General features: G+C 38.6%; 5 protein-coding genes and 1 non-coding gene across 9 annotated transcripts; 2 read left to right on the top strand and 4 right to left on the bottom strand.

Moving 5' to 3' along the window:
- Positions 1-8042: 8042 nt before the first annotated feature.
- On the bottom strand, positions 8043-12296 carry Adcyap1 (adenylate cyclase activating polypeptide 1). The gene is made up of 4 exons (XM_027942955.2): positions 12187-12296; positions 9916-10047; positions 9331-9429; positions 8043-8232 (listed from the first exon to the last, which is right to left on the bottom strand). Exons 1-4 carry the CDS (start codon positions 12294-12296, stop codon positions 8043-8045), a joined length of 531 nt encoding a protein of 176 aa, XP_027798756.1.
- Positions 12297-115950: 103654 nt separating this feature from the next.
- On the top strand, positions 115951-195711 carry Yes1 (YES proto-oncogene 1, Src family tyrosine kinase). Of its 4 annotated transcripts, none has more exons than XM_071602876.1 (12): positions 115951-116092; positions 170218-170490; positions 174297-174396; positions 177145-177243; positions 178509-178612; positions 178697-178846; positions 180602-180757; positions 180935-181114; positions 183879-183955; positions 185903-186056; positions 187384-187515; positions 192243-195711. In XM_071602876.1, exons 2-12 carry the CDS (start codon positions 170226-170228, stop codon positions 192449-192451), a joined length of 1626 nt encoding a protein of 541 aa, XP_071458977.1. In that variant the 5' UTR covers positions 115951-116092; positions 170218-170225; the 3' UTR covers positions 192452-195711. The 4 variants fall into 4 exon arrangements, with proteins under 4 accessions (XP_071458977.1, XP_071458978.1, XP_071458979.1 ...); XM_071602877.1 differs by lacking the exon at positions 115951-116092 and adding an exon at positions 116110-116184; XM_071602878.1 differs by lacking the exons at positions 115951-116092; positions 192243-195711 and adding exons at positions 116209-116404; positions 190255-192236.
- Positions 195712-201232: 5521 nt separating this feature from the next.
- On the bottom strand, positions 201233-201440 carry LOC114098737 (small nucleolar RNA U3). Its single transcript, XR_003583774.2, has one exon. It is a non-coding gene; the product is annotated as a small nucleolar RNA U3 (small nucleolar RNA).
- A 3695-nt stretch (positions 201441-205135) lies between these two features.
- Enosf1 (enolase superfamily member 1) lies at positions 205136-239710 on the top strand. Its single transcript, XM_027942930.2, has 16 exons — positions 205136-205272; positions 209406-209514; positions 217898-218013; positions 220898-220984; positions 221375-221401; positions 223187-223259; positions 223379-223417; positions 223920-224002; positions 225960-225994; positions 228477-228564; positions 230213-230347; positions 234273-234314; positions 235088-235217; positions 235513-235612; positions 238196-238277; positions 238800-239710. The coding sequence occupies exons 1-16, from the start codon at positions 205189-205191 to the stop codon at positions 238899-238901; spliced, it is 1332 nt and encodes a 443-aa protein (XP_027798731.1). The 5' UTR covers positions 205136-205188; the 3' UTR covers positions 238902-239710.
- Positions 239711-239792: 82 nt separating this feature from the next.
- Positions 239793-248805, bottom strand: Tyms (thymidylate synthetase). The gene is made up of 7 exons (XM_027942932.3): positions 248487-248805; positions 246516-246589; positions 245058-245232; positions 243085-243186; positions 242170-242345; positions 241720-241791; positions 239793-240352 (listed from the first exon to the last, which is right to left on the bottom strand). Exons 1-7 carry the CDS (start codon positions 248689-248691, stop codon positions 240215-240217), a joined length of 942 nt encoding a protein of 313 aa, XP_027798733.1. The 5' UTR covers positions 248692-248805; the 3' UTR covers positions 239793-240214.
- Positions 248806-258032: 9227 nt separating this feature from the next.
- Positions 258033-286816, bottom strand: Clul1 (clusterin like 1). The gene is made up of 8 exons (XM_027942887.2): positions 286788-286816; positions 281889-282010; positions 280676-280824; positions 275298-275465; positions 272640-273072; positions 268535-268672; positions 262046-262260; positions 258033-258221 (listed from the first exon to the last, which is right to left on the bottom strand). Exons 2-8 carry the CDS (start codon positions 281995-281997, stop codon positions 258033-258035), a joined length of 1401 nt encoding a protein of 466 aa, XP_027798688.2. The 5' UTR covers positions 281998-282010; positions 286788-286816.
- Between the last annotated feature and the right edge of the window lie 1542 nt (positions 286817-288358).

Below are 288358 nucleotides of genomic sequence, written 5' to 3'. Positions count from 1 at the left end.
TTCAATAAAGTGCTAGAGGAAATACAGACAGCAGGAAATTGAGATGGGAATTTGAAGTGAAAAAACACAAGGAGGATGAGGGAAAGAAATGAAGGGAGTTCTGTTTTGTTTTGGTTTGTTTTCAGAACATGGAAGGCAAAGTCTGAAAGGCAGAACAGGTGGGGAATCCTGAAGAATGAATCAAACAAGCACAGGAAATGGAACCCAATAGGAAGGGGATAACTTACAGCCCTACACACACAGGGAATCATAAATTTATGGTAGTGCAGTATCCAAACAAATCCATTCCCCAATAGTCCTCAACAACAGGAGAAAACACACTGAGTTGATTCAAGTTGGAGGAGTGTTAACTATGAGGGTGGCAAATATAGGAAGAGAGAAAGAAAGCATAGGGGCCCAGGGAGACTCACTGAGCTGATCCAAGATGGGTGGGGAAAACATGGAGAGACCGATTGGATTGGAAAATTGGAGGGCAGGAGTCTCTATTAAGTTGAGACAGGATCTCACTAAGTTGCTTTAGGACCTCAACAAATTTCTGAGGCTGGCCTCAAACTTGTGATCTTCCTGCCTCAGCCTCCCAAATCCCTGGGATTGCATAGGCCTCTGTCCCCAGCTCTATTGAGTTTTAAAGCATCAAAACTCAAGGGTGTTTAGGGAATGACAGCAGTGAAACTAGTTTGTACTGAGAGCAGAACTTCAAACAAAGTTTCAGTGTAGACCCCTTCTGAGGCACTAGTGGTTCCAAGAAGTATCCTTGATGGGAAAAGGCTATTTCCCATTATAGTTAAACAGTTACCAGGGTTCACTTCTAGGTATTGTAAATATTTAAATATTGAAATGGTAAAGTAAGGGGCTAGGGATATAGCTCAGTGGTAGAGTGCTTGCTTCACATGCACAAAGCCCTGGGTTCAATCCCCAGCATCGCCAAAAAAAAAAGAAAGAAAGAAATGTTAAAGTAAAATGTTATCATAGGGCAGGAAGGCTTTGGAACACTGGGACACTAGAAACTCTGCAGACCAGTCTTAACACATTCCTATGTTCTAAAGAAAAGACATTAAGCCTGTTAGAGTTGGCTTTCCACTTGAAACACAGGCCCTGATATTACAAAAAAAAAAATAATAATACTGGCTTAAGCAATGAAGGGGATTTATTGACTTATTTTACAGGGAAGTCCTAGCTTCGGGTTTTGGTTTGATTCAGGGTCTCAGGGATGTTGTCAGGGACATCTTTTCCTGTCACTCCTGTGGAAGCACAGTGTCAGCTCCACTGTGAGGTTTCTTATGTGGTGCATTACATTACACACCATACCATTCAGAAGAAAAGAAAGAATACTTTTTTTGGAAGGTTCCAGAAAAAAAAATTCCTCTCTAATCTCACCATCCTAAAATGAATCACATGCCAAGCTATGAAATATAGTCAGAGGATACAATTATCCTGACTGGTTATAACTAGAAGTGGAGTTAGAATCTCCATAAAACCTGCACGAAGTACGTGTGATTAACCAAACAAGAATCAGGGTAGTTAAGAGAAAGGGAGTTGGATAATATCATGCTAAGCGAAGTAAGTCAATCCCAAAAAACCAAAGGCTGAGTTTTCTCTTTGGTAAGTGGACGCTGATTCATACTAGGGGGAGGGGGCATGGGAAGAATGGAAGAACTTTGGCTTGGGCAAAGGGAAGGTAGAAGAGGGGAGGGGGTATGGGATAGGAAATATGGTGGAAAGAGTAGGACATCATTACCCTAGGTACAAGTATGATTGCACAAATGGAACGACTCTGCATCGTGTACAATTAGAGAAATGAAAAGTTGTGCTCCGTTTGTGTACAATGAAACAAAATGCATTCTGCTGTCATGTATAACTAATTAGAACAAATGAAAAAAAAGAGAAAGGGAAATGTGCACAGATACATGTCATATTATTCTCTTTGTGGTTTATCGGTAATATTCCTCCTTGATTTAGGATTCTGTAATACATAGCAAAGACATAGCTAAGAAGAAAATTAACTTGGACCACATGACATCACCTACTACAATGCTAAACTGTTTCTTTAAAAAATATTGTTCCATTATGTCCTTTTTCCTGTCTATGAATCCTTGCTTCAAATTATATTTCAGTTGATGGGGGACATTTCTTAGGCAGCTATACATAACTGCTCTGCTAATTATCACTTTGAGAGCAGTCCAGTTCCCAGTCTGTGTTTCAAGATATCCCTTTTCTTTTATTCTAGGAAGAAGTATTACTGTCTTGAGGCATAAGGTGAATTCTCTTTAATTTGAAAATATAATCCTTCCTTATTAGAATGAGAAAATAAAGACTTGTGTGACTTGAGTTTATTGCAGCCTTTTGCCTACATGTGGCTTTAAAGTTCATTTTATCCTGTTGCAGAAATATACCTAATTAATTTGCCATTCTTTTCTATGTAGCTTTTCCTAAAGGGATATCAAGTTAGATTCTTGATGAACACCTAATTAATAAGTTCATTTTACTTCCTATATATGCTTTGCAGCTGTCCTATTAGAACATGAAGGAAATGTCATGGTGAATTTTGCACGTCTTCTGGCTCATTTATTCACTCAAGAAAGATATTTCTTATGTTCTCACAGTGTATTGGGCATCAAAGTACAATATATCATCCATGCCCTCCAAGAGGTCATCTAGCTAGAGACCTGATAAGCACTTATGAAACAATTAAGAAATAGGGCAGAAGAGTGTGAAATTAAAGATCAGGCCAGGCACAGTGGTGCACACTGTAATCCCAGTGGCTGGGGAGGCTGAGGTAGGAGGATTCCAAGTTCAAGGCCAGCCTCAGCAAAGTCACAAGGCCCTGCCTCAAAATAAAAAGGGAATAGGGATAGCAGCTCAGTGGTAAAGCACCCCGGGTTCAATCCTCAGTACTGCAAAAATAAATAAATAAATATCAGAAATGGCAATACAGAAAAACAGTGCAAGGGTTGATGTGGGGGAGTGGATATGATGATGACTCTGAGAGAGATTCCTAGAAAAAGAGGACTTGAATTATTGAACCTGAAAGAATATTGATCTTGGGGAAGTAAGAAGAAGTTCCAGGTATGGGAGATTGTCGGGAGTTGGAAATGTGCATCTGCATTTCAAAGACTGACAAGAACCTGTCTTTCTAAAGATACAGGATTGTACTGAAGAACAGACAGGAAAGACTGATAAGCAAAGAACCTAAACCCTACAACAAAGGAGGCTATTCTGAAATATCTCATCAGAGGAATATGAAGTTAAAGCTACCTGGTTGAAGGGGAAATGAGCAAGGCCCTGATGATCAGCTACAAACCAATGTAAGAACCCAGTGGTAGGCAAGAGGCAGCCGCCAGGGAAGCAGACATCTCCCTTCTCCAAAGAAGGATAACAAGGAAAGAGAAGAGGCCCAGCTCCATCTTGGTTTCTAATCCTGTTAACAGCGTGAACAGGATTGTGTTCAAGGCCACAGTGGGGCATCTAAGCAAAATCACTCTGTGAACATTGGGACATAATGCAATCGGAAGTTGACTTCTGGATCCCCAGAACTAATGCCAGCTAGCTGTGCAGGTTCTCTCCATGATAGCATTGATTTTTCCCAAGTCATGTGATGGAATAGTTTATACCCTGGAGGGTCATTCTCCTTCCAAAAGTGCCTGTAACAGAGAGGTCCAACTAGAATGTAGAAGAAAAATAACACTAACTAGTGACCTTAATGACTTGAAGGAAATACTGCAATTGTCCAAGAGCCTAATGTCCATTCTGGGAGAATGTGGCTTACTAGTATATTTACTCCTGTGTGCTGGGACAGTGAAGTGTTACTTATTCAATATGAAAAAAACATCCAGCCTCAGCATATATAGGTGCCTATGTATGTCACCAAATTTAAAATCTAGGTAGTTTCAAATTTGTGTGCATATTCATGTAGAGTTTTGTTGAAAATGCAGATTCACTGGTTCTGATGGAACCCTACAATTTGCATTGTTAGTAAATCTCCCAGATGACTGTTACAGAAAAATACTACCTTCCTCCCAGGGGTTAGTCAAGCTCTTTCTATCAGCCTGCCTGGCCCATTTCAGGTTGTTTGATAAATTTATATTGGGTTGGATCAGTGTGTTCCCAGCCTCAGCAGCAATAAGGCACATATCATGGATTATTGAATACTACATCGTCTTCCTAAGAAAAGTCATAACTGGAGTTATCCCACGTAAGAAAATATAGCAACTTGCCAGATATATGAACTTCACTTGGTATTAGTCAAGTCTGGGGCTTATCTTTATTTTCTTGACAAGTCATTATCCTTCAAGCAAATAAATTATGTTTCTTCATTTTCCCATTTACCATAGGAGGACTACATGGCAGGGAGAGGGGCAGGCTAAAATGGGGAAGACAAACTCCTTATCCAATAAAACCCAATGTAAATGTGAACTGACTATATTCATTTTTTTAAAAATTGACTACAAATGGGATTTCTATTATGGATTCCTCCCTATATGATTCTGGGCCTCAACTGCTGAGCTCTAAAAATACTTTCTGAACCCTTGCTGTTCCTTCAATACTATTGTGACATATTTATTGATTTATTAATTGAATACATTTTTAGAATTCAAGTTAGGACATTTTAAATTAAATGATAAGACTTAAAGTGTTTTTCAGTACAATGTTTTTTTAAACCCAGAAATAGTTGAGGGCTCCAAAATAAACACCACTTGGGAATTTATGGGAATTTCATGTGAAGGCTTTGTTTGAAAAGTTCCTTTAAATTTTAAAAACTAATTCACAAATGACTTTTTTTTGTGAGGGGACTGAGGATTGAACCCAGGATTGAGCCACCTCCCCAGCCTTTTTTTTTTTTTTTTTTTTTGAGACAGGGTCTGTCTAAGTTTCTCAAAGCCTCCCTAAACTGCAGAGGCTGGCCTCAAATTTGCAATCCTCTTGCTTCAGCCTCCCAATCCACTTGGATTGCAGGCATGCATCACCATACCTGACAAAATACATTTTCTTTTAAAGGTGTCTATCTAGTTAACTCCTTATTTTATCAAGTTCTTGTTCCATCTACCTACAACATGTTAGTCAGAGACAACTTTGTGTATCTCTGAACACATTTTTAAACCTCCAAAACTGATGTCAATCATTTTCATACAAAATTTTATCAAGACCCATTTAGTATACAGTTACTTGTAAAAAGAACAATGTTAGATAGCTATTTTAGAAGTATAACTAATACTCCAGTATTGTCTGCCACCACTCCCTAGTAACTTTCTGAATATGGAGCAATGTGTATACACACTAGGGGATGGAAATTAAAGTATGTCTTATAAATGTTCCAACATCCATGCCTATTTATGAGCTTAATGTCTTCTTAGGCTTCTCCATCTGAACAGCTATTTTAAATTTTTAGTTGAATCCAGTAACCCATCAAGCAGATATCAGAGTACAGTTTCTGAAAATATGTGGATGCTTACATAGATATTCCAGACATGAAAAATCTTATGACTGCTAAAGAAATATAGTACTTTAAAAGATTTTAAAGTAGTTATTTCCTGAATGTCTTTTTTCTCCAAACATTAGACCAAGTTGCATTGTTTACAAAAATTTATTCATACAAATTTTACACACTTTATATAACAGTTATCAAAGTCCTAGTTATAGATATCATGTGTGTAATAATACTTGGTTAAGATGTTTTGATAATCAGTTGCACACAAAATAAGAGCTTCAAGACTAACATCTACCTAAATTATCACTATATCATAAATCTGCTCCAGTTTAGTAAGGCTCTTGGCATTTCTAAAAAGTATACAAAAGATTAAACTGGGTGATCACTGTAAAATGCTTGCAACTAGCCACGGGAACACTAAATTAGACTTCATAAATAAAAGGTTAACTAGAGCCCTATTTCACCACTAACAGCTGACACAAATACAGAAAACTCTGCCCATTATCCAAGAAACAAATAATTAAGACTAAAATGCAAGCTGATGTGTTGCAGCATTATAGGGCCACTAAATAGCCATCTGTGATTCGTGGCGATTTAAAAGGCGAAGAAAGGCACTAAAGCTGCAAACTGCATCCCGTGTCACATTGCCTGAGGAGACTGCGGAATTCAAGAAAGATTGATCCTATACGCAGGACTCAGGCATAGATCGAATGCCTCTCTGTTTTTACTGTTTGCAATGTGATCTCCTGGCAGCATCCATCCCGCCTTGGGAATGCAAATACAATTGTTTTCTTTGATGTCTGACTTCATACTGATCAAATCCATAAAGGAAAAGGAAAGATCCTTTAAATTTTAAAAACTAATGCTTAATTTTTTTTTCTTTTTTTTCTTTTTTTCCTAAAAATTTGTGCCTGAAATTTGGGAGATGGACTGACTGGTTAATCTGTTGCTGCTTGATCTGGTTGCTGGGTGAAGGTTCTTTTGTTTATAAAGATTACTCTATATGTTCAAGGAATTGACAGGAAACAGACATGCTTTCTTTAGCCAAGAAAGGATACAAGGGTGGTTTAGGGAGCTTGCTTACCTCATTCTTGACCACAGATATAAGATAGTACTCATACATAGAAAGATGAGGTTTAAATGATTTATCAGTTAGTAAAACTGAGCAACATGTGAACACTACACATTCTATTATGACAAAGATTGGTTTTATGAAATAAATTTTACTAAGCAATAAGCCATAATGTAGAAAAATACATTTTACCTACAAACTCAATAAACAAGAAACAAAAGGTTCATATTTAGTGCATAATTACTTAGTGGTAGCTACACAGGAGTTCCTAAACTTTACAATAACTGCTTGCATCAAACAACAACAAAAAACAGAAGCATTCACAAGTTTAAGATAAGTGAATGAAAAAAAATGGTAAACAGTACTTAAACAGTGCAGGAGGGTGGGAAGAAAGGGTCTTCAGAAAAACCACAAAGGAAAAGGGTGGCTTCTACAGAGCTGGGTTCAGAGGGGGGGAGAATCCTGGCCATTTCACAAGATGAGAAGCATGGACAGCACTGGAGAAAAACACATTGTACTTTGCATCCGTTTCCAATACCCAGCACCCAAAAATCAGGCAGGCAGTGGACCTGTGGTGGGACTGGACTCACTCCCAGCTTCCCAGACTTGGGGAGCCTCATACCAGTCCCGCTCCAGGGTCTCCTCCTACTGCCTTATGCTCTGCCTCTTCCAATATACCTCTATTTCCTTCATTTTTGTTCCAATTGCCCTAGCCTTGGGATATTTGGTTCCCTGGTGAATCAGGAAGTACAGAAAAGAGAGCTTCCTACCCAAGCTCCCCTTCTCTGTACAGTCCCTTCACTCTTCATCCAGGGAAGGGAATCAATTCTGGGGAGAAGCACAATTTGGATTGAGCTGTTGTTTTATTAGAATTTTCCTTCTGGGCTGAGAGTCTGAAGAGAGACAAATACACATAAAAGTAGAATCAAAGAAAGCGAAAATATTGGAATTGCCACCCAGCCAGTGGGACAGTGCCCACTTGAATATATTAGGCTGGGATTGAAGCAGCCTGCCCCAGAGACTCACTGGGAAAGAATGCCCTCCAGCAATTCTCCAAATCATTACCTCAAAATCCCCCTGGAGCAGGGCATCATTGTTTATGTACAGTAGCAAATGGTCAATATTAATATCTTCAGGCCTGTCGTGGATAAAAATACTATCCTTTTAATTCCAGTTTACAAAAATAGGAGTAATATTCAAAACAATGATTGTCTATTTTTCTATTTATTTTATATAAAAACATAAACAGCTCAGGCAAATTTTCAATCCTTGTGCACACTTTGTATGAGTTGCTCTCTGTTATACTTATATATATTCTTAATATATATATTTATAATATATATTGGTCCACAAAGTATATCTGTGCATTCTCTAGTGCTTTGTAAAAAGAAAAACAATATTATTATCAAAATATTCATTTAATGGCTTTACTTCATACATAAATACATGTTTGGATAGAACACATGAGCGATGACTTCAGTCAGTTTGGAAAACGACTTTTCACTGTGTCAGGGTTGTATACACAGGGTAGTAAGTAACTCATCGCTACAAATACGCTATTCGACGTCCTTTGTTTTTAACCCTTTGTTTATACCTTTTCCCCAGGACGGCCGCCAAGTATTTCTTGACAGCCATTTGCTTCCGGTAGCGGCTGTAGCTGTCTGTGAAGATTCCATCCGAGTGGCGCTTGGAGAGCGGCTCCCAGTCCTCCTCCGCGCCGCCGCCAAGGTTCCCACTGCAAGGAAAGGGGTCGGGAAAAGGGTGACCAGGCGGGAGATACAGATTCAAGACCTGCGGGAGCAGACGCGCCCCACCCCACGCGGGAGTCTCCAGGGGGGGACAAGGGGCTCGCACTGGCCACCGCGCCGCCTTCTCTCTGCCAGGGAGCGGCTTTGGAAAGGGCTGTGATGGAAGCCCCCCCAGGCCCTCCCTACCACCCAGGATTTCCAGGCACCAATTCCTACAGTAGGGCCCCCCCCCCAAAAGAGATCAGGGAAGATGGCCAGTGATCTAAGTCTCTCCAAAGGCTGCCTTTTAAGATTTGGCCATCGTTACGATTGCGCTCGATTTCCCTAACTGTTCCTCTCATCCCCGATATACAAAGAAAATAACCAAAAGGCCCTAAATGCCACGTTGGCTGCTACCCTGGTGTTTATATCGATCCCGCATTTCCTAGTCAAATACAAGCACTCCTCTCCTTCCGCACGCTAAGTTGAAAAACGTGATAATAATATAAGTCGACAGGCTGTAGGCAATATTTTTCACCGCATGAATTATTCATTGCGAAAATGTAATCTGTTTTCCCGTGAGCTTTATTAAAATGTTGCCTTCTGCTGAGGCAGGCTTCACGCAAGCCCTAAGCTCTGGGTTTGTCTGGCGTGAGCAAAAACTGTTTCCCTAAGTGTCCAAATTTAGTGATTTGTTTACTTCGATTTGAATTTATAATAAACACAATGCCCCTCCCCCGAAAAAATGTCGCGTTCATTGGAAATTATAGCAAATCCTCCCGAGAACCTTAAAGGTTTAGAATGACTAGGGGGTTTCGTTTGGTTTCTCTTTCTTTTCATTCAAAACGGATCAAAATCCGCCGTTTTCCTTCCCTTTTCCGCTCTCACCTGATCTCCGTCTCTCCTGTCAAATTTAACATGCCACTTCAAAACCTCTGCCTGTTGCTGGCGGCGAGTACCCCCACACGGCAGGGCTCAGACGCACCCCATCCTCACCTGTACGCACAGACGTAGAAACTGCCCCTCCCACCCCGCGCGCGTTCCACAATCACCCACCCCGGCGCGCGCACCCTTGCGCGCAGGTTAACTCTTTCACCAACTCTTACCCCACACTCTTGGTCATGAGGGATTGCAGGTACTTCCTGGCAGACAGCTGGTCCAGCACTTTGCGGTAGGCCTTGTTAAGGATCCCTTGGGCGACATCTCTAACGGGAGGCAAAATGTATGCCCATGGTCACTGCCTCGCGCCCCCACCGTGGCAGCCCAAGACCCCATTGCTGGGCGCGCGCGCCTCTCGGCATTCAAGCAGGATGACCGGGAAACGCCTAGAGGCAAGGAACTTGAGACTAACTCTCTTAAGAAGTTCCCGAAAGTGAATGCTGGGATCTAGAGTTAGATCTGACCTGGGAAGGTGGCAGATCAGGAGTCTGCGTTCCCCATCTACCGAGGCCCGCACTCACTGACATTCCTCGGGCCACAGACCTTTCGGTCCCTACGCGGTCCTTAGGTCCACACAGATCCTCCCGCTCCTATTTTCCCTTCGGTCTCGTGGGATCGGGCCAGGCAAAAGAGAGACTTTAGGACTTTCATGAAAACGGACGTACTCTGTGGGCCACCACCCTACCCCTACCCACCACCTTGGTCCTAGGGCTCGTGGTCCAGGGCTGCCGCGGAGGCCGCGCCGGAGGTACCTCTTCTCCGCTGGATAGTAGAGAGCGTAGGCGTCATGCAGCGCAGAGGCGGGGCTCCCTGCGCCTGGCGGGTCCGAGTCGTAAAAGTCCTGCAGCGAGTTTCCGTCCTCGTCGTAAGCCTCATCCTCAGGACTGCGAGGTAGCCAGAAAGAGTGGTCATTACAAGTCCTCCCAGCTCTGCGAGGACCCAAAGAGGGGAGATCGCACTGATTTTCCTTCCTCCTAAAGGTCCCCTAAAGAGATCTGTCTTTTCTTCCCGGGCAGAGGTGGGGGTAATGGTAAGGAGGAGGGAACTACATCCAACCGAAATTCCTACTCCACGAGGAAGCTTGCCCACCCCTCTGCTGGCAAAAGGGTTGCCCTGCAGGAGCCCTGGGAAACCGAGTCTCTGCTAATCATGCTACCTTAGTCTACCTTAGTCTCTGCTAATCATGCGTACCTGGCCACTAGAAAGAATTGTGCCCTCCCAGCACCCGAGGTTCCCCAAAGTATTAACAGTCTGGGACGAAAAAAGTTCTAGGAGATTAGACACTGACCAACGCGAAGACCCGAAGGGGGAGAGGCCCAGAGCCGAATGGAGAGGCTAGGTGGGTAGGGGGGGGTGGTATGTGTGGCGGCTAACTCTGGCAGCCACCCCCACCCGAGCCTCTGAGCCCAGGGGAGCCCTTCCCTGCACGGATGTAGGTCACGGAGAACCTCCAGCTTCTATTTTGGGCCTGAAAGGATCTGGCAGGAACATGAATAATAGATGCCCCTAAACTTAGCCGGTTTGGTGGCGGCTCTTTGAGTGTTGTGTACACGCCCTCCGGTGCCTCTCACCCCGGGAAAGTGCCAGGCATACACAACTTTGAAAATAGCTGGAGGTGAAATAAGAAGGCTTTTAAGTACACTAAATAAATAGTTAACGCTAATCTGTTAGTGATGGCGGGGCGGAGGGACCCCATCTCAACACCAGAGCACAGGTCAACAGGGGACCGACATCGCGGGTACCTGGGGACGTCACAGTCTCCCTCACCTACCGCCTCCATCCTTGATATGGGGCAGAAGAGGTGGGTTAAAGCACAAAGCCCCATCGCTTTGGGCCGCTGGAGAGACTCTACCAGGACAAGTAGCTCTCCCTAGTCAGGGCTGGAGTCCTACTTGTTACTCTGGTTGCCTTTCCTCCATCCCTGGAGAGGCCAGACCAAGGCAAGCACATCCCTCAGCACGCGCCACACCCCGTCTTTTCTTGGCGACGCGCCTCAGCCCTGGCCCTGGTACTCCCGAACCAGGTCTTTTTAACCACTTTTGTCCTGCCCTGTACCTAGAGGCTGGAATCCTAACACTGTAGCTAGAACCCATCTCTACCGCCAAAACAACGGTCGGCCGCCCCCTGAGCCAAACGTTTTGGGCGCGGCTGGGAAGAGCTACCCTCCTCACTGCCCGGAGTGCCACCGAGACTCTGCGCTGCCCAACGCGTTTTCACTATCCCGCACATCGGTGGGGGTCCTCTGGGGCTGCGATGGGGAACCCGGGCTGTGCCATCCGATTAGAAACCGGGGGTTAAGGGAAAAAGCCAGGTTTCCTCCACCCTGGGCTAGGCAAGGCTGTCTGCCTGCATGCTTTCTCTTCCTCCTTCTTTGCATCCGTTTCTCCCCCTCCCTCGCAGGCTCATTCTTGTTCTTTTCTCAAGTTGCTTTTTCTTAGCCATAATAAACTGCCAACACTGCCCTCCCCAAGACAGTCTGGGACACAAAATGCAATTGGAACATGGATCCCTTGAAAGAAAGCTCTTGAGGAGAAAGAATTCGAATGAGGTGAAGAGGAAGGGCGGAGGGGAGAGAGACCCCGCCCCAATAGTCAGAAAGCGCTGTAACAAAGCAAAGTCCAGGGAGCTTCACATTCATCCCCCTGACTAGCGTTGGGAACCGATGTTCTCCGAACTCGTCCTAAGAATAGGTAAAAGAAGCCAAGCTGGGGACCTTGCCCTGCCCCCGCCTCGGGCCAGGTTGGAGGAAGGGAGGTTTCTCCAACACTCGGAAGCTCACTCACGGTACCCGGGTCCCAGGAATGCGTAAGGTTGGGGGAGGGGTGCCGAGCCGTTGTGGAGCCTGCCTGGCCCTGAGGATTAGCTAGGGCCAGGACCCCGGGCCCAGCCAAGATTGACAGAGAGAACTGGGGATACGGGGAACAATGCTTAGTAGCCTGTACCCGGGGAACTGTAGGAGGGCGACCGTCAGAAAGTGTTCGGCAAAGGGAAGCCCCGGCTCAACACAGGCGCCCAGCACCTACCTGATCCCGGGGAACCGGAGTCCGGCGGCGACAGGTGAGCAGTAGACGCTGCTGTGCATTATTATCCCATAGACCAGCAGGGCCAACCTTGCTCCGCTACACATGGTCATTCTGCGCAGGATGGAAAAGAGGACACACAACCGTGAGAACGCCCCTGGCCTTCTAACCTGCGACCCCAAGAAACTCCGGGAGCAGGGGGAGGGAGCGCAGCTTCTGCTCCCTGCGTTGAATACCACTTAGCGACAGCCAGCGCGCGCCCTGCCACTTCTCGATTGCTATAGTTAGAAAGAAAACATGTTTGCATACACCCAGCTCCCGATAACTAGACAGACCTGGTACAAGAAAAGCTAATTCGTACCCTGATGCCAATGCTGGCGGGAAAAAGAAAAAAAAAATCAGCAGTCAAGTGAGTCGTTTGGTTTGGTGAGATTTTTTTCCCCCCTTATTATTCAACTCTTACCGCTGCTGTGAGAGGGTTTGCTGCCAAAAAGGATGGCGGGCAAAGGGCTCCTTCAAGTTTCTGAGCTGGAATCACAACCCGAGAGGCATCACCGTCTGGCGTTGGTGTCTGAGGAGAAGCCGCAGGAATGAGCAGGAGCCGCAGGAGGAGCTGGAGGACTTGTTTGCTGGGGCTAGTATTCCGTTCAAAAGTTTGTAGACTCAGAACTAGGAGGGAGCGTGACTTGGAGAGATGTATAATCAAGAGGAAGCGACGAGCCTAAGGGAGGGGGAACGGAGTGGCGCTTAAGTCCGCCGGGAGAAAGAAGCAAGTGATAGAGGAAAAGAGGGAAAGTCAAAGAAGGGGAGGAAGGAAAAAGAGAGAGCCGGCCGTGCAGCCGGGCTGCCCAGTCAGGCAGCTTCTAGAGTCAGGCAGCTCCTTCTCTGCTCTGAGGTCCCTCTGGCTGCGTCTGAAGATGCGGCTTCTTCTGCTGCTGCCGGTGGTTACAGAGGTGACCGGACGTCTGCTCGTATTTATATATGCAGTTAGCAAAAAATCTACCAGAACATGGTTTTAGGAGAACCCTCTTTGCCAACATCTGTCTGCCTCTTGCCTTTAAGTACAGAATATTTTGTTGCACTGTTGCGCTCCGATTTTTATTCATGAAGTGACTTCCTCTTTTTTTTTTTTTTCAGTCACGTAATGATCGAGTATCAGAAAAAGACGTCAGCATCCCAGTCCCTCAAGGAACATATTAACTATTCTGTGCTGTCCTCTAGGATGATAAGATCCGGAGTCATCGACTTCTCATAAACACCTTTCACTCATACAATCCAATTTTTAAGAAGTCCAATTATTTTGATGGTTTTCAATTTCACCCATTTCTCAAGGACAGGTAAAGAATTCGTAGAATTTCTAGGAGGGTAAAAGTTATGTTTTTAACTATATCCCTACTGTTTCTCTTTTACTTTTTCATCAAGCCTTACCAATGGGAGCTCTGATCTCTGGAATGAAGCACCATCAAGCTCTCCTATTAATAAATTTAATTTAGATCTCCTAATTTCTTGCGTATGTTCTTTCAAATAGACAATTAAATGTGGAAGTCGTTTTGTTTTTAAAGGGAAGTCTTGGAGGATTTTCAGTAAATTTCTAATGCGTCTGGCTGTGGTTGACAGTCTGGCTACCAGTAGATTGATTAGAGCTAAGGCCACTTCAGGAACCGGCCTGTGGAGCTGTCCATACTCTAGGTGCTGAACTGTTTGGGCGCAGATGCTACAAATGTTGAAAATTGCCACCAGTTTAATTTTCACCAGAGCCTCTCAATCTGAAGACTTGGCAGTGGTGCTATTAATGTAGCAATTCATTGTCTAAATCACTCTGCTGTTCAGATACAACACCCTTGCAATGTTCATGAATGTCCTAATGCTGACAACCATCTCCATCCCTGCCTTAGAATTCAGTAAAGAGAAATCTGTTCTCAGTCCTGGATCTCTAGTTTTTTCCTGTTTGTACACCTTCGCACTTTCTGTGGCTCTTACTGATTTTAAAAATTGAAACTGCGACATCATGTTTTCCACAAGAATTGAAATTTTAAGAGTTTGGTGGTGAGAAATGTTTTTTACACTTACTTTACAAGTTGAATTCTGTTTGGGGAAATACAGCCAGACTGGAAAACAGGAAGATTCCCAGTACAAGTTCACTTGCTGAGGATTTCTAATAGAAATCCCTCCCTTGGGAATGGTTAATTTTTTTTAACTGAAAATGACGTATGAAGAGAAAAGCAATAAGGGAAGAGCACATTCACCCTGAACTTCCAAGTCCCTGTAATCAAGAAGATTCATAAATTTTTACTCCAGTAAGAGATTTCGGGTCTACTTCCTTTTAAAGGGAATCACATCCATAACATTAATGTGCATTTTAATTATTTGGATCTAACACAAAAATTAGAGTCTGACAATTAAGTGGGAGTGTTTCCTGTTACTATGATTTGAATCTAACATTTAAATAAGCTGTATTAGTTCTGTATGCTTTTCCAAAAACATAATACTTCTCATTCTCAATGCCATTCCCGCTCTTATTTGAGATTTAATACTTCCTCCAAGAAGATAAAGTTGTACTTATTCCTGGCCAGGAGTGGACCAAAATTGCCTGCTTCCTCAGTTTCTTCCTAGCTATGCTCTAGGCTTCCTGCCTTCAATAAAACTTAAAACATATCTACATAGGGATGAATCTCTTTGTCTTGGCTGCACATGTCCGCTGATTTATGTCGGAGTGTTTACATGCATGTGTTCGCTATTCAGTTCTGCCTCTGCTCCCACACAAAGAGCCTGCGGTGAACACCACCGGATAATCAAGCAGAGAAGCCTTTCTTACTAAAGCGCCCAAAAGCTATTACCTACTGTGGCTTTCCTGTCTTCCGCCTTGCTTCACGTCAAAGGTGAACCCCATTAAAATCCTTACTCTTTCCTCCCACGCGAATTCCGAAATGAGTTCAATCTGGAGAAAATTTGAAAATTTCCAAGACTCCTTGTGCAATTCACTCAGCTTTAGTAAAGGGAGCCACCGTGTGGGGAGTTTGTTGACTTCACGGCCTATGAAAGGGGGAAAATCACAAATAAGAATAACTTGGTGAGGTGGTTCAATTGCTGATTCCAAGGGCCCCTAGAGATCTGAACCATGTCTCTCTAGCTTACAAAAGCTGTGGCCTCTTGCACTCCTCTCGGTTGAGGTACGCTTATACGAACTCGGGGCCCAGCACCCCAAAATCACAAGCCTAAAGCCGGGAGCCCATTTGCTGGAATAAAAGTATAAGCAGAGGACTTGAGAGCCTTGATCACTGGCCTCAGAAAAATCAGGCTTTGGAGACCCATAATCTATTGCTCAGCTCAATCTAAAGACTCACCAGCCCCGCCCCACAGTTGCTTAAGGATATTGAAACCCCCAGCAGGATCGTCCGGTCGATTCCCCCCCCCCCCCCATTGCCAAGGGCTGTGTCTAACTAGGCGAGTTTAGCGAGGAGTTGTTCCTGATCTTGACAGTTCTGGCCTAGGGCCCCTGGTCCGGCAGAGGCCAAGAACGCGGAAAGAGTGGAGGAACTAGAAGCTGAGCACTGGCGGGAGGGGTCTGCGAACTGCGGGAGCCTGGGGCTGCAGCCCTCCTGCTCAAGCCTCCACCCAGATCTCGGCTCTCTTTTGGATGGAGAGTGAAGTCTCAAATGACCAAAACTACCTCCCCCAACTCCTCCTCCCAAGAGTGGGAGGGTTAAGGCTGCCTGGGGCGGGAGTGTGGAGGGTTTTGTGTCTGGGCTCTTCCCGGAGCGTCGAGGAGGAGGGCACCCATCAGCCCGAGACGCCAGGCTAGAGAGACTGGGAGCCACCCTGCACACACGCACGAGGTGTCCCAATGAGAACAGGGTAGGAAACTCCGGTCAGGTACACTTGTTAATTACGAATGCAGATGGCAGCCTGGCTGGAGGTGTAGGGCGGAGCCTGGGCTATGGATCCAAAGGCCTCTCCACTAAGGGCCCTTTCTGGGAGAAAGAAGAAAGGAAAGGAGTTAGGAGAATGGGGAAGGGCAAAACAAGGGGGAAGAGCCTTCTAATACTATTTTGTTCTTACTCAGTTTCTCTCCCAAGGGGGGTTTTAGATCTTCCTAAGGTAACTGAGATTAAGAGCATGAGAGAAACCTCCTGATCGCCTATATATAATTGAAAAGGGGGAACACAGGGTTGAGGAGGACAGTAGAACTTTCTATTTGCAGATAACACGAAGGAATTTCAAGTCTTCTTTCCAACACCCCCACTTCTCACCCATACACCCTCCTCCAAGACTTCCCGGACTGGTGAAGTTTTTCCCACAAGGAATGTTGAGTTGGAAAAATTAGAGGAACCAGGGAAATCTTCAGTGTGGAAAGGTCTCACCTGTGCCCTCCGGGAGGCAGAATGACCCAAGACCTTTGGGGCTAAACCTTGACCTTCCAGGAACAGGTTGTATGAAAATATTTGTTGGAAATCATGAAAGTCCCTGTATTTCAAGTCTCTAATGTATCAACTCCTTTTCATCCCATCAATTGTCCAGAGGTGAAAATATTTTTTTATCCAAAATGGTCAACACTACCATTTTGGATTAAAAAAAAAAAAAAAATTCCTGGCACATCTACCTTTCTGGTGCTCAAGCCTTGAACCTTGACTCAAACCTCCATTCAGTAAACTCTTTAGCCCACAAAGAAGTAGATATTTTTATTGAAGCAGGAGGAATATATCTGGTATATTTACTGACAGTTTGAATTTGCAGATGGTTTCACAACATTAGCAAATACTATAGTACTTGTATTGTCTTGTCTATGCCAAATCTCTGCTTTTTGAACCATCTCTGCCTGGGAAATTTAATTTCCCTCTGTTGCATGGAAATCACCTTCCTGCTCCTCCCTTTTAGCCCACATATTGCAAATCAGTGATATCAACTAAGTCATTTGAGCCTTTAAGCAGACCAGTGAATGGGTGCCCAGTTCCCTAAGTAAGGAAATTCCCAGTACCTTCCTTCTGGCCCACTTAACTCATGGTACTCATAGTTTCCACATATCACATCCCTTTCACTGGCCACTTAGCTCTCTACAGTGCCCTTTACCACCACTATCTCCATAACCTACCCCATCAGATTTTTTAAAACCATATGAAAGGACATGTTTGCACAAAGCATCCTCACACATTTCCATTGTAATTCCTATTGCAATGCCCACTGTAATAATAAATCAAGAATGGGAAAACCATACAGTCTCATTCTGTTCTTTACTAGTCAGTTCTTAGCATAAGAACCAGGCTACAGTAAACAAGTTTGATGCAGAACATCATCCTCTTCTATGAATGACAAAAGTGAATTATAACATTGTATTCAATTTCACCCTAAACTTTTTCTCTTCTGACTCTTCCAGAAAATGTGATGACTAATGACTCACTTCATACTGATTACACCTGTAGGGAAACCCAAATGTTCTGCAGCAGAACATCATGACCATCACTTACTGGACTGCCTGCCTCATGCTCTTCTGAACTCACTGTGAAGTAAGGAGCTGATGAGCTTACCCACAGTGTGTCATGACTTCTCTGACCTTCACAATGTAGTGCCTCACACACTCTGAAAACAACCAGAAAAGGAAACCTTTCTAAACCACATGAGCAAAGTGTTTCTCTTTAATTCAAGAACAGAATTACATATTCACAGGGCCAAGAAACCTTGCTAGTTGTTTTAAGACACAAATCAGACTCCCAAAAAACACAAACCAGTAAGTAACCTTTGCTGTAAGTTTGGTTGATTTCAAGTATCCCTTATCCATGCTTCTTCTAAGGCCTAATTCTCTGAACATTAGTTAACTGAGAACCAGAAATACAGTCCCCAGACTTCACTGTGAAGCATATGCCAAATTTTCCTGAGATTTCTAAAACATCTCTTAAAAATCTAGGAGAAGAAAGCTTTCTACTTCAGTCTAAATCCTCTGCTCAGGAAGACTTAAATGCGGGAGGAAGAACTTGGAGAGGAGCCAGGAAACCCAATATCCTAAATGATTTTTTGAGATAGCTTCTGAAAATGTTGAAAGACAGATCTGTATATAAATAACAAGGTTTTATGTGAAAATCAAAAGAGGATTTTGCTCTGAGTTGACAACCTCCCAGATATCTGCCCTGCAGGCTCAGATTCAGTTCTAAATATCTATTTGTAATAATTTTGTAAAAACTTTGCCATTATTTTTATTACTAACTTTGTTTGGTAATAATTTTGCAAATAATTTTATTTTTCTTTTTGTAGTGTTGGGGATAGAACCCAATTTCCGCATGGTACACAAGTACTCTACCTCTGAGCTACACCCCCAGCCCATGCAAATACTTTTTAAATAATCTCTCTCTCTACTCAAGTAGATACAGGCATGGAAAAAAAAAAAAAAAAACTATCCTCTGCATGGAATACAATTATACTTGGCATAAGTTTACTATTTGATTTTTTTTTTTTTGTACTGGGGATTGAACTCAGGGGCACTCGACCACTGTGCCACGTCCCCAGCCCTATTTTCTCTCTTATTTAGAGACAGGATCTCATTGAATTGCTTAGTACCTCACTTTTGCTGAGGCTGGCTTTGAACTCACCTTCCTCCTGCCTCAGCTTCCTGAGCCACTTGGATTACAGGCCTGTGCCATGGAGCCCAGCATGAAATTTTTAATTATTGTTGCTTTAAATTATTTTAAATCTTTCCTTCCAAAGGGACTGTATGATGTTGCTATTCCCTAGTTAATAACAGAAAAGACAACAACAATACCTGGTTAATGCATACAGGGTTCTTTCCCCTCACAACAATCTTCTTTGTAGACACTGTTCTTATCCAAATTCAAAGTCGAATTTTAATGACTCCAGAGAATCTTTATGACCATAGTATGTTATGCTGGCTTAAGTATTTTCTCTAGAGTTGTCATAGATACAAATAACTAGTTTAATATTAGCCTTAATCTAAGACAATTGAGAAGAAAATCAGTTTCTTATTAATTTTCCAATCAAAAATTTTGTTTAGGGCTGGGGTTGTAGCTCAGTGATAGAGTGCTTGCCTCACATGTGTGAGGCCCTGGGTTCAATCCTCAGCACCACATAAAAATAAATAAGTAGAAATAGATATTGTGTCCATCTACAACTAAAAAAAAATGTGTTTAAAGTAATAGAAATCAACTGCTCTTAACATCACTGAAATTGGCTAAGTTAAAACTACAAACATATCACATATTTATTAAGTTTTTTTTTGAAGAATAGGTATGCTGCTAAAAACAAAGGCATTAATAGTATACTGAATATTCTTATTTGCATACACTAAGTTGTTCAAAAGGTTAGAAATATTGCTGTCCCGAGTCATTGTTTAAAATGATCCCATACTTAAGAATGTAGCTAAAGTTTTAGTGATGGGTCTAAGTTTTTAAAAATTCACTATTTTAAAGTTCATCTTTTAATGTCCACTATAAGATCACTATATCTTATTAAATCATCATGTAATTCAATACTACAGAAGCCCTATGATTGCTGGTGAGTCAAGACTTTTGTGAGTCAAATGAGATGATGTGTATTAAAAACTGTTTTACAACAGTAGATCCTAGACCAGTAGAAGGGAAGGGAAATTAACATTATTAAGCTCCTTCTTTGATAGCAGTGATATTCTGTGTTAGCAAATATTTTTTCATTTAATCCTCTTATTTCCCTGTAAGACAAAACATGATCATCATTTCTGTGTGTGTTGCTTGGCATAGAACCCAGCATTTGCTAGGCAAGTTCTGTACCACTGAGCCACACCCAGCTCCTATTAACCCTATTTTTACTGATGACTAAACCAGGTCTCTTAAAAGTGAAGTAACTGACCCACAACCCACAGCCAACAAATGACAAAGTCAGGTTTCAAACCCATGGCTGACTATTCCCAAAATCAGTCTTCTCTCAGTTGCCCTCCCTGTTGTAACTACAGAATTACCACTATTTACAAGTTATCATTTTTTTAAAGCACTTGATTAACCAAACATCATTTATAAGGCAATAGTTTGCCCAATTGTTCTCACTTTTTTCCTGACATTTTACAATAAAAGAACTTATATGTAAGTATCATTTCCAAGAACATTTTAAAAGTGGTAAGTAGTAAATGAGATTACACTCACAGGAATTTTAAAATGTGATAAAGTTTCAGCAATTTAAGCAGTGTGGTGCTGATTAAATAATAGATCAAAGGAATAAGTAGATCAAAGTATATAAATATGAAGAAATAAACATTAGTATTCCACTTCCAATTGGAAGAGTAGAATACTGGGGAAAGTGACTTCATTTGGAAAAAGAGAAAAATTGCATTGAATCAAATAAATCCAAAGGGATTAAAGATATAAAATGTAAAAGAAAATCACAAAAATGCTTTAAAAGTATATACACATAATTTTAGAATTGTGAAGGAAATTTTAAGTCTGGTAATTAAAATAAAATCATAAAGGAAGAGAATAATAAATTGACTAAATATTTTTAATTTCTCTTTGTTAAAATCTACAACCATAGGAATGCACACCTGTAGTTCCAGCTACTCAAGAAGCTGAGGCAGGAGTATTATGAGTGCAGGAGTTGGAGGCCAGCCTTGGTAACATAGACAGATCCTATCTCAAAAAAAAGGAAGAAAAGAAAAGAAAATATCCAAAGAAGTTAAACAACATCCATGAAAGCATTGGGAAAATGTAGGCATCATTTTTAAAATTAATTAATAATAAAAATAAGGACTTCAAAATATGAAAAACATTTATCCATAAAGAAAATATAATTACATAAATGTAAAGTTGGTAATTAGAAACATGAATGGACAACAAAATTGCAAAAAAAAAAAATCTTCAAGAACATATTTTTTTTCCCCAAGTGGATAGGCAGTTGTGCCAGTATCATATTTTTTCACTGGAAATTACATAACAATGTGGGGTTTTTTATATTTATGTGGTTATGTTTATCCCTTTGGTCACACAAGTATAAATAAAAATATCATTTTTTTCTTCTGATGGTGCTGGGGATTGAACCCAGGGTCTCATGCATGCTAGGTAAACACAAAAATCATCATTTTAAAAATCTAACAAATCGGTTTGTTATATTCTACTATGTTGTACTTTTAAACATGCTAGGACACATGCCCTCAAGCACTGCTGGCAGAAAATGTATTGATCCAACTTGTCCAGAAAGCAGTTTGTCAATTATGCATAAATTTAACTCACTGATTTTATTTCTATGAATGTATGCTGAGGAAATAAGCAAGTGTGGATTTGTCCAAAGATTAACTGGCACCATTGATTTTAATAAAAATACTGAATAAACCTTAAAATGTCACGTAAGAGGGAATCCATCAAATTTCTTTTAATACACCCCTACAAAGGATCATAATTTCTACTATAGAAAGGTGAAATGAGATGATGCTGTAGAAAAATCTTTAATGACATAAGAAGATTCTTATATGTTTCATTAAAAAGAGAGAAAGTGGGGCTGGGATTGTGGCTCAGTGGCAGAGCGATTGCCTTGCACATGTGAGGGAGGCACTGGGTTTGAACCTCAGCACCACAAAAAAAATAAATAAACAAAAATAAAGATATTAAGAGAGAGAGAGACAGAGAGAGAGAGAGAGAAAGAGAGAAAGCGGGTTATAAACCCACATGTATAGTACAATATCAATTTTGTAAAAACAAAAAATTTATACCTATGCATCTGGAAGGACCTATATACTATACCAAAATAGTAAAATGGTCATTGTTAGTGTTGGAATTATGGAGGGGTACCCAAATTGTGTTTATTTTCTTTGTAAGTTTGTTCATCTTTTTCTTAAAGTTTTTAAATGAATATTTTCAGAATAAAAAAATTACAGATTTATTTTCAAATATATGTCTAATGCATAGTTTTTTTATTACATGGCTAATAACACTAAACTTCCTCTTTGTGACAGTTTATTCTGCTTTTTGCTGAGCTATTTGTCTTATCATGCTGACATTTCACCTGTGCTTGGAAGAAAAGCTAAAAGCAAACCAGGTGGGGAGAAAGAGAAAGAGAAACAAGTGGATCCACACTTAAGGGAGCAAGCTTAGCAAAATGAGGTCTGAGAAAAAACAACACAGAATAGAGAGCATCAAGCATCTCAGCCATCCAGGGCGGCCATTTCCAAGGTATAGATTGAATCATCTTGTGTGTAAGTCATTACTGATAAGATTAATTGAATGTGTTGAATCAAATTTGTTCTGAATGAGGTTGAACTGGATCTTGGAAATCTAGTTTATTCTACATTATTTAGAGGTGGATGATCTAGCTTGTGGTTTATTCAAATTTGGCTCCTGTATGATCCAATTCATTGTCATGTTTTGCAGGACCAAGGACCGGAGACCCCCTCACCTCCACAAAGTACATCTTTCAATGAAAGTTTTAGAAACAGGGTCTTTTCAGATGTAAACAAGTTAAGGTGAGGTCACTAAGGTGAACCTGATCCAGTGTAACTGGTTTTATGAAAAGAAGAAATTGAGACATAAACATAGAAATGCACAAAAAGAAGATTATGTGAAGATTGGAGTTTATACTTTTACAAACTAAAGAATGTCTGAGGCTACCAGAAACTGGAAAAGGAAAGGAAAGATCCCTTTCCTACAGGTTTCAGAGGGAGCATGGCTCAACAGCTTGATTTTAGAATTCTAAACTTCAAAACTGTAATATAATTTCTGTTGTTGTAAACCACCTAGTTTGTGGTACTTTGTTCCATCTAAGAAACCAACCTCCCTCTCCAAAGAAAGGCGCAAATAATTCCCAAGAGGGGCTGGAAAATACTTCCCAGGAGATGCTGGGAAGTACTCAGGGGCCCTTTAATGCACTCTGTCTGGCTTCTAGAAAGCTCATCATAAATAATGGAAAGTCTGCTTCCACCCAAGTGTGTAGACAAAGCTTCTATTTTATACCTACACTCTCAACTTCCGTTTTGCCATCACTTTTCATCTTTAAACGTAAAAATAAAAAAAAAAAAAGACAGCCATCTAGACATGCTGAACATCAGTGGATATAGGGTATAATGCATTAGGCTAATTGCTAACTTGAATACTTTTTAAGTGTTCTGCTATCTTCGGATGCTTTTCTAGTGTGTTAAGACAACAAACTACTGCACGAGCTGATTGTTGGCATGCAGACTGAGTGATGCATGTAGAGCTAAGTGTTTTATGTACTCTAGAGCAACAGTGTATGACAGCCATTTCCTGGAGGGTCACAGGAAAGACACCTAGTAAATAAGGCAGTCCCAAGAAGGCAAATGTTTTGCTACATAAATAAAAAATCTAGGAAAACTGCATGACTCAGAGTAATGGACAGAAAACAAAAGGAGACCACAAGCTGTTTCAGGAGGAATACCTTGATAGTGCCTGGAGACACAGGTTCTCAATTCAGTAAAGACTCCACTCAAAAAATCAGTCTCATGGACTGGGATATAGCTCAGTGGTAGAGCATTTGCCTAGCATATGTGAGGCCCTGAGTTCAATCCTCAGCTCTGAAAAAAAAAAAAATCAGCCTCTTTTTGAAGGCAGGACCATCTGTCTTTCCTCCTCAAATGCCCCTTCTCTAGATATAAACACCTATTTTAAAGCTGGAATAATTCTACCTTTTGCTGGGCAAAAGTTACTTAACAGTGACCCCACCCCCAAAAAATGTGAAACAAATATCTTTTGAGCTAAGAAGCCCAGACTTATGTAAACAGTAATATTTTGTATAGCTACATATAAAGCAACCAGAACTTTGAAGGCAACATTCTAGCGCTATATATACAACTGTCATCAATAGAACTCTCCACATCTGAAGCCAAGACAAAATAAAAAGATCAGCAAGTATTTGTCAGTTAACAACATAAGACTTGTAAAAACTCTTTTTCATCAAAAAGTTCATAATCAAAATAACCAAAATTGAAATGCATTTTTGTATGTTGTGCATTGAGCTGTATAAGTCTGCTCCTCTCTCCTCGTCCATTACTACCTTCATTCAAAAAATACCTGGAGATGCTTACAACCACCATAATATATCTTTTGAAACCTCTAGTAAACATCCCCATTAAAGGAGGCAGGTTCAGGAGTAAGCACTTTTCACTCACAAAGATAGATAGTGTGCTGTTACCTAATACACTAGGCATGAATGGGAGGTATAGTAGCTTTGCAAATTGTTATTTTTGTTTTTGTTTTTGTTTTTAAGTCACTGTGCTTACAAATAGTAACTAGTAACAACTTTCCTGAAAGCTATATCACTTGGCCTGCAAAATTCACTCTCCTAACACAGGTTTCACCTAGGCCATTCTCTTTCCATTCCATAATAGGCAATAAAGGAACAGCTATATCTTTATATTACTAATAGCATACTGCACACATGCTTGCACACAGTCATCCTCAGTTATCTTGCTCTCAGAGCATACAGAAGATTCTTCCCAGTAGTTGAACAATTAAATTAAAATGTATGTCTATCTACCTGCAGCTTGATTTCTCTTAGATTTACCCCCAGAGTCTTAGAGGGCATGAACACATACACTAAAGATTTCATAACTGGTAACAACTCTCCTGAAAGCTATACCACGCCAGGTGTGGTGAAGCATGCCTGTAATCCCAGCTATTCAAGAGACAGAGGCAGGAGGATCACAAGTTCAAGGCCAGCCTAGGCAATTTAGCAAGGCCCTGTTTCAAAAGTCAATTAAGTAAATAAAAAGGGTTGGGCATGTATCTTGATGAGAGAGCACTTACCTAGCACATGCAAAGTCCTGAGTTCACTTAACCCCCAGTACTGCAAAAAAGAGAGAGCCACACCACTTTGAAATAAAAACGTGCAGGTTCCTAGATAGAAATCTACAAAGTGGTTAAAATTTATGCCATTAATGACCTGCAATGACAGAAGTACAGTGAGTACCTTTGGATCAGAGATATTGACCAGGTATGGTCAGGAGTTAGCCTTTGGGAACTGTATGAGTATACCCATGGGTAAAAAATTATCAAGCTATAAACAAGATTTGTGAACATGATGTTAAACCATAATAAAAAGTTTTATTCTCACCTATTAAATGTATCCATAGCCTGCTCAAAAAACTGGGTAAAGCAATAACACATTGTTATAGAGGAATAATTTATAGATTAATAAGTTAAGAAGAATTAATAAAACAATTGTATTTTTAAAAGTCATGACATTCCTTGAAGCTTGCATGTAATCATTAAATATACGCCACATGGCCATGAATATGGATTATCCATGAAACCCAGCCTAATTATTTGTTGGCAGTAGTTGAATCAGAAGAGCCAACAGACTGGGGAAAAAAATTGTTTCCTAAAACCTAATTCCTTTCAATTACACAAGCACAATGAGGACAAGGGGAACAAGGCCAACCCCTGTTGAACAGCAGATTCCCTCACCTTAAAATCACAAGCAACTGGCTCCTGCAACCTGAGGCCCCATGAACAGCTATGTTCTAGCAGCTGAAAATGAATTGCTGTTTCTCAGACCCATTCAGGACCAGAACATTTAACTCAGCAGCAGAACACATGAAGAAATACCCATCCTGTACTGGGGATTAAAATGTAGAAAACTATGTTACATGCACTTAGAAATATGTCAAAGTGAACCTTACTATTATGTATAATATACTAGTTTTTAAAACAATGAAAATACTATAAATTTACTTTTTTGAGGGGGGATACCAGAGATTGAACTCAGGGGCACTCAATCACCGAGCCACATTCTTAGCACTATTTTGTCTTTTATTTAGAGACAGGGTCTCACTGAGTTGCTTAGCACCTCACTTTCGCTGAGGCTGGCTCAGAACTTGCTATCCTCCTGTCTCAGCCTCCAGAGCCACTGGGATTACAGGTATATGCCACCACACCTGGCTTATAAATTTACTTTTAAAATAAAAAAAAAAAATACCCAACCTGGAACCAAAAGGGGAGGTCAGGATGGAAGAGAATACTAATCTTATTTCTCACCTTCCCCTGGTATGTGAATTACAGGAAAAGCATAGATAACAAACACAGATGAAACTTGGACTCCCACCACCAACCCCATTCCTACCACTATAACCCTGGAAAGAAGAATTTCCCTTGAAGTTGATCTGGTACTGTGAAAAAGTCAGGGCCTTTATCAACAGAGCTTAGTTCCACATGGTAGCCTAGGCAACTTTCATTTTCCATCTACACAGAAACCAAATATATGTATGTATGTGTGTATATATATATATATATATATATATATATATATATATATATATATATAATGTAATGAGATAATTTGTATTTTTAACCATTAACTCTTCAAAATCCAATATGTACCTTACATGTACAGCACATCTCAATTCAAACTGGTCACATTTCATGCATTCGTCAGCCATATGGGGCCAGAGGCTATCATAATGAATAGCATGGATCTAACCCTTACTCGTCTCAACCAAGGGACTCCCTTCATCCCACCCTATTAACTAGGTTTCCTCAATTTACTAGAATTCCATAAACCCAGCTCTTAGTTCTATATCTCTTTGCTTTTTCAAGTACTATTATCAGCAGGCTCTCCTCCAATATCCAGTCTTCTTTGAAAACTTCCCTGAGAACTGATTCCCTGTAACTTTAATAAAGTTCACTATTCCTGCAATGGTACCCTCTCTGGGACCACCATAAACATGGTCATATTAAAGCATTTATTGAGTTAAATTGCAACATTAGTTTTTTTCTCTGATCCCCCTAAATAAAAACTTTATGTATGTAAGCCCAGCATTGACTAAAGGATTTGGAATATAACAGGTGCTTAATGACTGATTCTCTCCAAATAAAGAGAATGGTAGTAACACTGCAGATTTCAGATTCAAACGTCATTTACTGAGTACCTTAAAATGTATTGGACACTGTGATTTCATGTATTTTATTTCACTTAACCAAAAGATTCAGATAGCCATCCCCAGAAATAGAGCTTTTAAAGTATCATCTCTTATTTAAAAGGCATTAAAATCAACAAAAGTAGAAAATATATTCAACAAATATTTTTGAATATTTATGTATCATACTTTTGATAAAAATTTTGAATATTTTATAAACCTAGACACTGTCCTAGATTCTGAAGATGGATCCATAAAGAGAAGAGACCGGCCTGTGCTCTCAAGGAGCTTACATCCTAGAGGTAGGGTGGCAGAAATTATACAAATAAACGTGTAAATTAACCAGAGAATTTCAGACACTAATAAGTGCCTGACTCATATATCATACTTTTTTCTCACTGTCCCTGGGCAGACATAGGTGATTAATCATGGCACTCTTCCCTCCTGAGCCCAAACTCAGAGCCGCAGCCCTTTTCAATACAGCATTTTAGACGTGTGAAACCCATCAAAGTTGTCTCAGATCAATGAAGTTTATTGGCCATCCTAGTCCTAGATTTTTTTATAGGACAGTTCTTTTTAGGTTCTAAGAACTAGCTCTGACAGATACAAACCCGAATCATCTTCAAAAGCCCCAGAATTTCATAGGGAGAAGTGCATTTTTGGAAATGACCAAGCTGCCTGTAAAATATACATATCAACTACTTTTACTCCCTTCGAATTATGTCTTCTTTAAAAATTGTCAATATTTTAAAGATAATGTTAACTCAATGGGAAAAAATATTCTTTTACCATATAACTCATGATACACACACACACACACACACACACACACATGCACATAAATTTTTAAATAAATCAGTTCACATAATTGTAGGAGCTAGCAAGTTCAAAATCCATAAGTCAGTGTTATGGTGAGACAATGCAAAAATTATCAGGGGAAGTATAGCTCCTGATTGAGTTAGATTATAACCTATTCCACGGATTAATTAACTGGTGAGTTAACTGAATAGTAACTATAGGCAGGTAGGATATGACTGGAGGAGGTAAGTCACTGGAGATGTGACTTTGGGATACATCTCAAAACAATGTTTAGCCAAATATCTGGGCACCCTGTGATACAGTTGACACAGAAAAATTAACCATGACACAGCCAATCTGATTACACTTCTTTGTTTGACAAAAAAAAAAAAAAGTTCTAAGATTTCAAATACATGTTCACCCAGTACCTTGCCTCTTAAAACTGTTTGGTTAGGATTTAATATTTTGCATATTTCCTCGGCCATGTCATGCCATAGACTAGCAATGAATGAACTCTTAACTACTGGAAATAGTCATTACAACTAATATTAGATAACCAATCCAGGAAATTCATCCTTAAAATAAGTTCTTCTAGAGCCATTTTCAGTACCAAAGTCTATGTCAATCATTCAAAGTTCTCCAGAAAAACAGAACCAGAGATATCTAGGTAGTTAGATGATAGGTAGATAGATGATAGATAGATAAATAGACAGAAATGGGGAATAATAGAAGTTTCAAGGAATATGTCTGCAGAGGGGTCCAACAAGTCTGAAATTTAGAAGGCAAGATGGCAGTCTGAAAACTCTGAGACAGGAAATGATGCTACAGTTCCTCTCTCTCTCCACCCACCCCCCTTTACTTCTTCTTTTTTTGGAGGGCAGGATTTAACCCAGGAGTGCTTTACCACTAAGTTATATCCTCAGCCTTTTTAATATTGTTTTTTAAATTTTGAAACAGGGTCTCACTAAGTTATTTTGGGCCTCACTAAATTGCTAAAGCTGCCCTTGAACTTGCAACCCTCCTGCCTCAATCCCTCTCAAGTCACTGAGATTACAGGCCTACACCACCACACCTGGCTATTGCTACAGTCTTTTTTTTTTAATATTGCAACAGAAATACTATTAGAATTAGAAAATTGATTCAATAACTTTGGAAAGTTCTACACTTTAAATGGGGCAAGACAATCCTAAAAAACAGGAAAAATAAACATGGAAAGAATAATAATAGTTAGATATCAGCAGACAGTCTTGATGAAGAAATTTTCTCCCTTCGGGGAAACCTTGGTTTTACTGAAACCTCCAAAATTGTGAACCAAAATGACCCTATTCTCTTTATGAACTGTTTATCTGGGTATTTGTTATAGAGACCGGAAGCTGAGTAATACAATTATAATTAGCAAATAACATAATTTCTTGGGTTATCTAATTGCAAATAAGACATCACAAGTTTTGCCTTAACTGTATTCTTTGCTCCCAGGCCTCCCAAACTCATGAAAACAAAATCATTTAAATTTAGTTTACATATTTATTTATGGTTAAACACTACTTACAGAATCAACAATCTCCTATATAATAACTCTACCACTAGGAAAAAAAGCCCTTAGTGGTTTGTGAATAATGTTTTGAAAATATTTATTTATAGCCAAGATTTGCCAGGAATAACAGTCAAATTAATAATTAAATAGAAAGCTTTTACTGCAAAAGATAAAAAGCTAAAATAAATAGGAACTATCTGAAACTTTTCAATATACAAATTCATAGAGCTTTTATTTAACCGAACAGTTATTACAATAATAACTAACAACCTGACATGTTCCAAGTCCCCTGGAGCACCTGGCCTCTAAATCAGAGACAGCTGACAGGGGTGGCTGTCCCAGAGAACCTGCATGGGAGAGAAATCAGTGGGAAACTGCAGGGAAATGTGGGTAGGTGGGAAATACTCTTGACTTGAGGGGGATGGATTTTACAGTCATAAATTCAAATATGCAAAACTGTACTCTATTTTTCTATAATTGAATTCAATTTCTTCCCTGAGCTTCTATGACTGCCTAATCACAGAAAGTTTAATAATTTCTAGGTGAACTCAGTCATATCAATGACTACTCAACATTCATGTTTTTAGCCACTCAATTGAGGAATCCACATACACCCACCCCAAATCCAGGGACTCTTCATTCCACTTTTATCTAGAAATATAAATGCCAGAGAGCTTATGCAAGTGCCTGTATTTCAATAGATGAGACATTGAGCCTTTGATGGGTCGCTACCCTCCGTAGGTGTTACTCATCTTGCTGGGTCTTTCACGATGAACTTCTTTCTATCCCAGCTGTGGTTTTGCCATGCACCATCTGCAGACTGTCTTCCTTCATCATGACTGGGAGGCCACCTCTGCTCTCTCAGGCTCTTCTCAGCTAGTCCTGCACCTCTCTTGAGAGCAGGGGTTTCTTTCCAATGCTCTCCTGCTCTCCTTTGGGTTGAGAGGGAGCAGCTTCAGGCTTTCTGCCTACACACCCTGCACTGCATAGGCACACACCATACCATTTTCTGTAGGAGAATTCTCTGAAAAGCTTGGATCTCTCTCCTCAGGTCTAACTTGAGATAGGGAGATGCTCACATAGCCCTATGTGGAATATAGTGCTGTTACACACATGCACACAGCCCAGGGAGGGAGGGAGGACACTGGGACCCTTTCATTCGACTCTGCGATCATTCAAAATGCATATTTCTCCCACTAGCTCATTCTCTTATATGGGAGCATGGTAGATGCATAGACTCATGCCTATTAGTACTCAAAGTCTTTTCTCTCCAACCTATTTCTCAGTAAAGAAAACTAAATTTTTTAATTAATTGATTAATTAATTTGTTCTAAATTGTTATATATGATAGCAAAATGCATATCAATTCACAGTACACCTATGGAGCACAATTTTTCACTTCTCTGGTTGAACACAAGGTAGAGTCACACCATTCATGTCTTCATACACGTACCTAGAATAAAAATCTACCAACCAAGAAAAGCCCAGGACCAGACAGATTCACAGCTGAGTTCTACAAGACCTTCAAAGAAGAACTAATACCAATACTCCTCAAATTATTCCATAAAATAGAAAAAGCCAGCCTCAGCAACTTAGCGAGTTGCTAAGCAACTCATTGAGACCCTGTCTCTAAATAAAATACAAAAAGGCTGAGGATGTGACTCAATGGTTGAGTGCCCCTGAGTTCAATCCCTGGTATCAATAATAACAATAATAACAACAACAAAATTCCATGGATATAGTGATGGAAGGAGATTTGATTCAGCCTTACATGCCATTATTATTATACTGTTTTAACAGAAAAGCCATCCAGTGGGGTGATCTCCTTGAGTTTTAGGAGGTATAACAGGCTCATACGAGAATCTTAGGTCCATGATGTTCTCTTTGATTGCTCTTGGACAAGATAATTAATTTCTTTAAAACTCATTCCCCATACTAATCTTATGGGATTTTTGTGAGAGTTAAATATTTCACCCCTCAAAAAGCATTGGCTCCCCAGTCCAATTAGGTAAAATTTGGAAGTCCCAATTGGCACACTCTCAACATAAACTATTGTATAAAATTAAGTTTCTTTGTAGATTAAACAGTGGTAAGATAATCATGATAAAATAATCACCTACTTAGGATGATTTTAAAGATATTTAAAAATCTAAATATTTAGGATAGGGTGACCTTTTAGGAAAATTGCTCATGATTCCCTGCTCCCTCCCACATAAACATATATGCATAATCAGCTCTGTAATTCTACCTGAAGTCCAATAGTGGTGAGTTCCTACACAGCAGCAGATTTTAAACATTGGCATGGCATGCCCAAGGAGGGCCAAATACTCAGCCCTGTGGCATCTAGGATTATGCAAGATGTTTTCTGTGGTTTAGAGGTTCTTTGGTCGGTGTATGGGTATTGCATCTATTCCTGCTCTTCTGACTTGAGGCTTGCTCCTGACCTCATACTTGCATTCATCTTTAAGAGAAATGTATCACTTGATCTCTTCTTAAGCTAAACCCAGTCTCACTTGTGCTATTTCAATCTTGCCTCCAACGCTATTCCCAGGGTCCACTGTTGCTCATAGTCTCCCTATTTCTTGGGAGATGACCTAGGACCAGAATCCATGGAAGCCCTACTCCTCTAGTTAGAGCAAAAAGCAACAAATTGGTATTTGTAATATTTCAGAGAAAAATATCACTATCAAAGGAAAAGATAAAGATGATATGTGCTGTTTGATAGCCCATGAAGATGTGGCTTCCATCTGACATGGCAGCCTTCAGCTTCCTCCTCTTTCACAGTTCTTCCAAGACCTATATCCTCACATTACCCCACCCATCCTCCATCTTTATTTCCCACTCTTCTTTCCACCACTCCAACTCAATTTGTCTGATAGAATTTAAAGGTAGATTTCAATAAAGATTTATTAGAGACTAAAAATCTTCAAAACTTCAGGAATTAGGCTAATGGTGGAATTTGAGGAAACAGAGCAAGTGGTAAAAAGAAACCTTGCCTGACATCACTCATCTCTTATCATGTAAGGGACTAGACAAACATTCTCAGAGGAATAGTGCTTTACACTTATCCGGTAGTACAACCCGAGGATAGTGGGTTTGTCAGAACTTCACAATATGATAACACAGAGCAAATTTTGATGAGGGAAGGGAAAGAATGTGTTCTGGAGTTGGGAAGTCACTGTGGGTGGAAGGCAGACTGCCTGCCTGATTAGCTCCAGACATTGAGAAACTGAGTGGAAGAAGGATGGTAATTTAAGTAAAGACCAGGTCCTGAATTTGTCCTGCAGGCAAACTTCATTCACTTCATATATTTGTCTAGAACTAACTTAGTGCTCATAGAGATTCTATGTTCTCCCTGGTTTCTGTGGTCCTTTAGAGCTTTGTATTTATCTATTACTCAAACATCCTAAGCACACATTCCATATTGGAATTTTGACAACGAATTACTTAACATTAGGGATTCAGGAGTTGAGAAAGCAGTTACACAGCAGTCAAACAGAGCTGGAATGTAACGTGAACAACATGAAAAAACAAGGGAAAAAAGGATTACAAACAAGGCAGAACAACTTAAATCTACAGGAGGAACTAGAAGCATCAGAAACATGGACAGGGAAAGAACTCAAGGCATACCTAACTCAGATGGAATGGAATATTAGAGAAGACATGAGACAGCAAGTCCAAGCAATGAAAGGATATTATGAAAACGAATTAAACAAACAAATTCAAACTGCAAAGAATGAGCTTTACCAGGAGATAGAGATTAAAAAAATAATAATAATAATAATCCTAGAAATGCAGGAAACCGTAAACCAAATTAAAAACTCTAACGAGAATATTACAAATAGACTAGATCAAGTAGAAGTCAGAACATCAGATAATGAAGACAAAGTTTATCAACTTGAAAAGAATATAGTCAACACAGAAAGGATGCTTAAATCTCACGAGCAATCTATCCAAGAGATATGGGATGTCATAAAAAAACCAAACTTGAGAGTCATTGGGATAGAAGAAGGTATAGAGGTTCAAACCAAAGGAATGGACAACCTATTAAATGAAATAATCCTAGAACACTTCCCAGAGATGAAAGATGGAATGGATTGCCAAATCCTGGAAGCCTACAGGACCCCAAACATTCAAAACCGTAATAGACCAACTCCAAGACATATAATTATGAAGATAACCAACATACAGAACAAGGAGAGAATATTAAAAGCTATGAGAGAAAGGAGGCAGATTACATTCAGGGGTAAACCAATTAGGTTAACGACTGATTTTTCATCACAGACATTGAAAGTGAGAAGATCCTGGAACAACGTATTTCAAACGCTGAAAAATAATGGATTCCAAACAAGAATACTGTATCCAGCAAAATTAAGCTTCAGATTTGACAATGAAATTAAAATATTTCACGATAAACAAAAGCTAAAAGAATTCGCAGCCAGAAAACCAGCACTGCAAATCATTTTGAGCAAAATACTACAAGAAGAGGAATTGAAAAATAGCGCCCAAAACTAACAGTGGGAGGTAACTCAGTAAAGGGGGAGGAAAATAACCAAAAAGTAAAAACGAGCCAAACTAAAATACATAAATAAACATGACTGGAAGTACATACCATATTTCAATTGTAACCTTAAATGTTAATGGCTTAAATTCACCAATCAAGAGACATAGGCTAGTAACCTGGATTAAAAAAACAAATCCAACAATATGCTGCCTTCAGGAGACTCATATGATAGGAAAAGACATACACAGGCTGAAGGTGAAAGGTTGGGAAAAATCATACCACTCACATGGTCCTCAGAAGCAAGCAGGAGTGGCCATACTCATATCGAATAAAATCAACTTCAAACCTAAGTTAATCAAAAGGGATAAAGAAGGACACTATATACTGTTAAAAGGAACCATTCACCAACAAGACATAACAATTATCAATTTGTATGCACCAAACAATGGTGCTGCAACGTTCATAAAACAAACTCTCCTCAAGTTCAAGAGTCAAATAGACCACAACACAATAATTATGGGTGACTTCAACACATCGCTCTCACCATTAGACAGATCCTCTAGACAAAAGCTGAATAAAGAAACTATAGAACTCAGTAACGCAATCAATAACCTAGACTTAACCGACATATATAGAATATATCAACCATCATCAAGTGGATACACGTTCTTCTCAGCAGCACATGGATCCTACCCAAAGATAGACCATATATTATGCCATAGGGCAACTCTCAGTAAATATAAAGGTGTGGAGATAATACCATGCACCATATCTGATCATAATGGAATGAAACTGGAAATCAATGATAAAAGAAGGAAGGAAAAATCCTACATCACATGGAAAATGAACAATATGTTACTGAATGATCAATGGGTTACAGAAGACATAAAGGAGGAAATAAAAAAATTCTTAGAGATAAATGACAGTACAGACACAACATACCAGAACCTATGGGACAAAATGAAAGCACTTTTAAGAGGGAAATTCATTTCCTGGAGTTCATTCCTCAAAAAAAGAAAAAACCAACAAATAAATGAACTCACACTACATCTTAAAACCCTAGAAAAGGAAGAGCAAAACAACAGCAAAGGTAGTAGAAGACAAGAAATAATTAAAATCAGAGCGGAAATCAATGAAATTGAAACAAAAAAAAACATTGAAAAAATTGATAAAACTAAAAGTTGGTTCTTTGAAAAAATAAATAAGATCGACAGACCCTTAGCCATGCTAACAAAGAGAAGAAGAGAGAGAACTCAAATTACTAACATACGGGATGAAAAAGGCAATATCACAACAAACATTACAGAAATACAGAAGATAATTAGAAAGTATTTTGAAACCCTATATTCCAATAAAATAGAAGATAGTGAAGATATCGATAAATTTCTTAAGTCATATGATCTGCCCAGATTGAGTCAGGAAGACACACACAATTTAAACAGACCAATAACAAAGGAAGAAATAGAAGAAGCCATCAAAAGACTACCAACCAAGAAAAGCCCTGGACCGGATGGGTATACAGGGGAGTTTTACAAAACCTTCAAAGAAAAATTAATACCAATACTTTTCAAGCTATTTCAAGAAACAGAAAAAGAAGGAGCTCTTCCAAATTCATTCTATGAGGCCAACATCACCCTGATCCTGAAACCAGACAAAGACACTTCAAAGAAAGAAAACTACAGACCAATATCTCTAATGAACTTAGATGCAAAAATTCTCAATAAAATCCTGGCGAATCGAATACAAAAGCATATCAAAAAAATTGTGCACCATGATCAAGTAGGATTCATCCCTGGGATGCAAGGCTGGTTCAATATACGGAAATCAATAAATGTTATTCACCACATCAATAGACTTAAAGATAAGAACCATACGAATATATCAACCATCATCAAGTGGATACACGTTCTTCTCAGCAGCACATGGATCCTACCCAAATCATCATCTTGATAGATGCAGAAAAAGCATTCGACAAAGTACAGCATCCCTTTATGTTCAAAACACTAGAAAAACTAGGGATAACAGGAACTTACCTCAACATTGTAAAAGCTATATACGCTAAGCCTCAGGCTAGCATCATTCTAAATGGAGAAAAACTGAAGGCATTCCCTCTAAAATCTGGAACAAGACAGGGATGCCCTCTCTCACCACTTCTATTCAATTTAGTTCTTGAAATACTAGCCACAGCAATTAGACAGACAAAAGAAATTAAAGGCATAAAAATAGGAAAAGAAGAACTTAAATTATCACTATTTGCGGATGATATGATAATATATCTAACAGACCCAAAAGGGTCTACAAAGAAACTGCTAGAGTTAATAAATGAATTCAGCAAAGTGGCAGGATATAAAATCAACACGCATAAATCAAAGGCATTCCTATATATCAGCAACAAACTTCTGAAATGGAAATGAGGAAAACCACTCCATTCACAATATCCTCAAAAAAAATAAAATACTTGGCAATCAATCTAACAAAAGAGGTGAAAGATTTATACAATGAAAAGTACAGAACCCTAAAGAGAGAGATAGAAGATCTTAGAAGATGGAAAAATGTACCCTGTTCATGGATAGGCAGAACTAACATCATCAAAACGGCAATATTACCCAAAGTTCTCTACAGGTTTAATGTGATGCCAATCAAAATCCCAACGGCATTTCTTGTAGAAATAGATAAAGCAATCATGAAATTCATATGGAAAAATAAAAGACCCAGAATAGCAAAAACAATGCTAAGCAGGAAGTGTGAATCAGGCGGTATAGCGATACCAGACTTCAAACTATACTACAGAGCAATAGTAACAAAAACAGCATGGTACTGGTACCAAAACAGGCGGGTGGACCAATGGTACAGAATAGAGGACACAGAGACTAATCCACAAAGTTACAACTTTCTTATATTTGATAAAGGGGCTAAAAGCATGCAATGGAGGAAGGATAGCATCTTCAACAAATGGTGCTGGGAAAACTGGAAATCCATATGCAACAAAATGAAGCTGAACCCCTTTCTCTCGCCATGCACAAAAGTTAACTCAAAATGGATCAAAGAGCTTGATATCAAATCAGAGACTGCGCCTGATAGAAGAAAAAGTTGGCTCTGATCTACATATTGTGGGGTCGGGCTCCAAATTCCTTAAAGGGACACCCATAGCCCAAGAGTTAATAACAAGAATAAACAAATGGGACTTACTTAAACTAAAAATTTTTTTTCTCAGCAAGAGAAACAATAAGAGAAGTAAATAGGGAGCCTACATCCTGGGAACAAATCTTTACTCCTCAGACTTCAGATAGAGCCCTAATTTCCAGAATACACAAAGAACTCAAAAAATTAAACAATAAGATAACAAATAACCCAATCAACAAATGGGCCAAGGACCTGAACAGACACTTCTCAGAGGAGGACATACAATCAATCAACAAGTACATGAAAAAATGCTCACCATCTCTAGCAGTCAGAGAAATGCAAATCAAAACCACCCTAAGATACCATCTCACTCCAGTAAGATTGGCAGCCATTATGAAGTCAAACAACAATAAGTGCTGGCGAGGATGTGGGGAAAAGGGTACACTTGTATATTGCTGGTGGGACTGCAAATTGGTGCGTCCAATATGGAAAGCAGTATGGAGATTCCTGGGAAAGCTGGGAATGGAACCACCATTTGACCCAGCTATCGCCCTTCTCGGACTATTCCCTGAAGACCTTAAAAGACCGTACTATAGGGATACTGCCACATCAATGATCATAGCAGCACAATTCACAATAGCTAAACTGTGGAACCAACCTAGATGCCCTTCAATAGATGAATGGATAAAAAAAAATGTGGCATTTATACACCATGGAGTATTACGCAGCACTAAAAAATGACAAAGTCATGGAATTTGCAGGGAAATGGATGGCATTAGAGCAGATTATGCTAAGTGAAGCTAGCCAATCCTTAAAAAACAAATGCCAAATGTCTTCTTTGATTTAAGGAGAGCAACTAAGAACTGAGCAGGGAGGAAGAGCATGAGGAAAAGTTTAACATTAAACAGAGACGAGTGGTGGGAGGGAAAGGGAGAGAGAAGGGAAATTGCATGGAAACTGAAGGAAACCCTCAATGTTATACAAAATCACATATAAGAGGTTGTGAGGGGAAAGGGGGGGGAACAAGGGAGAGAACTGAACAATAACAGAGGAGGTAGAGAGGGAAGATGGGAGGGGAGGGGAGGGGGGATAGTAGGGTATAGGAAAGGCAGCAGAATACAACAGTCACTAATATGGCATTATGTAAAAATGTGAATGTGTAACTGATGTGATTCTGCAACTTGTATTTGGGGTAAAAATGGGAGTTCATAACCCACTTGAATCAAATGTATGAAAGATGATATGTCATGAACTTTGTAATGTTTTGAACAACCAATAAAAAATAAATAAATAAAATTTCATTATAAAGGACACAAACCAGTACCAACCAAAAGAAAAGACCTGTAGAGTAAGGTCTAGGAGAGTCTCAAATGTGGAGCTCCCATCGACTCTCTCTGTGAAATCAGGACATATCACCCTCCTGGCTGGTCAATTTGTTCTCCAACTAGCATGCTGACCAGAGCTTGTGTCCATATTCTTTATTGAAGTTTCATTACACAGGATGGGTTGAATCATTGGCCACATGACTGAATTCCATCTCCAGCCTCCTCTCCTTCCTCCAGATTGGAGAAAAACATCCAGCTCAAACTTTGAACCTGCTAATCACATATTTGGCTTTTCTGGCATGGCCAGAACCACCTCAAAACTCTCCAGGGTTCCACCATCAGTTACCTCATTAGCATAAAATCAGGCTTGACCTACAGGGTTCACTATAAATAATAGAAATCTTACAAATGAGTAAATTCCAAAGACTTAAAAATCACTGTCCCTGAAATCTGGAGCAAAGACCAGATAAATCTTTATTATGCAACATCTTCCTACATGACTTGAGATGATACATATAAATTAATTCTTTTTTTTTCATTTTCTTTTTTATTGTTGTTTTTCCACTTAGAGCTATATTTCCTTTGATATTTCTTTTTTTATTTTAATTTAATCAATTTGTTTTAATTAGTTATATATGACAACAAAATGCAATTTGATTCCTTGCACACAATTGCAGCATAACTTTTCATTTCTCTGTACACAAAGTAGCATCGCACCATATGTGCAGTCATACATTTACCTAGGGTAATAATGTCCATCTCATTCCACCATCTTTCCTGCCCCCATACACCCTCCCTTTCCCTCCCTTCCCGTTGTCCAATCAAAGTTCCTCAATTTTTCCCATGCCCCCAACCCCCATTATCAGAGAGAACATTCAGCCTTTGTTTTGGGGGATTGGCTAACTTCACTTAGCATAATATTCTCCAACTCCATCCATTTACCTGCAAATGCCATAATTTCATTTCACTTTTAAGGCTGAATAACATTCCATTGTGTTTATATACCACAGTTTCTTTATCCACTCATCTACTGAAGGGCTTCTAGGTTGGTTCCACACTTTAGCTATTATGAATTGAGCTGCTATTAAAAATTAATGTGGCTGTGTTACTATAGTATGCTGATTTTAAGTCCTTTGGGTATAGACTGAGGAGCGGGATAGCTGGGTCAAATGGTGGTTCCATTCAAAGTTTTCTAAGGGATATCCATACTGCTTTCCAAAATAGTTGCACCAATTTTCAGTCCCACCAGCAATCTATGAGTGTGCCTTTCCCCCCACATCCTTACCAACACTTATTGTTGTTTGTATTCTTGATAACTGCCATTCTGACTGACATGAGATGAAATCTTAGAGTAGTTTGATTTGCATTTCTCTAATTACTAGAGATGTTAAACATTTTTTCATATATTTGTTGCTCAATTGTATATCTTCTTCTGAGAAGTATCTGTTCAGGTCCTTATCTCATTTATTGATTGTGTTGTTTTGTTTTGTTTTGTGTTAAGTTTTTTGAGTTCTTTATATATCCTGGAGATTAGTGTTCTATCTGACATGCAGGTGGTAAAAATTTGCTTTCAAAGTGCAGGCCTTCTCTTCATCTCATTGATTGTTTCTTTTGCTGAAAAGAAGCTTTTTAATTTGAATCCATCCCATTTGTTAATTCTTGATTTCATTTCTTATGCTTCCAGAGTCTTGTCAAGGGAGTCGAGGTCTTATCCAACATGACATAGATTTGGACCTACTTTTTCCTCTATTAGGCACAGGATCCGTGGTCTAATTCTGCCGCAGTCTGGCTGGGCACAAAATCACGAGCCACTCAAGCAGGAACAAAGTTTATTTTTTGAAACTGCCGCCAATGTCCGGTACCGCCCGGGAAGATTTTTTCCACCCACGCGGCCTCCTCTCGGACCGCCGAGAGAGCTCCTCCCCCGGAACTCCCTCCTACTGTACTTCCCCAACCAATGGGAACTCTCCAGGAGTCCCGTAGCCAGCCTAGGTGAACAGCAGGAGTCCAATATCCATATGAATGCAAATCTTAACATAATCATATCATCTCAATGGCTAGCTGGCGTCACCTTTCAACCAAAAATGCCATGCATCATATACTTGGCTCTTAGCATCTCCCCCCTTCTGTTTAAGTAACAAGCAATCTGGCTAGGGACCGTGCCTGTTAGGTTTGTCCAATTCAACATATGGTTGTTACCCGTCATCGGAAAACTGACTTTTAGGCATCAGCCTCCTGTCTTAGGTTGATACCACTGCAATTGGATCATACCCGTCACTGACTACCGGTCCAGCATATAGCCATACTTGTGGATAGGCCTATGTACCAGTGGGGGGGTGAGGTTCTTTGCCTCACCTCTGTTGGCCCCCAAAATTGGCCTTGGTGCTGGTGGGGGGATGAGGTTTTTTACCTCACCTCTGTTGGCCCCCAAAATTAGACCATCACTAGTAGAAGGGAGGAGGATACAGAAATGTCATGACACCAAGTCAATTAACGGCTCCTAGGAAAAATTACATCACTGGTGACACATCAGCAAAGATACGCTAGCACTACCATAATTCGCTGCATCAACAAATAGATCACAAAGCATACAAGTGATACATAGTCCAGGCAAGTTCTGTAAGCAGTTCAAAGCAGAGGAATCTATCAATATGTCCATATCCTCCCAAAATAAAGCATACAAGTGATACATAGTCCAGGCAAGTTCTGTAAGCAGTTCAAAGCAGAGGAATCTATCAATATGTCCATATCCTTCCAAAATAAATCGACTCATTGATTGAGCATTACTTGTTGAGTTATAAATCATTGATGTATCAGCTTACACGGTTTGTTGTGATAACTCTCAAAGAAGTTGTAGTTTGGTTTTATCTTTGTCTTCACCGGCACTGGGATGAAAATAGGAATTTTGACAATGATGCTAAAAAAAAAATATGTAACATTTCAACAGGTACTAAGAAAACAATATTTAGAACAATTTACATTATCCTGAACAGAATTATTAAATATAATGAAAAGGAAAGGTGAAAGTAAACAAACAGATTTGTTAACCTTCTATTTGTTCATATATTAGAACAATCCTCAACAGCTGTTTACCCAAATTAAATTAAACTATTAAAATCACGTGAATAATAAAAAAAAAAAATTTTTTTTTTTTTGGATCCATGTGCATGAGCGCCCCTCATATGTGAAATATGGACATACGCACATACAGACATACAACACAAAACAGAAGTGTGCACACGTAACATATAACACATAAGACAATAGTAAAGGCCTTGTAGCTTTACCTAGGTGAAATCTCCATTGCAATGTTCAAAAACTCCACAGTCAAAAAAACTGATCAGAAAAAACATTAACCTAGGTCTGTATGAGCTCAAAAATAAAATAGAACTTTATGATGTGGGAAAAAGCAATAATAAAATAGATATTGAAAAAAACATCCTGGTTAATCACTGTCACAGATGTAAGAATAGCCAAGCTGGAGATCTGGATATCAGCTGTTATGGATTTGAGTGGAATCATCTTCCTTTTGTTCTGTAGGAGCTGTTTTAGTTAGTCTTTCTGGAATCCAAATCGGCTGCTGTTCTTCCTGTGGAAAAACACAAACAGAGCCCCGACTCCAGACTATCACTGGGTCAGGACCTTTCCATTGTCCTGTTAGAATATCTTTCCAAAGTACCTTAGGCTTATGTACATTTTTTGGATACAAATGTCTTTCCGCAGCACTAAGCCCTGATGAATCCAAATTTAAAAAGTTTAGAGTAAAAAGGGTTATTTTAAGTTTATCTTTGGGGGATATATACCCCTTTCCAATTCCCTCCTTTTGTTTCAATAAGTACATTTTAATAGTTTGATGAGCTCTTTCAACTATGCCTTGTCCTTGTGGATTGTATGGAATTCCTGTTATGTGAGTAATGCCAAATGATGAGCAAAATTGTTTAAAAGAGGTGGACGCATAACCAGGACCATTATCGGTTTTTAACTGTTTTGGAACGCCCACAGTGGCAAAATTTTGTAAGCAATGAGCTATAACATCTTTAGTTTTTTCTCCAGCATGAAGGGAGCCCATCAGAAATCCAGAAGAAGTATCAACTGTAACATGTAAATATTTTAATTTTCCAAATTCTGGCAAGTGTGTGACGTCCATCTGCCAAATATGGTTAGGTATCAGTCCTCTAGGATTGACTCCAAGATTAACTTGTGGTAAAAATGTCACACAATTTTGACATTGTTTTATTATATGTCGGGCTTGTTCTTTAGTTATTTTAAAACGCTTTTGTAAAGTATTAGCATTGACATGGAACCTTTTATGAAAATTCATAGCTTCTTCTATTGTGGAGAAAATATGTATGTCATGTGTAGTTTTATCTGCTAACTCATTGCCCAAACTAAGGGCTCCAGGCAATCCTGTATGTGCCCTGATATGTCCTATAAAGAATGGATCTTTTCTGTCCCAGATTAGACTTTGTATAGTAGAAAACAAAGAGAAAACAGTAGAAGAAGGGGAAATCCTACCAGCATCTTCAAGGGATACTATAGCATTAACTACATACTGACTATCAGAAAATAAATTAAATATCGAATTTTTAAACATCATAAAAGCTTGTAATACTGCATTAAGCTCTACCTTTTGAGCTGATTGTTTGGGGACTAAAAATGTAAAAGTTTGATCAGGGGTAACTACTGCTGCTGTACCATTATTTGACCCATCAGTGAATATATTTGGAGCATTCATGATAGGGGTTTTTTTTGTCATCTTTGGAAAAACTACAGGATGTTTAGACCAAAAAGACAACAAAGGATTAGACGGTAAGTGATTATCAAATGAAACATTAGATTTACACATGATTATTGCCCAAGTATTTAACTCATTAGCTAACTCATCAATTTGATCTATAGTATATGGAGTAATAATTTTATTGGGAGAAATCCCAAACACTCCCTTGGCTGCTTTTATTCCTTTGAGTATTAATTGTCCTACAGCCTCAGGATACCTAGTAAGAATAGTGTTAGGAGAATAAGATAAATGTATCCACAATAATGGACCTTCTTGCCAGAATACTCCTGTAGGAATATTTTTTGTTGGCAGTACAATAAATAATAAAGGCAAACTTATATCAATTCTATCCAAATGCATATTTTCCATATATGTTTCAATGATTTTTAATGCCTTTCTTGCTTCAGGCGTCAACATGCGGGGTGAATTTGGATCTGATGGACCTTTTAGAATATCAAATAAAGGTCCCAACTCTCCTGTTGGTATGCCTAGATAAGGCCTTATCCAATTTATGTCTCCTAATAACTTTTGAAAGTCGTTAAGTGATTTGAGTTGATCTACTCGTATTTGAATTTTGGGTGGACGGACCATGGTTGAGGATAATAAAACCCCTAAATAATTAATTGGAAGATTTAATTGTACTTTATCTATTGCTATCTCTAGATTATAATTTTTTAATAAATTTGTAAGTGTGGCATAACATTCTAGCAATGTGTTTTTATCTTTATGTGCCAATAACACATCATCCATATAGTGAAATATTTGTAGTTCAGGATTTTGATTTCTAAGTGGCTGGATTGCTTTGTTAACATAAATTTGACACATAGTTGGACTATTAGCCATCCCTTGAGGGAGTACTTTCCATTCATATCTCTGATCAGGACCTTCATGATTTAGTGCAGGGATAGTAAATGCAAAATGTGGACTATCCTCGGGATGAATTGGAATTAAAAAAAACAATCTTTAATATCTATAGCTAAAACATACCAGGTTTTTGGTAAAGCAGACAATTGGGGAATCCCTGATTGAGCAGGTCCCATAATAACCATCTCATTATTAATGGCTCTTAAATCTTGTAACAATCTCCATTTACCAGATTTCTTTTTAATGACAAAAATGGGAGTATTATGGGGAGATACGGAAGGTTGTATATGTCCCTCCGCTAATTGTTGTTTGACCAGGTCATGGGCTATTTGTATCTTTTCTTTAGTCAGGGGCCACTGAGGAACCCACACTGGTCTTTTTGATTTCCAAGTAATTTTGATTGTCTCAGTGGCCCTTTCTGAAAACCCAATCCATGTCTATTTGTTTTTTGATCTATTTGAATTGGTGCTGTCATACCTTGTTCTTGTTCTCTTAATCTTTCTTCTTTCCTAAAGCCTTGTCTAGCTCTAGTAGTGGGCGCATTAGGATTGATGTTATTTGTTAATGTCAAACCTAATTGATCTAGGACATCTCGTCCCCATAAATTTATAGGAAGATGATCCAATACATAGGGCTGTATAGTTCCTTCACATCCTTCAGGATCCTTCCAATCTAATACCATTGCACTTCTATGGGGATTAGTTGCCACTCCTAGGCCTCGAAGCGTTTGAGTGGCTTGTTGTAATGGCCAGTGTTTTGGCCATTCTTGACGAGATATTATGCTAAGGTCTGCACCTGTATCAAGTAGCCCATTAAAGTCATGTCCTTGAATATTTAGTTTTAGCATTGGGCGAGAATCTAGATTTAAAGACAGCATAGCCCAATCTACACCTGTGGAGCCTAATCCCCTGGAACCTCTTTCTACAGTACGACTGGAAAATTTATCATGTAGGCTGGGTATTATTAATAACTGTGCTATTCTATCTCCTGGTGAAATTACTGATATACCTCTTGGAGAACTAGCTATAATTTTTATTTCACCTTCATAATCGGGATCAATTACCCCAGGACTTATCATAAGTCCTTTTAGTGTTGAAGAACTGCGTCCCAATAATAAGCCTACTGTTCCTTGGGGAAGAGGTCCTTTTACTCCTGTGGGAATGATTTGAACTCCCATCTCTGGAGTTAGCACTGCTCTGGCAGAGGCGCAGATGTCCAACCCTGCGCTCCCTCTAGTTTGTCTGATGAGGGATTTAATGGATAATGCGTCCTGGGCACTACCTTGATGGTGTTGCTGGGTTCCTCCACTGCCCCGTATATTTGTGGTTTTGGGCCCCGGAGCATTGGGCCCTCCAGTCCGTTTTTTGGCAATGGAGCCTGATGTCTTTCTCCACGATATCGTGGGTAAACACTTGGTCCTTGTCTGTTTTTTGATAACGGAATACCTTCTATGGTGGTTTGAGAACGGCATTCATTAGCCCAATGTTTCCCTCTACGGCATCGTGGGCAAATACCCGGTATTCTATTCCTTTGATACCTAGCCTTGTTAAACCCTCCTCCTATGGGGCAACTCCTTTTAAAATGTCCTGTTTGATCACAATTATAGCATGTTTTTGGCCTGGCATCTAAAGCCTGTTGTACTGCTGCTAAGACTTGCCCTTGTTCATTAATGTCTCTACATAATTTAATATATGTGTTTAAATCTTCATGTTTCCATGGTCTGATGACCTCTCTGCAGCAACGATTTGCTTGGTCATAAGCCAGTTGTTTTATAAATGGCATTGCCTGTTCTGTATCTCCAAATACTCTAGATGCTGTCTGAATAAGCCTATCTACAAATTCAGCGTAAGGTTCATTAGCTCCTTGTATTACCTTAGATAATTGTCCTTGTAAATCTCCATGCCCCTGTAAAGTTTTCCATGCCCTAACTGCGTCTGCAGCAATTTGTGCGTATACGCCAGGATCATATTCAATTTGTTGCCGTTGACCCTCATAAGGTCCTTTTCCTAATAACATCTCTAGATTTCTTTGAGGGTAACCGGCTGTTACATTTCGCCTAGCTGTCTCCATGCAAAATTCCTCATTGGCAACCTTCCATAACAAATATTGTCCTCTATTTAGCACAGATCGACACATGTTAGCCCAATCTGCTGGCATCATGTCTAAGTTGGTAATGGATTCGACCATGCTCACAGTGAAGGGTGCTTGCGGCCCGTAGGTTGTTACAGCCTCCTTTAATTGCTTCACTGTTTTGAAATCTAAAGCACGGTGAATTCGTTGCCCTCCTGCCTGCTCAAGTACAGGGCATGCTAATCTTTGGGGTCCTGCCTCAGGATTCCGTCCATCAACTACGGGAGTTGAGGGCCGCTCAGCTGTAGATGGAGCTGTTGGTTGAATTACGCCCTCTGGTGATAGAACGGGGTTAGTAGCAGCCTCCTGTTGTAATTCCCCGCCTGATGGTTGTTTTTCCTCTAAGCTTTCTTTCTTCAAATCTTCCTCTGTCTGACTAGCTTGAGAGACCTTCTCTTTCGCTTGACCTAACATGTTTTCTACCATAGTCTGGACCTCTAACAATTTACTTAACAGTCTTTCAGTTTGTTTTTTACTAGTTTCTAATCTACTATAAAGGTAACACAACCCAATAAGATAGCATAAAACAAAACCGAAACAGAATGAAACAAAAACCGAACAAAGAATAGTTGTATCAATTTTCTCTTTCTCAGGGCCGAACAACTTCAAACCTTGAGCCAACCAATTTTCCCAGTTTGCCTGAGAAAATTCGAGGGATAGGCAGCTTGAAACAAAAACAAGATAAATCAAAATGAGAACACATTGTTTTTTGAAATGGTCACCCATTTTGTTGCCTTCCCTCAGGGGCGAGCAATTTTACTCACCTCCAAACTTCAGGCGTTCCCCGTGTGGGCCACCAGTTGCCGCAGTCTGGCTGGGCACAAAATCACGAGCCACTCAAGCAGGAACAAAGTTTATTTTTTGAAACTGCCGCCAATGTCCGGTACCGCCCGGGAAGATTTTTTCCACACACGCGGCCTCCTCTCGGACCGCTGAGAGAGCTCCTCCCCCGGAACTCCCTCCTACTGTACTTCCCCAACCAATGGGAACTCTCCAGGAGTCCCGTAGCCAGCCTAGGTGAACAGCAGGAGTCCAATATCCATATGAATGCAAATCTTAACATAATCATATCATCTCAATGGCTAGCTGGCGTCACCTTTCAACCAAAAATGCCATGCATCATATACTTGGCTCTTAGCATAATTCCTAGGTCCTTGATCCACTTTGAGTTGAGTTGTGTGCATGGTGACAGATAGGGGGTTAGTTTCATTTTGCTGTATATGGATTTCCAGCTCTCCCAGCACCATTTGTTGAAGAGGCTATCTTTTCTCCAGTGTATGTTTTTGACTCCTTTGTCTAGTATGAGACATTTTTGTTACTATAGCTTTGTAGTATAGTTTACTATAGCTTTGTAGTATAGTTTAAGGTCTGGTATAGTGATGCCTCCTGCTTCACTCTTCTTGCTAAGGATTGCTTTGGCTATTCAGGGTCTCTTATTTTTCCAAATTAATTTTATGATTACTTTTTCTACTTTTATAAGGAATGACATTGCGATTTTAATCAGAATTGCATTGAATCCATATAGCACTTTGGGTAGTGTAGCCCTTTTGACAATATTAATTTTGCATATCCAAGAGCATGGGAGAACTTTCCATCTTCTAAGGTCTTCTTCAATTTCTAATGTCTTTCACCTCTTTTGTTAAGTTGAATCCAAGGGTTCTTTTTGGTTTGTTTGTTCGTTTGTTTGTTTTGAGGCTATTGTAAATGGGGTAGTTCTCCTAATTTCTCTTTCAGAGGATTCATCACTGATGTATAGAAATGGATTTGATTTATGGGCATTGATTTTATAGCCTGCTACTTTGCTGAATTTATTTATTAATTCTGAAGTGTTTTGGATCCTCTAAGAAGAGAATCATGTTGTCAGTGAATAATGATAGTTTGAGTTCTTCTTTTCCTATTTGTATCCTTTAATTTATTTTATCTGTCTAATTGCTCTGGCTAGAGTTTCAAGGACTATGTTGAATAGAAGTGGTGAAAGAGGGCATCCCTGTCTTGTTCCAGTTTTTAGAGGGAATGCTTCTTTTTCTCTATTTAGAATGATGTTGGCCTTGGGTTTAGCACAGATAGCTTTTACAAGGTTGAGGTATGTTCCTACTAACCCTAGTTTTTCTAGTTTTTTGAACATGAAAATTGTCAAATGCTTTCACTACATTAATTGATATAATCATATGATTCTTATCATTAAGTCTATTGATGTGATAAATTACATTTATTGATTTCCGTATGTTGAACCAACCTTGCATCCCTGGAATGAACCCCACTTGATCGTGGTGCACAATTTTTTTAATGTTTTGTATGTGATTTGCCAGAATTTTATTGAGAATTTTTGCATCAATGTTTATCAGGGATAAAATTTTCTTTCCTTGATGTGTTTCTGCCTTTTGGTATCAGGATGATACTATTTTCATAGAATGAGTTTGGAAGGGTTCCTCTTTTTCTATTTCATGGAATAATTTGAGGAGTATTGGTATTAATTCTTCTTTGTAGGTCTTGTAGAATTCAGCTGTGAATCCATCCAGTCCTGGGCTTTTTTTGGTTGGTAGGGTTTTTTTTAAAAAAGAGAGAGAGAGAGAATTTTTTAATATTTATTTTTTAGTTTTTGGTGGACACAACATCTTTGTTTTTGTATGTGGTGCTGAGGATCGAACCCGGGCCGCACGCATGCCAGGCAAGCGGTCTACCACTTGAGCCACATCCCCAGCCCTGGTTGGTAGGTTTTGATGGCGTCTTGTATTTCCTTGCTTGGCATTGATCTGTTTAAATTGAATATGTCCTCTTTTTCATCACAAATTTTAGTAATTTGAGTTTTCTCTCTCCTTTTTGTTAGGATGGCTAAGGGTTTTATTTCTTTATTTTCAAAAAAAACAGCTTTTAGTTTTGTCAATTTTTGAAAATTATTTCTTTTGTTTCAATTTCATTGATTTCTGCCCTGATTTTAATTATTTCCTGTCTTCTACTACTTTTGGTGTTGGTTTGTTCTTCTTTTTCTAGGGCTTTGAGATGTAATGTCAGGTCGTTTATTTGTTGATTTTTTTTTTCTTCTTTTAATAAATGAGCTTAATGCAATGAACTTTCCTCTTAGCACTGCCTCCATAATGTCCCAGAGACTTTGATAAGTTGTATGAGAGTTCTCATTTACCTCTAAGAATTTATTTTATCTCCTCCCTGATGTCTTCTGTTATACATGTGTCATTTAATAAAGTATTGTTTAGTTTTCAGGTGTTGGAGTAGCTTCTATTTTTTATTTTATCTTTGATTTCTAATTTCATTCCATCATGGTCAGATAGAATGCAGGGTAAATTCTCTATTTTTTTTTTTTTTTTTTTTTTTTGTATTTTCTAAGACTTGCTTTGTGGCATAACATATGGTCTATTCTGGAGAAGGAGTCATGTGCTGCTGAGAACAAAGTTTATTCGCTCATTGATGGATGGAATAGTCTATATTATGTCTGTTAAGTCTAAATTATTGATTATATTATTGAGTTCTATACTTTCTTTGTTTAGTTTTTGTTTGGAAGAGCTATTCAGTGGTGTGAGTGGTGTGTTCTAGTCATCCAGTGTTATTGCATTGTGGTCTATTTTTTTTCTTGTGGTTGAGAAGAGTTTGTTTGATATACATAGATGCCCCACTGTTTGGGTATAGACATTTATGATGGTAATGTCTTGTAAATGTATGAATCCCTTAAGCAGTATGAAATGTCCTTCTTTATCCCTTTCATTAGCTTTGGTTTGAAGTCAACTTTATCTGATATGAGGTTGGAAACCCCTGCTTGTTTACATAGTCCATGTGATGGATATGTTTTTTCCCATCCTTTAACCTTCAGTCTGTGGATATCTTTTCCTGTGAGATGAGTCTCTTGAAGACAGCACATTGCTGGGTCTTTTTTTTTTAATTCAGTATGTCAATCTGTGTCCTTTAATTGATGAGTTTAGGCAATTCATATTCAGCGTTATTATTGAAATATGATTTGTATTCCCAGTCACTTTGGTTTATTTTTGCTTTTTAACTTGACTTGGTTTCTCCTTTAATTGGACTTTCCTTTAGTGTAGTTCCTCCCTTTGCTGATTTTCATTGTTGTTTTTAATTTTCTTCTCCTGGAATATTTTGCTGAGGATGCTCTATAGTGCAGTCTTTCTTGCTGTAAATTCTTTTAACTTTTATTTATCGTAAAAGGTTTTTATTTCATCATCAAATCTGAAGCTTAATTTTGTTGGATATAAGATTCTTGTTTGGCATCCTTTTTCTTTCAGAGGTTGGTATATGTTGTTCCAGGATCTCCTGGCTTTGAGGGTCTGGGTTAAAAAATCTGCTGAGACCTAAATTGGTCTCCTCTATATGTGATCTGATTCCTCTCTCTGTGGCCTTTATGATTCTATCCTTATTCTGTATGCTAGGCATTTTTATTATAATGTGCTTTGGTGTGGATCTGTTGTAATTCTGTACTTGGTGTCCTGTAAGCCTCTTGTATTTGATTTTCCAACTCATTTTTCATGTTTGGGAAATTTTCTGATATTATTTCATTGACGAGATTGTGCATTCCTTTGGTTTGAGTCTCTGTGCCTTCTTCTATCCCAATAATTCTTAGATTTGGTCTTTTGATGCTATCTCATAATTCTTGGGTATTCTATTCATGGTCTCTTATCATCTTCACTCTGTGGTCAACTTTATTTTCAAGATTGTATATTTTGTCTTCATTATCTGAACTTCTGTCTTCCAAGTGATCTAGTCTGTTGGTAATGCTTTCTATTGAGTTTTTTATTTCACTTATTGTTTTCTTCATTTTCAGAATTTCTGATTTTTTTTTTCAGAATCTCTATCTCTTTCTTAGAGTAATCTTTTGCTACCTGTATTTGCTCCCTTATCTCTTTATTGTTTGTGATTAATGGTTGCCTGTATTTTCTCTCTTATCTCTGTTGGGGTCATCAATTTTGGCCTGTATTTGCTCACTTAGGTCATTCTTTAATTCATACATCATTTTAATTATGTATATTCTGAACTCCTTCTCTGACATCATCAACTGTGTGTCCATGGATTCTATTACTATAGTATCTTGGTTTATTTGGGGCAATTTCTTCCATTTTTTTTTTCATGTTGTCTATGTGTCTTCCTTTCTTGCAGTGTAGATCTGAAGTATTATAGTTTCTACCCTATAATCTTGTAGTGTGCCTACAGATTACCTGTACCTCACCTTGGTGTTGGGCTTCTAGTCCCCGGCCCGTGTCTCACAATAAATGCTACTGCAACTAAAGGTGGTGATGGCAATAGCGGAGGTAACTCAAGATAGCAGAGGGGATGCCCCAAAGTGGATGCAACCACTTTCAGAGATGATCATGAAAGAGTGGGCTGCCTATTCAGAGATGCAGCTGCCTCCAGGCCCTATCTGTTGTCCCAAGGTGGAGGCTACTGAGTGTGGAGGGCTATGGCAACGGCTGCAGTGTCCCAATATGGAGGTAGGCTAGGCCTGGGCTCCAGTGTGAGTCTGCTGGTTGGCAGGGCAGTCCTGGGCCAGGGCCTGGGCCAATAAAATGTATCTAAAGAAACTTGTAGATTGTTTTGTTTTATTCCCTGTAGGTATCATTTTACCAGTGAAATTGCTTCTAATTCATGTTCCCAGAGCAGGTATTGGCCAGCATTAAGTTATCAAATTACTTGCCATTAATATTTTATGAAAAAAAAATATCAAGTAGTCTTTGATTATTCCATTATGTGATTTTTATTTCTTGATTTATTTCTTTATTTCTTTTATTTTATTTGAACTATTCAGAAAACTTTTCGATCTTGTAATGATATTTCTTGCATTTTTTTCAAAACTGAAAAAAAAACAGATTTTCTGATATGATGCATACTTTCAGATAGAAACATGGTTACAAAATAAGTCCTTAACTTGACCATTTATAGGAAAATAATAAGTCCTTAATAATAAACAATAGGGGGCTGGGGCTATAGCTCAGTGGTAGAGCACTTGCCAAGCACATGTGAGGCATTGGGTTCAATCCCCAGCACCACATAAAAAAAATTAATAAATAAAATAAAAGTATTGGGTCCTTCAACAACTAAAAATATTTTTAAAAATAATAAATAATAGAAAATTGTTCTTACAGAAGACTTATTTCTATTATTTTAAGTTGACTCAATTTTGTATTTCATTATTGGTAAGGACCCAACCAACAGAGTTAAGTTTTAAGAAGTGGTTATTGTAATTAATATACAGTGGTATAAGATGCCTAATAATACCAGTCCTGACCAATTTAGAGAACATATTATGTTCATTATTATTTCTTCCTCTTCTTCTCCCCTCCTCTTCCTCCGCCTTCTCCTCTTTCCCCTTTCCTTCTCCTCCTCCGCCCCCTACTCCCCCTTTTCCTTCTTCTTCTTCTCCTCTTCCTTCTTCTTCTCCCACTTCTCCTTCTCCTCCTCTTCCTCCTCCTTCTTCTTTTTGGTTCTGAAGATTAAACCCAGGGGTACTCTATCACTGAGCTACATCCACAGCCCTTTTTATTTTTGAGATAGGGTTTCACTAAGTTGCTGAGCCTAGCCTCAAACTTGTGATCCTCCTGCCTCAATCTCCCACGTCACTGGGATTACAGGTGTGCACCACCACACCTGTATGGTTCATTTTTTTACTATGATTTCTAAGGCAGAGATGTTTTACCCAACATTCATGGACCGGCATCTATGATTGTATGTAGAGCTTTAGTTAACCTCCTGAAGTGATATATAAAATATTGTACATTTTTATTGAGAGAGAATGCATCATTATTATCAGATTCTCAAAACAAAAAACAAAACAAAAAAAAAAAAAAAAACATGACCTACAAAGCCCCTAATCATCATTTTTGTATAGGATTCCTGCTTTAGAAAAGGCCAACCTTTACCACTCCTAAAGTTTTCAAAGGACCAAAAACTTAAAATATCTACCATCATGATCCAAAACTTGACACTGGATTCCCTTCACTTCTTCAGCCTTTCAAAGGCATTTGTTTTCCAAGTAAGTTGATTTGAGCCTTTTCCCCACATGATGTCCATAACCCTCCTTAGTAATTTTGAGAACTCCTGTTGAGTAGTGCTTATGTTTCTCCTGGCCACCCCTCACTCAGATTTCCTACTCCCCTCACTTTTTACAGCATCATCTGTAACATGGAAAATAGCCTTTATTCTCCGATGTACTATCAACAGAAGAGAGTTGCTTATAACAGAATTTTGCTGAAGGTATAAAGAACCTGAGGAGAATCATGAATCAACCCTGTTTCTAGCTGTGTAAACTCGATGCTTTAACATCTGCCATACATGTCATGCCGGGTTTGCCTTGTTCTGGACAACCCAATAATAATGCCTGAGTCATCTTGCCTTGATCTCCTGCCTCCCTTGCTGTGCCTTCTCTTCTTCCTGGGAGCATGCTTTATAAATGCAAGCCAATCAATCCACTGTCCACACCTTCAGTCCAACAACTTCCCTTAGACACCACCATAAAGGCTCCTGGCCACAGTTCCTTTCCCCTCCTCTGCTCATTGACTTCTGTGTTTCCCTCACTACCCACCAATGCAGGGCATGTTCCCTCCTCTTGGGAACTGTGAGTAATAAACTGTCTTTTCAATGGCCATAATGAAATTCCTCATCTGTGGGCCTTACTATACTTCAATTTTTCTATTAATTTGCTTTCTCTTAGAACAGATCACAACAGAGCACAGAATAAGAATCAACTTATGTTTTCATACTGCTTATTGCTGATCCTTAGATGTCCTTGTATGGGAATTTCTCAACAGTTATATTTATATGGGACTCCCCCTTTGGAGTTCTCCATACTCTTCCTCTTAAGGTAGAATTTAGGAATGTTTTCCTTTTATTTTATTAGGCAGGAAAGCTTCATTTTCCTTTTTTATCCTTCACCAATGTAGGACTTTCATGACCCAAAAATCCATTAAGATTTTTCCTAAAGAAAAAAAGAGTCATCTGCTTCTAAGATAAGATTGCTATTTCCTAAATATGGCTATAAAGCAACAACTTAATATTTTAAAATAATCTTTTCCCATTAAATATAGACCTATCAGCTGGGCATGTTGGCACACACCTATAATCCCAATGGCTTGGGATGCCGAGGCAAAAGGATCACAAGTTCAAAGCTGGCTTCAGCAACATAGCAAGGCCCTCCACAACTTAGTGAGATCTTGTCTCAAAATAAAATTTGAAAAGGACTGGAGGGCTGGGGTCGTGGCTCAGTGGCAGAGTGCATGCCTCACATTTGTGAGGCACTGGGTTCAATCCTCAGCACCACATAAAAATAAATAAATAAATAAAAGTATTGTGTCCATATACAATTTAAAAAAGGAAAAAAGGACTAGAGATGTAGCTAAGTGGTAAAAAAAAAAAAAAAAAAAAAAAAAAAAAAAAAAAAAAAACCCTTGGGTTTAATACCCAGTCCAAATAGTAATAATAATAAACAAAATTATAACACACCTAAGAATAGACTTAACAAAAATGCAAAACAATTATTCTAAAAAAATAACTCAAAACTCTACCAAGGTCTTAATTACTTAAATCTGAATAACAGGAAGGCAAGTCATAATTCTTGCATGGGAAGTCTAAATATTATTAAAAATTTCCTCCAAATTTAATAGATAATTTCAATATGATACCAAACAAAATTTCTAAAGCATTTGAGGTTGGAGAGAAGGAATCTACTAAACTATTATCAGATTTACTATAAAGAACAAACATGCAGAAATATTTTATTTTAAAAAAATTAAAAAGGAAAATATGCACTATCACTATCACTGAGGGTATTATAATACTGCAATTTAGATATTTGTCACCCCTGTTTGTAGGAGCATTATTCACAATAACCGAAAGATAAAAATAATTCCATTTTCCATTTCCAGATGAATGGTAAACAAAAGATAGTATATACTTATAATGGAATATATTCAGCCATAAAAATGAGTGATTATTTTTGTACTGGGGATTGAACCCAGGGGCACTTAACCATTGAGCTGCATCTCTTACCCTTTTTTTAAATTTTTATTTTAATACAGGGTCTCACTAAGTTGCTTAGGGCCTCACTAAGTTGCTGAGGCTGGCTTTGAATTTGCAATCCTCCTGCCTCAGCCTCCTGAGTCTCTGATTCCAGGCCTGTGCCAACACACCTGGCTGAAATGAGTGAAATTTTGATACATGCTATCAGAACTTGAAACCCTGAAAGCATCACACTTAGTAAAATAAGCCAGACATATATATATATATATATATATATATATATATATATATATATATATATATATATATATATTATGATTCCACTTATCCTAGGTATCTAAAACAGGCATCGGACGTATTAGAGACAGGAGGTGGAGTAGAGGTTCCCAGCACGGGATAGAGGAGGCATGAGAAGTTATCACTTAATGGGTACAGAGCTTCTTTTTGTTGTTGTCGTTGTTAGATATACATGACAGTAAAGTGTATTTTGATATACATGGAGTACAAACATTTCAATTAGGATCCCATTCTTGTGGTTGGCACAGAGCTTCTGTTTAGGATGATGAGAAAGTTCTAGAAATGAATTGTGGTGTTGGTTGTACAATATTGTGAATGTGCTTAGTGCCTTAAATCTTAGACCTTAAGTGTTCTATTTTCTCACCACAAAAAAACAAAAACAGGGGCTGGGGTTGTGGCTCAGTGGTAGAGCACTCGCCTAGCATGTGCAAGATCCTGGGTTTAAATAAAATAAAGATATTATGTCCAACTATAACTAAAAAATAAATATTTTTTTAAAAATGGTAGCTAGATGAGGAGATGAATGTGTTAACTACCTGTCATCCTGCCACAGTATATATGTATATCAAATCATCATGCCAGACACCTTAAACTTATACAATTTTGTTCATCAGTTTACCTCAATAAAGCTAGGGAAAAAACAAGAATAGGGATTTACCTATAATATAGGATTATTGTGAGGACTGAAATAATTAAAATGTGTTCATGTTTTCTATGGCTGTCACAGCAAATTCTTTATAAATACAAAGTCTCTAGTACTTTCCCCTCTATCCTGACTTCTGGTTGTGCTACACAAACAGATATACAACAAAACTCTGCAAAATAATGGATTAAATGACCTTTAGAGCTATGTCCACCTCTAGCATTCTTTGATTTAATATACACACCCTGAAAGACAAGAGGTTGCTAGAATTGGATCTAGCCCTCAAAGAAAGTAATATAGAAAATGTCAATCAAGATTGACATCAAAACTTCAAACATTCTATTTGGGGAATAAAAGGGAAGCTAATTGTAGAATATGTGCATCTCAAACAAAGAATCATCATTAAAATCATTTCTCATCAACAATCAGTAGGATTTTGTAAATGTTATAATTCAATTGCATCAAAACTGTCCTTGGGGAAAAAAAAAAACTTTTTCCTCCTCCATTCAGTTAAGAGGACAGCTTGTGACATTCCATGACTGTGGCATTTGTTCATTGAAATGTTGTCCTTCTTTAGAGATGTTTTTTTACCCCAACAAAAATAACTGTGAATCACTGGTTCTATGAATATTTTTTCTTTTTTCTTTTTTGTTCATAGTATGAATGACAGATTTCAATGTATTTATTTCTTATATAAGCAAAAATTGTCAAGAACCTGAAATGGTCTATATTGCAAATGCAAAAGGTTGCTTTTTAAATTTCAACTTTTGGGAAATTATGCAGTTCTAATTAAGAGGTTATAATTCTCCTAAAGAAATTATATTCTCCATGAGTTACAGGCAAACAAGTTTCAGAGAATAGAAAGTCTATTGATATCTAAAAGGTTTTTTTTTTAATTTTTGGATGCAACTCTTTGCATAACTTGATAACTAAAAGAAACTATTACCTCAGCATTAATTTCTATAGCTTTCCTGTAGCAACTATGATAAAAGTGTTCAAAAATTTTACATGTTTTCAGATTCCTGTAGAAAAAGTATTTAACATGGAAACACAATGTTTTTTCTGTTTCTTGTTAAAATATTACTTTTCTATAAACTTGAATGTATAATCTCATCTAACATGCAGGTTTTCCTTATAAGAAGTTGTCATGCATAGTGATTTTTGTCTGTATTGCTATGTTCTCACAGAGAATCTTGTGTTTCTTCACCTACATCACTTACCACATGTTCTTATAATAGCTTTCCCAATTATTTGTCTAACCAGAAAGCTGAACCTTGAAGGCAGAATCTCCATAAGTGAATAAATTATTTAAAAGAAACTTAATGAATAAATCAATTCAATGGGAGTGTGTGTGTGTGTGTGTGTATGTGTGTGTATGTATGTGTGTGTGTGTGTCTACATATATATTCATACACAAATAGATCATGTCCTCGGGAGAAATTTTTATATAATTTGTAAATGTCATATTTGTGATCCTAAAATTTTAATGTGGTTTTGAATGTTGCAAATAGATGGCCAATGGTTTCTAAAACATTTAGAGCAAAGATAAAGCACCAAGATGATATCAAAATAGACAATTCCATTTTCTCTTTAACTAAAACTTTTACATTCTCATTCTGTATTTTGGAATTCCAGGAATACAAAATCACTTCTGAAGTTAAACAAAAGAATTAGTCACACATACACCATTTTAAAACATTGAAAATTTGAAATTAAATTAAATAGCTTTCAGGATCTCCTACACATAATCATTTTGCAACTGTTTAAATCCAGATCACTGGAGTTGAGGGATGTGGCTCAGTGTAGCAAGTACAAGACCCTGGGTTCCATCCCCAACTCACACACACACACACACACACACACACACACACACACACAACCCACTGGGTAATAATAGACTGTTAGGATCAGAAGGGACCTTAGAATCCTCACCCAGCCACCTGCCAGCTCCTTATTCAGAAGCCATAATGGAATTCAGGCCACCTGGTGCCACCAAGATCATGAGCTCACTCTTCACTTTTTCATTTAGCGTTTGTGCCTTCAGTCTTAGAAAAATTTTAATAATCCATGGAAAATATAAATAAATGTCAAAAATAAAATGGGGGCTGGGTTTCTAACTCTGTGGTAGAGCACTTGCCTAGCATGTGTGAAGCACTGGGTTCATTCTCAGTACCACAAATAAATAAATAAAGTTTCACTGACAACTAAAAACAAATTTTTAATTTAATTTAAAAATTCAAATAAAATGTTACTAATAATCTTGACAAAAATCTGAATTTTGTCCTTGAGTTTCCTTCTGATTTTTCAAAAAGTCACAGTATCCTTTACACAGACAATGATTTGTTTCAATGAATTATAGCCCCCCAAAAAAGATTAATAGAAAATGTGGTTGCCAGATTCAAAACTACTCTAAGATTTCATCTCACTCCAGTCAGAATGACAGCTATTAAGAATATAAACAACAATAAGTGTTGGTGAGGATGTGGGGAAAAGGCACACTCATACATTGCTGGTGGGACTTCAAAATGGTGCAGCCAATATGGAAAGATTGGAGATTCCTTGAAAACTGGGAATGGAACCACATTTTGACCCAGCTATCCCACTTCTTGGTCTACACCTAAAGGACTTAAAAACACCATACTACAGGGACACAGCCACATTAATGTTTATAACAGCACAATTCACAATAGCTAAAGTGTGGAACCAACCTAGATGCCCTTCAATAGATGAATGGATAAAAATAATGTGGCATATATATACAATGGAATTTAAGTGAAGTTACCCAATCCCAAAAAAACAAATGCTGAATGCTTTCTTTGATATAAGGAAGCTGATTCATAGTGGGATAGGGAGTGGGAGCATGGGAGGAATAGACGAACTCTAAATAGGACAGAGGAGTGGGAGGGGAAGAGAGGGGGCATGGGGTAATTAATGATGGTTGAATGTGATGATCATTATTATCCAAAGTACATGTATGAAGACACAAATTGGTGTGATTACACTATGTATACAACCAGAGATATGAAAAATTGAGCTCTATGTATGGAATAAGAATTGTAATGCATTCTGATATTATATATAAATAATAAATAAATAAAAAGAATACAAATAAATGCCAGAGAGGATGTGGAGAAAAAGAAACACTTTTAACTGTTGGTAGGATTGTAAATTAGTACAACCACAATGGAAATCAACATGGAGGTTCCCCAAAGGACTAGGCATGGAACCACCCTAACACCCAGCTGTACCACTCCTCTGTATTTATCCTGTAAAGTCATCCTACAGTGATATATGTGTGTACCTATGTTTATAGCAGCACAATTCACAATAACCAAACTATGGAACCAGCTTCAGTGTTCATGAATTGATGAATGGATAAAGAAAACGTGGTATATATACACAATGGAGTTTTATGCAGCCATAAAAGAGAAAGAAATTATGTCATTTTCAGAAAAGTGATTGAGACTGGAGGATATTATGTTAAGTGAAATAAACCAAATCCAGAAAGTCAAGGGTCATACGTTTTCTCAAGTGTGGAAGCTACAAAGGAAAAAGGAAAAGAAAGGTGGGGGAGATTTCACAATAATGGAAGGGAGATCAGTGAGGAAAGGAATTAGGAGGAGTGAAGAAGGGAAGAAAAGGGGAAATACTGGGGAATTCTATTGGCCAAATTATATTGTTAAATTGTGTGCATGTACAAATGTGTAACAGCAAATTCCACCACTATGTACAACTATAATGCACCAATTTTAAAAACATTTTAAAATAAATTTTGGTTGCTAGATATATAACAATGAAGTCCACCTCTGCTTGGGCTAACCTAATTGTTCCAGTCTAATCAAAGTTCTCTGTAGAATTATTTCCCAGGGTAGAGCCATGTTCTCGCACTTGCGGTGCAGCACCGCCACCTAGTGGCCCTTTTGAAGAACTTCCTCACTGCCAAAACCATAGCCTTTGGCCTTTCTAGGTTGGGGACTTTTTCTCAAAAGCCGCAGGATGAGAAATGTGCAGCTCTGTGAGTGGGTGTCACCCAATGGGGTTGAATTACACCCTCCTGTTTGTTGTAATCCTACCCTTTTGTCCTTTTTTGGATAAAATGTTCCATGGATTAGCTCTCCCCATTAATAAAACCCAGGCTGGAGATGTGATCCCTCTCTCTCTTGCCTGCCTCGCCTCCTTGGTGGGAGCTGGGTCAGAGGGGCCGTCACAGAACACAAAGAAAAAGGTATTTGTCTGTCTGTGTGTCATTATTTTGTGCCAGCCCAGTTCTCCTGGAGATTTAGTCGTGTGTGGCCACAGCCATCTAGTACCAGAAACTATTTATAATGTTAAGCAGGAACCTCAATCTTCATATCTTTCACTTTCAATAAATATCTCAATTATTTAAACTATAACTGTTGTTTTTTTCCAGTTGCTGCCTATGTAAAAATGAGGCAAATCTGGAATCTACAATATCAATTTGAAATGCATTGTTTTACAGAAACCCTCATGAGACAGAAAAGAACAAAAATTGAAATGGGAAAATAAGCATTTATTGGTCTGGGGGAGAGAGGTATTACTCAATGCAGAGCATTTGCCTAGCATGTGTGAAGCCCTGGGTTCAATTCTTAGTACCACAAAAACAAACAAAGCATTTATTTTATCACTAGTGTATATATAAAATTTGTATCAAGGAGGCACTTGATTATTTTTGAAATATTTTCTTTATTTTATTTATTTTTATGTGGTGCTAAGGATCGAACCCAAGGCCTGGCATGTGTGAGGTGAGCGCTTGACTGCTGAGACACTACCCCAGCCCTCTGAATATATTAGTAAAGAAAAAAAATCAGATTTCGGGGGGGGGGTGTATTTTGCTGTTTGTGGTATGCTTGATTCCGATAACTGGAACTTGATACTGTTTGTTCTGGGTTGTGTTCTGGAACCTACCGTCTTTCCACATAAAGCAAAGTGACATTTTAAGAAAGGGAATCTCCTCACTGTTAAGGACTGGTAATTGAAGGATCAATCCTGAAGGAGTCCCCGTTGGACAGTAGACCCCAAGTTGAGAACCAGACTTCTTTGCTTTATGCTTTGTCTCCTGAGTGATACGTGAGTTCTCCTCCACATATAGGAAGGTTGCCATTGTCTGGAGGTGGGGGTATGATTCCTCATTGAAAAAGAACATAAGAGGAATTTGTAACAACATTTTACTTAATTAATATGAATTACTTTGGTCATTTCAGATAGAAAAATAACAGACATACTTAATTAGTACCTCAAGGGGAACTCATCAATAAGAAAGAAACCCAATGAGCCAAGTCTGGGTTTAAAAAGCAAAACCACGGGTGCAGGCAAACCTGCTACAGCCAGAGAGTGTCCCACCTTCCACATGCACATCACTCCTCCAGACAATTGGCTATGCCAAGGTGCCTGGTGTGGAAGATCATCTTGGATTTTCATAAGCTAGATTATAAAACTGGATTTGAATTCTGTAAGAGCAGAAGATCTGAGAAACTCCCCTGCGGACTTATTACTTCTTTCTACATTTCATGAAGAGACAAGAGGGCTGCCTATGAGCCTGGGCAGCTTCGTTCCAAAGGAGCTACCTGGGCTGCCTGTCCTTATTCTACTTAGGAGGTAGGAGATCACATCATGGCTACTACTGTGAACACAGGAATGCAGACATCTCTTTTTTTTTTTTTATTGGTTGCTCAAAACATTACATAGCTCTTGACATATCATATTTCATACATTTGATTCAAGTGGGTTATGAACTCCCCTTTTTACCACATGTACAGATTGCAGGATCCTGCAGACATCTCTTCAGCACAGTGATTTCAATTCCTTCCTATATACACCCATCAAGGATTGCAAGATCATGGCGTGACTCTATTTTTGGTTTTTCCATACTATTTTCCAAAGTGGCTGTACTAACTGTCAATACCAAGATTTCTCAGCTTTGAACATTACACATGCACATGAATCAAGATATCACATTTTTACTTCATAAATAGGTATAATTATTTTTGTCACTTAAAATAAGGGATTGGCACTATGGAAAGCAGTATGGAGATTCCTCAAAAAACTTGGAATGAAACCACACTTTGACCTAGTTATTGCACTCCTTGGTTTATACCCAAAGACTTAAAAGTAGCATACTACAGTGATGCAGCCACATCAGTGTTTATAAACACAATCCATAATAGCTAAACTGTGGAACCAACCTAGGTACCCTTCAACAAATGAATGGATAAAGAAAATGTGGTATACATACATAATGGAATACACACACACACACACACAGTCATAAAGCAGAATTAAATTATTAAATTATGGTATTTGCCAGTAAATGGATGGAGCTAGAGAATATCACACTAAGTGAAATAAGCCAATCACAAAGAATCAAAGGTCAAATGTTTTCTCTGATATGCAGATGCTAATTCTCTATGGGGTGGGGAGGCTAGGGAAGAAGAGAGGTACTTTGGATTAGGAGAGGAAGGGATATGGGGGTGGAAAGGACAGTGGAATGAATGGGACATTATTACCTACCTGCATATGTGATTACAGGACTGGTGTAATTCTACATCCTGTACAACCAGAAGAATGAGAAGTTATACTCGATTTATGTATGATATATCAGAATGCATTCTACTGTCATGTACAACCAATTAGAACAAATTTTAAAAAGGAAAAATAAGGGGTTGGGGTGTAGCTCAGTGGTAGAGTATGTACAGGCCTTGGGTTCAATCCCCAGCACCAAAACGTTAAAATTTAAAAAGAAAAGAAAAAAAAAAAAACCTGAAGGAAAAATGGAAATCTAAAGTATAGTCTGAATTATAAGTGTTATTTAATGGCCCATCAAGCAAAGGTGAAAAAAATTCTGAAATAACTTGTTAGCACAGAGGTTTCTAATAGAAATGTGAATGACCAATTCTAGAAACAATCTCTGTCATTTGGCAGGTGCCAGAGAACCAAAGCAGATGTGGGTGATGGCAACTCAAAACAAAAGGACCAAAACTGAAAGGTTTTTGTTTTATCTTCCATCTCCCTCTCCTACTTTACTTAGCCACAAAAGTAGTAAGTAGCTCTGACATATTGTAAGTGAGCGAGAGGAGGAGTATGTTTCTTGGTGGTATCACAGTGAGACATTTCCTCCAATTTCCTTTGGGAGAAAAGGCCTTCAGTATCTCTAAGGAACTTAGAAAATAATAACCTCCTTCCAAAAATTTCCCCAACCTAGTTTTTAATGAAAAAAAAAAAAATACCAAAAAAAAAAAAATCTTCCAAAAAGGTGAGGGAACTCCCTTTGCTTGAAAAAGTCATTAATTTCAGAACAAAAATTAGAAAACACCCTTCTTTATTATGTCTTCTCAAGTATGCCCAAATATTGTCATTTGTCAGGGGGAGGGATAATTATTTGCTTCTAATTATCATTCTTTTTTCAATAATGATCATTTGTAAGCATTTTTTTTTCATTATTTCTTTTTTCCAACATGACAACATGTAAGAACATACCTTTTGTTTTAGGCAGTGCTTAACATGACCGTTTTCATTCTGAATTCTTTAAATGCACCATGCGCATTGTTAGTTTTCCTTCATTTTCTCTAACACCATAATGAAATGCCAGGCTTCCTTTTGATGGGCAGCCTGGCTCCTGTCTTTGTTGAAAGACAAGGAGAGAGGGCTGGGAAGGGGAGACCACCAAGCACGTGGCCTAAAGCACACTCCATTTATTATTCCTAAGCCTTCGCTGTCAGGTCTTGCCATCTGCACACTTATTATCACAAGGAAAGAACAGCAAACTCTAAGTCAAGCAGCTGCTGAGCTTGTAGATGTCAGAGCACTCTGGGGTCTTCTTTTATACAGGAAGCCAACGATCTTGGTTGCTAAGGATACCTTTGCACCGCAAACGTGAAGCACAGAGACCTTAACAAAAGGTGAAGGACACTGTCTGTTTAATTCGTATTGGTTTTCTTACACCTGAGTGTCATTTTTAAATGGTATTATATTATTTTAAATGGCATTCCAATCCCAGATTGTTGGAAAATAATTCCGGGAATCTAAGAAATCAATCTTAATAAAAATCAAATTCTGTGGCCCTGCCTGCAAAACTGGAATTACTACAGCTAATGCTAGAATTTCTGAATTTATACACAGTTTCAAGTGACATAGAAACTGAATGCCTGGAAATCTACCATTCACGACTAACTTTAGCTTTATTTCCTGCTACCTAATCATGGCCTAAGAGATCATTTCACACCAAATAAAAAGGAAGGGAAGAACAGAGAAAATAACAATGATGCTAATTCTCTTTGTGGATGTTATATGGGGCTTCATTCCTTGGACTATAAGTTAGGCAATGAATCTTTGAAAAGCCTCAAATGTCAAAACAAAAGAGTGACAAGCAACCAAAACAAAAGAGTGACAAGCAACAAGGAGACCAGCACATGCTGCTGCTCTAAATATCTACATGAAAGAACCGGGCATGAGAAAAGTAAAAGAGAAATCACACAACTCATGAGATGTGAGTACGAAATAAAAGATTCTCCAAGAAACATATAAACAGCATGTCACAAAATAGAAAACATAATTCTTCTAAGTGTGAGCAGAGAAGGGTGCTTCAGAGATGATGTCATCAGATCCCCAGAAGCTGAGGTGCAGAAGATGGAAAGTCATCCCTGACAGGGGCCAGGCTAGGAACACGGGGGCCCAGACCTGCTCCTTCATGTCAGCATCAGGCCCCAGGACATCTCTGTCCATTCAGCCCCATGGGCTATACACAGCTTTCCTTTGGTTCAAATTGTTATGCTCGAGTTCGGGACCCCCAAAAGACCACCAGAGACCAAGATCGATGTAAGCAGCAAAGAGGTGTTTATTGCGAGCTAGCTCGGTCCTCCGTGCGCACACAGCAACTGGTGATGCTGAGAGGCTCTGAGCCCAGGGTTTGCAGCAGTTTTATACACTCTTTGGGGAAGGCAGGGACTTCACATACATCATAGCATCTCTTAGCAAATCATCACACACAGCGGGAAAATCATAAAACAACTCTAAAACATGATTAGCACATTCACTGGTGGGAACAAGTCGGGTAAGGGTGATTGGTCAGTACAAGAGGGGGATTCGTTTGAACTGGTTGGTTTAAGCCAAGAGGGGTGTTCGTGCTGAACTGCATGGTTTCCCAACATGTTATCAACCACCATAAACTACTGGGAGGGTCATCCGGCATCCCAGGTATTTCCCTGTCTCATGCTGATTGGTGGATGCTAGGGGGTTGCTATGGGTCCCCACCTAGCCTGACTGAGTCAGGGACACCTGGCACAGCAGATCTCTCCTGTTATTTGTAGATAAACAACTTAGCAGGGTGGGAATGTGTCTAGGAGTGCTCCGAGGGTCTTTCCAAGGACAAAGGTCATGCTCCTTCCTTGGATAGGCTTTGCTCTGAGGTAGAGGCTGGTTTTTCATAAACATCCTTTTCTATTTCTTTACTTGCTTGTCTGTCTGTCTGTTGAGGGTTTTTAAAAGGCAGGGTCTCCATGTGTTGCCCAAGCTGACCTCAAACTCCTGGTCTCAAGTGATGCTCCTGTCTCAGTCTCCAAAGTGTCCGTGATTATAATCACATTCTGACAATGGCCAGCTTCCCCCAAGCACTCTTGTAAAACCTGAGTCACATTTAAAAATCAGAAGATCTCATATAAAATACAAAAACCTGGATTTCCTGCTTCTATTAAAAATGAGCCGGATGCAATGGTGCTTGCCTGTAATTCCAACAGCTCCAGAGGCTGAGGCAGGAGAATAATAAGTTCAAGGTCAGCCTCAACACCTTAATGAAGCCCTGATCAATTTAGTGAGACCTGTTTTAAAATAAAAAAGGGGGCTGGGGATGTGGCTCAAGCGGTAGCGCGCTCGCCTGGCATGCGTGCGGCCCGGGTTCGATCCTCAGCACCACATACAAAGATGTTGTGTCCGCCGAAAACTAAAAAATAAATATTAAAAAATTCCCTCTCTCTCTCTCTCTCTCTCTCTCTCTCTCTTAAAAAAAAATAAAAATAAAAAATAAATAAATAAAAAGGGCTGGGGATGTGGCTCCATGGTTAAGTGTCCCTGGGTTCAATCCCCTATAATCTCCCCGGACCCCTCCCAAAAAAAAAGAAAGAGAAAGAAACCTGGGGCTGAAGGATGTGGCTCAGTGATAGCAATGATAGGTCTGTGATAGAGATGTCCTGGGCCCAAACCCCAACACCAACCAAAAAAAAAGAAAAAGAAATCTGGTAGTAGTGAATAGTAGCACTGAGAGAGCTATAGGCACCACAAAAGCAGAACAAAATAACTTTGTTCTCAGTAATTATCAAAGAAATCTTCTGGTGCAGTGGGTCACGCCTATAATCCCAGTGGTTTGGGAGACTGAGACAGGAAGATCTCAAGTTCAAAGCCAGCCTCAGCAAAAGTGAGGCCCTAAGCAACTCAGTGAGACCCTGTCTTTAAATAAAATACAAAGTAGGGCTGGGGATGTGGCTCAGTGGTCACGTGCCCCTGAGTTCAATTCCTGGTTCTGGGGGAAAAAAAAAATTATCAAAGAAATCATTATTCCTGGAAGTGTCCACATATGATTGCTTTACTGAGTGAACCCTATTCAAATTAGGTTTAATCTCTCCAGAGAGGATCTCTCTTTGATTTGTTTTTAAGATAGATTGTCTGTAAGTAACTGCATTTTTGACATGTGCATTTCTGGATATGATATCATAAAATCTAATGTTGAACATGTTTTCCTTTTCTTTGTAGTTGATTGATGAATTTTATTTTTCATAAAAAGTCAGCAATTCATGGCTTCCCTATGAGTTAGGTATGTTATTGACAGTCCTATTTTTATTGATATTCATTAGAATAAAAGATGGAGCATATTGATTATTTCATACATACAATAAATACACATATATCATCTAGACTAGGTTCTAAATTCTTGACAACTCCAGTTCGTGTGCTCTTTTACTGAGAAATAATTTTATGGCTATTTCTTTCATTTCCAATTAGTTCATTTATACATTCTTAGAAGCATGAAACCAATTCATTTCCTCAGTCACTAAAAATTTCATGAGGCTTTTTTTTTTTCCTAAATTGCTACTTTCAGCCAAATGAAAAATACTTCCTCTTTAACAAACCATCCTGGGCAAACATGGGAATCGTGACATTGAGCCTAATCCTTGTATAAAGGGATAATGATTTACGTTATAAAAATTAAGGTGTTCTCATTTAACCCAGGATGAACAGGCCTGCCTCATCCTTACTACCACTGTATTACTTACAACATCAAACCTCTTTTCGAAAAATCATATTCATTAAGTTAATAAATGAGAAAACGAATCACCAAAAACAGCTAATATAATCTATCATTTGTGGTATAACAATAAATGGATCACTTGCTGTGACTTGAATATACCAATCTCACACAAAAGCAGAAAAATCTTTCTTCTTTTACCCCAGGTTCATATTTGAATAGCATCAAGGTTGTTCAATGAATAACTTTTGCCCAGAAGTACATCTCCAAAAGAATACTGAAATGACTTTTCCCATTAAAAATTCTGTGAATGATTTATCTTCCTCCTTCCAGTCATTTTAAAAGGCCATTTGAATTTGTATGAAATACTTCAGAAATCTAATTGCTGAAATCCCAAAGAGAATGAAGACATATTCATCCTTGAAAAAGGAAGTCTAATGAAATGTTATTCTTCTGGGGAAGCTGAAGTTCTGAGTCAGGCTGGGTGCTGGGCGTCAGCCATTAGCCCCCACTTGGAAAGAAGGCTCAGAGCTCCTTGCTTTATGCTGATCTGTGGCTTCATGAAGGCATTCCTTCCTGAATACTGTTAGTCTTGCCCTTTATTCTGTTCAAGGGCTATACTTCTCCAAAGGGCCTAGAGGGAAAAATGACAAGAAAGTTGTGAATGAATTTCCTCAAGTTTTGACTATATACGTATAGATGGAATTGACTGAAAAAATACAATGTAGTTAGCCAGTGAAAAGACAAGTTGATTGTGCAGTAGTACCATAAGTAGACATCTTACCTGTGGTTTCACATTTTAGTGGTTGGTTACCCAAAAACCTAGTCCAAAACCTAGTCCAATGAAAAATTCCAGAAATAAACAATTAATAAGTTTTAAATTGCATGCCATTCTGAGTATCATGAGGAAACTTCATACCATCCTACTCTGTCCCACCAGAGGTTTTCAAGTATCCCTTGAACTAGTCTATTCATGTTATATACATGTATATATACATGATATACATGTTATATACTCCCTGCCTGGTAGTTACTTGATTAGCATCTGTTATCAGAGCTGACTGTAAGCTATCACAGTAGCTCTATCTAGCTTTTATTTTACTTACTAGTGGCCCCAAAGTGCAAAAGTTATGTGTGTGTGTGTGTGTGTGTGTGTGTGTGTTGGAAAAATGCATTAAATTATAAGGTTCGGTACTATCCATGGTTTCAGGCACCCAAACAGTGGGTTTGGGAACATATCCCTTGAATATAATGGAATCTATTATAGCTAGAATTCTAAGATGGCCCCCAAGATTCCTGTCTGTTATTGTACAGACTTTGTAGACTGCCTCCCCCTTGAGTGTACAACCTGCAACTATGTCAGATTAGTTGTTCCCATGATTATATTATAGCCTGTGGCTGGTATGATTTTGCAGTTGTGATTAAGGATCCTCATCAGCTGACTTTGGATTCACAAAGGAAAATTATCCTGGGTGGGCCTGGCCTCATTGGATGAGCACTTCAAAGTCACTGGGCCCTTCCTGAAAGAGAGAGTCAGAGTGGAAGATTCTCCTGCTGGCCTCACAGGACAAATCACCATATTGGGGAAAGGGTCATGTGGCAGCCTCCAGCATACATGAAGGAATCCCAGTTTACCAAGAAAGCAGAGAACTCCATCCTGTGACCATAAGGAACTGAATTCTTTCAACAACCAGTGACCTTTAGGTAAAGACTCCAGGACCACACCCCTGGCTGAAACCTTGATTTCAGCCTTGGGACACCTTGAAGCTAGAACCTAGAAAAACCTTACTTGGACTCCTCACCCATGGAAACTGTTTCTCCATCTCCAAATGTGATATATCTCTCCATTTATTTAGGCTTCTTCAGGGTTTACAATAAAGTTTGCCCTTGGTATTGTAGCCTAAGTTAACTGGTTTTATGCCATAATCTCTTAATTCTTTTTTTTTTTTTCAAGAGCAAAAACTTTAGTTTAAAGGACGAAGAGAGGGATTCCTAAGGAGAGGAGGGGGTCCAGAGCTGGTGTGGAGGTGTTTTGACTCTTAAAGATTTTAGGTTTCCTTTCTTTTCATGTCCCTTCCTCCACTTATCTTACTTACCCGGCCAAAGGCAGGAAAGCAGCCATCCAGGGGTACTTCTCCCTATTTTCCATATCTGCCCAGAAAGGCAGGAGGGGAGCCACACAGGGGCCATTCATTAACAACTCCTTGCTGGGAGGAACAATTCCCTCCAGTCAGGTGACCTTGACAACAGATTGGAATAGGGCGAAGTGCTCTGGAGGTGTTTTTGTTTGTTTGTTTGTTTGTTTGTTTTTGAATTTTCATAATGTATTTTATTTATTTTTTTTATTGGTTGTTCAAAACATTACAAAGCTCTTGACATATCATATTTCATACATTTGATTCAAGTGGGTTGTGAACTCCCATTATTACCCCGCATACAGATTGCAGAATCACATCGGTTACACATCCACGTTTTTACATATTGCCATACTAGTGACTGTTGTATTCTGCTATCTTTCCTATCCTCTACTATCCCCCCTCCCCTCCCCTCCCATCTTCTCTCTCTACCCCATCTACTGTAATTCATTTCTCTCCCTTGATTTTTTTTCCCTTTTCCCCTCACTTCCTCTTATATGTAATTTTGTATAACAATGAGGGTCACCTTCCATTTCCATGCAATTTCCCTTCTCTCTCCCTTTCCCTCCCACCTCTCGTCCCTGTTTAATGTTAATCTTTTTCTCATGCTCTTCCTCCCTGCTCTGTTTTTAGTCGCTCTCTGGAGGTGTTCTTAAATTCTAAACTTTGTGTTGTTTATCTCTTGCTGAACTGGATTATCAAAAGGATTATCTATGTAATATCTCCTCAGTATAAGTGTTTTGTCATAGCTTTTGCACTTAGGATAACCTCTTCCTTAATCTTCCCAACAAATGACAATTTGTCCAAACACAAAATTCTCTAGTTTCACAGTCTTGTCTACAAGCATTGTTGACATTGATCCAATTTGTTTCTGCCATTCACAGAGGTTTAAGTCTGTTTTGTTCCTTTTAGGCAACCTGTTTCTACCTGCATGTGCCCTTGCAGAATTTCTTCTACATCTCTGTTGAAAGGGTAAAATTGTTTTGATCTGATGGTCATGATGTAGTGCTTTGTCACTGTTCAGTAGCATACAGGGATCTTGGAAGCAAAGAGTGGAAATAGTTCCTTTACCTGAAATGTTAGACTCTGCTGGACCACGGGTCCTGATTCCTTGGGAGGTCACTCTACAAAGGGACTGAGTAAGTGAACCAAGAGCTTCAGTTGCCATCTGAGACTTCCCATCTATATCTACATCAGAAGGCAAAGTGAAGTTACTGTATGTTAGAAATAATGGACCCTCATGATCATGAGAGAATAAGATTGCTGCTACATAATCAGTGCAGGAAGAATATGTTTGGCACTCAGGGATTCACATGTCCATACATAGCAACCACACATGGCAAATACACAATAATTAAGGATTCAGACTCCTCACAGGAAAACGTCAGGGTTTCCATTAGGAAAGCAATCTTGGCCCGCAGAATGGTGAGCCAAGGTTGAGAACAATCCAGAGTAGATGAAGAGGAAAAAGTGAATAGTAGTTGCAATTTGAATAACAACTGCAGCAGAAGGAGTTGTTATATAGCATCCCTCTGTGCTGTTGTAAGTCTATATTTTAGAACTTTTGATTGGCCAACCTGGAAGAATTGGTGACAGGATGCCACAAAGCTAATTGTGGGGCATAAGTGGCTCCAGATGGTCCAAGTGGCGGATGACACCGATGCCCTCTATGCAGCACCAAGTCTCCTGTCTCTTGATACTACAGTGCATGCTAGTCTGACTTCCAGCTGCTGGCTAGCATCCTCTCTGCCCCACTGCAGGCCAGAAGTGCCCTGGGAATAATGGCCCAGGGAGCAAACTTCAACCAATGACAGAGTAGAGATAGTTTTATGCAAATATACCCTAGTTCCCCTGTCCTTCAGTGTTGTAAGTCTAAGTCCTGTTCTATGCCATCTTCTAGTTCCCCAATTTAGGACTAGGTACATTCACTGACTTCATTCCTTCCCTACCTCACTCCTCATCACCTGCCAGTGTTTTTTGGAGTTATTTTCCATATCAGTCACTTATACTCCAATCCTCACCCAGTTCTTCCTCTGGAGAAATCCAAACCAAGACACCTGAGCAGATTTCCCACAAAGCCAATGAAGCATCAACATCAGATCTCATTTTCTGCGAGCCCCTTCCTGGGCCCTGGGAAAGGCTCCAATGATGTATTTCACATGGTCATATATTTTGTAAAATTGACCACAGAAGATCATTTTACTTTTATTTTCTAAATGAGTACCCCAAATATGTATAAGCTCCAAGCCTCACAAAAAACCCAAATCCACTCCTGATTATCTGAATATTCCTTATATATTACTCATTCATTTATTTATTATTATTTGTCTTCCTTCACTAAAATGAAAACTCCATTTAGACAAGAGAGTTGTCTGCCTATTGAATCACTACTGAATTTCTAGTACTTATATCAGTGTTGAGCACATGGTAGATGTTAATAATTTTTATTGAATAAATGAGCAACCGATAATGAACCAAATACTCTTCTGTCTCTATCTCTCTGCATATGCCCCTTCCTCTGATTGGAATCCCTTCTGTGCTCCCTTCAATGGCCACTCACTCTAAACCTATGTCAACTGAAGGTACAAGACAGGCTATCAGGAAAGAGGAAGAGGGCCTGGGAGAGGGAGGACAAAGGGTAGGGCAAGAGAGGGGTGACAGAGAGGGTGGGTCTGATTAAAGCATGATATACACATGTACTGAAATGTCGCAGCAGAACTCATTGATTTGTATGAGTTGATATTGATAATAAAAAAAGACCTGTTTCAAATGTTCAAGAATTGCATGGGTAGAAATGCAGATATGAATTCATGAGTTGATTTATAACTACTCCAAATGCCTAGTTCCCTTTTGTCATGTTTTGGATGTGAAGTGTCCCCCAAAAGCTCACATGTGAGACAATGCAAGAAGGTTCAGAGGAGAAATTATTGGATTGTGAGAGCCTTAACCCAATCCGTGAATTAATCTCCTGATAGGGATTAACTGAGTGGTAACTGAAGTGGTGGGGTGTAGCTGGAGGAGGTGGGAATTAAGGCGTGGCTTTGGGATATATATTTGTATCTAGCATCTTTCTTGCTAGATACAAATATATATCCAAAACTATAGAACCAGACTAATGGATGCCTAGTCTGGTTCTATAGTTTGGCTATTGTGGATTTTACTGCTATAAATGTTGGTATGCATATTTCAATGTAGTATAATGCCTTCCATTCTCTCTCTTTCTGCTTCCGGATCATCGTGTGAGCTGCTTCCCTCTACCACACTCTTCCGCCATGATGTTCAGCCTCACCTTGGACCCCGAGGAATGGAGCCTGCCGTCTATGGACTGAGACCTCTGAAACCCTGAGTTCCTAAATAAACTTTTCCTCCCCTAAAATTGTTCTTGTCCATCTTTTAGTCACAGCAGTGAAAAAGCTGACTAAAACACCTTCCCAGGTACAGCTTCTTTAACTTTTTCATTTTGAATTGTTTTAAATACAAAGAAAACACACACACACACACACACACACACACTGCCAAGAACATTGTTTTCTAATCACCTAAATAACTTAGAGACCCTAGAAGCCTGGATAAATAGAACTCCCACAATCTTTTACATTTTTCTTACATTTTTTTCTTATTCCCTGCCACCCCCCACCCCCACCCCCCGCATCAGATGTCACAAGCAAACTTCTGGCAAGTGCTGAATTGCAGTCAGTTAGTTCATGGTGACAAGTGACTAAAAGCCAGTTTTCTGTGTTATTGAGTGAAGGAAAATACTTATGTCTTATATCCCAGACATACAGATGGCAGAGTTGAAAGTGTTGGGGAAATTTAGGAATCTGATATATATTCTTGCCAGAAACTGAGCATCCTATATCCTCCATGATGTTACCGTGACCAATTTTTTTTCTTTCAAAAAAGCTTTGGATCTACTCAGTATTGTGGTTTGGATATGAGCTATCCCCCCAAAGCCCCCCACCATAGCTTCCTGGGGTTTTTTTAATATTTCTACAGGTACATTACAAGTGTACATAATGGTGGGATTTGTTGTTATATATTGGTACAAGCACACAACATCACAATGAAATTTGGCCAATATCATTCTCCAGTATTTCCCTTTTCCTTCCTATCTTCCCTCCCTCTGTTACCTTTCCTGATCTCCCTTCCATTCTCACTAGATTCCTCACCCAGCTTTCTCTTCCTTTTTCCTCTCTAGCTTCTACATAAGAGAGGAAACAAATGACTCTTGACCTTCTGAGCATGGCTTATTTTACTTAACATGATATTTTCAAGTTCCATCCATTTTCCTGCAAATGACATTATTTATTTCTTCTTTATGGCTAAATAAAACTTCATTGTATAGATGTACCACAATTTTTTTATCCATTCACCCACTAATGGATGCCTAGTCTGATTCTATAATTTGACTATTGTTGACTTGACTGCTATAAATGTTGGTATGCATGTATCAATGTAGTATAATGCCTTTTAATTCTTTTTAAAAATTTTTTTTTGGTTGTAGATGGACACAATACTTTTATTATATTTGCTTTTATTTTTATGTGGTGCCACAGATTGAACCCAGTGCCTCATGCAAGTAGGCAAGTGCTCTACCATTGAGCCGCAATCCCAGCCTCTGATGCCTTTGATTCTTTAGGATAAATACTGAGGAGTGGTAAAGCTGGGTCATATGGTGGTTCCATTCCTAGTCTTTTGAGAAATCTCCACATTGATTACCATAGTGTTTGCACTAATCTACAGTCCCACCCTCAGGGTAAAAGTGTTCCTTTTTTCCCCACATCCTCTCCAGCATTTATCATTGTTTGTATTCTTGATGACTACCATCCTGACTGGAGTTAGATAAAATCTCAGAGTAGTTTTTTGTTGTTATTGTTTTAATTTAATTTTATTTTATTTGTCTATTTTTTTAATGTGGTGCTGAGGATTGAACCCAGTGCCACACACATGCTAGGCAAGTGCTCCCGCACTGAGCTGCAACCTCAGCCTTCAGAGTAGTTTTGTTTTGCATTTCCCTAATCACTAATGATGTTGAACATTTTTTTTCGTATATTTGTTGGGCATTTGTATTTCTTCTTTTCAGAACTGTCCATTTAGTTCATTTATTGTGTTATTTGTTGTTGGGGTTTTGTTTTGTTTGTTGTTGTTGTTGCTGTTTTGGTGGTTTTATTGTTGTTGTTGGGGGGGGGGGGTTATTTATTTATTTTAGTTGGACACGACACCTTTATTTTATTTATTTATTTTTATGTGGTGCTGAGGATCAAACCCAGTGCCTCACACATGAAAGGCAAGTGCTCTGCCACTGAGCTACAGCCCCAGTCCTTTTGAGTTTTTTATATACTAAGGATATTCATTTTCTGCCAGAAGAGTAAGTAGCAAAGATTTTCTCCAATTCTGTAGATTCTCTCTTCCCAGTCTTAATTGTCTCCTTTGCTATTCAAAAGCTTTTTAATTTGATGCCATCCCATTTATAAACTCTGGGTATTAATTCCTGAGCTTTAGGGGTTCTATTGAGAAAGTCATTGCCTGTGCCTATATGTTAAGAGTGTTGACTCTGTTTTCTTCTTGAAGTTGCATCATTTCTGTTCTATTCCTAGGTCTTTGAGTCATTTTGCGTTGACTTTTTCACAGGGGGACAGATGAGGATCTAGTCTCATTCTTCTACATATGGATATCCAGTTTTTCCAACACCATTTGTCAAAAATGCTGTCTTCTCCAGTGCATGTTTTTGGCACCTTTGTTAAGGACCACATGACTATCTGTGAAGGTTTGTCTCTGTGTCTTCTCTTCTGTACCATTGATCTAAATGTGTATTTTTATGCCAGCACTATGTAGTTTTTGTTACTATAGCTTTTGAAGTCAGCTATTATGATGCCTCCAGCATTGATTTTTTAAAATATTTTTAGTTATAGATGGACACAGTACCTTTATTTTATTTATTTATTTATTCGTTTGTTTATCTTAGAGATACAATTTCTTCTTAAATTTTGAAGGATAGCTTTGGTGGATATAGCAAACTTGGTTGACAGTTATTTTCTTTTAGTACTTGGAACATCATGTCAAATCTTTCTGGCTTTTTTCATTTTTGCTGAGAAATTGGAAGTAATTCTGATTGGCTTACCTCAAAATATGACCTCATGTTTTTCTCTTGAGTCTTTTAAAATTCTATCCTTGTTCTGCAGGTCAGGCATTTTAATTATAATGTGTTGTGGAGAGTTTCTTTTATGATCTTGTCTGTTTGGGTTCTGAATGTCTCCTGTATCTGGATGTTCATCTCATTCTCAAGATTTGTGTTTTTGTCTATTCTTTGCAGTAAAATATAGCTGAGCCAGGTGTGGTGGTGCACACCTGTAATCCCAACAGCTTGAGAGGTGGAGGCAGGAGGACCATGAGTTCAAAGCCAGCCTTAGCAACTTAGCAAGGCCCTTCACAACTTAGTGTCTCAAAACAAAATACAAAAACAGGGACTGGGGATGTGGCTCAGTGGTTAATTACCCTTGGGTTCAATCCCCAGTAGAAAAACATATATTATATGCATGCATATATATCTATATATTATAAATATGTTATATTTATATAATATATAATATAAATATATATGCATATATATCTGAAGTTTGAGTGTTATTAATTTGTATGTGGAGCAAGGTGTTCTGTATTTTGGCTTTTCAGCAGAAGAGTCTCTACTCTGTGAACTTGTAGTGTCCCTGTAGATTCATAGCACCTCACAGAAAATGGAGAAACAAATAATAATAACAAATGCAAATAGTACACAGCATTAAAATAAACACCCAGTGTCTACTATGACAGCTACAACACTAATTTTCACAAAAGCAGGAATGGTGGGGTAAGCAATCGCCAACTGCCAAAATGATAAACAAACATGAACTAGATCTGGCATTAAAGTAAACAGCACAGGTCAAAGATATCATTCATAGCAGTAATAATTGCACCATGAAAGGTGGGGGCAGGAATTATATAAACCAAACAATTCTAAAAGATGGTAAAAATATATTTCATTAAGAGAAAAGAAAATGTGATAGGAAGGCAGAAGAAAGTTTAGAGTGTTCAAAATGTGAGCAGAGTGAAAGCAGAAGGGATGTTGCAAGTGATACCAAAAAAAAACTAGAATAAGAAAAACAAAATAAAGGGAGAAAAAGAGAACAAAGGAATTTGGCTGTTAGCAGGAGAAGGAAGGAGGGAAACATAAATAAGAAAAACAACAAGCAAAAACAAAATAAACCAAAAACCCTAACCCTCAAAAGACAAGGCCAGGCAAAAGAACTATGTGGGAAAAAGATGAGGAAAAAAAAAGAAACAAATACGTTTATGTATATATGTCCATGAACCAGTCAGCCCAGTAAGAGCATGCACACCCAAAAAAAGAAAGAAGGAAGATTCTAAATGTAAAAATGGAAGAATCATCTCCACTGAAGTGGCCAAAACAGTCAACAAAAATGGATGATCACTGCTCAACTATTCTTTCTGTTTTTTCTTGGGCTGTACACAAAATAGAGAGAGTGCACAAGGAATGGGAGCTGTTGACCCCTTCCTCTTTTTGGGTTGCCAATTGGAATGGCCTAAAATTGAAGCTGGTTGAAATAGCTCTGAGCTTCCCTTCTTACCAGCATAAGGTAGGATGGAATGGAAAGTACTGAACGTTGGAGTTTGGTCTGCCCAGACCAGAGCAATGCACTCCCAGCAAGGGGCTCCTGCAGAGTTCTATGGGTGGAGTTCCACAGCTGGAGCTTGGGTTTCCTCAGGTCTTAGGGGCTTTGTTGGGTGGTATCTGCTCTGGAGAGATTAGATCAGCACATGCCTAGGATCCAGGGCCAGGCATTTGCTGATCTCTGCTGGGAGTCTGGAGGCCCCCAAGAATTCTACTCATGGGGCAGAGGAACCAATCCTCCACACACTCCACTGCCCATGAACAGGGCCTTCCTTGCCTTAGTCCCTGAGTATATATTTACACTAGCCTGTTCCAATTCCTGATCCTCTAGACACAAAGGGAAAGCGAGTTTAACCCCCCTTAATTTTTCTGGTTTGAATCCCTCTGAGTACAATCTTATTTGTGACTATTTCACTCACATTCTTCTAGGTACACCCTAGGTCACACTTTAGGTACTTGCCCGGAAAGTATGGCCAACGTTTATTCTGAACACCCCAACCCGGGCTCCCACAGCAACAAGCCCCAGTGTGGCTTCCTCTAGGTGACTCCTATCTTAGCTTTTGATTTGCCAGTTGAGAAATACAAAGAACTTTTCAAATGCCATTTTGCTGTGCAGCCTCTGGATCACCTAAGTTCAGGCTGCTTATCTGATCTATAGTTTTTTTCCATGCCAAATCTGTCTATTGTGTTTCTCTCTCTCTGTCACCCCTCCCCTCTGTAGTTAACCAGCAGCGCTGCCACTGTCCCCACCAACTTGGCTCCTATGAACTCTTTCTTGTTCTTTGATCAGTACACCCAAATTCCTGAATCTCTAGACACTCTGACCATCCAATATTGAATTTCCACTCCCACTCACTGAGCAGCTGTATACCCACTGCATGAATCCCAAGCCACAGAGCAACTGGAAATGAGGCTTCCTCTAATCTACCATCTTGAATCCCAAGCTGCAGTGTTAATGAAAGATAAGCCAACCCAAAGCACACCTCTAGTACTAGAGTAAGGGTTCAAAATATCATGCAGCATTCAGTCACCTTCTGCTGGCCCAGGTCCCAGCATCTAGGAGACTTTGGCCATTTAGCCAGTGGATTGAGCAGGAACACGGGCCAAGCTGCCTCCAAGTAGGAAGTGAAGGGGAAAGAGTGAGACTTTAGGGGAGTAGTCCCACCACCAGGAAAACCTGCCTCAATCAATATTCAGAGCTCACAGACTAGTCACTCCTGGGGAAAACCAGAAAGAGACTTTACCTGTTTCTTCCAACATGGAAGGGGAAGGAAAGGAAGCAGGAGCGAGTTCATCTGAGAGCTGCAGTGGAAATTCTAGGTGGAGGGACTTTCCCCTGGAAGTCTCTTTGATTACAGGATTCCTGATTGTCCCCAAACCCCTGGATTGTCAGACATCTGTGTCCTAGTGGGTTTATCAGAATGATTTAGTAACCCAAAGTGCTAATTCTTTGGGATGGGAATAATCAGGATTGTTGTTGTAAAAGTTGAAACGTATTCTAAAACGTAAATGTTGTGACAAAGTTCTCTGTTCCTCAAGGAGAGTGACAATGGCATTTGGAGAGAGATAAGATTTGGTTGCTTCCAGACTTCACACTTCTCAGAATATTTGGCATCTGTGGCCCCAAGATACTAAAGGCCAACCATAGCTTCCCATTCATTATGACATCCCAAAAGGTCTCCATATGGTTCAGATATCCCTTGGAGGATGGTTGCCATAACTTATTGAGGATCACTGGCTAATGGGCAGATGTCCTTGCTGATGATAGTTAATCAATAGGTTTCAATCCTTTTTTTTTTTTTTTTAGCCACTGGTTTGCAATAAATACACTGAATTATTTCATGTTATTTATCTTTCTACTTATTATCAGAGAAAATAAATCCATTTCTGTGACAGTTGTGTATATTTAACTAGATAACATGTAAAGCACTTAGTCCAGTGCTCACACTCAACAAACAGCCGCAACTTCCTTCCTTTGTATGTGCTATGGTTAGCTATGTTTGATTATTAAATATTACTTAAAAGGAAAGCAAAAAGCAGCACTATTCTATACCATTTCAAATTTAAATTTCATTTGAAAGAGATTATTTTTATCTTTTCCAATTCCTGTATTAGCACTTGGTTCTTCCAAGACAATTTTGTTACCTATAAAGTGAGATGTTAGAGTTAGGGCAGTGACGCATACCTAATCTATAATCCCAGCTACTTGGGAGCCTGAGTCATGAGTATTGCAAGTTCAAGTCCAACCCCAGCAACTTAGTAAGAACCTGTCTCAAAAATAAAATAAAAAGAAAGGGTTGGAGATGGAACTCAGTAATAGAGTGCTTGCCTAGCATGTGTAAGAGCCTGTGTTCAATCCCCAGTACCACAAAAATAATGATAATAAATATGTTGTCAGTATTGGCAGTGTGAGGTTGTTATGAAGCTTAGCTGAGACTGTGTTTGTGAAGGATCATCTATTTAGATAGCATCTAAATAGATGTTTTTTCCCTAAGTTGTTTTAATAGATTTGAGGGGGGAAATACAGCATTAAAGTGGGATTTTAAAAATGTCAAATAGCTTCAGAAATTTCTATGCAATCCGGTTCCCAGCACCTCAAACATTAGCTTAAATACTAATCACCCAGGAAACTTATTAAGATGCTGATTCAGATCCAGTAGGGTCAGAACTGAAATCCTGCATTTCTATTGAGTTCCCAGAAAGAGACTTTAGAATCTGACAAATCAGGATTTGCATGTTTAATCGACACTTGACAAATTTCTTGGAGATTCAACTTTTGCATCTGTAAAATGGTAATAACAAAATAGACCTTTCTAATCAGCATGATAATTATGTAATATGGCACATATAAAGTAGATGACATATTGTAGCTACTCGATATCAATTAATCTGTTCAGCTTTCTTGCCTCTGAAGAAAACATAGACAGTGTTGACAAGATTTCTCAAGCTAAATTCTATTTCTCTTTGAGTATAAAGTCACTCATGGAATCAAAAGATAACTACCTTTTCATAACATTTTTGTTATCATTAGTAGGGTTCATATTTGAGTTAAGGATGGTCAGATACATTATTGAAAAGCAACTATAATGAAGGGCAGGATATATTTAAAAGGAAAAAATTTATTTTGCTTTCGTTTAAAATATCTACCTCAAAATGAAATAAGTAAGAAATGACATTATTAAGTTGCCGGTTGCCGCAGTCTGGCTGGGCACAATCAGGAGCCACTTGTCAAAAGAAACTAACTTTATTTTTAGAACCACACACGCCAAACAAAACAGCCTCTCAGGAAAAACCCTCAGAACCCCAACTGCCACCACCGGCTTTCCACAAGCCTCTCTCTCCCACACAAGCTTCTCTCCACCTCCCACAATCCTCCTGCTCTTGAGGCCAATTGGCTGGGTCACGTGGGTGGAGCCAAAAAAGTCCCCCAATGAGCAGCTCCGTGGTCTGAAAGGGCAGAGAAACAGCCCAATGAGCATCACCGCAGAGGAGCCAATCAGCTAGATGTTGCTGGGGCCGAGGAGCCAATCAGCTAGATGTTGCTGGGGCCGCTGTGAGCCAATCATCAGCCGGCAGCTGGAAGTTTGCTGGGGCCCCTTCGGCTGTGGCTCTCAACATCTCCCCCTCTCTGTTTAGACAACAAGCATGTGGCTTAGGGACCGTGCCTGCCTTAGGTTGTCCAATAGTACATATGGTCCTTAGGTTGGTACCATTGCAATTGGATCTTACCCGTCACTGACTACCGGTCCAGTATACAGCCACACCTGTGGAGAGGTCTTTGTACCAGCGGGGGGGTGAGGTTCTTTGCCTCACCTCTGTTGGCCCCCAAATTTTAGCTGGACGATCATGACAAGCAGAAGGGAGGAAGATACACCAAGCCAATTGACGGCTCCTTTTGGAAAAATTGTACCACCAATGACATCATCAGCAAAAATACCCCAACACTACCACAAGTCACTGCACCAACAGATAGTTCACAATGCATACAGGTGAGCTCACAATGTGTCCAGGCAAGTTCTGCAAGCAGTTCAGTGATGGCTATTGTAGAAGCTGTAGATTGGTTTTATCTTTGACTTCACCAGCACTGGGATGAAGATAGGAATTCTGGCAATAATGGCTAAAGAAAAAATTATGTAACATTACAGAAGGCACTAAAAGAAAACAATTTTCTTAACAATTTACATTGTCTTCACCGGCACTGGGATGAAGATAGGAATTCTGGCAATAATGGCTAAAGAAAAAATTATGTAACATTACAGAAGGCACTAAAAGAAAACAATTTTCTTAACAATTTACATTGTCTTTAAGAGAATTATTAAATATAATGAAAAGGAAAGGTGAAAGTAAACAAACAGATCTGTTAACCTTCTTTTTTGTTTACATATTAAAACAATCCTCAACAGTTGTTTACCCAATTTAAATTAAACCATATAAATCACGTGAAAAAAAAATATTTGGATCCATTTTATCATGAGCGCTCATCATATATGATATATGGACATACGTACATTCAAACATATAACACAAAACACAAGTGTGCACACATAATAGAATACATACAACACATAACATTATAGTAAAGGCCTTATAACCTTTTACAGGTGAAATCTCCATTGCAATGTTTAAAAACTCTATAGTCAAAAAATAGAACTGATCAGCAAAACATTAACCTAGGTCTGTATGAGCTCAAAAAACGAAATAGAACTTCATGATATGGCAAAGGGCAATAATAAAATAGATATTGAAAAAAGCATCCTGGTTCTGTTGCAGATGTAAGAATAGCCAAACTGGAGTTTTGGATATCAGTTGTTATAGATTTGAGCCAAATCATCTTCTTTTTGGTCTGTAGAAATCGCTTTAGTTAATCTTTCTGGAATCCAAATCGGCTGCTGTTCTCCCTGTGGAAACACATAAACAGACCCCCGACTCCAGACAATTACTGGGTCAGGACCTTTCCATTGTCCTATTAGAATATCCTTCCAAAGTACCTTGGGCTTATGTACATTTTTTGGACACATATACCTTTCCGCAGCACTAAGTCCTGATGAATCCAAATTTAAAAAGTTTAGAGTAAAAAGGGTTATTTTAAGTTTATCTTTGGGGAATATATACCCCTTCCCAATTCCTTCTTTTTGCTTTAATAAGTACATTTTAATAGTTTGATGAGCTCTTTCAACTATGCCTTGTCCCTGTGGATTGTATGGGATTCCTGTTATATGAGTAATGCCAAATGTTGAGCAAAATTGTTTAAAAGAGGTAGAAGTATAACCAGGGGCATTATCTGTTTTTAACTGTTTTGGAACACCCACAGTGGCAAAATTTTGTAAGCAATGAGCTATAACATCTTTAGTTTTTTCTCCGGCATGAAGGGAGCCCATCAAAAATCCAGAAGAAGTATCAACTGTAACATGCAAATATTTTAATTTTCCAAATTCTGGCAAGTGTGTGACGTCCATCTGCCAAATATGGTTAGGTATCAATCCTCTAGGATTGACTCCAAGATTAACTTGTGGTAAAAAGGTCACACAATTTTGACATTGTTTTATTATTTGTCTAGCTTGTTCCTTAGTTATTTTAAAATGCTTTTGTAAAGTATTAGCATTGGCATGGAACTTTTTATGAAAATTTATAGCTTCTTCTAGTGTAGAGAAAATATGTATGTCATGTGTAGTTTTATCTGCTAAATCATTGCCCAAACTAAGGGCTCCAGGCAATCCTGTATGTGCCCTGATATGTCCTATAAAGAATGGATCTTTTCTGTCCCAGATTAGACTTTGTATAGTGGAAAGCAAAGAGAAAACAGTAGAAGAAGGGGAAATCCTACCAGCATCTTCAAGAGATACTATAGCATTAACTACATACTGACTATCAGAAAATAAATTAAATACAGAATCTTTAAACATCACAAAAGCTTGTAAAACTGCATTAAGCTCTACCTTTTGAGCTGATTGTTTGGGTACTAAAAATGTAAAAGTTTGATCAGGGGTAACTACTGCTGCTGTACCATTATTTGACCCATCAGTGAATATATTTGGAGCATTCATGATAGGTGTTTTTCTTGTCATTTTTGGAAAAATTACAGGATGCAATGATCAAAAAGACAATAAAGGATTAGATGGTAAGTGGTTATCAAATGAAACATTAGATTTGCACATGATTATTGCCCAAGTATTTAACTCATTAGCTAACTCATCAATTTGATTCATAGTATATGGAGTAATAATTTTATTGGGAGAAATTCCAAACACTCCCTTTGCTGCTTTTATTCCTTTGAGTATTAATTGTCCTACAGCCTCAGGATACCTAGTAAGAATAGTGTTAGGAGAATAAGATAAATGTATCCATAATAATGGACCTTCTTGCCAAAATACTCCTGTAGGAATATTTTTTGTTGGTAGTACAATAAATAATAAAGGCAAACTTATATCAATTCTATCCAAATGCATATTTTCCATATATGTTTCAATGATTTTTAATGCCTTTCTTGCTTCAGGCATTAACATTCGGGGTGAATTTGGATCTGATGGACCTTTTAGGATATCAAATAAAGGTCCCAACTCTCCTGTTGGTATACCTAAATAAGGCCTTATCCAATTTATGTCTCCTAATAACTTTTGAAAGTCATTAAGTGATTTGAGTTGATCTACTCATATTTGAATTTTTGGTGGACGGACCATGGTTGAGGATAATAGAACTCCTAAATAATTAATTGGAAAATTTAATTGTACTTTATCTATTGCTATCTCTAGATTATAATTTTTTAATAAGTTTGTAAGTGTGGCATAACATTCTAGCAATGTGTTTTTATCTTTGTGTGCTAATAATACATCATCCATATAGTGAAATATTTGTAGTTCAGGATTTTGATTTCTAAGTGGCTGGATTACTTTGTTAACATAAATTTGACACATAGTTGGGCTGTTAGCCATCCCTTGAGGGAGTACTTTCCATTCATATCTCTGATCAGGACCTTCATGATTCAGTGCAGGGATAGTAAATGCAAAACGTGGACTATCCTCAGGATGAATTGGAATTGAAAAAAAACAATCTTTAATATCTATAACTAAAACATACCAGGTTTTTGGCAAAGCAGACAACTGAGGAATCCCTGATTGAGCAGGTCCCATAATAACCATCTCATTATTAATGGCTCTTAAATCTTGCAATAATCTCCATTTACCAGATTTCTTTTTGATGACAAAAATGGGAGTATTATGGGGAGATACGGAAGGTTGTATATGTCCTTCTGCTAATTGTTGTTTGACAAGGTCATGGGCTGCTTGTATCTTTTCTTTAGTCAGGGGCCACTGAGGAACCCATACTGGTCTTTCTGATTTCCAAGTAATTTTTATTGTCTCAGTGGCCCTTTCTGAAAATCCAACCCATGTCTGTCTGTTCCTTGATCTATTTGTATTGGTGCTGCTATAACTTGTTCTTGTTTTTCTAATCTTTTTCCTTTCCTAAAACCTTGTCTAGTCATAATAGTGGGTGCATTTTGGTTGATGTTATTTGTTAATGTCAAACCTAATTGATCTACGACATCTCGTCCCCATAAATTTACTGGAAGATGATCCAATACATATGGCTGTATAGTTCCTTCACATCCTTCAGTATCCTTCCAATCTAATACCATTGCACTTCTATGGGGATTAGTTGCCACTCCTAGGCCTCGAAGCGTTTGAGTGGCTTGTTGTAATGGCCAATGTTTTGGCCATTCTTGACGAGAGATGATGCTAAGGTCTGCACCTGTATCCAGTAGCCCATTAAATTCATGTCCTTGAATATTTAGTTTTAGCATGGGGCGAGAATCTAAATTTAAAGAAAGCATAGCCCAATCTACACCTGTGGAGCCTAATCCCTTGGAACCTCTTTCTACAGTACGACTGGAAAATTTATCATGTAGGCTGGGTATTATTAGTAACTGTGCTATTCTATCTCCTGGTGAAATTACTGATATACCCTTTGGAGAACTGGCTATAATTTTTATTTCACCTTCATAATCGGGATCAATTACCCCAGGACTTATCATAAGTCCTTTTAGAGTAGAAGAGCTGCGTCCCAATAATAAGCCTACTGTTCCTTTGGGAAGAGGTCCTTTCACCCCTGTGGGAATGATTTGAACTCCCATCTCTGGAGTTAGTACTGCTCTGGCGGAGGCGCAGATGTCCAACCCTGCGCTCCCTCTGGTTTGTCTGATGAGGGATCTGATGGACAATGTGTCCTGGGCACTACCCTGATGGGGTTGCTGGGTTACTCCAGTGCTCCGTATATTTGTGGTTTTGGGCCCCGGAGCATTGGGCCCCCCTGTCCATTTGTTGGCAATGGAGCCCGATGCCTTTCTCCACGATATCGTGGATAAACACCTGGTCCTTGTTCGTTTTTTGATAATGGAGTACCCTCTATGGTGGTTTGAGAACGGCATTCATTAGCCCAATGTCTCCCTCTACGGCATCGTGGGCAAATACCTGGTATTCTACTCCTTTGATACCTAGTTTTGTTAAACCCTCCTCCAATGGGGCAATTCCTTTTAAAATGTCCTGTTTGTTCACAATTGTAGCATGTTCTTGGCCTGGCATCTAAAGCCTGTTTTACTGCAGCTGCCACAATTTGCCCTTGTTCATTAATGTCTCTGGCATCTAAAGCCTGTTTTACTGCAGCTGCCACGACTTGCTCTTGTTCATTAATGTCTCTACATAATTTAATATATGTGTTTAAATCTTCATGTTTCCATGGTCTAATGATATCTTTGCACCAACGATTCGCTTGCTCATAAGCCAGGTGTTTTAGTAATGGCATTGCTTGTTCTGTATTCCCAAAAACTCTGGTAGCTGTTTGAATAAGCCTATCTACAAATTCAGCATAAGGTTCATTAGCTCCTTGTATTACCTTAGATAACTGACCTTGTAAACCTCTATGTCCTTGTAAAGTCTTCCATGCCTTAATTGCATCTACAGCAATTTGTGCATATACACCAGGATCATATGCAATTTGTTGCTGCTGATCCTCATAAGGTCCCTTTCCTAACAACATATCTAGATTTCTCTGAGGATAACCAGCTGCTGCATTTCGCCTAGCCGTCTCCTTGCAAAATTCCTCATTGGCAACCTTCCATAACAGGTATTGTCCTCCATTTAGCACAGCTTTACACATATTAGCCCAATCTGCTGGCGTCATGTTCAAGTTGTTAATGGATTCGACCATGCTTACAGTGAAGGGTGCTTGAGGACCATAGGTTGTTACAGCCTCTTTTAGCTGCTTCACTGTTTTGAAATTTAAAACTTGGTAAAATCACTGCCCTCCTGCCTCAAATACAGGGCATGTTAATATTTGAGATCTTGTCTCAGGATCCCAACTATCAACTGCGGGGGTTGGGGACCTCCCAGCATATGGAGGTGGCCTTGTTAGTTGGACACTTACGTCCTCTGGTGATAGAAAGGTGTTAGTAGCAGTCTCCTGTAGAGGTGGTGCTGTTGGTTGGACACTTACACCCTCTGGTGATAGAAAGGTGTTAGTAGCAGTCTCCTGTTGTAACTTTCCCCCTGATGGCTTTTTCTGTTTTACACTTTCTTTCTCTGTCTGACTAACTTGAGAGGCCTTCTCTTTTACTTGAATCTTTTCCTCTGTCTGACTAACTTGAGAGACCTTCTCTTTTACTTGAATCATTATGTCTTCTCCTTCCTCTACCATTGTCTGAACTGAAGGCTTTGGACTAAGCAAACAAGATACGAACGTCCACAATGGCAATGTGCCAACTGGCAGAGTCCCTGGGCTTTTCTTTTCTATTCTTTTTAAATCTTCACCATGATGGTTCCATTGTGATATATTTAACAACTCCTCCTTAAAAAGCCATGGGCTACATTTTTGTATTGTATCAACGTATGCCCTGACTGTTCTTGATTTTACTGAGATGCCTCCTTCCTCTAACAATTTACTTAACACTCTTTCAGTTTGTTTTTTGCTAATTTCTGATCCCATATTTCTACTATAATACAACCCAACAAGATAACGCCTAACAAAACCGAGACAGAATGAAATAAAAAGGGAACAACAAAAAGTCATTATAGCCTTTCTATCCTCCTGACATGTGCATCCGTCCTTTCTCCCTATCTGTTCCTCAGACGTAAATAGTTTTTCCTCAGATGTGAGCGGTTTTTCTTCCGTCTCACTCATCTCCAGGGACAGGCAACTTAAAACAAAAGTGAAGCAAAATAAAAGAGGAATATTAAAATGGCTACCCATCCTCTCGCCCTGCCCTCAGGGGCGAGCAGTTTCACTTACCCTCAGTCGCTCCCCGTGCGAGCCACCAAATGCCGCAGTCTGGCTGGGCACAATCAGGAGCCACTTGTCAAAAGAAACTAACTTTATTTTTAGAACCACACACGCCAAACAAAACAGCCTCTCAGGAAAAACCCTCAGAGCCCCAACTGCCACCACCGGCTTTCCACAAGCCTCTCTCTCCCACACAAGCTTCTCTCCACCTCCCACAATCCTCCTGCTCTTGAGGCCAATTGGCTGGGTCACGTGGGTGGAGCCAAAAAAGTCCCCCAATGAGCAGCTCCTTGGTCTGAAAGGGCAGGGAAACAGCCCAATGAGCATCACCGCAGAGGAGCCAATCAGCTAGATGTTGCTGGGGCCGAGGAGCCAATCAGCTAGATGTTGCTGGGGCCGCTGTGAGCCAATCATCAGCCGGCAGCTGGAAGTTTGCTGGGGCCCCTTCGGCTGTGGCTTTCAACAGCCAGTTTCTTTCAAAAAGCTAAGCCCTTTAAGTCTACATGTTAATATACAGTGTTATTAGCTTCTGACAGTAGGTTCACTTGCCAGAGGGTTTTCATTTGGTTCAGGCAAGTAGTTCCAAAAAATGTAGGCCACAGGAAATCAATGTCTTTATATCAGCCTCCCTACAGTTACAGCTCAGAGCTCCAATGCCAATTCCTGGTACCCAAGTTTCCCAAAATGATTAAGCAAGATAATGAGGGCTTAAAAGATTGTTAAGATTGTTCTAGGGATCTCAGGGTTCTAGATGTGCATACCTATGTAAAAGCAGGATAAATCAGACTGACCAGAAAATATGGACTACAAAACGCCTCTGGATGTCAGGTGAGGTCAGCCTACCATCCCCAGCACCACTAACATTGCCAGAGAGTGAATAAAGAAGCATCTAGAACTTCAGCACTAACCTTGCCAGAATAGTGAATAAAGAAGCATCTAGAACTTCAGCCCTGCGATATTGTTGGTTGAGCTTGGTTTTCTAAAATTGTTCCTTTGTAAACAGATATGGAGGCCCAAAAAGGAGGTTTGGAAGGTGGAGATTTTTTGCATTTGCTTCCGTTCCTATCACATTCCAGAAGAGGGAGTTGATCCTTAGGAAATGAATTTTCCAGCACGGGACCAGGGGGGAAAAAACGGAAAATCTCACCATGTACCCAAGGAACTTGAAGGGAAGTGACTCCACAGAGGCTTCAGTACCATTACAACCAGGATTGGAGGTCTTGGTCTCACTTGGAATGTAAAAAAAAAAAAAAATGGAGAGAAGAGACTCACTCAGTCTTCTGGCAGTCAGCCAGAAGCAGGTGGCGGTGTGACTAGTGAAACAGAAAGGGGTACGGACTAGAATCTATGGAAAGGGCTGGATCATGCACAAATGGAAATCTAGGGAGGATTCCTTAAAGGGACCAAGTGGTTAGAGATAGCTGTCTAAGAGCATGTGGAATAAATTCCAGAGATCACACAGAATTCCCATTAAAGTGGAGTATTCAAATAAAAATGGTCCAGAAAATATACAGTGGGGAATTTGGTTAGGATCACATGACCTGTGGGAACTAATATTGCTAGGCAGTTTTCTGATAAAGAATCTAACCAGAAGCCTTTCTTTGATGAAGGGATGATGGTATTGAAGGCATCTTCAATTGAGTCTCAAGGTTCAAACTGTCCCTTCATACAAGTTAAAACAGCAAGAAACCACATTCCCTCTGTTTTGTAGATTCTGGACTTGCAATGGGTTTTGGTTATCAAAAGATATCTGGGGGTTTTGTCGTTTGAGAAGTGGGTCAGAAGGACAGCAATTTATACAACCAAGAGGGAGCATGGTGTGAAATGAGGTGGCAGATATGGACTGGAGGGTGGCCATGCCCAACCCAATGGGCTATATTAGAAATTTGATTTTATGATATGTGCAATGGAAACCATTGAAAGATTTGTGTGTGCACATGTGCGCGCACATGGGAGCTGGGGGTTAAATCTAGATTCTCACACATGCTAAGCAAAAACTCTACCACCCTAACTGCACCCCATCCACAGAGGATTTTTAAGTATTAAGAACCCCTTCATTATTTCTAGTATAAACCTATCCTGCAGCTGCATTATTCCCTTTTATTCATTTAATAAATATTTTATGAGCGTCTACTATGTATCATTCACTGTTCTAGGCTCTGGAAATAAACTATTGGACAGGACAGATAAGGTCAATGTCAATGTCTACTGCCAGTCAAATGATATCTTTGGGCAATTTTTTAAAACACAGCCCTTCTGGTCGGTAAGGAGAGGCAGACTAGATTTCCACTTGCTTACCCACCTCAATTGTGTACCCATATTCTGTGCAAAACCATAGTAGCCTTCTAGGGGCTTACGTTTTAGTGAGAGCAGAAAGATGATAAACAAACAAAACACAAGATAATTAAAATCGTACCTTGGTATACTTGAGATATTAGCTATAGGAACTATGCACGTACCAAAATCCATAGATTCTCAAATTCCTTTTATAAAATGATGGTGTATTCATATGCCATCTACACACACACACACACACACACACACACACACACACACGCACACACCGTATACTTTAAATCACCTCTAGGTTACTTATAATACCTAATACTATGTAGATGGCATATAAACACTTGTGATCTATTGATTAGGGCATAATGCAAGAAAAAATCTGCACGTGTTTAGTACAGATGCAATTGTTTTCCAAATATTTTGAATCACAGATGTGGAACCTTTAGGCAGTGAAGGAAAACTGCATGGAGAATCAGGAAAAACTGAAAAGGAAAACATTTATGGATAAGATGGTCAGGAAAGTCCCTCTGAGGAGATGGCAATGAAGCTGAGGAAAAAAAAAAAAAAGCACAGAACAGCTTTCTGTGAAATAAGCCATAATAAGAACATTCCATGGCCTTGGTAAGAATATTATAGCAAAAAAGAATAGCACATTCAGTGGCCTTGGAGCAAGAGCGACTTTGGCCTGTCTGAAGAACAGAAAGGAGGAGCAAGAAAAAGAGAGGGAGGTGGAGTCAGAAATAAACATAATTCCTATCCTGCAGGACCCCATGAACTCTGTAAAAATTGAACAGACTGAGTTTGCAGGGCCATGGGGCATGCATTTGGAGATGCCCTGTGGGCAGTTATTTGTAGGGACTGACAGCTCACAGAGTGACTTCACAAGTAAAAGCATAGTCATCCAGTCTCCAGTGAGCAAAGGACTCCCTAGGGAAAGGGAGAAGAGGACATGGACAGTGCCTTCAGGCAGCTCTAAGAGGCACCATAAAAGAAAGAGGGGCAGGATGACATCAGAGAGTGAGAGCTGCACCTCCAAACACCACTGTCTCTGGGGTGCAATCTGTTATTTGCTGTGCAACTTGGGCAAGTTTTTCCCTTAACATCTCTGAGTCTTGGGTTCCTCAAGTAAAGTGAAAATGAGAAGTATCTGTCTCATGCTCCCATTTTCCTGGAAAGGAAGCTGTAAAGAATTTCTCAAAAAGAAGGATAAGAATCTGAAGAGCAGTATATCAGAAACCAATGGAAGAGAGAATCAAAAGATAAAGCTGCTCCGTGATATGCCCCAGAGATCTGAAGTAAGAAGACCCAGAAAAGCCTCCTGTGGATTTGGCAATGGTAACCCCAGCAAGAGTAGTTTCAGTAGTCTTTTGGGGTTGGAAACGTTATTGCTCTCTTTTGAGCAGTTTTTATGAGATGCAGGAGTAGTAAAAGAACTTACCCTCCTCTGCTAGGAGGCTGAGCTCAGACAGGAAGGCGAGACCAAAGATAGTAACTAGAGAATAGGATCCTGCCTCCTTCTTTGTTTAAAGGTCAAATCACTTAAGCATAATTATATGCCCAGGAGGAGAAGCTTGAAAAATGAAAGAGAGATGACAGTTGATTTAGAAGGTAGGAGGTAAGAGATAATAGGACACAACGAGGGAGCAAACTTTTTATTACAAAATAACAAGACAATAGAAATGTGATAAACTTTTGAGAATGCTAGGAGAGTTTAATTTTGTCATGGTGTATTACATTTGCTCTGAGAAGTTAGCTTTAAGAGGGGCAAGGAGTTGAAGGGTAGGATTACTGGATTGACATGTAGAATTTTAAACAAGGGTGATGGTTTGATATCAGTCCATAATAAGTTTTGGATGCTCTAACTTCTAATTCACAAGTTTCTTTAAAAAGAGAGTAAAATAGGGCTTGGGGTTGTAGCTCAGTGGCAGAGTACTTGCTTAGGCCCTGGATTCAATCCCCAGCAAGAAAAAGAAAGAAAATAGCATGAAATACAAAGGAGTCAGAGATCTTCCAAGCAGTGTTTTATTTTGTTTTTTCAGTGCTGAGAATCAAACCCAGGGCCTCTAGTGCTCTAAGCAAGTGCTTTATCACTGAACTACACCCCCAACTTCTCAAGTGGTTTTTGAAGCTAGCTAAAGTTTTAGTCTGAAATTTTTCTGGGAGAAAAAAAAAAAAAAAACATTGAGGGTTGAATTGGGTATGTGCAATCCAAGGCCAGAGGCCTTGCAGTTTTCTTTGAGGGCTCAAGGATTAACATCATGACAGAAACACTCCCTCTGGCTTCCACTGTTATCAATTTATTCCATTTGTTTTGTGACGGCCTTGGTTGAAGACACCCTCTATGCCCTTGGGAAGGAAATTTATATCCCAAGGCCATTTTCCAGAAACTTTTGTTCCAAGAACCCTTCTGAATCATACATCTGGCCCTCCAGTATTACTAATAAGCCATTTTTAAAGTCCTTTAGTGACAAAAGAGGCTGTCGTGGCTCATCGTAGAGTGACACTGACCTCATCTGGGCTCAACAAGAACTGTCACATAAACAGCACACGCATCAGGTCAGTTTTATAACCAGACTGGGAAACACATGAGCCAGGTCTGAATATGAAGGTGGAGTCATTTTTAAGATCATTGTTTCAATAAAGAAAAAGTCTAATTGCAGTAAGGTGATTCCAAGCAAGTTTTGGCTACTGCTATCTAAGCTTTCTCTCTCCAACGACTGGGCCATAAGTTATTCATGTACATCGATGAGTTACTCTGGTTGTCATGATGAGAGTCTAACTTTATGCTATCAAGAGAACCTGGACAGGGCCTCATGTCCTTGGAGAGATTTTTCTTTGGTGTGAATAAAAGCACCGCTACCGCCTAGCTCTGTACTTCCAAAATCTAGGTGAACCTGTTGACAGCACTGTTCCTTTCGACCACAAGGTGGCACTCTCAAACCTCCTGGGATCTGCACAGCTGTGCTTCTGAACTCCAACTCTCCCTCCAGCCAGGAGGAAGGGGTGTTGGCAAAATATCATCTAGTCCACCCCAAACATTTTACAAATGGGAAAACCAAGACCCCAAAAAAAGATAAATGACCCAGCCCAAACCCCACTGTTAGTATGGAGAAGGCAGGATCAAAGTTCAAGTCTTCTCACTGTCAAACCCAAGTTCATTCCACCAAACATCAGTGGTTTCAAAACAAAATAAAATAACAAACAAAACACCCTTTTCCCTAAGGAAATGTCACAAATAAAATCTTCTTCCACTATCTCTCTTCCTACTCCCATGTCTAGACAAATGAAAACGGAGTCATTCTGATTGGAAAAAAAAAAATTGTCACGGAGGCATTAATAACACCAGTTTCCTCAGATGTGTTTGAAAATGATTGATAGGGTGAAATAAACTCTGAACAAGAGTCCTTTTTTTCTTTTTCCCTCTCTGCATTCTACGGCTGAGTTGCATCCCCAGTCTTTTTTAGTTTTCATTTTGAGATAGGATCTAGCTAAGTAGCCCAAGCTGGCCTCTAACTTGCAATCCTCCTGCCTCAACCTTTCCAGTTGCTGGAATTACAGGCATGTGCCACCAGGCAGCCCTAAGAGTTCTAACATGTGCTTTTCATATTGATATTCTCTCCCTAGCCATAACTCTCGCCCCTGCTGCATGTCACTGCCACTAACCCTACCCCCTTGGAGCTCCACCAATGGTCAGATATTGGGAGACCTCCCTGCATCCCCTACCTGGAGTAAACTTGAACCTCTTAACCAAAGTCCTGGGAGCACTTGGACTACTCTGTCCCTTGCTCTTTTGCCCCATTTCCTCAGCTAATAGATTAGCTTTGTGTCCTCCTGCTGCTATATTCTACCAAGAAAATCAAACAGTAAGTGGTTAGTTCTACCACAAAATTCATGGTTTCCAGTTTTAGCTGGGCCATGTGCCCTAGTGCTGGTGAACTTCATGCTCATGCCCCACAGAGGGGCCTAGTCGTCGGGCAGATCCTTGCCTCCCTCACTGCTACCACAAAACAGTTTCCACTGTGTGCCAGGTATTGTTCTAAAACCATGCTATGTGCTGATGGTAACCTTCACAAAAAGCTAATGGGCATCAACTCCCTCTACATCCATATCTCTACCTAATTATTTATCCATATCTCTACCCATTCTTCAGGCCTTTCCTTTCCACCAAGATTTTTTTTCTTTGCCCTGTAGGGTTTCAAACCCAGGGCCTCACACATCCTAGGTAAGGGCTCTACTACTGAATTACATCCCCAGCTTGCCCACCAGTAATTTAGATCCCAATTTCCCCAGCATCCCAGAGGTCTTACTCCACTAATGACTCTTCACATGTTCCCCTATGGGACTGCTCTGTCAACAATTCTGATAAAACCCTGGTTTGCCAGACCCAGTGGCTGCCCCTGGATCCTCTCCCTTTCTAAACCCCAGAGGCACCTTTTTCCCCTGGTGACCCTTGCCCACAGTCTTCCCTCCTTCAGCCCATGGGATGCAATTCTCTGTCTTCCCCTCTTCTACGACGGATGCTCTCATTTGCTTTTTTTTGTTTTTTAAATAAATTTTTAATTGACAGATGATTATACAAATTCATGGGCTACAGTGAGGTTATTTCAATGCATGTGTAAATTGTGTAATGATCAACTCAGGATATGTAGGTTATGCATCATCTCAAACATTCATCATTCCTTTCTTTGTGATGAGAATTTCCAAAATCCTCCCTACTGATCCGTTTGATTTTTTAAAAAACAATATATCATTAACTATAATCACCATTCTATGTGATAGAAAACCAGAATTTATTCCTCCTATCTAACTGTGAGTTTATACCCATTAACCAATTTCCCCCTTCCCTCCACATGCTTTTTTTTTAATATTTATTTTTTTAGTTGTAGTTGGAAACAATACCTTTATTTCACTTATCTATTCCTATGTGGTGCTGAGGATCAAACCCAGGGTCTCGCACGTGCGAGGCAAGCGCTCTTACCGCTGAGCCACAACCCCAGCCCCCCACATGCTTTTTTCCAATGCAGATTTTTGACCTTTTTATGGTTTGGATATAAAGTGTCCCTCCCTCCCAAAAGCTCCTGTTAATGCAGGAGTGTTACAAGGAGCAATGATTGGATTATGGGAGCAGAAACCTAATCAGTCTAACCTTGTTTGAACTGGCTAACTGGATGGTATCTGTAGGCAGGAGGAGCCGGGCTAGAGGAGGTGGGTCACTGGGGGCATGGCTTAAAAGCATTGTTCTTCCTGTGGCCCTTCCTCTTCTTCTCTCTCTCTGCTTCCTGACATTGCCATGAGCTCAGTAGCTTTCCTCCACTGGGTCCTTCCCCCATGTTGTGCTGCCTCACCTCGGGCCTAGAGCCAGGGAGTCAGCTGTCAATGGACTGAGACCTCTGAAACCATGAATCCCACATAAACTCTCCCTCCTCTAAGTTGTTCTTGTTGGGTGTTTTGGTCACAGCAACATAAAAGCTGATTAACACAGACACCAATTTCAGACCACAGGAATCAAAATCTCTAGCTAAAGAGTCCAAGAATTTGTAGTTTTCAAATCTCTGCAGGTAGTTTTGCTGCATAGCTCAGGGTTAAGAGCAACTCATCTTAATGATACAAACACAAAAGATACACATTGGATGATTCTGCTTGTGAAGTACCTGGAAGAGTCAAATTCATAGAGAGAGGAAGTAACACTAGTGTTACCAAGGCCTCTTCAAGCCTCTGTGCCACCATTTTTATTTTCCCCCCTCTGCCTGAAAGGACTTCCACTGCTTTCTTGTCTGGCTCTTTCCAACTATATCTGAGGCTCTGCTCAGGCCTGGGGCTGGGCGAAATGGCCATTCTGCGTTCTCTCTCTCTCTCTCTCCCTTGCTTAAAAATATCATTGGATGCACAGCTTTGGCTCTTGCCTTTGTGTTATTAATTCCCAAGTCCATCTCTAGCCCTGGCAGTGCTCCCAAGTTCTGGCTCCAACTCACACTTCCCACAGCTCTCTTCCACTAGACACCTGCTTTCCCTCAGGCGTCTCCAACCCAACGTGTCCAAAACTCAAGTTGTCATTTTCGCCTTTCCCACCCTGCTTTTTCTCCTGGGTTTTCTATCTCAAAACCTAGCATCATCATGTACTGTGTGTGTCAGGTCATGAGAAGGATGCCTCATAATGCCTGGTGGCCGTTAACTATCGTATGAGGGTTAGTAATATGGTTAGCGATAGAATTATTATAATACTATAATAGTGACTTTCAGGAATGTGGTGAGGCTGGTGATGAAGGGCCACCATGCTGCAGCACCTCCACATTTATATTAACTTAAAAGCCAGCCTCTTCATATATCCAGATAGTAAAGGAAACTGTTAATGATAGAACTAGCTTGTATGGAGGCCAAGCATTGTAGTTTATTTTCTCCAGAGCACTATTAGGTATAGCGAAGACAGCTTCCTTTGAAAGTGGAGCTTTGCAAAAAGGCCTCATGAAGGGTAGAAATGACAAGATATGTGATATATATATATATATATATATGTGTGTGTGTGTGTGTGTGTGTGTGTGTGTGTGTGTGTGTGTGCTACAAGGACACAGATGACCACATGTTGAGCAACTTTCTGTCCCTCTAATCAAGAAGTATTATAGATTTATACAAATCATTCAAACTATGTATTAATGATTGACTAAACAAAATGGGTATGATATTGTCAAAGATGAGTCCCTATGAGTGGAGAAATAAAATATGGTATACACATACAGTGGAATATTATCCAGCCTTAAAAAAGAAGGAAATTCTGACATATGCTACAACATGAATAAACCTTGAAGACACCGTGCTAGATGAAATAAGCAAGACCCAAAAGGATAAATATTGTACAATTCCACTTATTTGAGGTACTTGGAGTAATCAAACTCATACAGATAGTAGAGGGATAGTTGTCAGGGGCTGGGAGGAGATAAGAATGGGGAACTATTAATTAATAGAAATGGACTTGTTTAGTGGCAGAGAGTATGGAGGGGACCAAACCCAGGGCTTTGCACATGTTAGACAAGCATTCAACACTGAACTACACCCCAGCCCAAAATGTATTGATGCAGAAAAATGAAGAGAATAGTTGTGGAGATTGATGACTGCATAACAATGTGAAAGTTCTTAATGTCATTAAACTTAAAAGCGCTTTAAAATAAGTAAATTGAAGCCAAGCACTACAGTACGCACACCTATAATCCCAACAATTTGAAAGGCTGAGGCAGGAGAATCCCAAGTTTGAGGCCAGCTTCGGCAACTTTTAAAAGAGACTATGTCTCAAAATAAAAAAAAATAAAATATAAAAATTTAAATGTGGCTCAGTAGAGAGGTTAAAGCAGCAGTACTGCAAAATAAAAGTAAAATGGTAAATTTTATGTCATGTATATTTTACTACAACCCCCCCAAAAAAAATTCTGAGACCATTCATGGCAGCACACTCCTATAGTCTAAGTCCTAAAGTCTCCTATAGTCTAAGTTTCTCAGGAGGCTGAGGCAGGAAGATCTGTAGAGCCCAGGAGTTTGAGACCAGCCTGGGTAAGATAGTAAGAACTCATTTAAAAAAGAAAAAAAGAAAGTAGCTGAGTGATGTGTTACTTCCAAGCTGAAGCAGGTAAAAGCAAGTGTGTCTCCTCCCTCTCATTTTCATATTTTGGTGCCTTTGTCAGGTAAGAAGTTGATAGACACCACAGGATGTAGGAAACCTCAAGACAGTGCTTCTTGTAGAAAGGCTCATTCTGCATTATTTCTGTGAGAAGCAAACTTTTGTTTTTTTTAAACCACTGAGATTTGTGGATTTATTTGTTACCATAGCATATCCACACCTATACTGACTAATGCTGAGATTAACTGTAAATGATGATGTGGGAGTCATGATTCGTTTCCCCCATTTGTTCAGAGTCCAGTTCTAGCTGTGGCCTGCATTAAATACTGACAACACTAGAGGGCACAATTGAGTTGTGGAAAACTTTGGTCAGTGCTGGAAAAATGGCACCTTGTGAAAACTGGAACAATGCAACAGAAAGCTGGGTAGTGAAAATCATTAGTTTTGAAAGCAGTTGTTTCTTCTATAAATTGGTTGGCTATCTTTCTCCCTTTGGGATAATTTTAAAATAGATTTTACACTTTGATTTGAATATAAAAATTAATATTCTAAAAATACAAAGCCTAAATATATTTACAAATATGAATGCTTACATGAGAAAACTAGTGGCAGAGTTCTCAGTGGAAGAAAGACGTTGTTTCCCATCGGTACTTTGGCCTTCTTTAGATCTTCCTGTCTACTGGCAGGGACTGAGTCGTCATGGAATCCCTGGGCTTTCTACCCCCATCCGCTGAAGAAGCTGAAGTTTCTAAGGTCTCCTTAGGATAAGAGGTGACCAGATGTTCCAAACATCAAGCTGTGACAGGAAGCTCCCCACCCACTCCAAATGTCATGCTGAGTTCCCAACAGACTTCCCTTTCCTGTTTCCTTTTCCCCCTCTTTCTAATTTTTTTCTTCAAAGTCTATTCAAAAGCTGCTGCCCAAACCATCTTCCTCTATTGTTGCTCTGATGACATCATTCCCTCTTTACCTAACTGACCCCTGTCTTTGGTCTCCTGGTCAAAATTTGTCTTCATATTTGTGGACTGCCTCTGTGTCTGCCCCTGCCTCATTTTTTCCTTATTTCTTGCTTCTCACCAATTGCTACACAGGACTCTCTCCCCCTATACCCTCTCCCACATACCCCTTACAGTACTGGGGTTGAACAAAGGGGTGCTTTACCACCTATCTAAATCCCCAGCCATTTTTATTTTTTATTTTGAGGCAAGATCTCACTAAGTTGCTGAGATCTGGCTAAGTTGCTGAGGCTCGCCTTGAACTTGAGTTCCTCCTGCTTCAGCCTCCAGAGTCACTGAGATTATAGGTGTGCACAACCACAGCCAGTCAGAATTGTCTTTTTTTTTTTTTTTTTTTTTTTTTGATGTGCTATTTCTGAAGGATCTGTTCATCTTTACTTCTAACAGAGACAGTATTCTCACTGCACTGTTCCAGACTTTCCTAGGACTATTCCAAACTCATTTCAATTGTGTATTCATTGCTTAAGAATATATTTGGCATCTTCTACAGATATAGCATTGTTCTAGCACCATAAGAGGAGATGGGAAAGAACTAAAAAAAATAAAAATAAAAAAAATTTAAAAAAAAAAAAAAAATATATATATATATATATATATATATATATATATATATATATATATATAATCCTTGAACTCAAAATTATCAAGAAACCATTCAAGCTGGGAATTTTAGGAAACAACTAAAATTTATTCTCCTTTAAAAACTAAGGGGATGAACAGCAGGGGAAATTATGTAATAATATAAAATAACTACACTATCCCACTGGGAGATTTGCAGTCATTCTAATTATTTTATTTTGTCAAGATTATAACTTCAATTAAAAATTTCTTGACCTGCAGCTACTCAGGAGGCTGAAGCAGAAGATTTGTGAATTCAAGGCCAACCTGGGCAATTTAGCAAAAATTTGGTTAAAAAAAAAAATCGAGTCTTAAATAGGATACAAATCCCACACTGAATCACAATATTTTCTCCTTTCACTGCATGCCATGATCCTATTCAAAAAGGAAAAACAATTTTTTAAGCAAGCTCAAGATAATACAGTATATAGTATCATATCAACAGAGGAAAATATAGTAATAGAAAAAGGGATTTGGGTCAAACCCAAGACTTTAATATGAGGAAAGCTAAAACCTGAAGTAAACAATATCATTTAGTGAACCAAACTACCCTGATACTACAAAGGATTATAAAATTAGATACTGTGGTTATGAGCCAGGCACAGTGGCACATGTTTGTAATCCCAGCAGCTCTGGGGGCTCAGGCAGAAGGATCATGAGTTCAAAACCAGCCTCAGCAAAAGTGAGGTGCTAAGCGACTCAGTGAGACCCTGTCTCTAAATAAAATGCAAAATAGGGCTGGGGATGTGGTTCAGTGGTTGAGTGTCCCTGAGTTCAATCTCCAGTCACCAGTCACCGCTCCCCAGAAAGGATATCGTGGTTATAATCTCCTGATAACAGTGTGTTATATAGAAGATCCACTTTGCATTGATATAAAATTTTGAAATTTTAACACAGGGTAAATACTATACAAATAATCACATGTCTTGAAAGGAAATCACTTTTTCTCCCCTGGGCTCATGAATGCTAGGCATAAATATATTTACATGCTTAAATATATATATATATATATATATATATATATATATATATATATATATATATGTCAACATTTTAAAAGAATGTTTATTTGATAGAATCTCGAAGAAATGTCGTGGTATGCCACATTCATTAAGTTTGCTTTAATATTTCTCATTAAATAGTAACCATCACCTATTAAGTACTTACTCTGTACCATGTACTACATAAAATGCTTTATGCTTTTTTAAAATTTCATTCTCAAACAGCAAACTGATGATCAAGAAACAATAATTATTTCCAATTTATGGAGAAAGAAACAATGAGAAGTAACCTGCTCAAGGTCACCCATTATAGCTGAAATTCAAACACAGCAAGGTGCTCTTCAGCATCATGCTATACAATCTCAGAAAATGAAATGTGTGTACATACATGTTCAGAACAAAATACATAGACCATGAGACTGGGGCTGTAGCTCAGTGGTAGAGCCCTTGCCTAGCATGGGCTAGGCTCTGGGTTTGATCTCTAACACTACAAAAAAAATTCATTAATTAATTAATTCAATATGTTCCACTATGAGGTTTTGGTGGAACCAATTAGGGATAATTAACTTACTACATTATATATGTCAATGATAAAACTTTATGGTAGTTAATTTCATGGTTCAACTTGACTGGGACATGGGTGCCCACAGCATTTGGTCTAATGTTATTCTGGATATGTGTATAAGGGTGTTCTGGGTGAGATAATATATGAAGCAGTAAATTGAATAGAGCAGACTGCCTTCCATCAGTGTGAGTGGACACCATCCCATTCTTCCTCCCCACCCCAGATACTAGGGACTGAATCCAGGGGTGCCCTACCACGGAGCCACATGCACACATGCCCCTAATTTTCATTTTTTCTATTTATTTATTTATTCATTCATTCATTCATTCATTCATTTGAGACAGGGTCTCACCGAGTTGCCAAGTCCTCATATTTGCCATTCTCCTACCTGAGCCTCCAAGTCACTGGGATTACCGGCATGCTCCAACCGCACCCTATTTATCCAATTCTTTGAAGGCCTGAATAGAGCTCTGAGTAAGAAAGAATTACCCATGCCTGACTACCTTACAGTTTGAACATGGCTTTTTCCAACTTTGAGTTTTGCACTGAAACATCGGGTCTTCCTACTTCACCAGTAGGAAGGCCTTTGGCTTCCAACTGGAACTACGCCATCTGCTCTCCCAAGTCTACAGCTTGGTGACTAACCCGGCAGAGGGGATTTCTCACCTACTATAATCATATAAGCCAGTTCCCTATATGTCTATGTATATGCACATCCTGTTGGCTCTGTTTCTCTGGGGAACCCTAACACAGAATTCTTAAGGTTCACCCAAGAAATTGTCCTAACAGCCAGGGAGAATGGAGAAATAATGACTCTTAACATTTCCCAGTTCCTGTCTGAATCGTGTAAAAACATATGGTTTGTTCCAATCATGACTCTTATCACCTACTAGTCATTTGAACTTGAGTAATTCACTTAATCTATCAGAGACTCATTCATTCATTTGCTCCTTTAATTCAACAAATACAGGCAGAATGCCTTTTCTGTGCTAGGCACTGAAAAGACTGGTTTAGTCACTGGAAATACTGGGCGAGGCACTGAAAGTATCAGAGTACATAAGGTAAAGCCCTCAGCCTTTAAAAGTTCGATGTAGTGAGAGTTGAGGGCAATTGATAGAAAAATCCACATTCAAAGTGGGAGAGTTGTAAATGTGATTCATTAAGCATCTGCACCTCCTACTCTACCTTACACAAACCATGTACTTCTGGCATGCTTAGAAGACTATTTCATGCACAGATTATATCCAAAGTGTACTATGCCCTCATCTTCCCTCTTGGGAATGGCTTTCTGTAACTGTCTCCCTGCATTATGTCCTAGTGCCTCTTCAAAGCTCTTGTTAGCTGCCTCAGCTATGACTCATTCTACCCCTACTATAAATTACTGAAGATTTTATTTTTAATGTTCTTCATTAGCATTTTTTAGAAATGAACTATTACTCATCTGTGTATATAATATTCTACTACTAAGCTTCAAAAGGCAGGGTATGTTCTTTTATTTCTTTGTTTTATGCAATACAATAACCACCTTTTATTTTTCCCCATGTATTTGTATGGAACTAGGAATTGAACCCAAGACCTCATGCATGCTAGGCAAGTGCTCTATCACTGAGCTACATGCCCAAACCTGTTTGTTTTAAGGCAGGGTTTCACTAAATTGCCAATGCTGGCCTTGAATTTGCAATCCTCCTGCCTCAGCCTCCCGCATAGCTGGGATTACAGGTGTGTGCCACTAGGTTCTGCATATTCTTGCCCATTTCTTGAGTAACGGTAATGATTTTCTGTTGTTGACTCAGCATGAGAAACTGGAAAAGCGCTTCATTTCATTTCTGATTTTTCACAAGTTGCACAATGAAGAAAATACTTTATAATGGAAAGGTTATTTATAATATTTTTGGTTTCTAAGTAGAAAATTTTAAAAACATAATTATGATAAGGAAATGAATCAACATATATTAATGAGAATAAAAATCTCCTGTTTCTGACAAATATCTAAAAGTACTCCTTTATGTAACAATTCTAATCTATAGTCAAGAACTAAATAAATCTTTGAAAAATGCTTAAACCATTTACTACTTGCAGTTGAAATGTATTGATGATATGTGGTTAAAGAAATGAGCACCAGGAAAAAATGCAAATTAAAAACAACTTTCTAATTTGTAGAGGCAATGGAGAAATGTGATTATGAATCAGGCTCCTTATAACCACAAACTTGGTTAGCATTCCTAAGGCTCAGTTTCCTTTTCTTGAAAATACATAAATTAGAAATTTTTTCACATAGAATAATCTATTATTTGTGCATTATAGTCATACACAGTGTGCTGGCATATTCATTTTGACATATTCATAAATGACAATAACATAGTTTTGCCCATTTCAGTGCCCAATCCTGCCCTTTTCTTTCCCCTGATCCTCTTTCTTTACTCTATTACTCTTTCTTCTATTTGTTATTTATTTTTTAATTGATGAATTATAGTTATACATAAAATTGCAATACATTGAGTTATATTCATACATGCACCTGGAATAATTTGGCCAATTCCATTCCCCAGTTCTTCTTCCTTTCTCTCCTCTCCTCCCTCTCTCTTGGTCCCCTGCTTCTACTCTACTGATCTCCCTTATATTTTCATGAGATCCCATTTTAAAATTTTTTTTAGTTGTACATGGACAAAATGGCTTTACTTTATTTTTATGTGGTGCTGAGAATCAAACCCAGTGCCTCACACATGCTAGGCAAGCAGCTCTACCAATGAGTTACAACTCTAGCCCCATGAGATCCCATTTTTTTATTCTGTTTCCTCTTCAGCTTCTGCATATGAGAGAAGACATTTGACTCTTCATTTTCTAAGTCTGGCTTATTTCGTTTAGCATGATGTTCTCCAGTTTCATTCATTTATCAGCAAATGACATTTTTTCATTCTTTATGACCGAGTAGAACTCCATTGTGTGTGTGTGTGTGTGTGTGTGTGTGTATCACATTCTCTTTATCCATTCATCATTTATGGGCACCTAGATTGGTTCCATAACTTGGCTATTATGGATTGTGCTGCTATAAATATTGGTATGCATGTATCACTATAGTAATTCTAATTTTAATTCTTTTGGACAAATACCAAGGAATGTGATAGCTGGGTCATTTGTTGTGTTGGTTTCATTCCTAATTTTTCAAGAAATCTCTCTATTGCTTTCCAAAGTGGTCGAACTAATTTGCAGTCATACCAACAAAACAATATATAAGTGTACCTTTTTCCCCACATACTTGCCAGCAATAAATTAGAATTTTATCTTTTTTTTTTTTTTGGTGCTGGGTATCTGCTCCCGCCTAAAAGAAATTTCTATCTAATGGCTGATAAATATTTCTATCTCTGAATGACAATGTCAGGTGGTAAGTACTGACTTTAGAATTGATCCCTAAGCATGGTGCAGTGGCGCACACCTGTAATCCCAGTGACTTGGGAGGAGGATCACAAGTTTAATGCCAGCCTCAGCAAAAGTGAGGTGCTAAGCAACTCAGTGAGACTTTGTCTGGGGATGTGGCTTAGTGGCCGAATGCTCCTGAGTTAAATCCCCAGTTACCCCACCGCCCCCCCCCACCAAAAAAAAAAAAAAAAAAAAAAAAGAATTGATGCCTTAAGTGCTTTGCAGGGATTTAGCTTTTTTTTTTTTTTTCTTAAGTGGTAATACTGGGAATTAAACACAGGGACATTTTACCACTGAGTTACATTCCCAATCCCCAGCCCTTTTATTTGGAGACAGGGTCTCACTAAGTTTCTTAGAGCCTTGCTAAGTTGCTATCTGTCCTTGAACTTGCAACCTACCTGCCTCAGGCTCCAGAGTTCCTGGGATTACAGGCATGTACCATGACACCTACCTATTCTCTTTTTCATTGGCATACATTGAAAAGGACATTTTTCACAGACAAGGATTTCTTGTTTCATTCATTCCTAAATTTAGAGGTCTTCTGTGAGGAATTAATGTTATGATGATGCAAAATACTAGTGATTTGCCTGAGCTTGTTAATTGTGAAATAAATGACTAAATAGCTTGTATGTAGATAGTCACTCTAAGTTCTTCTTTACACTGCTTATGCATAATTCTTACTTGGCTATTATATCTGTTAAATGTGTTCTCCCTGTACCTGGAAGAAATCTGTAATCTGATTTTCACAAAAGCAGTTTTAACAGATCAGAAGTTCATTTCTCCTTTTATGTTTCACACAAGTGTTTTTTTTCTACATCACTTTCTTTGTGGGAATCATTTTCTCAAGGATTGTTCCACGTATAAGATTATAGCTTAAAACAAAACAGGGCAAAACTCAACCAGGGGTCTCTATTCCTTTCTTTCTTTTATTTATTTATTTTTTTATTTTTTGGCAGTGCTGGGGATTGAACCCAGGGCCTACTTCCACACTAGGCAAGTGCTTTACCACTGAGCTACATCCTAATCCCTCTATTCTTCTCTAAATTCCATGACAAATTTGCAAAATTAAATAGTCTATTAGGTATCAGCAGCTGTACTCAAATTAACCCAGAACAGAAGCACATGCCTGTAATCCCAGTTACCTGGGAGACTGAGGCAGGAAGATCAAAAGTTCAAAGCCAGCCTGGGCAACAGCATAGACCCTGTCTAGAAATAAAAAATAGAAAGGGCAAGTGATGTAGCTAAGTGGTAAAACACCCCTGGATTCAATCCCCAATGCTGCAGGAGGAAAAATTAACACTTTATAATAATTAACAATTTATAACAAAATATAACAATTTATAGCTAGGGTTAGAGCTCAGTGGCAGAGTGCTTGCCTAGCACATGTGAGGCACTGGGTTTAATCCTCAGCACCACATAAGAATAAATAAATAAAATAAAGGTATATATAAAAAAGGAATCATATTCGGCTGGGGTGTAGCTCAGTAGTAGTAGAGTGTATGGTTAGCATGTTCAAGTTCCTGGGTTCGATCCTGAGCACCAAAAAATAAAAATTTAAAAAGAGAAATAATGTGAAGCATTTTTCTGTGACTGGTAAATATAGAGTTAAATATTCAGAATTTGAGCCAAATCAACTGTCAAAAAATCCCTATAGTGAGACTAAATGTTCAATAAAAGTAAAATATAGATCCCATAGCAGATGAAAGCTAAAGAAGGGAGATGTCTGAGCAAATATCTTCTATTTATTTTGAATAACTGAAATAATGAAAAACATACTAAATACACACATACATTGTGTGGGGGAATGTGTGGGGAGGGGACTGATACTTTAGAACCATATAATGAGGAAAACTACCAGGGTTGGCTCACAGAAATTGGGCTTAATTCAAGCTGGATATGGTACCATCAAATTATTTTTAACTGCGTTTCAGTGTACTCACAGTAAAAAAAAAAAAAAAAAAGAAAAGAAAAGAAAGAAAGAAAGAAACAGATAATCTCATAGATTGTGAAAACTAATCTAAATTCATTAGTGCATAAACACAGGTCAGATGCTTGCTAAAGAGCTTGCAACAAGTGAGGGTTTCCCATTTGTATTGCCAAGAGCTTGGAAACTATTTGAGAAGCAGGTATCACAACAAAAAATTTTTGTTTGCTGAATTATTAGAAGAGTGGGTATGTGGGTACACCAATGAATACAACCATTGTCAAAAAAAAAAAAAAAAAAAACAGGAAGACAATTTGCCATTTGATCTTTTCTTTTTAATTGCATAGACTTCTACCATTCAGCTAAATTCTGTTTCTCGTTTCTCATGCATGCTATTATCATCCCTCCCCCATCTTCTTTAATATGATTTATTTCCTATTGATGAAAACTTCTTATTTTTTAATGATATTTACTACCAAAAGTACATGCGTTATAAGTAGAAAAGGCTAAAAGTTTGCAGGTCAATCTAAAACTTTAAAAAATGTTATTGTCAGAATCTTAGACTAATATAGTGGTTGAATGCTAACTCTAAAACTATCTGGGGTTCAACTTTCAGCTCCATCACTACTAGCTATATGATTTTTGTCTAAGTTATTAACTTTTCTTTCCCTCACTTTCCTTGTCTATAAAAATAGAATGATTAGGGATGGGAATGTAGCTCAGTAGTATAACTCTTGCCTAGTATGACAAGGCCCTGGGTTTGATCTCCAGAGCTGAAAAAAAAAGGTGTTGGGAGGGATTATAATAATTCTCTGCTTTTATAGTTTCATAGTTTGTGGTGAAGACTGAGTTAATATGCACACGTATATGAGGGAAATGAACATCTTGTGAAGTAATGCTGAGTATGTGCAGTGTGCTTTATTTTATTTTTTTTACTTTTTAATATTTATTTTTTAGTTATCGGCGGGCACAACATCTTTTGTTTTTTTGTATGTGGTGCTGAGGATCGAACCCGGGCCGCACGCATGCCAGGCGAGCGCGCTACCGCTTGAGCCACATCCCCAGCCCTGTGCAGTGTGTTTTGATGTTTCTTTTAAAAAAAAAAAGATGTTGGTTGCCACTCACCAAAATTGATTTTGCCACTAAGGAACTATAAACCACAGTCCAAAAAACATTGTTCTAACACAGTTCCTTCCCTTTACAGTAGAGAAAACTGAACTCCTTAGAAATTGGGAAATTTGCTTGTTCATGTTACATCATATAGCTACAAAGAGGCATAAAATTCTAGGATCAGAATTTTTTTTTAAATTAACAAAGTTTTTATACCTCTATTTTATTTATTTTTATGTGGTGCTGAGGATCAAACCCAGGGCCTGGCATATGCTAAGTGAGCACTCTACCTCTGAGCCCCAGCCCCAGCCCCATGCTAGTCACTTTTAAAGCGTTTTATTTATTTATTTTTTTTTAAAGAGAGAGTGAGAGAGGGAGCGAGAATTTTTTTAATATTTATTTTTTAGTTCTCGGCGGACACAACATCTTTGTTTGTATGTGGTGCTGAGGATCCAACCTGGGCCGCACGCATGCCAGGTGAGCGCGCTACCCCTTGAGCCACATCCCCAGCCCCTAGGATCAGAATATTTTTAACTGAGATATAATTTACAGCCAGGAGCCATGCGTGGTACATGCCTCAACCCTAGTGAATCAGGAGGATCACAAGTTCAAAGCCAGCCTCATCAATTTAGCAAGGCTCTAAGCAACTTACAAGACTGTCTCAAAATAATTTTTTGTTTTTTTAAAGGAGTGGGGGTGTGGCTCAGTAAATAAACACTACTGGGTTCAATCCCCAGGAGAGAGAGAAAGAGAGAGAAAGAGAGAGAGAGAGAGAGAGAGCGCACGCGAGAGCACCGGCCAGAGCGCAAGCACGTGGCAGGGTGGGGTGGGGAGAGGGAATTTACACTAAATTAAAATTCACCTTTTGTTGAGAGCCACAGCGAGTTGGAATGGCACCTGAAGTAGTGATTGAGAGGTGAAACCAGGGAGCCATTAAGATGATGATAATTGGGCTGGGGATGTGGCTCAAGCGGTAGCGTGCTCGCCTGGCATGCATGCGGCCCAGGTTCCATCCTCAGCACCACATACAAACAAAGATGTTGTGTCCACCAAAAACTGAAAAATAAATATTAAAAATTTAAAAAAAAGATGATGATAATTAAGTTAAACTGTGTATAATTGCTGTGACTGGATGATGCTGGATTGAAACAGGTTGTGTATTCAGTTGTAAATAGACCCCTGCTGTCCAGCAATAGAGCGGCTCCTGCTGCCTCTCTCTGGTTGAGCTCTTGGGGGGATTCCTGGAGAGTTCCAGTTGGTTGGTGAAGTTTCGGTGGAGGGAATTCCCGGTGGGTGGGTGGTGTCCCTGGAAGGGCCGCGTGAGTTCGGAAATAAAGTTTGTTCCTGCTTGAGTGGCTCTTGATTTGTGCCCAGCCAGACTGTGGCAACCTTTCAAAGTGTATAACTGAGTTGCACGAAGCTTTGCAACCATCACCACAAATTCCAGAATACATCCATCACCCCCAAAACAATTTGTTTTACTCAGAGTCCAAAGATCATTGCATTATCATAGCCTTTTAAATATTCAAATTTATCAAATACTCACTTGGACTTTGCATAGTTCTGTGCTATTAACCATCTCAAGATTTGATATTCTGTATTCTTTTTTTTTTTTTTTCCTTCCTTCAGATATCTTCCAGATTCTTCAGGGCAAGTGGTAAACACTTAAGAATGGGTCCTATGTACTCTAAACAGACTCAGGAAATGCTTTGTTCTTTGGATGTATGGCACATCATCTCAAAGGAAATGAGACTGGTAATTTTTACAGAGAATATGTGAAACCTTCAGATAAAAGCTTTAAAAATTTGTTTATTTTGGAAACTTTTATAAAAGGGGGGATTTCTTTTTTCTATTTCAAGGTTAAATAAAATCTACAACTATACAACAGGTTCCTAACAGGTTTAAGGAGAACCTAAATATTTTCATATAAACAGTTCATATAAATTTTTTAAAGTCACTCACCAAAGCAGGAAACAAATTTTCCAGTCTCTGATTTTCAAAACATCTATTCCTTAGTCTCTTGCTTTGCTTCTATTTTAATTTGTTGGAACTAATTTTACCTAAAACGAGCAAAAATGCCTATTTTCTATTTTATGCCAACATTATCTGGTCTCCAAGAGGAAAACTCTACTTTAGTCATGTTTGGCTTTTTTAAATAGCATCCTCTATATTGACTTTTTAAATTTATACTTATGTGGTGCTGAGGATCAAACCCACTGCCTCACCTCACTAGGTGAGCGCTCTACCACTGAGCCTGCATCCTCTAAACTTAAGAGTCATTATATATACTTTGAATCTTCTGTTCACGATTACTTATTCTTTAGTAAAAATAGGTTTGAGTATTCATAAGCAAAAGTACTCATGTAAATTGATCTTCAGAACACACAGTTCAAATAATTTGAAATGGTTATAGGTTTGTTCACTACAAAGAAACTAAAAATAGTCATAAAACTAGAAGATAGCCTTTTTTAAGTGACTAATTCTTTTAGTTAAAACCAAAAAAATTTTAACCAAACTAGGTATATGCTGTAAAAACTTAATTTTATTAATCTCTAATGAAAATCTCCAAAATAAAACTATTTTAACATAAAATTTGGTATAATTATATTTTCCCTAGGAAAAGGCCCTAATAAAGTCTTTGAAAATCTATGACTCTTTATACTCCCTGGATTTTAATATGTTCTATTCACCTCCAGTTTCTCCAAGTTAATAATCATAGGATTGCTTTTAATATAGACCAAAATATACAAAATTTATTGGAAAACACTATATTTTTTTAAAAATTTTTTATTTATTTTTATTTTTTAGGTGTAGATGGACACAACACAATGGCTTTATTTTTATGTGGTGCTGGGGATGGAATCTAGATCTCGCCCGTGCTAGGCGAGCGCTCTACCGCTGAACCCAATCCCAGCCCATACATTTTTTTTTTTTTAAATAAATGAATGAATAAGCTGATTTTTAAAAATATTTTAAAATCTTACCTTCTGTTGGGCTATTATTAACTATTATAGTAGCTCTTACCACAGAGTTATGGTTATCATGCAAGGCTTCACTACACTTACCTAGACTTGGTAGATTAAAATGTAAATCTTAGATAGCACAGATATTTTGCATTTGGTAAGGTAATCATTTATGTTGTATACATAGTCATTTCCTAGATATTTGGTTCTTTGTTTGAAGACCATGGTTTTAGGGGGTGTCAATGAAAGGTTGAGTGGATAGCTGCAAAATAATCATCTCCGGAAAGCTTGACTTTTTCCCCATTTTTTTATTGGTGCATTACAGTTGCACATAATGATGGGACTTTTTACATATTTCTACACACACAATATAAAAGTAAAATTTGGCCACAAAAAAAACTAGATTTAATACTTTTCTTCTGAATTGAATTTATTCTTTTTAAGCTAGTCTTATAAAGTTTACCCTAATCCTTTCTTAGGAATATAATAATATAAAGAAAGAATTTTTCAGGCTGGGGTTGTGGCTCTGTGGTAGAGCACTCGCCTAGCACGTGTGAGGCCCTGGGTTCGATACTCAGCACCACATAAACATAAATAAAATAAAGGTATTGCATCCAACTACAACTAAAAAATAAATATTAAAAGAATTTTCTATGAGTTTATAGAATCTCACATTTCTTAGGTATGTATTTCTAATTAAAAATACAATTTACCCATTTTATTTTTTTAATATTTATTTTTTAGTTGTAGTTGGACACAACACCTTTATTTCACTTGTTTATTTTTGTATGTGGTGCTGAGGATCAAACCCAAGGTCTCCCACATGGGAGGTGAGCACTTTACTGCTGAGTCACAACCCCAGCCCCAAATTTACCCATTTTTTTATTCCAGAATTTGGAGAAGTAAGCGCTGCTTTATGTGGTCATTGGTATAACACTTAAGAATAATTCTGGGGGCTGGGGATGAAGCTCAGCATGTACCAGGTCCTGGGATTGATCCCTAGCATTGTAAGAAAAAAAAAATTATTTTCTGTAATCATAAAACTTTCAGTAGAACAGGTTTTGGAGCATCTCCTTTTATTGGGTTAAACTCCTCTAAGTCTAAAGGCTCCAATCTGTGAATGAGAACAGAACTAGCAACCTCCAGGGTTATTATGAGGATTTAGGAAATTATACACATAAAGGCACAGCAGACAGTAAGGGCCATTAGTAGCCATTGCTTTTCTTGTAGTTGCTGCTGGTATTTTATCAATTCTATTATTTGCAATGCTTATATGGTTAACTCACTCACATGACCAAAAACACATATCATCACAATATGGGTCTCATATTAAATATTTATTTATTGTATATGTGATTACTTCAGAAAGGAGGAAAATTAAGTGGTAATTTCAAGTAATCAAAAGCTCTATTCAGCTGAAGGCATGGTGGTACATACTTGGAAACTCAGTTACTTGGGAGGCTGAAGCAGGAGGATTCTAAATTCAAGGCCATGTGGGCAACTTAGTAAGACCCTGTCTCAAAATTTAAAAGACAGAAAGGGAAGCTGGGGATTTAGCTCAGTGTTAGAGCACCCCTGGGTTCAATCCCCAGGACAACAACAACAAAAAAAAGCCCCATTTATATACAAATCAAAGGAGAGTGAATACATTTGGTAAAGTATTTAATGCAGTGTGATTTACATCAAACATTAAGATCTGGTGAATCAGATTTTAAAATTTGGTCAGACACATAGATGAAAAATAATGTATAAGGTCAAAAAGTACAAAAAGCAGGTTTAGCTTTAAGAGATTAAAACGTTTTAAAAGCATGGATTTATTCTAAACACATTTTTAAAAACCCATAGTGTCACTTTAAGAAGCCTATTATAAAAAGTTACTTAATAGCAAGTAACCATTTATGGTTCATGATATGAAGTAACGTTTTTAAAATTTCTTTTTGCAGTGCCCAGGTCTAACCCAGGGGAGTTCTCCCCCTGGGCTACATTCCCAGACTATTTGTTTATAAACAGAATCTCACTAAGTGGCCTGGCCTAGCCTCAAATTTGTAATCCCCTTGCCTCAATCTCAGTAGCTGGGATTGCAGGCCAATGCCACACACCCAGCAATACAAGTTAACTTTAAAGAGCCTGATACATAATTTATTTTCTAAATCATCAATGCAGGCAAACATTCTAACTTTAACTTTTTGCCTTCAAGCAAAATTGTGTTCTACTTTTCATAACCCATTTGTAAAGATTTCCAGAAAGTAGCAATCTGGTAGCAATTTTAGTGGTGTTTAACTTAGTGTCAGAGACACTGACACATTTTGACTATACATCAACTTAATGGAGCAGAAAAGTACAGGCCAAACCCTTGGTAATGGCTATAAGAACTGGGAATATAGATCGGAGCACGAAATTACCAGTCTATAGGACAGATGAAATCAAATGATTTTCAACATATTTTAATTCCAATTTTAGGGTGGCTCCTGTCTGAATTGTGTTGAGGATTCTGAAGATGAAGTTAGTGTTCTATGAGAAAAAGTGTTGCTATGTATTGATTTTAAAGCCATGGCTGACATGGGTGGGCAGAAAGAGGGACTGATTTGCCAAGTGTCTAAGTTTGGTATATTACATGTGGTACAAGGCACATGAGTCTCAGCATCAGGGGCCTGCAATCTCTTATCTTCACTCTGGCTACACATCTGATTCATCCTTCTCTCTCTGAAAACTAGTTCCCCCATCACGTGCACCCAACCCTACTCTGTTAATGTGGCAGGAAATGTTGCCCTTTCAGCTCCTGAGTTGACTGTCAGCGGTACAATCAGTAGGAGAGACTAAGTTGTGGTTCTTATTTGCAAAGAACAGAAAGAGCCCCTTAATTTAAGCAGAAAAGAAATTTATTGGAGGAAGTTGTTTGGGATGCAGGCATCATCAGCTCTGGACACTTCTTGCCTCCTGCAACTGAAATCCCTATCCCTCAAACCCTCACTTTCTGCCATGGAACTCTCAACTCTACCATGGCCACCATGAATAATCTGAGTCACCTTTGTGTCACTCCCTCAAAATTCAAATTCCAGGTTGAAGCCTGGGATTAGTAGTAAGGTACTAAGACCCCAGGTCTATACTCTCCCTATTTATAGAGGGCAAATTCTCAGAAAAGAAAGTTAATCAGATAACCTCAAAAGACATCTACTACTTGCTGTATTTTGCTTGACAGAGATCATGTAACAGGACCATCTAGCTTAGAAACTGCAGTCAGAAAGTAGAGTGAGGAACCAATTCAGAGTATGAAAGTTTAAAGCTGTAGGTAAGCCTAGATAGTCAGTGGATACCCAGAAGCAGAGTTAAAATTAGGGGATTTGGTAGCTATAACATGACTGAGGCCAAAGAGCAAGAGAACCAGAAAGAACTGAAGCAGAGAATAAACCAAGATATGATCTCAAAGTAAATGCCAAGAGCAAAGTCTAGACTACTAGAAAACAGTCATGGAGCTGAGAGGCATGGCAGGCACAGGATGAAATTCTGACTGTGAACCAGGTAGCAGCCACAAAGTTAAAAGCTAGAAAAACAACAAAAGAAGCAAGATGATGGGGTACATTTGATGACATTTATTTAAGATTGCTGGCTGTGACATTTATTAATTGTAAAAATGTTTATCAACATCTGTTCATTGTCAGACATGTGTGTGTGTGTATATATATATATATATATATATATATATATATATATATATATATAATCTCCATTGATGGTTCTCTTAGATAGTTTTAACTTTCCCTCAACTGGGCAAAAGCTATGATCCATGAGCCACAGTCCTTGAGGGAAAAAAGATACCAAGTGTTGAGAAATGGGTGGATTACCTTATTGTTTCACTAAGCTTGGCACCATGAGTCTAACACTCAAGGAAAAATACCTTACTTTTGCCTGATCCTCCAAATCTTTGCTTAGAGGGGTCCTCATATTCCTCCTAATTGGGCTTATGAACAATCTTGGCAAGGCCATGGTGCTACAGATAACTTCAGGCACCAAGCAGACTTGAGGAGATCTAGTCTTTGAATGGTAGAAGGCATTTTGAAAGGGGTGGTGGTGGGGATGGGTGTTTGAGAGCAGAGGCATGCATATTGCATGCACCTTGTGCAGGGCCACAGGCTTTCTTTCCACTGTTACCAGGAAAAGAAAATCATCATCATGGCCTCAGTGATGGAAGCAGCAGCAGATCACTCACTGATAGAAAGAAGTTTATCTTAAAAAACAATTTTTTTTTTTTCCTGGCAGAATCACAGGTTCCAGGGTGAATATGGGCATCAGTTCAACTTCTAATCTTTTAAACTTCCAGCCAAATTATTTTAAGCATTAATAAACTTAAATAAAACATTTTACTTTTCTAGGGAGCTAACATATCTCATAAATTATTTGTTTAAAGCTTTCCCCTGGTTTTCTTACCAAACTTTTCCCCAGGCATTTCTAGACAGGTCCCTTCTCACTCCTTCACACATATACAATACCAGACCTCTATGTCATGCAGGAGAGCAACACATAGGGTCGAGCATCTTCACTTTTCCATTTCATAAGTAAAATAAAAAGATTTTCATTAAAACTAACATCTAGCATATAAAATTCAAACAAGACTTTACCGATTCTGTCCCATTAAAAAATAAATGTTTTAAATATTCCTGGAAATAAGTGAGCCATTGAATGTAAGATACTAAACTTTCCAGTTTTTTTACAGACTAAAACTTGGCACTGGACAATGATTATTTGAAAAAGGAAAACAAAGAATTGAAGTAATAAACAAAAACAAAACAAAACAAAAAAAAATGAGGGTGAGGTGAAGCAAATTCAAGTCAATTTAAACTATAACTTGTAGGTGAGATTTTGACACCACCTTTAAATCTCCATACAGAACAAATTCAAAGCTGGATAAACTAGTATTGTAAACCTGATTTTTTGAGACTGAGAGTTTAGGAAAACAAAAATATTTCTACTCTGGCTATAAGTTCAGAAAGGCAACAGCTCAAGGACTTTATTTTCTTGTTTTAAAAATAGAAGTCTACTCAAAAATTTTAATGTCTAAAACATCAATGGCAAATATAGTTTCAGTAATTAAATGAAGCACCTTATCATATTACATGTGCCTTTTTGTTAATGTGGATGCCTATGCTTACTTTTGGTTCATTTAGTGAGCTGAAGAAAAAAAATTTTTTTTTCATCCTTAAGTTCCTAGAATACCGGAATACTGACCCAGATGATTGTGCTATTTCATGTTTATCGAAGATGATTCTGAATTTCACTAAAACCACAAAGGAAACCAAAAGTCCCACATTAATAGTCCCACCAAACAGGAAACAAAAAGCGGAAATTAAGAGCTTGAGGAGATAGAAGTGACTTCAGCAAAACAGCCTCAAAGTTTAACCCATCTCCACCTTGACTTAACCCTGGTTCTTACCCTGGTTCCTTCCGGACCCTTCCCCTTCTGTAAGGCAAATAGGAAAGGTGCATGGGTTCAGATAAATACGATTCTAGTTGTGGCTGCTCCACTTTTTGAGGACCCAGCCTCAGTTTTCACAGCTGTCGAGTAGGGTCATAATACCTGTCCCTCACTGGGACATTGCCAGGATCACATAAGAATACGCTGTCCCAAGATAAGCGAAAGCCACCAACTTGGGAGGGTTGCCAACAGGACTCAGCTTGGTTCCCCTCCCGGCAAGGCTGGTTCGACCTACAGTCAACAGGAAGCTCCCGGGGCAGGGACAGGATCCCAGCCTCGGAAAGAGGCCAGACGCGAACGTTTTTGGACGGCGACCAGGGTGGTGAGGAGAGTGTGAGCAACGCCTTCCTAGCTCACACGGCTGGGCTGAGATTTTACTATCCACGACAAAGAGTGCGGAAGCACAGTACCGAGAAGCAAACAGCCAACCAAGAAAAACTCAACCCTGCTCTCCCCCACGAAAACAAAGCTCCAAAGCCCTCGGCACGACGGCCCCGGAGCAGAGGGGCACGAGAAAAGGCAGGGGGGCGGAATCGGCGCGCCCCATTCAATCGCCGCGGCAGCCGCGGGCCCGCGGGTGGGCAGCGGCGCTGCGGGCCTGCTCCGCGGGTGGAGAAGCGCCTCCTCCCCACGCCCCCTCAGCCTGCGCCGCCCCAGGAATCCGCCCCGGACCCCGCCGCCATGTTGGGTCAGGAGGAGTGACCCGGACCCGCCGCCGACCCGGACCTCGGCTGAGCGGCTCTGGGCCCGCGGAGGGGCGGGGGGCGCCGGCGCCGGAAGGCGCGAGAGTCGGGCCAGCGCGGCGCGAGTTCCGGTAAGCGGGCGGTAGCGCGCAGGTAGCCGCAGCCCCCGCCCCGCGCCCGCCCCCACCGCGGAGCGGAGGGGGCGGGGCCGCGAGAGGAGGAGGTGAGAGTGGGGCCGAGGGGTGGGGAGCCCGGGAATTCCCTCCTCCAGAAGTAACGAGTCCCGGGCCGGCTCCGCCGTCGTCGCTACCGCCTCGCGCCCCGCGCTGAGGAGGTGGAGGAGGGAGAGGGCCCCGCGGACGTTGCCTCCGCTCCGCGCCCCCTCCCCGCCGCCCCGAGCCGCAGCAGCAGCAGCGACTCATGCGAACGCGGCCGGAGGGCAGGTAAGGAACCGGCGTGGCCCGGTGAGCAGAGGCGGGCGACCCCGGCCCCAGCAGCGCTAGGCCCTGGCTCTGGCGCCCGCCCGCGCCCGAAGGCGCCGCGGCGGCCGCCGCCGTTCCCCGCCCCCGCCGGCCCCGAGCCGGGAAGTTGGGGAGAAACTTCTCCCCTCCCCCGGCTCGGCCGGCGGGCGTGTCTCCTTGCCCGCGCTACCTGCTCGGTCCCCGACCGGGTCCGGGTCCCGTCCTTCCCGGTCCCGCCCAAGTCCGACTTGAGGTCCTCGGAGCTTTGGGACACCCCCCAATCCCGCATCCTTGAGGGTGTGGACCACCTGGCGAGGTTTAGTTTTGCCCCCATGGTTGGTGCCGGGGGCAAGGGAAGCGGCCTTTCTGTCCTAGAGGCTGGACGTCTGTCTGAGTGTCGCCTGATGCCTGTGGCAACTGTGCAGGGAGAGAGGAGGACGGTGTGTGGGGCGAGTGGTGAGCCTCTGGCTTCACTTGGTTTGATTGAAAACCGCAACATGTTTAAAGTTTTTCTTTGTTTTGGGTTGGGGGTTGGGAAGTAGACCATTCAGAGTCCGCTTTTACAGCACCTTGCCACCCCACCTCACGTTCGGTTCTCTGTCCACATGTGTTAAAGAAAATTTTGTTTTAAACGGTGTTTTTCTTCTTGATAATTGTTTCCAGCTTTTGCCGTATTGGGCATGGGACAGAGTTGTTTCAGGAAGCTTTGGAAAGTCACGTCTGGTGTAGGAATAGCGTTATTTTTTGTTTAATAGTGAGAGGGACACAGTGTAGTTCGGACTTGGTTGAATTATTTTCTGCATAATTGAACATAGAATAACATACGGTCAAATATTTAATAAATTATTAAATAAAAGTGTAGTAGCACCACTGGTGTGTTTTCACTTAGATGATTTAACATGTATGATATGATGATAGTATGTATATTCGTTCTTTGTAAAATTATAGTGCCATAAGTATCTAGGTAGTTCTAAGCGTATATAAACCATACTTTTTACTTTCTTTATCCGGTTAAGTTTCTGAAGTTAAATTACACTCTAAGGAAAATATTACTAAATGTGTACTTGTGACCATGTGTTAAATCCAGTAACTAGCACAATGCTTGGCACAGAGTGGACAGGAAGCATTTTGAATGGATAGATGATGAAGGGGTGTCTTGAATTAGAAGCCAACGATCTTGTATGCATCACATATAATAGTCATATATTGTACTGTAAGAAAGTTGTATTTCATCAAGGCCATTTTTCTTACAAATGTGTGAGATCCTGCTCTGTTGACTCTTAATTGTGTCTTAATTTTTGCATACTAGCTAAATCTCAGTGAAGAATTTAAATACTGGTTGGCAATTCAGAGGGTCCTAAATTTGAAACAACGACAAAAATTGCCTTTGATCTCAATATAAATACAAGATAGTTCATATCCAAGTTTCCAGGATAAAAGATAAAAGGGTTCTTAAAGTATGTACTCTCTTGTAAGCACAATAATGTTATAATAGCTTTAGTTTTGCAGTTAGTTTTTGCTGACTTAATAAGCCACAAAATTGACTCCTTGCTTTTCAATCGAAAGTGATATTACAGACTTGACCTCTCTTCCTGGGATAGATGGAATTTGTCTTATGATCAAAGTGTAATAGTAATACATGGTTGAAATTTTTTTTTGAGTTTAAGTAATTCTCAAGCTGCAAAAATTAATATTTGTGCAAATGAAACTTATTGTATATAATGACCAAAGAGTAAATATGCTAAAAGAATAGCAGTGACCCAATATAAATGAAATATTACTAATGCAAGATTTGTTTATATTCAAAGTTGAAGTGTGCATCATTTGAAGCTGTAATTTATTACTGTTAATAGTTTTCTTTACAAATATATTTAGTTTTCAATATAGTGAATTAATGCAATGTGGACATTATTTTTTGTGTTAGCATTATATTAAGAAAGAAATTTAATCAAAAATTTTTGAAAAGCAATGCCAAACCCTGATGTCTAGAAATGCAAGCTTGGGTGATAAAACTTTATTTTAAACAAACAAAACCTGCAAGGAAGTGGTCTTAAAATACAATTAAAGATGGGAGAAGGGAACAGGCTGTGATTAGGAAAGTTCTTTTAACCTGGTGGTGGTCACAGGGGTGCTGGCCTTAGTATAATTCATTAAGTTGTACATTTGTGTGCTTTTCTAAAACTGTTTTATTTCACATGGAACTTCTTTATTTTTTAAAGAAGCCCATGTGTAATGAAAATAAGGGGCTTGGATTGAGAATTTAGTATTTGGTGGTGAATAACTTTGGAACACTGCCTAGACTCTCCTTTGCAAACAGTATTAGACTTACTAAATCATAATTGTTATATACTGGCTGGTGTTTATAACTGCCTTGAAAATGTTGCATACTCACTTCTAAATGTTCAATAATTGAAGAATTTTGAAAAAATTTTAATAAAGTTATGGGTTTTCTATGTTAATTACTTTAATTTTGATTGCAGACACTAGGTTTTACTAATTTATGCATTTTAAAAAAATTTTTATGTATTTTAAGTGATAGCTTAAGTTTAAGTGCTCAGTTTAAGTGTCAGCTATATGTGGCAAACCCCAAACTAGAAGATGCTGTGGGCAACTTTTGCTGCTTCTGAAATGTTGTTGCTCAGTTTATAAATATGCCAAGTAAATAGCAGTAGCATCTTATCCTTTTACCTCTACTAGGAAATCAAAATGTGCTTATTGAAAAATGGATACTATTCTGTAATCAACTACCCTATTTTTCAGAAAAGTAGGTAAAATGAAAAAACAGAACTTTATGACATCAAAATAATAAGCATTATTATTTTCAGTTTTATAGAACAGTAATTCTTTAGATCAGTAATTTCAGCCTTAGTTCCAATAGTCTTAGGATGTTGTGAAATTCTCAGTGCAAAATATGTTTACATTTACTTAAATTTTATGAAGATGTATAGTACCTGAGGGGAGAATATGTTTTTTTTCTCAAAAGAAAACAAATGATTGTCTGGTGTTTGAGATTCAGAAATGCAGAGAATCATTGCTTATGCTACTTTACTTGCATTGTGTAATGTTTACTCACTGTTTTAGATGTCGATGTTGTTGCTTTGCATTGTTGTCAAGTTAAAGAAGAGATCATGCTCTGTGCCAAATTCTTATATCACAGGAACTCTGTCATGTTATAAAGGTGATGTTTGTGCTACTGGCCTTGTTGTGTGGATGTTTACAGGAAGTTTTAGTAAGATCTTTCATTGTTCAGAACCCTAAATGGCTTAGGTCACCTTCAGTTCATATTTAAATAGATTTATAATATAAATACAAGTCCTCTAGCAAGGTACGACTAATTTTCTTTAATAATCTATTCCTATTAAGGTATTTTGATGTCTTATCAGTAGTGTGTGCAGCAGTTTGTGTGTGCCTGTGGTAGGGTATGTATTATCTCTTTTCTTCCTCTCAGCTGCTCCAGTGCCACAATTAGGCTGCGTATTGCTCAGCTGCAGCTGCTGGGTGATTATGAACCATCCAGCTCCTGTCTAAACTCAAAGGCAGATTTAGCAAAAGGAGCTATAGTAACTGCAGAGGGTGAAAGAGAAGAGCTGGTGTTGCTGCCAATATCATTTTAATGTGTCTGTATGCCAAGGAATCATTGGCTGCAGCAGCACTACTGTTGTCTCAGAACTAACAGACTTGATAGCAATATATCCTTGTCTGGATTGGGTTTACCTTTAAGATCTTGGAACCCACTTCGGGAAAGACAGAGAATCCTGTAATTGCAGAGTATAGCACAGTGTAGTATGGTACTGATATACTGAATTACAAGCCACTGCGCGTCAACTCCTCCCCACTCCCCATCCCTGGGTAGCAATGCCCTTCACTTGCTGTTGTTTGAGTGTACAGTAAGATTAGAGATTGAAAATTCCTTGACTCATACACAGTATACTCCATTCTGCTTTAAACTGGAATTCTTAGAATAGCTATTGTTGTTTGGAAGGTGGCGTGATTGCTGATGGACTCCCTGCTTTCTCCTAGAAAGTGGAAGAACCTCAAGAAGGATTATTTCTAGAACTAGATACACAAGGCATATCCCCTGTTGCTGCCTGAATTTTACCAGAAGAAACCCTAGATTCTTTTCTCCTCGGTCCTTCACCTTATTCCTGTTGTTTGAGAAGATGAACATTAACAAACACAGACCAGTGTCAGCTATATGTGGCACACCCCAAACTAGAAGGTGCTGTGGGCAACTTTTGCTGCTTCTGAAATGTTGTTGCTCAGTTTATAAATATGTCAAGTAAATAGCAGCAGCATCTTATCTTTTTACCACTACTGTATACTGAAAATCTGGAGACATTTTTTTTGCTAATCCTGACTTGACTTAGTTGTTCCGGGTTTGGCTAATTTGTGATGGGGGTTAGAGAGCACTCACACTTTTATAACCTAAAGGAAGGAAGAGGAAAGGAAGGAAGAGGTACAGGAAGACTATACACTTGAGTATTATCAAGTACACAGACATAATTAATGACACTGGTGTGATCATCTCTTCCTTTGTGTTCTCACAAAACCCATATGACAGCACATTTTTTGCATTATAACCATTTGTTTCCATGGCTGGACTTATCCTTGACGTAGTGTTCACTGTGGTTAGGACATTTTCATATTAATCCTTGACAAAGCCCCTAGTATAATACAAAGTAAATTTTGAACTGTATTCATGGATGTGTCCGAGCATAGTTATACGACTTCGTAACTACAGATGATTTTTAGACGTGACAAATATTTCAGGTATACCTTTAATAAAATTTTATAAAGTTAACAGTACTTTTTCATAAGTTAAAAGTTAAATGAATTCTTTAGACTTTTGTTTTCAAAGTTTTATTCTAGATAGTGATTTCGTAAAACAATTTAAACAGTCTTGCAAATATGAATTTATAGGTCATTTTGATATTTCTTCTTTTTAAAAATTTTTTGGTTATATATGGACACAATACCTTTATTTTATTTGTTTATTTTTAATGTGGTGCTAAGGATCAAACGTAGTGTCTCACACATGCTAGGCAAGTGCTCTATTATTGAGCTACATCCCAAGCCCCTCATTTTGATAGTTATAACATTAGTAGAAAGTTTTTTAGTATGTTTTATTTTAAAGATTTTTATTTTGTTGAATATAGAAAGTCTAAGATATAAAAAATATAAAAATCCTAGATTTTTCTGAAATGCATTTGCTATTTTATCATGTTAATAGTAAGTCAGTAGTATGTGTTTGTGTTTGCCTAGGACAGAAAGGAAAATAATTTTTTATGCCATAATATGTGTAAAGGAATGCATAGTTGATATGTCTGGTAGATTATTAGGGGTGGGGACAGGGATAGGAAAGGCTCAGGAAAGGACTGACCACTGAAATGTGGCCTCTCTCCTAGCAATGTATAGACTCTAGGTTTTGCTTCAGCTGACTACAGAGGATATTCACTCTCTGATGTTTTTGGTATAACTTTCAGTTTCTTGTCATTAAGTCAAAGTTGGGGTAAGGTGGAAGAAGTTGGCTTTTGTGTATGTTAATACTTGCAATTGTTCCATAGCAAGTGTATTGATTTCTAACTTTTGTTTTGATGTGATTAGTATTTTACAGATAACAATACTTTAAAAAATAATAGCAGTCAGGTGTTTGGAAAGCAGCAGAGAAAGAAATATAACATAATAAGGAAAGAACTAGAATGAAGAAGAAAATCTGGGTTGTAATTTCACTTCTAACAATAACAAGCTGTGTAGCTTTGGTAAATTCAGTAAACTTCCTAGACTATTTGAAGTAAGAAGTAATTAGGCAAAATTGTTTCTAATAGTCTTTCAACCTTATGTAAATTTGGACTTTTGCTAGAGTTGCAATTTTTGTGATATTGATAAATTTTCAAGAATGTTTTAGTTCAAAATTTGTGGTAAGATTAGACATCAGGTAAATAAAAATTATAATAAAAAAACTGACCCATGGACTTTAGCACTGAACTTTCTCAAGCAAGTAGTATTATTCCATTTGTTATGTGAACATTTATTGACCCTGTCATGTGATTAAAAACTGCTATAATTTATTATTATGAAAAATGATTTCAACATGAATGACTGCCATTCTCTAGGAATTCACAGTTCAGTAGAATTGGCTTTGATTATGAGGATGTTATACATTTTGTAAGTTGGTAGATCTTTTTAGTGAGATAATTCATTACAATACTTTCGGGGTTTGATGGCATTAGGTTTGTGATACCTCTGATAGTTTAATAAGATCCTTTGCACTAGACAGATTTAGCCTCAAGTAAATTGATTAAATTTTCTAGGCAGGAAAATTTGATTAAATGTTATTCCAGGCGTTAGTTCATTACAGATGTTTGTGAATGAGATATATGGGCTTTTATAGACATTTTAGTATAAAAAGATGATTGAAAGGCTTTTAAAAAACATTTCGTATTTATGTTACAATAATATCATAAAATGATGCTTTCATTATGCTCTTAAAGCAGATAGTTCCAAAGTCAGTTAACAGGTAATCATAGCTATTTGGATGAGAACTTTGTCGCAGTGTATCAGGAAAATAGCTATTATGAAAACTCAATTCTCTTTTTTTAATTGACCAAAGCGTAGACTACTTGTTCTGAATATTTTTCTTTAACACATGTGGTTAATAATTGGAATAAAATAAGCATGAGCATTTGAAGAGGGTTAGCATTTGAAGGTTTGCAAAATAGATTTCTGAAAAAAGAAAATAAAATTATAAATAGTATTCCCAAAGTTTGTCATTTAGTTCTTTGAAAATGAAAATCTATTTTGCCAGAAAAAGTCTCTTTTGTGACATAATCCTTCTTGGTTAAATTTTTAGGTAATTCATTGGAGTTAACATTTTAAAAAATCGTAAAAAGCCAGACAGGTATCATGGTGTTTCAGGGGTTAATTTGTACTCTTTTTTTTTTTTTTTTTTTTTTAGTTGTCCATGGACCTTTCATTTTTATTTATATGTAGAACTGAGAATCAAACCCAGGGCCTCACACATGCTAGGAAAGCACTCTACCACTGAGCTACAACTCTAACCCCATCTGTACGCTTCTTAAATATATGAAATATTTGTCCTCCAAATGCTGCACTTATGAGGTGGATAAGCCTATAGTCTTGTCACTCACCCTTGCTCCCCACTTTTCCAGCCCCTATTTAAAAATCACTGTTATGCATTCAGTATTAAAATGCTAAGACTCTCCCAGTTATGCCTTGTTAGGCTGACTTTAAGCATAGCCTTAAAGTCCCTAGTTGCTACCACCCACTAGCTAGGGACTGTGGCCTCCAGGCTAACCCTGTAGGACTGTGTGAAGTGTCAAAAGATTTGGAATGAAACCAAAATAGTAGAAAAGGACTTGGGAAAATAAGTAGTGACAAATCAGTGTTTATAGTTTTCCCTTCTTTGACCTTTTCCATTTCCCATCTCTTCTCTAAGACTTTGGAAGGAAGGAAGCCTATTGTATGACAGGTGTGGTGGATGCTACCCTTTCATGTGCATATCACAGTTAGCTTAAATATTTGAATTGTTTCTAGAATACACAGAAAAATTGTGGCAAAGGTAGGTATTTATTACAGTTGAAGTAACAGGATCAGAAAATATATGTGATTTGCTAAGGTCACATAACTAGTGATTGGACAGAACTTGGATTTGAATCTAGAGCTTTATTCCTTAGGAATAAGGAACAGTGATTGAAAGGACAATTTCTTCTTTCTTTTCCACTACATTATACATTTGAATTGAAAACAGAAAATTTTCAGTGACTTATACTTTCTTTTTTAAAAAAAAAAATTTTGAGAGAGAGAGAAAGAGAAGAAAGAGAGAAAATTTTTTTTAATATTTATTTTTCAGTTTTAGGTGGACACAACATCTTTATTTTATTTTTATGTGGTGCTGAGGATCGAACCCAGCGCCCCGCGCATGCCAGGTGAGTGCGCTACCGCTTGAGCCATATCGCCAGCCCCTTATACTTTTTTTTTAATGGATGTGGCTTTGCAGTACATGTTTCATAATAGATGTCAGTATTAATTCATTAGCAGAAAAAGACTGATTATTGCACTAACTAGACTTTAAAGTGCTACTCTTTTGTAAGTTTGGCTTTATAATGGAAAATGATATACTAAGTCCAAAGCATTTTTTTTTTTTTTTCTCTTTTTACAAAATAAAATGTTTAGCCCAGCCAGCCATGTGGTGGTACATGCCTGTAATCCCAGCAACTCAGAAGGTTGAGGCAGAAGGATAGAAAGTCCAAGGCCAACCTCAGCAATTTAGGCCCTAAGCAACTTACTGAGACCATGTCTTAAAATAAAAAGTTAAACCTCCAGGGGATGTGATTCTTAGTAAAGTACCCCTGGGTTCAAATCCCAGTACTAAAAAAGTATTTAGCCTAGATTTACAGAAAGAAAATCCTTAGTGTGTTTTCCCAACCAAGTGCCCCCGCATCTTTATTTAATTCACCAAAGAAACAAGCATGCAAAAGATGGGTTATTACATTAAGTAAACTGTAGCAAATTCTGCCCTTTTGTAGGTTTGGATTTGTGTGGTCTGTGTATAGTCTGTATGTATAATGTAGTCAGTACCCCTGCCATGTGCAAATATATACACTATATTTATATATGTATGTGGATATAGTTTATGTTAACTGAATCTTCTGACTTAAAAGATGATCAAATGATTACTATACAATGTTGCCTTCATTTCTACTAGTAGATATAATTTTTTCCTAGATGAGGTAGTAGAGATAGATAGAAGGTCTTGCTACCTAATGGTTCTTTGTCACATTTCAAGACATGTGCTGCAGATAGAGGCACTTACTAATGTGCCCTATCAGTAGGATAGTGATTTCCTATTTACGCAGACATTCAAGGCTGCATTTGGAGCAAACAATAGGATTCCTCTAAACTGGTTGATTTCTTTAATTTTTATTATCTTCCATACTTATTTGTTTCTATAAATCCTATTGTTTACATGAATTCCTCACCATCTGGAAGAATATTCTTGTCTAAAGCTTAAATGGAAATTTTGTTTGCTACTGTTTTGCCACTGTGTCAAGTTCTTGCATTGACAGTAATTTCCTTCACCACCTTAAAAGACTTTTCTTCATTGACTTCCTTTTATTTCTTCACTTGTATCTCTGAAGAATATACCCTTTGTCCTCCCTAATAAGCTGGAGCATTGTTTTCTAGTGGACTACCAGCTATACTTTGTAGCACTATTGTCCCATTGAGAATATCCACAGTGCAACTCCTTCTTGCTGGCCAACAGTTCATCATTGCCCAAGCTTAAATCTTTATATAAAGGTTGGCAGATAAATTTTACACTTCTGTTATTGAAATGACTGCCACTGGAATTTAAGCTGCATGAGGGAAGGAATTTTTATTTTGACTACTGAAGTTATTCCAAACATCCAGAACAGTGACACTTTTTTTTAATGTGTGCAGTTTTTTCTTTTTTTAAATTGGCGTATTATAGTTATAATTTGTTATAATATTCATACAGCATACAATAAAACAGTATAATTTGATCAATTTCATTCCCCAGTACCTCCCATTTCCCTTCCCTCCCTCCTTTTCCTCTATTCTATTAGTCTTCTTTTTTTTTTTTAAATTTGTTCTAATTAGTTATACATGATGGTAGAATGCCTTTTGACACACACAGGATGTCTGTCTCATTCTACCCGTCTTCCCATCCCCACATCCTCACCCTTCCCTTCACTGCCTTCTGCACAATTCAAAGTTCCTTCATTTTCCCCTACCTTCCCCCAATGGATCAGCATCTACTTATCAGAGAAAACATTTGGCCTTTGGTTTTTTTGGGACTGGCTATTTTCATTTAGCATGATGTTCTCTAGTTCCATCCATTTACCTGCAAGTACCATAATTTTATTCACTTTTAAGGCTGAGTAATATTCCATTGTGTATATATACCACAGTTTCTTTATCCATTCATCTATTGAAGGGCATCTAGGTTGGTTCCACATTTTAGCTGTTGTGAATTGAGCTGCTATAAACATTGATGGCTGCATCACTTAGTATGCTGATTTTAAGTCCTTTGGGTATAAACCAAGGAGTGGGATAACTGGGTCAAATGGTGGTTCCATTCCAAGTTTTCTGAGGTATCTCCATACTACTTTCCAAAATGGTTGCACCAATTTGCAGTCCCACCAGCAGTTTATGAGTATATCTTTTTCCCCAAATCCTTGCCAACACTTATTGCTTGTATTCTTGAAAATTGCCATTCTGACTGGAGTTAGATGAATCTTACAGTAGTTTTGATTTGCATTTCTCTAATTGCTAGAGAGTATGAACATTTTTCCATATGTTTGTTGATGGATTCTATTTCTTCTTTGAAATATCTGTTCAGTTGTTCAGTTCCTTAACTCATTTATTGATTTTTTTGGGGGGGGGAGTGTTAAGTTTTTTGAGTTCTTTATATGTCCTGGAGTTTATTAGTGCTCTGAGGTAAAGATTTTTTTCTCACTTTGTAGGCTCTCTCTTCACATTATTAATTGTTTCCTTTGCTGAGAAAAAACTTTTCAGTTTGAATCCATCCCATTTGTTGATTCTTAATTTTACTTTTTGTGGTTTAGATGTCTTGTTAAGGAATTCAGGTCCTAAGCTGACATGATGAAAATTTGGGCCTGCTTTTTCTTCTTGAAAGTGTTTCTTTTAGTGTCTAAGTATTTGATCCACTTTGAGTCAATTTTTGTGCAGGGTGTGAGATAGAGGTTTAATTTCATTTTGCTACTATGGATTTCTAGTTTTCCCAGCACCGTTTGTTGAATAGTCTATCTTTTCTCAATATGTTTTTGGTGCCTTTGTCTAGTATGAGACAACTGTATTTATATGGGCTTATCTCTGTGTTGTTTATTTTGTACCATTGGCCTACATGTCTATTTTGGTACCAATACCATGCCATTTTTGTTACTGTTGCTCTGTAGTATAGGTTAAGGTATGATATAGTGATGCCTCCTGCTTCACTCTAACTAAGGATTGCTTTGGCTATTCTGGGTCTCTTATTTTTCCAAATGAATTTCATGAATGCTTTTTCTAGTTCTATGAAGAATGTCATTGGAATTTTAATAGGAATTGCATTAAATCTGTATAATAACTTTGATAGTATAGTCATTTTGACAGTATTAATTCTGCCTATCCAGGAGCATGGGAGATCTTTCTATCTTCTGTAGTTTTCTTCAATTTCTATCTTTAGTGTTCTGTAGTTTTCATTGTACAGGTCTTTCACCTCTTTTTTTTTTTTTTTTTAATTATTTTTTTAGTTTTCGGCGGACACAGCATCTTTCTTTGTATGTGGTGCTGAGGATCGAACCCGGGCCGCACGCATGCCAGGCAAGCATGCTACCGCTTGAGCCACATCCCCAGCCCCTTTCACCTCTTTTATTAGATTGATTCTCAAGTATTTTTTATTTTTTTGAAGCTATCGTGAATGGGGTAATTTTTCCTAATTTCTCTCTCAGAAGATTTCATCACTGGTGTATGGAAATGCATTTGATTTTGGGGTGTTGATTTTATATCCTACTTTGCTGAATTCATTTTATTCTAAAAGTTTTCTGGAGGAATTTTTTTGGATCTTCTAGATATAGAATCATGTCATCAGCAAATAGTGGTAGTTTGAGTTCTTTACCTATTTGTATCCCTTTAATTTCTTTCTTCTGTCTAATTGCTCTGGCTAGAGTTTCAAGGATGCAGTTGAATAGAAGCGGTGAAAGAGGACATCCTTGTCTTGTTCCAGTTTTCAGAGAGAATGCTTTCATTTTCTCTATTTAGAATGATGTTGGCCTTGAGTTTAGCATAGATAGCTTTTACAATGTTGAGGTATATTCCTACTATCTCTAGTTTTTCTAGTGTTTTGAACATGAAGCTGTGTGCTGTATTTTGTCAGATGCTTTTTCTGCCTCTTGAGGTAACATATGATTCTTATTTTTAAGTCTATTAATATGATGAATTACATTTATTGATTTCCATGTGTTTAACCAACCCTGCATCCCTGGGATAAACTCCACTTGATCGTGGTACACTCTCTTTTTAATATGTTTTTGTATGCGATTTGCCAGAATTTTATTGAGAATTTTTGCATCTGTGTTCATCAGGGATGTTGGTCTGAAGTTCTCTTTCCTTAATGTATCTTTGTCTGGTTTTGGTGTCAGGATGATACTAGCCTCATAGAATGAGTTTGGAAGGGTTCCCTCCTTTTCTATTTCATGGAATAATTTGAGGAGTATTGGTATTAATTGTTCTTTGAAGGTTTTACAGAACTTGCCTGAGAATCTGTCTGGTCCTATTCCTTTCTTGGTTGGTAGGCTTCTATTTTATTGCTTGAAATTGATCTGTTTAAATTTTCTTTGTCTTCCTGATTCAATTTGGGTAGTTCATATGTCTATAGAAAAATGTTGATGTCTTCAAGATATTCTATTTTATTGGAGTATAAATTTTCAAAATAGGTTCTTTTTTTAAAAAATTATTTTTTAGTTGTAGTTGGACACAATACCTTTATTTACTTATTTTTATGTGTGCTGAGGATCGAACCTAGGGCCTCACACGTGCTAGGTGAGTGCTCTACCGCTGAGCCACAACCCCAGCCCCAAAATAGGTTCTTATTATATGTATTTCAGTAGTGTTTTTCATGATATTTTCTTTTTCTTCATGAATTTTAGTGATTTGAACTCTCTCTCCCCTTTTCTTCGCTAGCGTGGCTGAGGGTTTATCAATTTTATTTATTTTTTCAAAGAACCAACATTTTGTTTTGTCAATTTTTTCATTTGTTTTAATTTCATTAATTTCAGCTCTGATTTTAATTATTATTTCCTGTCTTTGACTACTTTTGGTATTGATTTTGTTCTTTTTCTGGGGCTTTGAAATGTAATGTTAGGTCATTTATTTGTTGACTTTTTATTCTTTTAATGAGTGACCTTAATGCAATGAACTCTCCCTTTAGCACTGCCTTCATAGTGTCCCAGATATTTTGAAAAGATTGTTCATTCCTTTGGTTTGTATCTCTGTGCCTTGGTCTATTCCAATAAATCTTAAATTTGGTCTTTTATGTTATCCCATTTTTCTTGGAAGTTCTGTTCATGGTTTCTTACCATCTTCTTTGTGCGGTTGACTTAATTTCCAGAGTATATATTTTATCTTCATTCCTGAGGTTCTGTCTTCTAAGTGGTCTAGTCTGTTGGTGATACTTTCCATTGAAATTTTAATTTTGTTCATTGTTTCCTTAATTTCAAGAATTTCTGGTTGTTGTTTTTTTCCACAATCTAACTCTATTGAAATGATCTTTCACTTCCTGTATTTTCTCTTTGATTTTACTCCTTGTACTACCTTTAATTCAGATCAGCTTAACTATGTACATTTTAAATTCCTTCTACTGTGTTATCTATGGATTCTATTGTTGGAACATCTTGGTTTGTTTGAGGTGCTTTGTTCCCTTGTTTTTTCATGTTGTTTGTGTGTCTTCCCATCTAGTGGTATGGATCTGAGGCAGTAGTTTCTACCCTGTAATCTTATAGTGTCCCTGAAGGCTTCTAGTACCTTACCTTTAAGGGAGAGACTAATAGTAACAACACCCAATGCAAACAATATACTTTTAAACAAAATAGTTCCTATTAAGGCTTCTACAGTTTTGTCGCAATAAACAGAAATAATATGTTAAATTATTGTCTACAATATAAACAGTAAGTCTACTGAAAGGGTTTACAGTTTCTAATGATGGACAGTGAAGGAACAGAAGTAGTGTAAGATGTGATATTTATGAGGGAGAAAGAAGATAAAGGTAAAAATTTATAGTAAGAACAAGGGGGGAATTAATAGAGGTTGGCTGTTAGTATGAGAGAAGAGAATCCAGGGAGACAGGTAGGTGAGAGAAAAAAATATATACAGATTTTAAAGAATAAAATAAATAATCAAAAAGTAAAAATATAAGAATACACAGAAAATCTGTATTATACTATTCAGACATTCCATTTCTCAATAAATTGATGCATGAAAAATATTTAAATTCTAAGATGATAGAGATGTGAGAGAGGGGGCAAAAGAAAAAAAAAGGTAAAGTCTCAATGGAAAATTGAATGATAGCTTCCATTGGCTTTCAAAAAATTTCTCAGCTTCCCTTCTCTGATGATAGGTGGAGTTGTCTGAAGTTTGATGGTCCAGTTTCCTGGGACCTGTTGGGTGGTGAGCCGATAGCAAGATGCCCTCACGCCCTTTTCCAGTCTTCCCCACCATTGTAGCTGGCCTCCTCTGTCCCTGTGCACTTCAGGACTCACTAAGCTGTAGACAGCCCAGTTTTCTCCAGCTGAGTTCCCCACAGCAAACTGCCCCAAGTCTCTGGTGTTCCATGGGTTTGCTAGACCCAGACTGACCCACATAAGCCCAGCTACAATCTGATGGACCTGGGCTTCAGATTTCCCCAGGCTCTGCCTTGCTACAGTCCCTCAATCTCAATTCCTCCATTTCAACTTGCAAGGAGAACACCAGGAACGTGCTCACACAAAGGAACAACACTACAAATAGGCAGCCAGATGGTGGCCACTAGCACACCCAGCAGAAAGACCTCAGATGCAACCAGATTTGCAGCTCCCCGACAATATATCTCCAGGCCCTGGCTGGTGTCTCCAAACTGAAGCCCCACCCCCCAGATGTGGGTGGTAGTAGCAGCGGCAAACTTGGAGGCCCTAGATGGTGTCCCAAAATGGTGGTGGCCACGTGTAATCAAACCTGTGGGTACTTTGTCAGTGGACTTCTGGGTAGTGGGCAGCAGGTGATCCACTGGCAGTCTGTGGGCAGTCTGCAGGCAGGAGATCTGCAGGTGGACATCGGGCTGTGGGCAATGTGCAGGCAAGAGGTGGGCAGATGGGCAAATGGCTGATGATAGGTAAAAGTCATCTAACGATCTGTGCTCAAAAGGCGGGGGATTTGCTGGTAGATGGCAGGTGATCACGGAGGGCAAATGAGGGGTAGCCAGGGATCAGTGGGCAGTAAGGCTGCCTTTCAGAGGAACAGTATTTCCTCTGGTTGAATCCAGAGTCATGGAGTGACAAGGAATGTAGCCTCTCTTTAAGTCCACCATCTTGGATCTCCCTGATGGTGACACTTTTGAAGTATTTTTGAATGCAGGAAAGTGTAACAGTCAGCTAGTAGTGTCTGCCTACCATCAGCATATCAACAAATAACTCCTCACTAAACTCAGGCAATAATCATTTTTTTTTTAACTTTGGAGTGGCAGACCTAGTACTAAGCTAGTAGCATTAATAAGCAAGTAAATTCAAATAAACAATCTACTGGAGTCTGATATAGAAACTGGTTTGATTTGGCAGTGACTTGTAAATGTTAAGAGAAGTAGAACTTAAATTATTCCTAAGGACAATTATCCATTTACAATAAGTGGGTTATGTTTATTTTTTAAGTTTCTTATTCTGTAAATATATGTCTAGAATTATGCTTCTTAAGCACTCAGTACCTCTTACAATTATAGTATGTGAGCAATTTATATGGCTATCTGTTCATAAGGAGAGCTAGTCCCTGGCAGGACAATCTAGTTCCCCAAAACAACTTCTCACCCAAGAAGGGGGAGGATGGATTTTTGGTAGACAGTTAGCTGTGTCTGCCACAGGTTGGGACAGGAAATAACCTAGCAGTTACAGTTAGCCATCTGTATGAAAATACACTAATTTTATAAACAGAGTATTTTTTTGAAAAAGTTGGCCATAAGTGAACTTCCTTATTTCAGGCTTCAGTATTTCTAAAGAAGCAAACTATGTATGATAGAAGACTTCATAACTCAGACCTTCTTGAAGTTTGTTTTCTAAAGCAGAGTGTCTGATAAATTTAATTTTGTATTTTTAGGTGGGAAAAGAATCTAGAAAGATATTAGTTGTTCTAATTTTAACTTAATTAGAACCAATAGAAAAAATAAGCTAGTGATATCTAAATTCTAGAAAGAATCTTTGGAGATAAGGGGCAATGTCATCATGAGTTTTATTAAAAGTATCAGGGAAGAGAATTCTCTATATTACTATGTGTGCCTTAGATTTCAGGAATCATGAGAAAAGCAGTAAGAATATGATGTAAGATTCTAATAATGTACCACCCAAAGGAATGAAAAGTCTAAAAATGCTCCAAACATTTTATAGGTAAAGTACAAGCACTCTGGTAGGAGGGGGAGTTCAGAGTTAGACTAGGATTGTTTCTGTATTTACTCAGCACTTCTGGTAATTGAGGAAAGACATTAAGTAGTCATATCAAAGAATTTGATGGGGGTGGTAGCAGGTAGAAATTAATAGTGAAGCTGACATTCCCTCTCTCCCACTATGTTACTTCACTACCTTTCCTTTCACTACTCCATTAGCTACTCCTATTGGGGCTTGCTCTGTTGTGTTTTTGATGAATGTAAATAGGAGGAGGAACTCATAATAATTAAAGTCAAGTAGAAGAGAGGGTCATGAACCTGTTAGTATATATTTTTAGATATATTTGTAGTTGTAGTTGGACACACTACCTTTATTTTATTTATTTATTTTTATGTGGTGCTGAATTTAACCCAGCACCTTGCTCATGCTAGGCGAGCGCTCTACCGTTGAGCCACAACCCAGCCCCCTGTTAGTATATTCTTACAGTACAAATAGGATTTTTAGAATGACTGCTGTTTAGGAGAAGGAAAAACTAATAATAAGAGAGACATCATAGATCCACAGCGTAGGATAATAGAAATAATAGACGACAGAGAATACCTTGTACTGTAATGATTAAAATCTTTTAACTTTTGTATCAAGAGGTTGCTCTTTAAATAAGAAAAGTCAGAACAAGATAAGAAAATAGTTAATAAGAGAGCATTTAGCTTTAAATTATTTCAAGTCTCTAGGTTCGAAAGAATTATCTTAAGTTTCTGAAAGACTTTTTTTATGTTCCCAGAGCCACACCAGTAGTAGAGAAATCATGGAGATAGGTAGACATTTCAGAAAAAAGTAAAATGATTAAAGGGTAAATTTTAATAAGTGCAGACACTGAAGTTGCCTTTAATTCTTGATAAAATTCTAGAACTGTTTATTAAACAGGTGTTTGTGATAGTTTTTAAGCAATTAGGAGATTATAGATGTATTTTTAAGAATCTTTTTATTAGTTGTTGTTGAACCTTTATTTATTTATTCATATGTGGTGCTGAAAATTGAACCCAGTGCCTCACACACACTAGGCAAGCGCTCTACCATTGAGCCACAATCCCAGCCCCTATAGAATTACGTTTTTTTTATAGTTACTTGTCCAGCAATGCTTTATTGACTCACTGAACCTCTATCTCTAGAGTTGAGTAAATGTTGCATAAAAGATCATCTGTCAGTAGTACTTTCCTGTGCCATTCAGTGGTCAAACCTGAGAGGTTCCCTTCTGACAATAAGATCTAGTGATTCCTTTTTTTATCTTTTGGGGAGGGGGTGCTGGCTCTCTTTTAATTTTTCCCACATCCATAATTAGTTCTTCTAATGACATGATAAATTGCTTTATCTTTTTTGGTGATATTAGAGCCAGGAATATTAAGAGCTTTAAAGCTCATTTTATATCTTTCCATGTGTTTTGTTTTGTTTTGCTCTTTTAGGAAGCTTGAACTGGAATAATATATAAGCCTGCTTATTTATTAATAATATCTGTAAAATTGTTTTACTTTTGCTAGTATGTGAATAAAGATACCTTCCTTTTGTTTCGAGGTAGGGTCAGACAGGTCTCAAACTTATGGGTTCAAGCCATCCTCTCTCTGCCTTAGCCTCTCAAGGAACTAGAACTACCAGTGTGCACCACTGCACCCAGCCCCTTAAAGTTACTTTAATTTGACTTTCCAGCTGAAGCCTACTCTACATTTTTCCAAATGGTGAATTGCTTTGTCAGTAACCTTTGCCAATTTTGTTTTTTTCTTATAGATTTTTAGAAGCTCTTAATTTATTGTGGATATTGATTCTTTCTATGTCTTTAGGTTGCACTTTCTCCATATCTGTGCTTGTCATTACTTCATCTAATTCTTATATCTTTTTTTATTTTTTGGCACCAGGGATTGAACTCAGGGGCAGTGAACCACTGAACCACATCCCCAGCCCTATTTTGTATTTATTTAGAGACAGGGTCTCACTGAGTTGCTTAACGCCTCACCATTGCTGAGGCTGGCTTTGAACTCAAGATCCTCCTGTCTTAGCCTTCAGAACCGCTGGGATTACAGGCATGGCTACCGTGCCGGGCTTTCCTTGTATCTTTTTTTAAAAGTATGTTAAAATAATTTTCCTCTATGACTTATGGATTTTCTGTTTCAAGAATACTTTCTCTCAAAATTTTTATCTGTCTTTTTATCTCTCAGATAAAAGATAAAAATATCTTCTACATAAGAATCATTTTAAAAATTCTATTATAGGTTTGTGTTTTGTTTCACAATGTTAATTATTTAGCTCTTTTCTCTGGAATTTATGTATGTTATGAAGTAAGGATCCGGTTTTTTTCCCTTCAGATGATAAAGCTTTCCAGTGCTAGTTATTAAATCTTTTTCACACCCGTGGCATTTACATTTTTGTTTTTTATTTTTTATTTTAATTTTTTTTAAAAGAGACTTGATGAACATGGACAGAGAGAGAGAATTTTTTAATATTTATTTTTTTAGTTTTCGGCGGACACAACATCTTTGTTTGTATGTGGTGTTGAGGATCGAACCCGGGCCGCACGCATGCCAGGCGAGCGTGCTACCACTTGAGCCACATCCCCAGCCCTACATTTTTGTTTTTTAAATACCCTTGGGTCTGTTTCTAGACTCCCCCCCACCCCCTTTTCTTTTCCAGAAACTTCAATGTTTATTCCTATGCCAGTACCACATGGATTGATGCTGATAACTCTGAACATGATAACAGTAGCAGCAGGGAATAATGTGTATTGAGCGTTGACATGTGTCAGTCCCAGTGATAAATGCTTTGATGTAGTTTAGCTGATTATTTCTTACAAAGCTCTTATGAGTTATGTGCTTTTAATATCTTTATTTCTTCAGGTAAAGAAAGCTTCAAGAGATTTAATTTACTCAGGTTACCAGATTATTCTATAACCCAGGTCGGTTGGTCTGTGTGTGTGTGTGTGTGTGTGTGTGTGTGTGTGTGTGTGTGTATCTCTCTCTCTCTCTCTCTCGTCAGTTTTTAACAAAGCAACTTTAAGAATACACTTTTCACTAGTATTTGCATTCATAGTTTCCTAAGTACATATTATTATTTTCTTTCTTTTTAGACATACATGACAGTATAATATTTTTTGACATACATTCATGAAGTATAACTTATTCTAATTAGAGTTCCATTCTTGTGGTTGAACATGATGTGGAGTTATACTGATCATGTACTCATATATGAACATAGGAAAGTTATGACTGATTCTTTCTACTGTTTTTCCTCTTCCCATTCCTCTCCCTTCCCTTCATTTCCCTTTGTCTAATCCAATGAACTTCTGCCCCCCACCCCCTTGTGTGTTAGTGTGTTAGTATTCATATATCAGAGAGAACATTTGGCCTTTGGATTTTTGGGAGATTGGTTCATTTCACTTAACATTGATTGTTTCCAGTTCTGTCCATTTACTGGCAAGTACCATAATTTTATTCTTCTTTATGTCTGAGTAGTATTCCATTGTGTATATATACCACATTTTTGAGCATTTTTTTGTTACACTTATTTATAGGTGTTTGTATGTGTACTTAAAAAATGTTAGTTTAGAAATAATTTCAAAGTTGCAGAAGAGTTTCAAAGAACTGGATACCTTCACCCATATCTACCATATGTTAACTTTTTTTCTTACGTATTCTGTGATCCCCTACTTAGATACAGGTGTATGAATATGTATATCTCCCTACACCATTTGAGAGTTAGTTGCAATCATACTGTCTTAATACCCTTGAATATTCAAGGTGTATTTCCTAAAAACAAGGACATTTTCTTATATAACCATAATATACAATTATCAAATTCAGTTAAGTTTTTAGTATCACTATAATATCATTACCTAATTTCTAGTTGTGGTTATTAAATTCTGTTCCTCAAAATGTCCTTATTTATTCACCCACCTGTGAATGTGAATGTGACCTTGTCATATTTGGAAATTGGGTCTTTGTTGATATCATGAAGTTAAGTTGAAATCATCCTGAATTAGGGTGGGTCCTTGATTCACTATCACTGGCATTCTTACAAAAGGAATACACCATGTGAAGACAAAGACATCAAGGGAGAATGCCATATGACAACAGGCAGAGATTAATGTGATGCAGCTATAAACCAGGGAACACCAAGGATTTCCAGCCACAGTCAGAAGATAGAAGGAAGCACAAAACGATTTTACCCAGAGTTTTAGAGGGAGCACGGCCCTGCGCACACCTTGAGTTTGGAGTTCTTACCTCCAGAACTATGAGAACACATTTCTGTTTTAAGCTATTTTTTTAATAGCAGCCTTAGCAAATATTACAACAGACCATAATCACAAATTTCCAATTGTCATAATTCCTTTTATAACAAAAATCTAGAATCCAATCTAGGAGCACATGTATTTAGTTATATTTCTTTAGTCTTCTTTAACCTGAACAGTTCTTCAAATCTTTCTTTATTTCTCCAAACATTGATGTTTTTTAAATCAGACTACTTGTTTTGTACAGTGTGTATCAAGATTTGTCTGATGTTTTCTCATGAGTAGATTAAGTTTACAAATTTGGGGCAGGAATACAGCATAAGGGGTATTGTATCCTTCCTCATATAACACATTAAGAGGCACACTATGTTAACCTGTCCAATTATTGGCAATATTAACTTGATTGCTTAGTTACAGTGATATTTGTCAGGTTTCTTCAGTGTAAATTTAGCATTTTTCTCTTTAATTAATCAATTATATGTGGGTAAAGTTTTAGCCTCCTCTGATGATTCTTGCCTTAATTCACCTGAGTTAATTATTGCAATGATGATTACAGAATAATACTTTTCTAACTCTGTATTCTTTTTCTTTGGGGGCGGCAGGTACCTGGGGTTAAACTCAGAGCACTCAATCACTGAGCCACATCTGTAGCCCTGTTTTGTACTTTATATAGAGACAGGGTCTTACTGAGTTCTTAGTGCCTTGAGGCTGGCTTTGAACTCTGGATCCTGAGTCACTGGGATTACAGGCATGTGCCACTGCTGCTGGCCTGTGTTCTTTTACATTTATTAGTTGGGATTCTGTAAGAGAATATTATTTATTATCAGAAGAATTTATGGAGTTATTTTTAGTTAGCATGTTATAATTTATGTATAGTATTACTATGCATTTTGGCTCTCAAATTTATTCTAGTTTTGGATAGCAAGAGCCTCTTTAAGCTGTCTCCTGTGTACTTTTGATAGACCCCCAATATTTTTTGAGTGGTACTTTATTTATTTTTGGTATATGATGTCCTAGGTGCATCTCATGTTTGCCTTGCTGTAACTTTGAAATCTGCCACTTATTCAAGGAGTATTGGTTCCTTTTAGCAGGTGTGAATGGTTTTCAAATGGTTCATTTTTAAATTAATATATTATATTATATTATATTATGGTACACACCTGTAATCCCAGTGATTTGGGAGGCTGATGGAGGAAGATCACAAGTTCAAGGTCAGCTGCAGCAATTTAGAGAGAGCCTTAGTGACTTAGTGAGAGACTATATCTCAAGTTTTTTAAAAAAGGACTAGGGATATAGATTAGTGGTAAAGTACCCCTGGGTTCAATCGCCAGTTCTACCAATCAGTCAGTAAAACTTTATAACTTGCTGTTTTGTTATATAAGGAGCTACTTATTTCTTCATACATTTTTCTAACTTCTTTAGAAAAATATCTTGTGTCTAATGGTTTTTAAGTTAATTCTCCTAGTTGTTGAGGGGTTTAAATAATCATATTATGCAGAAATAATGATTATAATCCTAGTTTATTGCCAGTATTTACCCATCTTATTTAAAAATGTTTTCAAAATAAAAAAATTGTTACACATTTTAATTAGACTATTTCTAGTATTTATTGTTCCAACTATGATGCCAGAGTTTGAGCTTTAAATATAGATATATAATATACAGAAGGATTCTTCTATTTCATGAGAGTTTTTATTTTATTAAATGTAGCAGTAGATGTTGACTTAAATAATTTTTCTTGGCTTTTATTGGAAGAAATGCCTTTTCTTATTTTTTAATGTGTTGATGAGCAGACTAATGATTAGTAAACCATTCTTACATTCTGAGAATAATTTTTTTTTCTCCGAGTGGAGAAGGATAGATAGAACAGGGATTATGAGCATTTTCCAGTGTAGTATCTACCAGCTATGAGAAACAATTGAGCACTTGAAGTGTAGCCAGACCAAACTAAGATGTGCTATAAGTGTAAAATACACATGAGATTTTAAAGACTTAATATAGTAAAAAATAATGTAAAATAACTCAGTTTTATAATGTTGATTACATTTTGTGTATATTAGGTTAAATTAGATATTTTGTTAATCTTAACCTGTTTTAACTTTTACCCCAAATGTTTCTACTAGTTTTTTGTTTTGTTTTTTTGAGGGGGTGGGGGGGCAGTAGTGAAGATCGAACCCTGGGCTCTTGCACATGATATTTGAGTTCTGTACCCCTGAGTTACATCCCAGCCCAGATACCAGAAAATTTAAAATTACATGTGTAACTTATGTGGCTCTCATTGTATTTCTGTTGGATAATCCTGCTCTAGAGCCATACTGCCTGTGATCTTTTTTTTTTTTTTTAAGAGAGAGAGAGAGAGAATTTTTTATTTATTTTTAGTTTTCGGCGGACACAACATCTTTGTTTGTATGTGGTGCTGAGGATCGAACCCAGGCTGCACGCATGCCAGGCGAGCGCGCTACCACTTGAGCCACATCCCCAGCCCCCTGTGATCATTTTTTAATGGGAGAGTAAAAATAAGGTGATTGTAAGGATTAAATGGTTAATATATAGAATACTTAGAGCAGTGCTTAGCAATGAGAAAGTACCCTATACGGTTACTATTCCTGTTAAGGTTACGAACTACATAAGGTCTGGGAAGTTGTTTTGTTTATTATTGTAGCTTAGCCTTTTAGGCTTTCAAATTATTCCTCCCATACTGGGGCTAGAACCCCAGGGTCCTTCCACATGCTGGGGAATCACTTTTACCACTCTAGTACCTGCTCAATTAGTATTTTTTGAACGAATGAACATGGAGAATTTCTGAGTAACTGAGGTAACTTTCAAAAGGAACTCTCTTGATAACCCAGTTTGAGACCAGCTTGGGCAATTTAAGGAAACCCAGTCTTATAAAGGGCTGGGAACATAGCTCAGTGCTTGCCTAGTGAGCCTGAGGCTCTGAGGTCAATCCCCAGTTCTGAGGGAACAAGTTAAAAATTTAAAAAGAGGGCTGGGTTGTGCTCAGTGGGAGAGCACTTGCCTAGCCTGTGTGAGGAACTGGGTTTGATTCTCAGCACCACATGTACAAATAAATCTTTAAAAAAAGTTCATTGACAACTAAGAAAATATTTTTTAAAAAATTAGAGAAAGCATCACATAATTTACCTTATGAAATGTATATCTTGGGGTTTTTTGATAGCTCCTTTTCAAGGTTGAAACTATTTTCATAGTTGTTGTTTAGGTCGCCTATGTTTTAATTCTATTAATTTCTATTTGCCTAGACATCCATTTCATCCAATTCTTAAAACTTAGAGAGTTATACAAAACCGTCACTTTCTATTCAAATTATCTGTGGCTCTAGTACTCTTCTCATACTTAATATTGTGTATTTTCTCCCCTTTTGTGAGAGAGAGAGAGAGAGAGAGTGTGTGTGTGTGTGTGTGTGTATGTATGTATGTATGTATGTGTGTGTGTATTGGGAATTGGCCCATGGCCTCACACATATCAAGCATGCCTTGTACCCTGGAGTTTTACCTCCAGCCCCCTTTTGTTTCTTCACAAAGATGAGGTATGGTGACTTATCTACTTAACTGATTTTTATTTGCAAATTATATTGGAATTTTTTATTATAATAATAAAATTAAAAGAAAAGGTAATAAATTAGAAATGTAAATGGGAAATTCCAGTATGTTTACAAATAAAACCCCCTTTTTTTGTCGTCGTTATTTTTCTCTAAATTCTAAATATTTAATTCATTTGTTTATATTATTTTGTCTTTAGTAAAGTTGTGAATGGCTTTGAATCTTTTCTGACTACAGCTTTTGCTATAGCTCATTGATGTAAAAGGTTGTTATTTTATAATTGCAGTTTTTGTTTCTTGTTTGACATAAGAGCATTGTATCATGAAAATTTTTCATCTCACTTAGGAAAGTTTGAAAAAACAGCTGTACAATTTTTTTTAGGACTTCTGGTATATATTCTGTTTTTATTACTCAAAAAAATGCTAATCAACACTATGAGGAAATTGTTTCCAGTCAGAATTAATTTCAGAATGCAGACATGAAATTTTAAACACCCATTCCTAAAACAAACAAAATAAAATATGGACAGTTGTATGACAAATGTTGCTACAATTCAGTTCAACAAACTTTTATATACTTGCTCTGAGCCATCAAATACTGCTAGTAGTATTATAACAGTGTGGTAAGGGTATAAAATAGTATCAGAATTTCAAATGTTGTTAACATGTTGAATTCTAATATAGTTTTTCATAGAACTTTGTGTATTTCTAAATTGGAAACTTTCACACCTTTATGTGATAATTTGGAAAATCAAAATGTTTTTCATTTTTAATAAGACTTTTAAAATGTTGACATTCATACACGTACTTATTATGTACATGTTTTTAAAAATTATTTCAGGCTTGAAATAGTACAGCACAGAAGTAAAGAATATTTCAGAAATATTAAACCAAGATTGTTTCTGGCTTTCTTTGGTCATCTTTAAGAAACTAGATACTGAGTATAAATGATCAATTATATAGCGTATGGTAAAACGCTCCCTATATAATATGAAGATAGAAAGAGGCATCAGCTTTTATGTGATGAAAAACTTGTTTATCTGCTTTTAATGTGACAATTTCATCAGACTAGAATAAAACCATCCATGCTGTTTCCACATTCATTTCTTGACTCCTGTATTTTGCTTCAAAAAGCAAAACAGACAAATTGATATTCTTTGGAGATTCAAAATGTAAATGCATTTGAAATTCGAAATATAAATTGATTGAAGTCCTTCAGAGCATATATTATACATCTGTTTTTGCCTTTGTAATATAGATATAGCCCTTGGAGCTCAGCTATATATAATTTGATAAATACCAGATCCTATTTTCTCATAAATTTTTACTTTCATTTATTCAGGTGCCTTTAAGATTTCTACCTATTTCTACATTGAAATAGCAGCAATTTCTAAATAATCTGTAATGCAAAAAATAGATTTTTATCGATTGTCATTGTCAGAATGAACTGATAAACTTTGTTGTAAATTGATGCTACCATGAATTGGCATCTGTGATTTTTTTATATCCTGTTGAGGTGAGGGATATTGGATATTAGAACCAATCCCCCATAGATACCAAAGGATGACTGTATGCTGATTCCAAGTATGGGTCCTGTGAGAGACAAAATCATGGCTCCCTACGATGTCCATGGCCTGTGAATATATCAAGTTATGAGATGGCTTAGTCTGTTTTCTGTTGCTATAACTGAATAACAGACTGCATAATTTTTAAAGAATAAAGGTTTATTCAGCTCAATCTTGAGGCTGGGATGTTCGAGGCTAAGGAGATGTCTTTGATGTGGGCGTTGCTGGTGGGACCTGAGGTCCACAGGGTGAGAGGGGTCCATACAAGAGACAGTCAGACTGGCTTTGATTACAAACCCATTCTCAAGACAACCCATTAAGCCATGAATAGATTAATCCTTTCATGAGAGCAAACCCTTCATGACCTGCTCCCCTTTTAAAGGTCCCACCTGCTCCATCCCACCTCTTTATGCCTCACAATGGCAATTAAACAGCAACATGAATTCGGGGAGCAGACATTCAAACCATAGTACTTGATAAAGGGGAAATTACAGTTGCAAATGGAGTTAAGGTTACTAATAAACTGATTTTTAAAAAGGGAGCACATACTGGAGTATCCGGGTGGGCCCAATCCAGTAACAAAGATTTTTGTTTGTTTGTTTTATGGTGCTGGGGCTTGAACCCAGGGTGTCATTCATGCTAGGAAAGTGCTCCATTGTTAAGGTCTGTAAACAAGTCAGGATGGCACCTGGCAAATGTTAGAGTCTATGAACAAGTCTGGATGGCGCCTGGCATTTTGCCAGAGGGAGTGGTTTGTGAAGTAACGCTAGCGAGCTATTAAGTGTGGAGATTCCTTATTGGTTGACTGCTGTATCGAGTTTATGTTAATTAAGGTAAGCTGTGTGGAATGTATATGTACTGCTCCAGTCCTACAATAAACGGCTCCCACTCCTGCTGTATCAATGTACACAAGTTGTTCGTCACCCCCCCCCCCCCCCCCCCGGGTTATTTTGCTGCAGCTGGACTGCGGCACTCCATCACTAAGCTACATCCCCAGCTGCAGTAACAAAGGTTTTTAAGAATGGAAGAAGGTAGAAGAGTAAAATAAATAAATAAATAAAAGTGTTGCAGCCTTAAAAGTTTGAGGAAGAAATCTGTGAGCTAAGGAATGCAAGAATCACCTAGAAGCTGGAAAAGTCAAGAAAACCCATCTTGTCTTTTTTTTTTTTTTTTTAAAGCTAGAGAGAGAGAGGGAGGGAGAGAGAGAGGGAGAGAGAATTTTTAATATTTATTTTTTAGTTTTCGGCGGACACAACATCTTTGTTTGTATGTGGTGCTGAGGATCGAACCCGGGCCGCACGCATGCCAGGTGAGCGCGCTACCGCTTGAGCCACATCCCCAGCCCACCCATCTTGTCTTGAGTATGCTTTGAGTCTCTTTGAAATACAGCCCTGCTGACACCTTTGAGTTTTAGTCCAATGAGACTACTATCTGACTTCCAAAGTAATAAGTTTGCATTGTTTTAAGCCACCAAATTTGTGGTAATTTGTTATAGCAGAAATAGAAATGGCACTGAGTCTTCAATCAACTTTTAATTCTGTCACTACTTTAGTGACATACAGCTTCACTGTTCAGGCCTCAGTTTCTCCATCTGTAAAACAGATAACAATAGCACATATATTGCAGGATGTGGTGGTTCTTGCCTGTAATCTTGGTAACCTGGGAAGATTGCAAGTTTGAGGCCTGCCTCAGCACCTTAGTGAGGCCTGAAGAAATTTTAGTAAGACCCTGTCTCAAAATTTAAAATAAAAAGAGTTGGGGATGTAGCTCAGTGGTAAGGTGCCCCTGGTTTCAGTCTCCTGGTGCTTCCATTGCATACACTTACATATATCTGTTATTTAAATGGTAATATTGTGAGTGTATTCAGAAATATGAAATTAAAAGAAAAATGCTTAATACAAAATAAATTAGACACTTAGCAAATATCCTCTGGACATTAATAATTGCAAAGAATGTTTCTTAAAATGGGCATTTTTTGCCAATATGAAATTTGGAAAGATTCCATCAATATCATTCCTGTTTAATGTATGAAAATGGATCTTCTTATACTTAAAAAAGAAAACTAAGTAACTTTTATTAAGTTACTTACTAAGTTTTATTTATACAATGTTAATTGTATGTTATAAATATTAATGCCAGGTGAAAAATTACTCAGACTGTGATACAATAGAAGCTTAGAAATATCTGTTGTGTTGGCATGTGGGAGGCAGATATGTTATGAGTTCACTCACAGCGCACCATTTTATCCTGGTTTTTCCAATTCAACTAAGTCAAGTTTTCAGGTTCAATTTTGGTACAATATTGCACCCATTTTTTGCTAGAATGCCATAAAAGGTTATGTGATGGTTTTTCCCACATGGTTTTTCTACTTTAAGAAGTGTTTTCATGCCAGGCATGGTGTAATCATGCCTGTAATCCCAGTGGCTCAGGAGGCTAAGGCAGGGGGATCAAGAGATCAAAGAGAGCCTCAGCAAAATTGAGGTGCTAACCAGTCAAAAAAAAAAAAAAAAAAAAAAAAAAGAAGTGTTTTTATTTCAGTTTAGAACAAGACTATGCTAGTTTAAATTTTTTTTAATATCTTTTTTTTGGCGGTGGGGGGGGGTAGATGGACACAACACAATGCCTTTATTTTTATGTGGTGCTGAGAATTGAACCTGGGTCCCGCCCATGCTAGGCAAGTGCTCTACTGCTGAGCCACAATCCCAGCCCCGCTAGTTTAAATTTTAAAATGTACTTTTGAGGTCTTTTCCTAACCTCCTCTTTGTATCTTTAAAATATGCTGTACATTTTTTTGTTCGTTTGCTATCTAATTTAATAGAAGTTTTAAAAGAATATCCTTAAATCCTTATCCTTTTAAAAAGAAATGTTTACCTTTGCAGTCTATTTTGCAACATTTAGCTATTGAGATCAGAAATTCAGTAAAAGAATTTAAAACAGAAAAAAACTAATCCTTTAACATGTTTTATATTGATATACATTTTCCACTCATAGGTCATAGAAATGTAACTTTAAACTTGTGACTGATAACTACTACATTTTTATTGTAGTTGGTTAACTTAAGTTTTTAGTTCTCCTGAAATGCTGCTGCCTTTTACTTAATACGTGCAATAATATTTTGATTGCCCAGACTTCTTAAGACCCTTTTCACCATCTCAAAGTTAAAATGGGACCTGCTGTGTTCCAGCAGCAATCCCACCTTTGTCTAGAGAAGACTCACCCAGAGGGAGGTTCAGAGTGCTTTAGGAATTCAAAGTTGATTCTTAAAATCTCTGTCTTAACTGTAAAATTAAGACTATAATATGTTTTACCCTGTGAAGCAAAGGGCTGAAAAGGCCATTCTGCCACAGGAGAGCAGAATGAAGCAGATATAGAGAGGGGCAGAGTGCAAGATGGATAGAGACTGAGACAAACTCGTAAGAGGGGAGTTGAGATGAGGAAGGAATGGGTATGATAGAGGGACCAGGAGAAAGAGAAGGTAACAAACTAAATTTCCAGGACTTAGATTCCTTTTTTTAGTTTTCTTTTATAATTTCAAGTTCCTTGTAGCCTTTCAGTAACCTTTATAAAAATCTTTTTGCTTAAGCCAGAAGTCTTAATCAAAGCAAACACCTGCTTTTCTTAGGGTATGTACTGGTTGCTTTACATATGATATCAGTTAATTCTTAGAATCTTGAAAGATAGGTATTTTTCTTCTGAATAAAAATTAGGAAACTCAGGCTTGGGAGAGATTAAGTAATTTAACCAGGGATCACAATAATATGTAATGAAACCGTAATTCAAATGTAGGTCTAATTCCAAAGTCACTCTAAAAATATTTATTGGGTATTAGCTATAGAACAAACACTAGAAAGATTTTTTTAAAAAATTATTTAAAAATTGTTGCCCCAAAGCTTACAGTTCAGAGGAATATAGTGACAAACAGGCAGTAGCAATTCAGTAAAGTGACTTGCCTTATTTAGGAATAAAATACTAGCATATTTAGGAATAAAATGTGCTTTGAGAAATCAGGGAAGATTCCTTGAACATTTAAGGTAAGACTTGAGAAGGCTGAGTAGTCATAAGCCAAGCGTAAAGAAAGAGGTAGGTGGTTGTATCAAACATTTATGAAAGCAGTATTTCTAAAATAAATTCAGTATGCCAAGAAGCACTGGATGTAGGAAGAGGAATGGGAAGAGCCAAGAGAGGTAAATAAAGCAAATTTTACAGGGCCTTCTGTTGCATGTTAAGGAGTGCAGACTTTATACTGGGAGAAAGGAAGTGGGAGTCAGGCTAACCAAGGCTCATAATCAGATTTATTTATTCATTCATTAATTAAGTTATTTATTTATAGATAGATAGATAGATAGATAGATAGATAGATAGATAGAAAGAAAGAAAGAAACATACCAGGGATTGAACCCAGAGATGTTTAACCACTGAGCCACATTTCCAACCAGCGTACTATTTTTATTGATTGATTGATTGATTGGAGATAGGGCCTCACTAAGTTACTCAGAGCCTCACTGAATTGCTAAGCTTGCTTTCAACTTGTGATCCTCCTGCCTTGGTCTCCTGAGCCACTGGGATTACAGGTGTGCACCATCACCGCATATGGTTTTTTGTTTGTTTTGTTTTGTTTTTTAAGAACATGCAAACATATTCTATAATCAGAGAGATAAGAGAACTAACACAGAGACAGGCTAGTCAAGGAAGCTTTTGCAATAATCTAGGCAATAAATAATAGGTAATTAGGGGAAGTAGTAATTAGTGGAAGAAGTGAAAAAATTTTTATAGATTATGGGCTACTATGATCAGGTATTGGTTACTGACCATATGGAACATGGGAGAAGTAGAAGTTAAACATGATTCTCAGGCTTCTAGTGAAGTGTGGATGGGAGCACTGTGCTTACTGTTCACAGAGACATGAGTGACAAGAGGAAGGAGTAATAGACTGTGATGGGAAAGATGACAGGTCCCATTTTGGATAAGGTAAATTTGAGATTCCTGGAAGATATTCTAACAGGTGCCTATAATACACAGCTATATCCACTAAATGAGCTTTCTATGGAGAGTGTTTTGACAAAATGAGACCTAATCTTTTATTTTATTCTATAAGTTTCAGGAAAAGAATGACTTTAGGCATCTAATACATTTTGCTATTTTAGATGATCTGAGAGATGTTTTCTATTCATTTAAAAAGTAAGGTCATGTTCTTTCCCCACACCCTCCCCCCAAAAAATTGCTAGGAAAATCATTGCTTGTCTTTACTATTCTTCTGTATAATTGCCATTATTTCTTAGACATATTTTTGGGAAAATTCCTGTTTAAAAAGCAAAACAGAGGCCCCTGCAGTGGTGCACTCCTGTAATACCAGTGGCCTGGGAGATTGAGGCAGGAAGATTGAAAGTTCAGTTAGCCTCAGCAATTTAGCAAGGCCCTACGCAACTTAGCTAGACCCTGTCTCAAAATAAAATATCTAAAGGGCCGGGGATGTGGCTTAGTGCTTAAGTGCCCCTAGGTTCTATCCATGGTACCAAAAAAAAAAAAAAAAAAAGGCAAAATTGATATTTTATAGATCTTTTTACCTAGTGGGTATCCATGGAATTATATTAGCTTGATTTTGAATGAGACAAAAGCTAAGAAAACTGAATAATAAGCACTTATTAAACACCTATTATATGCCTAAACCATAGTTTTTGTTTAATATATTAATTACAAGACAGAACTTTCTTAATGGAATTTAAAAATTAAAAATCTTTTAATGTGTTTGGCAATTTAAAAATTTGAAGCAAATGTCAAAATTTTACTGATTTCTAACAAAACCAAAATCAACTGTTTACTTCATGAAGTAATATATCATGGTTGAGAAGGAAGGGTTTATTAATCACCTATCAAGGACAGTGATTTTATTTATTTATTTTTTTGTGGTACTGAGGATTAAAGCCAGGGGTATGCTACCCCTGAGCTACATCTTCAGCCCTTTTTATTTTATTTTGATATAGAGTCTCACAAAATTGCTCATGCTATGATCCTCCAACCTTGGCCTCCCAAGTAGGAAGTCACAGGCATGCACCATCATGCCTTGTTTAAGAGAAACCAATTACAAATATGTAAAATTATTTCAGAGTTTTTTGTTTTTAACAATGGAAAAAATGCAATGGTTTTAAATGTAGTTTATATGTACAAGTTAAAATGAAATTCTGGTATACCAGTCTCAACTTATTTTTAACAACTTATTTTTTAATTACTTCCATTACCAGATATATTACCTTGAGTTTGATAGGCACTGTTATGGCTTCTGCTAATTTCTAAGAGAAGATTAGTGGTTTAACAAAAATACAATATCTGTACCAAAAGCTCTATGGTCTTAGAACTTAACACAGTTAACATTGATTATGATTTCTTGCTTTGCCTCTTCAACTCATCTCCACCCATGCTTGTCATCATGTGATTTATTTTGTTTTCTTAGATCACTTGGCTATTCCTTGCTTTTGTTGCTTCATTGCTGAAAACTCCCTTTTCTTGGGTCTGCTGTATTAATGTCATACTTATAGTTGTGTACATTTGACTTATATATCAAACTTTTGGTTTTAAATATGTTGATTAAAACATATATTGAAATTCAAGATAGTAATAAGTAAATATCCCAAGAATTTGGGGAAAAGTAAAGAGTTCCAGTCAATAACTAAATCCAATTTCTTTAGTTTAGTCTTACTTAAAGAAAAAAAACCAGAAGGGAGATACAATGTTGTTACACAAATAATTGTTTAAAGAAGAGTGCATGTAGCGTCAGAGGAGCATTTAACTGACCAACAAAGGTGAAAGTAGTATCTGATACAGCAATTTGCTCCTAAGAAATCTTAACAAAAGTCAGGCATGGTGGCACACACCTGTAATCCCAGCTACTTGGGACATTAAAACAGGAGGATCACAAATTGAAGGCCAGCTGCAGCAGATTAGGGAGACCCTGTCTCAAAAAAAAAAAAGGGGGGGGGGAGCTGGAATATCCTGGGGCGGGGTGGTAGTGGTGGTGGATATTGACAAAAGATAAGAGATGTGAAAATCTGAGAGGATAAAAATTCTTAAGGGATAAAATCAGCTTATTTTTTCAAGAGTTGGCAGAATTTGAGAAGGGAATGATGCCTAATAGTACTTTACAGGTGCTTTTCTACCAGCAAATTGTTTTAAACAATTGTTGAAAGTAGCTAAAAGTAATTCATTCTTACACTTGGATCTGTTTTATGTTGAATTTAATTCACTTTTTAAATCTTGTGGTTTAACATTGATTTGTAAGTTATTTTTATTTCTATAATTCATAGCAAAAAGAAAAAAGAAAGAAAGAGTGAAGGATTCTTTTTTTGACTTCAGACCCTTGTCAGACTTAAAGAAACCATGAGCTTCCAGAGATTTGGAAAGAGTTGCTTATTTTTTAAGGTCAATTGTTAAAAGTGTAAAAAAAAAAAAAGAAAAGAAAGAAAGAAAAAAAGATTGCAGTGGTAGAAAATTGCCACCATTAGTGAGCTCTACAAGCCTCAGTTTTTCATTGCTTACATTTTCTATTTCACTCTTGGAAAATTAAGTTCTTTGTTTGCTTTTACAAGACAAGAGTTCACGCCCTTTAAGCAATCTGCTGCTTCCTTCTCTTTGCTTGTGTTTTCTGTTTTTTTTTATGGTCCTGCCTGTCCTTTGTGCTTTATATTAAAGGAGAAGATTTAAAAATGAAAGATAAAAGTCATTGACTTATGTTTATGACCTGTAAGGCTTCTTGATTTCACAGTCAAATGAGATTGTTCATTTCATACCTTATGAAATTAAATTTATAAGTTAATTTATCTAGGATTTCTTAAAACTCTGTTGTAAATTGGAACCATCTGAGCAAAATGCCAAACTAGGACTCTGACCCTTCCCCCAAACTGGATATAGCATATAATGAATGCCACAGTTGGTTAGATTGCTAAAGTTAGTACATATAAGTCTTTATTAAAGTTCAAAAATGTTTTAAATTAGCCAGGTGGGTGATGTGTGCCTGTAATCCTAGCTACTTTAGGAGGTGGACATAAGAGTATCCTAAATTCAAGGCCAGCCTAGGCCACATAGTGAGATCCTGTCTCGAAAAAAATGAAAAGGTAAAATGTGTTATATTACTTGAGAATTTTTAGTCACTGTTACTACCAGTAATGCAACATGGTTAGAGTGAAGGATGGAAGACTGTTTTCAAAGTTAATAGATTGGTGTTAGTTGTGCAGTGAAGCTGGCTGCCAATAATGTTATTATGTTTGTAATGTTTTCTAAAGAGTTAGTATTTAGTGACTTATCAATGAACAGAAAATGTCATACACAATATTCTTAGAGGTTATGTTAAGTAGTGGAAAGAATGCAACTTGGAAGTTAGAAAATATAGTTCCCTGGTTGTGTTTCCTTTTAGCCTCAACTCCTGAACAAGACAGCCTCCCTGGGCTTGAGGTTCTGTAATATGTAGAAATTATGCCTACTTCTCCTGGTAGTACATTAGGATTATTATGGGGTCAAATTAAATACTAAATATTTCAGGGACAGAAAACATTGTCAAAGTGGAAAATATTATTTAAAAGATACTTAACACTATACAGTGTAATAATGTTATCTGCTAATGATTAAGTCAATTGCATTAAAAACATTTCAAATTTGTCTCCAATTCACTGAATATAGTGCTATAGATTCTTATATAGTGCAGGTAATTCTGACATATAACCACCTAAGATAAAGTTGAAAAACTTTAATCTGACTTAGGGAATTGATGTGTTAGGAACTTGCTGGAAAACTTATGTATTTCTAGAACTTTTGGTGTGCTTGGCTCTTTGCAGGGGATATAAATATTAGGTAGTTGTATAGAATTCATCAGCATCAAATTTTAATTCAGTAATTTATTTCAGTGAAAATTAAATGAATGCCAGTGTATAAAATGCAGCTTGTGTTAAGTAGAAAGAACAAAATCTCTCTGAGATAGACTGTTTCCTGTTACTATCTTTTCCGTTCTCATCTTTCCCCTCTTTATTTGTATGTTGTACTTCAGCATTGAACTACTTAGCATTCTTAAACTCACTTCATTCTTGGGTTTGTAGTAGGCTTTTTTTTTTTAGTTTAGTAGGGATCTTTATTTTTGTTTATTTATTCTAAATTTATTACATATGACAGCAGAATGCAATTTAATTCATATTATACAAATAGAGCACAATTTTTCATGTCTCTGGTTTGCACAGCATGCTGGCTCTGCTTAAAAGACTGTCTTTGCCTCCTGGTAGACTGTCTCTGCCTCGTGGTTTTCTTAATTAATATTGATTGTCCTTTTTTTTGTCTTCCCTAACCCTGAGGCTGTGTTTTAGAAGATTAGTAGGTGATAGGGAAAGCAGAATGGGAAAAGGAATTAGGGAAATTAGCCTGAAGTACTGGGGCTAAGGGAGTTCAGATTTTATTTTGTTGGTAGTAGAAAACCTGTGTCAAATGTGGCTGATGGCTAATGGTCAAGTAAGATGAGAGGACTGAAAGTTGGTCATTGGATTTAGCAGTGTGGAGTTATTTGGGGACCTGTTGGGAAGTTTTAATATAGTGAAAGCAGCAAACACAGTCAGAAAGAAAATTCAGATTATATTTTAAGCAAGTGTGAGAAACAGGAATGTTGGAATGAAGTTTACTGAAAGAATGGAATATGTGGAAAGAAAAGTGGAAAACTATAGTGGGCAGGATTAAAAGGTCAGAGATTTGAAAAAAAGAATACCTGACCATCTTAAATACCTAGTAATAATTTTTGATGCTGTCACTATCTTATCTTTTATTTCCTACCGGATTTTGAAACAAAAGACAAAGGTGATAGGGCAGATATTTTAGTTCAGTGATTTATTTTCTTTCGAAGGTTGACAAGATGGCTATATAAGAAATGGGAAAGCAACTGTTTTACTTCTCTGCTCCTGAGAATTTGCCCTATCAGCAAAGCCCTTTTAGTTTTACTCTTCCTTTTCTTACTTATTATCAAAGATGAAAAAGTAGTTCAGGTGTGATGAGGGAACAAGGTAAATCCTGATCTTCTGTCCAGTAAAAAAAAAAAGTGACTTTGTGGTGGAACTGGATCAGCATTCAACATTAATCTTCCAGATCTCTGAAGTCATCTCCATTAAAGAAAAATAATGTAATGTGGTGATTTGCTTCAGTCTGAGAAGGTTTTACTTTTAGTGCATTTTGCTAAAACATGTGTCAACACTTGCTATTAAAGCAAGAACAATCCAGGATACTTTGTTGAAGAGTTTACACTGAATACTGATCAGTCATCCTGGTTCCTTCCAGGCTCACGAAGAAACCATGGGATGAACCAACAGCCAATTCATAACTGGTTACAAGGTTAAGGCAATTGGATAGTACTTCATATTCTTTTAATTTTGCTCATTCAAATGCAAAGTCCAAAAATAGGCAAATCACATGATTGTGGAATATTGAGAGACCCTTAAGTCAGTCACAAATGAATAAAGTATGTAGAAATTGTGAGATAGATAGGGAATGGCTGTGTCAGTAGAAAATGAAGTAGTTGGTTTTAAAACATCAGAAGAACAAGGACCAGAGGTGTAGTCTGGTGGCAGAGTACTTGTGTAGCTTGTAAGAGGTGCTAGCTTCGATTCCCAGCACTGCAAAAAAGAAAAGTACAAAAATAGAGATGCTATGTCCACATAATGGAAGGGAAGCAATAAACTCCTGACAATAAAACAGGATTATAGTAGTAAGACTGCAATCATTATAATCAGATTATTCTATAGCTTCTGATTTTTATATATTCTTTCTTTTATTATGCTTATCTTTATAAGAACCTCTCTTCCCATCTAAAAGAGCCTATCTGAAGCTGAGTATAAAGTTTAAACTAAGCATATACATAAATGAGTACTTTATTTTTATTTATTTATTTATTTATTTAAATATTGTTTTCTAAAAGTGCTTAATACATTTTGGAACTGTGCCTGGTACTTTTTTTTTTAAGAGAGAGAGAGAGAATGTTTTATTTATTGTTTTAGTTTTCAGCGGACACAACATCTTTGTATGTGGTGCTGAGGATCGAACCCAAGCCACACACACACCAGGCGAGCGTGCTACTGCTTGAGCCACATCCCCAGCCCAAATGAGTACTTTAAAATGTTTCCTTTCTTCGACTTGTACAAAAGAAAAATGCCACAGAGTACTTTTAACAGATTATAGTGAAACACCTAAAATTTATTTGAAGGTGATTTATTATTAAGGAATAAATTCTGTTACGAACTGAAGTACAGATTTTTTTTTTTTTTTTTTTTTTAATTTTTATTGTGGGTTGTTCAAAAACATTACAAATTTCTTGACATATCATATTCCACACTTTGATTCAAGTGGGTTGTGAACTCCCACCTTCACCCCATACACAGATTGCAGAATCACATCAGTTACACATCCATTGATTTACAAATTGCCATACTAGTGTCTGTTGTGCTCCGCTGCCTTTCCCATCCTCCACCCTCCCCCCTCCCCACCTCTCCCCTCCCCTCCCCTCCTCTCTCTCTACCTCCTCCACAGTATAACCCTGAGGGTCTCCTTCCATTACCATGCAATTTCCCTTCTCTCTCCCTTTCCCTCCCACCTCTCATCCCTGTTTAATGTTAATCTTCTTCTCATGCTCTTCGACCCTACTCTGTTCTTAGTTACTCTCCTTATATCAAAGAAGACATTTGGCATTTGTTTTTTAGGGATTGGCTAGCTTCACTTAGAATAATCTGCTCTAATGCCATCCATTTCCCTGTAAATTCTATGATTTTGTCATTTTTTAATGCAGAGTAATACTCCATTGTGTATAAATGCCACATTTTTTTTATCCATTCGTCTATTGAAGGGCATCTAGGTTGGTTCCACAGTCTTGCTATTGTGAACTGTGCTGCTATGAACATCGATGTAGCAGTGTCCCTGTAGCATGCTCTTTTTAGGTCTTTAGGGAATAGACCAAGAAGGGGAATAGCTGGGTCAAATGGTGGCTCCATTCCCAGCTTTCCAAGAAATCTCCATACTGCTTTCCAAATTGGCTGCACCAATCTGCAGTCCCACCAGCAATGTACAAGTGTACCCTTTTCCCCACATCCTCGCCAGCACTTGTTGTTGTTTGACTTCCTAATGGCTGCCAATCTAACTGGAGTGAGATGGTATCTTAGGGTGGTTTTGATTTGCATTTCTCTGACAGCTAGAGATGTTGAGCATTTTTTCATGTACTTGTTGATTGACTGTATGTCCTCCTCTGAGAAGTGTCTGTTCAGGTCCTTGGCCCATTTGTTGATTGGGTTGTTTGTTTTCTTATTGTCTAATTTTTTGAGTTCTTTGTATACTCTGGATATTAGGGCTCTATCTGAAGTGTGAGGAGTAAAGATTTGTTCCCAGGGTGTAGGCTCCCTATTTACCTCTCTTATTGTTTCTTTTGCTGAGAAAAAACTTTTTAGTTTGAGTAAGTCCCATTTGTTGATTCTAGTTATTAACTTTTGTGCTATGGGTGTCCTATTGAGGAATTTGGAGCCCGACCCCACAGTATGTAGATCGTAGCCAACTTTTTCTTCTATCAGACGCCGTGTCTCTGATTTGATATCAAGCTCCTTGATCCATTTTGAATTCACTTTTGTGCATGGCGAGAGAAAGGGATTCAGTTTCATTTTGTTGCATATGGATTTCCAGTTTTCCCAGCACCATTTGTTGAAGATGCTATCCTTCCTCCATTGCATGCTTTTAGACCCTTTATCAAATATAAGATAGTTGTAGTTTTGTGGATTGGTTTCTGTGTCCTCTATTCTGTACCATTGGTCCACCCGCCTGTTTTGGTACCAGTACCATGCTGTTTTTGTTACTATTGCTCTGTAGTATAGTTTGAAGTCTGGTATCGCTATACCGCCTGATTCACACTTCCTGCTTAGCATTGTTTTTGCTATTCTGGGTCTTTTATTTTTCCATATGAATTTCATGATTGCTTTCTCTATTTCTACAAGAAATGCCATTGGGATTTTGATTGGCATTGCATTAAACCTATAGAGAACTTTTGGTAATATCGCCATTTTGATGATGTTAGTTCTGCCTATCCATGAACAGGGTATATTTTTCCATCTTCTAAGATCTTCTTCTATTTCTCTCTTTAGGGTTCTGTAGTTTTCATTGTATAAGTCTTTCACCTCTTTTGTTAGGTTGATTCCCAAGTATTTTATTTTTTTTGAAGATATTTTGAATGGAGTGGTTGTCCTCATTTCCATTTCAGAGGATTTGTCGCTGATATACAGGAATGCCTTTGATTTATGCGTGTTGATTTTATATCCTGCCACTTTGCTGAATTCATTTATTAGCTCTAATAGTTTCTTTGTAGAGCCTTTTGGGTCTGCTAGGTATAGAATCATATCATCTGCAAATAGTGATAATTTAAGTTCTTCTTTTCCTATTTTTATGCCTTTAATTTCTTTCGTCTGTCTAATTGCTCTGGCCAGTGTTTCGAGAACTATGTTGAACAGAAGTGGAGAGAGAGGGCATCCCTGTCTAGTTCCAGATTTTAGAGGGAATGCCTTCAGTTTTTCTCCGTTCAGAATGATGCTAGCCTGAGGCTTAGCATAGATTGCTTTTACAATATTGAGGTATGTTCCTGTTATCCCTAGTTTTTCTAGAGTTTTGAACATAAAGGGATGCTGTACTTTGTCAAATGCTTTTTCCGCATCTATCGAGATGATCATATGGTTCTTATTTTTAAGTCTATTGATGTGGTGAATAACATTTATTGATTTCCGTATATTGAACCAGCCTTGCATCCCTGGGATGAATCCTACTTGATCATGGTGTACAATTTTTTTGATATGTTTTTGTATCCGATTCGCCAGAATTTTATTGAGGATTTTTGCATCTAGGTTCATTAGAGATATTGGTCTGTAGTTTTCTTTCTTTGAAGTGTCTTTGTCTGGTTTAGGTATCAGGGTGATGTTGGCCTCATAGAATGAATTTGGAAGTTCTCCCTCCTTTTCTATTTCCTGAAGTAGCTTGAAAAGTATTGGTATTAGTTCTTCTTTAAAGGTTTTGTAAAATTCTGCTGTATACCCATCTGGACCTGGGCTTTTCTTAGTTGGAAGTCTTTTTATGGTTTCTTCTATTTCCTCAATTGATATTGGTCTGTTTAGGTTTTCTATATCCTCCTGACTCAATCTGGGCAGATCATATGACTTAAGAAATTTATCTATGCCTTCACTATCTTCTAATTTGTTGGAGTATAAGGATTCAAAATAGTTTTTGATTATCTTCTGTATTTCTGAAGTGTCTGTTGTGATATTGCCTTTTTCATCCCGTATGCTAGTAATTTGAGTTCTCTCTCTTCTTCTCTTCGCTAGCATGGCTAAGGGTCTGTCGATTTTGTTTATTTTTTCAAAGAACCAACTTTTAGTTTTGTCAATTTTTTCAATTGTTTCTTTTGTTTCGATTTCATTAATTTCAGCTCTGATTTTAATTATTTCTTGCCTTCTACTTCTTTTGCTGTTGTTTTGCTCTTCTTTTTCAAGGATTTTGAGATGAAGTATGAGATCATTTATTTGTTGGTTTTTTCTTTTTTTAAGGAATGAACTCCAAGCAATGAATTTTCCTCTTAGAACTGCTTTCAATGTGTCCCATAGATTCCGATATGTTGTGTCTGTGTTTTCATTTATCTCTAAGAATTTTTTAATTTCCTTCTTGATGTCTTCTATAACCCATTGATCATTCCGTAACCTATTGTTCATTCTCCAAGTGATGTATGCTTTTTCCTTCCTTCTTTTATCGTTGATTTTCAGTTTCATTCCATTATGATCAGATAAGATGCATGGTATTATCTCTACTCCTTTATATTGTCTAAGAGTTGCCCTGTGACATAATATATGATCTATTTTTGAGAAGGATCCATGTGCTGCTGAGAAAAAAGTGTAACTGCTTGATGTTGGGTGGTATATTCTATATATGTCAATTAGGTCTAGGTTATTAATAGTGTTATTGAGTTCTATAGTTTCCTTATTCAACTTTTGTTTGGAAGATCTGTCCAGTGGCGAGAGAGGTGTGTTGAAGTCTCCCATGATTATGGTATGGTGATCTATTAGACTCTTGAACTTGAGAAGAGTTTGTTTGACGAACATAGCTGCACCATTGTTTGGGGCATAAATATTTATGATTGTTATGTCTTGTTGTTGTATGGTTCCCTTAAGCAGTATGTAGTGTCCCTCTTTATCTCTTTTGATTAACTTTGGCTTGAAATCTATTTTATTTGATATGAGTATGGACACTCCTGCTTGTTTCCGAAGTCCATATGAGTGATATGATTTTTCCCAACCTTTCACCTTCAGCCTATATATGTCTTTTCCTATCAAATGCGTCTCCTGCAGGCAGCATATTGTTGGGTCTTGTTTTGTGATCCATTCTACTAGCCTGTGTCTCTTAATTGGTGAGTTTAAGCCATTAACATTTAGGGTTATTATTGAGATATGGGTTGTTCTTCCAGCCATATTTGTTTATTTCTGTTACTAAACATGGTTTGTTTTCCTCTTTGATTATTCCCCCCCCCCCTTTACTGTCCTACCTCCCACTGTTGGTTTTCATTGTTATTTTCCATTTCCTCTTCCTGTAATGCTTTGGCGAGGATGTTTTGAAGAGATGGTTTTCTAGCTGCAAATTCTTTTAACTTTTGTTTATCGTGGAAGGTTTTAATTTCATCCTCCATCCTGAAGCTTAATTTCGCTGGATACACAATTCTTGGTTGGAACCCATTTTCTTTCAGTGTTTGAAATATGTTATTCCAGGATCTTCTAGCTTTCAGAGTCTGTGTTGACAGATCAGCTGTTATCCTGATTGGCTTACCCCTAAATGTAATCTGCTTCCTTTCTCTTGTAGCTTTTAAAATTCTCTCCTTATTCTGTATGTTGGGCATCTTCATTATGATGTGTCTAGGTGTGGATCTCTTATGATTTTGCACATTCGGCGTCCTATAGGCTTCTAGGATTTGGGGTTCTGTCTCATTCTTCAAGTCTGGGAAGTTTTCTTGTATTATTTCATTGAATAGACTTCTCATTCCTTTGGTTTGGAGCTCTGTACCTTCCTGTATCCCAATGACTCTTAAGTTTGGTCTCTTAATGTTATCCCATATTTCTTGGATGTTCTGCTCATGGTTTCTTAACAGTCTTGCTGAGCTGTCTATGTTCTTTTCAAGTTGAAATACTTTGTCTTCATTGTCTGATGTTCTATCTTCTAAGTGTTCTACTCTGCTGGTAGTATTCTCCATTGAGTTTTTAAGTTGGTTTATTGCTTCCTGCATTTCTAGGATTTCTGTTTGTTTGTTTTTTATAACCTCTATCTCCCTGTATAGTTGATCCTTTGCTTCCTGGATTTGTTTGCGTAATTCGTTGTCGAAGTGATCTTTCATTGTCTGATTTTGCTGTTTAATGTCTTCCTTGATACTCCAGATCATCTGAAGCATGTAAATCCTGAATTCTTTATCTGACATTCCATCTGCTGCAGCTGTTACCTCTTCTAAAGTTGCGTTGACCTGCATTGCTTGTGGTCCTTTCTTTCCTTGTCTTTTCATACTGCTTGCGTATCTTTCCTGCAGGTGCGGGCGGCGGCTGTGCTCTCTCCTTATTCCAATTGGGGTGTCGTGGCTACCACGCCGGCAGGTCACTGGGCCTGTTCTGGGAGCTGGCGGCGGCTCTGTTCTGCCCCTACTCCAATTGGGGTGACGAGTGTACCACGCCGGCAGGCCACCGGGCCTGATCCGCCGGTCGGTTGCAGGTTTGCCTACCCTGCAGGCGCGGGAGGCGGCTCTACTCTGCCCCTACTGCAAATGGAGTGACGTGTCTGTCGTACCGGCAGGCCACTGGGCCTGTCCCGCTGGTCGGTCGCAGATCTGCCCACCTTTCGGGCACGGGTGGAGGCTCTGCTCTGCCCCTACTCCAATTAGGGTGTCATGGCTACCCCGCCTGCAGGACGCTGGGCCTGTTCCTGGCACGGGCAGCGACTCTGCTCTGCCACTACTCCAATTAGGGTGGTGTTTGTACCACGCCGGCAGGCTCCTGGGCCTGATCCGCCGGTCTGTTGTAGGTCTGCCTACCTTGGAGGCGCGGGCGGGGGATCTGCCCTGCCCCTCCTACCACGCCTGCGGACCCCTGGGCCTGATCTGCAGGTTGATCACTGATCTGCTCACCCTGCGGGCACGGGTGGCAGTTCCGCTCCGCCCCCACTCCAATTGGGGTCACGTGACCACCACACCGGCAGGGCGTGATCCGGGCGTGGGAGAAGGATCTGCTCTGCCCCTACTCCAGTTGGGGTGACGTGTGTACCACACTGGCAGGCCACTGGGCCTGACCCGCCAGGCTGACACAGGTCTGTTTACCTTGCAAGCGCGAACTGCGGCTCTGCCCTGCCCCTCCTACCACGCCCATGTACCACTGGGTCGCGGGTCTGCCCACCTTGCGGTTGCGGCTGGCGGCTCCGCTCCGCCCCCTCTCCAATTGGGGTCACGCGGTCACCACGCTGGCGAGCCGCTGGGCCTGCTCCGGGCGCTGGCGGCGGCCCGGCTCCTTCCCTCTGGCTCGACGACAAATTGAGGAGACTCGGGTGACTGTGCCTCACCCCCCCTACCAGGAGACCAACTGCTTATGTCACCACTGGTATTGATGAAGTTCCCTCCTCCGCCGCTTTCTGCAGACATCAGATCTCTGCCATGTTGGTATCCTATGCGAATGGCAGCATTTCGTTCCCCTTGCCGGGCAACCAAAGCACCGGGTGAGTCCTGACCGGCCCTCAGCAGGACCCGGACCGAGAAGCAGTTTCCGCGGGCTCCTAGCCCCGGGCCAGGGAAGTTCCGGGAGCCGGAACTCGGCCACTCCGTGCTCGGTGTAAGCTCCTATAAATGTAAGCTCCAAGAAGCAGTCCCCGCGGGCTCAGTTCCGGGAGCCGGAACTCGGCCGCCCCGCGCTCAGTATTCACTCTGATAAGATCAGGCTCAGATTGCGCTGAGCCCTAGCAATCTGTCTGCAAGCCGCAGGCGAATTGCAGCCTGAAATTACCTGTTCTATGGCTGAATGAGCTGCGGTCAGTCAAAAACAGGGGTGGTGACGTCAGTTTACCAACATGGTGGCTGCTGGCCTCCTCTGTGGTCTGACCGGTGTGGAGAACCGAGATGGACCGCTTCCTTCCCCCGTCTCGAACCCAGAATTCAGCCCTGAGTACGGTGCTTGCGCGGCTGGCAGAAACTGCAGCGCTGTAACCCTGCGTCTCTATCCCAGACTTTAGCCGCGGGGCGATTTGCTGAATAAGCAGTGATACCCTCCGTGCGACAAACCTCTCGCGTTTGAGTCCCCGTAGCCGATCCTCGTGCGATGGAAATCCTTCCTCCAGGTTCCGGAGTACCCCACTATTGCTGGAAATTCCTAACAAAATATCCTTTAGCCGTCCTGACTTGTCATACTCCCACACAGTGAAGCAGCACACGGGGACAATGCACTCCCCTCGCCGCCATCTTCCTTCCTCCTCCTGAAGTACAGATTTTTTAATATTTTTAGTTACACATAGACACAATCTCTTTATTTATTTTTGTGTGGTGCTGAGGATCGAACCCAGTGCCTCACATGTACAAGGCAAACGCTCTGCCACTGAGCCAAAACCCCAGCCCTGAAGTACAGATTTATTTAGAAAGTAATACCCTCTGCACTTTGATGATATTAAAATCAAGGAATGAAATATTTTTCTGGATTTAAACTTTTAAGAACAAATTAAGTGGTCATGATGAATTTAATCCATCCCCAGCCTCCTTCCCCAAAAGCGTGAAACCTGGACAAAATAAATTGAAACAGTGATTTTTTTTTTAGACAGTGGACAACAGCACTACACACAAAAGTGGTCCCTGAAAGACTAGAAATCAGGTGCAGTTTTCAGTTACCTAATCCCCTCAGCAAAGGTAGAGAATGATGGCCTTAACAAGTTGAAGAGACAGACTTCAGAATTCATGGAAACGGAGGTAGCTAGAGTTTGCAGAGGAAAAGAAAAGTTCCAGCCAACACAGTGTAGATAAATAATGTTAAAAGTGTGTGTGTGCATAGAAGTCTTTTTACTTTTTCTTAATGTAGGCATAGAGTGAGACTATAAAACCGCACAAAGAGTGGCCAAATTAATGTGACCTGACGTACATCGGGGGTCATAGATGAGTGGTAGGCATTTGAGCTTTTACTAACCAGAGGGGAAAAGTCCTTGTTGATCACTCAGGGCATTTAGTGAAAACCCCCCAAAAGCCTTGGGCCTTGCTGGGGGAGGGTAGGGCTAAACTAGAGTAATAATGGAATGTTGTAAATGACTTTATGCTGATATTAATTTAACAACTGGGATGAGTTTAAGAAATCCTTGGAAGTTAATGCAAGAAACAAAATCAAGAATATAAATGTGCTATATATTAAAGATACTTAATTTATAATTGAAAACTCCAGGCCCTAATAGCTTCACTGGTGAATTCTTTTCAACATTTAAGGAACAAGTAATACCTGTCTTAAATTCTTTAAAAATACACACACATACAAATACACACACGTATGGGGAATTCTTCCCAACTCATTCCATGAGGCCAACATGATTAGTCTAATACCAGAAGCAACACAGAATTCACAAGAAAATTAAAAAATAATGTCTCTTGACCACAGACCCAAAAATAGTTTACAAAATATTAACTTTCAGGAATATATTAAAAGGGTGATATACTGTGACCAAATGTTCTTCATCCCAAGAATTAAAAGGTTCCAAGTTTGATTTAACATTGAAAAATCAATGTAATTCACCTTATAAGTTGAATAAAAAAGACCTATATGATTATATAAGTACAAATAGAGAAACTGGAAGAAATTCAACATCCCTATTAATGATTTAAAACTCTCAGGCAAACAAAGAATTTCAAGGGAAATTTCCTCAGCCTGAAGACAGTCAACTACCAAAAAAATCCTTCAGGCAACTTAAAGGTATAGATTGAATGTTTTTCACTTAATATCAGGAGCCATGGCAAAGATGTTTTCTCTCTTCACTTCTATTAACATTGTACTGTAAAGGAGCAAGCCAGTGCAGTAAGCCAGGCAGGCAAAGGCATACATTGGAAAGGAAAATAAAACTTGTTTGTGTTCATGTGATCTTTCTGGATGTAGATAATTCTATGGAACCTATTTTAAAAAAACTAGTAGAACTGATAACAGAGAGGTTAGCAGGAACATAACAAGTTAATACACATATCAGTATAGAAGTATCTTTTTAAAAATTATTTTATTATCATTATTATTAGATTGGGAATTAGACCCCGGAGTTTCTTTACCACTGAGTGACATCCCCAATCCTTTATTTTAAAATTTGAGACAAAGTCTTGCTGAGGATCCCAAACTTGAGGTCCTTTTCCCTCCCTCTCCTGAGTCATTGGGATTCCAGGTGTGTGCCCAGGAAGTATCTGTCTAATGAACAATTGGAAATAGAAATAAAGCAATATCATTTATAATAGTATTTAGAAAACCAAGAAATGCTTAGAGGTTTACTTAACAAAAATTGGACAAGACCTATAACATTAAAAACTACAAAATATTTTTGAGAAAAAACTTGAAGATCCTAAATAAATACAGTACTACACCTAGGTGTCTTTCAGTAGATGAATGGATAAAAATAATGTGTATATATTCAATGGAATATTACTCAGTTTTAAAGAAGAATGAAATTATGGCATTTGTGGGTAAATGGATGGAGTTGGAGAATATCACATTAAATAAAATAAGTTAATCCCCAAAAACCAAAGGGCGAATGTTTTCTCTAATATGCGGATCCTAATTCACAGGGATGTGTGTGTGTGGGGGGGTGAAACATAGAGAAGAGGATAGAGTTACCTCAGATTAGGTAGAGGGAAGGGGAGAGGATGTGGGGATAAGACAAATAGTAGAATGAAACAGACATTATATATATGTGTGTGTGTGTGTGTGTGTGTGTGTGTGACTGCATGACCAATGTGATTCTATAACATACACTCAGAAAAATGAGAAATTATATTCCATCTGTGTATGATATATCAAAGTGTATTCTGTGATGTATAACTAATTAAAACAAATTTAAAAAGTCAACCTCCCCCCCTCTCTTGGCACTGGGGATTGAACCCAGAGATGCTTTACCACTGAGCTACATCCTCAGTCCTCATTATTTTATTTATTTTTAAATTTTGATACAGGGTCTCACTAAGTTGCTGAGGGTCTCACTGAATTGCTAAGGCTGGTCTCAAACTTGTGATCCTTCTGCTTTAACCTCCCAAATCACTGGAATTCTATTTGTGCACCACCATGATCAGCAAGATATCAAATTGATCTGTAGAGTTAGTCCCAGCAGCCTTTTTTTTTTTTTTTTTTAAGAAATTGACACTCTGATTGTAAAATTTGTATGGTAATACAAAGACTCTACTGCATGGTTTGGCAGACTACTACTTGCAAGCCAAACTGGCTCACTGTCTGTTTTTGGAAGTTGTGTCATTGCAACACTGCCACACTTAATGTATTTGTGTATTGTGCATAGATGCTTTTGCAGTAACATGGCAGAGTCAAATAGTTGTTACAGAGACCAACATGGTCTACAAAACTTAAAACACTGTCTGGCCTTTTACAGCAAAAATTTGCAGACCCCTGCCCTAGAGGATCCAAAGCAAATTTGGAAAAAAAATGGAGGGCTTATTTAATTTCAAGACTTACTCTAAAGCTACAGTAATGAAAAGAGTGAAATAATTGACCATAGGCATAGAACAGGGAAACAGACCATAGAAATAGGCTTAAACAAATGTGGTAAATTGATTTTGACAAAGGTACCAACGTAATTCAGTGGGATATAGTTAATTTTTTTTCACAAATAGTAGTTAGGAACACTGGATGTCAAATTTGGAGAAATTGAAACTCACACTTGACTTTACAGCATAATCAAAAGTTAGCTTAAAATAGCCTGATAGTCTTGATGTAAGAGGCTAGAATTCTAGTGAAAACATAAGAGAAAATCTTCTACTGAAGAATTCTCAGGACGTATAAACCACAAACCATAAAATTAAAAATTCTTAATTGGATTTTATCAAAATTTAAAAAACACAAACAAGGGCCTGTGGCTATAGCTCAGTGGTAGAACGCTTTCCTAGCATGTGTGAGGCACTGGGTTTGATCCTCAGCGCCACATAAAAGTAAATAAAATAAAGACATTCTGTCCATCTACAACTACCAAAAATAAAAAAATAAAAAAAATAAAAATAAAACACGTACAAGGATACCATTAGAATAATGCAAAGGCAACATATATTCTGAGAGGAAATATAATAATATATGTATATCTGACAAAGAACATGATTCCAGAATATATAAAGACCATAGAGTGTTATAATAGCAAATATTTTTGTTTCCAGTACATAACCCAATTAAAGGACCAGTTTAAATATGTATGTCACCAAAGTAGATATGGTTAGCAAAGTAGAAAATAAGCATGAAAACATGCTCAATATCAGGTGCTTAGTCATTAGGGGAAAGTGAATTAAAACCATAAAGAGATCAAGAGATCTCGATTCACACTTATTAGAATAATTTAAAGTTTTTGACATAAACAAGTGTTAAGAATGTGGAACAGGGGCTGGGGATGTGGCTCAAGCAGCAGCGCGCTCGCCTGGCATGCATGCGGCCCGGGTTCGATCCTCAGCACCACATACAAAGAAAGATGTTGTATCTGCCGAAAAACTAAAAAATAAATATTAAAATATTCTCTCTCTCTCTCTCAAAAATAAATGTAGAACAACTGGAATTCTCATTTTGTTGGTGAGAATGCAAAATGTTAAGGCCACTTTGGAAACGTTTTGTCATTTCTCCTAAGATTATACTTCCATACAGGCCAGCAGTTTCACACCTTGGTAATTACTCAGATGAAATGAAAGCTTATTATGTTCACAGAAAACCCTGCAGGTATATGCTGATAGTGGCTCTATGTGTGATTTTCAAAAATTGGAAACAACTCAAATGTCTCTCCATTGGGGAATGAATAAACAGTAGTATGTGCATACAGTAGTATGTGTGTACAGTGGCATAGTACTCAGTGGTAAAGGAATGAACTGTTAACATTCGCAGAAACATGCCTGGATCTCAGATACATTATGCTAGGTGAAGGAAACCAGAATCAAAAAGCTGAATATCATATGATTCTATTTGTATGGTATCTGGAAAAGATAAAACTATAAGAACAGGAAATAGATCAGTGGTTCTCTGGGCTTGTAAGGAGAGTACAGAGGGGAATAGGAGAATCCTGGGAGGTGATGCAATTGCTCTTTATTGACATTGATGTGGCCAATGTACAATTGTATGCATCTGTCAAAACTTGCAGACCTGAGCCAGACATGGTGGCACACATCTGTAATCCCAACTACTTGAGAGGCTGAGGCACGAGGATTGCAAGTTTGAGGCCAACCTGGGCAACTTAATGAGACCCTAACTCAAATTTTTTAAAATGGCTGGGGGTTGTAACAGTGGGAAAACACTTGTCAAGCATGTGCTCGGCCCTGGGTTTAGTCTCCAGGACCACAAAAAAAAAAAAAAAAAAAAAAAAAAAAAAAGTGCATACCCGAATAACCTGTATATTAATAAGGGTGACTTTTAATTATGTAAGTTAAATCCTGGTTTTTAAATAGGATTTTTAGAAAGTGAGAAACCGATCCTTGAAGCATTGCAAATGTAAGAGATTCCTCATCATATCTTAGTAATTAATGTGCATGCTTACTTAGTTTACCATTGAAACTAACCTAAGTGTAGAAATAATATATTTTAGAAGATAGGATGTTGTTTAACTGCTTTTTGTTGACTTTGGCAAATAAAGAGAGATTAAAGATGATGTGCCATTATTCAGTACCTGACTGTAATTTGTATCAGTGAATTGGTTAGCGGTTAATATGTAGTTCATATGATTTTTATAATATAACATCAGTTCATCCAGATGCATTTTATGATGTCATATACCTTTCGATATCAATAGATTTCCATTGCCAAAGCTTGGAAATGTAAAACATAGCTATACAGAATATTTGGATCCTATCCAAATCCATGTAGGTATATGACAAGTTTTTGACAGAAAAAAGAAGTATTGTTGAGGACATAAAGCAACTGAAATTCACATTGATTACTGGTGGGATGCAAAATGGTATAGACAATATGGAAAACAGTTTAATAGCTTTTTGTGGTAAAAGTAGGCATAATTTTATATTACATGATCAAACAGTTCTATTCCTAGATATTGCTGGGGGTGGTGGTGAAGAGAATGACTCATGTTCAACCCACCCCTGAAGATTTACTGGAATGTTTATAGTAGCTTCCTTTGTAATAGCCTCAGATTGGAACATCTCGAAAAACCTATCAACAAGTGAATGGGGTTATAGGCAAGTGATGGGATTCTACATAGCAATAAAAATTAACAAACTACTGATACATTGCAATGATATGGAAGTATCTCAGACAGGATTTAATGAAAAAGCTAAATACAAAATACATATGATTTTATTTAGGTAAGACCCTAGAAAAGATAAATCTTCAGTTAGAAAAAACAGATCATGATTGCCTAGGGCTGAGGTTATGGATTGAAGTTAGGATTTGCCTGGAGAAGGGTACAACTGAACCTTTGGGATGATCAGAATATTCTGTATTGTGAATATAGTATATAATTTTACACATTTGCCAAAACTCATTGAACCTTACGCTTAAAATGGTTGCCTGTTATTGTATGTAAATTATATCTTCAAAGTTGATTTTTTTTTATTTTTTAAAGAATTTTAGGTAAAAACTTTATGACAGTGTCAGGAAAGATTTCCGTGATTTTTAAATAAGTTCATGTTTAAAAAAATCTTCAGAATAGCAGTAATAAATCAGATTGAGAGTTAAAACATTGTTTTCCAGCAAATATTCATACACATATCAGAATAAAATAGTTTGCCTATGATTTTAAGGTTTAAATTTTACAACTTAAAGAATATTTTATGGAGGGCTGGAGTTGTAGCACAGTGGTAGAGCAATTGCCTTGTATGTGTGAGGCACTGGGTTCGATTCCCAGCACCACATATAAATAAGCAAATATAGTAAAGGTCCATCAACAACTAAAAAAAATTAAAAAGAAAAGAATATTTTATGATTATATAAACACTTTGAGGGAAGTTTGAAATCTTTGTTGTTATGCTATTGAATCCTGATATCTGGAGCCTGGGAATGTAGCTGAAAGATAGTGTGCTTGCCTAGTACACACAGGATTGTTCTGGATTTGACCTCAAGCACAAGGAAGGCAAGAGAAGAGCTGATATGTCCTTATGATATGTTGAAAAGAGACTTAATATGTTAAACATTGTCATGTGATTTGAGTAATATATTTTTTAAGATCTTTTCAGCTGCAAGTAACAGAAAGCCAAACTAAAACTGGCTTCTGCAGTGGGTGTTTACTGGATAATAAATGGATCTTAAGTGTGTTTTAGGTTTATACAATATTTGAGTAACACTATCTAGGACCAAGTTCCTTATGTCTTCCTGCCCTTCCATTCTCAATATATTGGTGTGTTACCTCTGGTAGGTACTTGAGGTCTCTGGATAGCAGCCCCAGATATGGGCATTCATATTTGTGAATGTAACTTCTGTGCAAGAAAAATGGAAAGTAAGGAAAACTTTCTAGAAACCTGTGTTCATGGCTCAACAAGCAAACTGTCAAGGGAATGAGACTCCCTGAGTGGCTTAAGTCAATCATTAGGGCTAGAAAGGTGTCGAGCCTCCTCTGAACGACTTGGCAAATGAAAGGAGGGTAAATAAAGTCAGGGTTCTTCTATCAGAAAACTGGGAGAATGATTGTTCAGTAACCAAATGTCTGTTGTATCAGATTACATTAAGACTGTGAAGGAGAGGCTCAGTAAATTATACAAAGAAATTATAGAAGCCATCTTGATAGTAAATGTATGTTCTCAGCTGATGAAGCTGTAGTCCAAAAATTATCCCTATTTTTATGACCTAGTCATTACTGTATTCTTCAGTATACTGTAATCTATCCTATGTCTTCATGACATTAAGAAATGTTCCAGCTGGGTACAGTGCCACAGGCCTGGTAATCTCAGCCAAGGCAAGAGGATGCTAAAGCAAGAGTATCATAAGTTCAAGACCAACCTAGGCAACTTAGTGAGACTGTCTCAAAATAAGAAAGTACTGGAGATATAAGTCAGTGGTCAACTTTCTGACACCAAGTTCTATCTCCATTGGTGGGGAGGGATGGGGGGATATTCCTGAGACCGGGAGTATGGCTCAGTGGTAGAATACTTACCTGGCCAGCTAAACTGGAGGGTCCTGAATTTGATTCTCAGCTCTTTGAAAAGAAACACTAAAGCCCCTATCAGGCTTCTAATTTCTAATCAGCCAACCTTTAAAAATCAGTTTAAATGTCACTTCATTTTGGTCTTTAAACACTGTTAGTCATTTTTATCTGGAGAGTCTGTGTCTTTATTCCCTCTATACTATTCTACTTATTAGCACTTTGTTAAAAAATTACAAAGTACTTCACATGAAAATAGTTACATAATTACCTACATTTAATACATTAACATTTTCACTATTTGTTTATGTTTATTTTAGGATAAAAATGTTATAGTTGAAGCTCTTTCCCACCCAACTCATGTCATTGTCTTAAGCTTATGATTATCTTTTTCAATAAGGAAGTATTAATAGCTGTAATTGCTGCTTATCTCTTATATGTAGGTATCCTCCAGCATTGTGTTAATTTTTCATTTTTCTTTAAATCTGTACCTTGGGTGAGTTTTATTATCTCCAAAAGAGTTAAACTGTGAAAATATTTTGTTTATTTTTTCTCTAGTTCCCCACCTTTTTCTGAGCTTTAAACTTATTATCCTTCACTAAGCTTCACAGGCACCTACAATATACATCTGGAATTAAACTCATTGGTCAAAAAAAAAAAAAAACTTATCCCTCTCTACTTGTTTCCTTTCAGCTATGGTTTTTCTTTCCACTTGATTGAAACTACAAACTTTGAAGTCATTCATTATACATATATAAAAACTAAGTGTTCTATAAATACTATAAATACTAAGATGAATAAATGACCACTTTTTCTTTGTGTTTTCTCTCCCCATATTCAGCTTATCATCTACACTTATTTATTCTACATATCAACTAACTCATTTTTCCTTTCATAATTGACTGCTCCATGTTTCTTCTTTTGCTTTTTTCTCATATGGGTCATTAAATGACGATTTTTCCTAATACTTTTAGTAGCAGTTGCCTTTTTTTTTTTTTTTTTTTTTTTTGGTACTCGGGGGCACTCAACCACTGAGCCACATCCCCAGCCCTGTATTTTTATATTTTATTTAGAATTTAGAGACAGGGTCTCACTGAGTTACTTAGCGCCTATTGCTGAGGCTGGCTTTGAACTCATGATCTTCTTACCTCACCCTTGTAAGCCACTGGGATTACAGATGTGCACCACTTGCCCGGCTGCAATCGCCTTATTTTTTTTTTTTTTTAAGTTGTAGGTGGACACAATATCTTTATTTCATTTTTATGTGGTGCTGAGGATTGGAAGAAGTGCCTCACGTGTGATAGGCGCACACTCTACGACTGAGCTACAACGCCAGCCCCAGCAATTGCCTTTTATTATTTAGTTTATAATTCCTTCATAGTTTTCAGTATATATTTAAATTCAGTATATACTTAAATTTCCAGACCCATCTTGTTTTGATGTTTGTATTCAATTGTCACATTCTTTAGAATGTGTCCACTTAAAGTAGTGATCTGAAAACCCTTCAACTGTGAGTTTCTGAGACTGCTTCTATTTTAATATTTATAGCTATATTTTGAATTAATATTACATAACTGAAGTTATGAATGTTCACTCTTTCAGAATTTATCAGGCAGTCATCATTCACCTGCTTTCTTCTGAATGTTATAGGATGGGAAAAACTACAACTAAGAGTTACTGTTTTTAAAAAAGAATTACCTTTAAAGTTACTATGTGTAGTTTATTTGCTGCTCAATTTAAGTTTTTATAGTTGTCATATATAGGATAATGGGACATAATTTAATACTGCTTTTTTTCTGGGTAGTAAGGCTGGAAGGATGCTTTATTTAAAGTCATATTTTCCATTGTATTTTTTAAAAGTATGATGTATATTAACTATTTCTCAAAATATTTGCCTATTTCCTCTGTAGATTTGATAATGGGCTGCATTAAAAGTAAAGAAAACAAAAGTCCAGCTATTAAATATAGAACTGAAAACACTCCAGAGCCTGTCAGTACAAGTGTCAGCCATTATGGAGCAGAGCACACTGCAGTGGCACCATCATCTTCAGCAAAAGGAACTTCGGTTAATTTTAGCAATCTTTCCATAACACCATTTGGAGGATCCTCAGGGGTGACTCCTTTTGGAGGAGCATCTTCCTCATTCTCAGTGGTGCCAAGTTCATATCCTACTGGTTTAACAGGTGAGATTTAAATGGATAATTATGTTGCCTGTTTGAGAACATAACCTTGGGCAGTACATATTTATGGTCTATTTGCTAAGAAAAATATCTTACTGGAGGACTTTAAAAAACTGTATGTGAAAATTCAATATCTAACATAAAAATTAAAGTCAATATATATATATATATGGATATGGTTCTGGGAAATTTGGTGACAGTTTGCTAGTGTTTATATGTATTTGGGTTATACTTTTAATTATTTCACTAACTTACCAGTAATTATTAAGCAATTAATATGTGGCAGGCACTGGGAAAATGAAGATTAAAAACTTACATTCCTCTTCCAAGAATCTTATAACTTCTCAGGATTAGAAAGTGCTAACTAGTATTAAAGTAATCCAGTAGTTACTTAATAAGTGTTAATTATTTGGCATTACAGTCACAATAATGCAGTATTTCTATCAGATACTATGATTTATAAAAGAAAAATCCTGAGGCTCAGAAAAATTTTTTCCCCCAGAGATTATAAGCATAAGAGCTTGGATTCAGTGTCATACTGCAGGACTCCCATTTTTACATTATCATTTCAGAGAACAGCAAGAAGAGATAGTTGACAATCTTCCATGGATACAGAATGCCCTAAAAAAGTAGATTTTAAAAACTTGAAAAAGAGAAAATGAGCTCTTAAGTTCATGAGGGCTCCCGCATCAGGATGCTTTTCCCTTGAAATAACAAAGGACAGGTAGCTAAAGCAAAGAAGATGAGCTTCAAGATTCATTTGTGTGGCAGTTCCATGATATCAACAGGATTTGGGTTTATTTCATCTGTCTCCTATTTATCCTTAGGCATAAACAGCTGCCAGCATCAAATGGAGTAACATATGTCCTTATTTTTTAAAAATATTTATTTATTTATGTATCTTTTAGTTTTAGGTGGACACATTATTTTGTTTTTATGTGGTGCTGAGGATCAAACCTGTGCCTTATGCATGCTAGGTGAGCACTCTGCCACTGAGCCACAACCCTAGCCCTAACATATGTCCTTATTAACAGCCTGTGGGGGCAAAGGAGAAATCTCTGTCACAAGCATGGATTATAAATTTGTCTCCTCAGTTTGTTCACCTCTGAACCAATAATAGTGAGGACTGCCATACACTGATTCTGTTAGACAACATTTGGAGAATAATGGACATCACCACAATCACAGCCCTAATTCCAGCCTTCTGACTGCAAATATTTCAATAATCTATGGCCATGATGATATTTCTCTGTCATTAGTAAAAAGTTTAAATTATTTTCAGGATTATATGTTTTTGAAAGTTACTAATTCAAAATGATTAAAATAAATTTTGATACTTAAAAGACATACTTTAGTTACTTTAAATTTTTATTGATGTGCATAGTGGGCATGGTGGTGCACACCTGTAATCCAAACAACTGTGTAGGCTGAGGCAGGAAGATCACAAGTTTGAGGCCAACTATGGCAATTTACAGAGACCTTTTTTCAAAATAAAAAGGGCTATGGCTGGGGATGTAGCTTATTGGTAGAACTACAATCTGGGTGCAATCGCCAGTACTGGAGAAAAAGAAAAAGTATTTATTCATGTGAAATACCCCATTCAAAGATGTTCACTTATTAACTCTGTAAAAAACAGAGTGTCTTTGCATATAGGTATAGAGAGATGGGCAAGACAAACAAGGCTTCTCTTCTGGTAGAGTTTACCTAATAATGTTGATTGAACAATAATTAGTGAACAAACAGCTAAACAAGTTGAGATCAGTATTTCTTACTTCTATGAAGGAACTAGCAAGAATAATTGGTAAAGATCCTGTAGTTGATCAGGGAAAGCCTCCTTGAGAAGAAATCATTTTAACTGATATTTGATTGATGAGAATGAACTATCTGCAGACCTGAGGAAAGAGCAGAATTTCTAGGAAGAGGGAATAACAAACACAAAGTTCAAGAGAAACAAATGGACTGGAAAGTTTTTAAGAACTGGTGGGAATAACAATGTAGGCAGAGAGGAGAGTTGTATGATGTGATATTGGTGTTAGGATACCACTATTACTTAGTACTACATAGACTTTAGTAAGGAGTTTGGATTTTTTCTGAAGCTGGGAAGAAGCTCCTCGAGAGATTGTATGTAAAGGATTTTGCATGATCGAATTCCCTTTTTAAAAAACTCATTCTTGCTGCTCTGTGGAGAAGTAGATTAAGTAGCCAGTACTCATAACCCCAGAAGTCCCAGTAAGGAATGACATGGATTGGGATTTAGGGGGCAGCAGTGGAAATGGAAAATAGATAAATAAAATATTATAGATGTAGAACTGGTAGTCTTAGTAGTAGAATTGGCTCAAGTTATTACCTGACTTGATTCTAGTGCTATTTGCTTAGATAGAGAGGATTTGGGTAAATACAGGTTAGAGAAGAAAAATCAAGAGCTTCATTTTATACATGTTTTAATTGGTTATTACAAATTCAGTAGTGATGTCAAAAAGCAGTTGATACATGACTAAAACTTGGGATAGAAGCCAGATGAATGAACTTTGGTTTGCTATTATTTTGTATTTAGAGACAGTAGATTTTATACTGCTTTCTACATTTTGTATTTAGAGACAGTAGGTTTTATACTGCTTTCTACATTTCATATTTTTGCTTAGTCTGTAATTTTACTAACTGCCTTTCTTCCTACCATTAAAAAAAAAAATATTGATGGATGGATGTAAACTAACCATTGATATTTGCCAAGTCAGCGGAATTACATTGAGTAAAATATGTACATATTGAAATTAAGAATATGTTGGAACAGAGCTCAGTGATAGAGCACTTGCTTTGCTTGTGCGATGCCCTGGGTTTGATCTCTAGCACTGAAAAAAAAAAAAAATTAAAAAAGAATAAGTTCAAGTCTATAGTACAACCTAGTGACCATAGCTAATAACAATGTATTGTAGTCTTCAAATTTGCTGAGAAATTTTAAGCTTTCTCACCACAAAAAAAAATAATAAGAAGAAATATGTGAAGCAATGCATATGTGAATTAACTTGATTTAACCATTTCACAATGTATATATGTTTCAAAACATTGTGTCATATGTGATAAATATATACAATAAAACGAATTATATATTATGGGAAGTTTAGCCAGAATACCTGTCTGAAATAATTTTAAGCACTGACAAGTCATGCATATTGTATACATTTGTTCTATTGTTATTTGTTTTGCTTACATATAATAGTTTGGCTGTTCAGTGCGCTCCTCTCTTAAGCATCTGCACATGTTGCTAAATATGAGTTATTTTTGGAATTTATACTTTATAATTCATATCGGCCATGCCATTAAATTTCCACGACAAACCCAACAGTTTTATTTTTAAGGTAAGTATATAGTAAGTTAATGTTACTAAAGCCCTAATGTTTAGTATTAATGATTATAGATGAAAATGTTCACCTGTTGTTTATAAGAAGTTGAGAAGATTAATGTCAGTAGTCTATAGTGCTCCAGTAGTGTTCTTCCTTCCAAAGAATTGGTTCGAAATTTGACTGTCTTTTCAAGCCAGAGGCATTGGTTCAAAGTTTTGTTTCTGAGTCTATAGAATTTTAGAATATGTAAACTGCAGTGATTTTGTGGAAGGTCTTAAGAGAACATCTCATTATTTAAACTCCAGCTGCTCAGAGCCCCAACTTTTAGAAGCCCCAATTGTCTAAAAATAGATTCTAAAACTAGAGAGAAAATTATATATAAGATTTTTGCTGGCAATAGTTTTTTATTTCTCTTTTTTTTTTCAGTTTATCTATATAATTTACCTTGGTCTTTTTTTCCTTTGCTAGGTGGTGTTACTATATTTGTGGCCTTATATGATTACGAAGCTAGAACTACAGAAGATCTTTCATTTAAGAAGGGTGAAAGATTTCAAATAATTAACAATACGTAAGTGTTGTGAGTATTCTGAGAGGGAGAAATACAGACACTTGTTCTTTACATTGAAACTTATAAGCTAGTTTATGATCTGGAGATAATCATGACAGGGTATGGGTCTCTGACTTCTGTGCTGGATAGATTTAGTTCCTTGAGACACATGACATAATACTGCCTATAGAAGTTACTACTTCTACAAATTGTGCTGCTGTGGTTCAGCCATAAAGAGTAGAGATTTAAGAATGAAGAGTTGTAGCTAATAAAAAAATTTTTTTTTTAAATTTAAAAAAAAGAATGAAGAGTTACTGAGGGGGCATATGCAAGTATATTACTTATAAAAAATCTTTTATAAAAAAAATTCTTTGTTCCTATTTAAGTATCCAGATGATTTAAGATCTTTTCTTTTTTCTAAAAAACAAAGTCAAAAAGTTGAATAAGGAACTTTTGTACTCCCAAATGGACCAAATTAAGTTGCTTTTTCCTTATGTAACACTCAAGTCTTTCTGTCATTTAGTGATCCACATAGAAAATTTGATACTTGTTTTGGAAAACCAATCCCATAATTTCATTAGCAAGCGTAACAATCACTTATAACTTCTTGAAATATATACTTATGGTCCCTTTGCTTCCAGTCATGTTTCCTCTATCCTTGTTTCCATCTGTTACCAGTTATTGTTCCAGAATGTAAAATATGATCATGACTGTCTTGCTTTAAAATCCTTAAGTAGCTACCTGTAGTCACCAAAAAAAAAAAAAAAAAAAAAAAAAAGTAGCCATCGTTCCCTGAGGTTTTATTATGTGTTTCTTCAAATCCTTTTTAACTCTACCAATCAGCCATACTGTAGTAGGTGGAGTTTTCTGAGTACACTAGAGTTTTTTGCCCTTTCCATGCCTTCACACATACTACTTTTTTCTGGAGTGACTGTTTCTCCATTCTCCTCCTTCTCTCCCTTCTTCTGTCCCCTCCTTTGTGCTGGAGATTGAACCCAGGGCCTCGTGTATATTAGGCAAGTGTTCTAACATTTATGCTCTACAACCCATGCCCTGCTATATTGTTTCTGTTAGGTATTCACATAGCACCCTATGCAGACTTCAGTCCCAGCTCCCAGGGAACTTTTAATTTGTCACTTAGCTTGTCATTCTTTTTGGTCAGTAGTTCTCAACCTGGGGCAAAATTACCTGGGAGATATTTGTCAATGGCTGGAAATATTTTTGGTTGTCATCAGGGTGTTGCTACTGTCATCTACAAAGTAGAGGCCAGTGATATTGGTAAACATCCTACTATGCATGCAGCAAAGATTTATCAAATCCAAAATGTCAGTATTATTGAGGCTGCAAAACCCCACTCTAGACTGAGTTATTTAAATTTAAGGACTGTCTTTTTACCTTTTTTCCACACATCCTGAGTGACATCTATCACTCAGTAGGTATTCAGTTCATATGAATCGTGATTGCTTATCAGGATCAAATACAATTCTGTTTGTATGTTTCAAAATAATTAACGTACTAGAAAACCAAAAACCAAATGTATGAGTTTGTAAATGTTTGAATTACCAAAGGGCTTTCCATTTCAGTTTTTGAGAGCAAAATCAATGAATATTTTTAAAATTTTGATCTAAAAAATACATTTAATCTTTTTAAAAAAAATTTTTTTTTTGGGGGGGGGGGTCAATGGTGCTTCACACATGCTAGGCAAGCGCTCTGCCACTGAGCCACAACCCTATCCCTACATTTAATTTTAAGTAGTGAATGCCATGTACATCATCCTTATTAGAGACTAATATTTGTTCTTTTCATATTACTTTTGTAACAGTCAAGGTTTATATACCACAAACCATATAGTTCTCATATTCTGAATTTTGACTTAATTTGAGTATATTGAATTATTTTTAGATAACATTTTTCTAGAAATTGAGCTTTTTATTACTGTTTATTATTAATTGCTTTTCTACAAGGAGTGCTCATGCCTCATAATTTTTTTTCTAAAATGAGTAAAACAAGAACATTACAATTTTATGTACTGTTAAAAAGAAAAGCATTCAGCAACAAAAAAGAACTATTGATATGTGCTAAAACATAGATTAACCTTGAAAAAGATATATGCTGAGTGAAAAAAGCCAGTCATAAAAGACCACATAAATCATTCCATTTATATGAAATGCCCAGAATATTCATATCCATAGAGATGGACAGCAGTTAAGTGGTTGCCAATAGTGGGAGGGGTTGGAGGTGATTACTCATGAGTATTGGGGTTCTTTTTGTGGTGGTAAAAAATATTCTAAAATTTATTATGTAATGGCTATACAGCTCTATGAATATATTAAAAACCACTAAGTTTGTACCTTAAATTGGGGAGTATTATGGTAATAAGCAAATTATCTCAAGCTCTTAAGAAATTCAGCCAAAGATGAATAATTTGAAAGTTTATTCAAAACTACTTAGTTCAGTATAGTTTATTGTCTTAGGTTGAAAGAATTATGAAGAGGAAAAAAAGATACAATAATTGAATTTTTAGTGTATGGTGTTTGGGGCTTTTGTTGTTGATTTATTGTAGAAGTATGTAATTATACTTTTGCTTAGTCTTAATTTCCTTAATTCATTTAACTTATTTTTAAAATGTTGTTCTTTTACAATGTTGAGTTTAATTCTTGATCAAGTGAATGCATAAGTAGAAAAATGGAAGTTATATCTCTCATTTACTTGAAATAAGAAAGTGCAATATATTATACGTTGTGGTAATTGTTGTTTTATGTGTTTCAGGGAAGGAGACTGGTGGGAAGCAAGATCAATTGCTACAGGAAAGAATGGTTACATCCCTAGCAATTATGTAGCGCCTGCAGATTCCATTCAGGCAGAAGAGTATGGCAGTACTTCATATTTTATTAATTATTTTGATTTTTAAAATGTTTTAATGCACATTCTACTTAGCCACAATTTTACACACACGCAATTACATACCAGTCTTAATACAGCTAATGTATCATTAATAGATGTTACTTGAGAATTCATAATTAAGCTGTAGTATCTGCTTAGATTGGTATCCTGAGTAAATCTTAATTAATCATACTTTTATGCCTTGTCTTTTTCCTTTAGTTTTCCACTTAGTTTTAAAAATTATCTAGCCCTTTTCATATTCTGCAGACTTTCTTCAAAATTTACCTCAGAGAGGAGATTAAGTGTTTAACTTCTTGATTTAGGTATTTGCATTGTGGTTATGTAGGACAGTATCCTTGTCTTCTACAAAGCATACACTGAAGTATTAGGGTAATGATTCAGCATTTTGGCAACATTCAGTCAATTCAAAGGGGAAAAAAGATGTAAACACATGCACCCAACATATAAAGGAAGGTGGGAAATAAAGAATATAACAAAGTAAAATATTAACAGCTGGGGAACTTGGGAGTTCTGTGTACTATTCTTACAACTTCTAAAATGTTAGAAGTCAGTTTCAATGACATATTACTTTTTTGGTCCAACTAGTTTTTCTGGGATCCATAAATAATAACCTCTTTTTCATATTACAACAGTTAACACAGTGTCTTGCATATAGCTAGGGGTTATCAATACTTGTTTGTTTTATTAACATTTGCCTCAATAACTGTTTTTACTATAACATTTGTTACTTTTGTTCTTTTGCCTTCTTCACTGTTCTGTGAGTCTTTTCATAGCAAAGATTGTCATTTTTATTCATTAAACTTTATTAAATCAAACTCATATGAAATTAGAGTTCCTCATAATTTGAGTATTATATACTTAGATCTTATCAATACAGGTGATCACATGTTATCAGAGAACAACTTCTGTTCTTCCTACCTGTATGTGTCACTGACAGAAAAGATCTGTTATTTGCTGTCTTTCTCCATTTGCTGTTTCCATGACTGCCAGGTAGAGTTCCAGTGACATGTTGAGTAGTCAGTACATGGAAATACTATCAGATATTTTAATAGTGATATATGTAAATTCTTCTTTAATAAATAAAAATTTATGTTTTAGTATATCCTAAGCATGTTCTGTATCTATTCTTTGTCATCTCTCCTATCCCATTTCACTCTTATTTATTTGTGAATATAATTTTTCTGACCTTCAAACCTTCCCAACTCAAAACATCATTAATTTTTTTCTAGATGGTATTTTGGCAAAATGGGGAGAAAAGATGCTGAAAGATTACTTTTGAATCCTGGCAATCAACGAGGTATATTCTTAGTAAGAGAAAGTGAAACCACTAAAGGTATGATTACTATTATATTAATATAAAATTTTTTTGTCCAGTATTTTAAGAAGATATAATAAGCATTTATTTTCTTCCTCCCAGGTGCTTATTCCCTCTCTATTCGTGATTGGGATGAAGTAAGGGGTGACAATGTGAAACACTACAAAATTAGGAAACTTGACAATGGTGGCTACTATATAACAACCAGAGCACAATTTGACACTTTGCAGAAATTGGTGAAACACTACACAGGTAAAAATTATTTCCTCATGCTCTATTGTATGAGAACGAAATTCATGTCCTCATCTCTCTTAAGGGTTAGCATACTACTACTTTATACACAGTATGTGCCCAGTGTATGTTAGTATTCTAGATTTAAAATGAGAACAGGTAATTCTTAGTATCTGAATTGGGTTATTGGATAGTGTGCTAAAATCAGACTGTCGTTGAAATTTTTATATCTTACAAGCATAGTTTTTACAGTGGAGTTCCATTTCATAATATACAAATACATTTTGAGGCTGGGTGCAGTGGCACATGCCTTAAATCCCAGCAGCTCCAGAGACTGAGACCAGGAGGATAGTGGTTCAAAGCCAGCCTCAGCCAACAGCGAGGCATTAAACAACTCAGTGAGACCCTATCTCTAAATAAAATACAAAATAGGGTGTGTCTCAGTGGTTGAGTGTCCCTGAGTTCAATGCCCAGTACCCCCTCCCCCAGAATATATTATGAAAATAAATGGAAAACATAAAAGCAAATATTTTATTTATAAACACAGGTAAGTAGCTAAAGCTAAACACTTGACACAAAAAGCTGTATCACATATCCTCTTGGATTACCTTCCCCTTCAGCGGCTGATCTCCTAAGATTTCCTAGAATATAAACCCAATAAAATATGGTCTGAAGGTATATTTTTCTTAGAAGATTAACCTGTGGCAATTATAGACATTCTTGTCTTTCAAAGATTTTGGAAATATTCAATTGTGGAGTCTTATGTCTCAGAATTTTTCATTATCAATTCATTATGTAAATGCATCTAAGTCTTTAAATGATTAGTACTGGAGGAGGGAAAGTTTCCATGGTAATATCTTCTTCAATGACAGGTAGCTATAAACTGAGTCTACCAAGTCAATCAGCAGTCTTGACAGCAATCAAATATGTTACCAAGCAGTGCCAACACATAATTGCCCTTGCTAGAATAGAAAATTTGTGTGGTTGGTAACCATTCTTGATGAGAATGGGAGGAAACGTGTCTCATTTACAATAAGAAAGACTGTATGAGAAAGATGCACAGATCAAGCCATTATAAATCTGGAGTTCCTTACATTTGTGGCTCTCTTATTCAAAATTCAGTTCACTAAGTGAATTTTTTCCTGCTGGGAACAGTGGTGTGCATAGCTGTAATCCCCATGGCATGGGAGGCTAAGGCAGGAGGATTGCCGGTTTAAAGCCACCCTCAGCAATTTATTATGGCCTTAAGCAATTTAGCAAGATCTTGTTTCAGAATATAAACGGGCTAGGGATGTGACTCAGTGGTAAAGTGCTGGGTTCAATCTCCAGGAAAAAACAAAACAAAAAGAAATAACAATTAATAAAAGCATTCTCTTAGGGATCAAATAAATCCATTTATTAAATCAGAAATTTGGAGGTAGACAGACCTGGCTTTGAATCCCATCACTTACTAACTGTGGGACCTTGAAAAAGTTTCCTAAATTTCCCAAGCCTCATTTTTATGAGCGATTTATAAAGAGCCAAATTAACACAATAGCTAGAGCATAAGTATTCAGTAAACAATAACATAAAAATATATTTAACAAAATGTTTCACTTCTTATATGTGGGTTTTTTTTTTTTTTTTTTGCTTCTTGTAGACAACTTCCTTTTTGTTTTTAGAGAAAAACTGATAGTTTTTCTATAATTTATGAGCCCTTTTTAAGCATTTATATACTCTGTAGCTTAATTTTTATACATAATTCATTTTACATTGTAGTTTTATTCGTTTATCTAGAACATGCTGATGGTTTATGCCACAAGTTAACAACCGTGTGTCCAACTGTGAAACCCCAGACTCAAGGTCTAGCAAAGGATGCTTGGGAAATCCCTCGAGAATCTTTGCGACTAGAGGTTAAACTAGGACAAGGATGTTTTGGTGAAGTGTGGATGGGTAAGAAGCCTGAATTTTTGGTTTTTGTCAATTTTTAGCCACAGATTAAAGTGCCACAATTTTATTACAAAAATATATATATAATATTAAATATGTAATATAATTGCTATTCATTGAAATTTGTTCTAAAATCCCTTAAAATATTGATTAAAATAGTAAGAGGTATTGTTTCTCTAGGAACATGGAATGGAACCACAAAAGTAGCAATCAAAACACTAAAACCAGGTACAATGATGCCAGAAGCTTTTCTTCAAGAAGCTCAGATAATGAAAAAATTAAGACACGATAAACTTGTTCCACTCTATGCTGTTGTTTCTGAAGAACCAATTTACATTGTCACTGAATTTATGTCAAAAGGTAAGTGTATATTAGTATCTCTTGGAATATTCATGTTGGTAACTTCTTTACAAAAGAATCATTCATTTCAGTTTTTATACAAATGGAGTCTTATTGCATAGTACTTTCTAATTTATGATTATTTTTGGAAGAATTTGAAAAGAGAAATGGGACATTTTGGTTTTGTTGTTGTTGTTTGCTAGTCTGGGGATTGAACTCGGGAATGCTCTACCACTAGAGTTATATTACCAGTCCCCCCCCCCCCTTTTTTTCTTTTTATTTTCTTTCTTTCTCTCTCTCTCTCTTTTTTTTTTTTTTTAATTGAGACAGGGTTTCACTAAGTTGTCCAGGCTGGCCTTAAACTTGCCATCCTCCTGTCTCAGCCTCCCAAGTTGCTAGGATTACAGGCATGTGCCACCATGCCCAAAAAAATGTGACACTTCGTTAATGAAATAGTGGTTAGTTCCAGTTATTCCGGAGGATTTACAAAGTTTTAAAGGATGATTAGGCAGTTTGAATTTATTTTGAAAGTAGGTTTTTTTTTTTTTTAATATGTTTTTTAGTTGTAGGTGGACACTCAGCACCACATAAAAATAAATGAAAGTAGATTTGACTAAAGGAAAAAACAAAATATACAAACTGAGTTAAAATGATAAAATCAGAATGATATTCAGGTAGTACTGAAGCAAAGAAAAAAGGTTAAATTAAAGGAAATTTGTTTTAATGTAAACACAGTCTGTATACTCAGGACTCCTAGAAACTTCTTTTCTCCACTACTGTCAACTGCAGTTTCTCCATCTTTCAAACACAGACCACAAGGTGAGATCTTCTGTAACAGAGCTAGTTACAAGAAAAAGAGAAAAGAAAGTTGATGTTCTTTCCTCTTCATCCCTAGGCTACTGATGCTTTAGAAGAAGGACCAGTAAATCTGCAAGTATGCTTACTGGCTCAATTTTTACCCATTTTGAATTTGATCTTTTTTTTTTCTTTTAAGTTGTAGATGGACACAATATTTTTATTTTATTTATGTATTTTCATGTGGTGCTGAGGATCGAACCCAGTACCTCACACGTGCTAGCAAGCACTCTACCACTAAGCCATAACCCCAGCCCTTGATGTATTTTTTAAGTTATTTTATTTTTTTACTCTCTTAAATCAAACTAAATAACTGCACTGGTTATGTTACCCTTTCCATAGTCTACCTTGACCAATGATAAAGTTCCCTCTAGTGGTAACAAGGGCAACAACAAGATACATATTTGCTGTAGGAAATTTTTTTTTTTTTTTCTCAAAAGGGACTGAAACAAACTGACATAGCCTGTTAATTGATAGCCAAAACATACCTAAACCCAATAATTCATGGCTCTCTTTGGGAAGAGTTTCTACTTCAAACAGCTTCCAAGTATACCTTTTCAAAGAGTACTCTGGTTGAACTAGAAGACAAAGGAGAAAGGGACAAGGAGGAAATTTAAATCAAGACATTGCTAACAAAAGAAATATAATGGAAGTAAAGCTAATGGTTCATTTATCTCTGTATTGCTTTACAAATTATTTAATTTTGAGAACATGGTAGAATTCTGTGTTGTCAGATCACTAGTTTAGGATTATTTCTAGGTAAGAAGTTAAGAATACAAGAGAACAAAAGTCCTTTCTAGTTTTAAAACTCAGAAATTCCCCATTTTGGTTTTTAGCTTAGCAGTTGGCCCCTATAATACATCCAGACTCATTGCCTTATGTGCTCCAGCGTAAACCCACTGTTTTGGACAGATAGATTTTTTTCATTCCTTGTTTCCATTTTTTATTTCATGCTGTAAATCCCACCAAGCACCTCACACATTCTAGCATATGCTTTACCACTGTGCTACACCCCCAGCCTAATTTACTTGGAATTTCTTTTTCCTATCTCCTGACCATTTCACTAACTGCACTTACCAATAGGTAGCCAATCCATGGCCATTTGTTACATTCAGTTGTAATTTCTCTTTGTCTCCTTGAGCTTGGAGCCATTCCTCTGACTTTCTGTTTCACAGCATTGTTATTTAAGAAAACAATCTAATTTTATGTTTTAAAAATAAATCTTAGTTTGGATTTGTCTGATGGTTTCTCTTTACTAATTGAAGCATGTGTATGTTTTTAACTAGTGATAGAGAGAGGCAACAAATAGACATTTCTTCCTGGCTTTTCACTTTGCTGTATTCATAGTATTTTGCTTCTAAAATTAAGAGACATTGGTCAAGCCAGCACTTCCACAGCTCATTTAGCTGCCTTTATTTAGTTATAACCATATCTGAATTCTTGAATCATATTGACTTAAAATGTTATATTTTTGAGGGCTGTGGCTGTGGCTCAGTGATAGAGTGTTCGCCTGGTACATGTGAGGCTTTGGGTTTGATCCTCAGAACCACATAAAAATAAATAAAATAAAGTCCATCAACAACTGAAAAAAATATTTTTTAAAAAATATATTTTGGGGTATAAAACTTAGAATCTTGATCAAAGCAGGAAAGAATGACACCAATTTGACATTTTCTGTAGGGAAAGGGAAAATGGTACATTTTTCCTTTTTTTCATGTGTTATAAAGAGATAATAAATTTCAGTTTAGGGGTCTTTTCTAGAATCTTTGAGGTAATTATTCAGAAATTTCAAAACTACAAAAGAAACTTTTTAAAATAAAAAGTTGAGAAATTTTGTTAGAGTTTGGTTATTTGGGGGTAGAGGAATATTTATGTCAATCTTAATGTAAAATCTACTTATTTTCCATGGATATTTCACTGTCTCTTACAGGAAGTTTATTAGATTTCCTTAAGGAAGGAGATGGAAAATATTTGAAGCTTCCACAGCTGGTCGATATGGCTGCTCAGGTATTTGCATATAGATATATCAACTTGAATTGAAAGTTAACCTTTAAAATGTGGAATAATCTTACCTAAGTAATACGGTTTATGTAGAAAAGTAAAGGAATTTTAGAACAGAAAGGAACATTGGAGATAATCCAGTGTGAGCTCCTAGTATTACAAATAATATAGTATCTAAAGACCAGAGGGATTTAAAATTTACAAAACTTGTTCATAGCAGAACATATTAAAACTAGCTATGGAACTCCCAGTTCAGTGCTATCCCATATATTATGACCTTTTAGAAAGTGTTTTCACAGATACAAAATCTATATATATTTCAACAGATAAATCTGAGAAAATTAAAATGGCTGGTTACTGTAATCCCAATAACTCCCAAGGCTGAGGCAGGAAGATTACAAGATCCAGGCCAGCCTTAGCAATTTAGTGAACCTCTCAGCAACTTAGTGAGACCCTGTCTCGAAATGAAAAAATTAAAAGGATTCAGGGAATGTAGCTCAGTGGTAAATTGCCCTGGGTTAAATCTCCAGTACAAAAAAAAAAAAAGCAAGAAAATTAAAATGGATGAGTGCTCTTCCAAAGAATATATTAGAAATCTAAAGTGTATGCCGAACTTTTTATTTACTATGGTCCTAAACAAGAATTAAAATGGCAATATGCTGTTAAGAATGAGTCTTTTGAGCTGGGGTTATGGCTCAGTGGTAGAGCGCTCGCCTAGCACGTGCAAGGCCCTGGGTTCAATCCTCAGCACCACATAAAAATAAATAAATAAAGGTACTGTGTCCATCTACAACTTAAAAAAAAAAAAAAAAAGTAAAATACATCTAAATATCATGCTCCTTACCAAAAAAATATATATATTAAAAAAAAAAAAGAATGAGTCTCTTTAGGCTAGACAGAGTAGTACACACTATAATCCCATTGAATCAGGAGGCCGAGGCAGGAAGATCACAAGTTTAAAGCCAACCTCAAAAGCTTAGGGAGACCCAATCTCAAAATAAAAGGGTCTAGGGATTGTAGCTCAATGGTTAATATGCACTCCTGGATTCAGTCCCTGGTACCAAAAAAAAAAAAAAAAATCTTTTTTAACTCTTCTGAATTTTTTGTTTTAAAGTGTAATGTTTCTATTCAGATATGTTATAGGTGTTCGAAGGGCCTTTTATTGAACTCAGTTGACATAACTGGTAATGCAGCTTTTACTTCTCAGTGAGCTTCCACATGGCCACAGAATCTGGTAGTTTAGAGGAACTTTATACAGAGGAACTACACATATAACACTGGCATATGCCAGGCCATGAGGTCAAAACTTCTAGATACTCTGTGTTAGGGTATCTGAACCTTTTTTTTTTTTTAAAGTCAGGTACATGTTTTAGGTTTTAGGAGCCATATACAATCTCTGTCAGACCCCATCCTCCTCCTCCTTACAACTCTTTAAAAATAGAAAAACCATTTTTAGTTCTCGGGCAATATAAAAACAGATTGCAGGGCACCGTTAGGCTGCAAGCTCAAGTTTACTGTTTTCCACCTGTGCTTACAGGACATCTTAGGCTGTGCCTGATGTGAACTTTGATAGACTTTTATCCAGAAGTTCTAAATAACCCTGTGACTTATCTTGTCTCCCAACCACTGACACAGAAAGACATTAGGACATTGAGCTGCTAATGGTTACTGGATACACTGAGTGGTGCCCTCAAAAAAGGTGTTAGATTTTTGGTGGGTTGTTTGGTGGTTGTGCTGGGGATGTGTCCAATTTTTAAAAGCTGGATTTAGCCTGCTTTTTTATTATAGTGTTTTCTATTTTACCTACTAGCTCCTAAGTAATATGCCTGTTACTATCATCTCCTTTTGAGATATATGATTTTTCCAGTGATTTATTAAACATTAACCAAAATTATCTTCTCCCTGGTTCCTTCTGCATCATGTTTTGTATGTATCTGTTTTTTCCTTTCCAAGATTGCTGATGGTATGGCATATATTGAAAGAATGAACTATATTCACCGAGATCTTCGAGCTGCTAATATTCTTGTAGGAGAAAATCTTGTGTGCAAAATAGCAGATTTTGGTTTAGCAAGATTAATTGAAGACAATGAATACACGGCAAGACAAGGTAAGAGTACTTTTATTTAAATGCTTGTAATCTATTGTCCTTTGTTTTTTTTCTCACTTAAAACTCTTTTCAATATGCAGTTTTATAGAGTAAGAATAATTATAGGTTCTCTCAGAAGAGTCACAAAAACATTGATTTTATTCATAAAATTATATATAAGGAATACTACTGTGATTTTTTGATAGTTATTTCCTACAAGGATTTGGCTAGGTGTTCTTTGCATTTCAAGTATAATTAATAATAGCTTCTTTACATTTATTTTTAGCATATCAACAAATATTTTTTTTTTTAAATTTCTTTCTTTTCTTTAACAAACTTCATGAATTTTGGAACTCTTACCTTAGCTTAGAGGTTCTCAATCAAGGGACAGTCACTCTCCAGCCCCAAGAGACATCCAACAATGTCTGTAGACATTTTTGGCTATTACAGTGTGGAGGCTGCTGTTGGCATCTAGTGAGTAGAGGCCAGGCCTCTAAACATCTTGTACTGTACAGGACCCCCAATAGCATCTTTTAATAAGACCTTTGTGATTGTACTAGTGAAAACTGATCTTCTGTTTGCCAAACAATCTAAAGAACTTATTTTATATTGCTATGCATACATGTATAAGTAACTTCAAGATACCCATAAACTTAACATTATAAGTGTATAAATTCATGTTTTTATGTACCCATAATGATTAGTATAATGCCTGTGCATAAAAGTATGCACTAAATATTGGAGTCAATTAATGTGAGCTTTTAAAAGTGATGGCACAATAAAATTTTCCAGAAATATATTATAAAATTGAAAAGAAACTATGGTTGAAAATCAGTAGCCATTAGAATCTAATAAAATATTCCTTTATCAGCACATAATTAGAAGAACTGCTGGGTGCCAGACTGAACTTAAAAGTTACAGATTTTATAATCCATATTTTTTACTTACTAGAGCCTCTACCTGTATTTTCTTGAATGATGTTCTATTCCTTCCACCAACTTCCTTTTTTTAATCAGTACTATAAGGAAGAAATGTGATTCATTTTAATATAAATTTCAAAAATTAAAGAGTTTTCCTCATGTCTCTTCTATTGTTAGAATTTGACACTGATGATGTATATAGTAAGGATATTGACAAAGGATTAGCACTGCTTTTACTATAGTTACAAAAGTAGATTTTTAAAAAATTATTTATTTATTTGTTTGTTTGTTTTTGTGCTAGGGATTGAACTCATGGCTTTGTGCATGCAAGGCAAGCACTCTGCTAACTGAGCTGTATCCCCAGCCCACAAAGACACAAAGATAGACTTTTAATAAACAGTTAAACAAGATTGCCAATATGTTTTTAGGTGCAAAATTTCCAATCAAATGGACAGCTCCTGAAGCTGCACTGTATGGTCGATTTACAATAAAGTCTGACGTGTGGTCATTTGGAATTCTACAGACAGAATTGGTAACAAAGGGGAGAGTGCCATATCCAGGTAAGTTTGCATCTCATTTGCTCTTGGTTATCCCATCAGTGACTTTTTTTTTAAACTCGAGATTGAACCTGGAAATGCTTAACCACTGAACCACATCCCCAGCCCTTTTTATTTTTTGAGATAGGATCTTGCTAAGTTGCTTAGTGCCTCAGCCTCCTGGATTATAGGCATGCACCACCACACCCAGCCCATCACAACTTTAATAGGAGTATGTTAGGAGCTGAAACATAAAGGGAGGATCTTTATTTCTCCTTTTCCAAGTCCCCATCTGTTTATTTTGGCATTGGATGGACAGCAACCATAAGAGTCACAATCCTGAGATAGGGCAGGGGAGGTGTGCCTGAGGTCCATCTTAGCTTTCTCCTTAGAATGTTTTCCACAAGTGCCTTTTATCCATACCATTATCTCAGATCAGAAGCATATCACAAATATCCTGCTGTATCCCAGGTAATTGTTCTTTTCTATTAGTGTGATTGATGTATTTTTGTATATATTTGCCCTATTTTCTTCAATAGACTTTTTTGACAATAAATGTATCTGTCATTACTAAAGGAGAAAAAATTAAAATGGCTGTCTCTTAAAAATAAGCTTTGGGGGTAAGAGGAAATTTTAGCTTATTTGAAATTCAGTGACAATTGAATATTTGTTTATTCTGTTGCCTCTTAAACTTTTCTACTGAAATATTCTAATAGTTGAGAGTGAAAGTATATAAAATCCAATCTTCAGGAAAAATAGCTATGCTACTCCTATGGGTTTTACGTATATATCCTTCCTTTCTAATATCTTCAACTTTAGAGCTAATGCCATCAAATTTTATCTCCCACTTTTCCCGTTTTGCTATTATTTGCTGATACCATTCAAGTTCTCCTCACTTAATACTGACTCCCCATCAGTCTTTCTATTAAAACTCCATTCATACTTTAATTCATGGCCATCTTAATACATATGTCAGTTACCCTAGTCTCTTGCAGCTTGTCTCCTCCTCCTCCTCCTCCTCCTCCTCCTCCTCCTCCTCCTCCTCCTCTGTAATCTTCTCACTATTCATACCTTAAAGGTTTAACATACCCAGTAACTGCTCACCTCTCAATTGCAGTTTAATATGTCTACTGTCAACTTACGTCTTGCCAGCTGTCTCTACTTCAACCATAGAAATTTCTTCATATTACCAGGATATTCAATCCATTGAGTCTACCACCGGTAGCTATCCCTTATACCCCATTAAATTTCATGGTCAAGCATTATAATCTCTGCCTTACATTTACAATTTTTTTTCCTTTGCCTTTTCTCAGTATTGTTGGTAAAATCATAACACTAGATAAAATCTAGCTCTGCTTTCTCTACATGCAATATGGTTGGAGGAAAAAATACAGCATGTTAAGTAGTTTCATTTGGAATTCATATAGATTCAAATGGAAATTTCAGTACTGTTTCTATGAAATTAAAAACACATTAGATGGACATAGAAGACAAGATTAGTAGATTTGAAGGTACATTAATATAAAATATCCAAAGTAATGCATAGATAAACTGCTTGGAAAAAATAGAACAAAGTGAATGAAATAAAGTGGGGCATAGTGAAATTTCAGGTCTAATTTATATGTAATTGGAGTCCCAGAAGGAGATGAGAGAAAAAGTGGAAGAACAATTTTTGAAAAAATAATAGCCAAAAACTTTATAAATCTGATAGTGCAGGGGGGTGACACAACCCACAAATTTAATAAACTTAGTCATTCTTAAGCAGGATAAATTAAAATAAACTCAGTGAACTTCAAATAATTATATCATGATCAAATTTTAAAATCAAAGCCAAACAGTCATAGAGATGTGTGGTATATTATCTACATAGTAGCTAACTCTGTCAGGATATGGACACTAGGAAAGAATGAAATGGTGGCTTCAAAGTACTTGAAAACTGCTGATCTAAAACACCAACAATAAAAGTATCTTTCTGATTTTATAATGCATGAAAAAATACATTCTATGACCACACAGAGGACAGGGGGCGGGGCAGAGGTAAAGGAATAACAGGTGACTCGAAGTTTCTTTCATTGTTTGGAAAGCATCAGAGTATTTATTTAGAATGAAGAATAATAAACCAAAGAAATGTTATCTTGACAGTGACCACTAATATAATAAGAAAAGGTAAAGGAAAAAGCTAGGACAAGGACTAGGGTTTAATGGAGTACTATTTAGCATGCACCAGGCCTTGGGTTCAATTCCTAGCTCCAAACAAAAGCTAGAAGAGGAGGGTAAAAAGGAAATATGAAAACTGTTTGCTTGCTCAAAATATAAAGCCAGAGAGGAAAAAATAGATGGGAAAAAAAGTAAATAAATAACAGAATGGTAAAATTAAAACTACCTATGTCCATAATTACATAACTTGTAAGTACACTAAACATTTTAATTAAATGACAGGTAAGACTGGATTTTAAAGGACAGAAAAAGATACACTGTGCAAATAAATGCTAAGCAAAAGAAAGACTGTGTAGCAGTAGACTTTAAGGCAAGAACTATTAGTAGAGATAGAAAGGGGCATTCATGATGAGAAAAGGGTCAACAGGGAAGAATAAAAATCCAAAATGAGTTTGCAGCTGACTACATAGCTACAAGATACATAATAAAAAATTAATATGGTTGGGATATCCTGGTTAAATTAAATGTTCAGACAAAAATCCAAATACAATTTGTAGATTGTCTTTTTTTTTTTTTTTTTTTTTTTTTGATGGTGCTTCGGATCAGCCTAGGGTCTTGTGCATGCTGAGGACTTTCTCTACCACTGAGCTACACCCCAATTCTCAGCCTGCCAGCCTTTAAAAAGAAGCAAAAGACACTATATAAGCATCATTGTCTTGGATGATTTGAAGAGGATTCACGTGTAGCACAGACCGATCCACTGCAGGCTCTTCTCAAAGCAGACTGTTCATTGTAAAGTGACAGCTTGTTTGCTAGTCTTGTTGTAGGATAGTAATAAACCGTGGCAAAGGCAAACAAGTATGAAATATTTAAATTTATTGACAGAGTGCTAAATATTTCCTTTTAAGTATTAACAATCTTAGAATCTTCCTATCTCCTTTTTTTACTGAGATATTGGGGAGAAAGAACTTTGTGCTATGTTCAGGTAGTTGTATTTCATTATGAAATTCAGAAATTCCTTTACAGGAAATAATTCTCTTCCTGAAGATAGTATTTCTTTTTTTTTAATATTTATTTTTTAGTTATAGGTGGACACAATGTCTTTATTTTATATTTATGTGGTGCTGAGGATCGAACCCAGTGCCCCATTCATGCTAGGTGAGCGCTCTACCTCTGAGCCACAATCCCAGGCCCCTGAAGATAATAGTATTTCTACCAGAGGCCATTTCTGCTATATTGTACTTATGTAACTGTTGTCATAAAATAATTCATTAGTTGTGATTGTCAGAAAATTCTGAAGGGTAAAGTTTTGAATGAAAGAGTTTATTGATAATTAGGGCTGGGGATATAACTTAATGGTAATAGTACATGCTTAGCAGGAGCAGGGCCCAGGGTTTACTCTTTAGCACCTGACAAAAAAAGAATTATTGGTAATGGAAGGTTACTTTTGTATAGGTTCAGGCTTATTTAGATTGATTAATCTTAACAATCTGTTAAGCATAAAATTTTAAAAAAGGCATAGAAGTGGGGGGAAAGTTCACCAATTATAAGTTAGCACTCATTGAATGTTAAGTACCTGCTCCTTTTCTCCTCCTCCCAAAGAACTTCTGCTTATATTTCTGTGTTGGGTAAAATATAGTGGATTTCAGTTATTAAAATCTGCTTACCTAGATGAAAATCACAGAAAACTTCTTTTCAAGTGTTGGACCCCAAAGTAATAGTTATGCAGTTTCTTTTAATATTTTTTTAAAGGTTTTTAAAGAATCACTTGTTCCTCATATTATAACTAAAAATAGAAATAGAGATAATAATTTAATCTCATTACATTGTTTTAAGAGAATCATAGTCTATGAAAAATCTTATTGCTGACAGTCAGTTTAAGATTGCAGAAGATATGAGGAATAGCTTGCCTTGTGGATAGGCAGGAAATGGGGGGTGATATAGGAGATAGGAGGAATGATGGGTTTGCTGTCGTGGTGAGACAGCCAAGCCTCTGCCAATGCGGGGTGAGTTGCCAGTGGTGGAAGAGGGAAGTTTACAAAGGAGTAGAAGAAAGGAACTGTGTGTAATAACAAGAAGAAAGTCAAACAGATATATGAGATAAGGGAAACTGTTTCAGGGAGGTGACTCAATATAATTATGTAGTTAGTATATTTAGCAAAACCAGGACTGAAATTCTTGGAATTCCTATTTGAAAGTTCTTTCAGACACCATCTGGCCTCCATTCTTCAAGTGTGCCCAAGTTAGGCATTGTTAAACATTAATATCAGAAATTATCTTACTTCAAAATGGTACCCTGAATTCTCATTAACTAAATGGGATTGGCTTTTGAAGAAATTAGTGTTGAAAGTAAAATTTTAGGCAGAATTAAAAATTGAACATGTTTAAATATAGATTAGCATTTTCTAAGTTTCTCTGGATATACTCTGATGTCTAAATTGTATTTTTTATTAAAAGAATCTTTTACTAAATAAACTTAACATACCTTCATATACAGCTAGTGGTTAGGGGATTTGTTCTGTTTTGCTAGTGATGGTTAGGATCATTTTTTTTAGGATTTTTTTTGTCTTTAACGTTTGAATGTTGTGTGTTAGGTATGGTAAACCGTGAAGTGCTGGAACAGGTAGAACGAGGATATAGGATGCCCTGCCCTCAGGGCTGTCCAGAATCTCTGCATGAATTGATGAATCTTTGCTGGAAGAAGGACCCTGATGAAAGACCAACATTTGAATATATCCAGTCCTTCCTGGAAGACTACTTCACTGCTACAGAGCCACAGTACCAGCCAGGAGAAAATTTATAATCTGGATTGTAATCTGGGGGTTATAATCCTAGTAGCCTATTTTATATGCATAAGTCTGCCAAAATGTAAAGACTTGTGTAGAATTCCTCACTTTATGTACAGGAATCAAAAGAAGAAAATCTTCACTCTGCATGTTTTAATGGTAAACTGGAATTCCAGATATGGTTGCACAAAACCACTTTTTTTTCCCCTGAGTGTTAAACTCTAAAGTACCAATGATGAATTTTCCAACTTATTTCAGGGTCCAAAGAAAATTTAGAGATAATATACTGAACAGTATGGGTAATCGCATGGTAAGGAAACACAACAAGGCTACTCTTTTCTTCGCCAAACTCAGATTGTTAAAAGAGAAAATTATTTATTGTTATAGACAAAAAGTGAGAGGTAAAATCTTATACCATAGTAAAATCTAAAATTAAGGAACGTCATGGGACCAAATGATTCCATTCCAGTTTTTAAGACTTTCTTGTGTTTATTATTCTCAAAGGCTTTTTTTTTTTTTCTCCTATGTGAAACAGTCTATATAAGTCTTAACATATGCCTCCTTTTGCTTGGAAATAGGCCATAATTTTCAAAAGCAAAAAGGTTAATACCTAAAACTTGATTAAATGTTAGACCTCAGCAGTGGAATTTGAAAGTATTAATGCACTATGTTCATACTCAGATTCATGGAACTGGAAAGTAGAAAAAGAAATTTCTCACTTCATTTTTGAAATAATTCACATTCAGGAAAATGAAAGTAACTGTAAACTCATCTTTTGTAAAGTTACATTGTTGTTTTTTTCCCCAAAGGCAATATATAATTGAAATTTTATTATCCAATCAAAGGGGAAATCTTTTAATCTTTAGCATGAAAAGTGAGACCCAGAATTTAAGCAGTCCATTTTTAAAAATAGACTTGGTACTGTAAGATTTGCTAATATGTTCTTATGGTGATGGGTGCCACAAATAGAAAATATCACTAGATCAGGGACTTGAACGCACTTTTGCTTGTATTGAATATAGACTAAGAGAGGAAAATGTATTTAAAAGAAATATGAGAAAAAGAAAATGTGAAAGTTTTACAGGAAGAGGGGTGGAATGTGATATTTAATGCTGTTGTCATGGAGTGGCAAAATGGCTTTGCTGGCACTCAAAGCTCCTCACTTAGCTGTTTCTGAGACTTCAAGAGTTATAAGGTATGACTGTAAAACTAATTTTCTTAACATACACACTGAGTGTTAGTTACATCCTCAAAATAGTGAAGTTAAGGCTTCACACTAATTCTAGTGACATAGTTTTTATGCAGAACAATTTTAGAGTTTTCAAATCCATGTTTAAATCTCCACTTTTTAATTATACTTAATGATTATCAATTTTTCCTTTTAGAATATAGTTGATTTGGGGAGGAAAATGTATTCTGCACAATAACAATCATTAAAAGGGGACAGTTTTTGCCCATTTAAAGTGCAGAAGTGAAAATACAAAATAAAGCTGATTTTTTTTTTTTAACTTGTAAAAAAAAATCCCAAGAATGAATTTCAATAGCAGCATTACTGGCTAAAGAGGAAAAACTGAATCTGATAAGTAGAAGTCTAGTATCTATATTTTAAAATACTGTACTATAGTTACACTTTAAAACACTGTATCAGGTTCCCATATTTTCAGTTTTAACTATCATCACTTAACCTGATTTAATCATTAAATTTAAAATTCTGTGCCATGGTTTATATGTTCAAATTCAAATCATTTTAAAATGTGACAAATGAATTTCATGCAAGTTGGCAATAGTTCTGGTACTAAAAATTATGGTTGTGTTTTCTGTTTACATAACCTATTTAGTATTATTTCCTGTGTCTAGAGGGCATTCCTGCAAAGAGTGCCCTCATTATTAACATCTACAACCTGTGACTTGTTTTTTAAAGGGCTTTATGTGAACTATGATGTAATTTTTCTAAGCATTTTAAAAAGGGTAACAAAAATCATGTACTAATTCTGATCAGAAAAATAAGCCAGGAAGTTGATGGTATTCATTAGATTTTAACTAAATGAAATAGTTCCTAATGATAACAATTATATAGTAAGGATAAAACACTAACTTAATGTGTATTCAGTTTAAATTGTTATGTATTTTTAAATTGCCAAGAAAAACAGTTTTGTACATTTGAAATTTTTTTTTCCAACAGCTTTCATCTTCAATGTCTTAATATAACCCTTACCAAAAAAAAAAAAAAAAAGGAGTTGGCAAAAACAGCCTTCTAGCACAAACACTTTTTTTAATGAATAGTAGCCTAAAACTTAATATTTTTATAAAGTATTGTAATATTGTTTTGTGGATAAATGAAATAAAAATTCTTGTTGAATGCACCTACATATCTTTTCGATTGCTGTTCATATTTCTCATTAATTTTTTAAAAATTGATATGTTCTGAATTTATTCTTTCATTGGGGAAAAAATGTTCAATTACTTGTAATTCCTGAACAGAGTTAAATCAGTTCTTTGTTAAGTTTAGAATACTACTGAACCTATTCTATGTGGTTAGTTTTCCATGTCAGGTGAGTGACATTTTTACAAATATTTTCTTGTTTTAAAATTGTACCAGCATGGGGAACACCTGTAAATCCCACCAACCCTAGGGGGCTGAGGCAGGAGGATTGCATGTTCAAGACCAGCCTCAGCAACTTAGAGCAAAATCCCTTCTCAAAATAAAAAATAAAAAGGGCTGGGGAATGTAACTCAGTGGTAAAGCACCTCTGGGTTCAATTCCCAGTTAGTGTATTACATAGAAAAATGTTAAGTAATTTGAGTGAAGCTATTCACAACCTATGTGAAGGATACAGAATGACCAGTAAAGGTCTTAATTTTCTAAAAATGTAAAATCTGTATATTCATGTGTGTTTTGCAATTATTTTATTACAGGTTTAACAAAAATAAAATTATATAATTGTAAATGGCCAATCAAATGCATTGATTGTGCAATTGTAATTGTGTTAATTACCATTACTATCATGTCATCTAAAATTGTTATTGGCCTTTTTCCTGATTTTCAAAAAATAACATTAAATCAGCACACATGCTTCCTTCAGTAAACATTCATTATTTTTGTAATATGTAATAGTTCCTCAGCTTAAGGATGTTTTCTAGTTTGCTGTTTGCCTTTTAATTTTACGTGTACTTTCTGACATTTAAGTTGTACATTTGTATGTTGTCAAAGCTATTTATTATGCTAGAAAGCACTTAATCCACCCTAAATTAAATGTTCATGTCATTTATATTATAATTTATGATTTTGTTTTTTAAATTTCAATTCTTGTGGAAGTTATTTAAGTATAAAATGTGTCTTTATGATCTAACAACTTTTTCCCATATAATTAATTTTTCCAGCACCAATCTATTGGTTCATCTATTCACACCTCATTTGAGTTCCTTCCTTGAATATATACATATTTACAACATCTGTTTTATCAAATTAACTTAATATTTCTGCCATTCACATAACCTCTAATTACTTTCACTGGATAGTACATTTGAATAATCAGTAAGGCAGCTTACCTTTTGTATTCATTTTTCTTTTTTTTTCTAATCTTGGTATCCTGATAAATTCTTGATAAAGCATAGACTTCATTTATTCACATTCCAAAAAAATTCAGGTGAGATATTGGTTGGGATTGCATTGTTTATAAACTAGTTTAATAAGAATTGGCCTCTTCCAGCTCAGTCTTTCCAACCCATTTATGTGAATCTTCACTTATAGTTAAGTCCTACAAGTTTTCTTTCAGGAATTAGAAGAAGAATCTCATCCAGTGTCTGACCACATTGCTCTAAAGCCAGATTCCTATCTTGTTACAAAAGAAACCAACATACAGAGACAGTGCATAAGGCCCAATAGTATTTATTTCCTCAAAATCAGCTCCTCTCTGCCCTTCCTCCAGAGTATATACTCTCCTCTTTTTTTGTGTTTTGTTTTGTTTTGTTTACATCAAGTTGAGTTTTTGTCACTGGCAACCATAGTCCTCATTCAAATTATTAGTAGAGAAAGGTATATTCATGATTAAAATAAGCAACCAGAGGCTCAGGTAGAAGGATGACAAGTTCAAAGCCAACCTCAGCAGTTTAGTGACACTTTCAGCAACTTTATCTCAAAATAAGAAAAGATGGGATGTAGCTCAGTGGTAAAAAGTGCCCCAGGGTTCAATCCCTTGTACCAAAAGCAAGGGAAAAAAATTTGCAACGTGTGTCAAATTCATCCATTTTCCCTCACCATTTGGACTGTCCTACTCCTGGAAGGCTGATCAGTACTTATTAGGCTATTTCCTTGCTCTCTGGATTCCTGTTGTGCCAAGTCAACAAGAGGAAGGTAAGAGGAAGCTAGAAAGAAAGGTCAAGGTATTTATTCCTCTGGCTCCCTTCCTGTAAATTTGGGTTGATGCCGAAGATTCCTCTCAATACATCCTCCCCCATACAGTCTCCTTTTGGAGACTGGTAGCTACATTCTGTATCTGACAGTGTTTTTGCTACTAACTACACTTACTGCATGAGTCCTTGTTCCCCTATTCTGCCCACCTCTTTATAAATATCTTTGATTTACCTTAGTTTGAGTGTGCCATCTATTCCAGTCAAACCGTGACTGGTATTTGTCACAGGTATCAGTAGAAAATAGAAAACTCAATTTTTATAAAAGTGGCAATTTAAACAAAACAGCAAATTTTTCAGTACAATAGCAACAAAGTATTTTTCAATTACGTTTATGTATTTTTTAAACTGGTAAAACTCCATTAGAGTATTTGATTAGCTGTACCACTCCAATTAAAGAATGAATGAATTATTCAATTCATGGATGAAAACAATAGGAATAGGAAGTAGAGGTGATAAGAAAAGGAAATGGTATAAAAAAGAAAGATATCTTAGTGTGTAAAAATTATTTGCAAGAATGGGCCCCTTAAAATTGGTCAAAAAAATGGGCCCCAGATCTCTAACAAAGAGATGCTGAATATTTAATTTTAAGGTGCATGCTGGGTGTTCCTCACTCCAAACCTTCCCTCAAATTGGGTACACAAGCTATGGGTCAGGAACGGAAATTACTAAGTACAAGAAAGGGTAGATTTCATGCCCTAGTTTAAAAGCAGTGAAGAAATAAACAATTCAGCAAAGAGAAAAGCTGATTGAGTATGAGAAAAAGAAATTCATTAAGTACTTTTCAGAGATCCTTGATGGGACACTGGATAACACACATACATGGAAGAGCTTCACTTAAACCTTAAAGGTCAAGTTAATTTGAGGAAGCTGGAGGACTTAGAAAATGCAAAGGAAAAAAGTGCCTCTAGACAACTTTTGATAATAGGGATGGCAGAAATAAGAGGTAAAAGTTGGCAGCCAAAATGATTGACAGTGATCCTAATAAAAACTAATATTTAAAGTGATGTGTTCCTTAAAGATTATCAAATTCCATTTACTAATAATTGTATTATTTTCAAGGAAGCTTTAGTCTCCTAAAACTAGGGAATATACTATGGAACTAGATGGCAAGTGAATATATGCCTTTATGTCTCCTAAGTTCCTGGAAATGACCAAAGTTCTAGTTTGTAGATTTGGTTAATATATTAGCTTTCCATTGCTGTGACAAAATACCTAAGAAAAACAATTTTAAGGAGGAAAGATGTATTTTAGCACATGGTTTCAGAGATTCAGTCCACAGTTGTTGGCCCCATCTCTGGGCTTATGGTGAAGCAGAACATCATGGTAAAGAGGGTATGCTGGAGCAAAGCTGCTCACCTCAATGACAGACAGAGGGAGGAAGGGACTGGGGCAAAGATGTAGAACACAAGGGCACACTCCCAAGGATCCATTCTGTTCAACTATGTCCCACTCCTACAGGTTCCACCACTTCCCAGTAGTCCATTCAGCTATGGATTAATCTATTAGTGAGATTAGAGCTCTTGTGATCCAATCACTTCTGAAAAGTCCCACCACTGTAGTAGAGTGGGAACCAAACTTTCAACACATGAGCCTTTGGAGGACATTTCATATCTGAACTGTAGTAATTGGTTATTTCTGTAGTCCTTAACCTTGCTAGAAATTAGAAAAGGGTAGAATCAGCCTGGTAGAAATTTTTAGAAACTCTTAGAGCCTAAAGAAACCTAGTCCAGAGAAAATACAAGCCAGGTGCAGTGATGCTTGCCTGGAATGGCTTGCCAGGAGGCTGAGGCAGAAAGATCAAAAAGCCAGCCTCAGCAACTTAGTTACACATTGTCTCAAAAAGGGCTGAGGATGTGCCTCAGTGGTAAAGTAACCCTGGGTTCAATCCCCAGAACCTAAAAAAATAAAAGGTAGAAAGAAAATACAAGAGGAAATTCTTCAAGTGCAATTCCAGAGATTTCAAACTTAGAATCAGCAAATTCAAAGAGGTTGAGGGATCCTTAAGAGAACTTTTAAAATTTTTATTATAATTTATATATGATAAAATTTACCATTTTTATAACTTTTATTTATTTATTTTTATATGGTGCTGAGGATTGAACCCAGGACCTTGCATGTGGGAGGCGAGCGCTCTACCGCTGAGCCATAACCCCAGCCCCAAATTTATCATTTTAAGTGCACATTTAGATAAGTTGACAAATATTTCAGTCGCAAAACCACTACCATTCAATTGTGATATAAAACATTTCTGTCATACCAGAAAATTCCATCATGTCACTTTAGAGTCTTCTCCATTCGCCTCTGAACCCTGGCAACCACTGAGTACTTTGTCACTATGGATACAAATGGAATAATATGTAATCACTGTGTCTGATGTCTTTCACTTAGCATAATACTTTTGAGGTTCATCCATATGCTCGGTGATATTCCACTGTATCGATGTATCACCAGTTTAAGGCTATCATGAATAAAGCTGCTATGGATATTCAAGTGTAAGTTTTTACTGTAAATGTAGCCTTTAAATTCTCTTGAATACTTTGGAGTAAGATTACCAAGTTGTATGGTGCAAGTAACTAACTTTTCTAAGAAACTGCCAACCTGTGTTCTGAAGAGTCTGCCATTTTGTACTCCTATCAGCAATGCATGAGAGCCCATGCTTGTCAATACCTGCTTTTGCTAGCCATTTTAATTGTTACCATTCTGGTAGATATAGTATTGTGATGGTGGTTTTAGTGTGAATTTCCCTAATGATTAACATATTAAGAGTCTTAAGCATATTTTGAATTCATGTATCTTTTTAAAAAATATTTCTATTAGTTGTTGGATGGACCTTTATTTTATTTATTAATTTACATGCAGTGCTGAGGATTGAACTCAGTGCCTCACAGGTGCTAGGGAAGTGCTCTACCACTGAGCCACAACCCCAGCCCAAATTCCTGTATCTTTTTTGAGGGGTGTCTCTAAAACATTTTACCCATTTTTTGGTAGTGAGTTGCCATTTCAGCATTCTGGATACAAGTCCTTCGTCACATTATGTTTTACAAATCTTTTTATCCCAATCTGCAGCTTGATTTTACCCTGACTTTTACACAAGAAAACAATTTTGATGAAGTCTAATTTATCATATTTTTCCTTTTATGCTTTTTGTATCATAAGAAAATATGGCTTGGGGCTGGGGTTATGGCTCAGCGGTAGAGTGCTCACCTTGCACTACAAAAAAATATTTAAAAAAAAAGAAAAGAAAATGTGGCTTAATGGGGCACGGTGGCGCATCCTGTAATCCCAGCCACTCAGGAGGCTGATGCAGGAGGATCAAGAGTTCAAAGCCAGTCTCAGCAAAAGTGAGGTGCTAAGCAACTCAGTGAGACCCTGTCTCTAAATAAAATACAAAATAGGGCTGGGGATGTGGCTTAGTGGTTGAGTGCACCTGGGATCAATACCCGGTACAAAAAAAAAAAAAAAACGTGGCTTACCCACATTCATAGATTTTCTCTTATGTTTTCTCTACAAGTCTTATCATTTTAACTCTTAGATTTAGTCTGTATTCCATTTTTAGAAAACTTTTTCATGTAAGTCTTGAAATCAGATAGCTTAAGTTCTTCAGCTTTGTTCCTCTTGAAAACTGGCTATTTAAATTTCCACACATATTTTTGTCCATATACATTTTAGAATTAACTAAAATGTCAACCTTTGTTTAAAACCCCTCCTGGGTAAGGGTTGAGGATATAGATCAGTGGTAGAGGGCCTGCCCAGCATGCCTGAGCCCCAGAGTTCAATCCCCAGCACCACCAAAACAAACAAAAGTCCTGCTGGAGATTCAGATTACATTGTATCAAATCTATATTGAATTTTCCAATCCAATAATACGAAATTTCTCCATATGTTTAAGTCTTCTTTTTGCTCAGCAATTTTTAAAGTTTTCAGCATACAGATCTTGCATATTTTTTTGTTAAATTTGTCCCAAGTATTTCATACTTTTTATGCACTTGTAAGAGATATTGGTTTTTGTTTGTTTTGATTTTGTTTTTAAGATAGGGTCTCAATATGTTGCCCAGGCTAGCCTTGAACTCCTTGAACTCAAGTGATCCTTCTACCTCAGCCCCTCAAGTAGCTAGAACAGCAGACACACCCCCACCACACTTGACTTGATGTATTATGTTCTTATTTTAACTTCCAATTCTTGATAACTAGTGTATCAAATATAAATTGGAAAAGCCCTATGTTCAATCCCTAACCCTAAATAAATAGACCCTGTATCCTGTGAACTTTTAATATTAGTTCTAGTAGCTTTTTTTGTAACTTTTTTTGTAACCTTTGTTTTAGTATCAGGGTAATATACTAACTTCTTTTTACTTTTTTTTATTTTTACCAAAATCATAACAGAAACCACTCAGATGGTGTCCTCTTCCTGTTATTCCCCCAAAGGGAGAACAATGGTCAGCAGTGGCAAATAGCAGCTGGAACAAAGCAAGGGCCAACTTCACACTCAGGAAAGGACACTTCATCTCTTTCTTGTCATTTCCCGTACTCTACACATTCAAAGAAACTTCTCTAGAAACAAACTATAGAAATGATCCCTGAAAGTATTGTCTTCTAACCTCTTTTTAAAATGAGGAGATGTCCCTCCTCTTGTATTTTCCACAGTTTACGTTTGGATTCAGTTTTAGTGTTGTACTTTCTATGGATTTGTAGCCATATATGACATTAAAAATGTAAAATCTCTGTTCTGCAAAAAACACTACCAAGAGAACAAAAAGACAAGCCATTGACTTGGAGAAAATATTTGCAAAAGACATATCTAATAAAAGGCTTGTTATTCAAAATATACAAAGAACTCTTAAAATTCAACAATAAGATAACAACCAACCATATTAAGAAATGGCCAAAGACCTTAATAGATAGCTCACTAAAGAAGATATACAGATGATAGGTAAGCATAGCAAAAAATGCTTCACTACATATCTGATCAGAGAAATACAAAACAAGTTACCACTACATATCTATTGGAATGGCCAAAACCCCAAACACTGATACAACCAAATGATGGTGAAGATGTAAAGCAACAGGAATTTTCATTCATTGCTTATGGGAATATAAAATGGTAGAATCAAGTTGACAGTTTGGTGGTTTCTTGCAAATGAAACATACTTTTTCCATGTACTCTAAAAATCCTGCTGCTTGGTGAATACTGAGAAGCCCAAATGAGTTGAAAATGTATATCCATCCACACAAACACAGACACATGAATGTTTACAGCAGTTGTACTAGTCCATTTGTGGGGCTATAACAAAATACCACAGACTGGGTAATTTATAAAGAACAAAAATGTACTTCCTCACAGTTTTAAAAGCTGAGAGTCCAAGACCAAAGCATTGATGAGGGCTGCTCGCTGCTTCCCTGATGGTGCTTTGTTGCTGCATGCTCCAGAGGGGAGGAGGGCTGTGTCCCCACATGGTGAAAGGCAGAAAGGTAAGACAGCCAAATGCTACATGAAACCTCTTTGTTAAGAGCCTTAATTGCATTCATGAGAAAGGAGCCCTCATTACCTTCATCACCTCTTAGAGGCTCCACCTCTTTCGGATCATCACATTGGCCATTAAGTTTCAACATCTGTATTTTGGAAGGTACATGTTCAGATTAAAGTAGTATCATTATTCATAATTACCAATCTTGGAAGCAACCACAATGTCCTTCAGTAGGTGAATGGATAAACAAACCATTGTACATCCAGATAATTAATTATTAATCAGTGTTAAAAAAAAATGAGTGGACCAGGAATATAGCTCAGTGGCAGAATGCACATTTAGCCTGCATAAAGGCCTTTGTTGAATCCCAACCACCAAAAAAAATTAAAATTCAAAGAAGTGAAATATTAAGCCAGGAACAAATACAGAGTGAATGCAAATGTGTATTACTAAGGAAAGAAGCCAATCTGAAAGAGACTAGGTACTGGATGTTCGACCATATGACCTGGAAAAGACATAACAAAAGACAAAGTTCAGTGGTTGCCAGGGGTTAGCAGAGAGGGAGGAATAAATAGGCAGAATACAGAGGATTTTAAGGGAAATGAAAATATTCCATATTTCAGTTTTCAGGTGCTAATGTAAATTGTGTTGTATTTAATTTCACATTCCATTTGTTCATTGGAACAAGTGTATAAGAAAGTGACTTTTATATGTGAACTTTATATGAGCAAACTTGTTATAATCATTTATTAGTTCCAGTAGTTTTTTGTTGACTCAAATTTTTCTATAGATAATCATATCATCAGTGGAACAAAGAGTTCTATTTCTTCCTTCCCAACACATATACCTTCTATTTCCTTTTTATGTCTTATTAGATTATCTAGGTCTTCCAGTACTATGCTGGAAAGCAGTGGTGAGAGGGGACATTTTTGCCTTGCTCCTTCCTGATCTTGGTGGTAAAACTTCTCAACACTAAATATGATTTTAGCTATAGGAGCTTTTGTAGATAATCCGTATCAAGTTATGGAAGTTCACCTCTAATCCTAGTTTACTGAGTTTTTGTTATGAATGAGTGTCAAATTAGATTTGTCAAATGCTTATTCTACATTTATTATCACATGATTTTTTTTCTTTAGCCTGTTGAATGATGGATTACACTGATTGATTTCCAGTGTTGAACTAGCCTTGCACACCTGGAATAAAGCCTACTTGGTCGGGGTCTGTAATTCTTTTTATACATTGTTGGAGTGTTTAATTTTATTTTTAGGGATTAGGGATTAAATCCAGGACCATTTTACCACTGTGCTATATCCCCATCCCTTTTTATTATTTTGAGACAGGGTGTTCCTAAATTGCAGAGGCTAGCCTCAAGCTTTATCCTTGACTTTCTTTGCTTTGAAGTCTACTCCAACTGAAATTAATATAGCCATACTTGCTTTCTTTTGATTAGCGTTAATATGGTGTATTTTTAAATTTTTTTTAACTTTTTGATAGACCTTTATTTATTTATTTATATGTGGTGCTGAGAATCGAACCCAGTGCCTCACACATGCCAGGCAAGTGTGCTACCACTGAGCCCCAGCCCCAGCCCGACATGGTGTATTTTTGTCTACCTGTCTCAGTCTGTTTATGTTGCCATTACAAAATATCATACATTGGATAATTTACAAAGAACACAGTTTATCTCCTCACAGTTCTGGGAGCTAGGAAATCCAAGACAGAAGCACTAGTCAGTTTGGTATCTGGAGAGGACGATGGTTTCTATTTCCAAGATAGCTTCTTGAACACTGTGCCCTCACAAGGAAGAAGCGGTGAATGCTATTCCCTCCCATCCTTTTATAAGGTTACTAATTCCACTCATGAAGGCAGAGCCCTCATGAGTTTAGCAACCTCCTAATCCCATGTCTTAATACTATCATATCAGTAAATTTCAATATGGTGGGGGGGGGGACACAAACCATTTACTTGTAATCTGTATTTGTCTTAACATAGCCATTTCTGTCTTTTAATTGGTGCATGTAGACCACTTATATTCAGTTTTTATTAATATCTACTACATTTGTCACTATTTTTATTTGTTTCTTTGTTCTTTGTTCCTATTTTTGCTTTCCATTCTTTTTCCGCCCTTTGTGAACTGAGGATTTTATATGATTGTATTCTCTCTCTTAACATACCAGTTATACTTTTCTTTCCCACTTTTTAAAGTAGCTGCCCTGGAGTTGGCAATATATATTTACAACCAATACCAGGTGCCTTTCTTTCACTAGCTGTAAATGGAGTAGGTAATCCCTGCTAACTTCTAATTTGTCCGGTGGCAAAAAGACTGAGGGCGTTTAAAGAGATCTAGGGGGACTGGGGTTATATGGCTCAGCGGTAGAGCACTCGTTCAAGGCCCTGGGTTCGATCCTCAGCACCACATATAAATAAATAGAATTTTCTACTCCACTACACTCCTGGGGACGTGCTGTCTGGAGCGGGGCGAACCACTGGCCCGCACCTGCGTCCAGGTCGAACTTGGTTTCTCCCTCTCAGCGCCGCTCCTGGCAAGTCCCTTCCCTTCCAGTCGAGGCGGGGCAGGTTTGCGCCGGGCTGCCCGTGGGGCACGCACCTCCTTCTCCCCCAGGGGCCATCTAGACTGGGAGTGAACCCTCGCGTAGGCCGCGCGGGCCAGCCTGAACCGCAACTCCAAGAAAGGCGGGCGAATCCGGGGGAGCTGAACTTGCAGCACCCACGAGGCCAAGTCCACGTGCGCGGCCGCGCCCCCCACCTCGGGCGACCAATCAGCGCTCGCCCCTCCGCGAGGCTGCCCCGCCCCGCCGCTCCTTTGCGGCTCTCGGCGTCGGGATCGCCGCTGACGGCTCCCTGGCGCCGGCAACATGGCGCGCGGCAGGATCTCCCGCCTCTCGGTCCGGGACGTGCGCTTCCCCACGTCGCTCGGGGGCCACGGCTCAGACGCCATGGTAAGCGTGACCGACTGCCCAAGGCGCCGCCGGGACAACACCCAGGCCCGCGAGTCGCGGGCTTTACCTGGCTTCAGTACAGTGGGACCTGGATGCGCGGGGAAGGTGGAAGCTTTTCATATCGCTGAGGAAGCAGCCAGAAACTCTTCACCTTTCTGGTTTATTTTTCCCCTTATTTATCGTATTTTATTTGCCCGCGTTTGAAATGTCTTGGTTTTACTTTTTTTGATTCACGTTTTCCTGGAAAGGAGAGAGTGCTTATTATTCAATAAGTGCAAAAGAGTTCTATAGGGTCCCCACCAAGGAAACCCGAGAAAACAGTGCTGACAGCTTCCCCGCGGTGAACTTGATAGGATTTGAAGTGACAGAGACCAGGAAGTCTGGAGCTGGGAGTCTGGAGTGGTGATCCTGCCCCTGCCACAACTTTGCTGTGTGCCTTGGAGAAGACCCAAACTTCTCTGTGCCTTTTGGGACTATGAAACGAAGGGGTCACAGTTGGAATGAGAAACTAAGCACCGAAAAATACTCTAGGCACATAGGAGAACACTCGTGAAATTACTGTACTTAGAAACTTGGTTAGGAAGGATTTGTCACTGTAAGGAGTTATGCAAAATATTGAAGGACTTTTTCCCCTTAATGAGAATGTCAGAGGGACCCCTCTCCCTATCCCAGCGCCCCCACCTCCCAGCTGTCTCTAGTGGTGTTCCTAAATATAAAGGTTCTGAGCAGGATTTTGTTTGGGGGATTTTTCCTCCTTCTGCAGTTCTGGGAATCCATCCCTGGGACTTGTGGCATATTAGGCAAGCACTCTACCTCTGAGTACATCCTCAGCCTCTGAGAAGGGTCTTCACAGGGACTGTGCCCCACTGGATCCACTTTGCTCCTCTGGTGAGATGGCCATACTAGGAAAAAGTTGACTCCATATGTAGGAAATGTAAAAAAAACTTACCCCAAAGTGAGAAATAACCAAAATTAGGAAAATGTTTCCTTGTAGGGGTGAAGAGGAAATGGGGTGAGGAAAGGTACCCAAGGACTCGTTATTCACACGGTGATGTTTTACTTTCCAAGATGGGTAGATGGCAGATTGGTGGTCTTTACATTTTTCTCTGCTCTTTATGAACCTGAAATTCTTTGTAAAAGAATTTTCTAATAGTCCTCTCAAAACATGCTAAGTAATGTTATTAAATGCAAAAAAAAAAAAGTATCCCTTATTCTGGCATTAGCATCTTACTGCTTTTCAAAATTCCTACAAGTCCTTTCACAAATGATATTATGATAAATGACTTTTTGTAAATCCAGTTGATGATCCTTTGTGGACCTCCAAATAAATATTTGAAATTTTACTAATTTGTAAAAGTGCGAACACTTAATTGAGTGCTACTGCATTTGCCCCTCTGAAGCTTGACAGCTGTGGGTAAACCCACATTCTAAGCCTAGGCTTTCTCATCTATAAAATGGGTACAGTGGTGTCTACTTCATGCATGTAAAATAAGATACTTGAAAAGAGCTGACAGAGAGAAGGTCCTCAATAAGAATTGGCTATAGTTACTATTTACATAAGAGGAAACTGAAAGCAGAAAGAACTCTGACCTCGCCCTGAGCTTTGAATTTGTGAAGTGTTAAGATAAACTATTTTATTATAGGAGAGTTTAAGAAATAGCATTTGTTTCTGGGACTGAGTGGTGTATGACCCCTAGGTGAGGAAAAATTATCTGATACCTGTATTGCAATTTCATAAACACATAAGCATTTCTCCTCAGGAGATAGAGTGTATGTTATGTGCTGACTCTCAAGCATTTAGTAGAACACACTGCTTTGCAGTTCTCCACGGTGATTGCTTCATTTGCCCTCTGGCCATGCTGAACTCAGCACTTCAGCTACTTTTCAGCACTTAGCAGAGCAAAACTTCCTGATGAGAAGTCTGGTATTTTTATAAAGGAGTCCTGAAACTGTCTTCAAAATCTGTTAAAGCAGAAGTTCCTGATCATTTCTTTCTGCCCTTGTTGGAAACATGGAGCACTCAGCCTGCATGTATTTACTACTTTCTTGCTTCCCAGCACTCATCAAGCACCCAGAGAGCCCCTCAGCTGTGAGCTCGCATCCCAGCTCAGCTGCCCACTGGCACCTCCTTGCAGTATTTTTCCTCTTATTTGCTCCTTGTCTGTGAGCTCCCTTAATCCCTAGTCCTGTCCTCCCAGCAGTTAGAAGATGTTGCCTACTGCATCACTGAGAAGACTGAAGACAGTCATACTCTTGGCCCCATCTCTGCACACATGTCTCCAAACCAACCCCTCTCCTATTTCCCTTTATTCTTTTTTTTTTTTTTAAAGAGAGAGAGAGAGAGAGATTTTTTTTAATTTTTTAATATTTTTTAGTTTTCAGCGGACACAACATCTTTGTTTGTATGTGGTGCTGAGGATCAAACCCGGGCCGCACGCATGCCAGGCAAGCGTGCTACCGCTTGAGCCACATCCCCAGCCCTCCCTTTATTCTTTATCATGTCCTGCTCCAAAGCTAATCATTCTCCTTCCCTTATTTATTCTCAAGGGTCCCACTTATATCCCTTTGTCCTTCAGTACTACCTATTTACTTTGGTTCTCTTCCATCCCACATGGACAGAGCTTTCCCTTTAGAAGAGTCTGAGTTTGATCCTTTCACCTTTCTAGCTCCTTTTGGTTTCTTCCTCTCATCCCCAAACTTCCTGCTCTAGGTCTGTTGCCTTATCCTTTACATCTCCTTCCTTCTTAATCTGAAATTGACTACTCTTTCCTTCCTTCTCTTGGAATTGCCTTCAGTTTTTTCTCCTTCCAGTGACCTTTACGCTCCATGCATTTCATACCATCTGCTGTCTCTTCCTTGTGCATCTGTCTAGCTCCCAGCCTCAGCCTTTCTGACTACTCCTTCTTCCTCCACTGGCCCCCTTCTTCCCTCTCCAAGGCTTTCCCATCTCACTGCACATTCCCATTAAGACTCTTCTCTAGCCAGGCTTGATGGCACCCACTTGTAATCCCAGTGACTTGGGAGGCAGGAGGATCAATTGCAAATTCAAGACCAGCTTTAGTGACTTAGTGAGACTTTGTCTCAAAATAAAAGAATAAAAGGGCTGGGTATGTAGTTCAGAGATAAAACACCCCTGGTTCAATCCCCAGTACCATAAAAAAATAAAAAATAAAAACAATAGAAAACAACAACAAAATGGGTTAATTTGTCTTGAAGCTTTACTTCTTTTTCTGCCAGTAGTCTCTGAACTTGCACTGTTATATTATCATCCCTGCTATAAACTATTGCAGTGAAGATCAGTCCAATTTTATGTAAGAGCTTTCTGAAACCTTGGCTTGTTCAATTTTAAGCAACTTGCCAACATAACTCTGTTCAGTGAGCTGTGATTGGAAATTCTTGGGTTTAAAATTGAGCTGAGACCTGGAGACATTGCACAGTGGTAGAGCACTTTTGTAGCATGTATGAAGCCCTGGTTTTGATCACCAGCACCACAAATGACAATAACGGTAATGACAATGATATTAATATGAAATTGAGCAGATGACCTTTTTTTTTTTCCTTGTACCAGGCATTGAACCCAAGGGCACACAACCACTGAGCCATGTCTCCAGCCCTTTATTTAACTTTTTTTTTTTTTTTTTTTTTTTTTTTTTGAGACAGGGTCTCACTAAGTTACTCAGAGCCTTGCCAAGTTGCTGAGGCTGACCTACAATCTTTCTGCCTCAGCCTCCCGAGCCACTGAGATTACAGGCATGCATCACCACACCCAGCTGAACATCAAGTTTTTTGATATCATTGCAAATTGGCATTAAAAAATGTGTACATCTGGGACTAGAGGTGTAGCTCAGTGGTACAGGGTATGCTTTAGCATGCTCCAGGACCTGAATTCTATCCCCAGCACCAAAGGAAAAAAATATACATTGTATTTGTTGAATGGGTGTGAACCATTCAGGACTTTCCTTTGGTCCATTCAGATCTCCTGTATTTTTTGGGGGGTGCGCCAACTCTTCCATCAGATTGGATCTCTTCTTGGCATGTCCCTTATTGCATTTTCTGTTTCAGGTGTCATTGTCATGGTTATTTCTGGGTTTCTTACATTTGCATTTGGTGGGTATGGGTCACCTTTCCTTCAGCATACAGACCCTGACTACTCGGCTGCCTATGTTGTCCTGGAGACTGATGCAGGAGATGGACTCAAGGGATATGGAATTACCTTCACTCTGGGAAAAGGCACTGAAGTTGGTGAGTTGATGATTCTCTTGAGATTCTAGAATGCTTCGTTTTTCACTTAGATTCCAGTTCTGACCTATTTTTTTTTTCTGTATTTACACTTCTCAAAGAGATTAAAAACAATACTTATTTTGCTGGGAGAAATTAAAAGGTGCAGCATTTGGCCTCTCCTCTTACAGTAATCTATAGACTGTGGGAAAACCCTTGACTCTGGATCTGTTTCTCTGTGTTGAATGGTGACTACCAGAATGCTATTCAGCAGCTTTTAAGTCTCGGCTTCTGTAGGTCTTTGAGGACCTGTACTAGGAAAGTGACCAAGGGTGGTGGAGGGAGCAGATATAAGCTCACACAGCAAGGTTTATTGTGGTGTGCATTGTGAATCTACCTAGTTTTCAAAATATTTTACACAAAGTTACTTTGAGGGGCCAGTTCTTTGTGGGGCATGTTGAGCCATGTTTAAGTGATTCTTCTCCCCTCCCCCATTTTCCTAAACTAAAGGCACTGAACATAATGTAACCTTTCTCAGCTGGCCAAGATCTTAGTGACAATGTTGAGCCCCCTCATTTTTTTAGAGATGAGGAAACCAAGGCCCAGAGAGCTACTCAGCTACTTCCTAAAGCACTTGTTCTCCAGAACTTTTAAATACAACTTTTTTGTATGCATACATGCACATGCTATAAAATTCAAGAAGTACAAAAAGGTGACCTTTGCCAGATCATTTTCAGTGGATCATTAGAGGCTGAAGCCAAATCGTGATAGGGTGAAGAGTAACTATCAGGGAAAGGGGTAAAACAGGTTATCTAACGTTCGTGGCAATATGACACTTCCCTCATGGTTATTTGCACCATCAGCATTCTAGGTAGCTGTAGGATAAAAGTCTTGCCCTAGGGAAAGATTTTAATATTGTCAAGCAGATGAAGGAAGTGTATGTGTGTGTGTGTGAATGACAAGAAGTGTACAGATTTATTGAGGAAACAGTCACAAAAGACAAAATCCAGCTGGGTGCAGTGGTACAGACCTGTGATCCCAGCTACTCAGGAGGCTGAGACAAAAGATCATAAATTCAAGGGCAGCTCAGGCAACTTAGTGAGACCCTGTCTCAAAATAAAAAGAGCTGGAGATGTAGCTTACTGGTAAGAGTGCTCCGGTTTTATTCCCCAGTACTACAAAAAAAAAAAAAAAAAAATAGGATCATAGTACAGAGTGAGGATTGTTGCAAAGTGAAGGGGTTACTTTGCTCTGCTCAGGTGGCTTTGGGCAAGCTTCAGAGCAGAGGTGATGCTTTGAGGAAAGGCTCTGAGAATAAATAGGCACTTACTAGGCAGATGGAAGAGACCAGGCAATGATCTGCCCCCCTCCACACACACCATTAATAATTTAGTGTAAAAGTTTTCCCCAAGACAGTGACTACTGACCAGGGTGGTTTTTTGATTGGTTGGTTGGTTTTTCGAAACAGGGATTGAACCCAAGAGTGCTTAACTGAGCCACATCCCTAGCCCTTTTTATATTTTATTTTGAGACAGGTCTCACTAAGTTGCTTAGGGCCTCGCTAAGTTGCTGAGGCTGGCTTTGAACTCGTAATCCTCCTGCCTCAGCCTCCTGAGTTGTTAGAATTACAGGTGTGTGCCACCAAACCCAGTTCCAGGGTAGATTTATAAGCTATATTTTAACTTCTCTGAAACTTTAATCATCACTATCTGTACATCGAGCGCTTTATGAAGCTACTGTCATTCTTCATACTACAAACTACACAGCATGGCCCCTGAAGGTTTTGTAAAATGCACAGTAAACTTACAAAATAGGGACAGGCCCCTGGAACCGTTCTCTGTTAACAGCTAAGACTTTGAATTTTGCTACTGTGGGTAGGTGCACAATGGAAGGACCGTGAGCACAGGGATAATAAGAAGCTCTTTTCGGGTGTTGCTGAGCTCAGTGTTTGTTCCCTGACATCCCCCCATACTCTCAGCCCCACCCGCTGTCCTGAGGGACATCTTGGGCATTGGTGAGTCAACTCTCCTATCTTTATGGCATGGCTCTTATGTGCTAATGTTGTTGGCTTCCCCCTTTTTCAGACCACAGCCGGTCAGAACCCATTTTAACTTTGACCTTGCTATATATTTCACATGACTAACTGCAGTCTCATTTGAAAAGCTACATGGCCCTTGCACTAAAGATGAAAAATTCCATTAGCTCATCTCCGTTCTCCACAGCCTCTGTCAGTCAGCCTAATCATTCTTTTAGAATTGAACAAAAAGGAAAAAAAATAAGTATTTTCCTTGTTCCCATAAAGAGTGTTCATGTGTGTGAGAGGTAGGGAGGAAAGGTTGTATTTTAATGTATAGAATAAATCAGTGTTGTTTTTCTTGGGTGGTTTTTAACTCATATTTTTATCAAATTTACTTAATTATTATTAATGTCTTCTGCTTTCTTTATATATATATATATATATATATATATATATATATATATATATATATATTTAAATGACAATTGTTTTAGAGTGGTCTTAGGTTCACAGCAAAATCAAGCTGTGTGTACCCACCCCACACACCCACAGCCTCCCTCTTATCATTGTGTGCCTCTGGAGTGATTGGTACCTTTGTTATGATTAGTAAACCCACATTGACACATCATGATCCCCAAAAGAATATAGTTTACATTGGGGTTCACACTGGGTATTGCACATTCTGTGGGTTTAGATAAATGTGTAATGATGTGTATAATGTAATACCAAGCTATTAAAAAATAGGAAAGGAAAGAGAGGTTAAAAAGGAGGAAATTTTTTTAATATGTATTTTTTAGTTGTAGGTGGACACAATACCTTTATTTTATTCTTATGTGTTGCTGAGGATTGAACCAGTGCCTCACTGTGCCAGGCGAGCGCTCTACCACCGAGCCCCAGCCCCAGCCCAAAGCAGGAAAGTGTAAATAAACAAAAATACAGTCATGCTACCACTTGGGCTCAGACATCCATGGTCATCCACAAGCTTTGCTGAGTGAACTTCCAGTGCTGGAGGTTGCCACAGAATCAAGGTCTAGGAGAAAACCCTTGGGTTTAGTCAGCAAGAAGCTGCCTTTCAAAGGCCAATTTTTCCAGATGAATTTCCACCCATCCCATTAGACACACAAACTTGGATTTCTCCATGCTGAAGTCAGACCACTACAATCCAAGTTTCTTTTTTTCCTCCTCTTGCCTTTTAATAGTGTTTTTGCCTGAGTACATCAGTATCAGTCACTACTGATGCTTCATAAAACTATAGGTTTTTTTAATCCTACAAATTTTAATTTCTTTTTTGTTCATTTTCTTTTTTCTGTTATTAGATACATACACTTTTAAAAAAATTTAGTTGTTGATGGACCTCTATTTTATTTATTTTTTTTAATATTTATTTTTTAGTTGTAGTTGAACATAATACCTTTATTTTATTTATTTATTTTTATGTGGTGCTGAGGATCAAACCCAGGGCCTCACACGTACTAGGCAAGTACTCTACCACTGAGCTACAACCCTAGCCCACAGATTTTAATTTCTTAGCAAGTAAATATCCATCTTCATAACCCACTGACACAAAAAGCTTCCATACTCTTTTCTTATACTTCTTATGAAAGTCAAAAATGTCCTGGAGGTCAAAAAGTGAGATGCCCACTGGCAGTTATGTTCAATTGTGACTGCACCATTTCTTGTCCTGACTACCCATTTTAAGGGAATTTCAAGCATCAGTTATATAAGAGGCTGACTGTGGTAGGTTTTTGTCCACAAATACAGAAAGTTTTTGGTGGTAATCTGTTGGACTCCCAGATAGTACCTTTGGTGGTTTGTGACGGGTGGTTGTGGTCTTTTGAGAGAGAGAGAGAGAGGGGAGATATATATATATATATATATATATATATATATATATATATATATATATATATATAAATATATATATATAAAATATATATATATAAATAAAATATATATATATAAAAATATATATATATATATATATATATTTTTTTTTTTTGGTAATTTTTTGTTTATTTTTTGACTTGGTTTTGTTTTGTTTCAGCTAGTTGGTGTTCCTGTTTGGGATGTGTAGTGAGAGCAGTCAGAGTAGTGTAGTACTACCGGGATCCAGCTCCTGCTATAAGACCACCTTCATGGACCATTATCAGGTCCTGATGGACATCAGGCAGGGTGGCTTTGCCCAAATGAAACTAGTCCACCACCTCCTCACCAGGACAGAGGTGATGGTGAAAGTTCTGCCAAAGTTAGAGCAGAACATCCCATCCAAACTATATATGCTGATGGCCATGGAACGCTGAAGTGTGATCCAACTCTTTCAGATCATTGAGACCATTGAAAATATCCAGCTATGGCATACAGCTATGGCATACACCTCATCCTGGATGTTGATGGCATGCAGGAGGAGGCCAAGAGACCATTCAGGCAGATTGTGAGTGAGATTGAGAAGGGCATTGAGCACCTAGATCTGAATGCAGAGAACATGCTGGTGGGTGCCAGAGGCAACAGCAAACTCTTGAACTTCAGCCTGAGCACCAGATTCATGACGGGGCAGAAGCTGAACAAGTTCTGGGTCACTCTGTAATACCTTGCCGCTGAAGTCATCTAGAGGAAAAAAATATGGGGGCCCCCTGGTGGACATCTGGAGCCTGGGTGTCTTTTGTAGTTGATGGTACCAGCAATGTGCCCATTTATGTATGGAGCTACTGCTAAGCAGCTGAAGGAAGTAATCATGCATGTAAGGTGCACCATTCCCCAGCATATTTCCACAGGAGCATGGAGCCTTGTCAACAAATACTAACAGTGGACTCCATGGAGAGGCCCACTGTAGAGCAAATAACGGGGCACCCATGACTGAGCCAGGGTGAAGAATATTCACCCAGTCGTTCTAGTGAGCCAATCTCCTAACACCCAGACTCTGCAATTGTAATAATCAGGTTTGACATGGATTATGACCCATAAAATACCTGAGTGTCCCTGGCAAATTGAAAATATGATGAGGTGATAGCTTCATACCTGATACTCCAGCACCAGATAACCCAGGGGGCAGGCTGCATGTTCCTGGTGAAGCCTGTGCATCAACAGGATTGGGCCTTGCCTGGGCCCCAGGGATCTTTCTTTCCAGTGTCTTCACAAAGAAGAATGCCAGTCAGCCTGCCCTTCCATCTTCACCTTGCCTGTGAGCAGCAGCTGCCTAAGGAGGCCAAGAAGGCAGGGCAGAAGGGCAATGGGAAAGCCAGCATGCCTGCTTCCTATATGCAAAGACCTCCACTCCCAGCACAGCCTCCCCGGGGGACCCTGTGCGCCACATGCCTAACCCCTGGATGATCCTCAGTAGGTGGGTCATAGGGCAATCTTATAACAACAAGATCTGCACCTGCACTCAGCAACTGCCTTGTGGGCCAGCATTCAGGAAAAAAAAAAAAAAAAAATCCAATGTTCCAATGCAAGAAGGGCAGAAATGGGCTAGATTCAGGAACAGAGTGGGCTTCAATGAAAATGGAGAGCTGAGACAGACAAAACCAGCAGACAGCCAGAAGACCCTGTGCTCTGTGATCCTGACATCATGGCGTGGGCATCTGTGTGGACTAAACAGCTGCAGGAGTGTGGTGTGCAAACTGGCTCAGGCTTCTCTGCACAGGTTCTAGATAGGAGCACATCTGGATCCACTAGAAGTCTCCTCTGCCCCCACCTGGAAGAGGCATCAGAGACTTTTTTTTTTTAAGTTGTAGATGGATACAGTATCTTTATTTATTTATATGTGGTGCTGAAGATTGAACCTAGTGCCTCTCACATGTAGCTCAGTGCTCTACCACTGAGCTACAGCCTCAGCCCCATCAGAGACTTTCCCTAGGACACTTCCCCCGCCCTACTCTTCTCTGTCCTTTCTCCCATGCTTCTAGGACAGCAAAGATGCTTCTTTATAAATTTATGTTTCTTACAAATTGTATAATAAAATTGACATTTCAGAGATTTTTTTTTTAAGGCAGATTAAAGAGAGGAGAAAAGCTTCGGGGCAAAGGCAGGAGCCCAGCAGCTGTCCTCTTCAAGGCCTGGACCACTATGCCTCCCCTCTCCTGTTCAGTTGAGATACTTGCCTCAAGCCAGTGTAGATGGGGACTGGCTCCTCTTGACCTGGTGTAGACAGAGATTCTTCCCTTGAGCTAGTATAGACTTGATTCACTTTGAGCTGGTTGCTTTGGCCAGAAGGAATCCCTCTCCTGGTGTTTAGGCCCTTTCTTGAGGTGTGTGGAGAGGGCAGGTGGCAGCTAGGCTGCTGTTGGCTCTTGTAGGCTGCTTCTAGCAGCACTCCTCTCCAAAGTTTGCCGTCTCCTGCGATATTGCACTGCCAGGGAGCCAGCAGCAACATCACAACCCAAATTTCTACTGAATGCAGCAAGTTTGAGTTAACTTCTTACAGTGCCTTTATGTCAAACAAGAAAAATCCACATAGATAGCTGAATATTTCAGTGTGGCCTCATCTTTTAGAACCATAAAGGATGAGCTCATCTTTAGCTTTTGTTATATGCATCTTCTGTTGTGATGCAAACCACAGGCTCCTTTAGTCAGTGAATTATAGCAACAATAAAAAACATGAGGCCAAGGTTTAAGGTAGATAATAATATACCTCACTATGAGTCACTGTCTTACTCCGAGAACCTCATCCATCAAGGAATGAGGAAGATTCTGTCTTCTTACAATTCTAGGGAAGGAATATCTGAACTGGAATGATTGTGGATCCCATTAACAAAAGCCCTAGAGAACCCAGAACGGCTAGTTCAGCCCTAAATGCTACATCCATTAGCAATGTGCAGTCATCTGAGAGCTGTCTCACACAGGCCAGGCACATCCTAAGAGCATGTGGTACTACTTTCAGAATGTCTTCCTCATAAGGTCTGATTGATAATAAACCCACATCCCTTCAACTATCCTATTAAATGACCTAATTTTTTTTTCCATTGGAAGCAGAGCAATACCAAACTAACTGGTCAAAATGTTCTGTAATAAATTAATAGCTTTGGGGCTAAGTTGATGACTTGAGTTGATTATCTTGGTGATGTACATATAAATTATGTTTTCTAGAATAAGTAGAGGATAAGAAAGGCCTTTCTTATACAATTTGTTATTTATTCACCTTTTCTTTTTTTGGTGATGCTAGTAATCAAATACAGGGCCTCACACATGCTAGACAGGCCCTATACCACTGATCTACTTTGTATGCAAACCCTCTTCAGCTTAAGTAACATAACAGAGCTTTTTTTTTAATATTTATTTTTTAGTTTTTTAAAAGTAGACACAATATCTCTATTTTTATTTTTTTTTAAAGAGAGAGAGAGAGAGAGAATTTTAATGTTTCTATTTTAGTTTTCGTTGGACACAACATCTTTGTATGTGGTGCTGAAGATCGAACCCGGGCCGCACGCATGCCAGGCAAGCGCGCTACCGCTTGAGCCACATCCCCAGCCCTCTATTTTTATTTTTATTTGGTGCTGAGGATCAAACCCAGTGCCTCGCGTGCTAGGCGAACACTCTACCATTGAGCCACAACCCCAGCCCCACAACAAAGCTTTTTAAAGCACCAAGAGTAAATAATTTATGGTACTATTGACCCAAATTAAGTTTAACCTTCAAACTGTGTATGAAAAATATGGTATATCCTAAGTAAGCCAATATAAGAAGTTCAGTGTTTATGTATGTATAAATATTATACTAGTTGAAAATTCATTTAATTTTTTAAAAATATTTTTAGTTGTAGGTGGACACAATACCTTTATTTTGTTTATTTAGTTTTTTTATGTGGTGCTGGGGATCGAACCCAGTGCCTCACACATGCCAGGCAAGTACTCTCCCACTGAGCCACAACCCCAGCCCTCGTTTAATTTTTAATAGTGTATTATGATTTTATAAATTGAAGATATTTTCAAAACTTGTCAATAATGAAGAGGCATTTTCTTTTTTTTTTTTTCTCTTTTATTTCTGTAAGTTAGGGTGTTCTTATTCCTTAGGAACAATAAAGTACTAGAGTTTGGCTTTGAATCTGATTGAACACCTTACAAAGTGAATAGGAAAATAATTTTTAGAACATCATTTAATATTACAGATCTGTGGTTTTGTTTTGCCCATGTCAATCAATCAAACATATTTACCGTATTCAGGAAATTTAACTCAATATGTAGATTCAGCTATTTTGCTTTGGGGGAATATTAGTTATGACAAGCACAGAATAAGACATGCACATTTTTGGAGCAATTTTACAAAACATTTACCTTTGGTACTTTAAATTTTTTTCATAAAATGTCTACATTAGTTTGTGGTATTTTCCTCTCAATTTATTGGATACACTAATATGTTTTAATAAACATCAATAAAAATGGAATTCTTTCAAAATAGTTGTCTGTGCCGTGAATGCCCTTGCCCACCATGTGCTTCACAAGGACCTCAAGGACATTGTCAGTGACTTCAGAGGCTTCTACAGGCAGCTCACCAGTGACGGGCAGCTCAGATGGGTAAGAGACCTATTTTGTAAAAAGCTTTTATAAATAAGTTACTACGGTCTAAGATGTCCTTTGATTGCAGCAAATGTGAAAATAGTAATGGCTGTACAATTTCTAAGTAAAGCATTTCATTCAAATAAATTAGGGCTTGAGTCATTTAGATAATCAGTATTTTGAGGCAATCAGTTCCTTTCTGTAAGGCTTAAAGCTTTTTTTTGGCTCTTATCTACCTCATTTCCCACTCCCTAGATTGGAAACAGTGGTCTAGAGGATAAAGAGCTGAATGGGCAACCTTTCTTTGGAAGAGAGAATGTGAACAGTTCTGGTATTGTGGCAGAGGTTATTAAGAAGTAAAATAAGAGCAAAGTTAAAAAAAAAAAATAGGGTGTGGTGGTGCATGCCTGTAATCTAAGCCTCAGCAATTTAGCAAGGCACTAAGCAATTTAATGAAACCCTATCTCAAAATAAAAAATAAAAATGGGCTGGGCCTCAGCAACGGCGAGGCACTAAGCAACTCAGTGAGACCCTGTCTGTAAATAAAATGCAAAATAGGGACAGGGATGTGGCTCAGTGGCTGAGTGCTTCCGAGTTCAATCCCCAGTACCAAAAAAAAAAAAAAAGAGAGAGAGAGAGAAATAAAGAAGACCATAGTACCTAGCCTGCTTATAGGCAGTATCTAGCGTACTGTTGAAGCATGAAAAACTAAGTTTCTAGAGGAAGGTTTTTTTTTTCTTTTGACACTTCTTATTGGTACATTATAGTTGTGATGGATTCTTATTGGTACATTATAGTTGTGATGGAATTTGTTGTTTCATATTCATTCAGGCATACGATGTAACTATAATTTGGCCAATATCATTTCCCAGCAATTCCCACCTCTTTCCCTTTCTCCCACTCCCTGTTCCCTTTCCTCTACTCCTCTCCCTTCGATTTTTATGAGATCCCACCTCTCCCCCACACCTTTCTCTTCCTTTTTCCTAACTTCCACATAGAAGAGAAAACATACAACTCTTTGCCTTCTGAGTCTGGCTTTAGAGTAAGGATTTTTTTTTTTTACTTCCACTTTATTTTTTTTTAATTTTTATTGTTGGTTGTTCAAAACATTACATAGTTCTTGATATATCATATTTCACACTTTGATTCAAGTGGGTTATGAACTCCCATTTTTACCCCGTATACAGATTGTAGAATCACATCAGTTACACATCCATTGATTTACATATTGCCATACTAGTGTCTGTTGTATTCTGCTGCCTTTCCTATCCTCTACTATCCCCCCTCCCCTCCCCTCCCCTCCCCTCTTCTCTCACTACCCCCTCTACTGTAATTCATTTCTCCCCCTTGTATTTTTTTCCCTTTCCCCTCACTTCCTCTTGTGTGTAATTTTGTATAACCCTGAGGGTCTCCTTCCATTTCCATGCAATTTCCCTTCTCTCTCCCTTTCCCTCCCACCTCTCATCCCTGTTTAATGTTAATCTTCTTCTCATGCTCTTCGTCCCTACTCTGTTCTTAGTTACTCTCCTTATTAGAGTAAGGATTTTTAATACAGTAAGATAAATCCAGTAATCTAGACTTTGCCCTTGTCTCCTGATGACTGGTTTGTCTTGTCCAAACTCTGCTAGTCTCCCATCCATGCACTGAGAAGGGCACAAGAGAATGCACTTTCCATATTGTCTTGGGTTTTATGTTTTACTTTCTGCAAAGCAAGTGTATCTTGCCTTGAAAGGTGTCATCTTGAAGAAGCTCCCACTGGCCAAATGTGGGACAACTGTAACATTAGAATAAATACGATAGCAATGTCATTTAAACTCACTGAGTGAAATAAGAATCTATGAATCTGTTCAGATAATAAGCAAAGGAAAACTTATCATTAGAGTATAAACTAATGAGTGTGAGATGAATGATAACATTAGAAAATCACCATATTTCAACCATCATAGCCACAGTTAATTGAAGCAAGAGTCACAAGTGTATGCTTAAATTTGGGGTCAATAGTAATCTTCTGATTTAGAAAAGGAAATTGGTATCTTCAGAGTAGAGAAACCAAATGAACACTATCTTACTCAAGTGGTGAAAATTAATAACCCTAATAATAAAACAAAATGACATAATTACTTATGCAACATTTGTGCCAAAAAAAGAATAAACTGAATCTAATCATGAAGTTACTACAGACTGACACATATTGTGGGGTACTTGATAATATCAAATGGCCTCTACTCTAAAATGTCAGTATCATCAAAAGAAAAAAAAATTGTTCCAGACAAAAAGACATTAAAGAGCCATGACAACTGAATACAACACGTGGTCCAGGATTGGATATGGATCAAGGTAAAATAAGGTACTATTGGGAAAATTGGTGATATTTGATTATGGATTATGAATTATGATTATGGACTATCTTTTAAATACCAATAGCCCATCAATATTTTATTTCCTGAATATGACCCTTATGCTGTGGTTATGAAGAAGAATGCCCTTGTTTTTTTGGAACTATACACCAAAGTATTTAGGAGTAAAAGAACATGCTATCTGAAACCTTACTCTCAAATGGTTTAATAAAGAGAGACATGAAGAGACAAGTTTTTATACTTTCACGAATTTTCTGTTGGTTAAAAATTGTTTTCTGGGGCTGGGGTTGTGGCTCAGCAGTAGAACACTCGCCTTGCGCGTGTGAGGCCCTGGGTTCAATCCTCAGCACCACATAAAAATAAATAATAAAGGTATTGTGTCCAACTACAACTAAAAAATCAATATTAAAAAATTGTTTTCTATAAAGCATAACCTTTAAATGAATTTCCACTGCTGTCTTTTCATTCTTGAAATGTGGTCCCTGGCCAAAGGACCTAAGTATCTTTTTCATGTCTAGGAAATGCTGCTATGTTTTCCTTCCCAGATTGGTCCAGAGAAAGGGGTGGTGCACCTGGCAACAGCAGCCATTCTGAACGCAGTGTGGGACCTGTGGGCGAAGCAGGAAGGAAAGGTAACTCATCTCAGAAGCACACATGTAGCTCTGTGGCACAGGAGGACTTGTGACTTTCTCTATAAGCAGTCTCAGAAGACCAAAGTCAAGTGCAACACAGGTGTCCAAAAGGAAATACTGGGATACTTGATTATTTTCTTTCCTGAGTAATATTGGCAGTAGTTAGGAAATTATAGGATTAGGTTATAAAGGGCCAAGAAAGATGGAAAGGGACAGCAAAGGGAACAGGTTAAGAGGCAGCAGGAGACACAGGCGGCATTAGAGGTGAGTGGGTGGCTGGGGGGACCGAAGCTCTGATAGTGGGAGTTTGCCACAAGCACATTCACTGTCAGGACAAAAATGAGTGCTTTACGAATGTGCTTTACATATCTTTTCTTTTTTTTCTTCAAGCCTCTGTGGAAGTTACTTGTGGATATGGTAAGTAGATTCTTTAATGTTGTAATCGTTTCTAAATGAAATAAATTTTGTGGATTATTTGCCTTTTAATAATCAGTAAGTATGTTCAAAACTATAGATCTATAGTCTATAGATTACTGATGATAAAGCAAAAAACAGTAAAATATAATATTCCCTTTCTGATATGTGAAGTAGCAGCTCTGCTTATGTAGGTGGGGTGGTACGTCAGGAGGCAGGGAGTTAAGGTATTCCCCTGCTGGGGACATATAACACGGGATTCAAATCCTCTCCACCTCCACTGCCTGTGAGGACTGTGAGAAGAAGATTATAGAGCCTCTGCAAATGTCCCTGAGTTAAAGACCAAGTGAGAAGAGCACCTCCTAAACTCCTGAAAGCCAGGTACTACTGTTAAGACATCATCTGGTCACTTTGACTCCAAAAGCAAGATCATGGCAACCTGTGCTGTGCATTTCCAGCAGGGAAGGACCTTCACACTGATTCTGAAGTTACACACTTGGTGTTTTCTTTCTCGTTGACCTATTTATAGCAGGGCGAACACCTGGCTGCTGAGAAGGAAAACTCCATGCAAGTTAGAGGGGAGTGAACCTCTGACCCAGGCAGACCTAGCTCTGAATGTGTTTTTCACTACTAACTAGCTGAGTGACCCTGAGTGTATTAATTAGCCACTGTGAGCTTCAGCTGCCTTAGTGTGATGTCTGATGGTCCACAAATTATTATTTAGCAGGAAAATTAAGGAAAAGCAAAGAGCACAATGGCCTTGAAGACATTTGGGCCAGGAGACCTTGTTCCCCTCTGGAGGCAGGTGAAGAGAGGCGGCTGTCACATCGGTCTGATATAGCCAAAGGTGGCATGGGGGCCCTCTCAAGGGAAAAGATATGAAAGGGTATATTTAGTGACCACCACAAGAGAAGGATCTGAGGAGTACTAGAAAGGTGCATGAGATCCCACCTGAGGACTTTCCATTTTTTGGAACCTGTTCTCTGTTTCAATGCTACTTCTGTTTTCAAAGCAGAATCTCAGGGTTGAAAGAGCTTTAGATTTTTAGCAGCTCTGGAGGAGTATTATGATCACTGTATGACATTAGTGGGAACAGAGCTGCTAGTTCCTTTTCCCCTGACTGTTCGGTGGAGTGGGGAGAAGACCCAGTGTGAGGCCTAAGTTGACATGCGGCCAGAGTGCTGAGCGGGCAGAGGAAGAAAAGCTGATCTGGAGCACAGTTGGCCATTGTCCAGGAAGGTCAACGCATTCCCATTCCACACTCTCTTGCTGTCAGGGAAGGAAATTATCTCCACTTGGCAGGAGAGGAGATTGCCAAGGCTTCAGTGCTGAGGAGCAGTGGGCCTCGGATGACCCTGGGGACCCAGCTCTCAGAGCAGCTTTCTTTCCTCCATACCAACCTGCTCCAGGACCACCTTCATCCCCTCAGCAAAGTCAGCCTAGGGGTTGAGCAGGTATATAGAGGGATGCCAGGTACCGTCTGTTTGTTTTTGTTGTGCCAAGTGTTTGTTTTGTGCCAGGGCCTTTTGCTGGGAAGCCATGTTTTTTGGAAAGAACAAGGCAGAAGCAGGGAAGGAAGGATCAGAGCATGAGGGACTGAGGGCTTGCTAGGGCCAGCAGTGAGCCTCTGAAGGACTCCATATAAGGAGTGACAGGACCAACTTTACTCAAATCCCAAAGGTCCCTTCCTGGAAAGGATGAGCCTGATAGATCAGAATAAGCAGCATCTTAGAAACATAATCTGCCTGTGAATTGATTGAGGCCTTCCCTTTCCTGTCCCGCTGCCAGGATCCCAGGACGTTGTTATCCTGCATTGATTTTAGGTATATCACCGATGTCCTGACTGAGGAGGATGCCTATGGTGAGTCATGTGCGAGGGGTGGGCCTGGAAGCTTCCTGGTGTATGCAGAAATGTGTAAGCAGCATCCACAGGCCCTGTTGGGTGGATGAAGGAGTGAGTGATGCTTTTTATTTTTGCAGAAATACTGAAGAAAGGTCAAGTTGGTAAAAAAGAAAGAGGTGGGTTGTAAGAAAATTTCCTTCCTTGCTTGTTCTATCATTGTTCACTTTTGATTGTCCCTGTCTTCTATGAGTGCGCATTATCCTCAGATGCACTGTGCCAACCTGGGTGAATTGGGGGATTGAGTCATGAGGATCACAAATTCTAGGCCAGCCAGATGCACTGTGCCTAGCAACTAAGGCCCCAATCAGAATTGTGGGTCTAGGTGAAGAAGCCATATAGGTATGACCTCTGGCTGCAGGGTTCACTTCTGCCACTGCTCACAGAAAGTTTGACTTTAGGGTTGTACTGTAGGTTAGGGGGACCCTTGGGGAGTGGGGCATTCAGAGAAGGTATCCTGATCACCTGGACTTGACACCCCAGTTGGCTGGATTTGCGGCAGGGTGCATGTGAAGGGCACCCAGAATAGCTGGATTCTTTGAGCAACAGTTTAGCTGTAGACAATTTGAACCCAAAGTTCCCTACAAGGTGCAAGATGTTGACAAGTGTTGTGTTTTCCAGAAGAGCAAATGCTGATGCATGGCTACCCTGCCTACACCACATCATGTGCCTGGCTGGGGTACTCAGATGACACACTAAAGCAGGTAGGCTTTTTTAACCTGGTTTTGCAGGCAAGGTGAAGGGGGAAAAGTAAACTGGTTTTCCATCTGCACTCGCACCTCTGCAGTCATACATCACCTCTGACACCAGATGTGTACAGTTTTCTCCCATACCAACCAATTCTCTAATCTCGTGGGCACCATGGGTGGCCTACAACTTAATTCTAATTCTGGAGTTATCATCAGACTCCACAGGTTATTGGCTCAGGCTTACAGGACTTCCCCACTTCAGATGCCAGTCATGCAAGTCTAGGTTGTCACTTGAGCTTTTGACCAACCATCTAGAAAATGGAGGTTTCTATACAACCCAACCAACCCACCTCCTACCCCCACTGCCTTTGAATTTTATTATTTGCTAGAATGGCTCACAGAACTTAGGGAAACATTTGCGTACATTTACTGGTTTATTATAAAGGATATAATGCAGGAACAGCCAGGCAGAGGAGATATACAGAGCAGAATATGTGTCAGGGGCACCCAGACCAACCCTGAAGCTCTCTGGACCCTTTCCTTTTGGGTTCTTCCAGAGGCTTCACTTAGCAGGCATGTTGATTACATCATTGGCTATTGGCAGTAAACTCAACCTTCATCCCTTCCCCTCTCTAGAGGTCTAGGGTGGGGGTTGAAAGTTCTAACACCTTATTAGGGCCTGGTCTTTCTGGTGATCAGCTCTAATGGGTCCCTCTTTAGGTTCATTAGCATACAAAAGACACCACTCAAGAGATCCCCAGGGTTTGGGGGAGCTGTATGCTAGAAAAATGGGGCAGGGAAGTGGAAGAGGCAGATACCAAATCACACAGGCTTCCCTGGGAGAGATTTACAATTTTATTATTAGGTTTTCCAAATCCTCAATCCAAGGCTTCCTTCAGAAAGTACTTATATATGAATGAAAGTCAAGCCATTCACCTTGCAGACCCTGGGACTCTGACATAATGGTCTCAGCTCAAATTCTAGAAGGTGAGAGACTAATATTGATAATAGAGACTAATAGAACCATGTACCATTGTGCAGGTGACTTACCCATTGCTGAGCCTCAGTTTTCTCACTGTGAAACAGGGAAATAACAGCCTGTGTCTCAGTGGGGCAGTTTTGAGGAAAGCTGTAGGTTAGCATCCGGTGGCTGACATGTGGTATACAGATAGCACATTATTCATTTATTACTCTTTTGTTTTTTAAAAGATGGACACAATATATTTTATTTATTTATTTATTTATTTATTTATTTACTTACTTACTTATTATGTGGTGCTGAGGATGGAACCCAGTACCTCACAAGTGCGAGTCAAGCGTTCCACTGCTGAGCTATAACCCAGCCCCTACTCTTTCTTATTACATTTACTCACCTAGAGTCGAGAGAGAGAGAAAGAGACAGAGACAGAGCCTGGCTTTTGTTTGTTGCTCTTTTTATCCATTAGTTCGATGGCCGTCACAGAAAATCCTGGCTAAAAAGAGGGTCATTCATACTATATTCCCCTTCCAGGATTGCTGTGACAATTTGAGAAATAGTTCCTGTAGAGACAAGGATCACTACCACTAGAAAGAATGATGCTCTGTTGGCCAAACTGCATCTCCTTTTAATTTTAACAATACATAATTGTTTTTCTGATTTATGCTATAACTGTTATGTTTAAGAAACTCAGATCAGAAATGACTGAGGTGCCTAATGTCAGGCCAGGGGAGCTCAGTACCTTATTCCATCCCAACTAACTTTCTGCCACTGGTCCTGATTCTTTTTTTTTTTAATATTTATTTTTTTAGTTGTAGTTGGACACAACACCTTTATTTCACTTGTTTATTTTTGTATGTGGTGCTGGGGATCAAACCCAGGGTCTCGCACGTGCGAGGCAAGCGCTCTACCTCTGAGCCACAACCCAGCCCAGGTCCTGGTTCTTCTTGGCATTTCCAGGAGCCAGTACCAACAGGTACTCCTCTTTCTCCATAGCTCTGTACAGCAGCGCTGAAGGACGGCTGGACCAGGTAAGTTATTTGCATGGTAGTGGACTTGACCTTCTCAGCAGCAGGAAGAGACTCATTGGAGAAGAGCCAGGGACTAAACAGCACCAACAAGGCCAAAAGCAGTATGGCACATAGGCACACCAAAGCTCCAATGTAGACCAGGCTCATTCTCCAAAGATAAGATAAGTCCCAGTTAGAATGTTAGAACATCACATGAATAAAATAGAACTTGGAGACTGTCCACTTCAAGCAGCTATTCAGAATAGAAATCCATTCTATTAGATGAATCACAAGACCTGATTCAGCATTTCTGGACAGCTCCCAAGGCAGCCAGCTTAACTTTACAAAGCACTTTTCCATTGCTTGAGGCCATTAAGTGTTAGAAGGGTCTTGAATATTGGCAACCCTTCACTTCCAACTAACTTTCTGCCACTGGTCCTGGTTCTTCATGGAGTTTCCAGGAGCCAGGTTTCTCCTCTTCCACTGGAGTGACAATCCTCCCTTCCCCAGACTGCCTCCTGATCAGATGGAACACCTGCACTTCTCCCTCCTTCGTATATAACTATGGACCCCTGAGACTCCTACGATCTTCCTCTGAATGAATCGTGGTTGTCAATAACCCCAAATCCTTATATACAGTAGGAAGCAGAGACTGTTTTCCCTCTTGATCCAGCCACTATAAGCCCATGAGTGTAGATAAAGGTGGCACCTTTTACCTGGCTTGTGATTGATCAACTCTGCAGATTCTCAAAGTGTGGTTCATGGAGCATCAGCACCTGGGAGCTTGGGAGTTTGTCAGAAATGCAGAGTCTCAGCCTCTCCCCAGTCCTGCTACATTGAAATCTGCATTATAACAAGATCCCTAGGTGATTGATGTGCACACTAATGTGTATTCTTTTTAACTCCTCAGCTAAAGATATAAAAGAGGCAGCATAAAGCAATAGAAAGAGACTTTGGCATATGATAGAACTGGAATCAAATCCTGCCTTTCCTCCTCATTCCTTACAAACCTGTGTGATTCTGAGCAAATTGCTCACTCTTGCTCCACTGCATTTTCTCTCTGTATAAAATGGAAATAATATTAATTGATAGTTCTCCTCAAAGTTGCCATATGTGACAAGGACCAGCATAAGGTAGATTCAGAGCAGGTGCTCAGTGCAGGCTTCCTGCCCTCCTCCAGACTCAGGAGTCCAGAGCAGTGGATCTGGTGAGTAGGCCACGCTCCAGGAAAATTTCATGGGCCTCCCAACACTAGAAGCCTGACATGCAGAGGCTGTGGCCAGCAGCCCTCTCTCAAGCACCACAGATCATGTAGTCAAGCTCCACTGTGTGTAGAAATGTCTTCAGAGGGTACAGTATTGCGCTCAGGAAGAAAAGGGCAGTAAGTGCCTGGGTATGTGTGAGCTGGGGATTTTTGTAGGCACTTAGAGAAGCAGAGGAAGGAGCTTGAGCAGTCCTGGCTCAGTCTGAAGCAACATCCAGCAGCCATTGCTGGCCCTAAGTGCAACCTTGATGCCAGGATCGCACAGGAAGCAGAGGCTGATAAGAGAGAGCACTTGCCAGTGGCCTGGCAATGTGTCCCCTCCTCCACATGACAGTGCCCACATTCTGGTCAATGACACTCTCCTGACAGCAAAGTCACAGGGAACAAATGTAGAGGCTTTTATTTCAAGAGCATAATTGCACATCAAGACAGATTAGGGAGCTCCCTGAAAATGTCAGATGTGGTGTGAAGGAGATCTCTGCAGGGAGCCTGAGGCCACACTCTGCTGCTCCTCAGTGCTGTGGCCTAGTCCTTTTCTCCCTCTGGGGCTTAGGCCCCTGCACCAGAGGGAACAGACTAGCCCCAAGGCCTTCCTCTCATGGGCTCATTTAAGATAAGGCCCGCTATGGGAAGGGCTAAGCAAATATAGGTGCTTTATAAATCAGACTCTTCATTTGTGATTTCTCAGGGTGGCTGTCTTAGCAAACCACATCAGCCCCACTATCCTCTTCAATTCCAACTGTGACATTTTGTAGTTCTAGGAGAGGGGTTGAGAGTGAAAGTGAGGCTGGGTAGGTCAGGAGGTGTGGTGTTGGATCAACAAGGCAGCGGGGAGGAGGGAGGTAGTAGTGGTGGTAAAGTTAGGGAGTGGAATGAGAGAGTGGGGCTGGGGCTGGACCTTTAGCACATACACACTCCCAGTTTTGTTCCTTTTTGCTCTTAATTTCTTTTCATGACACAGTAAAAACTCAGTTAATTATATTAGAGATTTAACTTCTCTCTCCAGTTCCTTAACTGTAGGTAACTGAAAATCATTGCCCTGATCCTGGGTACTGAGAGATGCAGTTTGCAGGTTTATTTTCAAGCCGCTTGTCTAAAGATTGACTGGAAAATACCAAGAGGTTACTGGAAAATGTGGTCTGTGGATTATTGACATAGAGAGTCACTTCTGTAGAAAATCCAGGAGCTTTTGCCAAGTCAGAAGACAGATCCAAACTACCCAACCAAATGTATTTATAGGTTTAAAGTAAAGGTTGGGGCTGATCTCCAGGATGACATGCGTCGATGCCGCCTCATCAGAGACATGATTGGACCAGAGAAGACTTTGGTAAATATCCTCTTACACCACTAAGAAGTGGCCACCTTGCCATTTTGTTCAGGGCCAAAACTCATTTCAAGCAAGAACTCGTTTCAAGCAAGAATTAAAAACAGTGGGAATTTTAAAACTTACTGTCAGAGGAATTATGATTCTGTGGCCTTGTAGTAGGTGAACTCTTTTTAAAAAATGGGGGCTGATACTTTTTAGTTTTTGAATTCTGCAGAACAAGCTAAATAATACCAGGGTGATAGATTGGTCATCTTGCTAATATGAATAAGCTCAAGCAAATGGGTCTCCCATTGACGCCCTGATGTGTCAGTCATTAATTCCCTACATAGCTCATCAGCTAGGCGGCTTTCAGGGAACTAGTGTGAAGAAGTATTGAAACTCTGGCAGAAATAAATGTGAGGATTGGTCATTCCTGACTGTGTATTGTTATGAAACAGTTATTATGTGTAAAATATTTTCATGAAAGGAGGTCACCATTGAATCTCTTTAAAAAATTTTTTTTTAGTTATACATGGACACAGTATCTTCATTTTGTTTATTTACTTTATATGGTGCTGAGGATCGAACTCAGTGCCTCACACATGGGAGGCAAGTGCTCTTCCGCTGAGCCACTTCCCAGCCACCTCGAATCTTTTTTTTTATAAAGTTAAAAGGCTTGTTTCATACATTAAAATTGAAGTGTGGATTCCTTGAAGTGGCAGCAGAATCAGAAGTCCCATTATTTATACATGAGTTAATTTAGCTGCTTTTGTTTCATGAGGTCATCCTCATCCAAATAATTTATGATGAAAATTGATCCTGAGTGTACTATCTTCTGCTTCTCACCGTCTTGTGAGGGAGCTCACACACTTAGCACATTCTATAGATAGATTTCCTTTTCTGTCTTCTCCAAGCATGGGAAGGCTGGGGTAGTCGGGGTGGAAGGGTCTTGCTCAAGTGCTGCACACCCAGCCCCTGGCTTCCAGGCAGGGTGGCAGCACACACTACAGAGATCCAGGGCTGGGCAAGTGAGGCCTGGACCTGAATTCACCCTTGACTTACCTTACTGTTCTTGAGGAAGTTACGTCTCTGCATTTCAGTTTTCTATTTATAATAGGTTAATATGAACTGCCTTGTAGGGTTTTTATAAGGATTAAATGAAACAAAATCCATGAAGTGCCCAGGGAAGCAGGTATTTCATTAAGTAGTTATTTATTAATGTGCCAGACACATGGTAGGTAGTAGTCAATAAATAACTCTTGAGCAAACTCAATATTGACTGTGCATATGATTCAGAATGATAAAATGGTTCCAACAATCTAACTAACACTGCAAAACACACCTATTTGTGGGGGTGTGGGGGCATCTCAATGTAAACTGGGCCTGAGCTTCAGGGTCTAGCAAGTACTTCTTGAGACCCAGCCCAGGGCACTTTCAGACATTATAGAGTCTTCATGAACAATTTGCATCTCCTCAAAAAAGACAGTATCTAGAGCCAGAGTTCTAATTACAGTGGCTACTCTTTGGTTCTTTTTGTTTGGGCTGCATGTGCTTGTCCTCAAAAAAGGAAATGTCAGGTGAATCTTCCTCAGCAGTTGGTGGTACAGAGTGACAATGTCTCCTTGTTGGGAGTCACCCCTGCAGCAGAGTGAAGTCCATTTCCTTACAGATGATGGATGCCAACCAGCGCTGGGATGTGCCTGAGGCAGTGGAGTGGATGTCAAAGCTGGCTGAGTTCAAGCCATTGTGGATTGAAGAGCCAACGTCCCCTGATGACATCCTGGGGCACGCAGCCATTTCCAAGGTGGGTAAACTGATGCTTCTGCTGCATTGGCCATTTATTTTTTTGTTTAGTTTTCCAGAAGGGTCATGGAAGATGCCAAAATTTCTTTTGAGTTTTCCCTTTTACATTTCCTCATGGAATATTTGAAATAATTGTAACATGTGACAAGTACGGGAACTGCAGACTCCATTTCCATTTGTTTGAGAAAGTTGCTGAAAGTTTAAAGGCTATCAGCCATCTGAAGATTAATAGATATGGTTCTCATACTTTTATAAATATAGAAATATGATTGATATGTAGATATAGATGGTCACTGACTTAAAATGGCTCAACATATGATTTCCCCACTTTATGATGTTGCAAAAGTGATAGGCATTTAGCAGAAACTAGACTTCAAGTTTTGAATTTGCATCCTTTCCCAGGCTAGCAATATGCAGTACAATACTCTTGAGATGCTGAGCAGGAGCAAGCAGAAGCAAGTAGCAGCTCCTGCTCATCCACACGATCACTAGGGGAAATAACCAGTGATCTGCAGTATGCAGTGCTGCTGAGCTAGGATGTTCCATGGGTGGTGTATTCAATGAGTTTTCTACTTAGTATCCTCTTCACTTACAATGGGTTTATCATTATCCTCACTGCAAGTGAGGAGCATCCACACTCATTCACCCAGAATGAAACAAAAAGTGTAGACTTCTCTGGATGTCACAGAAGGAAAGGCTTGCTTTGTTAATCAATGTCAGGTCTCCCTGAGAAAGTTTCCTGTGTTTCCCAAGAGCCCCCGAGAGAAATTCATACTAATTGGGAGCCAGCCCCTCTCCCTTTCACATTCTGAAAGAACTTCATACATTAAAAAAAAAAAAAAGAAAAAAAATCATATGTCAGGATATCCGAGAAGTCTTGTCTGTCTTGGAGAGCTTGCTTATATTTATAGCATTGACCTATGAAGCCAGAATGCCAGTTGGTTAATTCATAAAGAGAACTAGAACGTCTAGGTTTTTTATCCTCAAACCAGCACAAGCTCTGTCAGAAGCTGTATTAAGCCAGAGCTGCAGGGTGAGTATGGAACACAAGCTGTGGAATTTGTAGATGTGCTGGCTTCAGACCACAATGGCCCAGTACGGCCATCGCCAAGCTGATATACTTGCTTCTGGCAGCAGAGATATTGAGTCCCAAGCCTTGTCTCTACCCCGGGAACATTTGCCTCTGACTTGTGTTTTCATTGGATAACCCTTTCCCCCTGCACCCTGTACTATTGAGTTATTACATTCATTTGGTTTCCAGCCAAGTCTTGCCCCCTTAGGAACCATTTTCTCCCTGAGGTGATTTTGCATAACTCTGTTCTCCCCTATTAGGATTTGATCATTAAAAGTTAACTCTGAGCCAGGTGTGGTGGCGCACACATGTAATCTCAGTGGTCCAGGAGGCTGAGGCAGGAGGATCACAAATTCAAAGCTAGCCTCAGCAAAAGCGACTTAGTGAGACCCTCTCTCTAAATAAAATACAAAAATAGGGCTGGGGATGTGGCTTAGTGATCGAGTGCCCCTGAATTCAATCCCCAGTAACCCCTGCCCCCTGCATAAAAGTTAACTGTGATGGAGTAGTCTTAGTTCCAGGTTCTGGAAGGGACACCTCGATGCATCCTACCTAAACTCACAGGTCTTACAAGGGTATGAAGTCAGAGGCTCAGAGACTTGTTCTTCCAGTTTTCTCACTAAATCAGCATATGATCTACTTTAGGTGGGACACTCATCAGAAACCTGTTTCAGGAATTCTCTCCTTTCTCTACTTATAGCCTCATGAAAGAGAAAAACCTGAGACATGAAGTAAAGTTGGATGGGATCCTGGGCCGAATGCAGTAGAAAGAAGGGTGAGAAGGATGATGGGTGTGGTCCTATGTGACAGGGGACCTTGATGGGGAGAGAACAGAAGTGATAATGTAGGGAACACCATACTACAGGTAAGGGAATGAGAGCAGGAGTCATGGAGCAACTGAGACCTCTTTATTTAAAGAAAACCCGAACTTTCCAAGGAGTAGTTCTGAAATGGGCAGCTCTGGATGAGAGGTCATGGGACAATAAGACTTTTCACCTGAGTCCCACTTGCCTTTGCTTCTTAGAGTTCTTTAAGGGTTGCTGCACCCTAATGTATGCTGTATGCCCCAGCACCCACCTGACCTCTGCCCACCTGGAGGGTCTCCTTAGAAGCTCTTCTGGAATTTGATGCTCCGAGGTTTTGCCTACACAGGTGTGGGGATGTCATTTCCTCAGCAGGCATCAGAGGAAGGGGGCAAATGAGCTAGCTACAAGGGAGGGGTGAGTGGGATGGAGATACCTAAGGGAATGCAGGGTGCATGCTGGGGAGGTGCTGGGAATGCAGTAGCTGGGGCCAGACAATGGGGTCCATTGCTCAGAGAATACAGCCAGAGGAAGCCACTGGAGGATCTCAGTGATGGCTGGAGGAAAGGGCGAGTGGACTGGTATGGCAACAGGAGTGAATTGGGGGTGGGTTTGTGGAAGGCGAAGAATGGGCAGAAGGAAATAGGATGGGAACTGGGAGGCTCTTGCTTCATCTAGGGGAGATGAAGGGGAGGGCAGGTTGAAGAGAGCAGACTCAGGAATTAGTGACAAGGAGGTACAAAAACTTGGTACATAGTCAGTGCCACACATAGACGGCCTTAGAGTGGTAGAATGAGTAACTCAAATGGTTTTCTCTCCTTACCTTTCCTTTTCTCCCTCTCTTCTAAGATAAAAGAACCAAGCAATCTTAAATTAGAAACTTCAGGAAGCATAAAATATTGTGTGAAAAGGCGCTTGAGAACCCATCTGTTGAAACTGAGACCTGCTGCAATTAGGAAGCCAAGGCTTCAGGTGACTTGTGCATAACTTGGCCAAGTTCACACTTCCTGCTTAAGGCAAGACAAGTGCTAGAGTAAGGGACACCTGCCTTCTAAAATAAGGGCTATTTCTTCTGAGAAGCTGGCTTAATCTAGTGATTCACACATAAAGTAAAGTTGGGTGAGATCTCAGGCCAAATGCAGTAGAAAGAGCCTCCTCTGGCGCTGGAATTGGCCTAAAGTTCAAACCAGATGTATCCTTCTAGTTTTGTGATGGGGGCACAGTTCTTACCTTGCACCTCTTTTTCTTCATCTGTAAAATGGGGCTACTGATGGCTCCTCTCCGGCTGGGTTGTGACTAGGAGTGATTGACGTCAGTATTTTACATGGTGCCTGACAGGCAGTTAAGAGCTCAGAAAGTGTGGCTCTGGGTGTCAGTGATCAAGAGATGGAACCGGGCAGGAGCCAAAGATGTCTGAGGTGGGCAACTGTAGAATCATAGTTCAGTGGAGGCTGCAGAGGAGCAGCTTAGGGCCCGGGGGCTGGTGAGTGAGGTAGCTTTCCAGAGCCAGGCAAGAGGATAGAGTAGCAACATCATATCTTAAGATTCCAACAACTCACCAAGTGAAGAGTTCACAGGTGAGCAATGGTCTCAGCCTTATCTGTGAAGTAGGATCTCAGTCATCCACATACCTGGAAGGGAGAGGATTTTGGAATTGACAGTAGCACATGAGGGTTCTAGAATAAGCTAAGAAGAAAGAACAAAGAAGAAAGGGAGAGGTAACCTGCAGGAAGCAGAGGTTGGACCCTGTGTGTCCATGAAGAGCCACTACTAAGTGACCAGGTCTTCTCCCAGTTCCACACCACAGCACAGGCCTTGGAGCAAGAGGGCCAGGAAGGGAACCGATAGCAACTGTGAGCAGCGCTTGCCTTTCCTCTCTGGACATGCGTTGGTCCCTCCACACACACATTCCCCTGGATATCTTCCTGCCAGTCTTTAAACTTCCCTTGGTCCAACCCCAAGGATGTCTCCTTCTTCAGCTATAAATATTTTAAACACAAGGAGTTGTTTCAAATCTTATGAAAATGACACAAGACTGGCTTCTCTTGTAGGCACTGGTTCCATTAGGAATTGGCGTCGCTACTGGAGAGCAGGTGAGTGACATGTCCTTGACCACGGACCGAGGACCCCATTGTACATTAGGCTCCCATACCTGTTGCATTGTGAGCTGGGAATTTTTGTTATCTTAGAAATCAGCAGTTCCTTAGTGTCTGGAGTCAGATGTGGTTAAAAGGTTGCAGCTTTTTCTATAATTCATGGGACTCAGGTCATTGATTTTTTTTTTCAAATCAGAATTGACAAGGCAGCAATTTAAAGTTATGATCACAAGGGCATACAATGGCTTCAAGAAAGCCAGCTTCCAAATTGAATAAACATGATGGCATTCGCTTTCTGTGCTTATAAACTAAGCTCAAGTGCCTGCCAACACCTGCTGCAGCCAGCCCACGAGCCAAGCAGTGTGAGGAACAGATTCTCAGTTTTCCCAGCAAAGGAGCAATACTGCTCTGCCATGGTTCCGTTTTGTCATTGTGCCACCTGCTCATCGCTATTACTGTACTTCATCCTGATGCTCCACTTCACTCCCACTTGCCAATAGACACAGCAGTTATTCCTTAATAAATGGCAGGCTGATGCGATCTGTACCTGACTCACACTCTCACATTCACAGATTTGTAAAGAAGTGAGCCCAAAGTCCCTGCCTGCACTGTCAGGGCCACCACATGCCAAGTGAGAATAATACAGCCCAGGCTTCCTGAAGACCTCTGATGAGTCACAGCTGGCATGGAATCACCACGTTGCCAGGCTTAGGGATCCTGAGGGCTAAGGCTGACTCTTCTCTTTGTGTTATTTTTAATTCTATTTCCAGTGCCACAATAGAGTGATATTTAAGCAACTCCTACAAGCGAACGCCTTGCAGTTTCTCCAGATTGATAGCTGCAGACTGGGAAGTGTCAATGAAAACCTCTCAGTATTACTGATGGCCAAGAAGTTTGGAAGTAAGGGCCCTGCAGAGGCTGCAGGCCAGACCTGTTTCTCCTGCCATCAGACCCCATGGTTCCCTTGGGGGTCTTTGCAATTCACATAAGCCTGTAGTTTTCCCTGTTGGTTTCTTTCTAACTCTTCATTTAGCCCTAATCAAGGAATCTTTGATGATTTTCATCCTGGAATTTCATTCAGTATTAATGAATGGTTTAATCACCTTTGGGTATTAATAAAAACCACAGGGTTCTCTTTCATTCCTTCCTCTCTCTGTGTTACCTTTGGCATCAAATAGAAATGTCTTTCTTCTAGTTCCTGTTTGCCCCCATGCGGGTGGAGTTGGCCTCTGTGAACTGGTGCAGCACCTGATTATATTTGACTACATATCAGTCTCCACAAGCCTTAAAAACAGGTCAGTAATGTGCCATTAATTCACTTTGCCCCTGAGTAGTGCCCCTTGGTTCAAGTCATATCTTCTATGATTCTGCTCTCAAGACCAGAAATACTCAGAACCTGGTGTAGTGTTACAAGGGCCTAAAATGGCTTTAAGAAAGTCAGCTTCCAAAGTGAATTAACATAGTAGCATTTACTTTTTGTGTTCATAAACTGAACACAAACTATAACACAAAGGCTTTGAGTCTTGCTTGACTTCTCCACATGGGGCAATAACAATGGGGACCCACCAGAGCATAGTCATTGTTCCTTCTTGAAAGGTAAGCTCTTGGTAGCTGACTCACTTTGGTAAGTATGTTGGGGGTGGAGTTTGAATCCAGACCTCCTCTCTCAAAACCAGCTCCTTTTTCTGAAGCCAGCTCTCAGCACACATGCACTCTCCACTTCCATCCAGTCTCCTCTTCTGACCCTGGAGTCCTGTACCACCTGGCTGCAGCTTTATGTAGTTAGTTCATCTTCTCGGCATGCCCAGGGGAACTTTATTATCTTGCCATGCTGAGTATCAAACCCCAAGCTTTGCACATGCTAGACAAGTGCTTCACTGTAACCTCAGCCCCCAGGTGAAACTGGGATGGGATCCTTCCAGTCACTGCATCCATAAAGCTTTACTTACTGTGCTTTTTGGTCTCCTGGAGTTAAAGGTGACACAGAAGCTCAATAAACATGATGCACAGAGAGGGCATGAAAACAGGCATTGGAAAGGTAAACACCAAATTCAGGAAAAAATAGAGCTGGAGCAGTAGTGCAGGCCTGTAATCCCAGCAGCTCAGGAGGCTGAGGCAGGAGGTTCAGAATTTCAAAGCCAGCCTCAGCAATGGTGAGGCACTAAGCAACTCAGTGAAACCCTGTCTCTAAATAAAATACAAAATAGGGCTGGGGATGTGGCTCAGTGGTGCCCAATCCCCAGTAACCCTCCCAGCCAAATAAAGGGATCTGTCTGGGCACATAGCAGGGGTCCTTTATAATTGTAATGGTTTCTTTCTTTATTTAGAGTGCTTTTCAAAGGTTTTGTCACTTGTAGGGTTAGGCTGAATGCCCAGGTGAAAATTGTTTTTTTCTAAAGAAAAAGGAACTAGGTCAAAAAAGTCAGTTACTATTCATTAGCTTTTAAGTATGTTTCCATTGGCAGATATAACTGTGCTGTTTGTTTTAGTAGTCACATTTTGTTGACTGAGGGAGCACAAAATGCTGAGCAAAGAAAGTGGAAATTTATATACTTATATACTCATCCCCGCCCACCTGCCCAGCACCCTTCCCTAAACACTGGAGCATGTCCTCTCTACTCCAACATGGCATTACACAGAGGGCCTGTCATATAGGAATGCTCCACACATCAACCTTTATCAAGAAAGTACCAAGCTTAAAAAGGGATACTAGATATCATTCTTACCTGAATTTTCAGTGGCTCAATGTGATTCAGGTAAGCTCTTGATAGCTGACTTGGGACACCTCAGTATCCCTCAGTGCATTTCCCAAAGTAATAAGTAATAAAGTAATGAGTACACAGGTACTTCCTATTAATATGCCTAAACAATTTTATACTAAACCCATCTGTTCATCTGGAAGATGGAGGTTGACACCAGGTCATCCCCACTCCAATGAATAGGCTGATTCTAGAATGCAGAAAAACCACCTTCCTAGGTTATGTTGCTTTTGCTGCTCTCATTTCAGTTCCTGTCCTTGGGAACAAGGGCTGTCCAGACCAACCTTGAGAAGTCCCACGGGTCTTGAGGGATGAGAATGAGGGCCCCCCAGTGCCTCAGTGCAGGAAGTTCCTGGTGCAATACTGGCAGTGCTGGAGGGAATGCCCCTGTACACCACCACACTGACAGTGCACGCCAACCCCACATGCTTCGTCCTTCTTTGCAGGGAACAACTATTCCCTGCTTATCTTTCAGGGCCCAACTGTGCTATCTCATGTGGCTGTCTTCCTCCACAACCTGTTCTTAATAGATGACACATAGCACAGTCAGTGGCTTAGTGCCTGTGTCCACCAAAACCATGAGACTTATTTGCCAATTTCTTTATGCAGTCCCAGCACCAGGCTGCGCACCACCTGCCTGCCACAGCTATTAATGATCTGGAGACTAAAGCAGCTTAGGTTACCTGTCCCCCTCCACCCCAAACATAAACACATCCTCCCACCACAAAACTAGAAAGTGGCTGACAGACTGACCCAAACCTATACTCTTCTAAACTAGTCACATAGCTGAAAAGAGACTCACTTGGTGATTTAATCTATTCATCTAACTTTGGGATATAGGCACCAGGTGATTCCAGATACTTCATGGAATCTAAACTGATGCTTTTAGGGCATCACAGAACTTTTAGATACCAGGGGCTTTGTGATTCACCTCAGCCCCCACATTGCTGTTTCACACAGATGAAAAGCATCCAGGGCACAGAAGGGCTTTGCCTAGAAGCCTTTGAAATCAGCTAAGCCGTGATGGAGTCCATTTCTTAAGGGCAGTCCCCCCTCTGCCTTAAGAAAAGCATTATCTGACTCCAGGCATTATTGTCCCAATTTGATTCCCTCTTCTAGGATGTGTGAATATGTGGACCATCTGCATGAACATTTCAAGTATCCTGTGGTAATCAAGCAGGCTTCCTACATGCCTCCTAAGGTAAGCTGGGACTTGGGACACCTCAGATGCTGCTAGCCACTAATGTGCCCATGAACATAGGGCACAAAGCTTTAACTCCCTAGAGTTTATTTTCATATCTAGAAACAAATGGCTCTTTAAGAGGTCAGAATCAAATTCCTAAGACCGGAAGGTCAGCATGGAGGTTAAATAGCTTGACAAGGATTCTTTAAAAAACCAAAAATTGGTACCATCTACAAGTTAGTGACCTAAAAGTTTCTGACTACGTCGGTATTACCTGGGCCATTTGTCCTGGTCAGGTTCAGATTGTGGCTTATTTTCACCAATAGGGGTTGTGCTATCAAAGGAAATTTGATTAGTTTCTGTAACTAATCCTAGTGAGTACCCAATAAAGTATGCCCCCCAAGCCCCAGTCTGAAAACTTTTTAAAGTATTGAATTGCTTCTGACTTAACTGGCATTATTAGGAACAGTAGGAATAAGTAACATACATATTTTTGTTCCTGGTGGTTATCAACACAAGTGACTATGTCGTCTTTGCTAGGATGCTGGCTACTCAACAGAAATGAAAGAGGACTCTGTAAGGAAACACCAATATCCAGATGGCGATGTCTGGAAGAAGCTCCTTGCTGCTCAAGAAAACTAAGTGTTCATTTAGCCCTAACACCATTTTTTCTTAAGTGAAAAGGCTTAAAATTTCCTGGGTAGTTTTATAAAAATAGAGAAGAAAAAAAATCTTATCCTACTAATCAAGACAAGTTCCACTCAAGAATTAGCCCAGTCATCATTTCAATTTGATTCTTTTAACAAGCCAATATATATTCTATTTAATCCTTAAGTAGATTTAGATTTACCTAACCCAAAGCCCAGGAAGATATTCTTACCAAAATTTCCATCAAGCGCCAGTCTGCAGACATTAAATCATACTTTGAAAATAAGCAACATATTGCATAATTTGTTGGAACAATCCCTTATTTGTTCTATCTAACACTTGTCATAAACTAGCAGAATAAAAATAGTTCTCCAGGACTCCAGGGGATCTGTTAGTGCACCAAAGGAAAAACTATTAGCCCTGATGTGATCTAGCCTTTTTCTGAGCAGTAAACATATTAGGAGAATCCATACCACACTAAAATAAATGGGGGCAAAATGGTATTTCATGAATTATTTTTGTAATCCTTAAAAAAAAAAAAAAAACCTCTCTCTTAAGTGGTGATTATCTTTTTATTTATTTATTTTTTGGACAGCATGCCTTTATTTGTTATGTGATGTCAAACACTCTGCCACTGAGTTACAGCCCCAACCCCCTAAGTGATAATTATCTTTTAATGTAAAATGCGTCTAGGATGAGATGAATCATGAAAAAAAAAGGGCAAAATATAGTTTAGTCAGAATCTCTAATATATATTCTCACCCTCTAAGCAGCATCTAAACCAGAATCCAGCACACGCTTGCTTGGCTTAGGTGGGTTTGTTTGGGTGAATCTTTTTTAGGCGGGCACTAAGCAGATAAATGGCAATACAGAAGAAAAAAAAAATGGACAAATGCAAGCAGTTCTTTATTATAGAAACATAAAAAACAAATAAGCATTCATAATGCACATATATTATGATGGATGGGTTACTTCAAAATTGAAGGGAATAAATAGCTTGTACAAACAATGAAATTCACAAGTCTTAATGAAGCCAAGAGACTGAAATGCTATGTATTTTTGCTAAAAGTATATAAACTCCCACTTTCTTTGCTCAGCATTTTGTGCTCCTTCAGTCAACAAAACGTGACTGCTAAAACAAACAGCACAGTTATATCTGCCAATGGAAACATACTTAAAAGCTAATTAATAGTAACTGATTTTTTTGATCTAGTTCCTTTTTCTTTAGAAAAAAAAACAATTTTCACCTGGGCATTCAGCCTGACCTCTACAAGTGACAAAACCTTTCCAACTCCTTTGAAAGCACTCTAAACAGCCATTTCCATTTTAATAGTTGGATGTGGATTGTACCCTTTAATCTGAAAGTCTTCAACTTTGAAGTCATCGATTTTCTCAACCTTTCGAAGGATTTTGAGCTTTGGGAAAGGTCTTGGTTCTCGCTGAAGCTAAAAACAAAATCAGATCATTATTTTGCCATATTTGTGCAACCTGCTTTTAATTCTGCTTCCCATGGCTTTTCATGGAACAAGAACACAGTATTTGGGCTGGGATTGTGGCTCAGTGGTAGAGCGCTTGTCTAACACATGCGAGGCCCTGGGTTCGATCCTCAGCACCACATAAAATAAATAAAGATATTGTGTCCAACTACAACTAAAAAAATAAATAAATACTTTAAATACTTAAAATATTGTGTTCTTTTTTTTTTAATCAACAAAGTATTATTTTATAGGTGTCTAATACTGTGGGTGGCCCTAACCCTGGTTATACACTACTACTGCAACATACCCAATTGTTTCTGTTGCACAGATCAAGTGTAAAGGGTATCTTGTAACGATACAAAGCACCAGGTGCCTGGTAGCCCATCATGTGTGAGTTATGGTAATTCATGGTAATTATCAACACTATGACACAGTCTTTTATTTTACTTTTCCATCTATAACTCAGTAACATGCAGTATAGTTTCTCGAGTTCCATTGTCCCTAACCCAAATGTCTCTGGCAGAAAGGGGAACAAAAGGTGGTATCTCTTGACAAGTTACAGAAAAAGGTAAGCCCGGACTCCAGTATGAATACTTGTGGCAGTGAGGATGCAGAGGTCATGACCTCTTGTATCTGTGTCCAACACAAGTGCAGACAGCAGAGAGAAGCAGCTGAATAAACCTGTGGTCACCCTCTATTTAGGCCAAGATCCGAAAAAGGAGTAACTTACAATCTAATCTAGAATAGGATAAGAGTAAAAGTTTTTGGTTCTAAAATTATTTTTTTCTTGAGGCTCATGAAGGCACAGTCATATTTTTATTCCATTTCAAGTCATCTGTAGGTCAGTAAACCTCAGGGATTTGAACAGACTAGGCTTTTGAAAGTTCAGACCCAAGCATTGTATTTAGCATAAAATAAAGACAAAAAAAGCACTTCAATTCCCCTTCAAGTAACAATGAATTGGGAAAGCTGGGATTGTGGCTCAGTGTACAACACTTGCCTAGCATGTGTGAAGCACTGAGTTCGAGTCTCAGCACTGCATATTAATAAATAAAGATCCATCTACAACTAAAAAAATGAGTTAGGAAGGCCCCAAATTCCCTGCCCAGAGTGTGGCTCTTCCTTTCTGGTACAGGTGCTTAATGCCTTAGAGCACCTATCACATCAAGTATTACATCATCTCTGCCCACCTGCCCAACACCCTTCCCTAAACACTGGAGCATGTCCTCTCTACTCTAGCATGGCATCCCACAGAGGGCCTGTCATATAGGAATGCTCCACAAATCAACCTTTGAGTATCAAGCTTTGAAAAGTATACTAGATATCATTCTTACCTGAATTTTCAGTGGCTCAATGTGATTCAGGTAAATATGTGCATCTCCCAAAGTATGTACAAAGTCACCTGGCTAAATAAATCCCACAGAACAATCAATGTTTTCGTTTCAATCCTTTTAAACACATCACTTAAAAACACATTATAGAATATGCAGCTATCCCAAGGCTTTGGAGAAAAATAAAGAATTTAACCAGTACAGCTTTTGAGGAAAGTTAATTTAGGAAAGTTACATTATAGACAACCTGCATGAACTTAAGTTTACATATACAACAAAGGCAGGAAAGCCGGATGAAGGTTTATGAGGCAAGCCAGTTTATGTCTGTCTTATGTATATCAGATTTTAATACTAATCAGAGACTGAACTCTCCTGCTAGTTTTTCCAAATTAAAGAATCAAAGAACTCAGTACAACAGGCTGGCTGTAAGAGCGCTTTCCTAGGGCAGCTCACCTGCAGGCCCGTGATGTGTGCAATCATGTAGGTAAGCAGGGCATAGCTGGCGATGTTGAAGGGCACGCCCAGACCCATGTCACCTGACCTCTGGTACAGCTGGCAGGACAGCTCCCCATTCACCACGTAGAACTGGCAAAGGGCATGGCATGGAGGCAGTGCCATCAGAGGAAGATCTGAGGAACCAGCACAGAGGAGAACAAGGAGGGGTGGATGGTTTTAAAGAGCACAGCTAAGAGCAAGGTAAACCATTGGAGATCATGAAAAAAGCCATCAGGCCCTAGGGAAGTCTGCAACCCAGACCTTTTCATCATACAAAAATCAGACCATTGTCCTACCCCCTGCAGCGGTGGCCTGAAGCTGAAGATTTGTGCAGATTTGTCTATGCTGAAGCAATGTTCTCCCATTCGAGCTGAAATTAAGGATCTATGCTATTTTTGTGGCACGAAACTGCAGATACAGGAGGAATGAGTTACTTCATTTGCAGGGACCACAGGATATTGGTGTCTTCAGCAGACCCTACTGTCTTCATTATAGATCCAAATATCCCACTCTGGGTAGACTTTATTTTTAACAATTGTGTTGTAAAATTACTAGTGATAGTGGAGTAGTGGTGATCTGAAATGTCATCTGCTCCAAATAAAACGTTAAGATTTTATGTGTATTTTCATAGGCAATTTAAAACTCTTTTTGGAAAAAGAACAAGTATAAATGCACAAATTAAGATGCTCTGCTTTCAACCTGATGGTCCGAGAATGAAAATGAATTGTGATTTGCTGAGGTTAACAACAAACCCCATGGCTGGGGCGAGCTCCCAGGGTCCCACCTCTCCGTGGTGCCTCAGCAGTGTCACATGGCTTTGCTTTGTGCTGACCATACACTTAACAGAAAAGAGGATGACCAGAATGGTTTCACCTTTTGGGTTCCAGGCACACATGATGATCCTTCTGTCATCAGGGTTGGTTTTGATGGTGTCAATCACTTTTTGCAGTTGATCTACTCCTTGACCAGAATAATCTATAGAATTAAGACACATACACACATTAATCACAGCCTTTCATGGGATGGCCCTGCCATTGTCTATTAACACCCTTCACTCAATATCCCTTCTTGACCCATGGTGACAGAACTCTGCAAATTTCTCATCTCTCTCTGGGTTGAGTTTAAGGTCCTAAGTTCCTAGTCCTCTGGAGTCATAGCAACTATAAAGGGACACTAACCTACCCACATTTCCACCCAAAACTATACTGAGACTGAGCAGCTAAACAGGTTATTTCCTATAAATATAGGAAAACTCTATAATGATTACATCATCTTTCTTTTCTCCCAATCCTGTTTTCTGGAGTTTGATTCCCTGCTTTCCTTCTGAGATGGAACTGGAAGCTGAGAAGTGATTTGTTAATGGAAACCCAGAGCTTCGGACTGTCCTCTGGTTAAAATTCCAACTGATGGGAAATGTTCCAGACCAATAGTTCTCACATCTTGTGGGATAAAGGCCTCTAACTGATAACTCTGGATTGTACCAATGTTAATTTAAGTAAGAGTATTAACAGGAGCTATCACTATGGGCGGGGACAGGGTGAAGGGTACAGAGGAATTCTCTCTACATTTTTTTTTCCAATTTCCTGTGAATCTTAATTACTTCAAAATGAAAACTCAGAATCAAAGATGACAAACTCCTCTGCTGACTTTAGCAGCCTGTACTCATCCAACTAAGTCAATACTTTTATGACTTGGCCCCTTAAGCAACACCAGGCAGGATGTAAAGCCCCATAGCCAGGGAGAAGCCTGACATCTTCAGGAAGGAGCCCTAGGTCAGCAATCACATACCAAGAAGCCACTGACCATTCACCTGCAGAAAGTCTGGCCTTGCACATGCTAGACAAGCCCTTGTTGTAACCATTTTTAAGTATGCAATTCATCAGCATTAAGTAATTCCTATTGTACAACCACACAGTATCCACTTCCAGAACATTTTCATCTTTCCAAACTAAAATTGCGTACCCAAACACTAACTTCCCATTTTCCCCACAACCCAAACCACCATTCTACCTTTTCCCTCTTCAAATTCACCCATTCCTAGTCCTCACAGCGTTTTTTTAATCCTTGAAACCGCCAACATCAAAAAAGGCCTTATGACTGCACATAAATGCAGACTTAGTCTTTCACTGAGGAATTAACACCAGGCCCAAATCCCTCCAGCCAGGAAACTGTTACTTCCTGCATGTGTGCACACACACACAAACACACCCTGAGGTGGTGTTTGCTTTGGCAACCCCCATCCTAAGAACAGGTGAGCTAGGAAGAAAGAGCCAAAGGCGGGAGTGGGAGGGGGTTGGGCTCTGTGACTCAAGCAAATGGTGCCACCAACAGGACAGGAAATCCTGGAGTGAAATGTTTCATCCTTCCTCTATTCCAGCAGAAGGTGGGGGAGGGGGACCCTAATGCTATGCTGGATCACATCAACACCACCTACTGCACGCTAGAGGTTTAATCTCTAGCTGAAGAAACATAAGCTCCCACAGATGAACTTTCTTCCTACCCTATTCCCCAACATGGACAACAATCCTGCAGCTATCTGCCAACAAACAACACAGGATGGCACAGGTAAGGAAAATTCCAAGAATTCATAAGAACCCCATAAATGCAAATCACCAAGAGTGTGATCTGACCTTCATGGGGCACTCTCTCTCAAAATGTCAAAGTTATACATCAGCTCCTGGGACAGAACCCAGGACCTCACACATGCTAGGCAAGCACTCTACCACAGAGCTACACCCTGACCCCGACGCTGATTCATTATGCCCCAGACTTTATCCAAAACAATGGAGCAAACTCACGCTAGGAAGAACATTTGGGAAATCTGAGGAATTGCTCTGTCTCCTCACCTGAATCCATATCTTTGTATTCTGCCCCAAAATGTCTCCACTGGAAGCCATAGACTGGGCCCAGGTCCCCTTCTTGTCTGGTGGAGAATCCCAGGCCATCCAAAAAGCCTCGAGATCCATTGGCATCCCAGATTTTCACTCCCTTGGAAGATAGTTCTTTAGCATTTGTGGATCCCTAAAGAGATGAGAGTATAACAGGCACACAAGTGAATTCTGAGTCATCTGGGTTGAGGCCCCCAAAGTCACCCACTGCTCAGCCTCTAGCCCATGCTGACACACTGGAGGGCAGGCACTTGACCCTGTCCACATGGAGCCTGAACTATCTGTAAGCAGCCTGGACCCAGTCCTAACTTTTGGAGGGTGATAGGGTGGTCTGACCCCTTCTTTGGATCCATCTCTCCAATCTTTTCCTATAGGGCTGGGGGTGTTGTTCAGTGGTAGAGTGCCCCTGAGTTAAATTCCTGGTACTGTTAAAACAAACAAACAAACAAAAAAAAAAAAACCTCTTCTGAGATTTCTGAAGATGCATTTTGAGGTAGAGGTTCACTGTCATTTAAAAGGCCATCACAGAACCCACCCCAAGAACATAGAACTGAGAAAGATTGAACTGAAGCCAAATGTCAACCCTTTCTAGGTCTGCCTGGATGGCCCAAGATCATATAAGCCACATCAAGAGCTTTACAGACGGGATCCCAATGTCTAGCTTGTCCTAGAACCAAGCCCATCTCTTCAGAGGGTTCTGGCCAGTACTAGACAGAACATCACTGGTTCTGGACCAGGACACTATACAAGGAGGAGCCTGGTGTCTCTGCCCCCCATCTCATGGCTCTCGAGCTCTTGCCCAAACTACCTACTACCTTTTGCTCTCTTCAGCATTCAAAACATGTTGAGTACCTACCATATGGCAGTCTATGCTCCAGTCCCTGGGGGAACAACAGCAAAAAAGAGACTAATTCTTTGCTCTTGTGGAGCTTATTTATTTGTCTGTCATCCCCCTACCCACACTGGGGGCAGACTGGAGAGGAAAGAATGTGGCATTACACATCAGGTGTTTCCCTCTGGAGAAAAATACAGGAGGCAGGGGAGAATTATAGACTTTGACTGGGAGGCTGAGACTCACTGAGCAAAGACTTAAGGAGGTGAGGGAGTCACACTCCATGGGGGTGGAGGAGAAGGTTCTAGAGAGTGGGAAGGCAAGTGCCAGAGGCCTCTGTGGGAATGTCCTAGTGTGCTCAAAGATAAGAGGGTTAGGATGGATGGTACAGAGATGCAGATTTCCCAGAGCTGGAAGGCGCTCTGATAAGGACTCTGCTTTTTACTGAGTAAAATGAGAACTACTAGGGATAATGTCTAAGGGCTGTGGGCCGAGGAATTACATGATCGGACTCTTAAAAACCCTCTCTATGTTGAAAACAGACCGTCAACTTTGTCAACTTTCAGCAGAAGCAGCTTCTTTACCTTGATAAACCACAGCAACTCCTCCAAAACACCCTTCCAGAACACACGTTTGGTTGTCAGCAGAGGAAATTCATCTGAAAAACAGTTTGCCATACAGTGTGAACTTGGGAACAGAGAACACATCTTCAAACTTCCCTGTGGAGGAAAACTGTCCCGGGACATAAATCCCTAGAGTGACCTTAGGAACATCCAGAAAACAGCAACTCCTGGGATCAGGGAGGAGCTCCAGGCTGCAAGGCAAATCAGTGACACAAGTCACACAGGCACAGCCCCTCCTGAGCCCTGGCGACTACTGGACACAGCAGTTCCACACAAAGACATGGAGGATGCCCCTGTGGAAAAGGGAAAGAGCTATCACCCACTACCCAGACCTTGTGAATCCTGTCACACAGGTGTGAAGGCAACACTCAAAATGTTTCCCAGGACACAAGCAATTCCACTACTGTCAAGAGTAAACTTAACTCAGTGCAGGGGAACAGATGTCACACTGGTGAAAACTTCAGAATAGTTTTTCAATATTTGTAAAGCAAATCAACATCAATTATTTTAGTGTACCAAAGCCAGCAACTGTTCACTTTTATGCATGCTCCTAGTTGATCCTTAGATCAAACCTCCTTGAGGAATCTTTATGATCTTCATTTTACAGGCACCAATGGGAGGGAGGCAACAAGCAAGAGAAATAAAGTGTAAACGTTTATTCCCAAATGCAGCACTAATCGAGGCCACATTACTGTTTGCATAGTTGATATTCATGAAACAGGGATTTTTTTTTTCAAGCACCTTCTTTTTTTATCAGTACTCCCTACTGAGCATTATTTTCTCAATCTTTTAACATTTGGGACTGAAGACGAGAGAGGCAAAGTCACTTGTCCAAGGTCTAAGCAGAGGAAGTGAATTTAAACAAGTCTATGGCTGGGTGTGGTGGGGCTGGCCTTGAAATCCCTGAGACTGGGAAAGCTGAGGGAGGAGGATTGAAAGTTCTTGCAAAAGGAAAGCTGGTTGGTGGGAAACCATCAGCTTTGGCAACCTAATAAGATCCTGTCTTAAAAAGGTGAATTGCTCTGCTCAGAGGAAACCCCTAAGCCGTCCTGGGCATATCTGCCTTGGCTGCTGGTAGTGTGCAGTGTCTGAATGGATGTAGGGTGCGAGGGTTTTCCTCCTAACTACAATGAAGAGTCTCGCCTCTCAAAACCACTCCGCACGCCTGGGTCAAGGATGCTCTTTCTTTATTGTGGAAGTCAATGTTACCGTCTGGCTTAAACACCTTGGAGGAGTCCCCTGTCCCGCACAACGGATGCTCAATCCAGGATCACCTGCTGTCAGACGTTAAAGAGCCGCATCTGCTGCCTAACGTTCTGTGCCCTCCCCGACCCAGTCCTTAGTCTCCAGAAAGCCTGATGCAAACAACCCGTAAGCGCACTTCTTCCCTGGAGCCATCCTGGGAGGGTGGAGTAAGACCTCTGCGGACTCTCCGTTTCTTGGCAGGTTTAAGAGGAAAGCGGGTTGGTGCGAAACGGACAGGAACAAGTTCCCGCCAGCTCCTCGGTTCTCTTCCGCCTTCGCCGCTCCGCCCCTATCATTTTCCCTCCTCTTTTCAACTTTTGCAAAGCGGAACAACCAACCGGGGAGAAAAGAGGAGGGGCAAAGCCAGGACGTGCCCAGGCAGATCTCTCACTGCGTAGCACGGGGCGAGCACTGCGGCACCATGCCAGCAGGAGGCGAGGTAGGCTAAGCCGCGGAGCCATTAGGATCTGGTTCACCTTTCAGCTCTGCCAGTCCCATCTGTGTGACCCTATGTGCATCATTTCTCTAATCAGAGCCTGTTTCAAGGTCTGCAAAGCCAGGACACCGAGGCTTCCCCTGCCTCCCTGTAGCCTGCGCTCCCGTCGTCTCCCGAGCGCTCCCAGCAGCCGCAGCGCGGAGCCTGCGGGCGCCCTTCCTCCCTCCCAGAGTGGGCCCAGCCGCGGTCACCTCTCAGGCTGTAGCGTGCCTGCATGCCAAAAACCGACAGGGTGCCGGTGCCGGTGCGGTCCTCCTTCCTGAAGCCGCAGCGCAGGATGTGCTTGATCTGCCCCAGGTACTGCAGCTCCCCGTGCTGCGGCGGCTGCTCTGCGCCCAGCTCCTGTGCGGCTGGCTGCGACAGCGTGCATTGCAACTCAGAGCCGGCGGCAGGCATGGTGAAGGCTGGAGACGCGGACTGCGGCGGGAAACGTGGGCGCCAAAACAGAGCCCTTTCTGCGCGCACTTTTCCCCCCAACGCCGCCCTCGCGCTCCGCCTCTTCCTGCTGGAAAGCGGTGGGTCCGCCAGAGCCAACCGGTCCCCGCCGAGCACCCTCGGGCCGCGGCGGGGCCCGCCCAGGGGAAACGTTGCAGTTTAAGATAAACAGTACGCCAGTCCGCTCGAATTTATCCCATCTCGACGGTTAAAACCCGAGAGAACTCCCAAATCCTGCATCTTGGTGCATTGGCGAGAGCCTCTTGGAAAGTTTTCCAATCCTCTGCCATTCTATGAAGCCGGGAGATCCTGGGACAATCCCCACTTGTTCATACCCTCTTAAAGGAAAAGAAAGAAAAGGAAAAACAACAACAACAAAAAATTGTTGAGATGTTTCCTACAACTAAGGGGTCATGCTAACAAGTGATTCGTGTTTCTATTTTTTCCCCATCCTCACTGAAGGTTAGCAGCTGGAGCAAGTTGAATAATGCAGCTTTTGTGTGTGTGTGTTTTTTTTAACTTGATTAATGATGGCCAGAGGCTTTTCAATTTAACACATTTTTCAATTTTAGTGAAAGTTTAATAATGTAAATGCTAGTGAGTAGGAACTATTTGATAAGTTTAAAATGTCCGAATACATATGTTGTACATAAGTCTTAGGTATCCATTTATTGAATACATAGTGAGTGCTCAATAAAGTGTGTTATTGTCAGAAGAAAGAGAATGTGGGCTCGGCTGAAATATATTAAACCTTGGAGGTGGCATTACCTGGGCACTACCACTGAATTACACTCCCCACCCAAGTCCATGGTTTTATTCTGGTTATCTCATGTTCATAGTTTTTGCAAGTACCATGCTTTGGATAAGTAGCCCCCAAAGGCTCATGTATGAAACTAGCTAAATAGTTTGGTTGCCAGCCCATAATGGGAGGTTGTGAAGGCTTTAGGAAGTGGAGGTCTAATGAAAAGAAGTTAGGTCATTTGGGGCAATTCTCTTAAAAGAGGATAGTGTGGCATCAGCTGCATATCTCTCCCTCTCTCTCTGCTTCCTGGCTGCTGTGAGATGAATAGCTCTTCCAGTAGGAATCTGAGAGGTCCAACCCATGATGACCATACCATGCTACAGGTATGGGCCCCAAGGCAACTGGATCAACTAACCATTGACCAACCTCTGAAAACAAACGTTTTGCCACAGATAGGAAAAGATGACTCACACAGCAAGATTCTGGTAGCTTTTTGCGAAAGTATAGGATGAATGAATGCTCCCAGAGGTCACAATAACTAATATGCATTTGGTTATAGGATAGCAGATACTTTAAATCTACTTAATATATCATCATACTACATTGGCCTATCCTGGATCAACCTAGATTCTTCCCTTCTCCCTACTGCTTCAACCCACCTTCACACCAGTGTAATATTAATTTTTTAAAAGCAATCTGTATCTCCTTTGGGAAGATAGACCACCTGTATATAGAAGAGAAAAAGTAATATCTTTTCCTAACTTATCTCAAGATCATGTCTGACACTCTTATAGCAAAGACAGATTAATAAGAAAAAAAAATTGACTACAGGTTGTATGATACAGGAGACTTCAGAAATGAAGACCCAAATACCCAGGAAAAATTGATTTTAATGTATAATTGTACAGAGTATAATCAGAGGACAAAATTCTTTTTGCTTCTGATTACAAGGCAGGACCCCACTGAAATGAGGGCCTTATGACCTATTTTTCAGGAAGTTAGGTCAGAGAATTCTTTACAGATTGCCTCAGGGAAGAAAGGTGGGAGGACAGTGAGTGATCTTGTGCAGTTTTCTCAGATTTCCTGTAGCTTAAGATATACAGTATGCCAAGGGGCCATATTTGGGGATATTGGCATTAAGTCTTGCCATGTGTTGTGTTGTACTGTTTGAGTAGGGTCCAGGGGTGGGGTAGACTGAGGCAAGGTGGACATTCTTTCTGATGGTTGTTTAGAAAGAGATAGGTGGTAAGAAAAACCAAGCTTAAAAGCTGGGTGCAGTGGGGCACACTTGTAATCCCAGGGACTTGGGAGGCTGAGGCAGGAGGATCATGAGTTTAAACCTAGCCTCAGCAATTTAGCAAGGCCCTAAGCAACTCAGCGAGACCCTGTCTTTAATAAAATATTTTTTAAAAAGGCTGGGGATGTGGCTCAGTGGTTCAATCCCTGGTACCAAAAAAAAAAAAAAAAGTTTAGACAGGGTATATGGAGCCAATTTGCTGAGTAGAGGCAAGTGCTGGGTGAGCTTAGAGTTGCATAATTTCTCAAAAGGACCGTGTCTGTGTCTTGGATGGAACTGTCCTGCACATTGCAGTGTGCTAGCATTCCTGCAGAAAACCAGCCAAATGCAAGTGTTTCCCCCAATTAAAATATATATATATATATATATATATATATATATATATATATATATATATATATATCCTTGGGCTGGGGGTTGTGGCTCAGTGGCAGAGCACTTACCTTGCATGTGTGAGGCACTAGGTTCAATTCTCAGCACCACATATCAATCAATAAAATAAAGGTCCATTGACAACTAAAAAAAATATTAAAACTCTTTGGAAAAAAATATCTTCGCATATTTCCAACCACTGGCAGCAACCCAGGCCGAGGGTATCCAGTTGCATGTTACCTATGTGTTCATTTTCCTTATGTTATTATGAACCTGGTCTAATTATTCTAGCCAAATAGCAGCTGAATTACAATGTGAATCTCAAGACACAAGAGTGGGCTCCCCTACCCACATGGAGATTTCTCTGTCATGGCCTCCTTGGAGAACCTAGGTCTGATAATAATAGGGGAAAGAGTCCTTTTGAACTGGCTGCTCTATAAATGTTGGCTAGATGATCCTCAGACTAACAGCATTCATACATTCAGCAAACATTTCTATCACAGTACCTTCCACGTTTCAATAAGGAGCAAGACAGGCAAGGTCCCTCTTCATAGAACTGATATTCTAGGGGAGACAAACAATCCCAGAGGACCCAGAGATGGACTGGGAGTGCTCAGAGGTAGAGTGCTTGCCTAGCATATATGAGGCCCAGAGTTCCATCCCCAACCCTGTAATTAGTAACAGGGGTTAAGGTGATGTCCAGATAAAAGGTCAGAGGGTGATCAGGTGGGGTAAGCTGCTCACCAGGCAAGACCTCACTGAGGAGATTAACTGAACCTTGGCAGCTGCAGTGCTTGCATCTAAAGCCAAAAATAGAGTTCATATTGATGCTGAGCCTTGTCTCTTTTTTTCCATATTGAATCCTGTCATCTTAGGAAGAAATTATAATTATTAATGGATACAGGAACTTGTTGGAGGATAAAAAAAAAAGTTCTTCCTTCTCATTAAGAGATTTTCTGTTAGCTGGGTGTCGTGGCCCACACCAATAATCCCAGTGATTTGGGAGGCTGAAGCAAGAGGATTCAGAGTTCAAAGCCAGTTTCAGCAATTTAGCCAGGCCCTAAGCAACTTAGCGAGACCCTGTATCAAAATTTAAAAAAAAAAAATTTTTTTAAAGAGATGGGGATGTGGCTCAGTGATTAAGCATGCCTGGATTCATTCCTCAATACCAAAACAAACAAACAAACAAACAAACAAAAAAGGAGATTTTTCTGTTAAAATTTTAATTTGGGAGGACATACCCAGGATTGAACTTAGGGGCATTGTACCATTGAGTCACCTCCCCAGCCCTTTTTTTAAAATTTGTTTTAATTAGTTATACATGACAGTACAATGATCTTGACATATCATACATTTGAATCAAATGGGGTATAATTTCTCATTATTCTGAGTGTACAGGTTGCAGAATCACATTGGTCATACAGTCATATATATATACAATATATATATATTTTTATTTATTTATTTATTTATTTTAGTTGTAAATGGAACTTTTATTTATTTATATGTGGTGCTGAGACTCAAACCAGGGCCTCACACATGCTAGGCAAGCACTCTGCCACTGAACCACAATCTCAGTCCATCCCTACCCCTTTAATTTCTCATTTTGAGACAGGGTCTTGCCAAGTTGCTTAGGGCTTCGCTAAGTTGCTGAGCCTGGCTTTGAACTTGCAATCCTCCTGCCTCAGCCTCCTGAGCTGCTGAAATTACAGGCCTGTACCACTGTAGCTGGCAAAATTTTTACTTTTTACTAATGTGTTTAATAATCATAGCGATGTAAAGTGTATTTACGTTATTTTGATCAGTTATGTCCAAATGATAATCACAATGATAAATCAATCCAGAATGAACATTTGATACCTAGCATTTGCTATCACAGGATCTGTATCTTATTTTTCAGTTTCCTGTAAGGGAATAGGAGAGAGCAAATATACTTGAAGATTATTAATCTAGAATAAGCCTCCCCACTTTTTTTTTTTAACACAACAAACCCTCAAAAATATTGGTAAAATTAGGTAAAGGACAGCAGGAAACTCACACATTGGAGTCTCAACAATCAAATCAGGCACCTGATAATACTTTTGGTTATGGCTACCACTTATTGATGCTTATCATGAACCCCACATTAAGGATTATTTAATGTAGTTCTCATGACAACACTATAAAGCAGAAACCTATTTTTATCATTTTATAGATGACAACAGTGAGGTCTAGCAAGGTTAAGGGTAGTGCCCCAAGTCCTAGGGCTCACACTAGAGCAGCCAAGATGGGAAGCCAGGTCAGCCTGCCCGCAGTCCTATCACTTGGCTGTCCTGAACCTGACCTCCCCCTCTTCTTTCTCTTTCCACCCTACAAGCTTTGGCTAGCTCACCCAAGAGAAAACCGCTTCCCTTTACAATTTCTTTTTTGGCAGCATCTCTAACAAATATATGAAATGTGTAGTTGGATAGGCTCTATTTACTTATTTTTTTTAGATTTACCGCTCACCATGGAATCCAGGATTTTGTCATTTGTTTATGTCTTTTTATGGCCTTTGGTTGCAATTTAAGAAAAGCTTTATCTTCTTCAGTTGGTTATATTCCATTGGCTGCCTCTGGACTCTCTCTGTCAGGCCTTTCTGCATCAAGATTGTGAAGGTTTAGAGTATTTTCTTTAATCATTAAAATAAATAAATAAATTGAGGGGCTGGGGTTGTGGCTCAGTGGTAGAGAGCTTGCCTAGCATATGTGAGGCACTGGGCTCAATCCCCAGCACCACATAAAAATAAAAACAAATAAAATAAAGGTATTGTGTCCACCTACACTAAAAAGAATAGTAAAAAATAATAATAATTTGAAAGACTGACTCTCTATATATTCCCAGTGCTATCCTTAGTCATAAATACCAGTAATAATAGATGCCATATTATTGTGTTGTCCCAGGGTCCATATTTTGAGGTTAGGTAAGTGTCAGCCATAAAATATATGCAGTTTTGTGAAAAAAAATGTTGTTTTAATATGAAAATGAAACTGCTGTGCACCCATGTTCAAAGCAGCATTATTCAAAATAGTGAAAAAGTAGAAACAACTCATTATCCATCCATAGATGAATGGATAAACAAAATCATGAACATACAGTGGAATATTACTCAACCTTAGAAAAGGAGGGCAGTTCTGATCCTTATACAACCTTTTTTTGGGGAGGGAGGGGGATCCAGGGATTGAACTCAGGGGCACCCAACCACTGAGCCACATCCCCAGCCCTTTTTTGTATTTTATTTGGAGACAGGGTCTCACTGAGTTGCTTAGCACCTTGCCATTGCTGAGGCTGGTTTTGAACTCAAGATCCTCTTGCTTCAGCCTACCAAGAGCCTCTGGGATTACAGGCGTGTGCCACCGCACCCGGCCCCATAAACAACTTTGATGAACCTTGAAGACATTACAAAACTAAGGGGATGTGTCAGTCACAAAAGGACAAACACCATAGTATTCCATATATGTAAGGAATGTAGAACAGTCAAACTCATAGAGATAGAAAGTAGAGTGGTGGTTGCGGGGCTGGCAGGTGGGAGGAATGGAGAGTTAGGGTTTAATGGGTGCAGAGTTTCAGGCTAGGAAGATGAAAAAAATTTTGGAGACGGATTGCAGTGCTGGTTACATAGTAGGAATGTTCGTACTGATGCCACGGAACTGCATGCTTTAAAATGGTTTAAATCATAAGATTTATGCCATGTGTATTTCACCACAATTAAAAAAAATATGCAGAAGCTGTGGCTTTTACCAAATAAAGGAATAAATTAGTTTCTTTTTCAAATAGTCAATTATAATACACTTTACTAAAAGTCAAATTAAAGAAAAGACACTTTCTTAACTGGAAAATGGCACATTTGTAGAAATGATGGAACACAAATGATTTAATGTTTATTTAATTTTAATATTTATTTAATTTAATATTTATTTAATTTTCAAAGAATTACTAATTTATCATAGAATACAGTGCATATGTATATTTGATTTTTTTTTTTTTTTTTTTTTTGTGGTACTGGAGATTGAACCCAAGGATGTTCCCCAGCCCTTTTTATTTTATTTTTATTTTGAGACAGGGCCTCACTAGGTTGCTTAGGGCCTTGCTAAGTTGCTGAGGCTGGCCTCAAACTTGTGATCCTTCTGTCTCAGCCTCCCGAGTTTCTGGGATTATAGGAATATACCACTGCACCTAGAAGTACATTTGATTTTTAAGAAATTTTCATTTGAACTCAGTTTGACTAGCTATTAAATTGTCATTCAAGACAAGCAAATTAACAGTACTTCATAATAAATAATTAACTTGCTTTCCTGCAACTATGATTAATGCACTACCCTGAATCGTATTTCAGGATTTTCAGGTCTCAGCTGACGAGGTAATTCTTCTTGTATTACATCTTCTTACCTTTAAAAAAAAAAAAAGTAACAATGATCAAAATACTGCTTATTTATTTATAGATAGCATCTTTTTTTTCTTGTAGTGAAAGTTCAGAATAGGTAATAGCATAAATGCTGTTGGGTTTTGGAAGAAATATATAGCAAAATAATGGAAAACCCACATGGATGGATATTCTTATTATTACTTGAAGAAATCATAGTTCCCCTGGTGTGTTGAACCTGTAGGATGGTCCCTGTGATGGATTCTTACCATCATCACTGTGAAAGGAACACACAAAAAAAAATTTATTGAGAAAATCCTGTGTGCACATAAAGTGCAGAGTAAACCATTTTCACACCAAGGAAAGGACCATCTTGTTTTGTGCTGGGGATTTAATGTGCTCTGCCACTGAGCTATATCACAGAGACCATCCTAAAGGTTCAACACACCAGGGGAACTATGATTTCTTCAAGTAATAATAAGAATATCCATCCATGTGGGTTTTCCATTATTTTGCTATATATATATATTTTTTTTTTCCAAAACCCAAGAGCATTTATGCTATTACCTATTCTGAACTTTCACTCCAAGAAAAAAGAACGCTATCTATAACTCACACTCCATAGCTTGCTGTTCAGAATCCTCCTGACCTCTTCCCAATGTTGCTTTTCCACCTTCACCTCCTGCTCTTCTTGTTGTGTTCTGTTCATTGATACACGTGTTAATTAATGGGTCTGATATACGCTAGGCACAATCCTAGGCCCCTGGAATCAGGGGGAAAGCAAAAACCCTAAAATAGTACCTACTCTCATGGAAAGAAGCACATGGCTAAAAGTAAAATTCTGCATAGTGTTAAGGGGATCCAGTCTAGTTTAGAGGTCAGGTGTGTTGTCCCTGAAGAAGTGACAATTTGAACTGAGATCTGTTGATGCCTCAGAGTTACCTAGGCAAAGGGGTTAAAGGTGTTATGACTGTTGGGATGCCCTTCTGTCCCTGGTCTAGAGGTAGACACACATGACCCAACTGGGTCTGATTCCCCCCTGCAAGTCAAATCCTAAACAGAGTCACCTGAGCACATAAAACCACTGCAGCTGCTTCATCCTGACCACTGGGCCCTAAGAAAGTGTCCACTGGTCCCACCTTCCAAGTTTCTGAGCTACCTGGTTCCAGCCCTGGCCCAGGCATGGTCCTCCAGTTCTCCTTTGATTTTGTGAGACAGACAATATCCTCCCATTTTTTGCTGAGTTAGTCCTGATTGTAACTAAAGAAAGAACCCAGACTCCCCTAGAGTCAGAGGGTCCCTGAAGAGGGAAGCTCAAGGGATATTCCACATCCCTGAAGCCTTGACACTCCACTTTTCTTGACCTGTTGGCTCATGTTTTCCATTTTTTTTCTTGGTAATTTTTGGGGGCTACCTCCATTATTTGATTATTCACCTACATATATATTTTAACTGATTATTTTTTCTTAAGGAAGGGAGAAGAGAGGATGGAAGGAAAGGGTAAAGGAAAAGAGAGAAAGAAAGGATTAGATAAGATAGAAAGGGGGTGGAAAAGGAAGAAAGGAAATACACCCAGCTGAGTAGTTTCTCCCCTACCAGAAAGCGAATGACCCTCTCTGGAATGCCCAGGACCTGCTCATCCAACTCACAAAATCCTGCCTGGCACTGATAATATGTGTCTGTATTCTATTCTGCTGGATAGAACTTCTTTGGGACAGGATCTTTTCAAATTCCTCATTTTCTCCTCCACTGCGCCTGAGTCCTGTGCTTTAACCTAATAGATGTTACAAAGATCTTGGTTGAAGGCTAGGAATGATGGCATATACCTGTAATCCCAGCTACTCGGAGGCTGAGGAAGGAGAACTGCAAGTTCAAGACTGGCTGGGCCAATTTAGTGAGCCCCTGTCTTAAAATAAAAAGGGCTGGGACTAAGCTGGGCATGGTGGTCCACACCTATAATCCAACCACTTGGGAGGTTGAGGCAGGAGGATCACAAACTTGAGGCCAGCCCTAAACGAGGCCCTAAGCAACTTAGTGACACCTGCCTGAAAATTTAAAAAAAGGGATGGGGGTGTGGTTCAGTGGTAAAGCTCCTCCTTTCAATCCCCAGTATCTCCCCAGCCCTCCACCCCAATTAATAGGGTGGGGGCTGAGACTATAGTTGAGGGGTAGGGTACATGCCCAGCATGTACAAGGCCCTGGGTTTAGTCCCTAGTACAATAGAAAGAAGAAAAAGAAGAAAAAAAAAAAGGAAATAAAATAGGCAAATCCAGATTATTTTTCTGCCAATAACATAAGAGAATTTCCAATTTATCACACTAGTATCTAGATTTCATGGGGCTTTTTAAAATTTGCACATTTGATAGGCAGAAAATGATGTCTTGTTTGTTTTCATGTCTTTGATTATTGTGAAGTTGAACATATTTCCCAGAGATTTTTAAAACTGGTTTTATTTTTTCCTTTTATGAATCATCTATTCCTGTCAAAGCATTCTTAATCAGGCACTCTGCTTACCAAGTTTGAAAATGTTCCTTAAAATGCTGAAGAACTTTCGATACTATATAGTCAATGAAGTTGGAACTCTCAGCACTTTCTTCAAGAGGAATCCCCGATGCAGACTTAGGGGAAGGCAGAATGCTTGATTCTACCACTGGGTCATCTTGTTTGGAAGAATTTCCTTCATGAGCTCTTGGAACTACCTAGAAGAAGGATTGTACAGTAAAATTAATACATTGGTCAGGATAGGCTAAGTTGTGCTGAGGGAACAAATTAGTCCCAACATTTCCAGTGACTTCATATCACAAAAATTTATCTCTTGTTCTTGTTACATGTCCCTTATAAGGGCACTACACTATATAGACACCTGGATGATAGAAGCACATCATCTCATGGCTAAGGCACCTGAACACCTGTCTTTTTTTTTCTCAGCTGAGGAAGAATATACATAGCTTTTCACTGTTGTATCCTAGAAATAATCCTTATCGTTTTTACTCATATTTCATTGGTCCCGCCTTGCCACATGGCATGACTTAACCACAATAGGAACCAGAAAACTGAAGTGAGCAGATAAAATGTTTAATGACTTTTGTTTGTGCCACTGGTATTAATATGAAGTACAAAGTTTTGCTCTGAGTTTTCCTAGGAAATTCACAATGTATGGATGTATGTGTGAAATGCCCATCAGTTACTCTTAATGAATTCTCAAGTGTGTATGCTTCAATTTCAATCATTTACATGGCACTGAACTGACATGCAACCTGTTGTCATCTGAAGAGAACTATTTTGAAAATGTTTTTCAATAAATACCCTTATCAGAAGAACTAAAGCAAAAAAAATGAGGCCAGGTTGAAGTCAGTAACTTTATAAGTTTTCAAGTTTATAAAGGAATGGCTTGCATAAGATTTCCCCTTCTTTTTTAGTGAATATAATATTCATAAAACTGTATAAAGCCTTTATGTCTAGTTTAATAAATAACCTTAAAGTAAACACACCTGTAACTACAACCAGGGCCCGAATGTTTTTCACTTCAATGCTTGCTATTTTATGGGTTTGCACTTTCCCTTACATGATTAAATAAGAACCGGGTCCAGATAGACCTGCTTGAGTTTGCATTCCAGTTCTCCCACTTACTAGCTACCCTTGTACCAGTTGCTTCTCGTCTCTTGTGCCTCATCTGAAACACTGGGAATATAATACTACTTACCTGCTATGGTTTGGATGTGGCTTGTCCCCACCCAAACTGATATTAAAATTTGGTTCCCAGCAGAGCTTTATTGAGAAGTAGTGGAAGTGATTAGGTCATGTGGAAGTAAGTTAGGTCCAGAGGGACTGGATCGATTACCACCAGAGCAGAAGTTATAGAGCAAGCCTGGCACCTCTCCCTCATACTTCCTCCTGGTGTCTCTCATCCATGTGCTCTCCTTACATGCACGCCTGCTTCCCTGTCCCCTTCCCATGTGGAGGAGCACATGGCCCTCGCTAGAAGCTAAGAAGACTCACACCATGATCTCGAACTTTCCAGTCTCTAGAACACTGAGCTAAATAAACCTCTTTATTTTTATTTTTTTATAAATCACTCATGCTTGGTGATTTATAATTCCCCCATGGTGCTGGGAATTATTGAACTGAGGGCTTCATGCATGTTAAGCACATACTGTACCCCAGTCTCTGTATTCTGTAACAGCAACAAAAAATGTACTAAGACATTACCTTATATGATCACTGAGGGGAATAAAATGGTCAGACTATATAGGAAAAATTGTTAGAACATTGCCCAAAACATAGTCAATGCTCTTTAGTGATGATGGTTATCATAAAGATATATATTGAAAACCATAATTTTATTTTATATGGAGGTTTTTGTACATAGGTACCTTTGTTATCAATCTAAAGAACTTCAGATAAATCTGCTATTGTTACTCAGAGACCCTAGAACGGGAGCAAATTAAAGTACAGAAAGGAAAATAATGCCTGGAAAAAAATTACACATCATCTGTAGCTTTCTAAAGGTTGAAAGCACTGATAAAGATTTTCTTAAAATTTCATCCTTTAAGACAAGCTTTTTCTCATTGACCCAAAAGTCCATATGTGTGAGGATAATTAAACACATTGAATTCTTTTGCCCTCCTAGAGTGTGACCTAATAGCATCACAGAATTTGAATCAGTAGCGACAGGAACAGTGGCTTTCAGCACCCTTTGGCTATGGTCTGCAATAACAAATGCATTTTATATTATGACGCAAAATACACATGTCTACATTTGTGTGTAAATATTCATATATCTGCACACTCACACACACGTTGGAAATGAAAGTTCTATGACATGCATATGACTTACTCAATGCACTGCATGCTACTCTTTTCTGTCTTATATTTTGTGTATTTATTTATTTTTAAATGTGCTTGTTTTGCTTATTTTTCAAGCTGTGCATGGACCAAACTTTGTGGGTTGAAATAGAGCTGGATGACAGAGCAGCAGGTCAAATTCCCAAGAAGCAGAGCTGGAGATCTTAACATGAATGATTGAAAGGGACACTCTCAGGGACCACTGTTAAGGGGGTGAGGAAAAGCAAACTAGAAGAGGGAGCAACTAAGCAAGGAAATGGCTTCAGGTGACCTCTAGCCTCCGGCTCCATCCTGCAGAGATGGATGGAGCTCAGTAGCCCCGAGGGAAGAAATCCCTTGGAGAAGTAGTCAGCAATGTGGAAACTGGTAAAAAAAAAAAAAAAGATGCCCAGGGATCTGGGTAGGGCACCAACATCACATGCTGCTCAGAATATTGCATCTTTAATTGTTCAGCCTAGTGATTTTTGTGTTCAGGTGTTTTCAGGAACCCCTGAATACAAACCTCATCAGGAATCACCATGGTGCATTTAAGTAATTAACGTGTAACGTGTGGTTGTGGGGGTACCTCTCTGAGGAAAGAAAGTAGGTCACTGTTTAATGCAACAAAGAGTTTTTGATTGAATGTGGGAGTCAGTATAGCTGCAACTTAAGATGACAGTGTCTTTCTATGTGAAAATAAATTTATAAAGTGTGTGTCATTATCAGCCAGGGGTTTTGCTCTGTGATAGAGGGCTTGTCTGGCATATGTGAGGCCTTAGGTTCTGTTCCCAAGCACAGCAATAAATAAACTAAAATTAAATTAAATAGACATAATTCTCAAGGTAACTCATAATTCAGCAGCTTATTATTATGTCAAAAACTAATAAGACTAGCTGGGTGTGGTGGTGAATGTCTGAAAGTCTGGCCACTCAAGAGGTTGAGGTGGAAGGATCAAAAGTTTCAGGTCAGCCTCAGCAATGTAGTGAGGTCCTTAGCAACTTAGTGAGACCTTGTCTCAAAATTAAAAATAAAAAGGGCTGGGGATATAATTCAGCGGTAATACACCCCTGGATTCAATCCTTTGTACCAAAATATATACATATATACACACACACTAATAAGAACTATAATTAACAGAACTCTTAATTTGCATAAGGAACTTATGCTACTAGATTTACAGATAAACATTTTAAGGTGGCTGTTATTATTTCTATTTTTCAAGGGGAAAACTGAGGCCTAAAAAAGTTAAGGAACTTTCTCAGCTGTTTCAAAGTCAAATTTTGAACTTCAATTGCTTTACCTGTAAGTCTTCTCCCTTCAAAAATGACATTGTCAAAAAAAAAAAAGCCAAAAATTCCAAAAAAAATGACATTGTCTAGTTTTCTTTCAAGTTTACCTCCATCAGTTCTAGTCCTAAAACCATGAGCAGAATTAGCCATCACTGGATTAGAAAGTATTTTTCATTTTAAATTGATTTAAAGTATTTTGTGTTTTAAATTGATTTTCTGAAATAGGATTTCTTGTTCTCTAATGTAGCTCATTAATCAAGTCAGCCTGAATATAATCACAATGGAAATAGGAATATTCTCCCCCACTTGTTTTCATATTCAGATATAATTATTAAGTAAACTAATGGAAGAATCAAAGTACACACACATAATCTCCATACCTGCTCTCCTGCTCTGGATCTCGCCATTACCTTTATTGAATTAAAGATGTTCTCAGCTCCTAGGCTCTGGTTTGCCAGTTCAGACACCCAGCCAAACTGCTCGCTCATCTTCTCCATCAGATACATGGTGTCCTCCAAGTGATGCTGGACCATCTGGACAACCTGGTCGTATTGTTCATTGGACACATTGACCAGTCTAAGGGCCTTATCCAATTCTATGTGTAGGTCAGCCACATCGGGACAGTCTAGTAAAGAAGACACATGGTAAAAGAGAAAGTCCCTGGAGCCTGGCGGTGAGTGACATGGGCTTAAATCTCAGAGAGTTCCTAGTTTGTGCCTGCAGTTCTGATGAGTGGCCATTCATATTGTCCATGTTGGTTTCCAAGGGGATCCAGTTAATGATATGGTTTTATATAATAGAAACAAGGCTGGAAACAGAACTCGTATTGTAAATACAACATTCCTAACTACCCATGTTAAGGAAAAAGAAATATTACTAAAGCAGAAGAAGATCCTGCTGTGCCCCTTCATAGCATGTCCTCTTAATCTCCTTAAAAGGAAACTACTGTTTTAAATTTGGATGTGAAAGTCCAGTACCAGTAATTGGCATAGGAAAGAGGAAACCCTAATGGTAAACACTTAAAATTAGGACCAAAAATGTATATAGTAAACTGTGAAAACATGACTAGTGATGTTTGGAAAAATATTTTACTTATCTTGTATTTATCAGACATGAGATTATAACTAGAGCTATGTGCTTAGTCTTAGAAGAAAGTATCAAATATCGATTGAAGAGGCAAAATTACTGTTTGATCAAATATAGGAGAGCCATTTGTAATAACAAAACTTTGAAACAACTTAAAGGTACTTCAACTAGTGAATGGATAAATAAATTGTGATGTTACTACATAGACCAACATATAACAGTGAATTAATGATCTAGAGCCATGTGTATTCACATGGCTAAATTCACAAACTACACCGAGTGAAAAAGTTGTAAGAGAATAAATAAGAATAATATTTATATTGTTAAGGAAAGTTATCCAGAACTTGGGAATAAGGCTCAGGAACAGCTGCATGTCCTTCTAGGGTCATACTGAGACATTATCTCAGAGGCCCACCTGCAGATCTCTCATTTCTCAAGGGAAATGATCCTTCATTGGTTTTATTATACACTGTTGATTAGAGCCAGACTCTATGAAGTTAGATATAAATAATGGATTGAAAAGTTGCAAATGATTTTTGTCTAGCAGATATGTCTAGTCTGATAGAAAAGATAACTACAAAAGTTATTGCTATGGTTGCTTTCTAATGTACTAACTAGTTTTATATCTAACTTTGTATTCTTATTTCAGCATTCCGTCTATTCTTGACTATAATACTTCAGTGTCTTATACTCATTTGAACTAGCTTTAACACTCTGCAGTTCCCCTCAATAAGAAATTACATTAATTTTGACATTCATATATATATATATATATATATGTATATATATATGAGAATCATTTTTTTAAGTTTAAAAATTATGCTTTGAAGTTGGGCATGGTAATACATGCCTGCAATCCCAGAGGCTAAGGAGGCTGAGGCAGGAGGATTGCAAGTTCAAGATCAACCTCAGCAACTTAGTGAAGCCCTAAGGACTTAGTGAGACCCTGTCTCAAAATAAAATCATAACAAATGGGTTGGGAATGTGGCTTAGTGGTTAAGCAACACTGGATTCAATTCCTGGTATATATGAGTGTGTGTGTGTGTGTATATATATATATATATATATATATATATATATATATATATACACACACACACACACACACACACACACACACATACACTTTGACAACATAATATATATATATATTGACAACATAATATATATATTATACCAGGAATTGAACCCAGGGGCACTTAAACACTGAGCCACACCCCCAGCCCTTTTTGTATTTTATTTACAGACAGGGTCTTGCTGAGTTGCTTAGGACCTTGCTAAGTTGCTGGGTCTGGCTTTGAATTTGTGATCCTCCTGCCTTAGCCTCTGGAGCTGTTGGGATTACAGGCATGCACCACCACTCCTGGCTGACAATATAAAAATTTAAAAAAATATGGCTAAGTATAGTGTATGCATATACATATATGTGTATTATATAAATAAATACATGATAAGAGCATACATACAAAGAAATAATAAATACCAAATTTAAAATAGCTACTTTCTTTTGAGAGGATACTCAAAGAGAATGTGATATGGAGGAAGACAATGTGGGGTTTCATCTGTTTCAGTGAAGTATTTTTTAATCTAGGCTGTAGGCACATGAGTTTTTGTTTAATTGTTCTTTATATAACATTGCATTTTACAATATAAGTTTTTAACACTATGGGAGCATGTTAGGTTATCCTTTCTTTATATTTTACCTTTGTAACAATCAACTTACATTGCATTTATGCTATATTACCGGATGTATACAGTATCCATTAGCTAATTGCTATAGTTTGGACATGGAATATCCCCCAAAAGCCCTTGTGTTAAAGGCTTGGCTCCCAGCCCAAAGGCGGTGGACACTTTAAGAGGCAGGGTCTTGTGAGAAATCTTTAGATCATTGGGAGTCTGCCTGGTCTCTTCTCTTTTGCTTCTTCCTGCCACATGGTAAGAGATTTCACTCTATACGCTTTCATCATGATGTGGAACCTTGTCACAGGTCCAAAGCAATGGGGCTAATCAATTATGGACTACTAGCCAAAATGAACATTGTTTTTCCTTATAAGATTTATCTCAGGCATTTTTATAGTAATGGGAAGATGGAGAGGGGGGATAGTAGAGGATAGGAAAGGCAACAGACACTAAGTATGTAAAAAAGTGGATGTGTAACCGATGTGATTCTGCAATCTGTATACGGGGTAAAAATGGGAGTTCATAACCCACTTGAATCATATGTATGAAATATGATATGTCAAGAACTATGTAATGTTTTGAACAACTAATAATAAAAATTAAAAAAAAGTAATGGGAAGATGGATAACATTGGTATGTATTGGTTCTCAGATACATTTATATTATCTGATTTTTTCCTGTTATTATCTTGTGACAAGCAGGGAGAGATTATTCATCAACTCCTTTAGCTGAATAGAAGGAAATAAATAGATGTTAATGATACATAGATGGGCTGCCTGAGTGGGGTGATTTTTGTCAGTGGTCCATTTATTCACATATATTTTTCTGTTATAAAAACATATAACATTTTCTGTTTCTTCTTTACACAATCTTATATGCAACCCTGCAACTGAAAAACCAAAATACTTAAATAATAAAAACTATTGATATTCAGACATCTTATTTAATCCTCAAAAGATCTGTATGAAGTACATGTTTTACTCTCCTTTTCCAAATGAAAAAACAGCAGCCCAAAGAGTCATCCAGTCTGTAATTTAGGAGGAATAAGATCCAGTTGATAGTCAAACCATCGAAAAGCAGTGCTTTCCAAACTTTTTCTACCAAGACAGATTTTAGATGTTAATTTTTCTGATATACATTCTAAGATGGGATAGATGTGTTCATGGAAAGGACATTTGGCCTGAGAGGGATGTAGAAAAACAGACAAGTACCTTGATGGGATGGATGCTGCTTTCAAAAGAAGGGCAGAGGTGGGAGGGAGAGGAGAGGGAACAAAGTGGAAGAAGAGAAAACAATCCTGGCTCCTGTCCTGTAGCCCAGGGAACCCACCCCCCAATCCCCATAAGCCCATCCAACCAGAGAATTCAGAAGAGCCCAGGCTGGTGATATTCAAATAGAGGGTGAAAGGGGGTGTTGTTGACTATATTTGGGTATTATAAGCACCCAAATATTTGATAGACTATTACATTCATCTTTTAGTTATTTAGTTGAACACAAAAATTAGAATGGGAACCTTACTCCTTTTGAGTTGCAAAGTATGAAAATGTATAGAAGTTCAGCAGTGAATTAACTTGCATGACGAGATTGAAAACCAGTTTCTTTAGTAGAGAATATTAATCAGTAAAGCACAAGATACCTTGGACAGGGTGATTGAGAGAGTTGGGTTGGATTTGGGTTTTGTGGGGTTTGTTTTGTTTGTGGTGATAAGAATGGAATCCAGGACATCTCACATGCTAGGCATATGCTCTACCACTGAGCTACACCCCCAACCAAAGCAGGGTATTTAAGTAAAAGAAGCACCACATGGGATGGGGATGTAGCTCAGTGGTAAAAGCACTTGCCTAGCATGTGTGAGACCTTGATCTCAATCCCCAGTGCCACAAAAATAAAGTAGTAGTATGTTAAAAAATCAAACAAAATTAAGATATGCCTAATGATTTTTAATATTATAGAATATAAAACACATGTATGTTTATCATAAAGTTTGGAAAACACAGACAGGAGTATAAAAATTATTCTTAATCTTTTTAAAATTTTTTTTAGTTATAGATGGACACAATTCCTTTATTTTATTTATTTATTTTTATGTGGTGCTGAGGATTGAACTCAGTGCCTCAAACATGTTCGTAAGCCTTCTACCACTGAGCCACAACCAAAGCTCTCATCCTTAATCTTAAAACCTAAAAATAATCTTTATTAGTCTTATGGTATATCTAACGATATATGGTGTGTGTGTGTGTGTGTGTGTTTGGTACCAGGCATTGAAACCAACGGTGCTTAACTATTGAGCCACATCCCCAGCCCTTTTTATATTTTATTTAGAGTTGCTTACAGCCTTACTAAATTGCTTAGGTTAGCTTTGAACTTACAGTCCTTCTGCCTCAGCCTCCTGAACTGCTGGGATTACAGGTATACACTGCCACTCCCAGTTTATGTTAGCTTTTTCAAGATCAGAACAACGTATTCTCCCTTTTTTCTAAACAGTTAAATTAGGTGCATTACTCACTGTTAGAGGGCTGTGGACAGAAAGCAAATGAGAGGACAAAGGAATTTCTACTGGTTGGAAGGAGCTGCTCTTGTTGCAGGTGTAAATATTACTCCAGTGGTCTTTGGATTGGGTGGAAATGAAAGGTGCAAGAGCTATTATTTTATACTTAGCAACTTATGATTCCATCTTTTCTGAAATTGCTTTGGAGAATAATTTTTCTTTAAAGACTACTCAGTTGAGTCCTAGATAACAAAACTGACTCACCCAAAGTTGCCAGCTAGTACGGAAGGATACTTTATGAAGGTACTGATTTGTGTTGCTCTTACTATATCTTCCAACCTCCTTCTATAAGTCGTTATCCACACTTTTAAAATGTTCTTCCTTAGGCCTTTAGCAAGATAAAATGCAAAAGCATAGGAACCAAAAGCTCTTCTTGTTTTTTAGTAAGAAACATTTTGACCTGGCTCTGTTGGGATGAGAGGAGTAACTTTATTAGGAGGAAGACAGAGAAAGGGAGGAAGGGAGGAGGACAGAAGGAAGGATCTCCTGCCTAGGGAAGGTCACTCTTGGCCACATCTGGGAGGGAAAGGCTTGCTGGGAGCTGTAAAAAAGAGCCACTTTTCCTATTTAAATACTAACTAGTCAGGCCATCAGGGAAGGCGGTAGTCATGGCACACTGTAATCCTGGCTACCTGGGAGGCTGAGGTGGGAGGATCACAAGTTCTGGCAACTTAGTGAGATGTGGTCTCAAAAAACCAAAAAGAAAGAAAGAAAAGCAAAGACTGAGGTTATAGCTCAATAGTAAATCAATACTGAAAATTAATAAGCAAACACTAATTGGTCAATTAACCCACCAAATGAAAAGAGCTAATGCTACTTAAAAAAAAGATAATAATAACTCACTTGGATAAAAATTGACTTATTTAATGGGAAGTTTTTCTTCATTGGTGGATTTTCTTTTTCTTTGTGGTAAGAGTTGACCTAATTTGCTCATTGTTTTGATCTTTTGCTTATATTAGTGTTTGCTTGGTCTTTAATCATAAAAAGTCTCATAGGGGCTGGGGATGTGGCTCAAGCGGTAGCACGCTCGCCTGGCATGCGTGCGGCCCGGGTTCGATCCTCAGCACCACATACCAACAAAGATGTTGTGTCCACCGAAAACTAAAAAAAAAAAAAAAAAAAAAAATATTAAAAATTCTCTCTCTCTCTCTCTCTTAAAAAAATAAAATAAAATAAAAAAATAAAAAGTCTCATAGGAGGGCTGGGGTTGTGGCTCAGTGGTAGAGCGCTTGCCTGGCACATGTGAGGCCCTGAGTTTGATCCCCAGCACCATGTTTGAAAAAAAAAAAACTAAGTAAAGTTATTGTGTCCATCTACAACTAAATAATAATAATAATAATAATAATAATAATAATAATAATAATAATGATAGTCTCACAGGAACAATTAAGAATTAAAGAAAGTAAAAATGTGAATCAACATACTTTGAAAAATAACAATTTATAAACCTACATACAATGAATGCTGCCAGGTGGAAATGAGAGTGCAGAAAAGAACCTGAAAGAAAGCAAATCAATCCACAAAACTTGTGAAAGGGAGATTTTAACCAAATACTGTTGAAACTCTGGAAAAAATAATTATTTACCTTCTGATAAGTAATCCTGACATTTTTGGCATCTTTCTTGTAATCTGAAACATCCAGAAAAATTTTGTCCAAGTTCTCCACACGGTCCTTTGTCCTGCTCAGGTAACGTCTTTGAAATCAGTCCTCCCTGGTTAGAGTCTGCAGGGAATACAACATTTACACATTAGTGTCATTAGAGTTTGCACTTTAAACAACAGGAGACGATGTCCTTGCTTTTTCTTACCAGTCAAAATCTTTTTTCTGTATTCAAACATAAGGGCACATATTGTTGCAATCATGTGCTAGGACCATTTGACATCTATTAAAGATTGCACACACCCTCAAATCCAGGAATCTGATTACTAGGAATTTATTATTAGCACATGCACACACACACCCACACACACACACACACATATGAATGCATGTGATTTCATTTGCTAGAAAGCAGCATGAGGGATTGTTAATAAATGTCTCTTAGAAGAAGGACTGGATGGGATGGGAAACCGTGGGTGGGTTGCGTTTATTTTTATTCCTTTGTACATTTGAATTATTTTAAAGCTAGTATCTCTCTCTCTCTCTCTCTCTCTCTCTCTCTCTCTATATATATATATATATATATATATATATACCTTTATTTTGTTTATTTATATACCTTTATTTTATTTATTTATTTTTATGTGGTGCTGAGAATCGAACTCAGCACCTTGCACATGCTAGGCGGGCGCTCTACCACTGAGCCACAACCCCAGTCCCAGTGTGTCTTATTTTTATCATTTTTATTTCTAATATCAATAGGGTTAAGTAACTAAGTGCTTGTAAACCACTTGTCTCTTTAGACGTCTATTAAAAAGGAAGGAAGGAAGGAAGGAAGGAAATCCTCTAAGGCTGGGAATGTAATTTAGTGGTAAAGTGCTTGCCTAGTATACTTGAAGCCTTGGGTTCAGGCTCTAGCACCATTAAAACCAAACCCAAACAAAACCTTTAATAATTATTTTAAAAATTTAAAATTATAATTGGGAAGTACATGGGAATTCCAAAGATATTGACAATGTCTTAAACTGGGTGGTATGCATTTCTTTTATTATACTACTATTCTTTTTTTTTCTTTTTTTGCAATATATAGTTATAAATAGTGGGTTTATGATTTAGTAAAATACCTAAAGCAGATCAAATTTTAAGAAACAGTTTTTTTCCTAGGAGAATTAACAATGTATATAAAGTCAACACAATTAAAAAATAACATGAAATATCAAAATATTTCAGGTTTTAAACATTATTTCCTCTCTCCTTTTAATGGTTGTTCATTAGTTGGTTTTAGCTATTTTTCTAATTTTGGCTCTTAGGATGATTATGACCAATAAGGCCCATCCATGATGGTTGACAGACACACAGTAGTCAGTCTTGACTACTGTAATTGACAGAGGTATGTATTTGTTTCTTCTTGCTGCTATAACAGATTACCACAAATTTATTATCTTAAGTTCTCTATGTCAGAAGGCTGAACTGGGCCTCAATGGGCAAACATCAAGGTGTCAGCAAGGCTAGTTTGTTGTGGCCACTCTAGGCAAGAATCTATTTTTATACCATGTCCACTTCTAGAGACACCTACATTCCCTTGCTGAGGCCCCCTTCTTCCATCTTCAAAGCCAACAAAGAAGGATGAAATGTTTCCCCTGCTGCTTTCTCTACAATTATTTTCTGACTCCCCCTTCCACATTTAAGGAGCTTTGTGATTACATTGAATCCACCCATAATTAAAAAATAATCTCCAAATTTAAAATTCAAAAGTCAACAGATTAGCAATCTTTTTTTGTGTGTCGGGGGGAGTGCTGGGTATTGAACTCAGGGGCACTCGACCACTGAGCCACAACCCCAGTCCTATTTTGTATTTTATCTTATTTAGAGACAGGGTCTCACTGAGATGCTTAGCACCTTGCTTTTGCTAAGGTTGGCTTTGATGCTGAGATCCTCCCGAGCCACTGGGGTTACAGTTGTGTGCCACTGCACCCAGCCAGATTATATATATTCATTCATATTTTATATATATATATATATATATATAAACGTTTTTAAAAACCCCTTGCTAACCTTGCTTTCCCTTTGACTTATAACACAACAGAGTCACAGGTTTCGGGGATTAAGCAGTAAATATCTTTGAGCAGACATCTTTCAGCTCGTTACCAAGGAGCAAAGCTCAAAATGTCTCCTCATTAGGTAGATTTCTAGAGACAACAGACTTATTCCTTCCCAACCACCTAATAGAATGACAAAAACCACTTACAAATGCCCTACAGCCTGACTCTCTTGACAGATAGTCCACATTTGCTCATCTGAGACCAAAACACTTCCTCTGCTGAGCTTTCTATACACTGTCTGGCAAGGGAAAGGATACTGGAGAAAGAAGAGTATACTAGTGAAACATAAGCTTTTTTGTTTGCCACTTTATTTTTAACATTTGCATTTACAGAGGACCCTGGATATCTAGGTTATTACAGAGGTAAAGGTGGTACCAAGGGGCCAGCATAGAGGGCGTTGCTGAGAGTGGGGACTGGTCCCCAGATGTGTGAAGGAGAAGGAAGCTCAGGCAAATAGTGGTGACCCACATTTATTAAGTCAATGGGGTCGGAGGGAGCTGCAGTAGTGGGGAGATTATTTAGATCTGGATATGTCTGAATCAGTCCTAATCCTGGCACATATGTAAGGTCGCTATGCAATATGAAGGGAGAGTTGCCATTTTGTTCCAATAAACACATTCAGAATGTTATTCCAAGACAATTGATATTTATTTAAAAGATCAGACAAATATATGTGATAGCACCCCAGCACTGAAATATTTAATCCACTGACCAGATGCTTCTCCTAAATATTGGATGAATTTGGAACCTCAGAATGGAACACCAGACAAAACATTTGACTTAGGAGAAAAATCTAGCAGACCCCCCTGAAATAGAGCCCAACAATTCCAGTGATGATGGCTGTTCTCTGCTCATGGAACAATAGAATCTGAAGGATTTGTTTCCTGGCTTGAGTTTCTGAAATGTGTGGGGTAAACCCCTCCTCTATTGAAGCCTGTTATGTTATGCATAGCAACTTTGAGAATCTGATCCACATGTTGCCAGCTACTACTGATATAAGTGGAAAATAGTCAGCCAGAAGGAGCCCATTTTATTTTTCATTTCAGACTCGAGAGGTCTTTGATGTGACCTTGTGATTTCAAAGAGATAAGTCCAAGGAAATGGAGATCGTCCACACAGCAATGCTCATTTCTGAAATGCTAAGTTACTCCATAGAAGCTTGGAGAAGATAGCCCCTGCCTTGAAACATAAAGCAGGATTTTTTCCCCAACATGGAATATTATGCGGGCATGGTTAGTATTAGGAGAAGGCAATTCATATCTAATTTCTATTTCTGTATTTTGGGATTTGCCTATGAGCATCTTCTCCAGTTTGGGGCAAATATTTTATGATCTCGGGAATTATAGTAGTGACTCAGGAAAGTCAAAACACTGAATTTGACCGGTTACATGTGAGACTAGGCTTCTTTACAAAACGGGAGGTGAAGATCCTAAAGGAACTTTAAAGAAAATCCGTGATGTTCAAATAGAATAGAGATGAGTCTCTATTTAAGTGAGAGTTTAAAAAGGAAGGAGACAGGCCCAGTGACACACATCTATAACCTCAGCGACTGGGGAAGCTGAGGCAGGAGGATTGCAAGTTCAAGGATAGCCTGGGCAACTTAGCAAGACTTTTTCAAAATAAAAAAGGCTGAGGATTTAGTTCAGTGGTAGAGCACCCTGGGTTCAATCCCCAGTACCAAAAAACATCAAAGAAAGAAAAGAGGGATCTGTGTTTTTCAAGTTCTCACCCTAATAGCATTTTCTTCTTTTAGCTTTGAAAATTTGCTCCAAAGACAGAAAATAGCACTAGAGTTCTTAACAATGATGGGAGAAGGATAGTGTTTGACTTCAAAACTCCTTTTAAGAGGCTCTGAAACTTTGGTTATCTACAGATTGTCAGTTCAAGAAATGATAAAGAGTGACTCAAAACTGTCTACCATTTTCTAAGCTAAACAAAATTTGCCTGCAGCATAGACATCTAAGTAAAAGTGATCGTTTAATACTTGCCTTCGTCATGTTTTGGTGAATCTTCTATTGCACGCAGAGTATGGGTAATTGCTTCACGGAGACTTTCATAAATAGAGCGGCTGAAATTACAAAACAGCTGGAAGAAGTTGGGAATATCCCAGTTTGGGCCAAGATCTGCTTTTTGTGTTGGCTCTTTGGATAAAGCTGGAAAAAGGTAAGGTTCCATTAAGTTGGTTTCTGACATGAAATCGGATTGGAAAGCCTGGTCAAACTCTTGCTGCATCTGTTTGAAGACGTAAAGACTCCTGTTAAAGAGGGATTCCGCAGTCGCAGTCAACTGGAGGAATGCCTTCTCCATCTGGGTCACTTGGGCGTCTTCCTGAGTGTGCTGTTCACTGCTGGGGAGGTGGCTGTGCTCATCGTCATGGAGAGGGAACAGAAACTGATAGATCTTCCTGAAAAACTGCTCAACCTGTGGGGTGGAGTGGGGAACAGACAGGCCATAAAAATTGATTTTCTTTCTGGACTATTTCTTATTGCAAAAGTAAATGTCAGTTTATAGTAAGTAGTCATTCCAAATCAAGAACCATTCTGGGCAAGGTAGGAAAAGGCGATCAACTTTAAAATAATGTATTAACAACACTCTTATCCCTGGCTTTGACTTTTCTATGGAATAGGACCTGAAATTCCTCCTGGTGTAGGTTTGCCCACTGATGGTCTAGAAAGGTCAAGTTCACAATACAGTTGAGCAGTTGTAACTTGAGGCACTGGCAGTAGTTGGTTTGCTGTTGCCTCAAGGGCACCATCAAAATTGTCAGAAAACTGTGAAGAAGGCTCTTGTCCTTCACTTGTCTTCATTTTTTTTTTTTTTTAATTCTTTAGTGAGTTGGGCACAGTGGCACATGCCTGTAATCTCAGCGGTTTGGGAGGCTGAGACAGAAGGATCATGAGTTCAAAAGCCAGCCTCAGCAATTTAGCAAGGCCTTAAGCAACAGAGTAAAATCCTGTCTCAAAATAAAATATAAAAAGGGCTGGGGATGTAGCTCACTCAGTGATTAAGTGTTCCTGGGTACAATCCCTGGTACCAAAAAAATAAAAAACAAAATTATTTAATGAAATATCATTAATGTTTTTATACTCTCCTTTTTCTCGCCTCATAAATGGAAAGGAAAAGATCAATATATCCACAATGAATTATAGATACCATATATAGCTTAATAGGTTATTTAGGGATGGTTACTTATTAGCAATGATGGGAGCCCTCCTGGTTTATAGTCAAAAGAATGAAGCCCTAATTGTAGAATTTTGGGTATCATTCAATGGGAGAAGATTTTCCAGCATCCACCGGATGCTTTTCTTCATCTCTGACACAGAATCCTGGGCAGACCAGAGTTGCCTTCATATGCTAGTGATAAGGTTATCGGCTATTGAACATTACTGCCATAGCACCACCCACTACTGTTCAAAGTATTCTCCAGGAATTTTTAGAGAACTTGTGACTTTCCCAGAAAGTCATCTGGGTGAGCTGTCTGCCTTTCACTCTGCCAGCTTTTGTTTACTTGGCTCCATCCCCAAAACCAAGACTTTAATTCTGGGTTAAGGTGGTGCATGTCTGTAATCCCAGCTACTCGAGAGGCTGGGGAGGAGGATCACTTGAGCCCAGGAGTTTAAGACCAGCCTGGGAAGCATGGAGGGACCATGCAAAAAAAAAAAAAAAAAGACAAAAGACAACAAATACTTGAGAGCCCTGAGAAATATTCATAAGGTCTCAAATCTCCTGGCTTCCAGCCAGGGCTCATCCAACCATATTCTGGTGTATTAGACAATGACAGTGGCTTTTAAAATAAAGCAGATGCAATCAACAGTGGAGACAAATTAGCTTGGCACACTCCTTATCCTAGGGGTTCTCCTTTGTAATTGAGTATGGCACTGCCAAGCCAGGAGCATCCTCTAATTAGTGAGTGCTCTACTAGAAGAGTGAAATTCTAGTCAATTTTCATATTCTACTCACTTCATGAGGGAGGAGGAAAATTCAGGCCAGTTGGAGCCTTTTATAGGGCAAAGCTCATTCTATTCAGGTCACCACCCTCTATGATTCCCTCTGCCCCAAAGATAGCCAAAGGGGCAAAACACAAACATGCCAGTTCCCTAGGACATATATGGATAAAAGGGGACATGAAAGTGTGTGTGTATGTATGCACCCACATGTGTGTATGTGTTACACATAAGAGGATGTGTGCATTCAAAAAGATTGAGGAGGCAGAGAATGTCTTCATATATGTGGCCTCTCGTGGAGAAAAATGAAAGCAGATTGAATCAGAGACTGAAGTCGTATAATTAAGAACACGATTCAACAAACATTTATTGGATGACTACAATGCTCAAATGAAGGCAGAATATATGATCCCTGCCTTCAAAGAGCTCACAGTCTAGTGGAACTTGGTGAATAATAAATACAAGGCTGAAAGAGGGTATTTCTGGTATCCTTAAAAGGAAGGATAAATACTGAATGGTTATTCTAACTTATAAGCTGTACATACACAGATGGTGGCTCATAGCATTTGGGTTAGAGTCTAGATGACAAAAGGCTGATACCAGTTGGGCATCTCTGTTCTAAATATTAATATAAATGTATTTTAAAAAGCTGATCTAGATGCCTTTAGGGCTCTGACATTTTGAGCTCTCTTTTCCTCTTACCGTATTTTTCACAGAGGACCAACCAGGCTGACAGGATGAATAGAATCTCATGCAGTTACTGTCCAGGCAAGTCCTGCATTCCTCCCAGGAATCAGCCAGAGATGCCTGGCATAACCTTTCTTCTTCCTCCAGATGTTCCTGAACTTCATTCATGAGTTTCACAGCCCCCTAATTAAAAAGTAGAGAAATGAGAATGAGTCCTATTTCCATTTCATGATTCTCTGTGTGCCTTAGTTGATTCCACTCTTTAAAAAATGTGTGTATGGGTCTGGGGTTGTAGCTTAGTGGTTGAGCACTTGCCTCTCAGGCATGAGGCACTGGGTTCGATCCTCAATACCACATAAAATAAATAAATAAAACAAAAAAAAATGTGTATTCTAAACTACTCCTTCCTCATTCAGGCCCCTTGCCACTGACAGATCTGCTGCAGCGCTTTCTGTTTAAGAGAAGAGCACTGATTGGTTTTTATTGAACATTGTGCAAATGTTATTCATGTGTTCATTCATGTGTTCAATAAGGATTTATCGAGTGTTTGCTATGTGGATGGACATTACACTAAATGAGGGTGAACCAACAATAAAGATGTCACCCCTACCTGGGGGGACCACTGTGACTTACATTCTTACCTGTCTTCTGCATGTCTAGTCTATGGGGGATGTGGAAGATGGTCTGTAAGGCTCATAAAGATGAGATATCTATTTATTTCATTGATATTGCCTTTAACTATTGCATGTTCTCATACACTACAAGGAAGTATAGTTCTTGTATCTTCCCATTGAGTTAACATTCGAATTGCAGAGAAGCTGTCTCTTGAGAATGTTCATTCTCCTCTTGTGTATTCCAAGCACTCCCCCTTGTGGTGCTGGCTGTATTTGGGCCAGGTCCTGTATCCAGTGGGAAGGAGCCCAGTGCAGTGGGCACCTGTCCCTGAAAGCCTCAGCCTGGCCTCTGGAGGTCCCCAAAGGCTGCCTTCATAGCACATCAGGCCTTTCTTCTTGTGCCCCTGCCTAGATCCCTGGCCTCCCTCTGAGTGTGGGCTTTTAAGACTGACCCCCTGTTTGCCTTAGATGAAGTTAAGGGGATGAAGAGCATAATGGACTGGTCCATACAAAGATAGAACTAAAGGCCTTTCCCTTTAGTGAAAAATGCCTATAGGAGGAAAAAAGTTTTGGTACTTAAAAACCAAATTATTGCCAGGCACAGTGGTACACATCTGTATTTCCAGTGACTCGGGAGACTGAGGCAGGAGGATCACAAGCTCAAGGCCAGCCTCAGTAAATTAGAGAGGCCCTAAGCAACTTAGTGAGACCTTGCCTCAAAATAAAAAAATAAAATAAAATAAAGGGCTAAGGATGTGGCTCAGTGGTTAAGCACCCTTGGTTCAATATCAGTACAAAACAAAAATTATTGTACATTATTTTAACACAATGGAAAAGAAAAAGAAACCACTCTATCCTGGCATATTGAGCCCAAAGAATCACCCAGGCTCTGACAGTCTTCCACATTTCCTCTGTCTGGCTTGGATTTTTCAGTTGGCCTCATTGCAGAGTTCTGGTGCTCAGCCAGGTAGCATTTGTTACCACCCACATTGGAAAACCAGCAGGGCCCAGGGTGCCAAATGCACATGGTGACCCAAACAGAATCTGTGTGTGTGTGCCCCTGGGCTTTGCAGAACAATGTTGGAAACCTACATCTTCTTAAGAATGGTTGTTTCACTCCGGCAGGCAACAATACCTCGTGAGTTTTCTCAGTCCCAATTTTAAATATTCTGCACATTATCCCCTTAAATCAAAATCCCAGTATTCCCAGTTCTGAACTATACTCACCGTGTATCCCTGGACAAATTACTTAATATATCTAAACTTTAATCTCTTCATTAGCAAATTGGAATAATAGTACGTGCTCCCTTTTAAGGTTTTTGTATTAAATGATATAAAGAAGCAAGTCAATTAGCACATTCTTACAATTCATTATTCTCAGTCTTGTTTTCACTCACCCATTTAGAAGCATAACAAAGACCATTGACCAAATTACACATCCCAACTTTTAAAAATGAAATGTCCTGGATGAAGTAGATCTCTGGTTTAGGAATATCTTACTATACCTTCTATTTCTCCTAAATGTTCCACCCATGGACATGGACAGAGTCCACGTTTAGAACTATATTCTTCTTCTTCTTTTTTTTTTTTTTTTTTTTTTGTACCAGACATTGAACCCCAGGGCACTAACCACTTAGCCACATTCCCAGCCCTTTTTTCTTGTATTTTATTTAGAGACAGGGTCTTGCTGAGTTTCTTAGGGCCTCACTAAGTTGCTGAAGCTGACTTTATCTTGCAATCCTTATGCCTCAGCCTCCCCAACTGCTAGAACTCTATTTTTATAGTTCACAGCTCATCAAAATACCCAGGAACCTGACATAGGGGACAAATCAGTATGGGCCACTTGTGGCTTTCTCATTTTAGTAAGTTTCAGATGCTCTCAATCAATATTAATGGGTGGGGGGAGTGGCATGGGACTGTGATGATGTCATGTCACCTGACGGGTGGTACTCAGTACCAGGAGACTGGGTGTGCCAACCCCATATTTACCAAGTCATAATTTGGCTAAATTGATCCTTATTCTAGGTTTACCGTAAGTTCAGGGAGAGAGACTCAGGGTTAAAGACCTTCTGCTCCATTAACTTTTTAATTGAGTGCCCAAATGCAGTAAGCTTTTGGGTCCTAAGTAGGTTTTTAAGAATAAATAGAAATTCTCCCAGTTGCTGGGGCCAGAATTGAAACCAATATTTGCTTACTTGATCCACCCCTAACTGGAATATTCTCTTCCTAGTACTACAGCCTTCGCTTGCCAGGAGGCTCCAGCAACTGAGAAAAACACAAAGCCACCGAGTCCCGCATGCACACATCTGCTGGCTTTCTCCCCGTTCATGCCTTTCAACGTTGGAGTAACGTGTTAATTAACATCTCCAACCTCAGTTTTCTTAGCTGTAAAATGAAAGTATGGTTTACCCAGATGTTTGAAGCATTCCATGTGATAATGTGTTTTGTAAAAGCTCTGTTAATGACATTGAGCGTCACTATTCCCAGGTGGCCAGACTCACAAGCCCACCAGGGTAGAACCCAGCTTGAGGGACTTCCATGTTGTCCTGACGTTGAGCTATTTTAGATTTCCTCAAAATCTTTTAATTGCTGCCAAAGGGAGGAGGGTTTGCAGCTGCTGGTCAGGCAATCTCCTTTCCCTGCCAGGAACCCAGCCTGACTCCAGGTGGTAGGTGTGGCTGGAGCATTAACTGGCCTGGTGACAGGCTGACACACCGCTTTGGGGTCAGCCTGTCAGACTCTGCTCTAGTTGCTTAATGGACTCTCAGAGGCCAGGATGCTCGGGAGGGAAGAGATGTGAGCAGTTAGCTGGAATTCACTGACCCCCCAACTTTATAGGTGTATGTGTAGAGGCAGAGGTAGGAAATGTTAGAACTCCGCTTGTATTTTTTAATTTGAAAATAGATGGAGGAAATTTGATCTCCAACACTGAAATGTTTGTGTGTGTATGTGTATATGTATTAGATGTACACAAACACGTATATGGGGAAGGGAATTGGGTAGTTGTTTAATAGGCATGGATTTTGGGTTTTTGCAAAGTGAAAAGAATTCTGGAGGTTGATTGAGCAACATTCTAAATGTATTTAACTAAATACTGCTGAACAGTACACTTAAAAATGACCAAGATGGGGTTGCTTAGTGGTAAACATATGCTTAGCACATGTGAGGCCCTGGATTCAACTCCCTGCACCCCCCAAAAAATTTTGATGGTAAATTTAAATTTTATATTATTTGTATTTTGCCACAATTTGACATTATTTTTGTTAGAGTTTTTATTTCATCTTGGATTAAGGATAATGTTGGAAGGTAATCTTTTTTAAAAAATGTAATTTTTTGAGTGTTATGTTAATTGTTATTTAACAGTTTAATTTATTAAATTATTGAGTATGTAATGTCTATAGTTTGGACAATTTTTAAAAAATATTTATTTATTTATTTTTAGTTGTAGTTGGACACAGTACCTTTATTTATTTATTTTTATGTGGTGCTGAGGATCAAACCCAGGGCCTCTACCCTGAGCCACAACCCCAGTCCTATATTTTAGAAATTTACAGAGTTTTTTTTTTTTTACAGTAGTTTATGAACAATTCTCAACATCTTTCAAGACATTTATATAAAATGTGTATTCTGTATTGGTAAAAGACATAGTGTGAACTGTAGCTATTTAGTAAAGCTGTACTTGAATTTTTAAAAATAGATGAGGGACTGAGGGTGAAGCTCAATGGTAGAATGCTAGACTTACATGGGTTCAATCCCCAGCACCACAAAAGATAAATAAATAAAACGGATTTGGCTGATGCAATATTTAATGTACACTGGTGCTCTCTTGAGTGCCCATGTCAGACACTGCACGTAGTCAACTGTGAGGTCTTCCAGAGAAAAGGATTCTTTCACATTCTGGAACACTGGCCAGGGCTCCCTCTCTCTCTGTTCCTTTGAAACAAATTGTAATGAGTCCCTGTTTGAGAGGATTCAGGTGGACCAATGAATTTTATTATCTAGTTGTAACTAAACTAACCCTCACAAAATGGAGAGAAAGATTCTTGGGATGAGGGAGACCTGGACTATTAAAACATGAATATGAATAATGTAAGTGTAAGTGCATAAAAAGCACATGACACAGCTGACCACTCTTCATCGTGAGCTCTGTGTTGGCCACATGACAAAGTAAAACTATAATGAGCTAATCAGATTTGGCAAGTCAGCTAAGACTTTCAAAATATCTAGATTATTTTGAAATTTGGATCTGATGATGAACCTCACCCAAAATACATGTTGTACCTCGAGATACTAATGGTAGCAATTCATGTATCTAGTTTACAAATAAAATAATATGCACATATTTAGTAGTGAGTGCTAACACATTTTTAGTTATAGGGATGGCAGATGAAAAAATGTTGGAGATAACTGATCTAGCCCCCAAGTTCCCTGAACACTTTTGACTCGATATCCTAAATCAAAAAGGTCTAAGAATAAGCCAAGTGTGGTGGCATATGCTTGTAATCCCAGCAGCCTGGGAGGCTGAGGCAGGAGGATCTCAAGTTCAAAGCCAGTCTCAGCAACTTAGTGAGGCATGTCTCTAAATAAAAATATAAAAAGGGCTGGGGATGTGATTCAGTAGTTAAGTATCCTTGGGTTCAATCCCTGATACCCCCAAAAAAGTGTTATATTCATGTACAAATAATGCCTAATGAATTCCATTATTATGTATAATTATAAGGCACCAAAACAGTAAAAAATAAAAAAAAGAACAGATTGTTTTTTCTTTAATTATGGTACCTGCTTTTCTTCTTTGCATTTCTTCAAGGTTGTCATTAGTTTGGTATGTTCTTCCTCTCTTCTTTCCATCATGAGTTTCATCTGCTTAATACCAATCAAAGCCTTCTTCACCTCTCCATCTCCATCTATCTCCCCAGCCTTAGAAAAACCTGAAAGATGCATTGCAGGAGTTTTTCGTTTGTTTGTTTGTTTTTAAAGATCTGATTAGATTATTAAACAATGAGTTCACCAATATTTCATGTCTCCTTAATAGAGGTTTCATTGTTCTTATAGACTCATATTTTGAAAGCAGATTGTAATGAATTAGCTGTCAGCTGCCACATGGATAATACCTTCTGTCCCTTACCTGAAAGCTCCTGAACAAGTCAGAGCTCATTTAACCTCGTTCTTGTCATTTTTTGCAGGCCTTATTTTCATTTATCCATTTTTCCCTTCCATTTAGGTCTCAAGTGGGGACTTCAAACACAATGAACGATTTCCCTTTTTCAATTTTAATTACCTTCCAAGAAGTCATCAAACCAAGAAAGAATCTCATACAACAAGATTCCTTCATAACCTAGTGGATATCTCTTTCCCACCTTTCATAAGCCCTAAGCGGGTATAAATTTTATTGTCTTTATTTCTTCTCAGTAGCCAGTGCGGCCTCCTGAGAAGCTTGTTCTTGCCTCTGAATTTAATTATAGACTCCAAATCAGCCCCATTTTAGCTAATTTATTCGTCTAAGTGGTTAAGTACCCCAAACCTGTGTCACTAAGAAAGGTCACAAGTCAATGCACAGAAACAACCAGATTGAGTGTAATTATAACCCATTCTTTTGCTCGTTTAAGAACAATTACACAGATTACTCTAATGGTTTAAATTCTTTAAATGCTAGAAAAGTATTTCACTGTTCATTAAAGCAGTGCTGAGAAGATACTGAACATCTGGATGGTACCAAAAAAAAAGGCAGTCAAAAAAGCAGGCACGTTTTATCTACAGGATAGCAAACATCTGGATATGGGAACACTCGCTTGCAGAGACTTGATTGGAATTTTCTATTTTTATCCAGATGTTTGGCATCATGACGACATGGTTTAAGTGCCCAGAGAACTTCTCACAGTGAGATGTAGTGGATGCCGTTATCTCTCTATAAGCCACTATAAGTCACTATAAATGCCAGCAGGATAGGAAAACATGCAAACAGGACACCGCACAGATAAGAAACCAAACATACTCTTCAGGTTTTCACCGATGATGGCAGTTTTGTCGTTCCAAGTAGGTGCACAGTGACAATCCTTCAGCCATAGCAGATACGCAATAAACACCAAGAGTGGTGGCTTCATGTTCCTGCTGTTACTGCAAAGGAAAAATAAACTGCATCACGTGTCTTCTATGAGGTTAGTTTCTGTTGGCATCAATTGAAAACACATGGGCTCCAAAGCATTTTTCTGTCGATTTTTCTTTATGACTTTAGACATCTTAGGTTAATATGCCTGGGACATAGGGAAAGTTAAGATATAAGTTAAAAAAACAACAACCTGGGGTCCCTGTTTAGTTTACACTTTTTGTGACAGTTAAATAAAGTCGTCCTGAATGTATTTGAACATTGAGGCAATGGATACTGTGTATCACAGCCCCATTTTATTTTCTTGTCATCCGTAAACATCTCTTAAGACAGAGTTAATTATAATACGTCACTGAAATTCTAAGTCCTATGATCCTTCTGCCTCAGCACTACTAGGCTTTACTCTTTTATGAAGGAAAAACAGTCTCACATATTTTTCTCCTGCTTCTTGTAAAACTTGTGATGCTATATGAATAGTGCACATTTAGATTTTGTCTCAGATAACTAATTTCCTTTTAAATATAATTGGACTCTGGGCATGGTGGCACATGCCTATAATCCCAGCAACTCAGGAGGTTAAAGACAGAGGCCCACAAGTTTGAGGTCAGCCTCAGCAATGTAGCAAGGCTCTAAGCAAATTAGCAAGATCCAACCCAAAATAAAAGGACTGGGGATGGATGCAGTTCAGATGTTAAGTGCCCCTGGGTTCAATCCCCAGTACCTAAATAAATAAATAAATAGATTTGACTTGACATACATTAGTTATAGATATTCCAAATTCAAATACTTAAAACTTTACTAAGAAAAGTTAAATTAAAATAACTGTGTGCTTTAATAAAGTTAAATCTGTAAATTAAGACAGATTATCTTGACTTCCTCCAAAGGAGGTATTTATCTGCTTTCTGTGTATTTGATGTATTAAAAATAATAACAAAAACTTACATTATTTAATCAACACTTGAAATATCTTAGCACTATAATAAAATAACAGCTGTATAGTAGTAGTTACACAGTGATCACATTTTACATGTTATTTGAGCTAATTTTTTTCTATTAATACCTTATTTACAAGATGAAACTTTTAATAAAGTATATTTACCACGAACTTTGTGACGTTTTCCCAGAGAAGTTGCCACCAGTTTCTAGAAGGATCCGTACTTTCCTCTGATTTAATTCTCATCTGTGTCAGGGATTTGGCTCTCTTCTGTTAATTTGATGACACAGTTCTTAATCCTATTAAAACAATATTTTGAGATTAAGACTCTGGTTTAAAATTTGGCATGGTTTAAAAAAGAAACACTAGAGGGCAGACTGGGCACACAATCAGAACAATGACCTTGGCCTGCCTGGTTTTCCACAAATATAGTTCTATTTGGGTAAGACTCTCTAAAGCCTTAAAAATATATTTTTTAATTTGAAATTCATAACATGTATAAACTTCACATAAACCCTAGGTAAAACAAATATCTTAGATTGGAAATAGAAGCAACAACATGAAAATAAGTAAACTCTAAGATAAACCATTTTGAAAAGAATTACTTACATAGGGACTGGGGTATGGCTCTGTCTTGTGCTTGCCTAACATGCAAGAAGCCCTTGGTTCCATCTCCAGCACCCAAAAAATAAAAGTAAAGAAATCCAAACAATTATATAAGTATTCTTTTTTCCCTCTGCTATAAGAAATGATAAAAACAAATGATGTTATCACTTCTAATTATATAAAAACCTAATTAATGAATAATTCAATAGATGAGTATTTCAGGTCCACTACAAATTGCTAATTGATTAGCTGAATTGAAAACGTGGCTCCTAGTAATTCATTTGAAAATAGTTTGGAGATCTGGTAGCTACCAGGCCAGCTCTAGAACCTACAGCCATGGTGTCTCTGGCTGATGAAATTGCAAGACGGTCTTGTCCACCCCACCTTCTGCCTCCCGGCTACCACCCCCCCTCCCCCCCATGAAAGTTTGAGAACTCATCTCAGCCAGTCAGTAGTTACTATGTGCTCAATACTTTTCTAAAGAGATAGACCATTCTGAATTGGTCTACCTGCTTTATGAAGGCCCTCAGAGTTTGGTCCTTGTCTCTGGGAAACATGTAACCTGGAGTTTTGCTTGGGCACAGGGACTGAGCAATTAGAGGACCCACACCCCATTTTAGCTGTCTTGATTACCTACTAATTCTGTTTTAGTAGGAAATCTCATCTCTCTGTTAGAAAACATCAACTCAAAGCAAAACTTGAATTATTATTATTTCAGGTATTGGCGATTGAACTCAGGGCACTCAACCACTGAGCTACATCCCCAGCCCTATTTTGTATTTTGTTTAGAGACAGGGTCTCATTGAGTTGTTTAGTGCCTCACTTTTACTGAGGCTGGCTTTGAATTCACCATACTCCTGCCTCTTCTCCCAAGCTGCCTGGGATGATGATGATGATGATGATGATGATGATGATGATGATTATCATTATTTTAAATATATATATTTTTTAGGTATAGTTGGACACAATACCTTTGTTTTATTTATTTTTATGTGGTGCTGAGGATTGATCCCATGGCCCTGCATGCACTAGGCGAGTGCTCTATTGCTGAGCCACAACCCCAGCCTCCTATTATTATCAACAGCCCAATTTCACTTTTGAGCAACTACAATCCACACTTATAAAAAGACATGTCACAACCTGAATGATGTCTGGTTGGCCAGTAGAGGAGGTAGCATGTTAGATATTCTTTTTTTTTTTTTTTTTTTGGTGGTACTGGGGATTGAACCCAGGGCCTTAGGGCATACAAGGTAAGCACTCTACTAACTGAGCTTACCTTGTATGCAGTAAGGCCCTAGGTTCAATACCCCCAGCCCCATATTGGGTATTTTTTTTTTTTTTTTTTCAGGAAAAGAAGAGCACAGTGCTGGAAGAATCAGTCCTAGGAAACTGTGCGGCTCTGCTCTGATTCTACACACCCTTTGCTCATTAATTTGCTGCTGTCTGCTTTTGGGGCCATTTGAAGTCATGGCTGGCATCTGCACATTCCTTTCAAGGAGCCCAGATTTTGTTGAAAATGGAACCGGATGTTTAAGAAATTGAGTAGCAGAGTTTTTCTATAATTCATGTTTCCTCTTTATGTGTAATTTCTGAGAGCAGAACTTCATTACTAATACTAATTACTTTTGAAATGTCTTTAAACTTCCATGAAGGTTCTTCCTCAAATTACATCATCTGTTTTCACAGCTGCCATCTTGTCCTTAAGATTAAAGAATACTTCATGTGAATTGGTTGCTTTAATAATCATGACTTTAGTATGCTCAAGATTTAAGTGGCTTATAAAATATTATAGACGGTTGGCAACTGAGGAGACCTAAAGCAAGGTCATCTTAATTAAGAAGGATAGGAAGAGGGGGGGCGCTGGGGTTGTGGCTCAGCAGTAGAGCTCTTGCCTAGCATGTGTGAGGCACTGGGTTCTGTCCTCAGCAACACATAAAAATAAATAAAATAAAGGTATTGTTTCCATCTACGACTAAAAAAATATCTTAAAAGAGAAAGATAGCAAGAGGATGCATGTGGTATCAGCGGAGAAATTGATAGAGGAATCTCAGGGATGGACTTCAACGTGTTAGTTTATTCTTGAGTTCAGGCTTGGGCAGAATTGTGGCCATAATGGACTTGTCAATGTCATCTCTGATTTATACCTGCTGAGGTTTTGATGTGGTTTATCCATCCAGGGATCCATGTGTTGGAAGGTTGGTCTTCAGTATGGCGATGTTAAGATGGTGAACATTCAAGAGGTAGAGACTTCTGGAAGGTTAAAAGATTGATCCCTCCCCTTACTCTTGATAGAAAGGACCACTGGGATAGTACAAAGATCAGTGTTTTAAGATATCAAATTCTATCAAAATCTCTGCCACATAATTGTATCATGATCCTGTGCCTTTGAATTTCAGAATCTTCATCTAAAAATGAGAGTGTTAGGTCAGGCACAGTGGTGCATACCTGTAATCCCAGTGGCTTGGGAGGCTGAGGAAGGAGGATTGTAAGTTCAAAGCCAGCCTCAGCAATTTAATGAGGCCCTAAGAAACTCAGCAAGACCTTGTCTCTAAATAAAATATAAAAAAAAGGTTGGGGATGTGGCTCAGTAATTTAATGCCTCTGGATCCAATCCTTGATGCCAAAAAAAAAATTAAATTAAATTAAAAAATAAAAAGGAGAGTGTTGGTAAAAATATTTTCTACTGTCATTCCCAGATTTTAAGTTCTGTGATTATTATTCATGTATTCTCCCCAAGCAGCAGTGTAGTTAGAGAGTAATAAGTGATTCGAAGCAATCTGCAAAATGAAAAATTACAGCTAGAGTTGCATAGTATATAGAGTTGCTGAGTAGGTCAAAACAAACATAAATGTTTTATTGAGCCATAGAGTACAACATAAGTGGAAAGTATAACAATAACCTCTTTTAAAAATTCACACTAAACTAAAAATGTTATTTTAAGCTCATAGTAATCAAGTAGCAAAAGTAAACATTGAATTCAGATTTCAAAATCTTTCATGAAGTAGCGTATGATGGTACATGCCTGTTATCCCATTGACGTGGGAGGCTGAGGCAGGAGGACCACAAGTTTGAGGCCAGCCTTAGCAATTTAGCTAGGTCCTATGCAACTTAGCAAGTCCCTGTCTCAAAAAAAAAAAAAAAAAAAAAGGGCTGGGGATGGATGTAGCTAGTAAAGCACCCCTGGGTTCAATCTCCAGTATAAAACAAAACAAAACGCCTTCATAAAAGCCAGTTGTTGTGCTACACACCTGTAATCCCAGCTACTTGTGAGGCTGAGGCAGGAAGATCACAAATTCAAGGCCAGCCTCAGCAATTTAGCCACACCTTTTCTCAAAATAAAATTCAGGAAAAAAGTGTCCAGGGATGTAGTTCAGTGGTAGAGTGCATGCTAGGCAATTCCCAGTACTGCATAGACTAAAACAAAACAACAATAACAACAACAAACTTCTAAATTCAAGTTTGAATACAATATGAGGAAATTGTATCCCATTTAGCATCATCGTGAAACTGGAATTTATGTTTAGACCAGCACTACACAAATCTAATTATTGATTAGAATGACTATAAATATCCAATGTTTTAAATTTTCATGACACCCAGCATAGTGCATTTCTTGCCTCCAGCAAATAAAGGTTCTTGGAATAATTTATTCAGCAAATGTACACTGGGCATCTATTATGTCCCACATGCTGAGGATAAGGCGGCCTCTGCTTTGTAAGTGCTTGTGTTGTATTGTAACAAAGAAGCCCACAGCAAGGAAGTATCAGAAGATGAACACTGTTATAAAGCAAATAAAATGTGAATAATGTGGTAGCAAGTAACTTACAAGGGGAGGGGCTACGTTAGGATGGGTGGCCAAGGAAGGCTCTCAGACAAGGGGACTCCTAACATGATCCCTGAAAGCTGAACCAGCTCCATCATTTGTAGGGCCCAGTACAAAATGAAAATGTGGACCCTGTGTTAAGAAATTATTAAGAACTACAGGAGAGCCCTTCCAAGGGCAGGGTGCAGGTGGCTGGTACACGAAGCTGGCCCTGAACCAAGGACAAGGAGTTTGCCCTCTTCTAAGATCTGAAGAAGAGCTGGGTGCAGTGGTGCATGCCTGTAATCTTGGCAACTCCGAAGGCTGAGGCAGGAGGATCCCAAGTTTGAGGCCAACCTTGGCAATTTAGTGAGACCTTGTCTCAAAATAAAAAATAAAGAGGGCTGGGACTATAGCTTGGTGGTAGACCACCCCTGGGTTCAACCCCCATTACGGCGGGTTTAGGGTTGGGAAAATCTGAGGAAGAGCATCCTTACAAATGGAAGAGTAAATGCAAGGGTGGGAAGAAGTTTAGAGCAGGAAACCTGCTGATGTTCAAAGTGCAGTAAAAGAAGGTCAGGTCAGGAAGCAGAAGAGTTCCAAACTGAGAGCAGGGCAGGGTAAGTGGTTAGAAAAAAAGTTTTAAGTGAGGTAGAATCATTGAGGAGGATTTTACAAAGAGTAATTATACGGTCTGATTTACCAGTTTTAAAAGACCATTGTGGCTGTCCTGGGAAGAAGGGATTATAGGAAAGATAATAAAGAAGGTAGAAGGGAAATCAGTTAGGAATCTATTTCCATCACCAGGAAGGAGAGAGGGGGTTCTCCTTGAGAGTGAGAAGGATTTGGGATTTTTCTTGGAGACAGGACTGAATTGTGAGATAAAGGAAAGAGCGGGGTCCAGGGTGGCGGCTGGAGTTTTGACTTGGGCTATAGGTGGATGTGACGCCCTTTTCCAAAATGAGAAAGGCTGGAGCAGGGCACAGTGGGACCTGTCGGTGAGGCATGTTGCCTTTC

Source organism: Marmota flaviventris, chromosome 16 (assembly GCF_047511675.1).
Source record: "Marmota flaviventris isolate mMarFla1 chromosome 16, mMarFla1.hap1, whole genome shotgun sequence".
Classification (NCBI taxonomy): domain Eukaryota; kingdom Metazoa; phylum Chordata; class Mammalia; order Rodentia; family Sciuridae; genus Marmota; species Marmota flaviventris.
This window is presented reverse-complemented; position numbering and strand designations above follow the sequence as displayed.

Coding starts and splice junctions, on each gene's coding strand:
- Adcyap1 (XM_027942955.2), bottom strand. CDS start 12,296: ATGACCATGTGTAGCGGAGCAAGGTTGGCCCTGCTGGTCTATGGGATA. Junction 9,430..9,915: donor TACTATCCAGCGGAGAAGAG/GTACCTCCGGCG, acceptor GCCTCCCGTTAG/AGATGTCGCCCAAGGGATCC. Junction 8,233..9,330: donor CTCATGACCAAGAGTGTGGG/GTAAGAGTTGGT, acceptor CTTTCCTTGCAG/TGGGAACCTTGGCGGCGGCG.
- Yes1 (XM_071602876.1), top strand. CDS start 170,226: ATGGGCTGCATTAAAAGTAAAGAAAACAAAAGTCCAGCTATTAAATAT. Junction 177,244..178,508: donor GATTCCATTCAGGCAGAAGA/GTATGGCAGTAC, acceptor ATTTTTTTCTAG/ATGGTATTTTGGCAAAATGG. Junction 178,613..178,696: donor AGAAAGTGAAACCACTAAAG/GTATGATTACTA, acceptor TCTTCCTCCCAG/GTGCTTATTCCCTCTCTATT.
- Enosf1 (XM_027942930.2), top strand. CDS start 205,189: ATGGCGCGCGGCAGGATCTCCCGCCTCTCGGTCCGGGACGTGCGCTTC. Junction 209,515..217,897: donor GGGAAAAGGCACTGAAGTTG/GTGAGTTGATGA, acceptor CTTTCAAAATAG/TTGTCTGTGCCGTGAATGCC. Junction 220,985..221,374: donor GGGCGAAGCAGGAAGGAAAG/GTAACTCATCTC, acceptor TTTTTCTTCAAG/CCTCTGTGGAAGTTACTTGT.
- Tyms (XM_027942932.3), bottom strand. CDS start 248,691: ATGCCTGCCGCCGGCTCTGAGTTGCAATGCACGCTGTCGCAGCCAGCC. Junction 245,233..246,515: donor AGTTGCTGTGGTTTATCAAG/GTAAAGAAGCTG, acceptor TCATCTCTTTAG/GGATCCACAAATGCTAAAGA. Junction 243,187..245,057: donor ATACAAAGATATGGATTCAG/GTGAGGAGACAG, acceptor TTAATTCTATAG/ATTATTCTGGTCAAGGAGTA.
- Clul1 (XM_027942887.2), bottom strand. CDS start 281,997: ATGAAGCCACCACTCTTGGTGTTTATTGCGTATCTGCTATGGCTGAAG. Junction 275,466..280,675: donor AATGCAAAGAAGAAAAGCAG/GTACCATAATTA, acceptor CTTTTTAATTAG/GGGGCTGTGAAACTCATGAA. Junction 273,073..275,297: donor GGTCCTCTGTGAAAAATACG/GTAAGAGGAAAA, acceptor TCCACCCCACAG/GTTGAGCAGTTTTTCAGGAA.